General features: G+C 54.0%; 6 protein-coding genes and 2 long non-coding RNA genes across 35 annotated transcripts in view; 5 read left to right on the plus strand and 3 right to left on the minus strand.

Annotated features, from left to right (window-relative positions):
- Positions 1-68868: 68868 nt before the first annotated feature.
- Adgrb1 (adhesion G protein-coupled receptor B1) lies at positions 68869-141696 on the plus strand. Of its 8 annotated transcripts, none has more exons than XM_076556077.1 (31): positions 68869-69050; positions 81155-82172; positions 91108-91269; positions 92067-92177; positions 92563-92727; positions 92836-93000; positions 93270-93434; positions 94061-94225; positions 94331-94432; positions 95878-95984; positions 96142-96336; positions 97050-97118; positions 97744-97852; positions 100704-100847; positions 101375-101450; positions 101609-101711; positions 103070-103113; positions 115852-115993; positions 121696-121799; positions 123437-123539; positions 124194-124344; positions 124980-125049; positions 126363-126429; positions 128178-128263; positions 133189-133360; positions 134917-135012; positions 136396-136435; positions 138772-139475; positions 140221-140256; positions 140431-140541; positions 140907-141696. In XM_076556077.1, the coding sequence occupies exons 2-31, from the start codon at positions 81389-81391 to the stop codon at positions 141102-141104; spliced, it is 4746 nt and encodes a 1581-aa protein (XP_076412192.1). In that variant the 5' UTR covers positions 68869-69050; positions 81155-81388; the 3' UTR covers positions 141105-141696. The 8 variants fall into 8 exon arrangements, with proteins under 8 accessions (XP_076412192.1, XP_076412193.1, XP_076412188.1 ...); XM_076556078.1 differs by lacking the exon at positions 68869-69050 and adding an exon at positions 129819-129917 and having other exon boundaries at positions 81205-82172; positions 92836-92999; positions 93260-93434; positions 136396-136450; XM_076556073.1 differs by lacking the exon at positions 68869-69050 and adding an exon at positions 129819-129917 and having other exon boundaries at positions 81270-82172; positions 136396-136450.
- An 18015-nt stretch (positions 141697-159711) lies between these two features.
- Positions 159712-190581, minus strand: LOC102920454 (maestro heat-like repeat family member 5). 18 transcript variants are annotated; one of them, XR_013046443.1, is made up of 30 exons: positions 190403-190527; positions 189714-189804; positions 188823-189100; positions 186907-187017; positions 185669-185809; positions 183482-183630; positions 182258-182350; positions 181952-182068; positions 181610-181729; positions 180860-181009; positions 180266-180388; positions 180099-180175; positions 179425-179560; positions 176012-176107; positions 175079-175183; positions 170676-170811; positions 170460-170551; positions 169241-169390; positions 168652-168806; positions 167556-167700; positions 166149-166333; positions 165804-165941; positions 165535-165646; positions 165209-165352; positions 164510-164686; positions 163008-163163; positions 161902-162024; positions 160344-160442; positions 160068-160142; positions 159712-159877 (listed from the first exon to the last, which is right to left on the minus strand). XR_013046443.1 is itself a non-coding variant. In XM_042264825.2 (30 exons), the coding sequence occupies exons 5-30, from the start codon at positions 185769-185771 to the stop codon at positions 159777-159779; spliced, it is 3261 nt and encodes a 1086-aa protein (XP_042120759.1). In that variant the 5' UTR covers positions 185772-185809; positions 186907-187017; positions 188823-189100; positions 189714-189804; positions 190403-190527; the 3' UTR covers positions 159712-159776. The 18 variants fall into 18 exon arrangements, 14 of the variants coding, with proteins under 14 accessions (XP_042120759.1, XP_015863230.1, XP_076412197.1 ...); XM_042264825.2 differs by having other exon boundaries at positions 160344-160446; XR_006066123.2 differs by lacking the exon at positions 186907-187017 and having other exon boundaries at positions 190403-190566.
- Positions 190582-220640: 30059 nt separating this feature from the next.
- Positions 220641-227041, plus strand: LOC121824479 (uncharacterized). Its single transcript, XR_006066377.2, has 2 exons — positions 220641-221206; positions 221632-227041. It is a non-coding gene; the product is annotated as an uncharacterized LOC121824479 (long non-coding RNA).
- Positions 227042-230729: 3688 nt separating this feature from the next.
- Arc (activity regulated cytoskeleton associated protein) lies at positions 230730-234326 on the minus strand. Of its 2 annotated transcripts, none has more exons than XM_006989263.4 (3): positions 232209-234326; positions 231816-231955; positions 230730-231628 (listed from the first exon to the last, which is right to left on the minus strand). In XM_006989263.4, exon 1 carries the CDS (start codon positions 233990-233992, stop codon positions 232802-232804), a length of 1191 nt encoding a protein of 396 aa, XP_006989325.1. In that variant the 5' UTR covers positions 233993-234326; the 3' UTR covers positions 230730-231628; positions 231816-231955; positions 232209-232801. The 2 variants fall into 2 exon arrangements, with proteins under 2 accessions (XP_006989325.1, XP_015863239.1); XM_016007753.3 differs by having other exon boundaries at positions 231816-231952; positions 232209-234239.
- A 225-nt stretch (positions 234327-234551) lies between these two features.
- Positions 234552-236639, plus strand: LOC121824287 (uncharacterized). The gene is made up of 3 exons (XR_006066110.2): positions 234552-234663; positions 234952-235115; positions 236511-236639. It is a non-coding gene; the product is annotated as an uncharacterized LOC121824287 (long non-coding RNA).
- Positions 236640-257327: 20688 nt separating this feature from the next.
- Positions 257328-264686, minus strand: Jrk (Jrk helix-turn-helix protein). Its single transcript, XM_006989264.4, has 2 exons — positions 264549-264686; positions 257328-263141 (listed from the first exon to the last, which is right to left on the minus strand). Exon 2 carries the CDS (start codon positions 262721-262723, stop codon positions 261047-261049), a length of 1677 nt encoding a protein of 558 aa, XP_006989326.1. The 5' UTR covers positions 262724-263141; positions 264549-264686; the 3' UTR covers positions 257328-261046.
- A 5894-nt stretch (positions 264687-270580) lies between these two features.
- Psca (prostate stem cell antigen) lies at positions 270581-272685 on the plus strand. Its single transcript, XM_006989376.4, has 3 exons — positions 270581-270786; positions 271826-271933; positions 272286-272685. Exons 1-3 carry the CDS (start codon positions 270735-270737, stop codon positions 272495-272497), a joined length of 372 nt encoding a protein of 123 aa, XP_006989438.1. The 5' UTR covers positions 270581-270734; the 3' UTR covers positions 272498-272685.
- A 4663-nt stretch (positions 272686-277348) lies between these two features.
- The window catches only part of Them6 (thioesterase superfamily member 6), a 3305-nt gene continuing 140 nt past the window's right edge, over positions 277349-280513 (plus strand). The window contains exons 1-3 of one of the 3 annotated variants that reach the window (XR_013046446.1): positions 277349-278070; positions 278386-278540; positions 279755-280513. The exon at positions 279755-280513 is cut by the window's right edge and continues 140 nt beyond it. Coding sequence is in view for 2 of the 3 variants with exons in the window: in XM_006989265.4 (XP_006989327.1) it covers positions 277558-278070; positions 279755-279868 (627 nt within the window). In the remaining variant the exon portion in view is untranslated. The remainder of the gene's footprint in view (positions 278071-278385; positions 278541-279754) is intronic. The other 2 variants (XM_042264928.2, XM_006989265.4) reach the window with 2 other exon arrangements.

The following is a 280513-nucleotide window of genomic DNA, read 5'->3' on the forward strand; positions in this document are numbered from 1 at the left end:
GAAGCTGCTGGAGAGACACTGAGAGGATGAAAGACGAGTGGACCCTTGAGTGGCAGGAACATAAGACACGGAGGGACTCTGGGTGAGTGCCCAAGAAGAACAGAAAACCTACACACACACACACACACACACACACACACACACACACACACACACACACGCGCGCGCACACACACGCACACGCACGCACACACATGCAGAGGCCATTACAAACGCTGGGGGAGACCAGGAGTGAGGCGGGAGATGCAGAATGACAGACTTGCGTGCCTCTGCATGCTGTGTGTTATGTACGCCTTGGCTGCGTGTGAACATGCTCGTGAATGAGGGGGTGTGGGGGGAAGAGCGCATGCCTGTGAGAGGCATAAAGATGGGAGTTTTCATCTTGCAAGTCAATAAATAATGTCTAAATGATTTTTTAAAAAAATCAAGTAGCAATACCGCACATCATTTGGAGAAAAGATAAATATCAAAGGAATCCAGTGAAAGGAGCTTCTCTGGGGAGGCAGTAGAGAGGCACTGGGGGTTATGCTGTTCTTAATTAATCTTGTAGAGCTCGTTTCCTCCCTAAACCCTCTGCATGTATAACTTTAAAGTATTAAGCTGCGCGGGTATGATTCCAACAAAACAAATCAGTCAGACAAATGTGTCTGGAAACAGTGGAGGCTGCAAAGACATAGGCAGACAGGAGCCAGGTGGGGAGCCAGGTGGGAAACCAGGGTCCCTAGTCCTTAAATGTAGTCTGTTCTGCGTGGCTGTGTGGACCCATCCCACAGACTGGTCCAGCACATCCACTGTGCACAGGAACCATGTTAATAATGTCCCCTGGCCTCAGAGAGAGCTGGGTTGAGGGTTGGAAGAGCAGAGAGAGGGAACCCAGGGAACGGGCTGTCAGCCTGTCAGTGGAAGAGTAGAGGACCGACCAGTCACAGACTTCCACAGGCAGACGGTGCTGTGACCTCCTCACATCAGAAAGAGCCGTGCACACAGGGAGGACAGGCTGGCTGCGCACAGAGTGGGGACAGTCAGAGAAGCTGTAGCTTCCACCTAAGGGAGAAGCTACAGAAGAGAGTAATGAGCCAACCCAGGTCCAAACGGGAAAGCCAGGAGCAGCAGGAATGGTCGCCATGTAAGACTGCAGAGTGCAGAGCAGCCTGACAGGTTCCTGGGGAGGTACAGCAAGCTGACAAAGGTCTGCGAGCAGCGGACGACCCTTTATAGGAAGACGAGAAGGTATTTAACCTCAGATGGAATCTCTATGCCAAAGCTAGGGCCCCTGTGGCCTGAATATAAGTGGGATGGCTGGGAAAGGACTTGGGGACTAGCCCCAGGACCTAGGAGAAGCAAGAGCTGTCCAGGTGGGTGCAAGCTAAGACATATGCATGAGCTGTGGCAGAAAGAGGCAAGATCTCCAGCTCAGACTTGCAATTTCATTTTGCTGCATGATGAACTTATTTGCTCAGAGGCTGAGAGGAAGGCAGACGGTTGATAGAAGCACAGAGAGTTGAGGAGCTACCAAAAAAAAAAAAGCTGGTCTAAGAACCAGAAATACCAGTGTGTGTCCTCTACCTCCTAGCCAGCCATTCTGGGCTTCCTTCAGGTGGATACTAGGATCCAGCAGATGCATTCCAGTCTTAGCTAGGGTTCTATTGCTGTGACAAAACACCATGACCAAAAAACAAGTTGGGGAGGAAAGGGTTCATTTGACTTACACTTCCACATTGCCGTTCATCACTGAAGGAAGTCAGGACAGGAACTCAAGCAGGGCAGGATCCTGAAGGCAGGAGCTGCTGCAGAGGCCTTGGAGGGGTGCTACTTACTGACTTGCTTCCCCTGGCTTGTTCATCCTGATTTCTTATAGAACCCAGGACCAGCAGTCCAGGAATGATACTGCCCACCATGGGCTGGGCCATCCACCATTGATCACTAATTGAGAAAATGCCTTACAGCTGGATCTCATGGAGGCATTTCCTCAGCTGAGGCTCCTTCCTCTCTGATGACTCTAGCTTGTGTCAAATTGACACACAAAACCAGCCAGTGCAATGCTCATCTCTGGGAGACAGCAAGATGCCAGAGCATTCTGCTGTACCAAGCAGAATGGCAGGCATGTTATAGCCTCAGTACAAAACTTAAGCCCTCTACCCTCCCAAAGTCAGCCAACGGGGTACAGGCCTACAATTCTGACTGGCCCAGCCTCTCACGGATGGTCTGCAGGCACCAGTGCCCTCACTGGCCTCTGGACACAGGGCCACTGCAGCCCCAGTGCTTCCTGTACCCTAGCCTGCTTCCTGGGATCCCACTCATCGGCACCAAGGCTGTCTTCCACCCCAGTGCCTTTGCCCACACTGTGCCCTCAGCTTCCTCCCTGTCTCTGATCATCACCCTGCAACCAGCTCCTACCCCACCTTAGTGCAGCCTGTCTGCATTCCTGCCATGCCTCACCTCAGAATCCCATGGGGACCCTCATCGACCGGGCATCTCTGTGTTCTAAAATCTGAGTCCGGCTGGTAAGCAGAACACTACCCTCCTTGGGCAAACTGGGCGCCATCTGGAGTCCCCCTTTCCCAGAGCCCAGCCCCATTCCAGTGCCTCAGTCAACCACCCCATGTGTCCACCGAACCTGTTCCAGTAGGCCTCAACTGAGGACCACTTCCACCACAGTTCAAGGGCGCTCCAATGCTTGTCCATCCCAGAGACATCCCTGATCCTTTACTTAAGTGAGTAGGGGTATGGGAACAAGGTGAAATCGGGGGCTGGATACACCACATTTCACAGGGTACCCTCAAACTCTACAAGGCCAGTGCTCACATGAGGAACTAGGGAAGCCAAGAGGCAGATAAGACACACCTAGATCCAGGCCTCAGGAGAGGGGGCTGGAGGCCAAACCCATGGGCCTCACCTGCTCCTGCTCTAGTGAATCCCCTCACCCATATCAGTGATCTTAAATCGCACAGCGCCCTTGCAGGACACACGGGCTCTACTTAAAGAAAGGGAAGCTAAGGCCCAACTTCTCCAAGGTCAGCTGGCCAGTCAGCATAGAGCTTAGAACAGGGCAGAAAGTCGCCAGCCTCGCTGTGGAATGCAGCCTTTGTTCAAGCAAGCACACTTCCCATCACAGACAACGTGGCCACCAGCAGGGCGAGTCTGCACCTCCTGGCTCTTGCAAGGTCCAGCAGGACTTGAGACATAAGAGCCTCCCAAAGCCAAGCCAAGGGAAGCACTGTGGCGTAAGCACCAGAAGGCAGAGGGCCACGGGAGGGATCCAGGCAAGGCTTAAGGGCTGAGTGCTAAGGGTCCAGGACCTTGTCCAGAGGGTGGGCGGGCCAGAACTGGTGACTACATCCAGGCAAGAAATTTAGCAGGAGCCAAGAGTGGAGGACAAAGGGGCTGAGTACCCAGAGGATGGGGCAGGAGGGGATGGGCCAGGCATGTGGGCACCCAGGAGCCCTGGGGGGAGTGGTAAGGTCAGAGTGGGCAATGATGAGCTGGAAGAAAAGCTCAACAGAGACTGCAGAGCCGTTCACAGCCCAGGCAGGCGGAAGCTGGCAGCAGGGCCTGGCCAGAGGGATGGGCGGAAGTGGCTAGGTGGTTGTGCCCAAGAATGGCCCGTGCTCTGAGGCTGCTCCAGGGAGGCTGAAGAGAAACCACGGAGACAATGTGTTCCCTTGCTCCCAGGGAGGTCTCCTACCATGCGGTTTTTGTGACTGCCGCCAAGGCCAGCCACCAGCCCCTCCGGCCTTGGTTCTCCAGGCTGGCGCCACCTCTTCCCAGGGACCCCAAACCCCTGCCAGCCTAAAGGGAGCCATCTGTCCTTGCACTGCCCAGATCCTGTTTACAGGGTGCCAGAGGAAGTGGGGGTGCCAGGGAACGCCTACCTCAGGCCTGCTGCTGCCCTAGTAGCTCAGCCCTAATCCAAGACAAAGCACCCAGGCCCAAGGACAGTGAGACCTCAGCCAACAGACTGCCACCTGCCTGCAGTCCTATCCATAGTACCAGGCTAGGGTCCCAGGGTCCGGACCCTAGGCCAGGCTCTCACTTCAGTTTCCATGCCCTGGCTTCCAACCCTTCCAGAACCCATTCCTATGGAGAACCCTGCCCCCCAAACTGGGACTACCCTTCTCAGTAGCTGACAAGGAATCATAATCCCCTATGATGGGGCTCCCCAGAATGGACCCTACCTCTTCACTGAGCTGGGAGGCCCCCCAGTATGTGGGGCTTGCCACATCCCCAGAGGGGATGTCATATCTCCAATCCTGGGTTTTGTCATTTGTCAGTGACAAATGGCCTCTCTCCTAGGACTGGAGGAGGAAGTCATCCACATAGGGGGAGGGCAGGTTTTGCAGCAGAAAAGGACAATCTGGTTTGCCTTCCCTTGGGGGTCCTCATATTCAGGGACAGAGAGTGGCACTACAGTCGTCACACAGATGGGGAAAATGGGTTGCTGCTGACTAAAAACGTCACGTAGGGAAGGCCCAGCTGAGGACAGATATTCTTGAGAGCTTAAGCCTTAGCTCATTAGGTGATCCCTGGAGGACGCCCTCTGCACATATAACTTCTGACTTTCCAAAGGGTCTATGTATGGGCCTGCCATGGGTCCTGTCCTTCAACATTATGTCCCTGGCACTGGCCAGGCAGGCCAGCTCACATCTGTGGTCTTCATGGTACCTGTCCTCCCCTCATGCTTAAGGCCCAAATGGAATTCAGTCTCCTAGAAGCTCAGCTTGGAGAGCCTGCAGGCACATACCTCTCCCTTCACATTCATCTCAACTGCCTCACGAGGAGGAGTTCCAAAGACATCGCCAAGACAAAGGGAGGAAGTGCAAGGAATGGGACCAGGGTGAGCATCAAGGCCAGAATCAGCAGCTGGGTCAATGCCACCATCACTGCAGATGGCCTGCACCCCTGGGCCCTGCTGTACACACAGGGGAGACACGTACTGCTTCCAAGCCCCGGAAAGCCTTTCTCCCAAAGCTTATACGGGCAGAGAAAATTACTTTCTAGACAAAATGAAACTGAAAAGTTAAAGAAGAAGAACTTAATGAGGTTTGTCAGAGCTCCAGCATCTGTAGCTCAAAGGCCAGCTGTGCAGGGCACCTCTCTGGCACAGCTCTCCACTTGCTACCACAGACCACCCCACGCCCTACACTTGGCCCTGAAGTTTACCACAGGAGGGAGTGGACTGCCACACGGTGGGGAACCTCACCAGCCCCTCAGGCAAAACCTGCTGTTCCCTGACTTTCCTGGGGCCTCCATGGAGCCTGCTAATAGCACCTGCATCCTGCACTGCCCAGGATGCTTCCGGCCTCTCTGGACTTCTCTGCACGGTGCCTTCCTTGGGCTCAGCTTAAGGCGGAGGAAACCGTTCTATCCTAGGAGTAGAAATCTGGGTCAGGTTCCCACTTGGACAATGTCTCAGTCGATCCTACAGCCCCGGAATGTTTCCCTTTTGCAAACTGGTAGTCAGGGGGGCTATCAAGGGGAGACATGCATACCAACAAGATAAAGTATGAGACGCAGTCTGTCCCCAGACACGAGCTCCAGGCACTGACCTCCCCCAACTTCATGTTCCAGCCCTTCTCCAGCTCTGATCCTTAGCAAGGGTTCCTGGTTCCAAGCAGCTCACAATCCAGGCTAACAGAGCAATCTCCCAGCTGCCACCTTGTAACAGTGTTGTAGCCTCCCCTGGGTCAGCTAGAGATGGAGATATGGTTTGAGCGGGCTCTCCTGCACTCTGTTCCACCCTGGCATGGTATGGTGCAGACAGGGAAGCATGAGACCCCAGGCTGCAAGGCTTCCCCAGTGAAAGCAGTGTTGGGAGGCCTGGATGCCTGGCTCCTCCTAGGATGGTCCGGGTGGGTGATGAACTCCCTAGCTGTCTCCCAAGCCAGGCAGATGTCATGACTCAGCCCATGCCAGAGCCTCCAAGCTGTGACTAATGCCATCTGGACCCCTCACCTCCTTCCACTGGCCAATGCCTCCTCAACTATGAACGCATTTTGGGGGACATGAAGCCACACAAAGAGAGCTTATAAAAAAGACCACAAACCTCACACAAGACTAGGTGACCTGCCATGGTAAGCCCCAACTCAACCGCAGGCTATAACTTGAATCTGCTCATGCTTACTCCTGAGACTGCATTGTAATATGGGGAAATGTCTACTCTAGAGTCAAAGGAGTCTCAGGTGACAGCAGATGTTCCACATGGGCCAAGTTCAGGAGCAGAGTTACCCAGACTAGAGTTCTCCAACGAAATTCAAGGCCCAGCGTCTCAGGTAAGGAAAGCGGATCTAGGGAAGAAATGTACAGTGTCACAGAGATGGAAGGGACCTGGAACAAGGTCCCAGTACACTACATAGTGACACAGGCCACAGTGTCCCCTCCGCTCCCTGTGGCCCACATCAGTGTTCTCTATGCCAGACTTGAAGGTCTGCAGTGTGCCACATAGTGGCCTCCCATCTGGCCCAGAAGCTACAGGGAAAGAGGACAGCATCCTCTCCCTCGCCACTTCACTCTGGCCAAGCCCTTGCTCATTTCCAAGTGAGGAACTCAGCATCTAGAGGGACTGGCATGAATTCACCATTTCTAATAAGCACAGAGAAACACAGGCATCGGCTGTGGGAGTTACCTGCGCCCTGCCCCCCCCCCGTGCCCCCCCCCGCCCCCCGCGCCCCCCCCCCCCGCCCCACGTGTCTGCACTCTCACTGATAAAGCTGTGCCAACACACAGCCACTTCCAAGGCTTTAACCAGCACATCCATCCAACCTCCTATTTATTCTTATTTATTCTTCAATAAGAGAATAAGAGGAATCGAGAATCCTGAGAGAAGTAGCTGATTCCAGGGCTGCAGCGGAAAAGGAAAAGAAGTCCTGGTCTTCCCTCACAGGAGCTTGAGGAAGAGGCTAAGACAAGGGCAGGGCATGAGGACATCAGGAGGACATGAGGACTCCATCGGCTAAGACAGGTGGTGTGAAGATAGCCAATGGCGAAGTACTGGCTTTCCACGACCGTGACAAAATGCCCGAGAGAAACAAACCAAAGGAAGGACGCAGGATTTCTCTTCGCTCATGGTTTCAGAGGTGTCAGCACACGGTCACATGGTGCCGTTATTTCTAGGGAAGAGAGTGTGTAGGAACAAATATGCTCAACTCACGGTGGAAGTAGAGAGAAGACTGGGAACGAAGTTGGTGATGTAACGTACACTTCCGGCGCACCCAGTAACCCTTCCCCCACCTCCTAATCATGCCATCCAAGGTGAATCCATCTACAAAGTCTTCTACTGGTATGGTGAAAGATCTCAGGGGCCCAGCTGCTTCCCCAGAGACTCCCCTCTGAGGGCTGCTGCACTAGGGACCAGGCCTTCAACACATGAACACATAGGGAAAACATTAGTTCACTGTAGGCAGCAAGAATTCTGTCTTGTGAGGTGGGCAGAGGCAGGGGGAAAAAGAAGTCTAACACACTGACCAAGACTCACAAGGATGACCTCCCCTAAGTGGAGGATCAGCTAACGACTGTGGAGGAAGGCAGAGCTATGGTGGTCATGAAGGGACCTGACTTGGTAAGAATGCCCCTTGAGCTCTAAAGCCAATGAGAGAAAAGCTAAAAAACAGGAGAACTTACAAGGTTCCAAAGTGCCTTCACCAAGTTATCCTTCCTTTAAAATGTTAGGGAAGCACCCAGACATGGGCATGCATTAGAGAGGCTGAGACAGGAAGATTGCTAGGCCTGGCCTCCATGGCAAGGCTCCATCCCAGTCAGGTGGGGGCTTCAAAGATCCCGCCTACCTTAGAAACAGGATCAAAACTAAACACTGGCCCTGGCAGCTTGAGTGTACACTCCGGTATTTACTAAACCAAGAAGCCCTTTCTATATAAAAAAATCATCGACTATACCACACTTGGGAAAAAATAAAAACCGTAAACAGGGGGAAGAGAGGTGATCCCTCCCCATAAGACACCAAGGTCAAGCAGGTGGTCTGAGGGCAACCGCTGACCCAGGGCCTGGAACATGGAGGGTACTCACCGGTGTTAGGGAAGAGCAGAGAAGGACCCTTGAGCCCCTAGAAGGGGTCAGGAAGTCTTCGTGGGAGGAGGGGCAGGAGATACCACTCCACAGAGCAGAAAGGAAGGAACTGCTAAAAATAATGACAATGAAAATCCTACATTTAGAAATCAGTAAGACAGATTTGAAGAAGGAATCAGAGGAAATGGCTAACGCTAAACAACATTTTATGAAAAAGTGAGAACAGATGAACTAATTTTTAGCTCAAAAGGTTAGAAAAAGAACAACAAAATAATTCAAAAATAGCCACAAGGAAAGAAATAATGCAAATAAAAGCAAAAACCAATGAGGCAGAAAATAGAAAACATGAGACCTAATTAATAAATCAAAATGTTTTCTAAAAAAAAAAAAAAGAACATATAGACAGCTAACAAGTAACTTAATGAAGAAAACTAGGTGAGGGCTAGGATGTGGCTCAGTTGGTAGCACACTTGCTTAGCATCACAAGGCCCAGGATCTGACCCCCAGAGCTGTGTTCGATGACCCACACCTACAGTCCCAGCACTCAGGGGATGAAGGCAGAGGAATCAGGAGTTCCAGATCACTCTTAGCTAGGCAGCAAGTTCAAGGCCAGCCTGGGCTACATGAGACCCTGTCTCAAAACGAAAAGAAAACTGAGAGAACTATAAGCATGTCATTGTAGCAGCTGAAAGAGAACACAACACAGAACATGGAGTGGGGAGCCCTCCCACTCCTGAACTTGAACAAGTGAGTCGCAAGGTCCAGAAGAAATGGGAGTCCAGCAGGCAAGGGATGCTCACCCTGGGACCCACTGGAGAACAAAGCTTTTGCCAGGGAAAGGATGGGAAAATGATCAAAACTTGCCCGGAGAAGGGGCTCTGGGACAATGCTCCTGGGACACAGACAGCTTCCTACCACTCATGGCGTCTCATGGCTCCAGACCACTAGAAACAAAAAGTTCTGATGACGTGGGATTTTGTTAACTATTTTTTTTTAATTCTTCATTTCTTTTGTGTGTTTGGGATGGGGGAAGATGACATACATGCAACAGTGCACAGAAGACAACTTGCAAGAGTCAGTTCTGTCCCAGGGATCGAACTCAGGTCAGCGGGGTTGGCAGCAAGTACCTTTACCCACTGAACCATCTCACTGGCCCTGGTTCTATTTGTTTTATGACACACATGTAATAAACACGTGATGAACAGTCCAAAATCAAAAGAAAAACCCAAATCAGCATAAATATCAACTGGAAAAGAGTAAGTTAAACACTAAGAAACAAGATTCAAAGTCTTGTTGATTGGAATTTTTTCTAGGAATGCACAGCTGGTTCAGCACTCGGAAATCCATTTAGGTAACATCTCTTATTAATGGACCTGCCAGAGAGTGTTCACAGGGTTCTCCACGAATACTACAAATACACACACAAAACTCAACACTCATTCCTAGTAAATGGGTCAAGAAGCCAGCTTAAGTGATAATACTTGTCCCCCTTTTAACAAGCACCTCATTTAACAAGGAGGTACCAGGCGCAGCTCCCAAAGCTTGGGAAGACATATGGATTGCCTCTGTAAGGTCCAACATCCTCTGGGTGGACCAGTCAGAGCCACAGAGATGAGGAAGAAAGAGTCACACAGCCAAAATGAAACTGTTTTCTGCAAGTTGCAGCACAGTTTGGGTGAAACCCTAGAGACACCAAGTTAAAATCCAAACACCAATGTGTAACATTAATACGCTGAGCCGGGCAGGGGTGGCGCACACCTTTAATCCCAGCACTCGGGAGGCAGAGCCAGGCGGATCTCAGTGAGTTTGAGGCCAGCCTGGTCTACAGAGTGAGATCCAGGACAGGCACCAAAACTACACAGAGAAACCCTGTCTTGAAAAAACCAATAATAATAATAATAATAATAATAATAATAATAATAATAATAATAATAAACAAACAGCCAGGATTGGAGACATAATTCAGTGCTTAAGAATATTTAACTGGAGTTCAGTTCGCAAGCCCCACACAGCACATCTCACAACCACCTGTAAATCCAGCTCCATGGAATCAAAAACCCTCTTCTGGCCGCCATCAGCACCTGTCTGTACTCACGCAGATACACAGGCATGCACATGAGTAAAAATACAATAAATCCTAAAGAAAAAGAAACGAGGGAATGGAGAAATCCCAACTCCAGCAGCAACAGAGCAGTGGACCTGAGAGGAAGTGTAGCACAAGACTGGAAAAGGGCCTAAGAGGAAGTCCCAAACATAGCTCCACAGAGACACACTCTAGTCTTTGGCCGCAACAGCTCTGTTTCTCAAAGACACTCCTTCTCCCACCACACGGAGGGAGTGCGCCAACAGCATCTTTATGGAGCTAGACAAATTGACAGGGAAGTTCATGTGGGAAAACAAATGCATGAGAACATACAGGAAGACACCAAACAAACAGAAAGGCCTAGAACTGGCAGACTTGAGGAGATCCTAGAGCGGAGTCCTGGCACATGCCTCAGCGTGGGTGGATCCTGAACGCATTCCACAGTCAGGCACCAGCAGCTTCATGCTGTACAATTCCGCCTGCATGAAATGTCCACAGCATGCACACCCAAGACACAGAAAGGAGCTGGAGGAGGCCATGGGGAGGCTGCTAAGCAGGACGGAGAATGTTCTAGATTTCGGTAGTAGTCATGGGTGCACCAGTCTACGAACAGGCCAAACCCTCTGAATTGTACATTTGAAAGGGGTGAGCGTTAGGTGTGTGGATGGCATGACAATGGTGCTGTTATTAAAAAATGCTAGAAAGCCCCTATAATTAAAATGCTGTGCATGAAAACACTAACAGACCAGGGAGGAGGGAGGGTCTAAAAATAGGTCCCTGCAACTGTGGAAATGCAGTGGTGAGATAAACGAAGCACCCAGGATCAAAGACGAGCTTTCCCTAAGTGGTTCTGGGACATCTGGCCAGCCATGTGGAAAAATAAAAATCGATTCGCGCCTCACATAATAAAAAGGAGTATCTTCCAAATGGATCATGGTTGTCACCGTGAAAAAGCAAAACAACGAATGTGCAAGTGCAAAAAAGAAAGTATTCCTGTGGGAAAGGGGAAGCTTCTCGGGGACGAGGCCACAAGAGGAGAGACACGGGGGACGAGTCACAGCTTAAGGAGCAAGCAGAGTCCAGACACGGTGAGCAGCGCTCTGGGCAGAAGCTATGAGCTATGTGAGCCACAGACCAAGGGCAGTCACATATGTGAGCCACAGACCAAGGGCAATCACATATGTGAGCCACAGACCAAGGGCAATGACTGTAAGCCACATGAAAGGGCAGTAACAGATGTGAGCCACAGACCAAGGGCAATCACATATGTGAGCCACATGAAAGGGTAATCACATATGTGAGCCACAGACCAAGGGCAATCACATATGTGAGCCACAGACCAAGGGCAATCACATATGTGAGCCACATGAAAGGGTAATCACATATGTGAGCCACAGACCAAGGGCAATCACATATGTGAGCCACAGACCAAGGGCAATCACATATGTGAGCCACAGACCAAGGGAAATCACATATGTGAGCCACAGACCAAGGGCAATCACACATGTGAGCCACAGACCAAGAGCAATCACACATGTGAGCCACAGACCAAGGGCAATAACCGCCCCAACATGAGAGCTCACAGACCCTGGGCAAACAGAAGAAAAGGTCATTGGTTTTTCAAAGCATGTTCACAGGTGTTACACAAAACTGAGGCTTAAAGACATGACTCAAAGTCCACATCACTGTGAACTGGGGATGTGCTGTTCAGAGTTACGGAGGGCTCCACCCTTGCGGGCCACACAGGAAGCTCAAGCGTCGTCCTAACCCAACAAGATGAAAAGCTCCAAAGCTGCACTGCCGCCATTTTCTACATCGTCGGAACCTGTTCTCACTGGAGCAGCCTGGGTACCGCAGCCACTCCGCCCTCCTTTCCATGAGCAGATGGGGCAGAACCGCTGGGGTGCAGGGACAAGGACTGTGGTAGCCCTGTCACCGTGGGGTTCCCTCTCCCCTACAACACCACGGCCAAGCTAGTGGTCTGAAGGCATCAGCTGCTGATCCCTGGGCGAGGAGGACACCCACAGACACCAGGCGAGAAGAGCGGGGAATGTCCCCTCTGCCCTGGAAAGAAGGTAGGGGGACCTCCTGGGGGGTGGGGAAAGACTGCCCCACAACACCAGCGAGAGCCATAGCACAAATGGACAGCCACAGGGGGACGGGTTCCCCAAAAGCACACTGCCAGACCAGGCCTGCCATCACCGAAGTTGCAATGGGACCCCAGGATCATGAGCACAGAGAGCCAGGCAAAGCAGAAAGGAGAAAGATGGGGTGGAAAGAGACCACCCACCTCAGGCTGAGGTCACCAGAAAGGCTAGCACCAGCATGCCCACCCCAAGCACAAGGTGACATCAGAAGAATATGAATCTGGGGGAGGCTGAAGATAGCCACCTCAGCAACAAGGCAAACCCCCCCGCCCAGCAGGACTCAACCCCACACAACAGGCCAAGCAAACAGGATGTGCCCACCTCTGAGCATGAATCCTGTGACCTCTGACACCCAGGACACAGTCAAAGGTGAACCGGCGCAATCCAACACCATGAGATATTTGAGAGCATGAGGCCAACCAGACCGCGATCTCAGACTAGGACTCTAAAACGACTGTGACCATCACAAGCTCTAAGGGAGCAGACTGCATGCTGGAACCCTGGGAAACTTCACGGAGAAGTGAGAACTCTGAGAATCATCAACACCGGGAAGTAATAAACACCAGCAGCAGAAATGAAGGGCGCCCGTGAGGAGCTGGTGGGCAGGTCGACAAAGCCAGGAGACAAGGTGCTAGATCCCCCACGGAGAAGTGTGTAGACAGAGAGAAGGTGACCAGGCAGACAGAGGGCCGTTAGAGCCCTCAGACAACAGGGGCCCCAATAATACTTACATGGGTAACAGAAGTGAGGAAAGAGAGAACCAAGTAAGGAATAATAATTAGACAGGTAAATAAATATTTTTACAAATTCAAAAATTATAAAGGCCCAGAAGTTGACAAGAAGAGGTCTTCGTGACTCTGTCAACCAGAAACACAAGTGGAAGTAAGAGCAGGCTGCCCTCAGGAACTCTGCAGCCAGTGGAGGGGCCTCTCCGAGGTCGTGAGACAAGGACACCAAGCCAGAACCCTGTTCCATTCGCTGACCACACTCCAAAGAAGCCACGGGGAACAGAAGTGTTGGCTAAGCACTACCGGAAACGCGTTCTCACCGCACAAGTGTCGGGCACAAGATGGGGCCACCGTGGAGTGCCGCCCCTAGCGAGCATACAGGAACATCACTGCCAGAACCGAAGGATGATGTGACAATGTCACCTAGCAATCACAGGCACTGTGAGTCTACCAACTTAAAGTCAACAAATCCCCCTCCCACCCCCCGCCCACAAGACAAGCTCACCCAAGAACAAGAGGGCCGACTGTCCCGTCCTGCCAGACGGTGCATCCACCACAGTTGCCGGACACTTAGAAGAGGCATTTTGCTATGTCTGCTTCATGTCAACAACCTCGTCTGTGATGGCACATGGGTGCTGCGGTCTCCTCACGGACAGTGCCACCATCAAGATGACAGGAGTGGGCTGGGGCTATAGCTCACTGGTGGAGTGCTGGCCCAGTATAAGGTGCTGGGTTCAGTCACAGTGCTGAAGGGGGCGGTGGGGCCATGGGGGGCAGGGGGGTGCAAAGGCTGTGGGAAGAGGACAGTTTCAGGACTGGGCAGCTGTGAGCGCTGGGAAACCACCCCAGTGGAAATGCTGGAGCCCAGGGACAGATCCACAATGATGACACTCGGGAGGATGGATGCCAGCAGGGCCTCTAGAGCACAGAGGCTGGGCGGGCAGGGCAGCAGGCAGCCAGGGAGGAGGCTCAGCTGTGGCTCACTGCAGCCTCAGCCGCCAGCATGGAGCACCTGCCACCGGAGCTGGGGGCCCCTCTGCAACTGTCTGCTAAGTGGACAAGAAAAACAATGGTGAGCAAGTGTCGGGAGAGAGAAGAGGGAAGCTGGGACACCCTCCAACTGGCAGGTGAGCGGGCCACTTGTTCCCACGCACTCCCCTGGGCTCCACTCTGGTCCTGTCTGTGTCCTGCTTTCCCTCTGGATCCTCCCCCTAACTCTCACCCCCCACCCCATCAGGCTGCCTCTGCCCCCAGGGTCTCTCTGAGACTCGGGAAGACAGAGGAGTGGGACCGCTCCCAGGGCTGGCCGATGAGCACGTGACCCTAGCCCGGTGCTGAGCCCAAATCCCTTGGGAAGCAAACCCGCTGGTCTTTGAAGACATCAGAGGGCACAGACCTGGCCTGAGGCCATGGGAGCTGGCTCAGGCCTGACCACTTTCAAAGGACTGCTGGGATGGTCTTAGAGGCTCGTGAGCCCCTAACCGAGCCCAGCTGGGCCTCATCCACTAGGGCAGAAGTAGTGGGACAGACTTCCCATCGACTTCCACCTGGCTCAGGAAACCAGGACCCAGGCTCTCAATGAAGCTCTCAACCCGGGGGTCACGACCCTTCGAGGGGGTCACATATCAGATAGTTACATTACAATTCATAAAAGTAGCAAAATTATAGTTATGCAGTAGCAATGGAAATAATTTTATGGCTGGAGGTCACCACAACATGAGGAACCGTATTAAAGGGTTACAGCGTTAGGAAGGTTGAGAACCACTGCTCTAAAACCACTGGGCAGAACACTGGGAGGGGCTAGCTGCTCTCTTCCAGGGACTCCTGCCTGCTAATCACCACAGCCCTCCCTGGTCTCCTGACTGAAGCCCCCAGGCACAGCATGAGCATGGTCTGGACTGGTGGGCACCTTGAGAGCCCTCCTGACAGTGGCCTGGCATGTGGGGTCGAGACTACCACACACTGTCCCAACAGCAAAGAAACACTAGCTCTGTTCTCTGAAGTGACCATACCACCAGACCCCCACCACAGCACCAGCTGGATGTAGGCTGGGCAGGAGGAGGCAGTAGTCAGCCCAAGAAGGGACTTGGCAGCAAAATCTAGCCCAGAATCACCCAGGCACCTGTGGATGCAGGAGCTGGAAGATTAAAAACCTGGACCAAGGTAGGAGCTGACCACATGGTATCTGGGCAGAGACAGGCCTTGCCTCTAGGGTCCAAAATAAGAGCTGGGCCCCTCCAAAGTCAGCTAGGAAAGGATAAAGGGGAGTGGGTACACCCACAAGATCAAAACAGAGACAAGGCACCTGGTCTGCAGTCAGTGTGCAGAGTCAGGGAGGCTGGTCTCCAGCAGCTGCTGCTTTCCCTCAGAGGGAGCCCAGGACCTGAGAGCAACTCCACAGCTCAAAGACTGTCCCCAGAGTCACATGCTGAAACTCTTGCTAAAAGTCAGGGGTGAAACCGAAAGACTAAAGACTCACAGAGGGCTTGACTTACAAGCAAACTGCTTTAGAAGTGGGAAATCCATGAATCAGATGACTGAAGAGTTCTCTTACATGTGAACAGTTTGTGATGAGAACAGAGAGACTTAAGAAGCCAGGAACTGAAGGCAGCAGGGCCAGGGTAGAAGGAATCTCTGGGCAGTAAGGCCTCGGGAAGTACCTAGAGGTCTCTGTATTTCAACACACACACACACACACACACACACACACACACACACACACACGCACGCACGCACGCACGCACGCACGCACGCACGCACACGCATACACACATACACACATACACGCACACATGCACCAATGTTACTGCTGGGCTAATCTACATTTGGCAAAATCCAGTGGACCTCAGGCAAGGTTCTTGAACACCAATAGTCCCTGTATTTTTACCTTTGATGGGTGGTAAGAGGAAGCCCAAATTTAGAAGTGCCACACTTCCCAGTTACAGCAGAGAAGTTGGTCTCTCCCACCAAAGGTAGCTTGTGGACAACATGTGAACATTCATGTCCTTGCAGATGAGGGCAGGAGAATACCTAAGAGCAGAGGAGCAAAAAAGGACACCATGGTACCCTGTGGATGACAGAAAGGGGCATGACCCTAAGCTTACACAGGCATAAGCGACAGATCCAGGACCCACAGGGTCCAGCCTACTGAGCAGTCTTCAGGGCACTGCCTCGTTAAGTCACCGTGTGCATGGACCGGTCTCTCAAGGCCTAACTAGCAAACTGTGTCACTCAACAGAGACATAGAACTTGTGACTCCACCAGTACCCACCTACCTGTCAGCCTCACCATACAGGGACACCCAGGCAAAGCAGCCAGGGTCCCACAAAAGCCTGCTTCCTGCCCATGCCACTGGTTCCTCATCCAGTCCAAGCAAGCATCCCAGAGCAGGCTGCAATACTGAATGAAGATCTGTGGAGGCAGAAGAGGCATCAGGGAAGAGAAAGTGGATGGAGCTTGTATCTCACCTGCAGGTACATGATGGGGTCACCATGCCACAGAATCATCTGGCAGCCTCTAACAAAGACCACCTGCCCTACCAGGCACACTGGCACTTACCAGGAGAGTTGGAAACATGCTTCCCATGTTCAGAGCAGCCTTGACATGGCCATCCATCCCAAACATCCACAGGGGAAGAGAAAAGCCACAGAGGGAGTACACTGGCCTCACAGCCATACCCAGGTCTCATGAGCATGCCAAAGCACCAGAGGAGAGCAAAGGATGCCTGCCATACTGGACATATACAGAAACCGATGGGTTCTGTGATGTGAACTGTGGCAAAAAGCCAGGTCAGGTCAACTCTACATGGGGAAAGGCTGGCAGAGGCACAGAGACACTCTAGCAATCAGCTCATGTTTACAGGCTCACGAAGGCCATACAGTTGCCACAACTCGGCATGCTAAACACCACAGAGCAGAGCGTCTTCTCGCTGTACTGGCATCGTCAAAAACTGCACTGTCTGAGACAACCAGAAGGAAATGCGTTCCAGTGCCAACACGGAGCTGACAGACATCGTAATGGAGCAAGCCTTACATGGAGAGCAGGGTACAGAGCCAGGCCCAAAGGATGCTGGGAGGTTGGGTTCCATTTATAGATGTTCAGAATGAGTCCACAGAGCTAACCACAGCTGCCAGGCTGGTCGGAAGTATGATTAGAGTATATGCTTGTGGACAAAGGATTTCACTCTGGGATGATGGGACTGCTTTGGAGTTAGAAGGTAGTGATGGCCACCCATCTTAGAGTACTAAAGACAAGGAGGCAGATGTTCCAAGAGGGATCTGATTAGATCGCAGAGCTCTGACACACCACCTAGAGTGGCTATGGTGTAGGACAGGCAAGGGAAAGACACAAGCTTCAGGAGGATGCTTCATTGGAACACTGCCCCTCATTCAGGACCCTGACCCCAAGAGGCACCCAGATGTTGCTCCTTAGATGCTCCATGCCTGCCAGCTGCAGGTATCACTGTCTACAATCAGGAATGGAGTGAGGCAAACTCAAACACAGGCTAGGCTGTTACTGTGTGCCCGGGGCCTGCAACAGCAACACACAGCGTTTGGCAGTGCACATTTACTGGTAGATGATCCCAAGTCATCCTGACCCTGCAAACAGGCTACTAGGTCCCCAAATCTGGGGTGGCAACTACCAAGGACAGCCGTTTCTGCAGAACAAATGGATACAGCAACAAATATGCGTGTGTGTGTGCGCACACACACATAAACACACACACACACACACACACACACACACACACACACACACACACACACACGCACGCACACTTTTCCTATCCTCTTCCTCCATCCTTGCCTCAGCAGATACACTCAGAGCTCACCAGTTTACTTCCAAATTACTCTGTTCATTTCTACCGGCCACAGCATGGGCGAGCAGGGGCCACACATGCTGCAGAGGCTTCACCTGAAGGAAAGTGTCCGTCTACCCCAGGCAGTTGGTAAAGCCCTGGAGTCCCAGGCCCCTGATCGAGTCACAAGTGAGCCAGTCAGGAGGCAGCCTGAGACCTGGAAAGTCCTGACTCCTTGACTCCTAGACTCTAAGGCCCTTGACCTTGCCTCCCCCCTCAACCTCCCTGCATCCATATCAAGGAAAGAGTATAGTCTCTGATCCCAGAGTGGCTGTGGAACCTGTGAGCAATGCCTTCAGCTGGTACTGTCTCCTCAGGTCCATCCCACGGCAGTGTCCAAGCCTGAGCTGTTCACAGCCCAAGGTGCTCGCAGCCTCTACATCAATACCTAGCCTGGTCCACCGTGGTGTTATCCCTGAGCTGCCAGCAAAGTGCCAACCTCCGCTTTGCAGGGTTCTCGGCAGCTTTGCAGTTGCAGGGGTGGAGCCTCAGAGAGGAGCAATGTCCTCCTGCCCCAGCATGTGGCCTTGGACATGGACAGGGACAGGACTTCATCCCAAGAGCTTCCTCTCATCTGTGCAATGGACATACGCACATAGCAAGCTCAAGCTAGCACCGTGCCAGAGAGTGAGTGTCCCTTGCCAGAGAGTGAGTGTCCCTTGCTGCTGTCTACAACCCCTCCTCCCAGCCTTGAAGGTCTCACCCTGCTCTTCACAGCCAGGAACAGCATCCCACACATCCAGAAGCGACACGTTCACGCTTGGAGCCACTGAGCAGGGAGACAGGTGTCAAGGGGAGCACGTGGGTCAGGAAGACAAGCAAAGGACACATGGCTCATTGCTCCTAAATGAATGGATAACTCCCTCCAGGATCCCCAAGGCAGGGAGGCCCACTCAGACTCGCACTCTGGGCCCAGTATGAGTCAGGTACCCCCAAACCCTTGGAAGCCCCTTTCTCTTGCAGGGAGACATGCCAGCAGCTATCCCTGGTAGAGGCTGGAAGCAGGTCTCCGGTGCCACAGTCCCCATGGACCACATTCAGCTACCCTTTTCTCCATGCTAGGATGGCCCCAGGTGCAAGTTAATGGCTGCAGTCAGCCTCTGAAGATACCCACTTTGACCCAACAAGATCTACTGAATAAAGAACCTCTGCAGGTGCATGAGCCCCAGGCAGACCCCTGTGGTTCCCTGGGGGAGGATGGGCTGCCCACTCCTGCCCTATCAGGTTTCAGCAACCCCATGTGCCACTGCCTAGCAGGGAGGAAACTCAGTGTTCCGTGCACCTACTCCTGCCCACTCTACACTGGAAGTTGATAGATCACAGGGGCAATGATGAACACGCTGGAGATAACAAAAGAGGAGACTCCACTTTCCAGCCTTGGTGGCACACTTACCTGATGCAAAGTGTTCTTCCTAGTACTCAGAAGCACAAACACACTTTCACACACTAACATACTCCCACAGCTCTACAGATGAGAAAAGGAGACACACTAACACACTTCCACGGAGCTATAGAAAACGAGGCACAGAGATGAAACAATAGGCCCAAGGCCCCAGGATATCAGCAGCGTGGTCCAGCCTGGCTCTTAAGCAGACCAACCAGAAAGGGGAAACCACAGCCACAGATGTCATACAAGGGGATGTGAGGGGAGAGGTGGACCTCTGGAGGATGCTCGTGGGTCTGGGCTTTGACGAATCACAGAGACTCGTGCTGCCAGGAAATGTTCCGGAAGCTGTTTAGAAGACGACTCTCGGCCATGTGCTCCCTCCCAGACATCAATACAAACACAAGTCCAGACCCTGCCCTCCAGGACTATAGCCTACGCCCTTCCAGCTCCCCCAACCCAGGCTAGCCCCACTTCAGAAGGCAGCCATTTCACAGGCTCTCACCAGGTGACTCCCTGCTCAGCGCCATCCCTGCAAGCCACTCACATATTCCTCTGTCTGTCTTGCAGAGAAATAGCACTGTAGCAACAAGCTGTGTGACAGACACTCACAAGAAGAGAGGGAAAAAAGAAAGACTGGGAAGAAGGTTCTAGAAGAGAGTATGAGTGATTGCCACCAGGAGATGAGGGTATACTTCCTTCCTTCACTTATAAACGTTCTATAAGGAAGAAGTTCTACTTTGGAGGAATTGAAATGAAGTCCTCCCTTTGTAGTGTGTGTGTGTGTGTGTGTGTGTGTGTGTGTGTGTGTGTGTGTGTACACAAATGCATGTGGGCACAATCTGTATATGGATGAACATGCATGCATGTGTGCATGCACTTAAGAGTCCAGAGGACAACCTGGAATGTTGTTCCTCAGAATTCATCTGTCTTGTTTTGCTGTTGTTTCGAGACAGGGTCTCTGTGGCCCAGGGCTCATCGGGAAGGCTCCAATGGCAAAGCAGCAAGCCCCAAGGTTCCTCCCATCTCTACTCAGATTACAGCACTCGGATTAGAGAAGCCCACTGCCACCCCCAGTTTGTTCTACATGGGTTCTGGGGATCCAACCCGGGTCCTCGTGTGTGCATAGTAAGCACTTTACCAATTCAGCTCTCTTCCCAGCCCCTCTTCTTAAAATAAAGGATAAAAATGTGTCAAAACTCTCCAAGGTGCTTCCTTCCCACTCTCCCACACCAGCCCAGCCAGCGCCTGGGACCTGGCTCTGCCTCACATCCGAGCACTGCAGTCCTGAAAGGCCTAACGAAACCAGGGCTGTTCGGGCCCAGCCTGAGATCTGCCATCACCCTGGTGCCTGATGCTCATGCTGCACATAGGAGACACTGAGTCAGAGCACAGCTCACACCAGCACCATATCTTGGACGTGGCGTCCTCCAGTTGGGGAGCAGATGACTTTCCACTCCTCTGATACCTGATACCCCTCAAACAAAGGCCACGTGCTCTGAGGCACGGCGCCATGGTAGAATGGGAGGCACACCCACACCCAGCCCCTGGCCCTCTCCAGCCTCCTGTTCATGTGCATGTACAAGCAATGTGTGCCTGTATGTGCAACCGAGAGCCAGACAAGGGCCCTGATGGGGGAGCCACAATTACATGAATCAGTGTTGTTATAGCAACTTCGACTCTGCGTCAAACAGAATGCAGCCAGGCAACCCCAGGCACCTTGCAAACTGACGCCTAGAATCAGCAGCAGAGAAGCCGGATCACCACCACTGTGAAAGGGCGGTCAAAATGCCAGCAGTGTACACCCCTCGCCCTCCACCTCCACCTGCCAAGGCTGTTGTCATCACAGCCTCCCTCCCTCCCACCCTTAGGAGTCCCACGAGAGGCCGGGCATCTGTTCCAGCTCTGCCCACAGCCCAGCTGCCTGTCACAGCTACCAGTCCCTTTTCCCTAGGATGGCAGCTGTGGAGAAGTAAGTGTCTACATCACGAAGGCACAGGTAGAAAAGCCCCACTAGCACAGATGGCAAGCAAGAGGATTGGGCTAGGGGCAAAAGGACTATAGGGGAAGAGGGAGGTGTGGCCCTCATTCCCTTGGGCGCATCCCACTCATGGGAAAAACCTACTCCTTCAACCAGGCGGCCCAGCCTACAAGGAGAGAACTCAGCCAGTGGACTATAAGCCTATAGCCACTATGCAAACCTCAGGCCTAAGCAGATGGAGAATCTATGTCACCATATCCCAGCCTACAAGCTGAGCCTCATAGAGGTCCAAGCCTGACCTGGGCCATCTAGCTGGTGAGAGGCCAGGGCAGATTCCAGATCCAGGTCCCTCTCCCGCCAAGCTGCACTGGCACTGTACAGGCTTTGGCTAAGTCTGGGAGCAGCCACAGCCATGGAGCTTGAAGCCTGAAAGGCTAGAACAAGTGCCTGAGTGTGCCAGCTCCAGATCCCCATGAGGTCAGCAAAGCTGGGCACGGGTTCAACTTGGTAAGATATGGCCTGATGGGAAGGCTGCTGTGCCATGCCCAAAGCCACTCTCAAAGTCTGGAGTGGGACTCCTGAGAGAGGCAGTGTGCCATCTGCATGAGGCTCAGAGGACATTCCAACCAGGTGCCAGGCTGAGCAGCCAGGCTGGAAAGAGATGGGCCAACCCTGACCATGGATGGCTACTGCCCGCAGCGACGTAGGCCCGAAGCCAGAACCTTCTCCGCAGACTCAGCCAGCTCCTGAAGCCGCACAGGGGAAATGCTAGGACAGGGAGACCCTGGGATAGGAGGCCAGCCTGGCAGTCTAGGGGAGGCTCATAACAAAGCCAACCCACTGGAGGCAGGAAGGAAAAACCCTGGCCAGCACCAGAGCCCTGGTGCCACACTCCACCAGGAGCTCAGGGAAACCCAGGCAAAAGATGTGAAACTCAGGACGGGTTGGAGAACTTCAGAGGCTCTCAACTTGGGGAAACACTGGTGTCCCCAGCTTGAAGGACACACGACGAGGGCGACAGGACAGCTCATGCATGCACTGGGCAAACATTTGGACAAAGGTAGTGCTAAGGGCAGGCTCAGCACCAACAAGACGCCGCAGAAGCACATGCACCAGCAGCATATCAAGACATGCGCCTTCTACCCGAGAGAACTGCTCCCCTAACTTCCCAGAGCCTGTGTCCCCTTCCACAAAAGGCTAACAGCAGGACTCTTCTGATATCTCCAGATGAGGCAACAGTCCTGGAGGGTCCGCTACATTATCACCATCATCCATATGCTGGCCGCTCTTCACACGGCCCCGGCTCTCACCTCCCTCTTCCTTCTCTCCTCTCCCATCTCCTGCAAACCATCGACAGCTCCTGAGACTTTCCCAGTCCCGAAGGCAAGCCCCAACCAGCAGACACCAAGCGGTGGGCCAGGACAGGGGAAGAGACATCAGGGCAGCTCTGTCCCTCCGTCATTCACCCGGTGGCCTTCAGGAAGGAGGCGGCGTCAGGTAGTTAAGACCAGTGGCAGCCAGCTGCAGGCACCACCCTTTAAGTCACCTCGCCAGCTGCTATCCAAGGTTCTGAAAGCACAGGTCTTGAGCAACATGCTGGCCTGACCCACAGTGGCCTCTTCGATCTTGCAGCCTGACTGGTGCCACCTCTACCTCGGGCTCAAGCTCAGCTTCTCCCCTGCCCACAACCATCACACACGGGGACAAGGGCGTAGGTGAGTCTTTGCTAAGCATGTCCTGTGAACAGCCCCCAGGACAGGCACGTGAATTCTAAAAGTCACTAATCCAGGTCGTTAAAGAGACTCTGAGGACAAGTATAAACCCCTCTATACATCAGCATGTCTTTCCCCATTCCCCTCCAGAGTCCAGGCTAAAACAACCAGGGGAAAGCCCCTGAACGAACCGGGAAAAGGTTTACAAATCCAAACTTCATATTTATAGAAAACAGGAAACAAAACCTGCAGGTCAGATGAGAACTCCTACCAGAGTGGGGAGGGAGCAAAGTCCTACTGTGTGCTGTGGAGAGGAGCATGCCTGTGGGGAAAGGTCAAGGCCTCTGGGGTGGAGTCTGGGGTTGGCAGGGAGGCAGCAGGACCACAGAGGCATGGAGATGCTGCAAGACCTCCTCAGGGGTGAGACAAGGGCAGAGGAACATGGCAGGGCCACAGAGACACAATGGGAAGTTATGGGGCTGGAGGAGGGGCATCAGGATTGTAGGGGCAACCCCATTAGGAGGACAGCTTGACCCTCCACCACCTCACTCTGCAGCCCCCCACCACCTCTAAAACACCAGCCTAATGGGAGCTGGGTAGATAAGTAGCAGCAACGCCTCCTAAGAAGCCACTGGGCGTGAGCAGCACCCAGAAAGGGCCTTGGCAGAGCTGCCAGCCATGCCCCCACTGCTCTGGAAGGAGACGTACAAAGAAATGACCCGGAACAAAAACAAGTCATTCCAAAAATAAATGGTAAGTCCGAGTGACTAACAAGACTTTGGACTTCCAGATTTTAAAGCTTTCCCAAAGCTCTGGTCATCAAAACAGTGTGGCAGTGACCTAAAGACAGACACACAGACCAGGAGACTAAAACAGAGCCCAAGAGTAAACTCCCACGTGGATGGCCGTGTGATCATCAACAGGGGTGTCAAAGCCACCCCCACAGGAAGGGACAGACGGTGTTGGAAAAGCACACGTCCACATGCAGAACGCCACTGGGTTCTTACCTTGAACCACTGCACAAATTAGCACAAAATGTGTCCTGGAACTAAGTGTACATGCTAAAATTATAAGACAGCACTGGGGGGGGGACTTCATGACATTGGATTTGGCAATGATTTCTTCACTATGACACCCAAAGCACAGAAAACAAAAGGAAAAAAATAGACAGATGGAACTCTATCAAAACTAAGAATGTGTGTGCATCAAAGCACATTACCAACAGGGAAGAGGCAACTCCCCACGCAGGAGGAAACGTCTGCAAAGCTGTACCCTGGAGGGCTGACTTCACAGAATATGCTGTTTTAAACTCAACCAAAAAAAAAATAAGCCCTATTTTTAAAAGTATTACAAATATAATGACTAGAAAAGTGAAGAAAATGAGGTGAAAAAGCAAGAAATTAAACCACTTACGCGGGGAAGAGAATGAGGCAGGTTTCTCAGACATCTCCAGAGTAACCTCTAAAATCAGACGCAAGTGACGCCTCCGTGACAGGCAGCAGCTGGGGACTCCAAGCCGGCCACACTGTCCCTCTTGCTGCCATCGGAACTTGCAGCACTGAGGGACCCCAGTTCCCACGAGCCTTCTTAAGAAATGTTCTAAATGAGCTGTCCTCATTGCTTATCTGTCAAGCGGTGGCATGGGTGAGGAAGAGATCTCCCCCTCCCGCCTCAGGTGGGAGAGCTGGCCCTGAGGTCACAGGAAGAGGAGAGCTGTCCCTGCCCCCCATCAGCTCCAGCTGAGGTGGAGAGTGGCCCCCACACCTGGACTGAGCAGAGCTGGCCCTGCTCATTGCTACACGGTGTGAACTAGCCAGGGCAATGTTGGAGAGCTCACCCTGGGGCGAAGACAGGAGAGAGCTGGCGGGCTGACCAACCCTGCAACCCCCCCACCCAGGCCCAGAACCAGTATTAAGTGTTAGCTCACCCCAACATCTACCCCATCTGTAATCTGCTGGAGCACAGGTTTTCGGGAAGAGCGGTCCTGTGGACCCAGGGCTACAGGATCTCCATGACACAGGGCAGCTATGGGATGTCTGGGAAGAGTCCCAGTGAGGGCCCAGTGTCAATGGTGTAGCAGAGACCAGGGCCCTCGAACCAAACCACTGATTCTGTGCGATGAACGCCTGCATGTAAAGATGTATGGATAAAGGGGTTTACTGAGTGGCTCACTCTCACACTGCAGCTTCCATGATGGTATTTCCTCTTCTTCCCTTTTCTTTTCCTTTTTTACCTTAATTTTTATTTTGTTTTATTTTAAGGGAGAGGTTGCAGGGGCAGAGAGCAGATGCAAGGGCACGGGAGATGGGTGGGATTGGGATGCATGGTATGAAAGACACAAAGTAAATAAAAAAGAAAGTTAAAAACAATGCTCTACAGGGATAGTCACCTGGAGTCGTAAGGTAAGGTTACAATGATAGAGTAGGACACAGATAAGGCAGCGCCCTGCTAAGGAGTAGCAACTAATAAAAACCAAGAGGACATGAGCAAAGAAGAGGGGAAGAGCCATTAGCTCACTGGCTCATCAAGGACTGGAGTCAAAGGATGTATTTAAAGCTGACAGTTCACTAGCAGAGATACAAGGCGATTTAGCAGTACAAAGGCAGACAGACAAAATACTACTGTTGACTAGCACCGAGCGGCAGTGCTGGGAGGAAAAAGAGAAAGCAAGCTAATGTGATAATCACCCACAGAAGGTGTGCTGGCTCCCCGCTGCTACCACACCACAATTACCACAAACTCAGGCTGCTGAAACACCAAATCAGCTGGGTCACTGGGCTCCACTCCTCCTGGAAGATCTGGGAAAGGAGCCAGAGCTTCTCCAGCCCTGCGACTGGGGGATGGCTGGCAGGGGCCAGTCTGAGTGTTCCTACCACACCTCACCCAGGGAATGACAGTCGTGGCCTCTCAGCCAGACAAAAGACAGATGGAGGGCGTTGTGAGGGTCCGCGGAGGCCTTAAACAGCTGTTTCCAGTTAACACTACAGGGCCTCTCTCTCAGAGACCAGAAAGCAAGTCAGATAATGCAGAGAGACGACCCCTCTTCTTCAGGAACAGAGGCAGAAGGGCACACACAGCTTACAGTGGAGGGAAGGAACTTGAGTGGCTGTGCACATCCAGCCTCTGCGAGCCAGAATCTAGCTAGCATCACCTTCCTTTCAAGTCCTGGCAGGACCTCAAGGAAACAGACACCACAATGGGCCACAAGGGAACCTCCTGAGAACCAAACGTGCGGCGAGAATAACCAACAGGCTCAGCTGTAGGCTATTAAATCCAGAACAATGGCACAGGCTGGAAACCAAGCCCTGTACTCAGAAAGCTCCACCGCCCATGGACCCAAAGGGCAAAGACTCAGACCGCAGAGTGCTAGGGGGCTGTTCAGAGAAACCATGCCTAGGGGAATTCCTTGAAACAAGAAACCAGACTAAATACAGAAGGCTTTCAAACACTGAGAAAAGGGGATGATGGTAAGCTGGGCACCGCGCTGTGGAAGTGAAATGTCCCCATGTCCCCCATTGTTTAGAACGCTTGGTCTCCAGCTGGTGGCACAGTGGGGAGGCTGTGGACCCTTTAGGAGGTGTATGTAGCCTTGTAGGGTGGAGGCAGGACTTCATGATCATCCTCGTTTACATAGTAAGTTCGACACTAGGCTAGGCTGCGTGAGACCCTGACCGGGGGGGGGGGGGGGGGGGGGGGGTAGCAAAAAGGTGAAGATTCTTGACTTTTTCTTTAAAAAAAGAAACACACATAAAGCAAAAATTATGGACTCTACCTTAATATACCTACCTCAACTCAAAGCCACATTTTTACTTAGTAGGGTAATGGCAATGCCATCAACTAAGGATACCAACAGTGTTGAAGGTCCCTGCTGAAGGTCTCTGTCCATAAGAACTACAGTTGGAAAGGAATTTAACCACCACTCTCTACCACTGATAGGACTCCATGCCCAGGAAACCCAAGATAAACAGCCAAGAGACAAAACTAGTATCTAGAAACCAAACATAATCGCACTAATAAATACACAAGAAAATATAACAAAAAAAAAATCCTCCTAACAAAGTAAAATAACAAAACCTGAGACTAAAGAAAATGGGATTAAAAGCCAGAGAAACTACTGTATCCAAAACTCTCCAGTGCCTGCAGAAAAAATACACAGACCAAGAAGAGAATACAGGCTGGGCGGTCATGGTGCACGCCTTTAATCCCAGCACTCGGGAGGCAGAGGCAGGCGGATCTCTGTGAGTTCGAGGCCAGCCTGGACTACCAAGTGAGTCCCAGGAAAGGCGCAAAGCTACATATTGAAACCCTGTCTCAAAAAAACAAAAAAAAAAAAAAAAAAAAAAGAGAGAGAGAGAGAGAGAGAGAGAATACAGCCCAGAACTAAACCATGTGTTTCCAGTCACATGACTTCAGACAGACTGCCACGATCCCCCTGATGCATAGAGACAGTCTCTCCAAAAGCACTGCTGGGGATACTGTACACTCAAAAGAGACGGAGCCCTGATCTCAGGCCACATGCAAAATCAACTCAATGCAGTGAAGACTGAAAGAGCGGGTATAGAACTCTAAAAAATACTGGAAAAAAACACAGAGGAAGAACACAGAAAAAAGGTCATATCCAACTAAAATGACCTGCACAGTGAAGGAAACAATGAACAGAACAGAGCAAGGAAAACAGGAAAAAACCCTATATAAATACACAAGAAAATATAACAAAGCAAAACACAGAAGTTAAACAAAGCAAAACACATCTATAGGAAACTGAACCACTCAGTAGCAAAACCATTACTGTAACATGAGCAAAGGACTCAGACATTTCCCAGACCAAATGCTGACAGCCAACACATGAACATGCCCAGCATCGCTGTCACCAGGAAAATACAAATGCAAGTCACAATGAGCTAACCCCCCACACACACCAGGATTGCTAGATCAGCTACTACCAAGATGATGAGAGAGAACCAGGGTGGGCAAGGGTATAAACAAAAAGGAATTTTTGTACAAATGAGGACATGGTGTGGGATATTTGTACACTCTGTGAAGATATATTGCTGTGACTGGTGTAATAAAAAGCTGATCATCCAATAGCTAGAAGAAGGTATAGGCGGGACTTCCAGGCAGAGGGGAAGTAGGAGATGAATCTAGGTATGCGAGAAATAACAGGAGACACAGAAGAAGCAGGATGAGCGATATGTGGCAGAACGTAGATTAGTAGAAATGAGTTCATTTAAATTATAAGAGCTAGCTAAAAAAAAAAAAAAAAAAAAAAAAGCCTAAGCTAAGGACAAGCTCTTATAATAAATAATAAGTCTCCATGTCATTATTTGGGAATTGGCTGGCAGGACAAAGAAATACTCATTACAAGGACATGGCAATCTGGTGTAGCCATTTTTGGAAAATGGTATAATGATCACCCCACAATTAAAACACAGGATTACCATCACTATAAGATCAGCAATCCCCAGTGCTGAGCATACAGCCAAGGAAAGAGGCATCGATGCCCCGTGTTCAGAGCCGCCCTGATCCCAGCATCCAAGAAAAAGAACCAAGCTGTGTCCATCAAGAGTTTAAACAAAGAAAGAAAAGGTGGCATGGAAACACTCCTCAGATTTCAAAAGTGAAGGACTCTCATCATGCGTGACAACATGGGTGACCCCAGAAGGCGCTGCATTAAGTGCAATGAGCCAGGCACACAAAGAAAGGCAAACGTGGCATGACCTCGCCTATATGGAATTCAAAGTCACAGCAGCAAAGTAGAACTACAGAATGGTGAGCTGGGAGTCAAGGGCAAATGCCAGTCCTGAGAGACACAGAGGATGTAAGGGGCTCAAGACATGTGTGTGACTGCAGCTCATGTGGAATCAGTAAGAGACAGGCCATGTTCTCTCCATAAAAATACGTCAGCCTATAAGGTACTCCCCCTGGTTAGCCCTTTCCAGCCAGCCCCCAACACACAATGCACGCCATCAGGGTCCACAACTTGTCGGTTAAGACAGAGTTAAGGAAACGAGGCACAGATCAGTGATGGAGCGTTTGCCTTGCATGGGCAAGGTCCTAGTACCCAGCACCTGAAAAAGGGAAAATGTAAACTTGGCATGGTGGCATCCCAGCATTCAAAGAGCAGGAGGATGGGAAGTTCAAAAGCCACTCCACACTGTGAGTTTTAAAAAATTAGTACTCTTCTTTAAAAGTTACAAATACTGGATGAGATTCAACAACCAGAAGGATATGCCATGTTCTGAAAATGGAAGATTCCGTATCATAAGGGTGTTGCTTCCTAACAAACCTCACAAACCAATTACAAGGGCTGGTAAGACGATCAACTGTCCACCGCAGCTTCTTCACACATTGCTGTTGGACTGTATGAACAATGCAAATACTAAAATAAGATGACCTCAGGATAATTCTGCTGCGAACCGCCCATAGTGTGAAACAGGACTCAACAGTCATGGCAGCTCCTGGAACTCTCCAGGGAACTACTTGGAAGCAGAAAAGCCATTCCCCAGAGGCCACAGACTACATGATGCCGGGCCATAGCACCCTTAAGATGACATCATAGGCACAGGGAGCTGACTGTGGCTCTGGACACTCAGGAAGAGAATGGCAGAAGCAAAGAGGGGGGGGGTGTTGCTAAAGAACCCCCTCTCCGTGATAGAGCACCCAGAGTCCTGGCTACACCAGCTGCTCTCCTGACTACACTCCTGGTTCTGCAAGAAACTATTCCTGGGAACAGGTACCCAGGTTCTCTCTCTTACTTCTCATAACTGGACATGATTTCACAACCAGCCTGTAATAAAAAGTTGAAATTTTTTTTTAGTGACATTAAATGTCAAACTCCCTGCCAAGGCTCCACGTTGACAAAGAGCGGAGCCATCCTCAGTCCTAAAGATCGAGACCAGAATGCAGGTGAGCTACCACGGGGTACAGCCTATCCTTGTGCAGACAGGGTCCCCAAGGGGAGACCATCCAGGAGGAAGGAGCCTGTCTGAAACGCAACACTGCTTTCACGGCTGGCTGGCACGGGTATAACTCACACACTTTACCCAAGACCCTCAGCTCTCCCCCCTCTGGGGAAGTGTGGCTCAGTGCTCTCTACCCTGTCCTCTGAAGGGTAGAGACATGTGGTTATTTCTAACTGCTGGTCACCAATGCAGACTTTGCTTTCAGGCTGTGGAAACTCAGGGACCGCCCGCTATGAATATTGCCCACCTTTAACAGGCTGAAGCTCCACCCATCAGCCATAGCTTGACACCCCCCCCCCCTGGCTCCTGACTTCACTCCCTGCTGACAGAGCCCCACTGGCTTCTGTGGGCTCATCACTGACACACCTATCCTGCACTCGCCTCCACTCCCTCTTGCACAGGTAGTATGCAGACAGTATGAGCAAGGAGCAGAGACACAGAAATCCTGTCGGACCCAAGAAGGCAGAGCTGGTCTGCAAGCCATAACGGCAGGACCACTGGAATAGACAGCTGTAGCCTGATATCCTATCGGAAAGATGGGGTACGGTTAGTTACAGACATATTCTCAGCCCCACAATTGCTCACCCTAAATGATGAACAGATCGATCGGGGCTTTCTCGGTATTAGAAGGGGTCAGTGCTGACAGCATGAGTGCTTGAAGCCTGATAGCTCTGGGGAACAACTCACACCCACTCTCTACCTAAAAGCAACTTCTAATCGAGAGCGCCAACTCCGGAGAGACAGAGTGGAAAAGCAAACAGTGGACATGATAGTTGGACCCCAGTGGATCCTACTCCCAGCTCTGTTCTTCGCCTGTTCTGAGGTCTTAGAAGAACACGTCACCTCAGAGGTCAGAAAGAAAATGATCCCCATTGCCATGCTCTCCTCTGGCACCTTCTTCCGCTGTGGCATGCGCCTCCCGGTTGCCACATCACTGCCCACACCCCACCTACCAATTATGGCCTGTCTGCATCCCCCGCCTGGTGCTCATGGCATCCAGGCTGTGTTCACATCCTGGCAAAGCTGAGGGTCACAAAGAGCATCAGAGGCCTGAAAATGAGCCTCCTCGCTCAAATAGAATGGTAGGTCACTGCCCTCAGCAAGTCACAGCCTCCCTTCTGCAAGGTATGGATGAGGGATGGCTTTGGACTGCCTTGTTCAGTTCCTGTTTTGGGAACATCTGCTGTCAGTGTCCACCCACTACCTCCTGCCATGAGGGGTGGGTGTCCTGGGGGCATCAGAAGCCGGATTGCAAAGATGCATGTTCCTACCAATGGTCAGGTCACGCCAAAAAACAAGTGCCGCTACGGTGCCTAACTGCGTTTTATTACGCCGAGACCATGGCGACAGGCAGAACCCTGCAAAGTCCTAGAGGAGGGCAACACAGAACAACATGAAAACAAAGAGCAGAAGCCAACGAGGAAACAACTAAACTGATGTCTTACTGGCACTTTGGTGCTATCTATCTGTATCTCTACCCGCAACACACACTCAGAGTCCAGCGGCAGAAGCATACTGAGGGATTTGCTCACAGTGGCGCTGTGCCATGCTTAGGAAGGCAGGGTTGGGTCTCCAGATGGGGACACAGGAAATAAAGGAGTATCCTGAGAAAAGACAACTGAGAACAGGTCAGGACAGCCATCAAAAGTGGGCCCAGGGTCTCCAAGGCTGGAAGGACATAAAAAAAAAAAAATCTGCAATGCCAAGTGAAACCCAGTCTTTCTGTGGCAAAGATGAGGTACCTACAGTGACTGCTCGTTACAACCAACAGGCCAGAGCCACACTGTGGCCAGATGAGCCAGCACCGGTAAAGCCAGGCTGGAGGCCACCGACCAGCTAGAAGGGGCTCACGGCTGGCACCAGTCTAGACCCCAGGCCAGGAAAAACAGAATCGCCATCCTCTGCAGGCACCACCCCGCCTCAGTCCCAGACTCTATCTCATTAGCACCCTGGCTGTGTGGGAGGCGGCCCAGGGAAGGAGGCCAGACTCAGAAATGAACCCAACTCCTCATTAGTTGGTGCCTCTAAAAGTCCGAGCCGAAAGGATGGCCAAGCCAGGAAGGGGCTGCTGGGCTGTGTGTTTATTAATGTCAGGAGACCAATTCCGGACTTCCGACTTAAAAAAAAACGTGTCCTTTTCCAAAGAATTGGCTAGAATAGACGAAGTCGATGAGTGCCGTCAAAGCGGGCTGGGGCAGCCGAGGCACTGCACCCCTTCTCCGGCTCACCAGTGTTTTCCAGCACAGATCCCCTGTGAGTCCTTGATGCCAGTGAGTCCCGAAGCACATCCCTGAAGCCCCCAGCTCTCCCAGAATACCTTCACACTATACCCCATCAGCGCCCCACATTCCACTGATACAGACTCACCTGCACCCTTCGCACTGTACCCAGGATCTTGCACAGGTACAGGACAGACACACAGGCACACACAGACAGACCATATGCCCTAAACATGGCACCTGCCCCACAACCTCTGGTGATGCATGACCCTGAAATGATACCTTCCCCAGCACCAGCCACCTCGCCAGTAAACTCATTCACGGAAACAAGAATCCTGAGTTGTGCCCGAGCCTCCCCTCTCCATCAGAAATACAGCACACGTACCTCCTTATGGCCCCCAAACTTTTATCACATTCACCCTGAGGATGTCCTCCTCACAGGGCAGAAGGCCAGCACCAAGCCACTATATAACCACTGCTATTATCATCGCTAGTTCACGGGCCTCTTCCAGCCTTCCAGGATGCCGTTTCTTCCTATCTGGATTTCCCAAAAAGCAGAGGAGGGTACTAGGGTCCATGCAGAGGGGCAGAGCAATTAGCAGGCTTGTCTCCAGAGTCAGAATGCTGGGGTTCAGGAAGGGCCAATCGTTACAGCCCTCTGAGAGTGTGATAACTTACTCAAACACAGGAAGTGTGCAGACCTCCAGTGTCTAAGGAAGCTAGCAGACCCTGGCAGATTCCCAGTGGTCAACAGACAGGAGACAACAGACTATGAAGCGACAAAATATGACGACCACTTAATGACCACAGGGATGATGTAATCCACTTAAACGCAGGCCATGCCCCCTAGCCAGCCGGACAGAAGACAGCATGTTGTCTGGAGTGGGAACTGGAAAGTGGGGCAACTCAAAAGATGGCTTGGAAGAGGGTCGCCCCTCTGCCTAAGGACTTTATTCCCCTGCCGCCACGAACCCCTTTCACCCTTCAGAGCTCCCCTCTGACCCCCAAGCGTTGTCTCAAAAAGCTGGAGGTTCTGCATCTCTTGGATGGGCATGATGAACCCCTGTAAGCTGCGATCATGTCAACAGGATGAGAGGGGAGGGCTTGGGCGCTCTGGAAAGTGGTACGGCTAACCTCTCATGGCTAAGGAGTTGCAATGTTGGGCTCACACCAGAACGTGGAATAAGTCAAGCCTGGGATCCATCCTCGTCTCGGGGGAAATCAGAGGCAGAAAACAAGACAATCTTCCATCGATCCAGTGGAGGAAAATCATAAAGGTTTATTGGGCCAGAGCACTTGGCCAGGGTCTCTCAGGGCCAGCGTGACTGCTGGGTCCTGCTTGCTCATTTCCAGTCAGGAAGGGCCACTGTTTCCAGGAGCCAGAACACTGACCAGGGCTGCCAGGATAATGAGCAGCCCCTGCCACGAGGCCAGGAAGGACCCAGCTGCCCTAGATCCGCTAAAGGATACACAGAGCCACCGCACAGCATGGAGCCCTGGAGCAGACCAACCTGGACCATTCAGCTCCAGCCACGAGACCCTGTGTCCAGTCCCCTCCAGCAAATCTCAGCAAGCTTCAACAGGCCTTTCTTGAAAAGCACCAACAGCTAGTGCCAAGTCCAGGCCTCCCTTCCTGCCCAAGCTTCCCGGGTCACTCCCCATGTCCTCTGTGAGGAACACAGCCTGTAGGCAGCCCCTTTCTGTTGAATACCATGTCTGGAACCTCCTGCAAAGGCCTGACCACTGCATAGCCCCACGGAACACTGTTCTTCTGTGACAAGGCCCCTCACTAGAGAGTCCATAGTCAAGGCCTTGTTGGACCCCTGTCCAGGTGGGTAGTCCCCGCCAGTAAACCACCTACCTGCCTGCCGGCAGCAGCCACCAACTTGACTAACAGGACTAACTTGTCCTGACGGGTTCCACCCATGCCCCTGAGTATGTTCTGGGTATGAAACCAAGCAAAGTATATCTCCACCCACCCTGAACTCAGAAAGCCTTGGGGCTGGTGGGAAAATCCAATAGCTGGGCAAAGTAGGGCATCCTGGCGTGATGGGCACCAGAGGGCAGCCCTAGATATCTGACAGGGCACCTTGAATGATGGCCTCAACTACCCAGATGAGGTACTCTAGATGTGAAAATCTTGGGAAAATTCTTCAAGACACCTGTTTTGTTGGCGGGTACCACCTGCTGTGCCAGAGGACCTGGCCAAGACAATTCTGCAGAAAGGAGTTCAGGGCAACACTAACAGAAAGTAAGCATGGAGACGTAAGAAGAGTTCAAGTCCATGGTCAGCTCTGTGGCAACCTCCAGTTCAGCAAACATTGGCCAGGAACCCATAGAGTCCCTGCCCCAAGGCCACAGCTGGCTGTGAGTGGGGCGGCAGGCAGGGAGGGAGGCAGAGAAATGACTACAGTTGGTGCCGGCAACTTGAGTCAGGATGCATGTTTTTCTCTCCTAAGACCGTAAACTGTATCTCCTCCCTGCCTGCCTTGGCACACTGGAGGAGGCAGGACCAGAATATTCCATGTACAGAGTGCAAAGTCAAAGAGAGTAAACAGTGAGCAAGTGAAGGCGGCGTGTCCTGGAGAAGACAGCAGTGGCCACGCCTCCTCCCCTTCTGTTCTCCGGTCTTTCTGCCACCCAGTCCCCCATTCACAGATCCAGCGACCGCTCGGGAGCCAAGCCGTGCTGAGCATATCCACACACAGATGAATCCGATGTCTACCTTCAGACTAAGGAGCTCACTGTTACTGATGAGCACAGTCAGAACTGGAGGGACATAATGAACTACAGCCGGACTGAGCCCCAGGCGAAATTCCACCCACAAGATCAAAATAGATTCCCTAGCCCCAAGCCCACCCACCGCATGTGCCCTGGAAAGAGAAGCAAGCAGCAGAAGCCTACGCCTTACACAGCAACACACTCTTCCCCAACACTGCAGAATGACAAACTCCTCCAACAACCTCAGGACTGTGTGTGTCTGAGGTCCAATGGAAGGCAACTCAGAACTCCACAATGGGAGACTAACCCAGTTCCTCTTCCTGGGCCCCAGGCTCCTCTTCACCTTTGGGATGAAATCACAACAGACCTTCTCCTTGGGGTACCCCCAGAGTACCTACTGGGTGGCTGTGACTGGTATAACTAGTGTTACTCCTACAGAATGCTCTCCAACAACTAGACTGTGCCCTATGACCTGACCCAATCCAAATCCCACACCATGAGAAGATCCCTCTTCAGGGCTCCCATGGCATTATCTGTGACTGGCTGGCTACACCTGAGGTCGTAGGTCAGTCCTCAACCCACCACTTGGAGCTTCCCAAACTGTGTACACTTCAACATCTATACTTCTCCTCCATGCCTTCTCCTCCTACAGCCTGCTCCTTTATCCAAACTTGCCCTTTGCCCACTCTGCTTTAGATGCTGTGCTGGGTGCCGAAGGACAAGCAAGGCAAAGGCGCCTACCCCACGGACTCACAAGAGCCTGAGGGAGTGAAGGGCATTGCAAACAACAGGCTTGGAATGTACATACAGGTGAGCAAAAGAAAAACTACACAGGGTATGCAGAAAACAAGGACCTGTGCACAGGAAACAGAGCCCTAGATTCGAGTCAGATGCAGAGAGAGCGTCAACCTACAAACAGGGAACTATGGAAGAAATATAATGACGTCTGCCTATCTGTGAGCCCCCAGACACAGACAAGGCCAGAGATAGGGCCCAGACTGTTGTCCCAGCATCTGCGTATGGCCATACAAGGAAACACCCAAGGAAACTCGACTAGGCAAAGTCAAAGGAGCCACGGGCTGTTAGATGTGAATGCCAGCTAACGTTAGTCAGGGACACAAGCGACCCAGCTAAAACTCAACCTCCTGCAAGTATCCTCCCAGCCTTTAATGGGCCTCCCCCAGCCATCTGGAGTCACAATTTGCTTCTGACCTCCCAGATACTGGGTCCCAGTACGTGGTGCATGATATTCCAACCACAAGCTTATGGTGGACGAAGCTGTATGACTGGAAAGTACAATGGTACCCCTGGACCTTTACCACTCACAGATTTTGACCTGCACCTCTAGCCTATGAGTACAGCCACAGTGCAGGTCCAGGCCACGCAGCAATCCCAATCCCGGCCTCACAGGCACAAAAGGGAACCCAGAGAGCAAGCAATGGCAGTGTGCAAATACCAGGTGCCGGGAAGAAAAAGAGGAGCCAGGAAACACCCAGAGAGGTCAGGAAGTGACTGTGAGACAGACAGCCTGCACCAGGCCAGGGCCTAAGAGAAAGGCAGGCAGGCACACAGGGGTAGATGGAAGGGGTGCCAGGGTGTGCGTGGCTGGATGATGGATAGCGGAGCTGCACCGGGGTCCAGGGAACTTCCTGGGAAGACTGCAAATGCCCTCCTACCTGTGCTGCCCAACCTGCATGTGTGGCTCCGAGGCTAATTTAGTTACAAGTGACTAGAGACTGCCACCCTGGACATCTGAGACAAAGGTTCCCGGTGAAGAGAAAGGTGGGGCAGGAGTCCACAAACAACAGGTGTCCCCGGATGGGGGGATCCCGCAGGGATACTGCAGATCCAGACCACCCGGAAGCCCCAAAGGGATCCCGCTGAGGCACTGTGTGCAATTTGAGAAACGGAATATGGAGAGGCACACAAGATCGTGATCTCCAGCAAAGGCTCAAGAGCTGATCCTCCCTCGGAGCCTCAGGGGACACCCCTGGTAGAGCTACCAAGTGAGTTCGCGGGCGCTCCAGGTAGGTGCAGCGCAGTCCTCAAGAGTGGGTAGCGAGGACACCAGCCAGACTTGGAGAGACTCTGCCCGCCAAGACCGCCCTTGCCCACGCGGTGCCCAAGCCAGGCACCCTAGCCCAGCATCCCGGATACGTGTCCCTCATCTCGTGCCCTGAACCAGGCTTGCAAGCCCCGCACTCTGGTCTTGCGCCCGGCCCCGCCCACTCAGGCACTCCAGGCTCCGCCCCGCCCGCTCCCAAGGCCGCCCCCTCACCTGCCTCACCTGCCTCACCTCTGGGGCGCGCTCCAACATTCGCAGAGGGAGGGAGGCGAGCCCGGCTGGCACCCAAATATCACGTGACGAGGAAACCAGCCAATGGCGCGCGGCCCTCTGCACGCCGGCCGGCGGACTGCGAGTCCCAGTGTGCCCCGCGAGCTAGGTGGGTGGGGGTGGAAGAGTCCGTGGGGGGGGGGGGGGGGAGCGCGACGGCGGCTGACCTGGCCAAAAGACGCCGCCGGGGGTTTACTCTTTTTCAGGTCCAAAAAGACGGAGGGTGAAGCAAGAAGATGAAGCTGGACCCGGATGGACTCAGGTGCCTGGGCATGAACTTGCCTCGGGGGCACAGACCGGGAATTTGAGGATGAGTGCAGTTAAAGGACCATGCATGGGAGCTACGTATTGACTCGGGGTGGCCCTTTGGGGACCCTACCTGGATATTCAATCTCGGCCTGGCACTGGGCTTCCTGGAGGTTCCCCTCCATTCTCCAGTGGATACACGGGCGGAAGGGCCAGACCTGGGAGGAGCGTGGGCCAGGATGTGTCACCGGCGGATCCTGAGCCCCACAGATGAGCCCAGATCCTGCAGGGGCAACAGAAGAACATGACTTGCCCTGGCCCTTGCTGATCACGTGGTCCTACCTAGTGGCTCCTTTGAAGCCATTCTCCAGCAAGGTCAAACACCTGCTGGCACTTCCTGCACAGGCTGCTGAGCTCCCCCACACTGAGCTTGCCCCTGCAACTTGTGCGGGGTGGGGGTGGGGGGGTGGAGGGGAGCGGAATCCCCGGACAAGTAGAATCGGGAATACGACCACACACCAAAACTTCCTGTGAAGGGTCTGTGTGCCACTGGGCACCAGTCTGTAGATCTCAGTGTCGGCTGAGATTTCTAGAGCAACTTCTGGGTCCTGTGTGGACAGGGGTTTAAGCACGTGAACACTGTGTGCATGTGAGTGCCGGGTGGCTTGTGAACCCAGCTGTGTGCCTGTGAGGTGTGTGAGCAAGTGCTTCGTGTAGGAACCCAAATACCAGCATGTATTCCGGACATTGAGGCACGAGTGTGTATGCATGCCATGAACGGCTATGTGAGCAGAGAGTGTGAAAATATGAGGGAGCATGAACCCACACACCAGGGATGGGTGTTCCTGCCTGAACTGGAGGTGAACATGGATTCTAGCTCACACTGGCATAAGTTTGTGTCCAGGCACATGCATGGGAACAGTTGTTCATGGTACCGTCATGCGTGAGGAGGGCAGAGGGGGCTGGGTGGGCCAGGTTGTGCACATGCCCAGCTCTGCCTGTGCTGGGCTAGACTCAGGCACTTAGGAGGAAGGGTCACCAAGGGTCAAGGCCTGTGTGAGGGCTGGGTGGCCACTCTGGCCCTGCCTCTCTTATCTCTTCCAGGATGGGGAAGAGGGAGGGGAAGGCTGGGTGTGTGGTCCAGTCCTGGGTTCCATCCCCAATAGCACAGAAAAAGAGGAAAATGAAGTGTGCTTTCCACAGGGTGACCCCTCCAGGATGGCTTCCTCCCTTACACCATGGGCCACGTGGTTTTTGGGGAAGTGTCCACTTTGGGCAGAAGCTACCAGAAGAAGGGCCCGATGCTTCCTCTCAAGTCTGGGGTAAGGCCACCTTGCCTCCTACAGGGAGACAGGGTGCTCACTCCTACAGACTGAGGATAGTGGAGAAGGGAACAGGAGGACGGGAGGCAGCCAGCCCAAGGCCTGGGGAGGAGGCCCGGGATCAGAGCTCATTTGGGCAGAGTTGACACATGGTCTCCAGCAGGTCTGGATTTCATTCCCCCAGATCATAGACACCACAGAGTGAGTGTCTGAGACGGGCCTCTTCAGGGTGGACTCTGCTACTTAAGGGTCAGGGTTAGCTTCTGACAGCCTGGATTTGGGACAACCGGTGGAGATAGTTCCAAAATCCTTGGAAGGACCCTGGGCTCAACAACTTCAGCTGCCTGAGAGGCTCATGAAGAGCCCACCAGACCCCTAGAAGCCACATGGCTGGCCCTGGCCTAAACTGCACCTGCAAACCCAGCAGAAATGACTGCTCAGTAAGGGTCTCATCTCCTAATGTCCCTTCCAATGTGCAGCAGCACAAGATGTCTGTGCCCTCCCACTCTGTCCCCTCAACAGCCTTCATCCTCTCATTAAATCATTTCAGGCCCCCTTAGCCTCTTACCAATAGAAGCCCAATTTTTCTCAGTACGGACAGGTGCCCAGCTCAGCTGGCCATGTGCCTCAGTCATGGCTAGGAGTGACAGCAGGGTAAATAGTCTCCAAGCCCTTCAGAAGGCCAGAGGTAGCTGGATAGCCCCCCTCACTGCCTCTTCCTCTCCTCCAGCCCAAAATGTAGGCACCGCAGTTTCAGGTTAGGGCCATGGAATAAGGCCATCACCTTGTCAGACTCAGCCAAACACCTTTGTCCCATCTCCCAGCCTGAACCTCCTGCCTGGAAGTGCCTCCCACCCAGGGCTCTGTCTCCACACCCACGCAAGCACCAGCCCAGGCAGCCTTCGGTGTGCCTACCCTCCTCTAGCATAGAACTGACCCTATGGCCTCCCTACCCCAAAGGGAAGGTCCTGTGTGGTGGCTCCTGGTATGTGAGTATTTTTCATAGTATGTTTGCCAAATGAATATATAATAGATCAAAGTGACTGAGCAAGAAGGTTGGAGATCATGTAGAATATCCTAGAGAAAACAGATCAGAAGCAGGGAAAGGGTTCCAGGGCCACAGAACTCCACCCCACCCCCACCTCCAGTAGAAGCAAGAGTCCCCAAGGACTGAATGCCTCCTGGGTGGGCAGCCTCTTCCCTGTCCCAGGGTCCTTCAGCTCTCGGCAGCTACACTGTCTGAACAAGATCCCAGCTACTCTTCTCTGTCCTGACATTTGCTTCTGAATGAAGAACAGACAGGCAAGGGCAGAGAGCACCAGGGGAATGGCCCTGGGGCCCCACCCCCCTCATCCTACCAGTTCCATGAGGCCTGTGGGGAGACCAGGATGTGTACAAAAACAGAATCAGCAGGTATCTTGGACTCCTCAGGTGTCGTAGGAAGAAGGTAACCCAGGCTAGACCTCAACTGGCTGTGTCCCTGTACCCTTTATAGGGAGCTCCCAGGACCCCAAAGCCCATAACAGCAGGTACACTAGGAGAGGCTGTCTTGGTATTGGTGACGCCACCAACCATGGGACTCTACTCTCTGTTCACCAAGAAAACACAGGAATTACACAGGAAAGAAAGCCACAGGTTAGCAGAGGGTGGGGACCCAGGACAGATAGGGCAGTGATGGGCAGCTAGAGCCTGGGCTGGGACTCACGGCTACTCTGGCTATTCCGTTCCCTACTCGAGACAAGTCAGGCCCTCCTGATGTTTGGTGACAAGTCAGAAGGTGGGGAGCTTAGCCTGGAGCACCAAGCAGCTCTGGGTCCTTGACAAGGGCACTCCTCACATCCCTATCCCTCAAAAGAGAGAACTTGGGTCTTTATTCTGCTCCTCAGTGGGAAGGGCAGAGGAGGCTATCCTGGCTGGGCCCTGGTTCCCTTGCTGAGTTTCCCACATAGCCTTGAGAAGAAGAGCCATTGCTTCTCCCCACAGGACCAACTCCAGGTTCCCAAGGGCAAGACCATACACTGTATTTCTGGGGCCTGGTGGCTTTTTGCCATCGGTGATCCTGTCCCCGTGAAGGCAGAAGGTTCCTGAGTAGGCCCACACTCATAATACCTGTGCTGTGGGCAGGAAGGGGCAGAATCTTCAGGCAAAAGGCCATGAGAGAGGGTAGTAGTGTCAAGGAGCACCCAGCACCAGCCTGGCTGTAGGGATTCTCAGCCTATCTCTGTTCAGGGAGCCCATGGAGGAGGACCAAGCTTTCTCTTCCCCCAGACCACATTGCTGGACCCAGCCTTGACATCTCCACCTCACTCTCAGCTTCCTCTCCTTGAGCCAGAGCATCTCTTCAGTGCCTGCAAAAATCTAATGTGCCATAAAACCTTGCTGGGGTTCCCTGACCAATACTCCCATATATGCATGGCCACCTCAGGATCACACATTTACAGAGGAGAGGGAAGTTACTTGCATCCTCCTTCATTGGAATCAAGGAAGAACCTGCTGCTGCTGGCTTTATCCTGGAGGCCAGAGCTCAGACCTCAGGCATGCAGCAGAGTAGCGACCCGGCTAGAGCTGCAGGGGACTGGTAGCCTTCTGGATAAACCCATCCCTTTGGCATTGAAATCCTCCAATTGGAGCCCTGTATCCCCAAGTCCCCACCCAACAGTGTGAAGAGAGCTTGGGGTGGCAGGAAGGAGGCTAAGAGGCCTCATGGACAGAGGCTTGAAGTGGACTCCAGCCACAGCATTGTCATGACGACAGATAAGTGGCCTATTAAGTCTCAGCTCTGATGTGACCAGTTGGTCCCACTGCCCAGCCCAGCCTGGCCTGAGGAGAGCAGTGGCCGCTCTTGTTTTGTCTTGCTGGGCAGCTATGGGCAGTTGCTCCTCTCACTGGGCCTCAGCGCCATGCAGGAGAAGCACATACTTGAGGACAGCATAGGGAGATGCTTCCAAGGAGCCTGGGGCGGTGGTAAGTGCCACACAGGGTTGGTTGTTAGCTTTCATGATCCCCCATCTCATCCCACACCCCCACAGGAGGGACCGTTGCCTGAGGGACCATTTTCCATCCATGCCATGATGGCAATGTGGGGCCTTTCCATCTACAAGGTGGGCTGGGGCCCTCTGTATCTCATCCTGGATGGCAGAGAGCAGATAGTCTCCAGGTAGCCTGATGGTGTCACCGCCACATTCCTTTGCATTTTGACTTGTGGCACCAGGCTCCAGTCTAGCTGTCCATTCACTTACTTGGCAGGTGTCTGCAAGCTACAAGCCACCGTCAAAGCCCTAACCTGTCCTCAAGAAGACACTGCAACGAGGGCTGTGTTGCATACACCCAGACATGCACCCTCTGTGTCTCAGGCAAAAGAATCAGGACCCTGAATCTCCAGCACAGAAAAACAGCCTGCTTTGTTTGGCTCCTTAATAAATGGCAAAGAGCAGGTGTAGACTGCCCGCCAGGGAAAGCACAAGGATCAGAACTGAGTACCTAACACCCCCGTGATGTCTGCTTCAGGTCTGCTCAGCAGCCTCCCCCCCACACACACACCACCCCCACAACAGTGGGCCAGCACCAGGGCGGGAGGCGTTGGGAGTATTGACGGTATTGGGCGATCGTCGCTGTATTTATAGGGTTTGGAGGAGATAAAAATAAAGTGAGGAGGAGCCCGCTGAGTCACAGCAGCGTTCGCAGTGTGGTCTCTGCTTCTCGCCTGATGCTGAGCCTCGGCCAAGATGAGCGAGAGCACAGGAAAGGGCGACCTTCTGGTGGGTGCATCTACGCAGTGACGTGTTCCTTGGGCGCCTGTAGCAAGCATCCCACCAAGCCCAGAGCCGGATCTCCACAGCCACACCTTCTGCTTTTTTAGATTCAAGGCCTGTGTCGGTGGGAAGCCCCACGAGGTAGTGTTTAGTAAGCGAGCAGGGTCGGCGCTCAGTGTGACCAGGGTTAGGGCTCAGTGTACAACTAGGATTAGGATTCAACGAGTGGCCAAGGATATGGCTTGACTTGATCCCTGAGGAGGAGACACTGCTACGGCACTGAACCCCCTGTGGGATCGCGCCTCAGGTTCTGCTCTTGGAGCCTGCCTAGCCTTGAAGTATCCCCTCCACACACCCCCACGGTGCACATAGGCTTTCATGTCACCAGGTTGTTCGGAGGACTTGGTGCGCTGCCAGGGAGCTGTGCCATCATGTGATGCGTCTTAACCTGCCAGGCCTTCCTTGCCGTGTCCCCCCAGGGAGCCTTGCTCTCTTCCTGTGCCTGGAACTCTGCTACCCAGTGGAACCAGCTATCAGGTGAGCAGAGCCTCTCTACTGAAGCTGCCTCGTGGGAGGGAGTGCCCAGAAGCCCCTGCTTCTGGTTCCAATCCTGCCCCCTCCTTGGCCTCGGAATTTAAGGTGTCTTCATAGGGATGACTGATCCCCATCAGGCTGAGGCACCTGTTCCCAAAATGCAGGTGTTCCCAGCTCTCAGCCGCAGCGGGTCCTTCGATGGACATGATCTGTGATGAATCTTTTTGCTATCCACAGGGCAGCGCCACCCCAGGACTGTTAGTGTCCTAAGCTTGCTGCCCCAAGGGACCCCAGACAACAGGGCTGTCCCAGGTTCCCAGCATCTTCTCGGATTGGGAGGGACCTCAGGACCCCAGCACTAGCCTTTCAGTGTCTCCCTCTGCCTTTTCAGCATTCCCAATAAGCCACCGGTAAACAGCGCCCTCAGCACTTGCTTTTATACACTTGCCTCCGGATAGGAGCCCCTCTTCTGTGCTGACCCCTTTGGCAGGCTCTTCCTGCTGTTCCCTAACCTATTCAGGCTGCCAAGAGACCTCACTGCTGGGGCAGGCAAGATGACAGACACCAAGGTAAAGATGCCTGCTGCTCAGCAAGCTGAGTTTAGTCCTTGGGAGCCATGTAAAGATGGACAGAGAGAACTGACTTCATAAAGTTGTCCTTTGACCTCCACACATGCACCTGGTAGACATGCTCCCCGCATAGGTGAGAGAGAGAGAGAGAGAGAGAGAGAGAGAGAGAGAGAGAGAGAGAGAGAGAGAGAGAGAGACTGGTTTTCCAACTTTCTGTAAGACAATCATCACTCTGAAATAGGAAGAAAGGAAGGCAAAAATCATAGACAGATGCTTCACCAAAGGGGATATTGGTGAGATATCCAGCACCATCAGTCATTGAGAGCTGTAGATTCCAGTCACAATCAGAAGCCATCTCACACATTTAGAAAGGCTGATAGGAAAACAACTGAGCTGTCAGCACCCACACTTACCATGGGAGAGAGCAAACTGGCCCAGTCATTCTGGATGGCTTGGTGGTTTCTCATTGCAGTGCCCGGGAATCCTATTGGAGGCACTTCCCTGCGTGAAATGACATCTGTGTTCGCAGAAACTCACACAGGGACCTTCACAGGGCCTTCATCTGCAAAAGCTTGAGCCTAGGACTGCCAGCAACTCTACCCAGGTGGGTAGCTGAGCAGAGGGCAGCACATCTGTGCAAGGCACTAGTGTAGAAGGGCACCAGAGAAGCTGACCTCCATGTGTGAACATGTTGGCTTTCAATGGACTAGGAAGCCATCTCAGAAGGCGGCCCTCTGCACCATTTTGGCTGACAGTCTCAGAGAGACAAACCTAGCCCAGGAGAACAAAGTAGTAGCTGCCAGGCAGGGCTGGGAGAGTGGGTGGCAGGGAGGGCTGGGGGTGACAGAAGTCTTCACTGTCCCGGACTGTGTTCACCATTATATGGGAAAGGACCAGAAAAGGCACAGAACCCCATGTTAGGGTTTGAATACAAGGTGTCCTTCAGAAAGCCTCATGGGGGCAAGGTTTGGTCCCCAGTTGGTGATGCTGCTGAGGGCTGGCTGGATCAAAAGGTTGCTAACCTAGCAATGGCTTAACCCATACAGAACTTGTTATCCAACTTGGGGATGGGTCAACCACGTGTGTCCCAAGTCAGGTCCAGCCACCTGCCCTCAGGAGCAAATTAAAAGAGCCAAACTCAAAGTGGAAGTCAGGAAAGGGGAGATGTATTGATTGTGGCCACATCAGGAAGAGGGACAAAGAGGTCCAGTGAATAGCCCAAGTCTATCTTCTGGGTCCTGAAGTGAGATCAAAGTTTAAACAGAGAGCTAAGGATGTGCACATCTAAGCAGTCCTGGTCAAGGTGTGGTCCCGCCCACCTCCGACCCATCCTCTCCTGGGCTTCAGTGTCACCCTGTCAGGTGATCTGAGAAGCTTTCAGAACTGTTAGATCTTTCCCCAGGAAACAGGTTCCCATCCAGCTGGCACTCTTCCCTTCTCAGCAGAGAATCCTGGGGAAATTCCCACTTCTTTGGGGGGATCCTTCTTTCAACAGCCCGATAGTCGGATTGAGAGACACTAGCATCTCTTTCGAACATCTTCATTTCTAACAAACTGGGCCTAGTGGCACACACTAATCCCAGCTCTTGGAAAGGCAGAGACAGAGGCAGGAGGATCTCCATGAGTTCCAGGCCAGCCATGACTATATAGAGAGATCTCATCTCAAAACAATCAAAACCAGAATATCTTCATTTCTGCTGTGCCAGCTACAAACCCAGGAGGGAGTAGACCATTAGGAGGACCATCAGGAGGACCATCAGGAGGACCATTAGGAGGACCATTAGGAGGCTATGCCTTTGAGGGGCATATTTTGTCCCTGGATCCTTCCTGTGTATCTCTGTCTGTCTGCCTCGACTGCCCCAGCCACCACCACCAACAACAACAACATATACCACCACCATAACCATCACCACCATAACCATCACCACCATAACCACCACCACCATAACCACCACCACCCCCCACCACCACCACCATGATGCTCTGCCATGGAAACAGCACATACTGAAGCCTCTGTAATCCTTCTTCCCTTAAGTTGTTTTCTAAGGCATTTGGTTACAGCCATAAAAAACCTGTAACAAGGCCCACAGGGAAATCAAATTGTTTCAACTGCCAGAGTTGATAGCCTCCGATGAGGGAAGTCCCTGGAGACTCTGAAGCATCTCTGGGGTGCTGGGGGAGTCCTGGGATCTAATTGTTACAGCACCATGGATGCCAATACCACTTGTTGCCTACAATGTTGCTCTCAGCCTCCACCTCTGCACCCTCCCCGGGTCACCCTGGCTCCTCTATGGTCATGAGGCTGGATCACTTCCCAAGAATGCTGACTCCTTGAGGTGAATGTTACCAGGCCTCATGGATGAACCTGGGGGCCAGGCAGAGGGTGGGGTTGTAGGGCAGCACCTGACTGTCATCTGTCATGATATGTCTCTCCTCTCCTAGGCTAGTCCTCCACCCACCCACCATCGACGCTGACCACATCGGGGAACTGTGGATGCTTGGGGTCACTGAGGAAGCATGGAGTCACTGAGGATGCTTCGGGTTGCTGTAGACACTTGAATTTGGGGTAACTAGGAGGCCACAGAGGGCTGGGGAAGGAAGGGCCAGGCTAGAAGCCAAGGCAGGAGTCCCTCAGTCATAGGTCACTGGGGGTGGCTTTTTGTTCACGTTATAGGCTCCTGTCTGCCAGGGGCCATGTGTAGAAGGCTAACTAGGTTGTGCTAAAATCCCCCAGGTGCTACAGTTGGAGACTTGCTAATTAGTTAAATGACACTTTAGCGCCACCATTTGTGGCCAGTGAGTGTGAATGGTCCTGCTACTTCTAGGGATCTGGGGCAGCACCCAGGGATCTAGGGCAAGACAGAGGGCAGGAGCTGGCGGTGTGGGTGACCACAGGCTGGGGACAGAGGGCAGGAGCTGGCAGTGTGGGTGGCCATAGGCTGGGGACAGAGGGCAGGAGCTGGCAGTGTGGGTGACCACAGGCTGGGGGGTGGGAGGAACTGTCCCTGTCCCTTCCTGTCAGTTCCATGATCACTTGGCAGGCAGCTGGGCCATCCTGCATGCTTTGTGCACCCTGCCGGCTGTAAGCCACTGTCCCCTCCTCTGAACAATCTGCCTTACACCACAATTGAAGGGCAGCCACTGACAGACCTGCTCGGCACAGCCTGGGCCAAATGCGGATTTTTCCCATCCTGGTGCTCCCCATCTGGTGCTCCCTACCTGGTGCTTCCTGCCTGATGCTCCTGTGCAGAGCAGCTGCCCTGACCGTGGATGTCTACAACAGCCCCGAGAGTCCCCAGTGGCCCTGAGTTTTTGCAGTGACCCTGACCTGAAGTGACCTCAACCCTCAGCCTCCTCATTGACTCTGAGCATCTACAGTGACACTGACCTCCTACAGTGACCTCAACCTCAAGTGTCTGCAGTGACCCCCAATCTGAGCACTGACCTCCTACAATGACCTCAACCTCAAGTGTCTTCAGTGACCCCCCCCCAAGCATCCTCGGTAAGTCTATAGCAACCCAAACATCATAGAGTGATCTTGAGCTTCTTCAGTGCTCCCGAGTGTCCATCTTCAGTGACCCCAAGCATCCATAGTGACTCTTAGCATCCTCAGCATTAATCCCACATCCTCATGTCCCTGAGCCCCTCACTGCCCTCTGCCCTGGATCCAATCTTATTTTTACCTCAACAGATTGGGTTGACAGAGATGGAAGATGTTTGGGTCACCCCAGACTCTGCCACTCTGAGCAGATACTAGAAGGGGATGCTGAGACCAAGTGCAAACCGAAGCCCTTCACAAAGGCCCCCCCATCTGCAGCAAGAACTGTTCTAACTCACTGCCTGAAGGCCCTCCTTGTCAGGGGTAGAACTTGGATAAGAAACTTCTAGAACGAACACATTGCCTCCCAGCCTGCCATGTGGCTGACCAGTGAAAATGGGAAGTAAACTTCAAAAGCGGCATAAGCTTTTTCCAGTCCCTGCTGCTTCCTGGTGGCCAGAGGAGACACGGGACAGCTGGAGCTCTAAAAGTCTCGTTGAACCACAAGGCACACGACACAGGATGAGCAAAGGCCATGGGGTGCTGGGGAAGCCAAGGTCCCTGGAGTCATTGTGCTCCGGGAAGAGCGCCATCATGAACACAAGTCAAAACAGAAGATGATGCAGAGCCAGGAGAGCCCGCAAGCGACAGTCGGAGATCCAGCACTCATCACCTGAGGTCTAGAGCAGCCTGGTCATACTGTCTTCAATGCCAGGCTGCTCCCTTGCTGGTAAGCCCCCTTGAGCTGGGTTTCTGTCAGAGGCCAAAGACACATGTTCTGTGAGGTAATGCCTTGCTCAGTGGTCCTGTTGTCATGTGAGGGAACCTGAGGAGGGAAAGGAGCCTTGACACACAGGGATGACTTTCCACAGAGGAGAAACGCCAGGTGGATGACAGCGGGGACCTCCACGCAGTGGGGCAAGGCTTGGCCAGACAGGTCCTGGGCATGTCCCCCATCTCAGTGGGGTCTAGTGTGATTGTACAGTCTGGGACAGGACTGAGCACCTGGCAGCCCCAGGGTCCCAAGCCTGGGGCACCTTACTCATCCCATTTGGCCCAAATGAATACTCTCAGGTAGCAGCTTGCCTTGGAGCTGTGAGTGATACAGTGTGGCCCTTATATCTCTTTCAACTGCTCATTAGGCCTCCAGCCTCTCTGGATAGACAAATGCTAAGCTCACACATAAAGAGTACACAGACCCATGGCACATAATGCATGTAGATGTGTATGACCCATGTGTACATTATATGCATGCCATGCGTTTTTACATGTGTGGTGTGCACATCCACACAGATTGAGGCGCACTTGTACAGTAAAGTGCATGTACATTCATGAGTAGCACTTCACGGGTTTGAACATAGTTGTGGATGTGCACGCATGAGCCCACATTTACATGTGGTACACATACACAGGGTGCATATGAAGCCACGTGGCCGCACACCCTTCTTCTTCGCTCCAAATTCATCAGGGACTGAAGCCCTGGGGCTGGCCATAAGATGAATGAGAACCAAGGTAGTTGGAGAGAGACTCACTTCAGTGGAAGCTAAGGTCAGCAGCAAAGGCCTGGGGTCCTGCCTTGAGCTTCAGCCACCACACCTTCTCAGCTTTTCTCTTGCCTCCTTTTCAGGCTCTAGGAAGACCAGAGGTCAGTTGGGGTGGGTAAAGATAAGTGAGGGGTGTTCTCAGTTCACCGCGCCGCCCACCCACTTCTGAGGAGTTGCCCTACTCCTGCGTTTAATTCTGACCTAAGACATCCAGACGGCCATGAGTTGAAGTGTCAAGTGTGAGCTGGACCACAGGCATTTCTGGTACCTTGCAATAGCCTAACTCTCTTGTCAAAGTCCTGGAGACTCTGTGGTGAGGTGGCCTGCTCAGATCTTGAATATTTCTACCTGGCTCTCAAAGAGATCAGATGGGTCCTTCCAGAGCCCAAGGGGACCTCAGGCCCAGTGTGGGTCTCTGTGAGAAGACCTCTCCAACAAAACCCAGACCCATCTTGGTCAGGTCATTTCCCAGCAACCCCACTAATCAGGTCACCTGACACTTGAGGGGCATCAGTGCTGGGTTAGGGATGAGGGGTAGCATCTCAGGTAGCAGCTTGCTTGCTCCTGCCCTGGAACTGTGGCACAGTGTGGCCCTTATAACACTTAAGACTGCTCATTAGGCCTCCAGCCTCTCTGGATAGGCACATGCTAAGTTCGCACATAAGGAGTACACACAAACCAAGCAGCCTCAGTTCAGCCTGAGAGAACAGAATGCTTGGGTTCCCATGGCTGCCCTTCCTCCAGGACCAAGAACAGGGGATGGGGATGGGTGGATTCAGCCTCATGTCCTGTTCTTTTCTTTGGGGACAGTGGCCTTCCCCACCTTCTAAGGGCTGGAGAGCTGCTGTTCTTCACGCCATCTAAATCTGGGACCCACAGGTCTCCACCACCACAGGCACTAAAGAGGTCAGCCCAGGGGGGCCGAGTTACACAAGCTGAGCCCCAGTTCCTGACCCACATCTCCTGCCTGTCCCCTCTGGCTTCTGCGGGGAATGCACACAGGGTGTGATGCTGGGCTGCAGGGCATGTGTGGGCGTGTGAGACGGTGCCTTTGTACACAGGGGCACTCATGCCCTGGCCTGCTGTCCTTACAGACTTTACCCATCATACCAGGCTCTTGGTGCTCTGGGCACAGCACAGTTGTGTTCTCCCCCAACATCCTCCTTTGCTTACCACCCCCCACAAACTCCTATACCGCTCCCCATCCCAGCTCCCAACTGAGTCAGCCTGCCACATCCCCACCACCCACAGATCCTTGGATTCATCCCTAAGCGGGACTGACTGCGAGTGAGACCTTGAGGGAAGAGACGCTCAGAGAATTGTGGGGATCAGCCTGGCCTCTGACCTTGAAAGGTTACAACGGGGAACTGGCCAGACAGCATGGTGTAGCAGCCCTTCCCACGTCTGCATGCCTTGGATGCATGGCTGTGCCTGTCACTGTAGATTTCTCACTATGGCTGGTCACGTCACAACAGCCCAGGCACCTTCACTTTCCTAATTGGCCAGCTCCAGTTCCAGCTGGGATCAGGGAAACACCAGCCTGGGAGTCTTTGTTTCTATTATCATCAAACACCAGAATCAGACCACTGCCCTCTGCCACTGTCTCCTCTCTTCCATGTCTCCCTCAGGGCCCCCACAAGCATCCTCAGCCACCATAGTCATCCTCGGCCTTGTCCCTGCTTGGGCTTGAACTAACCTGCCTGCAGCTGGCCTCGACGCTCTTGGGGCCTGTGATGGCCCTGTCTAGGTGGGGCTTGGCCTCCCAGCTCCAGGGCTGCATGGGGGGCCATGTGGTCCCCACCGCAGGCTGCACAGGTTGGCTCAGCAGCAGCTAGCTCCCTCTTGCTAATTCTCTAGATAAAATGTAATGGGAGCTGCTGAGGCTGGCTGGGTTGGGCTTTTGTGGGCTGTTTATTTATTTATTTATTTATTTGCTCTTTGCTTTGAATTTCTTTTTTTTTTTTTCTCCTCTAAATTGGTGTGGTGTGGGGAATTCATAATTCACCCTCCTCGCTCCCATTTCGGCTCTCTTCCACTGCTTAATTATCTAATTTGTAATATTCCATCTCCCCTCCCTTTCATCTCCCTCCAAACATCCCGACCTGTTCAAATAAATATGTATTTTTAATTTCAAGGCGCCTAATTCAATCTGGCAGACAGCGGTCCCCACTCTCCAATGGGCCTCTCTAGGTGTAAGTCGCAGCCCCCGAATCCAGGCCCACTCTCCTTCTGCTGTTCTGCCGGTGGACACAGGCAGAGAGAAGTCTGAGACTGTGGGCCTGAGGCAGATGGTTTCTGGCCTGAGCCCTGAGCCCCAGCTGGTCTGTTCTTTCTCTCCTTCCTGTATCCAGGTCCTTGTCTGGGGAGGCAAGAAGCACCTCCCGTGAATGTACCAAAGCTCGGTAATAGAGTAGACCAGACTCAGACTATTCAAGTAATAGAATGTCCTCCTAACCCCTCCCCCTAGATTCCTCAACAGGGTGGACCCAGGGAACTGTTCCTCATACTGTCCCTCAGCTCACTACTGACAGCCACATCCTCCCTGGAGACCATGTCCTTCCTGCCACAGACAGACAGACATGCATGCACATACACACATACACGCACACACACACATACACACACACACACACACACACACACACACACACACACACACAGAAAGAGAGACAGACAGAAATACAGAGAGAGACAGACGGAAAGAGGGAGACAGAAAGACAGAAACAGAGACAGAGAGACCACACCATCCTTGGACATGACATGAGCTCCAATACACAGGCTGGAGAACTGAAGTTCCGGGGCTACCACCCAGCCTACTTAGGGACAAGGGTACCTGTAGGGACAGCGAAGCTGAGGCTCCCATCCTGGCCACTTGATCAAGCTTGGCTCTGATAACCTGAGAGCTCTTCTCTAGGGGAGAAACTCAGACTCCATCTGCCACACACCTGAGGTCACCTACCTAATGGATAACTCGAACCCGCAACTAGGCGAGGGCTCACCTTGAAGTGAAGTCTCGGATGACTGGCCTTTGCACTCTGATGCTCTTCATTTGGCCAGTTCCCTTACTTCCTCTGGGTGTGTCCGGCCAAGTGAGAGCTACCCTGGGAGTTCAGAAATGAGGCATGGGGGGTGGCAGTCATCCAGTAATCTCCAAGTCCCAAGGGCTTGGGCTAGGGAGCATGAAGCATCCTTCTCTGAATGAACAGGGCTGCTGTCTCAGCTCATGCACAGTCAGTATATCTTACATCAGGTTACACCTATGCCAGGCCCTGACTTCCACTATGTGTCTCATTCCTTCACAACATGGACATTAGGGTCTGCTTACCTGTCCCTGCTTCCTGTCCCTCTCAGCTTCTGAGACCCCTAGGAATATCAAATGGACATAAACAGGTGAAAAGGGCAGCAAGATGCATGTCCACACCCTCTGGCAGGATTGTCTAAAATAGGATACAGCAATTGCCAGATACGGAGTGATACTCACGTGCCCTCCTGGAGTGTCGGCGATCTCTCCTAATTCAAGGTGCACAAACCCTTACACCCAGCACTTTTGCATGCCAGAGAATCCCCCCCGTGTGGATGAGGGGTGGATGAGGATGTGGTACTGTGAGCTCTGGGGAGAGAAGCAGATGTGGAACTTGGCTACACAGATTCATTCATCCTCAGTGTACCACATATGATAATCCACCGTGTTTATGGGGCAACTGGCGAGGTTGAACGTGCAGAAATAGCATTCAGGGACTGAGCTGGGTGAACGAACTGGCATGCATTCTCACAGTGGAGTACTATTCAGCCGCAAGAATGAATACGCATGGAGCCACGACTTCGCTGGGAATATATCTTCCTACAAAGCTGATACTACAAAAGGGCCATGTGGAAAGAGCGAGATCTGGATGCCTGTGACAGTGATTCCTAGGAGCTTGGGGACTCCTCCTTGTGCTAGACAGACTGAGATGCCACTTAAGGAAGCTGCAGAGGAGACAAGGAATGTTCAAGGCAGCAGGAAGAGAGACATGAACCCCGTAAACCCTGAGGCTGGAATGGAAAGTGGGAGGTGGACTGTGCAACTCACTTGCTTTCCAGTCGAGTTGAGATACTATATGAACTTCAAAAGAAAATCTGTACTCCGTGATCCAGAATGGTAAGAATTTCTCCCCGGGGAGACAAAAAAATGTCTACTCTTTCCTAAGATTCTAACAACAAATCGAAGTATAATCCCATCCAAATTTACCCTTGAGTTTGTTGGGCTTACTTGCAGAGTGTAGGTGAGAGGATACTTGCAGATGCATGGGTGATACGAAAGCAGCCATACTGTGAAGTCTTCACCCAGCATAGATGATGGCTTCCCCATAGCCACATAGATGGAACCCCTTCTCGATTACCCTCCCCTGGCCTATGTGCTCTAAAATCTCTGCAGATTCAGGCCGCCTGCAGTTAGGGAAGAATTGCATACAGTTAGCTCAGAAGAAAACTGGAATTTGAGGGAAGGGTCCAATGACCCTGCCTTCTTCTATGAGGGAATGTCAACAGTCAATACGCCTGATGGGACTAGACCCTTGGCAAGCAGGCACATCTTCACAATCTAGTGAAGACGGGCTGTTTCGACTAAAGGACTGCATTCTGCAACACCCAGCACACTCCTGAGCCCTGGCAGGTGGGTATATGCAGGTTGGCCTGAAGAGGAAGAAGTTCCTGGGATCCTAAGCTGTCTTACCACCTAGTAGTGGGAAGTCTGGAAGGAGATCTTCCTGGGGTTGATGTGAATGACTCGGGCAGGTGGTACCCAGAGATGTTCCCTCTCTCCATCACAGCCGCTTGAAAGGACAACAGCTTTGTCTCCCTCCATATGCCGCTGGGCCTCTGCCTGCTCACAGAAGAACTTGGGTACCTCAGTCTCAACAAAACCCTGCTGCAACCAGGGCTCTCTCTCTCTCTCTCTCTCTCTCTCTCTCTCTCTCTCTCTCTCTCTCTCTCTCTCTCTCTCTCTCTCTCGGAGTCATAGGCTAAGACAGCATCCATCTGGGCCCTTCAGAGATGCAAAGCATTAAAGTCACGTGAGATACAGTGGGTGAGCATGACCCTGAAGGGTAGGGATTCAGGAGACTTGTATAATCTAGACCATCTTCTCACCTGCATGCCCACTTATGTGCATATATGAATGTATATGTGAGCTGTTGTGCGCACCTTTGTATGATTGTACACATGAGCACCCCTCACTTGAGGCTGTGGGAGTTTCAGCTCAGAGTGAGCCAAGTACAGGCAGACATCCAGAGGCTCTGAGGAACTGTGGAACCCATCTCAGCTGCTTGGGCTCAGTTTTAGTTGAGGATGGAGGGAAGGAAGGCCCCGACTTCTGGCTCATAGATGTAGAAAAGGTAGGAGATGGCTGCAGAGCAATGAGGGATCCTGAGGGTTTGGGGTCGGGTGACTAGCCCCTGCCTGCTTATGTCTGTTCTCATCCATGTGCCAACTGCTCTGCAGTTGTTAAGTCAGGTGACCTTGGACCCAGATCTGTGCCAAGGGCTCTGGTAAATGCAGAAGTAAGGGTGTTCCAGCTAGGGGTCTGCCAAGAGGCATGTGGGATTAGCACTGAACAGAGGCCATCAGAGTGGGAAGAATATGCTGAGATGGCCACAAGTGCAATGACAAAGACATTAGGAACGTATCTCTGTAGGCATACAGGAGAGCATCAGACTCCTGTTTGAGGTCCCTGCATCATTCAAACCAGAAAGGGCCATTTTTTTTTTAACACTTTCAAAGCCAATGTCACCATCCCCACTAGTATCACCAGCACCACTATTACCACGACTATCACTACTGTTCCTCACCACCATCACAGACAAAACTACCATCACCACCATCACCACTACCATCATAATCACATTATCACCATAATCACCATACTGTCACCATGACCACCACTGTTATCACTACCACCATCATCACAACCACCATCATTACCATCACTAACATCATCACCATGTTCCCCAGAAAACCATGAGCAGAGAACCATACAGACCTTTTGGGGGTCTGTATGGCCTACTTGGCAGCTTGGTCTAGAAGGACGTGAGAGGGTTGCCAGGCTAGTTGATTCTCCCGTGACCTTGTGCACTGATGTGCTACTTCTGGACCTCAATTTTCCCACTTTTAACAGGAAACTCTGCTTCCTGACCTCTCTACTCCCGGTGTTGTTCTGAGACTGGATAACTAGAACTGTCGGATGTGTTCTGTGGGCTCTAAAGTGGCATGCAGATGCTCTGGATTTTACTGCTCCCAGGGAGGACCTTCCCCGGCCACACCCTTCCTCAGCCCCTTCTAGCAACCACTCACTTGTGGGTCTTAGGAGACTGTGGTTCCAGGAATGAAACTCAGAAGCTGGAAGATTGATTCTGCCTTTGACTGGCAGGCAAACAGTAGGCAAACGAACACGCCGAGTCTCTGTAGCCCTCTGGGGGATCAGCATGGTCTTCTGGAATTGGCTGCGCTGCCTCTGGTGGAGTGTGTGTGAGGAACTGGGTTGGAGACGTTGTAGGAGGAAGTAAAGGGCTCTGAAACCTTGATGCTCGGCTCATCAGCTGTCTCCACAGATGTCCAAGCTGCTCTTCATTGTCTCTAGTGTGCCCTCCTCCTCCTTTTCTCTCTTCCCATCTCTCTCCTCACCCGCCCCTGCCCATTCTCTCTCCGCTCCCATTTCCCTCCCTTGCCAGTGTCCTGAAAGTTTGGTGTTATCTATGCCATTGGAAGCTCTGACTTGGGGGAAACTGAGGTGATGCCACCCCAGTATCCTACTCAGTCCCATCCCACAGCCCCACCTCCAACTTTAAAGTCGTTCAGAGATATAGAGGCCTAGACCACGTTCCTCACAGGGAAAAGGAGCCTTCCTCCCAAGGGTGACTTGCCCTGGAGGAACACGTATCCCTGGGAAGATACTTTAGTTGGGCCAGGCCTGGTGCCTGGTGCCTCTCTGGAGGCTGCACTTCCTCACAGCACGCAGAGCTCAGGACAGGATACCTTTCAGATTTATTTTTTCCTTTTTCTTCTTTTTAAAGACAGGATCTCTGTGTGGCCAGGACTTGATCTTGTGATCCTCCTGCCTCAGTCTCCCAAGTACTGGGTTTGCAGGTCTGTGCCAGTACACCTGGATCCTGTATGTATGTATGTATGTATGTATGTATATGTGTGTATGTATGTATGTATGTATGTATGTATATGTGTATGTATGTATGTATGCATGCAAATACGTATTTAGTGTATGTGTGTGTATGTGTGTGTGTGTGTGTGTGCGCGCGCGCGCGCTCACGTGCGTGCAAGCACATGTGCCATGTGTGTGCAGAACCTGTGAAGGCCGGAAGAGAGCACTGAAGTACTGGAACTGGAATTGCAAGCAGTTGTGAGCTTCTTGACATAGACTCTCTGCAAAAGCAAAAAGAACTCTTAACTGCTGAGCTATTTCCCCAGATCCTTGTGTTTTGTTTTGTTTTTAATGGATCTTTCTATAGAGTAATTTTAACTTCCAGAAATTTTGATCTGGCAGGACAGGGTCCCACCTGCTTCCTTTCTTCTTTGTCCTCCACTCCCCCTATTTCTTTAAATTATGCTTTTTCATTTTTAAAGATTTATTATTTAATTCTATGTGTATGTGTGTGTACACAAGTACACTATATGTGCACTACGTATGTGCAGTACCCACAGAGACCAGAAGGGGGCATAGGATTTCCCTGGAACTGGAGTTCAAAGTGGTTGTAAGCTGCTATGTGGGTGCTGGGAATTGAACCTGGGTTCTCTGTAATAGCCGTAAGTGCTCTTAGCTGTTGAGCCATCTCTCCAGCCCCAACTTCGCCTATTATTTACATCTTGCATTTGGGCAATTCATCCGCTAGGTGGATCAGCCGAGGATACACAGATCAGGGCTCACAGCGGGCCTCCTAGGTCTGGACACATAGTCAAGGACTTCTGTATACCATTATAATGTCGCATGGAACAACCTGTTGTGATCCCCTAGTCATCCCTTGCTGCCCCAGCCCCTGGCAGCCACTGATCTTTGTACCCTCTCCATAACACTCTTAGCACTCTTTCCGTTTTCCATAATGTGGAAGGGTTAAGGCGGCACAGTCTGCAGCCTTTCACTAGCTTTCTTCACTTATCAGTGTGTGTGGAAGGTTCCTCCAGGTCTTCTCATGGCTTCACAGGTCCTTCTTCTCCGTGATGAATACTACTGTGCCATTATCTGCCCACAGCAGCAGCACCTGTTCCCTTGCCTACTGCGGGACATGTTGGTAGCTTCCAAGTTTGAGTCATTGTAGTTAAAGCTGTTATAAACATCCGTGTCCAGGTCTGGGAGAATGTAAGTTTCCATGTCCTGTGGGTATACACCAAGGAGCACGGTTGCTGGGTAGTGAGAAGGCTGAGTTCTATAACAAACTGTCTGCTCTTTGTAGTCGTTTTTCACTTCTGCATCGTCACCATTCACAGCTGAGGTTCTCGGTGCCCCACATCCTGGACAACACTTGACAGCGGTGTTCTCAAAGGTGGGCCTTCTCACAGGTTCCTGGTCTTTCCTTCCCTGCCTCAGTTTACATTTCCCAAGGACATTGACTTGACACCGACATCCCCCACCCTTTTTAAGACCAGGTCTCCTAAGTATCTTCCACTGATTTGCATTTTACTGTGCTCTTAGAACTCATGGTGATCCTTCTGTCCCTACCTTCCTAGTGTTGGGCTGCATTATGTCCAGTTAACATCTGCTTCTGTTGCTCTCGTTATTTTGGTGGGTTTTATTTTTATTTATTTATTTATTTTGTTGGTGGTGGTGGTTTTCGTATGTGTGTTGCTGTTTTGATTTTTTTTTCTTATTTTCCGGCTGTATGCCTTTTTCACCTCCGAGTTCTTGCTCATTTTTAAATTACTTTCTCATACTTGAGTTTAAGAGCCGGCTATGGCGTCCTTATGTTCCCAGCAGATCTTATTGAAGATGTCTTTTCCCCCCGAGTCTGTGACTTCCTTCATTCTCTCGTAACCCTGTGCCTTTTGCAAAACAGTTTTAATTTTTAAAGATTTATTTTATTTGATTATTCTGGGTTACATAAGACCATTTTCATGCAACCATATAATGAACTCTGAGCTTATTCCTCCGGTAGCCTGGTACCCTCCCCTGCGTACACCTCCTCCTTCCCTTCAGGACTCTTTGTTCCCAAGACGGTTTGGTTTCTACTTTCCTGCCATCGACACATACATGACTTTTTTTTTTTTTAATTTATAAAGTCTATGACCCACAAACAAGAGAAAACACAGTTGTCTGAGAGGACTTGATTCAATTGCTATTGCTGTCTCCAGTTGCATCTGGTTTCCTACCAACAGCATGACTTCCTTCTTCTCTGGGGCTGAAACAAAGTGCCTCCTGTGTGTGGATCACATTCTGAGTCCAGCCCTCTGCTGACAGACAGCAAGGCCGGTTCCGTAATGCGGCTGTTATGGCTATTGCTGCAATCAGCACTGACATGCAAGTGTCTCTGTGACATGCTGCCTTGGAGCCCTTTGGGCAGATGCCCAGGAGTGGTGTTCCTGAGTCACACAGGAGATCTACTTTTAGTTCTTTTGGGAACCTCCAAGCTGATCTCCGGATTGGCTAGACTATTTATCCTTCCCATCAGCCGTATATAAGGTTCCTGGTTGTTCAGATCTGTGCCAGCATTGATTGTGATTTGTTTTCTTGATGCCTGCCATGCTGACTGGGGTGAGATTGACTCTCAATGTAGTTTTTTGTTTGTTTTATTGTTTTTGTTTGTTGTTTGTTTGTTTTCAACACAGGGTTTCTCTGTGTAGCCCTGGCTGTCCTGGAACTCACTCTGTAGACCAGGCTGGCCTCAGACTCACAGAGATCCACCTGCCTCTGCCTCCCACGTGCTGGGATTAAAGGTGTGCACCACCACCACCTGGCCTCTCAATGTAGTTTCAATCTGCATTTTTCTGATGGCTGTATAGGCCAAACATCTTTTCATATGCTTATTGGCTGTTTGTATTTCATCTTTTGAGAACCATCTCATCTTATTAGAATGTCTGTTGTTTGGATTTTTTGGTGTTTAGGTTTTTTAGTTCTTTGTATATTCCGGATACTAATCCTCAGGCAGATGCATGACCAGCAAAGGTTTTTCTCTCACTCTGTAGGCTGTTGCCTTAACTAATTTCTTTTGCTGTGCAGCACTTTTTTAACATCATGAGGTCCCATTTGTCAGCTGTTGGCACTGCCTGGCTGGCTAGACTCCTGTTCAGAAAGTGCTGTTTACAATATGGGTGCTCACATTTTCACCTGGCTGTTCCCGGGGCTCTGTTTAACTTTGCTTGTTTTTTTTTTTCGTTTGTTTGTTTGTTTGTTTGTTTGTTTCATTTTGTTTTTAAGACAGGTTTTCTCTTTACATTTCCATTCTTACAGAATGGAAACTCATTCTGTAGACCAGGTTGGTCTCAAACTCACAGTGGTCCATCTACCTCTGCCTTCTGAGGACTAGGATTAAAGGTGTGCACCACCATGCCTGCTGCATGCTAGGGGCTCTGAAAGTGAGTGGTCCAGTGCCTGGAGGGAACTACAGTGCCCAGGCCATTACTACAGTTTGGCTCTAAAGTGCCCCCCCCATAGGCGTATGTGCTGAAGGCCGTGTTCAGAGGTGGGGCTTCAGAGAAGTGAGTGGATAGTGAAGATTCCGACCTCATCAGTGGGTTCATCACTGATGGTACCTGAGATGTTTTGTCACTGTGGCAAAATACTTGACATGACTTAAGAGAGAAGCAGATTTATTCAGGCTCGCGGCTCCTACCATCGTGGTGGGGAGGGCATGGAGGAGCTGAGCAGCCTACGTCATGGTGGCCAGGAAGCATCAACTGAGTACCACCGATGTCTTGGGTGCACTCAACTGAATCTCCTAGGAACCGTTCATTCCAGTCAAGCTGAAGGTTGGGGTTCACCATCACAGCTTGGTTGGCAATGGGATGGGCTCCTGGGAAGTGGTAGAAGCTGCAGGAGGTGGGTACAATCATGCCCCTGGATTAAACACGTGTGTCCTTGGCATGATGCTCTTGGGTTTTCTTTGTTTTCCTTTGTCGCCAGGGCATCAGCTTCCCTACAGTGCCTGATGCTCTGCCTCATCTTGCATCAAAGCTCTGAAGCTGGCCAGCTCCAGAGGATGGGAATCTCTGAAATCATAAGCTAAACAAATCTCTCTTGCTTCCAGCTGGGTTCTCTCGGGCACTCTGACATGGAAACACAAAGTTGTCCAACACTAGTTGTGTAGGCCACCTCTACCTGTGGGAGAAGTGTCGGCAACATTTTTGAAGACTCAACCTTCTAAATTTCCAGATACCCAAACTTCTGGCAGCTCAGCCCTATTGTCAAGAACCTTCTTGTCCTAGAGTGGGGAGGCATTTCTGGACCATCTGGCCTTCTGGAAGGAGGGGTACCTCATACTTGGTTGACTTCTCCACCAGAATGCTCACCTAGGGAGGAATCATGCTTGGCCCAGCCAAAGGAGATGGGCCACCTGTGGTCATTCGTCCACTTACAACCAATCAGATTGTTAGGTAGAAGCCCCGTGTCAATCACCAGGGTAACAGACTCACGCTGTGGGGGGGGGGGGGGACTCAAACCACAGACCCTCACAGCCTCACAGTTCTGGAGGTTGGGAGTCCAGAGTCAGGGCACCAATATGGCTGGTGGACTTCAGGGAAGAGTCTGGTTCCTACACTTCTCCATCCTGCTGATCTTTGGTGGGTCTCAGCTGGCAGGCACCCCAGTTCAGTGTCTGTTCCGTCTGCTCACAGCCCTCCCAGAGCCTGCCCCGTTTCCTTGCTTCCGTACAAGCTCATCTCACCACCCCGTTTTGAAATAAGGTCATGTCCTTGGGGGCCTTAGCATGTGAAGTTCAGCTCATCACCTCTCCACACCTGCCTGCTGCAGGCCCGCCCTTCCAGGCTCTGCTCTCCTCTGGCTCTGTCTCGCTCTCCATCTCCATTTCTCTGCCACAGAGGTGGTGGTGTGGAGGTGAGATACTACCCCCACTATACAACTACCCAGAGGAAAGTGTAACACTGTGGAAGAGAAGAGGTCCGGGGTAGAGAGATCCCACAGGGAAGCACTGGGGTCCCTAGTTCTTTGTGCTTCACTTAGGAAGGGCAGTTCTTGGAGTCTTAGCCCCACCCCCTACATCTAGTAAACAGAAGAGGACAGAGGGTTGCCAGCAAGAGAAAGGATGTAAGTCTAAGGACTGGGCTCTGGTCCTCATAGGGGACCTCACCCAAGCTGTGCCTTTGCAGGGAGGTGTCCCAGTTGTACCAGACCACTAATGCATGTCTCTGCACATATGTTCACACATACTACTTTAAGTCTAGTTTGAGGAAAGGCCTTTCTGGTAAATGTGAGGAGGAGAGGGAGGGATGTGGAGGGGAGGCAGAGGTTCAAGATTCAACCCAGCACTTAAAGCTATTCCCCCAGCCTACCTTCAATTTCCTGATGACAACCTACTCTTAATTTTTCTATCTCTAACAGAGACAACTGAGACCCTGTGTTGGTGCTATCTATATATGGTAGGGTGGTCCAGTGTCAGGACCATTAGTACATGGAGGGCCCTGATGAGGACCCAGGCTGCCTCAACCCAGGCCAGCTGGGGGAAGGTAGATAGGAACAGATAACCACAGGTCCACTGAGGGAAAGAACTTCTTGCAAGTGCTGAGGTCAAGGGGCACTTATCTGACCCAGGCACTGCCCTACACCCACCCTCTAGCAGATGGCTCTGGGGCTCCACCCTCACCATGTCACATCCTCAAGCCTTATGTCTGAGAAATCTCTTTGAAAAAACCCTGGGGTAGGGGTCATGCCCACCTCTGTCTGTCTGTTTACATGCCACCCAGGCTGTGTTAGGATCCGGGATGCACAATCCAGTTCCCATCGAGGACAGCTGAAGACAGCATCTCCGCTTGGTGTGAACCGTAGGGCTAGGACTTAGCCTAGGGTATGGGAAACAATGTGGCTGCCCCAGTAGTATTGATGGGCTTCTGATGACAACCCAGGACAGGGGTAGGTGGGGATGACACAGCTGTGCCGATGGGGAACGAAAAAGGCAGCAGAGGCGAAGAAGGCTTGTGACCAAGGGAGGCTGACTGACAGTCCACACATCAGGAACCCATGCAAGGCCAAGACCGAGCAGGTGAGCACACAGAATCAGTCGGGCCCACCTCCAGCCTGCTCCTGTTGGCTCCCGGATCTCACTTCCTGCTTGTATTGATTTTTTCATTGTGCTGTTTATTAAATGCCTAAACTCCCTCCAACAAGAGCTGGCTTGGCATTCTGTATTCCTGGGGGCTCACTAAACCTGATGTGGGGGGCCTGAAGGGGCAGCGGGGGCAACTGTTTCTAGAGGCCTTGAAGCCCATAGTCTCGGCTTTAGGAACCAGGGTGGAAGGTTGTCTAGTGTGGGCAAGACGCCAGGCCCAAAAGAGGGGCTTGGTGAACTGTATGACTGTAGTTGGTGCCCATCTTCAGGCTGTGACACCGGATGACAAGGACAAGGGACCAGTCTGAGATTATGGGTCCTGAGCCAATGGATAACCTAGATTCAGGGCTCAATTAATGATTCTAAATATGTGCCCAGATTTAGAATTCAGTCAGAAATCAAGGGTGAGTATATAACCAGTGATCTGGGATCTGTATATACTCTGAGCCATCTTAATCGGTAATGAGAACTTAGGGATTAGCATAAGAGTGTGGATCAGCATGCACTCAGAGTCAAGGCTCAGTTAATGAACACAAATTAGAGTTTAGTCTGTGGACAGGGATCAGTAAATAACCAGGGATAAGTGCCAAGACTCAGATAGTAACAAGGTCGGAGTTCTCTCTAGGGATCTGAAGATGTGGCTCAGTGGTAGCGCACCTGTCCAGCATGCATGAAGCCCTGAGCACCACACACACATAAAGCTCTCTTTCTAGGAAGAGGGTCAGCGCTCTGGCTGCTGCATGGACTGGGAACAGCTCTCTGAAGAGCCTCATGCTTTCCCTGGAACATTTCTCCTCCTTCGCTTTCTGCCCTGCCGGTGTTGAAGACCTCCTTCAAAAGGACAAATACATGACTCAGTGTGCAGGTTCTGGAGTCTATCCTGGACCCTGGCTGTGTGACCTTGGGCACTCACCATCCCCTCCCTAGCTGCAGTTCTACCCGCTTTGGAAGGGGGCCCTTCTCTGCCACCTCTCCTAACTCTGTGAGGAGAGAGGGAGGTAGAGAACAAGCCAGACAGGTCGGGAAAGCTGCTGAGGAACCTTCCAGAACATATGTCTAGGCCTCACCATTTGCAGGGGCCTTTATGGCCCCAGGGGACCCCCTGCTCCAGAAGGCCTAGGTGTTTGCCACCCCCCACGGACTGGCTGGTGCCACCTTGCCTCTTTCTGACCTGCATTCAATGTGCCTGAGCCCTGAGGGGTGTTGGGAAAACCCGCTGCTCACACCTGGTTTGCACTCCCAGAGCTGTGACAAGGAGTGGTTGGAAATAGCTTGAGCTCCTCGGGGAAGGTGGAGCAGGTCCTGAGGCATGGACGGGGGCCACTAGGGTGATATGCATTCTGAGCCCTTCCAGGGAGGGCACTTCTGTACCTAGTATCCCTTGGAGAGGGTCCATGCCCTGGGGACCCCTGGTCTGAGCAGGGCATGATGAAAAGACAGCCTCGAAGACCTTGCCAGTGGCCAAGGGAGAAACGACTCAAAGCACTGCCCACCCACCCACCCCTGCCCCATCCCTCCAACAAGTGTCCATGCGATTTCTCTTCCCTTGTCTTCCTCCCTGACAGCCTGCCAGAATCCTGGCCAATAGGAACCCTTTGTGGGTCCCAGGCCAGCACCTTCCCCTCCCTGAGTTTTTCCCAAGGTACAAGACAATGTCACCTGCCTCAGCTTGACAAGGGCAGCTGGCCAGCGAACAGATGTGCTCTGGATGGAGTCCTGGCCTGGTCAGGACTAGCCATGCTCCCTATAAGCCCAAACACAACCTTCTGGGCACTCCTTCCAGAAAATCAGTGGCTGAGGGCCCCAGCCAAGGCACCCTTGGAAGCACATAACCTACCTGAATCTTTCCAGGCCTGGTACTCTGTAGGAGCTCTGAATCCTCCATCCATAAGGTGAGGCAGTTGCCCCAGGACTTGGGGGCTTCTCTTGAGTCTTACGCAGAGGAGGCAAGAGTCATGAGGGTGTTATCTATGCAAGGCTGCATGCAGTTGGTTACTTGGGCCATGCAGGGTCAGGCGCTGAGGGCCAGGGCTACAAAACGTTGGAGCCCAGGGGAGTCCCTTGCTCACTTTCTTTTTTAGGGATGCTCAGACAGCTGGCCCAGTCTACCAAGGGGGTAGTCTATGGGGCTGGGCATTGACTAGGAGAGTAATCATAGTCCCAAGGTCCTGGAGGTGAGCAGAGACAGGGAGTCTGGGTTGGGCTGGAGGAGCTAGCGGACTATACCATTTGCTATAGTGCTCAGCGGTCCACGCTGAAAGGGTCCAGCTCTGCAGACTGCGCTCAGTGGGCAGACGGGAGAGCTTTATGTACTGGTAAGAGACCTACAGTTATCTGGAGCAGTCCCTCTCCTGCATACACATAGTTGGGCCAGAGAACCTCTGTGCTCACTTGGTCCTGTCAAAAATCACACAGGAAGGCAGCACTACCGTTCTTGTTTGCAGATGAGGCAGATAAAGCTCAGAGAAGGTGAGAAACCTGCCTGAAAAGAGAGGAGCCAGGACACAGCCCAGCCGGCTTGGCTGTGGGACTCACTAAGATGTCATACCCTTACCTGGTGGTCCTGATGAGAGAGGGAAAAGAGCTGAGGGAGGCTCCTGCTCAGCCACTTGAAGCCATAGGACTCTAGTTGATAGAAATAGGATAAATGTCAGGTCCTCTGCCCTGCAGCCCTGTGAGAAGGTGGCCTGGTAGGGCCGCCCTCAGCCGACACTGGCTGTGTAACACATGCGGCTGTTTAAATTTAAATGAACTGAAAGTCAGGAAAATGAATTTCCATCCTCAGGCCACAAGCGACATTTCCAGTTTGTAGCCACTGTGCCATGTGGGGCATGCCAGGCCGAGTGGACACCAGGCTCTGCCACCATCACCGCGGGACCATGACCGTCTAGAGGCAGATGCTTCCCTTGATGCTGGGACCCAAAGGCCAGGCATCTCTGCCCTTTGTCACCCTGGGATCTAAGGTGGGGAACTTGGGAGGGAGGCAGGGGAGCTGGGAGGGTGGGGCCACAAAGGCCAGACTCCTGCCTCCCCACTTCTTGCCCAGAAGTCTGGGATGGTGGTTGTGAGGTGACCACCCCCTGGGAACTACTCTTTCTTGTACTGACCCTGAGGAGGGATGGCCCCAGAAAGCCCCCCTTAGGCCTCAGTCTGTCCCTGGCCTCGGCTGGTGATCCTGGAGATGATGGAAGAATTCTGAGGGGCATCACAGAATCAGAGAAGTTGGACAGTTGCTCCTGGAGGCCCTTGGGGTGTCTTGGCTGCCATTAACCCTGGCTGGCCTAACCATGCAGAGCCTTTTCTGGAGGGTCTGTCGTCGTCTTTCTTTGGGCCCAGGCAGGAACAGAGGCCCTTGGGCAGGGGGACCAAGAAGGTCACAGACTCTGAGTTGGCTGGTGAGTGGGCAGAGACAGAGGTGCTTGTGAAATGCCGGGGGCACACAAGGAGACCAGTGAGGTTTCCTGGAAGGAGAGTCTCAGAGTTCAGAACCTTGTCAATGAGGGAGCTAGGAAAACCCAGCTCTTAGCATCGATTCCTCTGACATCGCCTCTTGGTATTTTCACATTATGGAGGTTTTAAGGCTGAGCTCAGTCTCGGTTAGGTTATGGGGGTTGGGGGCGGGACAGAGCTGGCAGAGGGCAGGGCTTGTACCTGAGTTATAGATTGGCAGCCCTTTGTGACCTGACTGGAAAGCTTACACAAGGCATTATCGTTGTTAGGTGCATAATGGGATCAACACTCAGTATGTCGTGGGATCATGGCTCAGGGTCAGAGTTCAGCTTCGGAACAGGATAAGGACTCCATGCAGCCAGCATCAGGACTCAAGTCTGTGACCAAGGGCAAGGGCTCAGGGTGTGACCAGGATCAGAGTTCAGGTTGTGAGTAGAGTTTCTGGTCAGTGAATTGAATATCATGGTTGAGTCTAACTATGGTTTAGCGTCTGTTTTCAGCCAGGGATGTTGCTTAGAGGGTTACCAAGAGTCTCCTTCTCCCTGGCTATATGAGGAGACTCCTGGCTGGGATCCAGTTATATGAAGCTTGCTTGGTAGGAGACCATCAATTCTAAGCATTCTCAGCAAGGCCCACACCCTTGGAAGAAAATGGATTTGGATACAGAATAGTGCTTAGTGGGTCCAGGCTAGTGTAGGCATTGGGGGAAGAGCTACTGCTTGCAAACTGGTGCCAGATCTCCTGGTCTACAGTCGTAGGACCCTGAAGCAATTTGGCTGGAGGAGTTAATTAAGGTCACTTGTGCCCAGGGGGAAGGGGTTGACAGGGGGATGGATGATGACTGAGGCTGCAGTTGGGTTGGTTCGCAGATGCTTCGGGGAGGCATCCCCTGCCTCTGACATTCCTCTTATCTGCAGAGGAATAGGGGTGCCCAGCTGAGGTCTTACCTTGCACCACCTGGACTCTGGCTTGGAGGCTTGGGTTTTGAGGAATTGCTAAAGGCAGCAGGTCAATGGGGCAAGAATGAGTTCCCACTCAGGGAGAGGAAGGTTAGACCCTTTAGCCCCGCACCCCCCCCCCAGAAGCCCCAGTTTGGGAGGGAAGATCACTTTGCCCTGATGGCACAGTTCAAGAGGGTCTCAGCCTTGCCTGAAGAGTCTCCAGGGCAGATCCCAAATCCCTGCCAGGGAGCTCTGCTGCCCTCCCCCATCAACAAGAAACAAGTGTGGAAAGCGCTTAGATCCTGACTCACAGCCTCACTGCTGCTTAGCAGCCTCTTGGCCTGATGTCAGAGGCCCCCTGGTGACCACAGGCTGCTACTGCAGCGAGAAGACCAAAGCAGGACTAACCTCCAGAGACTGGAAAGTTAAGAGGCCCAGCAAGAATAGACGATGGTCATCTGAGGCCTCCAGGGATAGCACCTCCTTTTTGTGATTTCAGACACCTTAGGAAGAAGGCCCTTTCTCAAGAAGGCTAGGTGGATATGGTACTGATGAATAGGATGAACTGGGAAGGACCTTGTGAGACTTTGGTGTGACCCTGCTATCAGTCCCCCGGGACACCCTACACATCGAGGCCTTGCAGGAGTAACTGGTGTGTATAGAATGACATGTGTAGTGTGCTTGGGAGCCTAATTGGCTTGAGGTGCCCAACACATGTTCACACACACACACACACACACACACACACACACACACACACACACACAGTGGGGTAGGAAGAGTGATGACTCTGACATTGATGGAGGACACTGACCATAAGTTTTGGTGGGGGCTATGGAACAGCGGTGTGAGGGTGTGAGTGCCAACTCCCAGGGGGAGAATGTCGACAGTGAGTTTGTGTTGTGGTCAGTGGCCCTGAGGGAGAGATGCAAACAGCTGGACCAGACTGTGTTCTTGGGTAGCAATGGTATCAGTGGTCTGCTCAGATGGAGAGTGTGGAAAGGTAGTGGATCCTGCACATGACGTCTTGAATTCAGGATGGACCACAAGTTGTGAAACAGGAGCAAGGGGCTGGATGCAGGAGCATCTTGGTGGAGAGGGACACAAGGCAACTTCCCTGACATCAGGGCTCTGGGACTCTTGCTGTCAGTCGAGACTCAGGGGTGTCCAACCTTTCGACTGGAATGTGACGCTGTGGTCTACAAACATGTTGGGTCACATTCATCGCTATCCTGGGATGCATGGAGCTGGTGGGCTGCAGGTTGAACATGTCTGCTAGAGGGACCCCTTGAGGCACCTAATAGAGGAGGAACCAGGGATCTTAGGATGGAAGACAAAACAGCTGAAGAGGCCCATCTCCACCCATTGGATGGAAACTGGCATGCAGGGTCACTTTAAAACCTGCCTCCTTTAGGTTCTATCCCTGGCTGGATCCCCTCCCCTCAGCATCACAGGACAGGAGGTCCTCCCCTAGGTACATCTAGACCCACCAGACCCAAAAGAAGCAGTTCAGCGCCGCACCCCTGTTCTTCTTGGAAGGGCCCCAGTCCCTGCCTCTGACTCCATCTCTTTGCCCATCACTCATCCAACCCACCCACCCACTCATCCACCTATGCATGCATCATCCTTCCATCTGCATGGCCCACCCATCTATGTAGCCCTCCCCCTAGTGCCACCAACCAAATCCACTTTCCCCCCGAGTCCTGCTCACCCTCACCCACCTTCACAATTCCACCGATCCTGACCCTGAAGGTTACCTGTCCATCCACCCTCCCGCCAGCCTGTACCTACATTCACCTGCCTCTTCCACCCACCCGCCTATAGGTCTGTGCACAGCCCCTAACTCTTCTTCCCCATCCATCCGTTTGTTGGTTCATCACCTGTCACCCAGATGCAGCCACTCCCCTGCTCTTGGAAGAGAGCACAGTCCCAACTCTTGGCTTTCCTGCTGCGTGGGGCAGGAGCCGGCTGTCCTAGGTGCGGGCGCCTGTGCGTCGCACCCCTTCTCCGTGATCCCGCTCCCCTCCCCCAACCCGCCCCCCGCTCGCGCTCCCCCTCTAATGTGTGATCTGGAAGCTCTATAAAGCCTGATGTAATCCGTAATGCAGTCTCTGGCTCCCGATTCGGGATCCAGTTTCAGAGAGCGAGAGATTGGGGAGCGCCGGCAGCCGGGCGGGGGAGCAGCTTGCCTCTCTCCTCCTCCTTCCCCGCGTCCTCGGCCTCCTCCTCCTTCTGCCCGCGCCGCCCCGCCCCCGGCTCCGCTCCGCTCCCCCCCCCCCCTCCTCAGGAAGGGGAAAAAAGGCGAGAAGAGCCGGGCAGGCGAGAGGACCGGAGCGGCGGCGCGGCCGGAGAGGGAGCGGCGGGCGCAGGCGGCGGCGGCGGCGGCAGGCGCGGCGTTGGCGGCGGCTCCGACAGAGGGAGCGGAGCGGGCGAGCCAGAGGCACAGGCGTCCGCGCCGCGTCCTAGCCCGGCTCCGGGCCCGCGTGCCCCGCATAGCCTGCAGCCCGGGCATCTAGACCCTCCCGGCGCCCGGGGGGCTCCGCCAGGCAGGGGGTGGGGAGGAGCCTGCGAGCGCCCGCGGGTGCGCTCTTGGGAACGTCTCGGCGGGGCCCGGAGCCGGTCGGGGGCGGCAGCGACAGTAGCCTTGGGTCGGGCGCGCTGCTCGGCCGCTGGCGAGACGGTGCGCTCCGGAGGCTTTGCAAGTCGCTGGATCAAGTCCTCGCCCGCGGGGCCTCTACTGCTGGGGAAGGTAAGAAAGGCTTCAGCGGGGGAGGGGGGACGAGAGGGGGCGTCTCGCGCTCGGAGGGGGTCGGGAGAAGGGTGGCCTCCCGGACTTCCCAACTTCGCTGTTTGGGGCTTCGCAGCACCCAGGTTTGGGCTCAGAGCTCGGGAGTTTGAACAATCCCCCCCCTCCCAGCCCCCTTCCTCCTCCAGCGGCGGCAACGGAATCTGGCAGGTCCCTGCGCGCCCGCATTGGGCGGGCTGAGGAGGGGGCGCCCTGGACGTGGGAGAGGCTTCTTGGTGCTCCTCACCTCCCCCTCATCCTCACCAGGCGGAGCCGGCCCAATCTGGCAGGCTGGGCCGGGAGAGGACCCCCTGCTCTATCACCCCGCACAGACCCGGGGCGCGCTGGGGGAAGGCGTTCCCGTGGCACACCAACACATAGATGCTGACAGGGGTCTAAGGGAGCCCCGCCTGGCTCCCTATGCCGGCCCAAGGAGGCTCGCGAGAGAAAACCCGATGTGTCCCCCATTCCCTGATCTTCCCCAGAGCCGTTACATTATTATAGGGCCCGGTTGCATCTTCCCCCCACGCACAGAGCTGGAGGCGGGCAGAGAAGCCCTCAGACTCCCCCTTACAGCTCTCACCCACAGCCCCGACAATGGCAGAGAGGAGACCCCCCTGAGGCCTATCTCCAAATTCGGGAAAAGGGCTGTCCTCGTGCCCCCACCATCACAACTGACACGCGCAAACGCCCCAGCTCGTTCCCTCCCGGTGTTCTTTTCTGTTTGGTTGGACCGGCGGAGCAGATAGGCTGCCCTGAACTTTAGGTCGGCCCGCTGCCCTCTCCGACTGAAGCAGCAGCGGGGCCGGGCTCCTAGCACTGCCGGTTGCGTTTTTCCAGTGGGCAGAGGCCACCAGCCTCCGCGGCCGCTGCGCTCTTTCCGAGCTGCGTGCCGCTGCCTCGAGGAATGAGCACGGCCCCCGCCCCCTCCTGAGAGGCCGAGGGCTCGGGATCCAGCCGGGAGCCCTTTCCCCTGGTCCTCTGCACAGCCTAAGCAGGGCAGAAAGCATCCCCGACATCCATCGGGAGAGGGGCGGCGTAGCGGATAATCGCCACCAAGCGAGGTGGCTCGAGGGCTGCTCCGAGGCTGCGGCTCTGCTCGGGTCCCTCCGCCTGGCCGCGGTGGCTCCTGCTTGGTCACTCCCAGGCAACCCAGAGAGCTGCACCAGCCTGGCACCCTCTCGGGCCTGTTGGGCACCGTTACCCTTTCCACTTTTATTTTGGGTTTCCAAGTTTCTCGGAGCGCGCGGACCCGGCTAGGGCTAGACTAGCCTTAATCCACTCCTTCAGTGCCCCCTTCCCTCCCCGAAGTCACCATCACGTTCCTCTCCCCTGGGTCTGGGGCGCAGATTCCTTAGCGGCAACTCCGAGGGAGTTGAAAGGCATGAAGGCGCGTGGGTGGGCACGGGGCGCGCACTCCCGCCCCAGAGGAGCCACTTGGCATACGTGTTGGGGAGGGGGTTGGGAGGTCTGCGCGTCTCCTCCACCCTAGGGACCCAAGGAGACCCTCTGTGCCCTGCTCTGTAGCCACAAACACACGCCCCTCGTGAGAGCTACTGCAGGGGCATAAACAGCAGGCGGAGGCGTGGGGAGAAAGGTTGGGGTCTTTTTCATTATCTGAGAGGCGGTATCCCGTCTTTGGGATCCGAGAAAGCAAATGTAACATCTCCCGGAACCTTCAAGCCTTCCATTTCTCTGAGACCCTTCCGGCAGCGGCAGCAACAAGGGAGGTCGAGGAGGTAGCTGCTCCCTTCCGGACCGCGGGTGGCCTCAAAACTCTGCGCTCGGATGCCGCCCGGGTGCCGTAGGGTCTGGCTTTGAGTACCCAAGCAAGGTCAAGCAAGCGAAGGAGGGGGGCAGAGGCTCCTGGGCGCGTCCCCGCGCGCTCAGATTTGGGGCCTTGGAAGGGGGTGTGGGTAGCCGCCGAGTCAGTCCCTCGGGCCCGCCGCCGGCTCCCGGTCCCGAGAGGTGGACATGGCGCGAGTTCGGGGATCCCGGAGCGCCTCGCACCCTGCGCGGGGCCCTGCACCCTCCCTCTCCCCTTGCTCGCAGCTGTTCGGCACTGTCTTCAGACTTGTTGCGCCTCCATCTGGGGACTGGAGACCGGCGGGGTAGCTCCGGAGCCCGGGAGGCCGGGGCAGAGCCCCAAGGCCATGGGATGCGCCGGGGAGACGCGCGGACGCGCGATGCGCCGGGAGCGCTAGCAGGGAGTTTGCTGCCTCGGATCCGAGAGAAGGACGCTTGTCCCCGCCTCGATTCCCGCGCGGGGGCGGAGAGGAGGCGATTTCGTCGCCTTCGGCTTCATACCGCACTCCTATGGACCTTGAGCCGCGGAGGGGCCGCCGCCAAGTTACAGAGCCCTCCCAGACCCTTCCTTTGCTCAGAGGCTCTTGGGCCTCGGTAGCTGAGACCGCGAAATGGGAACGCGCATTATGTTCTTGGAACGCCTGCAGCCCCGACCCCTCGCGCCCATCCAGAGATCCGACGTTCCGGGTCCGCAGTGTGCTGGTTCTGCAGCGTCCAGGCCGGCCGGGTTCCGAGGCGGCTCTGCGCCTGCGGACACAGCGGTTAGGCCAGGGAGCAGCGGGCCCCAAGCAGGGCCCGGCGAGCAGCAGGGGCCTGGGCAGCTTCCTACGGAGTCCTGGTCTCCTGGCTGCCCGCCTGGCCCAGTTCTACCTCCCAGAGCGGGTCTGGGGACGCGGAGTGAGTCCCCGGGGATGCCGCGGGCTCCAGGCCCAGGCGACCGGCGCCGGGCTGCGGTGGTGGAGGGCGGGAGGGCCCGGCGCGCTATCGCGGACGACCAAGAGAGGGCGCCCGCGCTGCGCTGCGCCGCGCCGCGCCGCGCCGGCCCTGCCCGCCCCTTCCGTCTCCTCTGCCGCGGACCCGCGCTCCAGGCCCCATCTTGGGCAACCCCCCGCCGCCCTCTCTTGTCCCTTGGCTCCTGCAGCCAGAGCCAATGACGCATCTGGTGTTTCAGACTGAGCCTGCATCACCCTCTCCCAAACTCACCTGGCCTGTGTGTGCAATGCACAAGCATGACTGTATTTGTGGGCACGTGTACATATGTGCCAGCGGATGCACGTGTGTGGGGGACAATCTACAGGCTGCATGCATATGTGTGCATGCATGCAGCTTTCCACATGTGTGCATGTACTCCCTCTACATGGAAGGGGCTCTAGCACCCTCCCTCCCCAAGCAAGTCTGTACCTGAAGGGTTCTGTGAACCCCACCATGCCTGGAAGTCCACCCTTAACGGCCCTTGTGCCGCCTGGGGTACAGCTGCACCAAGGCATAGAGCTGTGAATTCTGGGTAAACACTGGGCCTGTGCGACCCTGTGCACAGCCCACAGACACACAGAGGAAGTGCTGCACACCAAACACCAGGGTGCCCATTGTACAATCGTGCTGGAAGTATAGGGGTGGGCAAAACCAGCCCCCCACCACCACCACCACCACAAGTGCTTGTGCTAGTGGAAATACAGGACAGGGACCTGGGGGTCCTAGGAGCTGAGGTAGCCCAGAGGTGTAGCTCCTCTGGGAGAGTCCCAGGAGTGTCAGAACTTAAGAGAAAGGAGAAAGAGAGTGATGAGATCAGAAAGATGTGAGAGAATAGCTGTACGAAGGCCTGAGGGTATGAGTGCGGGTATGAGGACTGGACAGAAACCGGGAAGGAAGGTGAGAGAGAGAGAGACAGAACCCAAGAGCGCTATGGGCATTGGCCTGTTCTCTGGAAGGCTAGGAGGCATCTGAGGGCCATAGACAGGATTGATCACCAGGGTTGATAGACATGCCGAAGAGATGGTGGGAAGGCCTTTGCACAGTGGGTCTCAGGGACACCAATCAGGAGACAGAATGCACGCTCTGTTGTTGTATGGGGCTGCCACACCCCTGGCTGCCATGGCACGGGAGTTATAGATAAGCTTGTCACACAGGAGAGTACGTAGGCTGATGTGATCCCAGGTAGCCCACATGCCAGTGTGCAACAGACATACAAATATCCCCCAGAGACACACGGGGTCGGGTGGGGGTTACAAACCCTGTGCCCACTGTGGGCACACTGGGACTCATGTTGGCATGAGTAACATAGTAAGTGGACCGTATTTCACCTGTGCCCGTGTGTGTTGGGGAATGTGCTACGGGGTTCCAGGGACATACTGATGGTTGGAAAGGTCCATGTTCCTTGCTCCCAGAATGCCCAGGCTAGGGAAGAGCATGCCTCTGGCTTCCTGCACCCTCCCTGTCACACAGGCTGTGGCTGTTTGCATTCCACAATCCATACACGCACTCACCCCTGGTGCCCTTCCCTCCCTCCTCACCTTCTGTTCAGCATCAGATGGCATCACATTGGTGCCTGGGTTCTTCATCCCACCCTACCCATCACCCCTACCATCTCATGCCCATGCACAAGTGCCCACCATTGTCCCATGTCACCCCTCAACCCCTTCCCTCAGAATTGTTTGAGGTTCCCAACTTGCCTACCACCTAACTTCTCACCCCCAGGAGGTCTGTGGGTCCATGTTAGGTCAAGAGTGCTGAGGGCCCCCTCAGTCTTGCTACTCAGGGCCGGCAGCTGCAGTCACTGTCTTGAACAAGAACCTACATACAGCTGCTGATCCTCTGAGCCCACTGGTCCTTCCCAGGGACATGTGACATTCTGACTGAGCCAGGTGGATTCTAGGGAACTTAGAGGCAGGGTTGGGCCATAAGAAAAGCCCAAGCAGAGGATGCCAAAGCCATCATGCATATCTTACTCAGCTGCCCATCACTTTGGGGCGGGGGGATTGGCTTTCAGCTGGGACATTGGATTGAAGGGCATGTGGCATGACAGAGTTAGAGGACGGGCCCTTGGGATTCCCCAGGCCATTGTGAGGGCAGCCTGGACTCTCATGGCTGACCTTGACAAGCTTGAATGTGAGGATACTGAGGGAAGAGCACAAACTCCCAGGCCTCCCCACTGGCATCCATGCTCTGACTTTTCCATGCCCCCGTCCCCATAGTAGGCCAGAGGTCACAGAATGGAACCCTCACCATGCTTGTTGGCACTGTGACTTTAGACCAGCGACTGTCCTGTCGTGGTACGTTGATGAGGCGTTGGTGAAGGTGAGATTGGCAGATCACGGGCTTGCAGGGTTCCTAAAGTGGAGGTGGAAGACAAGGCTTGGTGGCATGGGCCTCTGGGAACTCATGAAAGTGTTTCAGAATCGGAGTGGAAAAGAATATGGCTTCAGTGCTGGGGAGGTGGCCCCCTGCGTCTGTGCCCTCACCGTCTTCCACGTGCTCCTGCTGCCTAGCCTGACACCCCCCCCCCAGCCCCCACGCAACCCAGGTCACCATGCTGGTGGCTCTGGCAGCGTCCTCCTGTGGCCATAGCCACACTGACCCCCATGGTCGCAGTCTTACTCCTACATGCCACAGACATGTGCACACCTGTGTTCCTTGCCCCCACACACTAGCCATTCATATGTACTGTTGGGCGTACTGTGTTTGCCCACCTGGACTTCCAACGCCATGTGCCTACCACACTGCACACTCACAATGCCACATACTCACTGCACACTCACAATACTCTCATATGAGCAGGCTCACACACTTGCAACTCAGGGAGCAAGTCCTCACCATCCGTGCACACATACAGACACACATCCTCGTATATGTAGGTGCACCCAAACACTGTGTGACTCACTCGCTACCTGCACACACAGACTATTGTACGCATGTCAGGCACACACTTCCTGGATCCTCGGTGCCTCGCTGCCCATCTGCAGAACATCTCCTCTCTTCCTCCCCCTTGCCCTCCCAAGCAAGCTGCTCCTGGTTGCCCTTGGAGGCGGCTGGGGTGGGGCCTGCTCTCCAGGCCATGACCTCCCTCTATATCCCCCTCCGAGCATTGGCTTAAGAAGCTGACTCCTGTTACAGCTGGAGAGGCGTGGCCACTTAGGAAACTGGCCAAAGGCCCTGGCTCAGGACCATCCTCCCCTCTTTACCTAGCACCTGAACTCTGCCAGCAGGAGCCTTGCTTGTCTGCCATGGCCTCAGACCTGCCCTGGATTTCTTGGGCCTGAGCAGCAGGAAAGAGGCATGGTACGGGCACAGGCCAAGGGAGTTGGGCATTTGGAGCGTCTTCAGTGCCGGGTGGGTTGGGGTGATGGGTACTGGACAGGAAGGGGTGCAGTAAGGCAGGGGTCAAGGTGCAATGGACAGTGGGTAGAGTGGGGGTAAGGGATGACAGTCTCTTTCTTCCCCAGGGACCTGGGGCTATTGCTCATCTTCCCTGTGCTGGGGGTGACTGTTGTACTGCCCTGTCTGGGTGGTCTAAGCCAAAGTGGATTATGCACTGGCCTGCCGAGGGGCTGGGCCCTAGGCACTCCAGACACTGCCAGAGTGGTCTCATGTCTGATCTTTTCTCCTGGCAACTCAGCCTGGGTTCCAGCCCTGTCCCCTGAATGGCTCCTGTGTCGTGGAGAGCAGTGGCTTGCCGGGGCTGATGAATTGGGTGACTCCTGCTTCTGCTTCGGGGTCTTCTGTCCCATGTCCCTTGTGGGACTGATGCATGGGCCACCCCACATCTCTGCTATGGGTGGAGCCTCAAGAGGCCTTGCTGGCTCAGGCTGCCCCAGGCAAATGGGCCTGAGGCCATGGCTGGGGAGCAAGCCATGCAGATACCCCTCTTTGTCTCTGTACCTCCGGGGACGGGGAGGCCTCTCACAGATGCTTGGCCCTCTCTGGCCCCGAGTCCTGAGGGCTTCACACAGGTTGTCTTGGGCCCACATCAGAGGCCCCGATAGGGCCCACGGGCAGGTGCCAGGGCCACCTCTTCAGCTGGTGACTAAGGTCTGAGAGGCCCGTGGGAGCAGGGATAGGGGGAGCACCATGAGCAAGGAGGACACCCCCCCACACCACGTCTCCTGGGCAGTCCTCAGTGCCCAGGGCGCCTGCCCCTCCCCCATTGCATCCTCGTCTAGCACACAGGAGGGCACTGTTCAGAGGCCGCAGGACTACAGAGTGGCTTTTGTGGCTGGTGTCTAGGATGCCATTGGCAGCCTGGGGTGGGGAGGGGACCCAAGGCCCAGGCCCCTGGTTGATCTGTTGATATGGGGCTAGGGCAGGGCCTTGAGAAAAGATGGACACACTGAGGCTGGAGAAAGGCCTCTGACAGCATCCTGGATACCCCTGGAACACAATGTGGAGACCAAGTTACTGGACCTGGTTTCTCTCTCTCTCTCTCTCTCTCTCTCTCTCTCTCTCTCTCTCTCTCTCTCTCTCGTGTGTGTGTGTGTGTGTGTGTGTGTGTGTGTGTGTGTGTGTGTGTGTGTGTGTGTGTTGTCATTTGAGTTTACACTGGAGTGGTTTCTTCCTAGGCTGGACTGGATCTAGGTGGGAATCTCTGGTCTTTGGGTATTCCCGCCCCCAGTGCTCCAAAGACTAAAATCTGGGGTCATAAGGGGCTATGCTTATTCTTGCCTGCAGGTGGCGCTCAGGGAGCCAAGTCATCCGTTCCCTTTTCTCCTCTCCTGATTCCTGCTCTTCCCCTCACCTGCTAAGGCGTCTATGAATTCCATCAGTGGGACCTCGCCACTGACATCCTACTACCACTTCCTCCCCTCTGAGGCTTCTCTGGGGTCTCTAGAAGATGCTGGGTCCAGCAGAGGTGGGCCAGCCTTCTCTGCAGAACAATAGTGGCTAGACACTAGGAAGAACTTCCTGAAGTAAAACAATTGGGCCTTGGGGAAGGTATTGGGAGAAGGGGCCCTGTGGAGGATTTGATGCAAACTGGACAGTGTCTCTAGGAACCAGAGAGGGTAGAAGGGTATATATACTTCCCAGTGTTACTCAGACCTGGAGATAGGGACTCTACCAGAGAAGTGGACTACGGTTTCGGGGGGAAGGGGCACAAGACAGTCACCCATTTTTCTGGAGAGAGGGCCAGAGACAGCCTTATATTAAGTAAGAAACATTTAACCTGAGGATCCCTCAACACTTGGGATGGGAAGCATGAACCATTTGCTAGCCTGTCTTGAAGCTTGTAGGCTCTAAAATTCTGTGGGCTGCCCACGACAGGCCAGGTTGCCTTCCCAGGTCCTGATGGATGCTTGGACCATCTCTGGGGGATGAGGCTGGCAGGTAGCTGCAAGGGATGCCAGGCATTCACTAGGGAAGTACAGAGCATGGCCTTGGGAGGTGTGGGACTCAGGGAGCCTGGTCCAGCCCCGGGGAACCCAGGCACCTCTCAAGGAGCAGTCTACGGACTAACTTGACAGAAGGGAGGGACACAGGCTAGGTAGAGCAGAGCATCTCTGTGCATGGTACAGTGGCTGCAAGGCCGCTTCCTGTGGGAGAGCATATGACTCAGCTGTCCTCTTCCCCCAGCTCCTGGCCACCAAGGTTTTCTGAAACTTGCTGCCTAGGTGAGCCCTCCTTTCCCAGCCTGACTGGCTCAGCTCCCTCTGGACAGCTGAGTGGGTGTACCTAGGCTGGGCTGTCCAGCACATTATATAAACACACCTTGCCCGCGCTCATATAAATGCACACACATGTGTGTAGACTTGGATTACACAGAATGAATGCAGTCACACAAAGGGGCACATGCCTGCTCCACCTCCTCATCTCAGAGACGGCCACCAGGTGCCCTCATTTGCCCACCAGTCATTGCCTGTGGCCTTCTGTCCCTGCTGATTAAGGGTCTCCTCCTTCTCTCCTTGCCATTGTGTCCCCCTGAAATCACAGATGCCTCTAATCAGGACGAGATGAGGCCTGAACCACAACTCTCAGCAATTCACTTGGGCTCTGTCTTCCAAGATGCCAGCCTTTGGTGCCTGAGCTTAACCTAGCCCATGCCAGCAGGGAACCAGACCTTGTAGTGTCCTTCTCGGAGTCCTCTACTAGAGGGCTTGTTTGGGCTGAGAAGAATGAGAGGAGACTTGTGTGAGGACCCAGGCAGGTGGCTGCAGGCCTCTGCCGAAGGGCCACTGGGGACAGGCTGGCATGGAGGCAGGGGCCCAGTGTGTTGACACCCCGATTTCTTCCTAGACCTTCCTTCCGACAGAGGACAGCCAGACCCTGCTACGGCTCTCCCTTGTGTTGGTTGTGATGCCTCTGGGCCAGCGGTGCCTTTTCCAAAGCTAGGGGTGGGGCAAGCTCAAGTCTAAGGAGCTTTAGAGCAGTGGTTCTCAACCTGTGGGTCAAGACCCCCACGGGGGGGCGTGTCCTGCATATCAGATATTCACATTACGACTCAAAACACCAGCAAAATTATACTTAGGAAGTAGTCACGGAATAATTTTATGGTTGGAGTCGCCACAACATGGGGAACTGTATTAAAGGGTTGCAGCATTAGGAAGGTGGAGAACCACTGCTCTAGAGACTACTAGGCCACCTGGAAGAGGCCCAAGCCTTACCACCTCTCCAGGCATTTTAGGGACCTGTTTGAGGAGTCCGCAAATGGTGTTTGTTGATGGCCTTGGGGATGGTTGCCTGACAAGACGTTGGACAATGCCCTCACTTGCCCCTTTTCCTGTGTCTCACTGGGACCTCCTACATTCTTAATAACCAGTCCAGAAATGTTCCCGCTTGGTCCCCTACCTTAGTTAACTCTGGTTCTCGGCCCTTTTTCCTGCCTCCTCCTTGGCCTCTTTTGGCCCCCAGCCTGCAAGTGAGCCCCTGGCTATCTGGTGGCTCATTTAAGGGACAGCTCTGTGGCAACACTGCCACTGGCCCCCATGGCTACCTTCTGCCCCTGGAGTAGACATTGGGAGCCTATGTCCCTGTCCAGGACTCAAGGAGTAGTTGGCCATGCTACAGGAGTTGACCAGGGACAAGAGTCAGCCGGTGCCCTGGGTTCCTGGGATGGTGGTGAGTGAGGACAAGGCAGGGATCCTCTGTGGACCTTACTGGCCATCTGTGAAGTGGATCCAGAGCAAGAGCCCCGGCTCTCTGCTGCAGTGACAGACTGCAGGGCCAGGGCAGTGTGCGCCGTGTCTTGTCCTTCCAAGAACCGAGATGAGCTTGTTTCTCACCAAGCTGACCCTTGGAGGCCAATGCCACAGTCCGCATGGCCCTAGGGACACCACCGATACCCCCACGCTCCCTGGCTAAGCTGCCCATTTTCCAGAAGGGATGCCAGGGGCCTGAGGGTGCTTTTATTTGACCTCAGATCTGGAGGTGGGTCTCCAGAGGCAATGCTCTCCTCTGAGGAGGGAGCCCAGGAGTCAGTGGTCCTTCTAAGCTATGTAGGCCCCTTGGTAAAAGGCAGCGGATTTGGGGGTGATCACAGCCATGAGTTGTGGCTCCCAAGATGGCCTGGGCTTCCCAGGTGCTTGGGCTGAGCAGAATGAGGGTGGCTGGCCTGGGGTTGGGTAGCGACACCATGGGAGGCTGTGCCAGGCTTGGCTGAGTGCTTCCTCTAGACCTTACCAACATTGACCTCTGCTTTTCAGGGGCGGGGGAGAGTATGTTCCTGGGGTGGGGCTCTGCTGAGGGACGGGCATCAGGAACAACAGAGTGAGGGGCGGACTGTGAGACCCTGGCCAGAGCTTCTCTGGTTCTATAATGGGGAGGATGGTCAAGGAGGCAGTGTGAGGCCGCATCAAAGGTCACCCCTAAGGGTGTTTACCTCGGAGCTGGCAGAGGTAGGGGTAGGAGACATGGGGAGTACTTTTCAGGGTGCCTGGGGGTACCAGGGTTGAAAGTTAGCAGTGCAGGTTTGGACGTTTTCAAGACCACAATCAGGCTGGAGTGTGCGTCTGTGCTTTGCCCCTCCTTCTGGGAACAGTTGGGGTCCTGCCCATTCTGTAGATCCACAAACAGAGGCTCCTCTATGAGGACTGTCCAGCTTCAGGCATCCTGACTTCCAGCAGCTCAGAACCTCCACCCAGGCTGGGCCTGGGCCTGGAGGCTGCTGCCTGCCCAGGAGGCAGTCCAGGAAGGATGCCAGGATGAGACGCAGGGCTCTGACTGACCTTGAATCGCTGGTCAGTTTGGGCCCAGGCTGCAAGGAGAGTCCCTGGGGTGGGGACAGGCTGCTACACATGCAGGGTCAGCAGAGTCAATGTGTCTGCAGCCAGAGGCTGAGAGGGCAAGGAAGGAGGGCCTTGGCTATGACCTCCCTTCTTCCCCTACTGGCTCAGCTGTGGAGGGACAGTGGGGAGGGACACTGAGATCTTCAAGGAGGCAGGTCTGGGCTGGGTGGCACACAGCAAGCCTGCTGATCCCAAACTAGCTTTCGAGTCCTTGCCCTCAGGAGTGCACAGGGAATCACCCAGTGGTGCCACTCCTGAAGATGGAGGTATTCCCCAGAGGCACCCTTCATGGTCAATCCAGGGGTTGGGTTGTAGTCTATTACCCACTCCCTGTGACCTTGAGGAAGCCACCCACATATTCTCTTTGCCTCAGCTTCCCCATCATGAAATACGGGGCACCTGCGTGGCCACTCAGAACTGGAGGTGAGGTGAGGACCCAAGAGGCAGGTAGTAGAGTGAGGAAAGGAATCCCCAGCTGAAGTGGCTGGTACAGGGACCGCCATGGATGGGAAGCAGGCCGCGGGTGCTGAAGCCCTTCATCTCCAGGGCTGCATCTCACCTCCTCTCATGACAGTCCATACCCGTTCCAAGTCTATGGAAAGGTATGGGGGTCTGTTGGGAGCCCTGGAGATGCCGTGGTGAACCCCGCCCCCTTCCCTGTCGGTCTGATTGGCAGATTCTCGGGAAGGAGGGAGGCCACTGAGAAGGACGTGAAGGTCAAGAGAGGGTCGGAGGGAGCCAGGCCTCTACTCCTGGGGGCCCCAGAGGGTGTGAGCAGATCCAGGGCCCATGATTAACCAGGCGTGGCCAGGAGAGGCCTGAAGAACACAGCTTGTCCTCGCTCAGGAAGGGAGAGGCGGTACAGTGTCCCCTGGGTTGGACCACTGGGGGAGACAGATGAGCAGGTGGACAGAGCAAGTGCCCGGGAGGACACCAGGGCCATATACTGCTCAAAGCCTCATGCCTCACTAGACTTACTGAATTCCTGCCTCTATTAAGTCCTGAGCCCATGCCCGCAGAGACTTACGCTATCCCTTCTGCTTTTTCTTCTAGCTGCCATTGGAGGCCACAGGCAAACATCAGGAGCCTGGACGTTAGGAGGAGTCATCGCTGCAATCACTGTATCCTGAAGCCCTGCCCTGTGCCCGCCCACCTTGGCTTCACCCAGACCCTGCCTCTTGCCCACTGCCCTGGACGGCCCTGCCTGCTGCCGGACCCTGGCATGTCAAGGCCTGGCCTGCACTTGCCTGCCCAGCCCGCGGAACCCCAGCGGCCCCGCGAGCTAGGATGAGGGGCCAGGCTGCCGCCCCGGGCCCCATCTGGATCCTTGCTCCACTCCTGCTGTTACTCTTGTTACTGGGGCGCCGGGCACGTGCTGCCTCCGGGGCAGACATAGGGCCTGGGGCGGAGCAGTGCACCACGTTGGTGCAGGGCAAGTTCTTCGGCTACTTCTCGGCGGCTGCTGTGTTCCCAGCTAACGCTTCACGCTGCTCCTGGACCCTCCGCAACCCGGACCCTCGTCGCTACACGCTCTACATGAAGGTGGCCAAGGCACCCGCACCCTGCAGTGGCCCCGGCCGCGTCCGTACCTACCAGTTCGATTCCTTCTTGGAGTCCACCCGCACCTACCTGGGTGTGGAGAGCTTTGACGAAGTCCTGCGGCTCTGCGATCCCTCCGCCCCCCTCGCCTTCCTGCAGGCCAGCAAGCAGTTTCTACAGATGCAGCGCCAACAGCCACCCCAAGATGGGGACCTTGGCCCCCGGGGCGGGTTCCCGAACTCTGGTGACGACTTCTCTGTGGAGTACCTGGTCGTGGGCAATCGCAACCCTAGCCACGCTGCTTGCCAGATGCTGTGCCGCTGGCTGGATGCCTGTCTCGCGGGCAGCCGCAGCTCGCACCCCTGTGGCATCATGCAGACTCCCTGTGCCTGCCTGGGTGGAGATGCTGGAGACCCTGCTTCCAGCCCCTTGGTCCCCCGTGGGGATGTCTGCTTGAGGGACGGCGTAGCCGGTGGCCCTGAGAACTGCCTCACCAGCCTGACCCAGGACCGGGGTGGGCACGGCTCAGCAGGTGAGTGGTGGGAAGAGGCCCCTGCACGGTGCTGCAGCGGTGGGAGTAATGGCATGAGGGAATGTGCAACCCCCACCCCCACCCCCCAAGGCCAGAGTCCGTCCAGCGCCACCTTTGTCGTCTGGGTTGAGAGACCATGGGTGGAGTTCAAGTTCACTGATGACTCTCTGTGCCCAGGGTAGGGAGCTAGCTAGCCCACACAGGGTGCCATGTGAATGAAGGAAGGAAGGAAGAAATGATCCATAGCCAGTCTCCTCAGGCCACTTCCTCAGTTTAAATCCCCCACTGTGGGAAGACACTACGTAGCCTCAATGACCTCTCCAACCATCCCAAGGCTGTGATAGCTGGTGTCTAGGGACTGAAGTGGAGGTCATTGCTGCCCCAGGGTGGAGCATGGGAACATGTATAGACAGAGTATTCATAGGGCCGTTGCCAGGAGGTAAGGTTTGGGGGTTCAGTGTAGCATGCCTACAGCGGCTGCCACTGAAGTGTAGCAATGAGAGCAGGGACAAAATGCCATCCTGGTCTGGTGGCCACAGGAAGGAGGATGATACACCACCCAACAATACACAACCATCTCAGGCAGAACCAGGGTGTCAAGGACACTTAGAAATCCAGTGCTGAAGGGGCCACTGTCTTAATTCAAGGCTAGAGAGGTCCCATGGGCTGGAGACCTGAGGACAGTGGCCCTTGGGAAAGGATGGCAGGGCCCAGGCTTGATGGGGATAGGTAGGGTTGACAACTAGTCATATCTTTGTGAGTGTCCTGCCTATTACTGGGGGCGGGTTGGGCCCTGCCTGCTGCAACCTGGAAGAAAGAGGGGTAGGGGCATCCAAGATTCGAGCTGGAGACCTGAGCTGAGTCAACATCAAAGGGACACTGGGGTATGAGAAGTCGAGACTGTTCTCCACCCGGTGTGCAGGGCCAAGGCAAGGCTTAGCTGAGGACTTAAGGCCAGGAGAGCCAGAGTGGGATGGTGATGCCCTTAGAGCATCCAGTAGCCTTAGTATTTCTGAGACCGTGAGGTCATGCAGGGCTGCAAAAGGAATTTTCCAACCCCGAGCACATTCTGGTCAAGGCCCCGTGGCAGGTCTCAGGTCAGGACCTCTGTGAAGCTGAGGTTGGGCTGACCTCTCCAGGGTCCTCAGGGGAAATTCTGCACACATCATTGTGGTGGGAAGGAGGGTGGAGGACCGGCCTGCCTTCCTGCTGGGTAAGCTGGAGGTCATTGTGACCTTGACAAGGGCAGGTTTCATTGTGCGGCTGGAATGGGAGTGGGCTCAAGGGGAAGCCTGGAAGAATGGGGTACTCACTGGAGGACTAGAGAAATTGGACGGGAGGACAGGGCCAGCTGTCACAAGCGGATCTGGCCATGCGCCCTCCTCTGCCACTCCCCATCCTTTAAACTGCCCTGAGCCTTGGTTCCTTCATCTACAAAACGCTTCTCAGGGTTGCAACATCGCCTTGGTTTTATCTGTCTCTGACTGGGGCCACAATCATACCACTTGGGCAGGAGCCTGTCCTCTGTGGCATCCTGGGGCAGCTGCTGTGCCAGGGAGCATCTGAATGCTGCTCCAAGCACCTTGGCACAGGTGCCAGCAGCCAAGACCTCTGAGGCTGGTGTGATTACTGCTGGGATCACCAACTGGAGGGTCTTGTGTGCTATGAGGCTGGAGGAAGTATTGAGCTGCAATTATTTCCTGAGGACCTACTATGTGAGGGCCTTGCTGCAGAAGCTGTGAAATGGCCAGGCCCCCTCTGTCAAGTGTTTATATGACCTTGAGAGCAAAAGGACTTTGGGAGGGCTCAGTGCAAAGGAATGGTGTACCTGGGCTCCTCACAGGAGCCAGGGTAGGGAGGCGGCTGGCCTTGGCCTGGTCAGGGTGCCATGAGAAGGGGGAGGGACTGTGGATGAAAGAGTGTGGGTGTGGAGGCAGGAAGAGCAAGCCTGGCCTCCAGGATCCTGTCAGGAACAAGGACATCCATGTGGGGCAGAGGAAGCAGGATTGTGAGATGCAGCTTGAGGGCGATTCTGATGTCAGAGTAGGACTTGAGATGTTTGTGACGCAGGTCATGGGTTATGTGAGCACAGCTCTGGCACCGGGTGAAAGGGAACAGGCCCAGACTAGAGCAACGGCCTTGGAACCCTACTTTGGAGCCTTGGGTCTGACCCTGGCCCACATGCGTTCCTAGGCCAGCCCCTCAGTTCTCATCCCTGGAGGCCTGAGAATGCCTCCTTCTGTCTCCGTGAGGATAAGAAGTGGAACGAAGCAGCCAATGATGAAGAATCAGTGTCCTTGTTTATTGCTAGGCAAACTCCTGGGGCCTGGGAGCAGAGGCTGCCAGAGGCAGGGATGTATGCAAGTTGAGCTTAGGCAGTTTGGGGTATGTGTATGGATTCCAACCATGTTGGCAAGTGGTACTCAGAGGCCAGCAAGAGGTATATGTGCATGAGTGTATATGCATGTATTACACGTGTGTGTGTACAAGTACAGTGCACTGTTTATGTACACACATTCACATTTATGCATATGTGTTTGGTGGCTACACCCACGTATGTAGACATATACATAAGTAGAGTGTGTTGTGTGCCTATGTGTTCATGAACTCACACGCAGACATGTATAACGCATGGAAACCTAATGGGTATACTGATTATTATGTTTGCAATTTTTGCATATGTGTGTGCACTATCATGTATGTATGTGTCAGCACTCTGTGAATCCACATATGTCCTTGTTTATTGCTAGACAGACTCCTGTATATGAATGGGTACATGTACACATGTAGCACATTGTGTTCATGCTTGAACACGTGCAAAAAACGTGTACATGTATGAATACATGGGTGTTCATGCAGCACATTGTGACTGTGTTTGTGTCTGTGGGTGTATATGTGTGTACATGGTATATATGTACCACGCACTGAGCATGTATGTTCACATGTGTATGGTGAGTGTGTGCATGTGTATCCAGGGTAGCCTCCATCTGTTTGACTTGCATAGGTTGCTGATCTTTTGGAAGATGGTTTGGAGAACACAAAGACCAGGCCCCAGTGTATGGGGCAGGGAGCGTTCCTGTGGGTAGGGTAGACCGTGGCCATCCAGATCAGATCAGGTGCCTGTGTCCTGTGTGCCCTGTGTCCAGAAGACTCTGCCACTTCCTGCCTGTGGGAGGGGAAGGAGCCCACTGGTGACATCAGTGGCTGGTCACTGAGTGCTGACTGTTCCGCAAGTGTCACATATGGATGAGTTCTCCCTTCACATGGCCATGAGTCAGGCCCCAGCAGAGGCTGTATCTGCCTTGCTCACACCTTCATAGGGCCTGTGCCTCCCCAGGACGCCCTCCCTAGGCCGTCCTAAACAAGGCTCTTCCCTGGAGCCCTGCTTCTGTGTGTCCTGCCCAGTGAGGCAATTTATCCCTTTCTGCCTTCCCTGGCAAGTATATAATTTTGGTGCCTGTCCTGAACCTCACTCTCTAGCCCAGGCTGGCCTCGAACTCACAGAGATCCGCCTGGCTCTGCCAGATTAAAGGTGCGCATCACCGCCGCCTGGCGGCAGGTATCACTTTCAAACATGCCATAGAACTCCCCCAGTGGGCCTCTTGCTCACTGTCTGTCTGTGTTAATATGTGAGCACAACAGATGATGGACCTTTGCCCCATTCACTGATGCTTCCCGAGTGTGGAGGACAGAACCAGGCCCAAAGCAGGTACTCGGCACATGCTTGTGAAACCAGGCCCAGCGATATCAAGGTAGGTCGGGTCACATAGCTTGTAACAGCAGACTAGTGGGTGGCATCGTGTACCCTGAGCTCTACTTCGGGCGGTGGCATTGGCTAAGGACTCAAGTTGGACAACCCTTCAGCAGAGAGGAATCTGTGCCAGGGATGTGTAGCGGGTGCCTCGTACCTGCCTCTGGGCACAGGGCCTTTGCCCTCACTGTCTTTTGGGAGCAGGCAAGCCCGTCCCCTCCTAAGGCAGGCGATGTGTCGCCGAAATGGGCCCACTGAGTGTGTGGCCCACTTTCGGCCCTGCCCCCCCGCCAGGCCTGTCCAAACGCCACATGGCGGTGTCACGCGTTGGATGCCATGAGCACTCCTCGGGCTAGGGCAACTGTTCCTGCTGCCCTAGCCTCTCTCAGGCTGCCAGGCCCTGGCACCCACCCTCATCTTGCACAATCTCCAGCTCCCTGTCTCCCTCTGTTTCCTCCTCCATCCCTCTCCCATCTCTGCCTCTGGTAAGATGGACCATTTCTCTCAAGGGTTGCTTTAAATATTCATGTTTTAATTAAAGAATATTATTACAGAAGTGACATGTGAGATAATGAAAAAAGCAGCATTCTGGGCGTGGGGGCCTGTGAGTTCCTGTGAGTGTGTGTACCTGTGAGTGTGTCTCTGTGTGTCACTGTGTGTGGTCCCCGTATCCTGTGAGCCCCTGTGTGTGTGGCTCTGGAACCACACTGGGAGTGTGTCCTGTGTGTGAGTCTCTGTGAGTGTGCTCTTCTGTTAACATGAGTCCCTGTGAGTGTGCCCTCTGAGCCCTTGCAAGGGTGTCCCTATGAGTGTGTCCCTGTGAGAGTGAGTCCCTGTGAGTGTGTCCTGTGAGTGTGAGCCCCTGTGAGTGTGAGTCCCTGTGAGTATGTCTCAGTGTACCCCTGTGAGTGTGTGTCCATGTGAGCTTCTGTGAGGGTGTTCTCATGAGTCCCTGTGAGTGTGTCCTGTGAGTGTTTCCTGTAAGTGTGCCCCTGTGTGTCTTCATGAGTCTATATGTCCCTGTGCGTGTGTCCCCATGTGTGCCCACGTGTTTCCATGAGCGTGTCCCTGTGTTTCCCTGTGCGTATCCTTGAGTGTGTGTGTCTCTATGAGTGTGTTACTGTGAGTGTATCTCTGCGTCCCTGTGTGCGTTGCTGTGTGTATTCTAGCATACATATGCGTCCCTGTGTAAATGTAGTGTTAAATGTGTCTGTGTGCACATGCCCGAGGTAGAAGGCTGGGTTGAATCTGCATGTCAAGTGTGTACACATGCTACACTTGCCTGGGGGTCCTGCAGGGCTCATGACCTGCCCACAGACTAGAGCTGGTTCTCTCACGGTGTGTGCAGCCCTGGTCCCACTTGGCCAGTGATCCTCCAATCTTTGTGAAGCTCAGTCCCCCAGGACACCCCAGAGAAGGGAGGCAGCATGCAGAAGTCGAGGCTAGGCTTGGGGAGAGCCCCTAGTTGCGGTTTGGGCTGCAGTGGAGTTGTGGGGGTTATAGAGAGGCACCGGGGTACACCGGGGTATACCATGGAGATTCTGGCAGTGTGAGTGTCTCTCTCTCTCTTTCTTTCTCTCTCTCTCTCTCTCTCTCTCTCTCTCTCTCTCTCTCTCTCTCTCTCTCTCTGTGTGTGTGTTTATGTGTACGTTTTAGAATAATCTAGAAATCTGGCTTCAGTGCACATCACAGACAATACTTCTACAAGTAAAGAACAAGGCAAGGCCCTGCGGAAATGCTGGGTGTGGGCACCATCCTCCACAGGGAAATTCCCATGAGCCTTAGCTCTTACTGTGTCACCTGCCTCAGCTCAGGGCCAGAACTGCAAGAAGTCCTTGCGGCCCGAACTTGAGTCATGCTGTCCATGATGATGGGGGGGGGGGGGCTGCGGCCTCCGTGACACACTCTGATAACTGAGGACAGAGGTCACTTGTCTAAGGTCTCCAGCATGCACTAAACATTTGGGGCCTTGATTTAAGATACCTTCTCAGGACGGGGGACACCCAGCAGCAAGAATTTCCTACAGATGTGGCTTGCTTGATCTTCAAGTGCCTCGGTTCCCCCCACCCCACCCCCGGAGAACTGGGGTTGGGATGGTACTCATTTGTAGCATCTGCCTGAGGCCTAGGGGGCTGTGCAGCTGTAGGATCAGGTTCAGGGAGGCCAGTGCTCCACAGCAGAGAGTGAACTTGGCCACTCAGTCTGTCCTGGGATCCGATTGCCCTTCTGTGGCCCTGACAGTTGCTGGCAGCCTGCAGATGGTGTCTGAGTCAGGAGCTGCCGGGCGAAGGGCTGTGGAGGATCTGTGTGGACAGGTTCCTCCTCAGGATCCAGGAGTTCTAGACCCGGCTGTTGGTACCAGTGCCTAAGTACTTTATGGTAGTCTTGCTCCAGCTGGGTCCCTGGAGAGGCAGGGGTCTTGCTAAAGCCACCTGGGCAGGGACTGTCCCTGGACCTGCCATAAGAATCTGGAGAGCTGAGTGGCAATGTATGTGACCCAATCTGCTGCTCAACCTGCTGGAGTAGGGATCCCTCTGCTGGGAGAAGGTGGAAGTGCATGGTTTCCTTCCTCCAAAGGGGATCCCGGGAACTCCGGAGAGACCGGCTGGGGGGAGGGGGATCTCCTTCCTTCCCCCCATTTCAGCCCACTTGGGGTGAAGGATCAGGGGAACCCACCACCCTCAAACCAGGGCATTAGGGTGGGAAGGGTACCAGAGCCCCCTCACTGCACACACACACACACACACACACACACACACACACACACACACACACCCTTCCTCCTGGGTGGCCGGCCTGCCTTGGCCAATAATTGGCTCTATTCATGCCTGTAATGAGATGGAAATGAGGCCGCCAGACAGAGGGAGCATTGAGCAGGAAAGAATGACAGCTTCTTTCCGGGCCTGGAGGGGCAGCCCACCCCTGAGCCCTGCCTGCTCCTCCGCTGCCCCCTTGTGCCCACAGCCCTGATGCACCTCTGTGTCCCCCGGTGCCCTTCGCTTCGGCCCCAGGACTTCTGCCTCCATAATGCTCCCTCTGGCATGGATGCTTTCAATCTGGGCAAACATTTATCATGTCAGCTGTGTGTGAGGACACACATTAAAAATGAAAATGATAATAAAAACAGCAGTTACCATTTTCTGAACATTCATTAGTGGAAGGAGTGGGGCCAGCACTGGGGAATCAGTCTGTGGCTGAGAGCAGGGCCCAGTTTGTGGTGGAGGATCAGGGATCCTGTGCCTAAGATCCTAGGTCTAGGATAAGAATCAGGGCTAAGAGTTACCAAGGCCAGGTGTTGGTCTGTGAGCAAGGCGAGAAACCAGTATATGTCTAGGATCAGGGATTAGTATACAACCAGAGTCAGGACTCAATGTAGGAATAGGGTTAGGAGTCCACATGTGGCCTGGATCAGGGTTCAGTGGGACCAGAGTCAGGGCTGGGCCAGAGGAGGGCATACATCCTCTCCCCCAGCTTCTGATAGGCCCCACCTCTCTCCTCCCCTCCCCCTCCCACATCTTCACCACCTGGGTCACCAAGGTAACCAGCCCCGAAATAGTGGGTGTTTTGGCAGCTGAGGCCTAACCTGGGTCTATCCTGAAAGGCTGTGCGCTGCAGCAGTTGCCATGGGAACTGAGTGGCATCCTCCGATTAGCCCAGCTTGGACACCCTCTCTCCCACCCACTGCCGGTTTTCACATCACTCAGGCTTCCTTGTGGGGGCTGGGCTGGGGCAGTGAGGGGGGCACAGGAAGGGTACAGAACCCTGACCCCACCCTGGGCCTGCCTCAAAGACTCCTGGCTCCTTTGTCTGGCATCATGAGACCTAGCGGTGACAGGTGAGACTCCCGAGGCCAGAGAGCTGGACCGTGCTTGGCCCCGGCAGGTGGCCTTCCTGGGGCTGGTGGGTAGGGCAGAGATTGAGAATCAGATTTGGTTCAAGACCTGGAGTCTGACCTGGTTGAGAGCTGCTCCTGCTTGTCCTGAGTTAAAAGCATGTGACCGGCAGCCTCCGAGCGGCCGGCCACCTGGGCCCGTTCTGTGGACAGCTGCTGTCCTCTCCTACCTAGTCCTCACGTGAGGCTGCGCAGGAGACTCTCTGCCCTCTGCTCTCAACTGTGTCTTGGTGGGGGTGTCACGCTTACCTCTTCCTGTACCCTTGCTGTGCCCTTGCCCCCACCCTCGGGGCTCTCCCGGTGAAAGGGAAGATAGTATTGCTGCAGAATCCTCTGTGCTTATAACTATCACTCAAACCCTGACTCCCTAGCTCGACGCCTCGGGAGAGGCGGGGTTTTAGGGCCTCTGCCACAGGCATGGGGTCATGGAAGATGGCCCTTCCCGTCCTACCCATCTCAGAAGGGTGAGCGCTCACTAGGGGGCCACTCGCTCCCTGGAAATCCAGCGCCCCCTGCTGGTCCAGCCAAGCACAGGCAAGGGGAGATGGGCAGGCTCTGGCTGTGGTCCTTACCTATACCCTGGGAGTTGGCTGTCCTTGAGATGATAAGGCCAAGGAGATGGTTCGTGGGGCCATCGGGTGGGATGTCTCACACTCTGGAACCTACCATCTCCGAGTTCTCACCTCAGGAGATGGGGCCTATTCCCTCAGCACTCAGGCCAAGGGGTAGCCCTGAGTGTCCTGGACTTACTTTTCCTGGCCTTGCTTAGTAGGTAGGCAGATGTGTAGTCTAAGGAAGGTTTCTGGGCTACTGGTTATGGGAGTGGCTACTCCCTATGCCAGGCTCTGAAGCAGACATGTGGAGGCCTTGGCAGTGACCTCACATGGACAGGAATGTGAGGAAATAGTCTCAGGGCTTGAGGACCACGGGGAGGCTGGATCTATGTATTTCTGAATGGTGGCCCACGCTGGTCACCAGGCCTCACACTATGAGGCAGCGTGGGGTGAGCAGGAGCTGATTGTTTACTCCGAAAGGCAGCCTGGGACAGCAGTGGGTACTTATTCCAGACCTACCTAGTAACTCCTGGCTCAGGGCTGACACAGGCTGTCTAAAAGGATCCTGGACCTAGGGGCAAAAAAGTTCCCCATGGCCTTGTCCTGCCTTGCTGTCTTCCCTGGCCAGACCTGGCCTCTGCTTACTCTTTCAAAGCCCACCGCTACCCCTTCTGGCCTCTACTGGACCCCAAAGATGGCAGGACCCTGAGCCTCTCTCTCTCTCTCTTGTTCCCCCAGGTGGCTGGAAACTGTGGTCCTTGTGGGGTGAATGTACTCGGGACTGCGGGGGAGGTCTGCAAACTCGAACCCGCACCTGCTTGCCCACCCCTGGCGTGGAGGGCGGAGGCTGTGAGGGCGTTTTGGAAGAAGGACGCCTGTGCAACCGCAAGGCCTGTGGCCGTGAGTGGGCAGGGCTAGGGTGGTGCTGAAGTGGTGGCTAGGTCCAATCAGGGAAGGAGTCAGGGCCGGGCTGCATGGGGCAGAGTAGGGATGCTGCCAGGGCTTCAATGGGAAGAGGGTAGGCGGGGCTGGCAGGGCTTTGAAGAGGTGATCGTGGTTGGAGACAGGGGTGCTTAGAGGTGGAGACTTGAAAGCCCAGTCTGGTCCAGACCCAGGAGGAAGCCGGGTACCTGGAACTGGGTGGGACTATCAGATGTGGGCTAGGATTCTTGATGCTGCCCCACAAGCTAGCTGCAGCCAAGCTAGTCCGCTCCAGCAGGATAAGCCTCCGGGATGTATTTCTCTAATAAGGCTTTCTAATGACCTCATGCATTTTTTAGCTGCTACCATAAAGTTAAATCAAGTTCTAATGAGACTGCCATTCTTCAGGTTTGCTTTGGTTTTGTTTTGGATGCACTTTCCTGAGGAGACAGCTCTTCTCAGGAGCCTGGGGAGGCCCCTGTGTATCTCACAGGGAGGAAGGGATGGGATGTTGGGTAGGAGGCAGCAGACACTCTAAGGAGTTGTTCTGCAGGTCACTACCTGCCTGCAGTCCCGGAGGCTGAGAGGGAGGAGAGGCGGGGTCCTCACAGAGGGGCCCATAGTGACCAGAAGAGAGTTGGTGCCATGGGAAGTGCTCTGGGTGGGGTCTCCCTCTTGTCCCTCGGGGATAGACTGCTCTGGTGACAGTAGGTAGCCAGCTGTGGCCAAGGACAGAGGGAATCCCACAGGGTTGCTGACCTGAGCCCATCCCGCAGCCACGGGACGCACCAGCTCCCGGAGCCAGTCCCTGCGGTCCACGGATGCGCGGCGGCGCGAGGAGTTCGGAGATGAGCTGCAGCAGTTTGGGTTCCCATCGCCCCAGACTGGTGAGCTGGCAAGATGGGTAGGGCTGGCCTCCACACAGCCCTCGGCAGGGAGGGGAGAGGGCTGGCGTCTGGGACCAGGCTAGTCACGGCTACTAGTCGCCAGTAATAATTCTAATAACTAACTGCTCATCTCATCTGGTCGGTGCCAGACTCCTGCTCCAGGCAGACTGGCTTAGGGGAGCTGATACGGAGAATAGAAGCCGGTCCCAGCCAGACCCAGATCCTGGGGCTTTCAGCCTTTGGGCTAGTAGGCTATCCCAGAGCCCCAGCCCGTGGCCTGTTGCCCCACAGCAAGGTCCTGCCTCCCCAGTGGGCCTCCAAATCTGGCACCGCCCTATGGGAAGGGGCATGGCAGGCCCATGATGCTGCAGGGCTGGACCCACAGGTGACCCAGCAGCCGAGGAATGGTCCCCGTGGAGCGTGTGCTCCAGCACCTGCGGCGAGGGCTGGCAGACCCGCACCCGCTTCTGCGTGTCGTCCTCCTACAGCACTCAGTGCAGTGGGCCTCTGAGGGAGCAGCGGCTCTGCAACAACTCCGCTGTGTGTCCAGGTGGGCGGAGCAGAGCACAGGGCGGGGCTTTGGGGGATGGGGCGGAGCTTTGGTGGTGGGGCGGGGCCTCTGGGCTAGGGACAGCTAAGGCTTCCTGTCTCTCCACAGTGCACGGGGCCTGGGATGAGTGGTCACCTTGGAGCCTCTGCTCCAGCACCTGTGGCCGTGGCTTCCGTGACCGCACACGCACCTGCAGGCCCCCACAATTTGGAGGCAACCCCTGTGAGGGTCCCGAGAAGCAAACGAAGTTCTGCAACATTGCCTTGTGCCCTGGTAGGTGAGAGGGAGTGCGTGGCTGGGGGTGGGGGGTGGGGGTGGGCCCAGCAGGTCACTGGCCGGTCCAGGGACCCAGCTTGACCCACCGCGGGTTCATCTCAGGGTGCTCAGTGGTTAAAACCTCAGACCGAGCTAGGTTGAGGCGTGACCTTGTGGTATTCCTTTCCCAATCCCAAGGGGGCTGTGGCATGGGTGCCCCTGGGGTGTTCTTGCGTGCTGGATATTCACACCAGTTTCCTGTTCCCTTCTTCCCCCGGGCCGGGCAGTGGATGGAAACTGGAATGAATGGTCCAGCTGGAGCACCTGCTCTGCCAGTTGCTCCCAAGGCCGCCAGCAGCGGACTCGAGAGTGCAATGGTCCTTCCTATGGAGGCGCCGAGTGCCAGGGCCACTGGGTGGAGACTCGAGACTGCTTCCTGCAGCAGTGCCCAGGTCAGGATGCCCTCTCAGGGCTCAGGGGAAAGGGTGGGGCCCCCTGGGGAGGTATGGCTGTGGGGGGTGTGGGGGGTGGTATAGGGTGGAAGTGGCGGCGTTAGAATGTAGGTCAGGTCAGGGTATTAGGATGAAAGGACAGGGTGGTGGAGGTGGGATTGGGGTACAGGGTGGTGTGGCAGGGTCAGGGTGCTGGTTAGGGTGTCGGAGACGAAGTACAGGATGGAAATGGTAGGATCAAGTGCAGTTTAGAGTGGTGGGGTTGGCTGGAGGGTTCACCAGGTTCAGGATGGAGTAGTGGAGTCCAGGTCAGGTGGCAGACTTCAGCTGCACAAGACATCCGGTTTCTTTTTTGAGTCAAGCTGATTTTAGACCTCTTCTCCACTGATCTCAATTTTCTGTCTCCTTACGGCCCTGCCCCAACACTCCTGGCCTTTTGTCTTTGTCTCATCGGAATACTGGTTTTTTTGTTTTTGTTTTTGTTTTTGTTTTTGTTTTTGTTTTTGTTTTGTTTTGTTTTGTTTTTATCTGCCTGGTCCCTGGCCCCTGGCCCCACTTCCCTACTGATCCTGGGTCCTGCCTCCGCTTCCTGTCATCTGTGCCCTGTGATTGGCCACCCGTTGCAGTGGATGGCAAGTGGCAGGCCTGGGCATCATGGGGCAGCTGCAGCGTCACATGTGGGGGTGGCAGCCAGCGACGGGAGCGCGTCTGCTCTGGGCCTTTCTTCGGGGGAGCCGCCTGCCAGGGCCCCCAGGATGAGTACCGACAGTGTGGTGCCCAACGATGTCCTGGTGAGACCCTTCCCACTGCATACTAGCTCGGAGGGACCGGGAAGAACTGAGTGTCACAGCCCCTCATCCCAAACCCTGTCCACCTCACTGTCTGGCCCCTCACAGAGCCCCATGAAATTTGTGACGAGGACAACTTTGGGGCCGTGGTCTGGAAGGAGACCCCAGCTGGAGAGGTGGCCGCAGTCCGGTGTCCCCGCAATGCCACAGGTAAAAAGTGGTCGTCTGAGAGGCCCTGCTCTGTCTTTATACAGCTCTCTTCACAGGCCTTGTCTGAGACTGAAAGCTCATGCAGCTCTTGTGTGTTCGTGCCAAATGGCACCAGATGGGGCACCATGGCAGCCGTTGTGTCCTGAGTTCACAAGGGTCAGGGCGCACCCATGCCCTCTGCCTGAGAGGTCCCTTTGAGCATAGATAGTTCTGTGAACCTGATGCCATTGCCCCTGTACAGGTGAGAAGCAGGCATAGGACAATCAACATACCTACTACTCTGGGCTTGCACTCTACAGGAGAGAAGTTGCCTTTGAACACCAGTAGTTATAATCAATCCCATGTCATCCCTGGGGACTGATGGGGTGCTTTCAGAGGGTATGAAAAGCAGGGTGGACTCCATGGGGAAGGGGCCTGCCCGCACACAGGCACTGGTCTTCTTCACTTTGTTTGAAAGAGCGTGAGTAGTGTCCATACCTGGGAGGCTGCAGGGAGGGAGGTTGGGAACCCAGTTCAAACCCCGACTCTGCCCTTGTTTGCCGTATTGCTTTTGGGAAGTGACTTAGTTTCTCTGAGCTTCAGTTTTCTCTTCTATAAAAGAACTTCAGGTGATCCTTTGCATTGGGCTGCTGTGAGCAGTGGGTGAAGTGGCCCACAGGGGCAGGGGTGGTGGCAGTGGGTGCTGAATATTGCAAGCCATGCTTGCTGCCCTTGTCCTTAGTGACACGTTCTTGCAGACATACTGCAAACCCAGAGAAACAGAATAAAGACAACGCCCATCCCTCACGGTATCTTTCCCTGGCCCTTTTCTACCTTCATAGTCACACTGTGTTTCCTTCATTTTTTCCTCCCATCTAAGTTCATAGCCCAGGCTTCTGCATCAGGCCACCCTGTGGGTCCTGTCTGGTGACAGGGCTGGAACCATTCTATGTGGCTGTCACCCTGAACTTACTTACTCTGCTGCCCCTGCTCAGAAATCTTTCTGGGGGGCGGGTGTCCTTCTATCTGAGAGTGAGCTTGTGTTTCAGGCTATTGATACCAAGTGGCCCCAGGAGGCTGCACCAGTGTTTGGGGTGGGCAGCAAGTCCCATGAAGTCCTGTGAATGTGCCAGGGCAGGGCAAGAGGCTATGGGACAGCTGTCCCTAAGTCTCTAGATTTCAAGGAACTCCAAGAGAGGCTGTGGCTGTACCCAGAAGCCCCTGCTTAGCTGAGGACCCCACCTCCACACAGCCAAGTTCCTGAAGGTCTGATGCCTATTGGTCCCCAGGTCCTCAGGTCCCCAGGACCTAGAGTAGGGCTGAAGTATGTACACATAGGAACAAAGAGAGCATGGCTTGATTCGAGGTCCCTAGGGTCCTAAACAGAGCACTCCTGCCCAAGAATTGTGGGTGGGACCCCAGAGCTCCTTGGTGAGCAGTCACGTGAGGAATGGAGTTTTCTCCAGGCCTCATCCTGCGCCGCTGTGAGCTGGACGAGGAAGGCATCGCCTACTGGGAGCCCCCCACCTACATCCGCTGTGTCTCCATTGATTATCGGAACATCCAAATGATGGTGAGGCTGGTCCTGGGGGGCGCTCAGGAAACTTCCCCACTCTTTGAACGTGAGGTTGGGGCTGTAGGGGACCTCCAGGCATCGGAGGTCCCTGGCCCTCCACCTGGATGTATCCTGCAGCAGCAGTGACGGCATCCCGCCCTCTCCATCTCCCCAGACTAGAGAGCACCTGGCCAAGGCCCAACGTGGGCTGCCAGGGGAGGGGGTCTCGGAGGTCATCCAGACACTGCTGGAGATCTCACAGGATGGCACCAGCTACAGCGGCGACCTGCTCTCCACCATCGACGTCCTGAGGAACATGACAGAGATCTTCCGCAGGGCCTACTACAGCCCTACACCGGGGGATGTGCAGGTGGCTCCCAGGGGAAGCCTGGGGGAGGACACTTGGGGAAATATCAGAGGAACCAACCCAGAGCCCAGTCAGAGACTAAGTCCCAGTGTTGAGTGTGGGCGGGGCTGTGATCCCACTGTAATCGTGAGCTTTAAACGTGGTTACATGCCGAATCCTGGCCTGGTCATGGGATGATCCCTGCTCCAGGTCATATAGTGAGTCCCGATCCAAGTTATATCCTGAGTCCTGATCCTGGTCACAATGACCTCTGACCCCGATGGTAGACTGAACCTTATCCTTGGTTAAAGACCGAGCCTTGACCCAGATCATATTAGTCATCATCCTGGATCCTGCTTATACACTGAGCCCTGTCCCTGCTCACACATTGAACCATGCCTTGGTCACACACTGAGCCGTGCCTTGGTCACACACTGAGCCCTGGCCTTGATCACACACTGAGCCCTGGCCTTGATCACACACTGAGACCTGGCCTTGGTCACATATAAGCCCTAACTTTGATCACACACTGAGCCTTGGTCTGATTCTGGCTACACTCTGCGCTCCAATCCTGATCCCACCCAGCCTGGATCCTGGCCACTGACTGTGTCCTGCTCTTGGTCATCCACTGAGCCCTGGTCCTAGTCTAAACTGAGCCCTTATCCTAGTCATAGGTCGAGCTTTTCCCTTCCTCACACACTGATGCCTTGCTCCCTTTCACTGGCCCTCATTTCCAGAACTTTGTCCAGATCATCAGCAACCTGCTGGCCGAGGAGAATCGGGACAAGTGGGAGGAGGCACAGCTGGTACGTGTGGAGGTCTGGAGCCCCCCTGGCGTTAGCCACAGGATCAGGATAAGAGCAGGCAGCTCTAGGCCTCCTACACTCCAGGCCAGCCATGGTGGGGCCTTGCCGAGTCTTCTGTATGAGTCTCAACACTGCTTCCTGTCGATTACAAGACCTTGAAAAAGCCACTAAACCCCATAGGCCTTGTTTCCCCACCCATGAAAGCACAGTGGCTTTTCCCTGGGCCTGAATGAGGAGAGCAGGAAACTATGTTAAGATCACTGGGTATGTCCAGAGGAGGGGGTGTGGTGAGTCTTCTCCAATCTTCTCTCTTCCTTCCAGCAGACCTCAAACCTGCTGCCACCCTAACCCCAGGGCGTAACCCTCACGGTGAATATTTGGAACACTTTCCCTTCCTACAGCTTAGGGACCCCCGTGGTGCCCGCAGCAGCTTCTCTGGGCCTCTGACCTTATCCGTAAAATGCAAATGGACCCTCAGAGGTCAGCTGCCTGCTGCCCTGCTTTGCAAAGGAATGACCCATTGGGCCTAGAAAAGGAGATAGCAGAGGAGGGGAGGGGCCAGGAGGAGAAGGGAGGGCGCAGGTACCTCCTCCAGCTCGAGTTCCTCCACCTTTCCCTACCCCAGATGGGCCCCAATGCCAAGGAGCTCTTTCGGCTGGTGGAGGACTTCGTGGATGTCATCGGCTTCCGCATGAAGGATTTGAGGGATGCCTACCAGGTGACCGACAATCTGGGTAAGCAACCTCCATGGCCTGGTCCTGTGCCTTTGGGCCCGGTCCCTGCCTTATTTTTCCCATCTGTAAGGAACAGATGACCCCACCCTTCTGCAGCCACTGGCTGCCATTACCTATTAGCCTGGGGCTTAGGTCAAGTCCAGGGGGTTGATATCCAGAGCCCTTTGGGACCTGAGATCCAGGCAGAGACGTGGAGATCTCATGCCAGGGACACATGCGGGAGCCCAGCCACCTCTGGGGCTGAGGCCCCCTTTGTCCTGTCACCCCAGAGCCACCTCTGCAGCTGCTGTTTCTCTGCCCTCCAGTTCTACAAAGCCTAGGAGCAGTGGGGCAGGCATCTGCCTGGTTGCAGTCTCATCCTTCCTGTATTTTAAGAGTGGAGCTGTAGACTGGTCAGTGGACCTGAGGGTGACTGGTAGCTGTCCTCACAAATAGACACCAGTGCTTGAGATGACCCGCTATCTAGGCTCCAGCTCTGCATCCCCTGAGGATGCGACTCTAGCCTCCCACTCTAAATCTTTTCCCAGCACCTGGCTTTACTCCCTCACCAGCTCTGTCCCCAGCTCATTCACCAGTGACCACTCTTCTAGCATGAAGCCACTGTGTTCTTGCCTTGGAGTCCCCACTGCACCCTAGACTGATACCTGTCTCTGCTCTAATTCCCTGCCCTACCTCCACCAGGTCACACTTCAGACTAACTTGGCCCTTCTTCCTCACTGGGTCTCTTGCCTACCTACCTGACCCTCCAGCCTGGCCCCAGGCTCCATCAACCTTTAGCACCAAGCCTTTCCCCAAGCTCCATGCCTGTGGCTTCATCTTTTCAAAGCTAGTTGAGTCAAAAGCGCCCAGTGTCCATCTGAGCCTGCCATGTCTTTATTAGCCTAGCCTGGGGCCCTGATTTAGCTTCCCCTCACAGGACCTAAGAGTCACATGCTTCTGCCTCTGTACCTCCCTGCCTTCCACCCACAGGACCATCTTTTGGAAGGTGGCTGCCACATTCAGACCTCACCCCTTGCTCTCTGCCACTTCTAGGCTCTTTGCTTCCTTCCCTCTCCTCTCCCTGGGCGATGTCCCTCTTTTTCCTGTCCTCTGCAGTGGCTTCCTGGCTACCCTGTGTGGGAACATCACCCCCCTTGGTTGCCACTACCGACAGGCCATGTCCCCATTCCACGTGCACACGCAGAGGGTTCTGCTGCCCACTTATCTTTCTCAGCATGTAATGGCCGTGAGCATGCAGTTGGGGCTCAGAAACATGTGCCAAGTGAGGTGGTATGTTCATTCCCTGGGAAGCCTCAGCAGCACCAAGGGCCAGCTGGGTGCTGGCATTCAGAGGGAGGCCTGTCTCTGTCCCCATGGCCTCTGGTAAGGCAGATACTTATGGAACACTATGGGAGGACCCTCATGTTCCCAAGGCCTCATGGTCCGAAGGAGGACAGGACCAGGTAGGTGGGGAGGCTGCTGAGCCTGGCCAGGCAGAGTAGGCGAGACAGATCAAAGGCAGAAGGCACAGGGACCATGCCTGGGGTGCATGGCTGCATGTCAGCAGCTCCCTCTCTCCCACAGCTTTACAAGTAACCCCAGGCTGTGGTACTGGTTGAAGGGTAGGATGTGTGCCTAAGGTGGGTTATAGAGCCTGGATGGAACTGGAAAGGCGACCTCACTTAGTAGGGACCTCCCTTTGCCTCTCAGCCCTGTCCTCCCGGCCTTGGATCGCTGGGCCAGTGTGCATGTGGTGGAGGAAGATGGGGTAGCAGGCAGGGAAGTCCTCTAGGATATCTCCTAAAGTAGAGAAGGGACCATCCTGCTGAGGTTGGTGCTAGACTGGATTGGTCTGCCTCTGGTAGAGGCTTGCCAGGCCAGAATACAGGAGAATAGCATCCGACCTGACTATACTACCCAGGATTCTCCCTCCACACCTGCTGCCCCTCCCTCATAGAGACCTCCCACCCAAGTAGAGAGACCTTATGCCTGAAGCTCAGCCACTCCCCTCTCTATATAGAGGGAGAAGAAGGTGGAGAGTGGGTCTCAGAACGGATCCATGACCACAGTGAGGTAGGGGAATGAATACTGGGACCGCGATGGGTGCCTAGCTCCTGTAAATCCTTCTGTGCCCGCAGGATCCGCCTTTGACTTTTTCCTGACCACAGTGGCTAAGTCTGAGCCTCGATGCTAACTAGGCTGGACAGGGCCTGGTCAGGTTTGAATCACTAAGAATAAGACTTCCAGCCGGGCGGTGGTGGCGCACGCCTTTAATCCCAGCACTTGGGAGGCAGAGCCAGGCGGATCTCTGTGAGTTCGAGGCCAGCCTGGGCTACCAAGTGAGCTCCAGGAAAGGCGCAAAGCTACGCAGAGAAACCCTGTCTCGAAAAACCAAAAAAAAAAAAAAAAAAAAAAAAAAAAACGACTGAAGACTTCCTGCTGGGCGGCGGTGGCGCACACCATTAATCCCAGCACTGGGGAGGAAGAGCCAGGCGGATCTCTGTGAGTTCGAGGCCAGCCTGGTCTACAGAGTGAGATCCAGGACAGGCACCAAAACTACACAGAGAAACCCTGTCTTGAAAAACAAAAACAAAACAAAGAATAAGACTTTCTATAGTTATTCTGGCCTGCTGTCCCATACAGTCCTGGGCTCTGGGGTTTTTTGATCATTTGGGAATGAGGGCCTGTGGAGGAACTAGTGAGTGTGGGAGTCAGGGTCTACAGGCTTGGCGCTCATGCCTGACTGCAGCCTGGCCACGGGGACTAGCCTCAGGAAACTGTGTCATCGTCTTGCACCAGGGCCTGCCGCCTGGGTCCCAGCTGACATTCCAGGTGGGTGATGCTCCGTTATCTTGTCCCTTCCCTGCCTTAGTGCTCAGCATCCACAAGCTTCCAGCCAGCGGGGCCACCGACATCAGCTTCCCCATGAAGGGCTGGCGTGCCACAGGAGACTGGGCCAAGGTGCCAGAGGACAGGGTCACTGTGTCCAAGAGTGTGTTTTCCACAGGCTTGGCAGGTGAGGCTTGGGAATGGGGTGGGCCTGCTAAGAACCAGGGTCCCAGAGTCTGAGGATTGTCATCCTGGGGTATTTCTTGTAGGGTTTTGTGCATGGTCTCCAGTTTTAGGGAACATCCCTGGTACACCTTGTTATTCCTGAGACCGTCTCCTTGCAGGAGTCTCTTCCTTTCCTCCATGGGAGTGTGCCTGGGGACTACCCTAAGCCAGAAGTATAGGCAGAGTGGGAGGGGCCGGGTGGATCACACAGCGACAAGGACATGGGTTCCCAGGGAGAGAAATGTGTCTTGCTTCCCCCTATCTCTTGTGGGGTCACTTGAGGAAATAAACTAGTCCTCTCTCCCCATGTTGACCCAGAGTGGTGCCCCAGATCCCAGCTGCACCTCAGCATCTGTGGGGGGTGAAGCACAGGCCTTTTCTTGTCAGGACCTTGGATGGGACCCAATAGATGGGACAGTGGAGGTCCCTGGGGTGAGGTCCAGGCTAGTGGGCAGTAGCCGGGCTGGGGTAACCGATGCTTCCTTCCAGAGGCTGATGACTCGTCCGTGTTCGTGGTTGGTACTGTGCTCTACCGAAACTTGGGCAGCTTCCTGGCCCTGCAGAGGTGAGTGTCACGGAAAGGGGATAGCCTGGGCTCCTGTGGGAGGTCAGGAAGATGCTGGTGGCCTGGGCGTGGTGGGGCTGGGGTTGGGGCTGGTCTACCAGGCTGGCTCGGCGCCGTTCCACACCTCTGACAGCCTTTGATGCTTTGGATACCCTCAGGAACACAACGGTCCTCAACTCCAAGGTCATCTCCGTGACGGTGAAGCCCCCGCCTCGGTCCCTGCTCACACCCTTGGAGATTGAGTTTGCCCACATGTACAATGTGAGTGCTGCCCATGTGCGTGGGTGCAGGGGCACACTTTCGCCAGCTCTGGGTGCTCCCCTGCGCGTTCCTCTCGGGCACTACTCTTGAGGGCCACAACTGGAATGGCTCTCATCTAAATTCCAAGCGAGGAAACTGAGTTTTAGAGCTAGGGACTCACCCAGGGCCACACAGTGGATTGATTCATGCGGATACTGAAATTCAGCCCATTTCCAACCTGCCCCCTGACTCAATCCCTAGCTTCTCTCCCTCCACTCCAGATCCTGATCCCTGGAGGGGATCCGCTTGCTGCCCCTGTGCCCATGGCCCAGCATTCTAGGGAGCTGTGTGACAGGCCATCTACCCCAAAGCAGGTCTCCAAAACTCCCTCCCCAGGCCACATTGCTGGGAACATGTGAGAGCTACCTTCTGCCAGAGTCAGGGCTGACTCTACCAGGCCAAGTCATGCAGGACCTCTGGGAAGACAGTGCCAAGAGCATCCTCCCAAAACTCCCTAGGACTCCAGGCCACAACTGCTGTGTGACCATGCCAGGTCCCCAGTTCCAAAAATGCTTGGATACCTTGATTGGCATGAGGAAGCTGGGCAGGGGGACGGGGGTTGTCTGTCCTCTCATAGGACTTTTCAGAGACTAGAGCTGAGGCCCCTACAGCTTGCTGTCTCTGCTTCTGAGTAGATTGAGTAAGAACCCCAAGGGGGCAAGACAGCTGCATCACTCGGCCAGGACATGGCAGTGCCACACCCCAGTCCCCAGGCCAGGGGTATAGGAAACCTTAGGAAGAACCCAAACCTGTCCTTTTCTCCTGTGTGGCCTTGGGGGAGTTGCTTACCTTCTCTATGCCTTGGCTCCCTTCCCTTATCAAACAAGAACAAGTAATGCTCATGAATGCCCAGGGCATGTAGCTATTGTGAGCATAGACAAACCCACGGCGGCTGCTCCCACCTTCCCAGTGCTGATCCCCGCCAGTAGCCGTCTCAGGGATGGCGCCCTGCAATGTTCTCAAGGTCCTGCTTTCAGGACCACGGACAGCAACGGAGCAGCTTTTCCCCCTAGGAGCATCTAACTCCCCCCCCCTTCAGACATGGCTTTGTCCTTTAGCCCAGCCCCGTCATGGGGGCTGGACCAGAGAAGGGACAGGAACTGTCTAAAGTCATGTGTTGGGCATTGGTGGGCGGAGGGAGGGGGTCAAGCCAGGCCTAACTAACCTGGAACTGCTCTGAACGTCAGTTTTTACCTCACACAATGCAGACTCTTGAGGGAAGGCATCAGCGGCATATATAGTGTCCCCATGAGTGGATTTAGTGTGACCCAGGCTGTGACTAGAGGTGGCAATGGCCCTGACTCCTCCTTCTTTCTTAGGGCACCACCAACCAGACTTGTATCCTGTGGGATGAGACAGATGGGTAAGTTCTTTTGGGCTTGGTAGCCCCAGGGCCGTGGGGTGGTGGGGGAAGCTTGAAGTGTGGTCGGGTAGTGGAGGGCTGGTTTTAGGTAGTGGATCTTCCGCTCCCTGGTTCCCGGTCCACTGGTGCCCCTGCACAGCCCTCCCCTTCTTCCTGCCCAGGTCTGGCTTCAGAGTCATTGGCCTGCCCTCCTTATTCTTCTAGGGAAGTCCATGGCGCAGGGAAGGAGGGCCAGAGAGGTGTGTCCTCGCTAGATGCTGAAGTGGGGAATTCAAGCCATCCTGTCCCAATGTTGGGTTTGGGGCAGGTAACAAGCACTGAGAATTGGGAATGTGGCTTTGTGGACTTAGACAGCTGCGGGGTGGAGGACCCTGAGACCCCAAATAATCAACTGGGGCAAGGGCCCCAGGTGTCTCTAGCAGCATCATATGACCCTGGACCCTGAATTCAGACTTTTTTTTTTTCAAGCACATGGTGGGCACCAGCCTGCTCCAGGGCACTCTGACACAGAGTGGAGCCTCCTGGTTGGAATAAGGTCCTAGGTGAAATGATGGGGAAATGAGGAGGGGCCTCCTGAGGGACACGGAAGTGTGTGGCAGGCTGGAATAGTGTTCGTGGAAGCCAGGAAGGCCATTATGCTTGGGGTGAGGCCTTACAAACTGGAGGCCTGGTGGTGGGCTGTGTATAGGATGGTCTGGTTGGAAGTTAAGTACAGAGACTTTGTTCCCTTCCCCTGGCCAGGTGGCTTGGGAACTCAGGTGGTCCCAGACACTGACGGTATGTGTAGCAAGCTCTGATGATGTGGGCCGGGTAGCGATGCGCATGTCCTAGGCAGCAGGGAAGGTCTCCCGAGTGACTGGTCTGGGAGAGGAAGAAGGTTCCAAGAGAGGTGCAGTCAAGGCACCAGCAGGAAGGCTTGGAGGGCTCAGGGAGGCTCGGGAAGCATGGTCCGGAGACATCATGAAGGGGTGCAAAGAGTGAGCTGTTCTGTGGGGTTATCTACCATCCATCTTCTGGTGACTGTGACCACTGATGACTGGCCTATGAGGTTCCAACCCTCATTTCCTCCATCCCAGGGAAGAGGGACAGTGCGTTGTCAAAGCATTAGTCTAAAACAAAGTCAGGTCCTGTCCTACACCAACAAGGCTTCAGAAGGCTTTGCAGTAGGTTGTGTGGTACTCTTCTGAGCAGGGGCAGAGTGGTCTGTGTGTGTGTGTGTGTGTGTGTGTGTGTGTGTGTGTGTGTGTGTGTGTGTGTGTGTGCTGTGTGTGTGTGTGGGGGGGCTGATTTCTGCACAGAGTTCCTGAAGACTCTTGTGGGGTGGGTGTCTGAGGACCAGTATTTCAGCAGAAGGAACAGCCATTGCTAAGGCAAAGTAATGTTGAGTGCAGAGCCAGGCCGTCCTGCCTCACCTGCAGGACACGGGCCTGCGTGCTGCGGGTCCGACACCAGGCTGAGATGCTTGCAGCCCGGAAGGCCAGCCTTCGGGTGTGTTGCTGTCTATGGATCTCTTCAGGCGTTGTGAGGGCCATGTGCTCTTTGCATAGGAGATCAGAAGAGGGTGTAAAAGGAAAAGGGAGAACAGTTCTGAGTTCACGGTTCACAGCTCCCCTCCCCCCGTCCCCCACCCTGCCCCAGGACTGCCATGGGCATGCTAGGACTTTGCGCTTAGGCGATGGAAGTGACTTCCCTTGGAGGGCTCAATGGTGGCAGCTTGTGGAGGGGTGGCCAACCTCTTTATCCTCTTAGTTCACACTGGCACCCTGCAGAGCCCTCCCTCTTCCTAGTAAAGACCAGCCTCCTGGTGGGGGCAGCCCCATCCATGTTCCCGACTTCCCAGCTCAGTCAAGGACACTGTCCCCTGCCAGGCCACAGCCCATCAGACATCCCTTAAGTTGAGACTCCTAACCTTGGAGCCGGCAGCTGCCTGACCCTGGGTGGGATCTGGGCTGCTAAGGTACCATGGTGAGCCCTCGGGTGTTGCAAGTTAGTGTGGCCTCCACCTGCCCTGCTCTCACAGCTGTGGGCGGTGACCTTGACCTCAGTCACCTTAGGCACGCTCTACGCCAGCCCTTGAGAACTGGACTGTGGAAGGTCAGGCCCCAGGACAGCAGAATGATACCTATTCAGCTGAGTGGCCTGTGCCTAAGTGGAGGTACAAGTCTATCCTGGGATCACACACTGCCCACCCCCCAACTGACTGGTTACCAGGCCTCCAGAGGCTATAGCTAGCCAAACCCAGTGGTGGTTGAGGACACTGCTCAGAACAAGTAGCTAGAACCCTTAAACGGAGGCTGGAGGGTGACTGGATGGTAGACAGGCTGGTTTTTGTCACTTGCCCATGCCCTGGTCACTCCTCTGCTCTCCATTCAGTGGCTCTTCATGCCACAACTGGTGGCCATGGCTTTTGCTGTGACTTGCGAATGTGAGTGCTTTCCCATTGGCCTAAAGCATGAAGGGTGGCAGAGCAAAGGCCCACCTCCACCACTGCCTAACCACCGGTGTCCCTGACCTGCCTGGTGTGGCCCATGTTTGCTTGTGCTTGGCTGAGAACAGGCCTAAGGGACCAAGGAATGGCCTGGCCACTAGGGGGAGAGGAGAGCCTTCTGTGACTGTCACCCGATAAAGGGTAACCTTTTTTGTACTTTCATTGTGACCCATAACCAAACCATCGTAATCTAGGGTAGAGCCCAGATCCCTAACCAGAAGTGGGCTGAGACCAGACACTGGCCGTACCTGGAGTCCTGACTCTAAACTGGGACGTTGAGTCCTAATTCTGATCAAATGCTCCTCATGGTCACAGGTTAAGCTTGCTCCGACCCTGGTCACACACTGAACCCCGATTCTGCTCTGTCACTAAATGTTGACTCTCATTGCAAATGGAGCCCTGGCCCTGGTCACACGTTCAGCCCTAATTCTGCACATAAACTGAGCCTTGATCCTGGTCATACATTGATCATTTATCTGGCTCTCACAGTGAATACTGACCTTCATCATACACTAAATCCTGATCTTGACCTCGCCCTGGGTACACTCTGAGCCCTGATCCTTATCATACACTGAGCTCTGGCCGTAGTCACAACCTGGATGCTGACCCTCCTCACACACTGAACCCTGATCTTGGTCCTAGGCTGAGCCCTGCTCCCTGTCTCTGTTGGACCACTGAGTTGGCTCACACTCATTCCATGTAGGCCACGTGCTCAGAGGATCACCCTCTCTTCCAGTCATGTGGGACAGTTGATAGCGTGACGCATTCACTTAGAGAACAAGCCAGAGGCTTCCTTCTACAGTGTAGCCTCTCTTCCTGCCTTTCCTCCAGGAACCCCACAGACCTGCACAGACTCTGGCGGTGTCCACATTGGAGATGTCTGTCTGGGCTCCTTAAACATTTGTTCAGAGCCTCTGATGTGACCCTAGTCCTTCAATGCAATGTCTGTCACCCATGTCCCTGGATCTGGGTCTTGAACTCTAAGTTGGCAACAGGATTCAAGAGCTCAGTCTCTTTACGCCCCTATAGAAGCGTAGCCAATGGTTGTGAGAGCCTAGGGTAGGAAGTGGGGAGGAAGGGAGCAGCCCTTGCTACAATAGACTGCCCATGCTGCATCCCCACAGAGCCCTAGTTTTGTGTGTCTCCCCTGAGGAGGACAGTGACAGTCATATGTGTATTCCCGGAGTCTTCTGCCACCTGTTAGGATGAGGAATTATTTGTGAGTGGGAACAGGCAGCGGGAGGCGGGACTAGATGGTTGAGTAAGTAGGTCATGATCGGCAGTGCTGGGCAGAAGTGAGGAAGGTAAGCAGTTCAGAAGTAGGATGGAGTGGGGTATGGACTGCAGGGTACAGCGTGAATGACTGAATGGAGAATGAGATCCAGAGGACAAACAGGTGCCTGAGGAAGGGGCCAATGTCATAGGAAGTGGGTAAAGAGAGCACAAGGGCCCGCTTCATCTGGCTACTCTAGCAAGTGGGCAGGTCGCCACGATGATGGGAGGGTCGTAAGCAACTGAGCTCTGTCTCCCCCAGGGCAGGACGGCCAGAGCTCTGACCTCAGGCATTGTTAGGGCTATCCCTCTCCACAAGCGTTCCTTCCCAACTAGATCCTTTCCTGGGTGGACGGCCAAGCCCCACTAGGTCCACTCATGTCCCTCAAAGAGCTTCCTGCTGCACTGTCCTTTGTGAGCCAGGTTCACAGCCAAAGAGCCTAACCCAAGGCTCGAAGGTTCCTAATGAACCCAGGACTAACTTCAGGAACCAAAAGCATATCTTTTCAAGAGTCTGACCCCTCTTTTTGCTTGTTTGGTTGCTTTTTTGAGACAGGGTTTCTCTGTGTAGCCCCGGCTCGCCTACAGTTGCTTCCCTTATAACATGGCTAAGCAGGGGCTTCCGAGTGGGTGGAGGGTTTGAGTTGGAGCAGAACATAGGGGTTTTGCCACCCCCCTTTGCCACTCCAGGGAGCCATTTACTCTGCAGGTCCCCACCTTGCCCAGGATTCTGGGCTCTTGTTTGCAGCGTCCCCCATCCACTCCCCAGGCTGAACCAGTGGGGCATGTGGGCCCGTAAGTGACACTACAAGTGACCCCTGGCCTGTACCCATACAGAGGTCTTTGTCTGACCCCCTGGTTACATGGGCAAGCTTCCATCATGTTGAGCCTTGGTTTCTACCTCTGTGAAATGGGCTGTGGTCGTGGTTGACAATGTGCTGAATGTCAGGATGTCATCCCAGAGGAAAACAGTAAGCCATGTAGATGCATGCCACCTCATAGCACTCCATGAGGACTGTAGCGCACCTCGGCAGGAGGGTGTGGGAACCCAAGGCCACAGCACAGGGTGTGCAGAGACCCAGCAGAGTGCAACTGGAGTTGCAGTGAATGGTCCAAGGAGAGGGAGCTAGGGAGCAGGACAGAAAACATACTTGGCAGGGGAAGTGGCTGCCCAGGCCTGGGGGTTCCCTTTCTGTAGCCCCCATACCTCTTTTTAGATGTGGAGACTAGGCTCTCTGGCCTCAGAAATGACCTAGCAGAGGTAGAATTGGTGTGGGTCCTGTTCTCAGATTGCAGGGCATGTGGAAAGGCAGACACAGGGGAAGGACTTTCCCGTTAGCTGGAAGGCTCTAGTGATGTGGGAACCTGCTCCTGGCCCTTGCCTGGAGGTGGTGGGATGATGGCGTGACCAGGTCTGCTGGATCAGGTGAGCAGTGAGGCGCAGGAAGGAAGGTCGTAGGGGGGAAGACAAAAGGGCAGGTTCGCTGGCTGTCTGCTCTTACCTGACAGGCCAGGGAGCACATTGAGGCTCCCGAGAGAGGGTCCACCAGTGTGACAAGCTGAAGAAGACAGCTGAATTCTGGGGACAGTGTCCATCCTGGAGACAGGCCAGATGTTACTGGCAGGACAATAGCATGCCCATGGCAAGCAGGTGGTCACTAGTCCCTATGAAGGAAGACACATTGGGCAAGGTGGTGCTGCCCTGCTCTGGAGCTTTGGCTGGTGCCGACGGTCTTAGCATCAGTGATACACACGGCTGACTGCATTAGTAGACATGGTGATGATGTCAGTGCTGGTGTAGCTGATGCTGGCACCGGCCTGGGGATGCGGTGGTGAGGGAGGAGGATTGTGTAATGTCTATGGTGATGAGGACTGAAGAGCGTTGCCGGAGTCATTGCACTGAGCGGGAACGGTGGAGAATGGGGTGGGTGGTGAGAGAGGAGCTGATGACAGGGTGATGATGGTGGTGGCGGCTCTGTGGTCTGTGATGCTGCCGCTGGTGAAACTGAGGCTGCTGGTGGTGCTGAGTGTTGCACCACCATTCACGATAGTGTTGCTGTGGGTGGGAGTGATGGTGGCATGGGGTGTGTGTGTTGCCAACATAATGAGAGGTCATGGTGCTTCTGTTGGTGATGGTGGGGTGATGATGATGTGAGTTGAGGGCGATGATGGCCGTGGTGATGGTATTGCCAATGTCAGAGACATGGTGGTAGGTCGTAGAAGTGGTTTCAGCAATGTGGGGCTGCCCAGGGAGGTGACGGTTGCTACATGATGGTGGCCTCGGAGGGGGCGTCAGCAGCGTGGTGGTGGCCATGGAAGTAGTATTATTATTGGTGATGCAGGAGTGGCTGTGGCTGTGGTGTCATGATGTGACCGTGGTTATGAAGGTGCGGTGGTGGTGGTGGTGGTGGTGGTGGTGATGAGGTGGTGGGTATGGAGGTGGTATCAGAGACATGGTGACCATGGAGCGGATGTCAGTGGTGCAGTGGTGGTTGTGGTGGCCATGATGATGATGTTGATGATGATGATGTTGATGATGATGATGTTAATGATGATGATGTTGATGATGATATGGCACCTATGGAGGTAGCAGGGATGGTGGCAGTGGCCATGGAAGTGGTAGTGGTGACATGGCAGTGGTAATATTATGGTAGCTGTGAAGATGATTTTGGTAATGTGTAAGTGGTGGTAGAGGTAGTAGAAGTATGCCGGGGTAGGGATGGTGGCTAGTGGTACTTACTGACTGCAGGTGCTATTGGCCTTGGCTTGTTGTCTTGGTGCTGGTTCTGAGGGTGAAGGTTGTGGGCATAGGTCTTATGAGAGAAGGCTGGCTCTGGAAAGATTTACAGACTCCCTGTGGGTATCATCTCCCTCCCCCTATGGACAGGTCATGAGTCAGGCCACAGTAACCATATGACAGGTATGATAGGGCAGGTAGGAGAGGAAGGCTTAGCATGGAAGTCTGGGAAGATGTCTTGGAGATGAGGCTAGGCTGGCTAGGGTGGACATGAGGTATACCTCATCTTGAGCTAGGGGGAATACCAGGAGTACCCAGTGCTCAGCAAGGGTCTAGCTCAGCAGGCATCGGATGCTAGAGCATGAGTGCTGTGGAGTCTTGGCAGTGGCCTGTTGACTGGTTGTTGTTGGTGGTGGTGGGGTGACAGGCCAGATGGATGTGTCTGGAGGAGCCTATTAGGCAGGAGCCTAGGAGATGGGCAGGGGTTTAGGGCAGGTATCAAACACCTTCCTGAGCCAGGCATAGTCAGCTGGACCCTGTTCCCCAAGCCAGGTCATTTTTGCCAGGCCAAGGAGCCAGCATCCACTGTCCTCATGTTCCCCACTCTGTCCCACAAACAACCATGACCTATGTGCCCTGCCTGGGTAACCCGAGAGGAGCCCCAAGGCACAGAGGGGGACAGTCTGAGACCAGAAGCCCCAGTACAGAGTGTCTGGCGCCAGATGGGAGAGAAGAGGAGATCGGTGTCTGGGAGGTGGGAACAGGAGACGGCTCAAAGGCCCCGCAAGACCTGGGGTGCAAAGAGGGGCTCAGGTGGCGCCAGCTTCATAGTTCGGGGCGCCAGACCACAGGTGTTTGGATCTCAGAAACCTAGAGTCTCAGAAATAAGCCAGGAGGGGTGCCAGCCTAGCAGGGTGGAGTGGCCCAGAGGTCTGGACACAGTGGTCTGGCCCTCACAGGGAGAGCAGGCTGAGAGCTTGGGCATTCGAGGCGGCAGCAACATCCATCTCAATGTGGAGAGAGAAGTCAGTGCGGGGGGTGGGGGGTAGGGGGAGGACAGGGAACTGGGCATAAAAGTGTGAATAAACAGGAGAGACCTAGGGTGGAGATGGATCAGGGAGTTGATTTCTGGGGTGCAGGTCGAGGCTGGCTCAGGAAGGACCTCCAAGGCACAGTTGAGAACCCCTCAAATGCAGAGGCTTCAAGTCCCACCCCTGCCCAGAACCGAAGATCCCCCACTGGGGTGCGCTGTGCCCACTCCTGGCTGTTTTATACCGCGTGGGTGGATACCCTATGAGTCATCCATACTGGGGTGTGAATTAGCCCATCAGATCCAAGGGGACCCCGACAGGCACAGTCCTATAATAGCACCTGCTCGTGGGCTGGCGGGAGGCATCACGATGCAGTGAGGGCCCCTGCTTGGTGGGTGGGAGGTGGGCTCCATGCACTCTCTGCATACTGTCCCCTCATGTTCCTCGAACACACAGGCCCCGCAGGCTCTATCATTCTCTGAACAAGCACAGGGGACCGCATACCCACTGCCTAGCTGGCAGCAGAGCTCTGAGTAGGGTGGGGTCAGGATTCTCCGTTCACTTCTCCCTCCTGGGGCTGGGCTGGGCTGGCAGGTACTGGAACAGAACCAGAAGCTGAGTGTGTGGTCAGCAGCAGGCCTATCCCCTTGGGGTCTTCCAAACTTCTTTTGGGCACTACTGAAGGTGCCTATAGAAGGTTGCTGGTCAGTTGCTAGTCAGTGCCTTTCTTGGACCACCGTCCCTGAGACCTGGGGATAGGGTTGTGACCCTACTCTTGGAGCTGCATGGAGGTGCTGGGACAGGGGGACACACTGTCTTGGAAGCACATTAGAAGTTGTGGCTGCTCCCAGGTTTAGGGAGAGCTACATGGAGCTAAGGTTCTTGGCCAAAGTGTGGTTGTGATCTAGGAGATTGGGGCCAGTCCCCAGTGGTCCTGTAGGACTGTGAGGAGCAGTATGGCCTTGGATTTGAGTGAGGAGGGGCCTGGAAAGGTCTTTGGATGAATGGTGTGGGGTAGCAGGTGGAGAGCAAGAGCTGAGGCTGAGCTGGGATGCAGGAGCCAGGTGGATCCCAGCAGGTTCCCATGGGGGGCCAGGCCAACAGGAGGCAACCACCTTGACAGAGGCTGCTGGGGCAGGTGAACTACAAAGAGTGTAGGCAGGGATAGGGGAGTGGACGCATTTCCCATGGATGGAATACGTGAGTGGTATCCTCAGAGCTTTTATCCTTCCTGCCTTACTTGCCTAAGGTCGGTACTGGGTACCCTACCTTACACATATGTCTGCAAGGCGGGGGAATGACTGTGACCTGTCAGGACCTGTGTTTGGGGTAGAGGAAGTTGAATCAGGCCAGGGGATCATCAGAAGTGAAGTGATGGGACAGAGAATTGTCTCCACATGTGTGCTGACATGTATATCACTGGGCATCTGGGCAGACGCTAAATATAATTTCCATGATAGAGAAAGGTCATTAGTGGCAGGTAGAGAGGTGGACAGTGTCCCGATCCATCCTGGGCCCCTGGGAGTAGAGGCCCTTCCCTGGGTCCTGTCCGAGAGTTGCAGGCCTCCACTCACTCAGGAAAAGGGTTCCTTGTTATGACCCCAGACCCTTGCTACTCAGTGTTGAGGAAGGTGCCATTGACCTAGCTCCTTCTCTAGTCCTGGACCTGTTGCCAGGACATGGGGGCAGGTATGACTAACCCAGATTCCTAAGTTCTGGTCCAGGGTAGGGACCTGGCTGGCTGGCCCAGATCACGTTTCTGAGGCTCGGAGGAGAGGTGGCAATAGCCACTGTGAGAGCAGCAAGCGAGCAAGCAAGCAAGGGATGCCTGTGTGTGCTGCAGTTGAGAACAAACAGCCCTGCAGAAGGATGGTTTTCAGTCAGGCTTGGGGAAGAGTTTCCAGATGTTAGGAATCAGGACCTGAGTATAAGACGATTGCTAAAATACTCTGGAAGGGAGGCTGAGAGCTTTTCCCCCACCTTCAACAGGTGGGGTGTCAAAGGTACACGTTAGTGTCCACCCGCGAGGGCGACCTCCACACTTGTGCTGACATGCTGAGGTCCAGGGCTTCGAGGACAGCTCCATGGCTTCTCGAACTGAGCTCTCCTCCTGGCTTAGGGCCAGTCAGGATTCTAGGTTGCTGAAAGGGCTGGATCGGATCTGCATTCGGCTAGGGTTCAGACGGGGACGGCTGGGGGGCAGCAGTAGAGACGAGCTGGAATCTAGGCCCCGCTGCCATCTTGCTGTGTGGTCAGCTGTACCCTCACAGCTTCTTTTTAGTGTCTACAAAGCTGACCTGAGGCTGTGGCAGAGAATGGGAGATGAAACACACAGGCGCCTCAGAGCAGAGCGGAAGCTGGGGAGGGAGGTGAGGAGAGGACCTGTCCCTGGGCTGCACGTGGGGTGCCCACGATACTCCTAACACACGTGGCACTTGACTGGAGGGGTGGGCAGGCAGAGGCGGGCCCGTATGGCAGTCTGGGCAGCTTACAGAGGCTAGCTCTGCCCTGGCTGCTGGCTGGCTGGCTGGCTGGCTGGCTGGCTGGCTGGCTGGTTGGTTCTCTGGGCCCACACAGGTGCCCTCTCTGCTCTCCACAGCCTGGGACTGGAGAGTCTGGCCCTGGTGACCCTCAGCTGGGTAAGGTGGCAGCCGCTCCTCCTCTGCCCCTGGGAGGCTACGCTAATTGATGCCACAGCAGAGGTCCTGGGCAACACTGGCTCTCAGGCTGGCGGTCTCCCAGGTGGTGACCAGCCGCTGTCAGCCTGGCGCCCTGTGGACCCGACTTGGGCTTCTGGGAAACTGCCAGGCTGCCAGCCCAGCTCCCTTTACCCTGCCTCAGGGTACTGTCCCCTGAAGCCTTCCCAGCAACCATCAGGCAGGTAGGATAGTTGAGAGCTCTGTGTCCTGTTCTAGATAGCAGCCACATGGCCCACATGGACAGGCCAGTGGTGGCATGCAGACCCAGCACACAGGGTTTTCTTGGAATGTGTGCATGCTGATGGCATTTGTTAGTCTGTGTCTAATCTGTTGTTTGTGGCATGAGACTGTCGCTCTTCCACCTCTATCCTCGAGGGAGGGTACAGTCAGCCAGGACTCCATGGCTCCTGACCTGGGGTGGGCATGGAGGGAGATAGCCAGAGGCATGTCTGGCACACAAGTGTGGTTTTAGAAACCTCTGTAGATAGGGGTACTGTTCAGAGCAGGGGTCTTTCTGGGGGAATCCACATTCCCTTCCCTGTCCCCTTTGTATCTTAGCTCCTTCCCTGTAGTCTTCTTTAGTGGGGGGACAATGTGGTTTTGCCCTGGGCTATTTATAATCAGGGGTGGGTAATGCTAGGTATGTGGGGTGGCAGGCTCGGGGAAAGGCTACCTGGATAGTAGTCTTGGTTCTTGGAGTTGGTACTGTGGCTGCCCTTTGGGGACCTGCAAAGTTCTGTCGGGACAGGGTCTCAGGGCTCAAAGGCTTTCTTGAGAACAAAGGTCCTGCAAGAGAAGGACCTTCCTTTGGCCCATTTCTGCTTTGTGATCTTTCTGTCTCCGTGGGAAGAGAGCCCTTGAATAGAGCCTGGGCCTCAAAGGCTGGCATCCATCGGCCAGGGACCCCAGGAGCTTAACTTTGCACTGCACCTCAGAGTGAGCTAACAAGCATTAGGGGATGGAGAGAGGTCCCCACAGCTCCAAGCAACACTGACGCTCCTGGGATAGCCCCCGACCTAAGTCAGGCTTCTCTGGAGTAATTCTTTCGGAGGGACTGAGGGACACCAAGGAGGGAGATGCAGATGCTAAGGGTCCTGTCTCCCTGGACCCGACTCACAAGAAGGGAAAGGAAGTAATGAGTCACCTGGAATTCAAGGAGGGCTCAGCTTCCGGAGACCTGGAGCTGCCGTGCCTGTCTCCATGCATTTCAGCCAGGCATTGAGTTGTGCAGCCCCATGCCGGGTTGGGGGGTCCTTTCCCTCTTTAGAGACAAAGAAACTGAGACCAGGGGATGAAAGTTACTGTGCTCCTGCAATTAGGAAGCAGCTGGCTGGAACCCAGGCTTTCGGTTCTTAGCATGAATGTGCATGGGTCAGGGCTATGTGTTGTTGGTCAGGGCTGTGCACAGGGCGGTTCTCCAATCCATCAGGAAAGAAGCCAGACAGAGAAGGAAAACCCACCTACAGTGTAGACAGGCCGGCCCATTCTTGTCTGCGGACTTTACAGTCTCCACTGGCAATGTGGATGTGGCCTGGAAGAGACCTCAGGCCATCATCCAAGCTGGGAATGGAAGCTACAGCCTGAAAGCTTCCTGGGTGCAGAGAGGACCTCTGGCTGGCCTCCCAAAGCCTTGGACTGGGAAGGGATGAATCCTTTCAAGCCCTTCAGAGTGGTTCAAAAGACCACTCCCACCTGGAACTCTTGTAAGCTCGAATCCTGAGGTGCTTCTGGGACAGGAGCAGAACTGGGTCCCAGAAAGGTGCCTCCTGGCACTTCCTGCAGGGCAAGCTCAGCCCCAGGGCCAGGGGGTGAAGGAAGGAAGCTAGCAACTTTCTGGTCAGAGTTTCTGGCTAGCAGGCCCCCGGGGATGGAGCTCAGTGGCGGCAGAAAGGGGAGGAGTGGGTATTTGCCGGAACCCTTCAGATCCTGACGCGCCCAGAACAGAGCTAGCACTTTGCTTTACTGAAATGGGGCCAGTGGAGGCCTGGAGGCAGCAGGAGGGGCCAGGGTCAGCGCGCAGAGGGAAGTTTCCAGCGGCGGGCCGGCTCCCTGCAGGGAGAGCTGCGCTAGTCCGGGATTGGAGCGGCAGACACCCTGGCGGCCTGGCCTGGAGGAGGCTGCCGCGCGGGATGGAGCCGTCCCAAGGTCACCAGCTCCGAAGAGCCCTGGGCTGTGGGGCTGGGGTGCTCCGGGGCGGCCCCTCGCGCGCCCCCGCGCCAGGGCCTCGGGCTCGCGCGGTCTCGCAGCCGGGCAGGCTGGCGGGCGGGGCGGCCGGGCCCCGGGCCAGCTCCCGCCTCCCTCCCGCCGCTCCCGCGGGCCGCGCTCCCGCGGGCCGCGCTCCGCGTCTCCAGCGCGCGGCAGGCGGTGCAGAGCGCGGCCATGGGCGCCGGGGCGGCGGGTCCCGGTGGCGGGGCGGGCGCGCGGCGGGCGCAGGTGCGGGCCGGGCCGGGCCGGGAGGGCGCGGGGCCCGCGCGCCGCCGCTGACGCTGTCTCCCGTCCCGCCGCCCGCAGACCCTCCTCCTCCGCCCCCCCGCAGCTCGGGCCCTGGTCTTGGCGCGGCTGCCGCACGGTGCCCCTCGACGCCCTCCGGACGCGCTGCCTGTGTGACCGGCTCTCCACCTTCGCCATCTTAGCCCAGCTCAGCGCCGACGCGGTGAGACCCGGGCGGCGGGGGGCAAGGGGCGCGGGCGGGGATGTGCGTGCGTGCGGGGCGGGCGGGCGGGCGGGCGGAAGGCGCAGGGCCCGGCCCCCCCCCAGGGGTCCCAGCGCCAGGCAGCCACGGTGGCCCGTTGAAGTCTTGGAGAGGGTGAGTGGGAGCCTGGTGGGCGGCAGTGTGGAGTTAGAGACCCCCAGGAAGTGACTGCCAAGTGGGTCCTGTCTCCACTCTCCTTGGAGGCCTGGGGCCTTGGAGACCTCCGAACTGGGGCTGGGAGGCGGGCCTGTGGACCCCTTCGCTTGGCTTGCCAGAGAACAAGGGGAAGAGGCGCTCCTTCTCACACAGCGCTTCTGCCTGCCCCCGCCCCAGTGGAGCCAGGGCTGCGGAGGTGGCTGTGTCCCCAGGCAGGGTTCTGGGGGTGGCTGAGGCTGCTGGGCCTGGCCCAAGTCCCTAGACAGGCCCCATGGTCTCAGGGGCCTCCTTTTTTGTTCCTGTGATTCTTGTGGGGGCTGCTGGTTTCTATGGTGACAAGCATCTCAGGCCAGCTTGCTGCCTCGGGCCCTGGGTGCTGGCCGAGGAGCCCTCTAGACTGGTGGGCTTTCCTGTCCTCCAGCCCCGAGAAGGCTAGGAGAATGGGGGTAAGGGCTGGAGCTGCACCGTCCCTGGGCCAGGCTGGCTCAGGAAGAGAAAGAGCCAGGGTCTGAGCTCTGGCCCCCGGCCCAGCCCTCTTGTGGAAGGGGCCTCTGGGCTGGAATGGAGGACTCTGGAGAGAGGACTTGGCTCTCTCCTGGATGTGGGCAGACCGATCTTGGCCCTCTCAGAGTCCAAACTCCGTGTAGACGAAGCTCAGGACCTCAAAATTCTTGCCCCCTTCCACCCCTCATCATTCTCTGGAAAGTAAGGAAGGCACAGTGTTACAGCTGGGGTCTCGGTGGGAGGGGGGATCAGAGCCAGAGGGACCTCATTCGTTGCTACCAAACTCCTTTACGGCAGTCATGGAATCTGAGGCCAAGAAGGGCCAGCTCCAGGTCCTAGGGTAGGGTCTGGGCTCTTGGTACTGGCCCCGTGTGCCCCCCAACTGGTCAGTTCCTTCAGTGGGACTGCCTGTGTTGGCAGGTCTGTGGGCAAGGCCAGGGCAGTGGCTGGCGCCACTCTGGGAACTCCCTGCGAGAGGTGGCTTCTATGTAGATGGCCATTCTAGGGTTCCTGGAGGTTGGCCTGGGCAACCTCGGTCCAGCCCAGTCTCCTGTGCTGCTGTGCCTTGGGACATGGAATCAGAACCAGGACAGGGAGAATGACAAAGGACATGTCCCCACTTCCTTTCTCCTAGCCCAGGGTCGGGCTGTGGGAGGTCGGAGTTGTAGACTGGAGAAATGTGCTTGCTCCTTACGCACAACATGATCCTGGGCCGGCCTTCTGCCTGTTAAGAGTCTCTCGGTCTGAAAGGGAGGGGGCCATTTGCCCTTAGGGAAGAGCACCGTTGTTGTGAGCTGGACCCTCTGGAGCAGCCATCATAGCTGGTGTGGTGCTCCTGATGCTGGGAGCGAGCCGAATGTTTGGATGTGGGGGCCCCCTCGTGCAGGTATAGCTGGCCATGACATGTGCCTGGGGTAGGGAGAATGAGGCCACCCCGAGGGGGAGGGGCAGATGGACTGCCCCAGCTCTGCTTTGTGTCGCAGGCATCCATGGCATCCCTGGGTGGGGGGCTTCTAGTATCAGGTTAGTGGTCACAAAGCAGTGTCTCTGCAGGGTGTCGTTTCAGAGCTCTGTCTCTGTAGTCCAGATAAGGCAGTAGAAGCTGAGTTCAGAGCCAGGTGGTACCTCCTGGGGCCTTGTCCCTCACTCGGGTGATGGGATAGGATCGGACCTGCCTGACTGCCCGACTCCACCAGAGGCAGCTTGCATTGGTTCAGTGTGGGGTTGGAGGAGGGGACCGGACGTGGGGGTGGGGGAAAGCACTGTGGGTGTGGCTTCTGCTTACCTCCTCCTAGAACCCCTCTTGGTCTGTTTTTCCTTCCCACCTGACCCATGCTGGCTGCCCTAGGGTTGAGACCCCACTTAAGATGCCAAGTGAAGAGGAGCCAGAATTTCAGAGAACCTGTCAAGGTTCTCCTGCTCTCTAGCTGGCTTGCTTGGCCCCTCCTGACATTTGGAGTGCCCAGGGCTGGGGGCTTAGGCAGCCCCTGCTGGTGCCCTCCAGGGCTGGGGCATGGGTTCCTATGGCAAAGTAACCACTCAGGAGGCGAGGAGGCTGGGGGAAGCAGGCAGGAGCCTCCTTCCCTGAAGGCAGCATGTAAAGAGGAGGTTTGGAGTGAGGTCCTGAGGGGGTACACAGGAGTTCACTAGCCTAGCTTGGGGTAGGAGGTGACAGCCGTCCCATTAGGTGAGAAAGGCATAGAGATGCCAGGGATATGGGGGATAAGAGAGAGGCACGGGACCAGGACTGGAGAGACAGGGTGAGAGGGAGGACTCAGCTTCATGCCGATGGAAGGAAAGACAGGGAGGACAGGGCAGAGACCAGCAGTGGAGACATGGGACCCTGGTAGGAACAAGCAAAGGACAGCCTAGCCAGATACAGAGAGGTGGCCAGGGCTGAGTTAGGTAGCTGCAGAGAGAGAGAGTCAGGTGGTCCTCTCCCTGGCCGCCCGGGCTGGACCAGAGAGTTGGAAGCATCGACAGAGACAATGAACCTGAGACACAGTCGAGCAGGGGACTCTTGTCTAAAGGGCCTGAGGTGGAGGTAGAGTGTGTGGCACCCAAAGCTGGGGTCGCAAACTGGTCAAGGCATGCTATGAGGGAGACGGACCTGGGAGCTGGGAGCTGGCCCTGAGCCAGGGTGTGGGCGCAGATGCTGCTGGGATGCGGCTGCGGGAGGTGAGTAACCGCTCTGAGTCACACCTGTGAGTGGGATGCACCACCTGCCTGAGCTCTGTGGATGGACCAGGCGGTGTGTTTATGGTGCCCCACACAGCCCGGCCATAGTAAACAGAATGCGAGGCCAGCCGTTGATGTCGTTGCTTCTGGGACATGCCTCGGGCTCAGGGGACCAGGCCATAGTCCTGTGTGTAAGTAACCAGGATTGGTATCAGCGTGTGACCTAGCTCAGAGCTCAGTATGTCACCAGGATCAGGGCTCAGCCTGTGAGCACAATGAGGGCACGTGTGTGATGTAGGGTCAGGGCCCAGGTGCAGTGGGGTCAGGTATGAGGGTGTAACCAGGATTATACTCAGAGTATGAGTAGGGACGGGGTTCAGAGCATGACCAGGATCAGGGCTCAGTAAATGAGTAGGGTTCAAAGTGTAGCCAGGATCAGGGATTTGTGTGTGGCTGGGATTGTGGCTCAGCCTGTGACCAGAATCAGGGCTTAGTGTGTGTGTCCATGGTCAGAGCTCAACTTGTTACCAGGGTCAGGACTCAATATGTGACCGTGGCCCAAGCTCAGCCTATGACAAGGATCAAGGCTCAGTGTTTAGCTGGTGTCAGTACTCAGAATGTGCCCCAGGTCAAGAAGCAGAGTGGACATATGACTGGGATCAAGACTTAGTATGTGTTAGTGGTGAGGTGTAATGGGAGAAGGTGCGACAGAGTTCGGATCTTAGCGTCTGAGGCGGGGTTAGTTTGGGGCTACAGATAACAGTGGAACAGAGCAGAAGGAAGCCAGCATTGCAGGATAGAAGCCACTCTTTGGGAGATGCCTATACCACCTGGAGACTTGGAGTAGGGGATTTATGGGGTGCAAATTGGCAGCAACTGTGGAAAGTGCAATGCAAGCAGGTCATTGGTGAGGTGGGCAACCCTTATCCAGAGTGCTCAAGGAAAAGTCATAGGCAGAGAACCAGAGGCTGGTTCAGATGGAATGTTCTGAGAGTTTCTAGACGGTGACTTCTTAGCTCAGAGAAGAGCCAGTCATGTGAAGGTTAGAGGGACAGTGATGGGTGATGGGAACAGCCTGTGCAAAGGCCCTGGGGCAGGCTGAGCTTGGCTCTGGAGCTGATCTCCTGCAGTGAGTCGGCTTGGTCTTGTCTCCTCTCTAGGATTTGGGGCCTGTTTCTTGTCCTTGGGGTCTCCAGTCTGACCCTCCTAATAAGACCTGGCATGTCTCTTGACAGACAAATCTCTGCTTCAGAGGTTGCTGCAGCCCCCCACCCCCACCCCCGTAACGTGCAGAGCCGAGTCTGTCATGAATGACCCTGAGCCAATTGGGAGGAGCAGACGGGCTAGGGGTGTCTGGCAGCTGCCAGACCTAATGAGGGCAGACAAGGCAGATGGCCATAGAGGTCGAAAAGTGGAGTCAGTCATGGCATGGGTGTGAGCCACTTGCTCAGTTGGCTGTGACCTCCCCAGAGCTCTGGAATACTTGCTGGCCACTTCCCCCACCTGTCCCTGTCACCTGGCCTCCTCTCAGTTTGGACCCAGGTTCTCCACTGGTTAAAGCCAAGTGTGAAGGACTGTGATCCTAGAGGGCTCACGCCCGGGAGGATGATGCCCAGCCGTTCACTGTCCACACTTGCCCTTCCCAGTTATGGCTAGAGACTTTTGAGGTCGCAGAGTCACACAGCTGGTCACCCAGGTCTCCTGTGAGCAGGCTTGGTGTGAGGGCCAGGGCAAATCAGGGTTGGCAGCACAAGTCCGCCTGCTTGTGCCAAGGGGTATGTGTGTCTGTATAGATATCGGGTAGGTGGGTGTCTGTGGGTGTGCCAAGCGTGTGGCCCGTGTCACCCTGTGGGTAGAGCCCAGTTAAGCCACCTCAGGCCTCCTTTCATTCTGGAAGAGGGAAAGGAAGGTGGCAGGAAGCACTGGGGGGTGGGTAGAGGTCCCGCTAGTGCCCCATGACCCGTGGCCTGGGGCACTGCGTGGCTTATGGTGTGAACCATGAGCTAGCTGTATCATCATTTGCAGTGAGCATTGCCCTGTGTGAGCAGGGCCAGCCTGCTGTCTCTGGGTTGTGCCGGGCGTATGGTAGAGCATGGTGGTGTCTGTGGGCCCTGCCCCTGCACAGGGATGAGCAAGATCAGGATGGCCAAGGCCCCCAGTCTTATGTTGGTGGGAAGTGAGTTTGGAAAGAGGGAATCCCAGGTGCAAAGACTCTCAGGTAGAAACAAGGCATCCCGTTGAGTGGCCTTTGCAGCCGACTGGGGGTACCGAGGCCAGCAGGGAGGGGGCATCCAAGATACGGAGGTGAATCAAGGTACTTGCGAGAGCAAGGGGAAGAAAGAAAGAGGCGCTTTGGCAGCGCGGTGAGAGATGGAGTTGTGGGAAGAATGTTGGGGTGGGTGGCCATGGAGTTGGGGGTGTTGGCTGGCTGCCCAGTTAGATATAGTGGGAACCGGGGGTGGACACCATCCTGGGGCCCTGGCAGTGTAGAGAGCCCCAGCCTGAGAGTTAATTGTGGGGGCAGGGCCGAGTCTGTGCCTCCCTCGCCCCTACCTGTGATGTGGTGGGAACTGAGGGATTGGAATTTGAAGGGCTGTGACATGAAGGAGGTGAGGGCTATTGTCAGGCGTGGCCTGTGACTGTCATTACCATGGGGAGGGTTTGTCCTCAGCAAGGGACAAGAACTGCTCTTAGGGACAGCCCAGCAGAGGAAGAAGAACAGGGGTGGGAGGGCACAAGACCCTGGGGCTACATGGGGCCTTGGCCAGACCTCTGTTCTCCAGCCGTGGGTCCTGTCTTCACCCCTTGTCTCCCCTGCTCCCCAGAACATGGATAAGGCGACCGTGCCATCCGTGACGCTCATCGTGGGCTGTGGCGTGTCCTCCCTCACCCTGCTCATGCTGGTCATCATCTACGTGTCTGTATGGAGGTGGGTGCCTGCTCCAGAGCCCGGAGATCCAGCCCTCCCTTTCCCCCTCGCACCATCTACTCTGGACCATGCTGCCCGCTCCGTCCGATGCGGCCTGCGTTGCCGTTCCAGGTTTCCGATTGCTGTGTCACTCGGGTCACAGAGGAAGGATGGGGGTGAGGGGCATGTTGAACACACAGGTCCTCATCCCTGCTGTCACCTGACTACACTTCTCGACAGACACCAGTTCTGAGCTTAGGCTCCAGCTGGACACCTAGAGCGGTCATCCTTTGGTTACTTGGAGTCCTGTGGCTACTCACTATCCCTGGGCACCCTCATACAAAGGACCTACAAACTCCTTGGGGTCAGAAATAACTTCCTGCACTGGGCTCCCAAGGCTACAAGGATCATCAAGGACCCCCAGGTCCACCTTAGGCCCTATCTGCCCGTGTGTAGGCTATGGGGGTTGCATAGTGTGAATTCTCTTAATGGCTGAGCCTACTCAGGTCACAGATGTGTCTGGGCAGTGCCCCCACCAGTAGGTATATGTAACCATGGGCATGTGCCAGTGGGGTGGCCTTCTCCCTGCTCACCAGCATCTAACCCCACCTGGTAGTCTGCAGTGAGGTACATTCAAGGTCACTGTCCACAGAGCTGTCCTAGGGCTCCCCATGTGACGGCTGGCCCCTGTGACCGGCTGTTCCAATTCTCTACCCCGTGTGTGATGGTAGCCGATAATCGAAACTGATGTGCCCGTCCCTGCCTGCAGTCAGGCAGCAGGAGATCGATGTGGCTAGTGGGAGAGGGGCAGCCTGTGCAGCCTCTAGCGTCGGCTGCCCTTTGTTCTTCCCGAAGACGGAGCATCCGGAATGCTTCTCGCAGGACTCCCTCTTAGCAGCCCTTCAGAATCTCACACCATCCTCGAGCTTGGAGCTCAGAGGCTGGGCTCAACTCTGACCCGGAGAGGAGGTTTACTTGGTGTTCAAAGCACCTTCCTTAGTGAGCACTGATGGCATCGCTGTGCCCTGTGAGCTGCTGCAGACAGGGACTGTTCTGATGGCCCGTTAGGGAGTGGCAGGGGGAGGGGGGGGTAGCGGGGGGAGGGGGGGCAGATGCAATAAGGGCTCTGCCTACATCAAGCATGTCAAGCCCCAAAGGCTAGCTGAAGACCCTTTCTCTCTGATCTCTACCTGGGTGGGTCTCTCTCCTTCCCCAATGGCTGGTGGTGGTTCATAGTCTTGATGATTGATGCTGATGGATGGCAGTGATGGTAGCCCTGGTTGTGGGTTGTGATTGGCCACAGTGATGGTGTTGTTGTTGATGACAGTGGTGGGGATGGTAACAATGGTGATCGTGGTGGTGATGATGATAGTGATGGTGATGAAGGTTATGTTGGTGGTGGATGATGGTTGTGGTAGTGGTGGTACTGGTGGTAGGTAGTACTGGTGGTAATGATTGGGGTAGTCTTGGTGGTAGTGGTGGTGGTGATGGTGGTGGTAGTGATGGGGGATAGTGATGATGGTGATGGTGGCGATGGTGATGATGGTAATGATAGAGGCGGTAATTTCAGGGAGGAAGTGGAACACTGTTTCTTGGACAGGCCACATGACCTTGATTCCCTGTTAGGTGCTGACCTCAGGCCCTGACTCCTCTCACAGGTACATTCGCTCAGAGCGGTCTGTCATCCTCATCAACTTCTGCCTGTCCATCATCTCTTCTAATGCTCTCATCCTCATCGGGCAGACCCAGACCCGCAACAAGGTAGGCGGCCTCTTGTCCTGCCCTGCGTAGCCTTGTGTTTTCAGGTGTGGTGAAGATGCCCCACCCCCCACCCCGACCCTGGCCAGCTGTGAACTGGGCAGCTCAGTGTGGGAAGCCACCCTCTGTTTGCCTTTCCTAGGACCCCTTCCTCACTCCCACCCTGTGATCTCCACACCCTGTCCTGCCACATGTGACCCAGAGGCTAGGCTTTGGGAGGGGTCTTCATGGGCCACCCTAATATGTTGGAGACGGAAAGAAGGCCCAGCCCCAGAGACTGCTGTGTGCTGTGGCAGAAACCCAGTCACAGTGGGCTCGCCTGTGATTTGATGTGGGTCTGAGAGTGTGACTCCTCCTGACCCTCGGCCTCAATTTCATCCCTGCTGAGGGAAGGGCCGGACAGGAGCTCCTCAGTGGGCTTCTGTGCCCAGTTTACTGGCAGCTAGAGGAGGAGGATGAACATCTACCCCAGGCCTTAGGGCTTCAGTGGTCTCTCTCCGGGAGGGGTGGGGGGACCAGGTTGCTTCCTGCCTAGGAACTTGGCTGGTCTCAAAGTCATTGGATGCTGGGTTTCTCCCAGCCGTTGCCACATGCACACGGGGGATGGGTGAGAACCAGTGAGCACCTGCCCAGTCCCCTTGGCCCCTGCCTGCCCAGGTTGTGTGCACGCTGGTGGCTGCCTTCCTGCACTTCTTCTTCCTGTCCTCCTTCTGCTGGGTGCTCACCGAGGCCTGGCAGTCCTACATGGCCGTGACTGGCCGCCTACGGAGCCGGCTCGTCCGCAAGCGCTTTCTCTGCCTGGGCTGGGGTGAGCAGGGCAGCTGGGGTGGGGAAGGGAGGGTGGACTGTGGCTAGGGCTTGCTGGGGGATAGATCAGCAGCTGGGAGCGAGGGCGGGCAGTGGGCTGGGGTTAGTGGCCAGGAGTGAGGGCGGGCAGCTGGGCAGAGGGCGGGCAGCGGGCTGGGGTAAGTAAAGCCTCAGGGCATGGGCAGCCTGAGTAGGATGATAGGCTGTCTCCGTTCCTGGCATTCTTGTCTTAGCTCTCTGCTTGTTCCTGCCGCTCCCAGAGTCTCCATTTGCCACCCTGGCTTCTCCCTTGGGGCCTCCAATTCTTTATAAGATTGCCAGAAAGTGCAGCCCAGCCAGGCCCCTGCGCATTCAGATGACACGTAACACTATACTGTGTCTTTCACAGTACTTGGGGCACATGCTCTAAAAAAACGATACCCTCTTTCTATGAGATTGAGTGGTAACGGGCCACGGCTCACCCTCTGATCTGCAGTCCTGTAGCATTCTCCCAGCTCTCATCATCCTACCCGTGCCCTGTCCACCCCTTCCCTGTAGTGGTGCCCTCATTTGGGACTTTCCTCATGCAGTTTGTCCCTTGGCCCATGTGGGCAGGGGATGGCAGGACTGACCCCCTTTCTTCTGGTCCTCTTCTAGGGCTCCCTGCACTGGTGGTGGCCATTTCCGTGGGATTCACCAAGGCCAAGGGGTACAGCACCATGAACTAGTGAGTTGGGCAGGCGGGCATGGAATAGCCTTCTGCAGACCCGGGGGGATGCCCCGCCTTGCTGGCATTGTGTCAGCCAGGCTTAGGAGGGGGGGGGGCCTTAGGCAGTCAGGTCCTGTGGGCAGGGAGATGAGAAGAATGCCTGGGGCCTCCTGCTCCCTTCCTCATTGTCTGATCTTGATGGCCATGAGCCTCTAGAGTCCTCATCCCCATGTGTAGAAGTGTTGAGGAGACACCCCCCCCCCAGGGGATAGATGCAGGTACACCCTTCCTGTGGGCATTATAGGGGTGTGAGTCAATTTCACAGATGAAGCCCTGGGGCCCCACAGCTGACCTAAAGCAGTGTAGGCTCCATGGGCAGAGACAGCCCCCTCCCCCAACCCAGGCTCAGGAAAAGAGGGAAAAAAGACCCGAGGGGTTGTCTGGCTCACACTAGTCAGGATCCGGGTAGGGATGGTGGCTAAAACCATCAGAGTGTGGTGGGGGTCAGAGCAAACCTAAATTACTCTGGAGCCCCAGGAAGGTAGGTGCTAGGGCTCTGGAGTCCCTCGATCTGAGCCATGTTGGAGACACAGACTGGAGATGCTGAAGAATGAAAAGGAATGTATTGAGTGAGCATCCTTGGCTAGAACGCCCAGGCCAGAGGTGGGGACAAGCCCGGGGGGAGGCATGCCAAGGAGCCTCTGTGGCAGTGGTTCTCAACCTGTGGGTCATGACCCCCACACGTGGTTGCATATCAGAAACTTACATTTTGGTTCATAACAGTACAGTAGCAGAATCACAGTTACAAAGTAGTAATGAAAATAATTCTATGGTTGGGGTCACCACAGCATAAGGAGCTCTACTAAAGGGCTGTAGCATTAGGAAGGTTGAGAACCACTGACTTACTGGTTTGATCTCCTAGGGGTACCATGGATGGTTCCTAGGGGCTGATGGGTAGTATGGGCTGTGGAGAGCTAGGCAAATGAGCATAGGACTATTGACCTAGGCCAGGAACCTCATGTCAAGGAGGGTCTGCTAGAGACTCCGAGAAAGAGCCAGAAAGCGCCCCACCCACAGAGGGCAGAGGGGAGCCCCAGGGCTTCTGAGAAGGCGTGCCCTATTCCCTGGACTGGGCCATGCCTCCATTTGTAAGTGGAGGTAACAGTGGCTGCATGGGGACTCCTGGGGATCCAAACAAACCAAAAGAACTGTGTGCAGGTTTCCCCGTTTCTTTCACGGCCACCCAGTTAGTTCATGTACTTCTTCCGGACACATTGGTTGCCAAGTGGGCATGGGGCTGACTGAGTACTGACAGCTTGTCTCTTCCCCAGCTGCTGGCTCTCCCTGGAGGGGGGACTTCTGTACGCCTTCGTGGGACCAGCTGCTACAGTTGTGCTGGTACTGACCCAGCCCCTCCCCTCCCCTCCCCTCCCCTGTCTCCCAGGCTGGACCCCTGGGTCTTTATGTGGCCCCTTGGCTGGCCTGTGGGGGTCTGGTCACCAGCTCCATTCACCACCACCCCCACTGCAGTCGCTCAGTGTGGTACACTGTCGTCCTCTTACCTCCCTGACCATGGCTTGCCTGGGTATCGGGCATTGATTATGTATCTGCCAGGAGGCCCTTGCAGGTTTTGGTGAGTAACAGGGAGGTGGGGACAGATGGACAGATGGACAGCCGCAGCTGCAAGGGTTGAGCAGACGTGGCCCGGGTCGTGCATGTCCACAGCTGTCGGCACCCAGAGTGCCAAGAGCGAGGGCCGCTTGTTTCCTGGTGTCAGAGAGACCCCGCTTTTTCCTGGCCCTTCGGTTGACATGCCCATTTGGAGGAGAGTCCAAAAAAAAAAACTACAGCTGGGGACTGGCCCAGGGCCAGGAATGGCTTGGCTCAGCATGGGAGTAGATGCTCGCTCGCGCTCTCTCTCTCTCTCTCTCTAGTCCTTGTCTCCCGGTCTCACCCTCTGTCAAGGAGGGATGGTTAGGGAGCTTGGCTCGAGTCAGTCTAGCAGACAGGTGGCCCAGGAGTAACTGACCCTGCCGAGTGTGAGCAGCGGGTCTGGGGAGAGTGTGTAGCAGGATAGAGACCGTTGGGTGGTTACCAGAACCCTGCTCCTTATTCCTCAGAGGCACCCAAACGGAAGGCCAGGTGGGCATCCCTGGCAGTGCCTCGGAGGGTAGCTGCCGACCAGCTAGACCAGGTGTCATTTAAAGAACAGGCTCCAGGGCCTGCGTGAGGGCTGCTGAGAAAGAAGCTCCTACCCCGACTTATCCACATGAATCACAGGATCCTGTGCCCTGGCCACTCTTCCTGTGACAGCCAAGCGGAGCCTCTTGCAGAAGGGTAGCCTGGCCTAGGAGGACACCTGCAGTCCGGCTCTTGTGTGGTCAGCAAGCTCGGAAGCAGGGCTACACCAGGAGATAGCGGCCCTGTGTTTGGAATCCTGACTGTGCAGAGCCGTGGAAGCTGTCAGCCCCTGGGCCTCTGGGCATGATCCCTGGCACAGGAGTCCAGAGTGTCTCTCCACCTTGACCTTTGCCCCTTAGGGCCAAGCCAAAGCCTTTAGGTCCTGGCAGCCTTTCTACAAAAAAAAAAAAAAAAGGAATTACCTAGGGACCCTCAGGGATTCTCTTGAAGTGGGGATAAGAAGTGAGATTTGAGCAAGGCCTTGTCCCTTATCCCACATCCTGGCAGAGACAGCCAAAGAGAAGCAAGGTGCCAGGGTCCCCAGGGCATGGAGCCTCTGACAGTGGACTTAGGAAGGATTCTTACCTTGTGTAGTAGTTTGGTTAGCAGCTTAGAGATGCGCCGGAGGCCCTAAGAAGCCCTCAGGATGCACCCAGGGGAAATTGTTAGTGGGGCTGAGGGTCAGTGGTCTTGGAGATCAGGAACAAGGGGTGCCCAAGATCAGCCGGGGAAGCCATCCTTGGCCCTGGGCTAGGAGCTCACCATCATCAGGGGCCAGGGGAGGGGTGTTGGTGGTGTGGGGTACATTGAGGACAGGGCTCTTGGATGGACCCACCTGGCCAGCACTGGGGCCTGAATTGTGGGGGCACATGAGTAGCCCTTGGAGGCCTGTGGACGTTCTGGGCCTGGCCATTGCTGATCTGGGCACCTATGGGCTCTGGCCCACTCCTGCCTCTGCCCGGCAGGTGAACATGGTGATCGGGATCCTGGTGTTCAACAAGCTCGTGTCCAAGGACGGCATCACGGACAAGAAGCTGAAGGAGCGGGCAGGGTAGGCCCTGTGGCCCTGGCACCTTGCCCTTCTTGGCTGGAAAGACCCAGAGCCCACCCACCATTAAGTCCCAAATCCAGCCTGACAAATTCGGGTGTCAGAGAGCAGGTCGGGAAACTGGGGCACAGAATACAAAGGCCTTTTCTAGCCAGTCAGTCTTGGTCTTGTTCTGTGCCTCAGTTTCCTCATCTGACCTGTAACAAGGTGGGACCCTGTAGCGTCTCCAGAAACATCTCCAAGCTCATTTCTCAAAGAGAGCCCCCTTGCTGGGCTCAGGCTAGTGGGAGGGCACCCCAGGCCCGAGGCTGGGAGTGTTCTCCCTGTGCCCTGGACCCCATAAGAGGCCTTGCCTGCCTGGTGCCTTCATCACTGGAGGACAGCTAGGGACAGGTGGACAGTGCTCCTCCCACACTGTTCAGGCACCTGCTCTGTGAGTCGTCCTGGGAGTGAGGGACGACATGGGGGTCACTGCTGCCTCAGCTTAGGGACATACAGGGTCACAGGAGATTGGGGTGGTAGCCTTGCCCTGCCCAGAGTTCTCCTCCCTGCCCCGCCTTCTACATCCCGCAGCTGGTGTACTGGTGTCTTTGTGGGGGTCCTACCCCTGCCCTTCCCCTCTGTGCCTGTCTTGCTCGGTGTCTTTCTCTGTCTCACTGTCTCTCTTTTTCTGGTTCCTCCTTCTCTGCCCAGTGACTTCTCTGGGTGTCTGGTGGGCTCTGGCCCTGGTTAGAGCCCTTGAATGGGCTAAGAGAGTTCTGTCCCTGTGCTGGGTGCTCTGTGGCGGAGAGCTTGGGCCTGAGCTTCTAGCCTCAGCCTTGCTGTCTACCCCAGTACAGTGGGCCCACGTCAGAGTCCGAGCCCCACGCACGTGCGTGGGTTGAGCTGTGGCTGGGGTTGTAGGTGTGGAGGTCTCCTTGCATGCTCCAGCACGGGTCTGCTTGATTTGCTCTTAGAATAGCCACAGGGAAGCTGCCAAGTCTATATGCCCTCGTATCCAAGTAGACAGAGGTTTAGGGAATGGGGAAAGCTGGGGGAGCTGGAATCAGACCCCAGTTGCGGGTGTCCTGGGCCAATGCTTAGATGGGAAGGTACCCACCTGCTGCGTGTGCATGCACACATGTTACACGCACACACACACACACACACACACACACACCTACCTGCTGCGTGTGCATGCACACACCTCCCTCACACTCATGCACTCGCACACATGGACAGGGTTACCATACAGCTCAGCCTATTTCTGCTTTCCTTGTGAGGCCTGCAGGTGGACCCTTCTCCCATGACCCAGCCCATGAGCTAACCTCTGGCGTGCCTGTGTGGGAAGAGGAAGGATATCAGGCCTCCTTCAGATCTTGCTCCTCTCGACACTTAGAGACAGAGGCATGCTGCCAGTCAGCAGATGCTGGCAGCCTGGGTCCTGCCCATCTCACTCCCTGCCCTAGGCTTGGGTCCCTTAGATGGCTGAGAGCCTCAGGCTACCGTCTCTGCTCCTCGCCTCACGGTTTCGAGGGAACCTGTTTGCTTTTGTTTCAGCCTTTGATTTCACTTGCAGTCAGCTGCCCGCGCCCCGCCTCGGGCGTACCCTCCCGTGTGCCGAGTGCGGAGTCCTCTCTGCTGCCGAAGCCACCTCCGATGCCACCAGTAACGCCATGTTAGTGCCTTGCTGCCACCTTGGAGCAGCCCTGTATGGGCTCCGCTCTCTCCTGAGTCACTTTTGTTCGTTTTTATGTTTTTCTTTCATTTCTTTCATTTCTGCCGTCGTCCCCTCTGGATTTCCAAGGCAGCCCTGCCCTCTGCCTGCAAGCTCGTCTCTCCCGACTCAAGGCCGGCTTGCTATCTATGCAGCATATAAGACACTTGGGAGGCAAGGAGTGGGTCAGCTGAGGTAGTAATGGGACTGACTCCAAGGACGGTTGGAGTGGGGCCTGCACTGCTTCCTGCTGCTCCCCGAGGCCCCCCAACAATGCTGGCCCAGAGCCTGGCCTCAGCCCCACCTCCACAAGACAAGTGGATAGGTGATGGAGTCATGTGAGTGTGTGTATATGAGTGTTTGGGGGGGCCCCTGGGGGGGGGCAGGTAATGAACCTGTGAGTGTACATGTCGTGTTGCTCATGTATATAAGAATATGTATACAGTATATATGTGCTGGTGTGCATAGGAGCGGTGCCTATGTGTGGGAGTGGGTGTGCTTCCAGTGTGCAGGTGTGCATAGAGGGGTTCCCATATGTGAGAGTAGCTGGGTGTGTGGACAGTGTGCTGCTGTGCTTGGGAGTGAGTGCCCGTGTGTAAGAGTGACTGGTATGCGGGCAGACATGGGGGAGAAAAGTGTGCAGGTGTGAACTCGCAAGCAAGTAAATGGTGAGTAGGTGTGAGTGTGTGTGTGTGTGTGTGTGTGTGTTGTACCTGTAAGTGTATAACTGTAAGAATATAACTGGGCATGGACAAAGGTGTTTAGGTGCATGTATCACTGAGATGTGTTATGCCCTGTGGGTATATGTGTTGTGTGTCTGTGTGGGTGCACAGGAAGATACAACCATGGGGACAAGATACAAAGAACAAGACATGCTGATCCACTGACTTGGCTGTGACAACATAGCTGGATTGGGTGGGTGGAGCTCAGCATAGAAGGTCATCTTGTCCAGGCCCCTGCCTCCTTCAGGTCATAGCAATAGCAGAGACCCCAAACACTTCTCAGGTCCTCGTGCTCACTCTCGGAGCAGGCACTGGAGCCCAGGACTCTTGGTGCCTTAGGCAGATGTGAGGGCCAGATTAGGCTGGATGGGTAAGAGGACGTGCATGGTATAGAAACCAACCAAGCAGAGTAGCCTGTCCCCACGATGGGCCCACACTGCTGTGAGCCCCAGTGGCCACCTTTTGGACCAGCAGTCTTTCTGGATGGAGTGCAGAAGAACTCAGGTCCAGCCTGAGCTAAGCAGCTGAGTCCTTGGATCTCGAGGGTCAGGCACCAGCTAGAGGTGGTGACACCCAGGCCTCACAGGAGGTCTTCTGGTGCTCGGAGGTATCTGAGTCCCTAGGGAGCCTGTGGCTCCTCTTCCTCTGGGCCCTGGGGAAGTGATTTGGAAACTGGTGGCCTGGAGGAGATAGAGAAATGACAGGACTGACCTTATGGGAAGCCAGGGGGGACTCTGTTCCTGTACCAGACAATGGCGACATCTGGTGTCAGAGGTCCTGGCTCAAAGAATGTCTGCTTTGAAGGGGAGGGAAGGTGTCACTGGGCTCAGTGCTGTGGTGGAAACAAGTCTGGAGCTGAGAATGACCCTGCCCAAGACAGGAAGTCATGTACTAGAGGGCCAGCCTGCCTTTGTTCTGCTCTACCTTCAGAGATGGGGATGGGACTGGGTTGAAGGGGGGGTGAGCCCACAGTGGGGGTGGGATGGGGGATGCCTCTGGCTCCTGCAGCCATGGGGGAGGGGAGTGCAGTAGCTGGCACTGTGTGGGGAGGCCTCACACCATCCTCAGCTCCAGCAAAAGGTATGGGTGGGGTCAGCAGGGACCCAGGAGTTGGAGCTTTGTGCCTCGCATGGGGTTCCCTCTAAGAAGGGGATGATAGATCATATAGTTGACTGGAAATGGAGGCTGTATGAGGTACAGTTTAGGAGCCCACACTTCAGGGCATTGAGGGAAGGGTGGGTCATCAGGATGATTGCCAGTTTGGGCCTGAGCTGGGCACAAGGTGAGCTGACAGAGATCTGGGAGAGCCAGTCCTGAGTGTGTGCCTGGCTATGGGTGGCCTCTATGTCCCCCAAGTGATGATAACTATGGCTGGGGGCAGGAAACTCCCTGGGGTCAGAATAGCATGGTTTCGTAAAGGCACGAAAGTAGAGGCCATGGTAAAGGGCTGCTGTAGTCAGCTATGTGGCCTCAGAGGCCAGAGACGTGAGGATGGCTGTGTCCTTGCAAGGCCAGACCCCACATAGGACCCCTGTCAGGGCTGTACTCTTTGGTTTGGTGGGAGTTTGGGGGATCCTCTGCCCAACTGGGCCCTCAGATCCTCTAGCCTCTCCCTTAAGCCCTGATGCCCTAGATCCTACTCTGTGTTCACTTCCCTTCTCCCATCTGCTCCTTTGGGGGGACAGTATGACCCCCAATAGGGCAAGAATAAGTGATCCCGATGTCCACCTGACTCCTAGAAATGGCAGAGGCTACAGACAGGCCACAGTGGCTCCTGGGAACCACAGCGGTGCTGAGGTTGGGGACAAGGCACAGTTCTCAAGCACTGACGTGTCCCACGGCTTCAAGGCAGCACATGTCCCTACCTGAGCATGGGGGGGGGGGGGATGCTCGGTGGTTGACGTGCAGGCCGGGTACTGGTGGAGGGCGTGGAAGGCTCAGGCTGCTAGGCTCCCCGTGCCAGCCAGGTGCTCCGAGAAGAGACTGAGTACTGAAGGCAGGGCTGGCTCAGGTTGGGGCCACAGGAGGGCACTGAGACTCAGGAGGGTAGCTGCAGCTCCGGAAGAGGAAGAACACCCTTCGTGTCTGTTCTGTCTGTCTTGGTCTCTTCTCTGACCCTCTGGCCTTGTCCAACTGTCCACTGTCTGTCCTGTCTCTCCCTCACAGTTTTTTTTCTCTCTCTCTCCTTCTCTCAGTACCTCCCAAGACTCCCGTCCCCTCCAGCCACCTTGTATTGCAGTTGGGGCCCTGGGGCTCTGGGTCCAGGGCTCAGGGCCCGGAAGATGGAATCAGGGGCTGGCTACCTTGCTCTGTGCATCTCTCCCATCTCTGTACCCTTCCTGTGTGTCTCCCTTCTGTCACCTCCTGGACAGGGTCCCAGTTCTCTCCCAAAGAGCTCCTCTCCTTTGCCGGGTCCCTTGCAAGCCCTCAGGCCTGGGGATGGGGGAAAGGGGTGTCCTCAGGAGAGGTGGCGCGCCCACGGGGGCCGCCCTGACGCCCTCCATCCCCAGGGCCTCCCTGTGGAGCTCCTGCGTGGTGCTGCCGCTGCTGGCGCTGACCTGGATGTCTGCCGTGCTCGCCGTCACCGACCGCCGCTCCGCCCTCTTCCAGATCCTCTTTGCGGTCTTCGACTCACTGGAGGGCTTCGTCATCGTCATGGTCCACTGCATTCTGCGCAGAGAGGTGGGCGCCCTGGGCCCCTCGAGGTGGACCTGTACCCAGCATGGAGCCAGGGTTGCTGGGAATGGCCCCCCCTTTGGGGGGACAGCTCATTTTCAAGGATACCTCATCAGCTATGGGAGGTCTGTGGCTGACAGGGCAGAGTAGGAGAGCCAGCACTAACTAGATGCTTGGAGTGTTTTCTGAACCTTTCAGAAGGTGAGAACATGAGGTTCATATCCAACTATGTCCTGATGGCCACCACCAGGAGGCAGTAAGGAGACTGAATGGCTGTCCTGACCTCAGAGAGGCTGCATGTGGACAGAAGTACATCTTACCTCAACAGACCCGCTTCTGCTCCAGATAGAGCAGGGACCTGGCTGGGACCTAGAAAGAGCCTTTTGCCTCCATTCTCCTCTTAACCTCCTAGACTGATGCTAAGAGGTTTGAACTGCAGCAGGTGTAAGAGGGCAAAGAATCGACCGTAGCTGCAAGAACCAGGGACCTCAGTTGACGGAAGAGACTGGGCTGGCAGGGCAGCGAAGAGGTCAGATGCCACTGCTCCTCTAGAGAGGCTCTGGAGGAGCACCCTGGGAGAGAGGGATGCCTGAAGTTGCAAAGGCATTCCCACAAGGCCTGTGCCCTCCTTCCCCCTCCCGGTGCCAGTCCTGTGTCACTCAGCTGTGACCGTGGAGACTCACAGGCCAAGAGCGACCTCTGAGCCCCCTTGTCCTGGCTACCTGAGCCCTGCATCCACAGTTCTTGGTAGCTCCCTGGCCCCGCACCGGGTGCCCTGACTTGTAGCCCACAGGCAGGTGAGAGTCTAGCCTCCTATTGTAAGGCCACTGATCTGCTCTGAAATCACACTCTTGCCCTCTGCTCCTCCCTCAGTGTTCTGGCTTCTACAGGGCCAGCCGACTGAAAGTGGAAGTAGGCACTCCAGGAAGGTAACAGGACAGATGTCAACAGAGTAGCGGAGCATCCCACTAAGATCTGTCCCTAGGAGTGGCGTCTGCAGAAAAGCCTTGTGGTCAGGAAGTTGACATGTGACCAAGAGCCAAAGGGCTCACCACTCCACGGTTGGGTAGGGTGAGCATGTGGAGCTGCCAGCTCCAGCCCTTGGGTATGGTCCTGATGCAGGTCTCAGCATCTCACTGCTCTCTCTTGGGTTTCAGGATGATGTTTGATCCTGTGTCCTTCCTCATGCTGGACACCATCCTGGGTGGTTAGCCAGTTCCTTTAGTGGCTCTTCCTGCCAAGATCTAGGCTGACCTTGTGGCTGGCCTCAGCCTTGTCCATACAGCCTGCCATGAGGAACAGGCTCCTTGCCTGCAGTCGGGATGGGTTTTGGGGGTGCTGACTGGCCCTGAAGCCAGGTACCTGCTTTAGGCTAATGTTCTTACAGTGGCTTCCCGCCAGTGGAGTGTGCAGCACCTTCCCAGCATCGGGAAACTCCAGATGTCTTCATCTTACATCCTTTCTCCTCCTAGCACAAGGGGCATTGCTGAGCTGCAAGGCGGCTTCTTGCAGCGGGTGCCGCATGGGCCCGTGTCTCTTCTGACATGCTTTCCCTCCTCCAGGTCCAGGACGCTGTGAAGTGCCGCGTGGTAGACCGCCAAGAGGAAGGCAACGGGGACTCAGGGGGCTCCTTCCAGAATGGCCATGCCCAGCTCATGGTAGGACTGATTGCCTGGGGCTGCCAGCTGTCCTACCGGGACCTCTAGGTCCTCCCTGTGCCCAGAGTTGTTGCTGGGCCCTGGTAGCCCTAGTAGATGAACTCTGAGCCCAGTTCGTAATTGGGGAAACTGAGGCCAAGTGGAAATCCTCGATCCGCTTTTTTGAGCTGGGAAAGGCTGTTGGTGAGTTGGGTGGGGGCTGGTGTGCATCTCTGCCTTCTTCAAAGCCGGCCCATCCAGAACTGTGCACAAGTCAACTGTGAGTTTACCCATTCAGACTGCTTCAACTATGGGATCTAGGCACAGTAGCCTCTGAGCAGAGCCCTGGGCTCTGCTGGCCAGCTTCCTGCCCCTCTGGCATCACCCGTATGTTGTCCCAGATGTCTTGCACCCCAGGGGTGAGTGAGGCACTGGGGAGCATCTCCAAGTGGTGTCTACACAGGGCCAACCCTCTGGGCCTCAGTGCCACCATCTAGAGGGAACAAGTGTCAGCTGGACAGGTACTTTGTCATTTGGGGACACAGCTTTCCCTCCTCTTGATGTTTCTCTTGGCCTGACCTCTGACCTCAGGGGATGACTGCCACCTTCCCAGCATCCTGGCTCCTGCATTTCAGGGAAAGACCTCCAGTTTGAGATTAAAGGCCAGACTGACCCCCCTGGAGCCCTGTGGCCTCTGGATGGGTCTTCTAGACCCAAGCGCCTAAGGTGGTCCTGGGTCACCACTATGGCCTCCCCAGCTGCTGTCCTCAGAGATGCAGCGGGGACCATGTCTCTGCTCTAGGGGAGGCTGGTGCTGGCCCAGGTCTGTGTCTGTCCCTGCTGTCTGTCTTGGATGGAATGGCAGAGGCTTTGGAAGCCCTGGTGGCTGCATGGCTTTTGGGGGAGCATGGCCAGAGGGGCAGAGGCCGGCTGCTCCGTGATGCCTTGGAGGGAGAGCACGCATGGTTGAACACACGCACGCAAGCTTGCACACACAGGCAGTCACAAACAGATGCATGGAGAAACATGCATATGCTCCTTCACAAAAATGCACAGAAGTGTGAGTCATATACACAAAACTCTCAACATACGTGTTCATGCTCACACAGTACAGTCCTCTGCCCTCACCGAGGCACACGTGCCACGAACACACAGCTCACACATGCATGTGAATGCTGACAGACACACCCATGCTTGCATAGACAAACATAACAGATGCATGGCCACACGATGTGGCCCGTGGACTAATAATGTGGGCTGGGGCTCTTGGTGACAGTATCAGCCTATTTGTGACCTCTGAGGTGTGGGTGTGGCTCTGGTGGCCCCCTTCCTACCACGCTGAAGGTTGCAGCCCGACTTGCCACCAGCCCTGGCCTCATCTTGCCCTCGGTCTCTGTCTTGCAGACTGACTTTGAGAAGGATGTGGATCTGGCCTGTAGATCAGGTGAGCGCCTGACAGGTGAGAGCCACGGTGGCCAGTCGGCCCATCTGCTTCTTTCTTTACTCCCAGCATCCATGCGCCCTACCTGTCCCCATCCCACACCCGCTCTCACGTGGCCCAGCCTGGGCTCCCTCCTCCCCGAGGCTTCAGGAGTCCTGTGGGTGTGAGCCCCAGAAAGCTGTCATGGAGCCCATGCTGGGCTGGGACCATCTTTGGTAACCCCTTCACATGTCTGTCTCTCCCTTGTCCTCCTCATAGGGCAGAGCAGATATGGTTCTGCTTCTGCCTGTACACTCCGTTGTCACCTGCCCCCCTGCTGCCCTCCCTCAAGCACCCATGTTCTGTGTTGTCTTCATTTCTTCATTGTTAACCCGGGGTGGGAGAGGGGAGGTTGCCCTGTGCGAGTGGAAGACCTCAGTAGCGGGAGGAAAGCAAGGGGAAGGACCTGCTGCTGGGGCACTTGGCTAGCACTGAGCTTCCAAAGTCAAGAAGGGGCTCAGTGCCTCCCCCATGCTCCCAGTGTCAAGTCATAGCTTCTGAGAACCAGAGGCCAGGACAATAGTAGACAATCTCTGGCTGTGGAGGGGCCCTCTGGCTTTACTCCATCTGGTCCCCAAGTGGGGGAATGTTAGCTGCTGCCTGGATGGGATTCTTGGAGGAGGTAACCTTGGGATGGGGCAGAAAAACCTTTCCTTGGCCTTCAGTGATCCAGCTCCACAGCCTAACCGAGAGGTGACCCCCGGCACTGGGAGTTGGGTGCTGGCCTTGTCAAGCACAAGATGCTGTGGGTTGAATGTAGCTGATGGGCTCATGATAGGTGTCCGTGGATAGGTGTCCATAATGAGGCAGAGTCCCTGCTGGAAGAGGCTGAGATGAGCTGTGTGCAGGCCAAGAAGGTCCTTGAGATGCTGTTGATCCTTGGAGATAGGCATACAGATTGAGAGGAAAGATGGCTAGTCCATTGCTGGGGTATTGGGGAAGGACTGAAGGAGGACAGTTCTGGGCGTCTTAATCCCTGTTCGATTGCTATGAAGGGACCCCATGGCCAAGGCAGCTCTTATGAAAGAAAGCTAGCTGAGGGCTGGCTTAACCGTTTCAGAGTTTTAGTCCATTATCGTCATGATGGGGAGCCTGGTGACATGCAAGCAGGCACTGGAGCAGTAGCTGAGAGCTACATCATGATAGGCAGAGAGACTCCGGGCATGGGATGGGCTTTTGAAACCTCAAAGCCTACCCCCAGTGACACAGTGACACACTTCCTCCAACAAGGCCACGCCTCCTCATCCTTTTAAAATAGTACCACTCCCTGAAGACGAAGCATTTAAATATGAGCCTATGGGGCTCATTCTTTATTCAAGTTTATCGTCATTCTTGCTCAGACTGCCGCCGTGGGGGATAGTCTGGAAGAGCCAAAGGTTGTCATTGGAGGGAGCTTGGGGGTGAGGGAGCTTTGGCCTGGGAAACTAGGATGTTGCGGATGACCATAGTGGATGAAATGGTAAGAGCTGTGGGTGGGCCCCAAGGCTGGGCTAGGTGTGACCAGAACAGGCAGTGTGCAGACCTGGGCCAGGCTTCTTAAGAAGGGGGTGTGACCTTGCTCCGGAGAGCACGTCCAGGAGGATGGCTGCCTTGACTCAGAGCTAGTCTGATACTCTACTGGCCAGTGGGGCTAAGCTGATGGACAAGTGACAGATGGGATATATGGTGAGCTGGAGCCCAGGCCAAATGTTGAACAGCTTGGGATAGCTAACCAAGAGAGGTGGATGGATGGGAACTTCAGGAAGAAGGACTTTATCAAGGCACAGGAGCAACCAAGGGAGGAGAGACCTTCAGAGGGGTTGAGCTCATGTGCCAGGTCTCGTGGTTCTTGGGGCTGATGTACCTATGCCAAGCACTACCTCCCTTCAAGGACTTGTGTCCGGCGGGAGTACTGGAGGGGAGCCTGGGCTCCCTGGAAGAAGCTGTTCTGCCCGCCTGGAAGTACCTAGTTCCTGTGCTTTCCAGCAGAGGGCACCCTCGCTCGCTTTTCAGAATTGCCATGATGGGCTATGTATGAGTGACAATCTGGTTACCTTGGGAGGCAGGCAGATGACCCGTGTGGGCCATCCTCATTGGAAAAGGCAAAGGAACTTTGTCCAAGTGCCAGCATGGAATGAATGGGCCTGGAGTGGGTGTCAGGGCTGGTGTGGGTCGAGACCAGGGTGGCAGCAGTGGCTGGCCAGGCTGAGCCCCTGCTGCTGCTGCTGCTGCAGCTGCTGCTGCTGCTGCTGCTGCTGACCCTCCTCACCACTCTGACCCCCCTCTTCCTCTCTGCTGCCTTTTCCAATGCTCCCCACTAGTGCTGAACAAAGACATCGCAGCCTGCCGCACGGCCACCATCACAGGCACCTTCAAGCGACCGTCACTGCCCGAAGAGGAGAAGCTCAAGCTGGCCAAGGGCCCGCCCCCCACCTTCAACAGCCTCCCAGCTAATGTGTCCAAGCTGCACCTGCACAGCTCACCCCGCTACCCCGGTGGGCCACTGCCCGACTTCCCCAACCACTCCCTCACCCTCAAGAAGGACAAGGCCCCCAAGTCCTCCTTTATCGGAGATGGAGACATCTTCAAGAAACTGGACTCAGAGCTGAGCCGGGCCCAGGAGAAGGCTCTGGACACGAGCTACGTGATCCTGCCCACGGCCACGGCCACACTCCGGCCCAAACCCAAGGAGGAGCCCAAGTACAGCATCAACATTGACCAGATGCCCCAAACCCGCCTCATCCACCTCAGCATGGCGCCCGACGCCAGCTTCCCCACCCGGAGCCCACCTACCCGTGAGCCCCCAGGTGGCGCGCCCCCTGAGGTGCCCCCTGCCCAGCCCCCACCACCTCCACCTCCACCACCACCCCCTCCACCCCAGCAGCCCATACCCCCACCACCCACCCTGGAGCCTGCACCCCCCAGCCTGGGGGACACAGGGGAGCCTGCGGCCCACCCAGGACCCAGTTCAGGTGCCGGGACCAAGAATGAGAACGTGGCCACCTTGTCAGTGAGCTCCCTGGAGGTGAGGGTGGTTCGGGGTCTGCAGAGCAGAGATGGGTGGACACCCCCGCCCCCCAGGCAAGGGCTGGTGCTTTCCAGGCTGTGTAGGTTTAGGGCATGTCAGAAGTGGGTCCGGCTGGCCCAGGGACAGAATCCTTATGCACTCACGCCCATTCCACATAGCAACAGTCTCTGTGGTCAGCCTAGTGCTTTGTACTGCCCCTGCGCCTTGATCAGCCCGTAGGACATGGGTCTGAGGTCAGGATGGGACCCTCGGGGAAGTTCCTGCCCCACCCTAGGATGTACCACCATCTGTCCTTCAACCTCTTCAGTGCAGCTAGCACCCTGAGTTCACTGTTAGGGGTCCAGCTGTGTGGCCCCAAGATCAGGTCTCCTTGACCGGTGTATAGCCTGGTTGAGCTGGACACTTCAGAGGGAGGGCAGGGACGAATAGGCCTGGAGTGGGGGGGGGGGGAGGCCCCACTGCACCCAGAGAACTTGGGGTAGCCTTGGCGTAAGGGCTCTGAGACCCCATCCCCATGTCATCATTGTCCGGGGGTTTTCCTTTGGTCTCAGCACACCCTCCGGACCCAGAGCTGGGCCTCTGTCCCTAGGGAACAGGCAGCCTGGGTACTTGATACACCCTCAGCATGTCCCCTGAAGGCAGGTTGGTGTCTCCCCAACTGTCAGGCAGGGGGGCCTGGATGTGTGGTCCAGGCAGTTTTAGGGAACACGTTGCCCATGCACACAACCCCTTTCTCCTGCAGCGGCGGAAATCACGGTATGCAGAACTGGACTTTGAGGTAAGTGCGGGTGTCTCTCTCTCTGGACAGACAAGCCGGGTATGCCAGGGCCTTTTCAGCACGTGGGAGTTGGGGAAGGGCCCGAGGTCAGAGCCCGGGGGCCAGCAGCAGGTGGGACAAAGGGGTGGCTGTGGATGCCCATCCTGGCTCAGGACTCGTGGCCCCAACCCACAGAAGATCATGCACACACGGAAGCGGCACCAGGACATGTTCCAGGACCTGAACCGGAAGCTGCAGCACGCGGCTGAGAAGGAGAAGGAAGTGCCAGGCGCAGACAGCAGCAAGGTCAGGAGGGTGGGTGGGCTCTGCGCCAGCCGCCACCAGCTTCTTCTGCCCACTTCCTTCCCACCCTCACTCACTAGATTCCTGGTTGGTCTTCCCCTGCGCTGGCTGTCCCCTCCGATGTACAAAGGGCAGGGCAGGAGGAGCCTGAGCCCGGCTCTGTCTGGCGGGTCCATTCCCACAGTACTGACCCTGGCCCCATCACGGGAGCTTCGAAGCTACCGCCAAGACTGGGGCTGCTGGGATACGGGGGTTGCTGCTCTCTCTGGGAATCCCTCCCTAAGAGACTTCCTCTCTCTCCTCCCTTCCCTCCCACGGACTCACACCCATTCGCCCCTGCCCTGCCTACGTCGCTGGGCACCGAGTAGCCAGAGAAACAGCAGACTCCCAACAAGAGGGCCTGGGAGAGCCTCCGCAAGCCCCACGGGACGCCCGCCTGGGTGAAGAAGGAGCTGGAGCCACTGCCCCCTTCTCCGCTGGAGCTGCGGAGTGTGGAGTGGGAGAAGGCGGGTGCCACCATCCCACTGGTTGGCCAGGACATCATTGACCTCCAGACCGAGGTCTGAGCGGGCGGGCGGTGGCCCCGCACCGGGCCAGGAGGTGGGATGCTGCTCTGCCCGCTCCACCATAGGACGGGCACAGATGCGCTCGCGGTGGCGGGCCGGGTCCAGCCCCGGCCTCAGGGCGCTCAGAGGCGGCCAGGCAGAGGGCCCGCGGTGCTGGGACCAGAGCCAGACACAGGACAGGAGGTGGCATGGCCCGCGGGCACAGGGCTCCAGAGGCCAGACGGTGCCTCAGACTTTGCCCTCCTTGGGCAAGCCCGAGCGGGCAGGCGGGCGGGTGGACGGCTGTGGACACGGACAGGCCTGGTGTGGCCAGCGTCCCCAGGATGCCCCCACCTCAGCCACCACTGCAGAGGACTGCCTGTGGCCCGCCAGCCTGGCTCCGTTTTTTAGACACCCCTATCCCTTGGGAAGCAGCCAGACCCCCCCCCCCACTCCCTTCCAGGACCCTGGGCCCCTCCCAGACCCAGGCAGAGAGCATGGTCCTGACCCAGAGACCCAGGGGCTGGACTGAGACCACTCTGGAAAGAGGCGGGGTGGGGAATCTATTTTTTCTCTCCTTTTCTTTTCTTCAATAAAAAGAATTAAAAACCCAGTGCTTTATAGTCTGTTCGTTCTCTGTAGCAGCCTGGCCCCACTCAGTGGCAGCTCCTGCCCTGTGTGCTTGCCCTGCCCTGGGGGTCTGCCCTCCCCTTACATGGTCCTCTGAGGCTGGATGTACCTCAGTTCTCCACCTCAGGAGCATTGGACTCCCGGGCCCCTGAGTCACCTGGAAAGGACGGAGCTAACAGGTAACAATAAAAAAATTTAAAATAAAATAAAAGCCGGGCGGTGGTGGCGCACGCCTTTAATCCCAGCACTCGGGAGGCAGAGGCAGGCAGATCTCTGTGAGTTCGAGGCCAGCCTGGGCTACCAAGTGAGTTCCAGGAAAGGCGCAAAGCTGCACAGAGAAACCCTGTCTCGAAAAACCAAATAAATTAAATAAATAAATAAATAAATAAATAAATAAATAAATAAATAAATAAATAAATAAATAAATAAATAAACTTGGAATGGTGAGAGGAAATAAAGTGTGTGTAGCTGGAGTCTAGGGTTCTGCCTGCAGCCTTCCAGAGCCCACCTTGGAGAGGCCTGCCCCACTGTTATGCACAGCCAAGTACTGACTCCCGTTGTCCATCACTAAGTACTTCCTGTTCCCAGGCCATGGCAACCCTGCCCATCCATGGGGTGCATGTGGGAGGGAAAGGTGAGCATGGTCAGATCACCAGAGGCTTTAGAACCACCAGAGCCGCCTTCCCGATGCCATCCCAGCTTCAGCATTGCATTTCTCAGAGCTTCCAGCAGGGGGCAGCCGAAGCCACTCAAGGAGTCTGGCTGGGAAGCCCAGAGGCCCCTCCTTTCCCCAACTCTGGGACTGCGCAAACCTGAACTTCTGCAGACAGAACCCTTCCGGCCTCTCCTTCAGACCACAACTTGAGCTGGAATGCAGATACAGACCACTGGCCCTGAGGGGTATATGGAGCCCCTGGCACCCTAAAATATCAAGAGCTGGAAAAGGAGGACAGCCCGGTATGGGTTGTTTTCATACCCTCATCTGAATCTTCATTCCTATGAATCTCACTGTGGGCATGTCCTTGACACCACACACACACACACACACACACACACACACACACACACACACACACACACACACACAAGCATCCTTTTTTGCAGGCAGAGGCAGGATTAGCACTGTCGGCACAGTGACTGCAGTGAGCTCAGGTAATTGTGATGACCACGCACACCTCTGGGTGCACAAACATGGGTGGGTGGATGGCAAGTGAGAAGTTGGCATGTCCAGAGATGCCCAGAGAAGGGCATGCAGAGGCCAGCACAAACCCTAGCTACAGACCACAAGCAACAACAAAGCAAAACACAAACAAACCGACACACCACCTACCATGCTTTGGTGAGATTTGGCAACAAAACATAATCCAGCCTTGACCATGCCACGGCTAATGTGACCTGTGTGCACCTGTGCACATGTCTGCCCTGGAAGGCTTCTGAGCCTCATCACAGCGCCTCCTGCAGGTTATATGGAATGTCACTATCACACTACACTGCACAGTCTGCACAGAGACCCTGCCTTCCAGACCTGGAGGGCTTCCTGTGAGTTGAGGGACCGTGGTCTCCTCCCCACCCCTGGCTATTAAACATTAAAAGAAGCTTGGAGGGCCTATGGGCGCAAATGGAGAAGGCCCTGAGGTTCCAGCACCCTGCCTATGCAGGCAGCCTGTACATGTGGGCCAGGTCTGGGTCCGGAGGGCTGAGCTCTGCTCAGACTTTACCACTGTCCTCACGGAGTGACCAAGCATCCTTAGCCAGCTCCCTGACGTCCCTGACCCTGCCCACTCAGCACCACCAGCAACAGAACACAAAGCAACAAGGAGTACCCCAGCCCCTCACGCCCTCTGCATGAAGGGAGAGACTCAGAACAGTGGAGTTGAGCCTCTGTCAAGATGCAGTGTGTGTCCAGAGGCAGCGCCCTCCTCCTCTGCAGGCCCTCCAGCTCCGGAGGACTATTTGTGCTAAGAGATGCCCAGGACTCATGGCTGCCCAGGATTCTCCCGCCTCCTCCTGGAGTGACTCACCACAGAAATTGCTGTCTACTTCCGGCCTTGGCAGAGGAAGCTGGCCAGTGAAGGCTCTGCTCCATCAGCACCCTGGGCCTTGCTCCAGCGGGGCCCACTCCAGCAGGCTCCATGTGCATTCCAAGGGGAGTCCTGTCCTGAGTGTTGCCTTGGCCCAGAACTCTTGTGGGGACAGGGACCTTTCCATGGACCTCTTTCAGGCCCCTTTGCTCTCTGGAGTGCTATGCTCCTGACACCTGGCAAGCAGGGGCAAATCTTTTTTTGGGGGGCGGGGGGATGTGGTGGTATTGTGTTCCCCAAAATATTGTGTACCTTAATAAACTTATCTGGGGTCAGAGAACAGAAAAGCCACTAGTTAGGCAGTGATAGCACATGCCTTTAATCCTAGCATTCCAGAGGCAGAAGTCCATCTGGGATCTCTGTGAGTTCAAGGCCACATTGGAAACAGCCAGGCATGGTGACTCATGCCTTTAATCCCAGAAAGTGAGCCTTTAATCCTAGGGAGTGATGGTAGAAAGCAGAAAGGTACATAAGGCGTGAGGACCAGAAACTAGAAGCATTTGGCTGGTTAAGCATGTGGCTGGTTAAGCTTTCAGGCTTTGAAGCAGCACAGTTCAGCTGGGATTCATTCTGGATGAGGACTCAGAGGCTTCCAACCTGAGGAAACAGGACCAGCTGAGGAACTGGCAAGGTGAGATAGCTGTGGCTTGTTCTGTCTCTCTGATCTTCCAGTGTTCACCCCAATACCTGGCTCAGGTTTGATTTTATTAGTAAGAACCTTTAAGATTCATGCTACGGGGGAGGGGGGGGGTTGAGACAGGGTTTCTCTGTGTAGCTTTGCGCCTTTCCTGGATCTCGCTCTGTAGACCAGGCTGGCCTTGAACTCACAAAGATCCGCCTGACTCTACCTCCCGAGTGCTGGGATTAAAGGTGTGCGCCACCACCGCCTGGCACGGGGGCAGATCTTATCTACAGTGAGGAACAAGACTCCGGGTGATTAGAGGATGCTGCTGGCATCCTAATGGTCAGGAGGGGCTGTGCCTGGAACTTGACTCTCCTGACAACATTGACTGGCCCTGATGGCTGTCTTTCCCAAGGGCACTGACACCATCCTCAGTTGCTGCTACCACCACAAGGCACCCCTTTCCTGTGGAGCCCCAAGCTGGCTGGGCCTCTAGAGAGATCTATCCGGGTTCTTCTTGCATGACTTGGCTGATCTAGCCTCTCAGTACCTCTGCCACCCATTTTAGCAACCTGTTACAAGAGACACGACACTGGGAGTGACCGTTACTGGGCTCTCTGGGTGACCCATAAGCTGCCTGGTAACCTTGTGGACATTCAGGAAGCCAGGAGGAGCTGGCTCTGTCATCTCCCCACCTGCCATCATTAGTACTCGCTTGCCTTAGGGGAACCTGTGGGACTTGGGATGATGGTGGTCACCATGATGGCTGGAACACTATAGGGGCAAAGGTAACGGTGAAAGTGTGATTTATAAGGCATAAAACTGGAGATTTTACTAGTGATGAGGGTGGTGGTGGTGATAATAATGGTGAGGTTGGGGGTGATGGTGACGGAGATGATGAGTGTGATAGTGTGATGATGATGGTGATGGAAAGGGTAACGACAATGGTAATGGGGATGCTGATGTCATGATGGTAGTGGCAATGATGTTGGTGAGGTGAGAGTTGTAGTAATGGTGAGGATGGGGATGGCATTGATGAGGATAGTGAGAGAAATGAGGACGGTGAGGCTGGTGATGATGGCGACGCTGCTGGTGGTGGTGATGCAAATGATGGGGATGGAACGATGGTGGTGATGGTGATTATGATCCTGGAGTTGATAGTAACGATGGTGATGAAGATGATGATGGTGGTGGCAGGGTTGATAACACCAACAGATAGTCATGATGGTAGCGGTGATGGTGCTGGAGATGTAAGGGTGGCGGTGATGCTGGTGGTGGTCGTGGTGATGGTCATGGCTGAGGCTGTGACATTCCTCCCAGTGGTGCTGAAGACAGTAGCTACTGTGGTCTCTGGGGCTGATCCTTGTGCTGGTGAGATTAGGACCCGGGTTCTCGCAGTTCATTGTTCCTGGCTCCTACAGACTGGAGGATGTGAAGGAGGTGTGTGTGTGAGAGGAAGGGACACATGAGGACAGGAAGGCTTTGCGTCAACTGGGGGTGCAGCCAGTAGGAGCAGCTGCCAGCAGGTACTGAGTTCTTATCAACACCCACACCCCTCCAATCCGGAGGATGCCCCTCCTTACCTGGTTCCGTCTGTTCATCCCCCTGTGACTAATGTGAACACTTCTGAAAGGGGGCTGTGAGTTGCTCTAGCCCCTTTCCATAATGCCTCGCCCCTACAGTGACCTCTCTTCCACTTCCTGGGCCCAATTTGGCAAAGAGACTTCGCATCTAACCTACTTGCCTTGTGCTCCATTGTGTGAGTCTTCCTGCTGTCCTGGAAAACTCTATCCTTCAATGTCATCGCGCGCCCACCCCACCCCATTCTCCTCCCCAGGTCCTGCTTCCCAAGGGCTGTCCCCAGATGGGAGCAAATGTACAAGATGATCCTGGATCTAGGACTTGTTCCAGAATCTTCTGCTAGATAGACTTTCCCTTTTTTTTAACTCTACTCTGTTATGGCCTTGGGAAGTGAGTGGGGGGCGGGGGCTGTGCTGGAGGATGAGGGCTGAAGAGGTGCCAGCTCCTTGTGGCTTCCTGAATGCCCATGAGGTTATGTGGCAGCTGATGGATCACCCAGAGAGCCCAGTAACTGTCACCCCCACCCAGGCTCAACCACCTCTTGGCTTTCTTCGTGGTCAGAGGTGGCCAAACAGTACTCTTAGATAGACGTAAAGTTCTGTGGTCTTGGTTTGCTCTGCGCTCAGATTCTTGCTGAACCAACCCTGAGGAGGACTCTAGGACCCTGGAGGCATCTCAGACCTGGCCTCCGAGTACCTGCCCATTAAGGGTCCAAGCACTAAGGGTGGCCTCTACTGCCTCACTGGCTACCAAGGGATGATCAGGGAAAGGGGGTCAAGTCTGCTTTTCACCATGCCAAACATGCCCCCCCTGGGTCTAAGATTCCCTACTGGGATCCTTAGTCCTCAGGGACTCCCAGGGCTTCAGATTTTTAACGCAAAGCTTCTTGAGTAGTCGAGAAGCTTCGGGCTCCCCTTTGTCAGGCCCTAAAAATAACCAGGCAGGAGAAACTCTGAGCAGCTAGCAAATGTGCCAGCCAGCACCCCACGCAGCGGAAGCACCTCCAAATAAGGCCTAGGCAATGAGGAAGACAGCACCCAAGCTCATCACCACTGACGTGGATTCTAGAATCTTCCCTCCCTGCACCTCAGAGTCTCTCCTCCCCACAGAGCCTGTGTGACTCAGGGGCCTGGGAGCCTGGCTTGTTCAGGGCGCCCAGAGCGTACTAGACAATTCATTACCACAGTTTGATCTTGGGTTCCTGGAAGTTCTGTGGTCAACTTGGGGACCTTAGAAGCTGCTAGCTGGGGTTGTAAACTTAGAGGTATGGAGTCTTAGGACAATCAGTCACCCCTTCCCAATCTCAGTGGACATTGTGTGGTCTCACTCAAGTACCATGGGGACCCAGGGCCTTCCCCTCCCCACTCCCTTGGCCACACTGGGAAATGGGACCAGATGGATATAAGGAGGCCGGCATGGATGGGACATTGACACACAGCTGTCCTCAAGCAGAGGAGGTGTTGCTGGGCTCCTTATGGCTTCCTGGGAACACCATATGGACCTCACTCAAGGATGGGGGAAGCTAGAGGCAGCACCCCCATTAACATCTTCCTATCCTCTCTCTTGGGGTTCCTGGCAGGAGTGTGGAGCTACAAGCCAGGACTTCCGCGTTCTAAATGGCCTCCGTGGCCGAGCCTCACTGAGCTCACGGTGAACATGGGCCTGGGGCCACTCCTCACTGGCTAGCACTGGCATGTACCCCCACCTGTCTTCTGTGTCTGTTGGTGCAACCCAGGCCCTGCTGAGGTTCAGCGTTCTCTCAGAGGCTCCTCCGCTTGTCCCTCCATAGGACAAACTCAACCCCTACTGGACAAAAGCCAGAATGGGAGAAAGAGGGGGATGGACATGGCCTGGGGTGAGTAAGAGTGAGTGAATCAACCTTCCTTCGTATACCAGGCTTTTCTCAGTCTCCCTGCATCTGCAACAAGCACCCTGCCTCCAGACGTTGCTAAGACCTCCCTCTGGATAGCTTGGCATGGCCTGGCTGTTATTTATTAAGTGGCGCTGTTTATCCTACGAGAGAAGCCACGAGGCACAACAAACCCTGCTCTAAGAGTTTATTAAGGGAAGGGAATAAAAAAGGTGTGCATAGGTCTATGGAATGACTGTGCAGGAAGAGAGGGAAGGAATAGGTGGAACCTGCTTTTATAGCCCCCCCCCCCGCACATGCGCATATGGCTCACATAGCTATGCCACACATGTGTGCAGATTACGTGATCACGCAGCACATGGATTACATGGGATGTAATCCTAAGCGTCTTGCCTGGCTACTGGAAAAAGCATGTGCGGTCATGTAGCTGGGGGAGTGGTTAGGAATTCTAGCATTAGCCCCACCCCTGATTCACCCCTGGTGTCTCCAAACTCATCACGTGCCTTCTTATGTACGGCTGGTTCTGCTCAGGACATGGACCTTGAAGCATGCACACATGAAGATGTGCTCAGAGGAGGCCCTCGGCAGCGTAGTGGCTGAGAGGGACCCTGGAGCACAGGACACACAGGTATGTCCTAGTAGGGGTTCCCATGGAGACTCCCAAGAAGGAGTCAATGAGGACTGAGTCTTCCCACGTTTGTCCCCTTGTGCTGGACCAAATGGAGGGGTGGTGAGGGCAGATCACTGTGACAGCTTCCAGCATCCTGAGGGGCAGGACCTGGACCACTACCATTGTTCCACTTTGTAGAAGTGGGCTGCTCCTCTTCCTGCCCCAGAGCAGGTCTCCTGTGCATAGGCCATGAAGCTGAGACAGCTCATAATTTCCATTTCCAGACTGACACCAAAGCAAGAGCTAAGACCGAGTGCTGTCTGGTGCTGATCTGGGCCTGGGCTCTCCACGGACCGGCAAATATGAAGTGTGTCTGTCAAGGCGGCTCAACACAGGGTCAGGGTAGGAGAACTTCGTCTCCCTCTCAAAGCCACACACATCCCAGCATCCCAGCTACCACACTTCCCCACCACCCAGCCTAGAGTCCCCACTGGGCCCTTCACCCAAGGCTGTCCCCACCCCACACTTGCCCATGCCCCCCTTAACGAAATCCTTCTCAGCAATTAATCAGGCTTTTTTTTTTTTTAAGTCACTTTTAATTCATTTGATGTCTTTGGGAATCTACTTCCGACACATTGCCTTACAGTGCTCACAATAGCCTCTCGTTACTCTCTGACTGACATGTCGGGTCCCCCCCCCCCCCCGTGTCATCCCCAACATGGGAACTGTGTTTTCTCTCAGTCACCTTGCTCAGGAAGCCACTGCATGCCCCTGGGGGCCCCTTTGCTAATTCCAGCTTCTGCTCGTCACTTTCTTCTTTGCCTGAGTGCATCAGTGAATACCAACCACCAGCTCAAGCTTGATTCCTCCCACGTTAATTGTTAGCCTTTCTTAGCGTCTAATATAAGCATTTTTAGGCCATCAGCTTCTCTCAACATGTCACTCGAGTTCCATCCTACAGGTTCCCATACGCATTATTTTTACCATTCGGTTGTAATTATTTTTCTAATTTTATCAGGAACCCTTCCTTGGGAAGACAAGTTAGTTTATACATGTTTTAAGAGTTCTAAACTGTAGGATTTTGAAAAACAAATCTAGCAATTTATGATTTTTTTTTTCTGACGGGGTCTTTCTTCTTAGGTAGTTCAGAATAAGTCTGGAATTCTCGATCGCCCCGTCTCCCCTTCTCAAGTGCTAGGATCAGAGGCGTACACCCCTACTTGTGATTCCTAATTTAACTAGCATGCTGGTAAAATGTAGCCTGTGTGACAAATGCTCTGTTGCATAAGATGTGAGCCTCCTCATAAATATTCCAAACACATTTTCTCAACCCAGAGTAGAGCATTTTCATTAAGTCAAGATGGTCAGTTTATGGCTCAAATCTATACTTCTGTGATCTTATAAAATACGCTTCCTGTCTTTGCTTTTTCACACACACACACACACACACACACACACACACACACACACACGCACGCACGCACGCATGCACACACGCACATGGCTCGTGGTACTTTTTCAGGGGTGATGAGTGTCTTTGGTAAGCTAAAGAGATGGCTGCTAGCTGGGAACCCCTGCATAGCCTGAGGAAGGGGCTGGTCACAGAAAAACCCAAGGCAAGACTAGGGAATGGAGACTGCCAGTCTCCTGAAATGTCCAGGACAGGAAAAAGGACTCAAGGCAAAGGTTAAATTGGTCCCTAGTGGCCAACCAATTATTTGAGATGGGTGTATGCTCAGAGTTCTGCAGGCTGCAGTCCAAGATCAAGGTGTGGGCAGGGCTGGTTTCTCCTGAGGCCTCCCTCCTTGGCTTATGGATGGCTCTTCTTCCTGTGTCCTGGTGATCTTCCCTCTGCCTCAGTCAGTGATTTATTAACCATGCCCACATAATGACACCTCCATGAAACTCCCAAAGGACAGGGATCAGGAAGCTTCCAAGAGGCCAATCATGGAGTCCCCTAAGTGCTGCACCTAAGGGTCTGGGAGCGTGAGATGGGGCATGGGAGCCGAGTGCTCAGAAATCCAAGCAGACTTTCCACAGCCGGGCATCTTAGGGGACAGAGCTCTCAGCCTGGCGGGGTGGGGGTGGGGGTCTGACACTCCAGGTCCAAGGTGTGGGATGGAGCTGAAGGGCACCCAGCTACTAAGGACACAGCCTCTGCTCTTCTGGTGGCGGAAGTGACTAGTCAGCCAGGAGACTCTTTCCTGCTGTTTTTCTCATAACCTTTTGGTATTTTGTATCTGCTCAACCATTCAGTAACTGCAAAAGACATATGGAAAATTTCCACTGTCATAGTGGAAAATTCCCTGCAGTCCTGTCAAATGCTGCTTTGTGTGTTTTGAAGAATGCAAGATGAGGACAACTGTGTCTTCCTGGGGTGCAGAGGTTTGGGGTCGTTCTGAAGCAGCCATCTCTCGGGCAAGGTTGTTGCTTTTGACTTCAAGCCCACCCTGCCTGAGACTAACATGAAGCCCCTCTGTCTTTTGTTGTTATTTCCAGGGTATTTTCCAGGGGACAGCACACCGCTGCGCTTAGAATTCAGTCGCACCGGCTTTGATAATCGTCTGCATTTGTTGAACTCACATCTTTTGGTTGTCTCCTCCACCCTAGCTCCCTAGGTCTTTCCACCTTCTATGGTAGCTTTGAGAAGTCCCTCTTCTGGATTGTCTGCAATAATTGTATCCTGTACGCACTTATTTCGGATGCACTCTCATCTTGTACTGGCGTGGAGAACACACAGGCTCCTTCCGTTCCCTCTTGGCTGTTCTGCATCCTATTGGCCAGAGGAGCTAAGATGTGTCCAGGAGGTACCGGCACCACACCCGATAGCACAAGGACCTCAGAACGTCGCTCTGGTCCCCGGCCTCATCCAGGGGCTCTAACTGATGTTTCAGTCCTGTATTTGATAACTCTGCAAGTGGGACGTTATTGTCTTGATTCTGTAGGAGGGTAAGGTGCCACCTATGTGTGGACTTCATCTAGGTGCACTGGCTGAGGTCCCAGGCTGATTCTCTCTCTCTCTCTCTCTCTCTCTCTCTCTCTCTCTCTCTCTCTCTCTCTCTCTCTCTCTCTCTCTCTCTCTCTCTCTCTCTCCTTCCCTCTCTTCTTGAGTCAGTCTCCCTTGTTGTTAATGATCGAGTTAACTACATCTACCCAATGGCACCTTCTGCCACCGGCCTTTGAGAAGCCTCCGGTTTTCCTTGTGTCCCCATAACTCTGCTCCCTCCTGTAAAGAATTGCTATAATTTAGTTGATGTGTGGCTCCTGTTCAAAGGCTTCTTTGAAATTCCTGTGACCATTCCAGGCATAGAAAAAGATGCCAAGAGAGTGTGGGGAGTGTGGTGGCCCATGCCCAAGCTTCCCTCCCACTGGTAGCTTGCATAACTGGGGCCCAGTGATCGAAGCACAGCTCATTTCAATATTGCTCTATATCTTAATCCATATCTTAAAATTTTCCACTAAGCACATTTTAAAAGCCACCCATCTGGTTGTTACGTGTGCATCCGATCTGTTACTTTTTCCTCTTTTCCTTTCTCCTCATGGGTTATTTTAATTAAAAAAAATATATAGCTGAGCCCATAGCTCAAATTACACAAAACTATACTCAACAGCTTTCTCGTCACATGGCAATGAACGTGGCCATAGGTTCTTGGATTTCACCATTTCATTCAAGTTTAGCAAAGGCGCCATTTACATATGCACAGGGAAGTGCGCATTTGAAGTCTTCAATGAGCTTTGTCAAGTGTGTACTCATCTGCTCCACACTCTGTGAGTTGGGCTTGGGTAACTATAGCAGTGAGCAGGACGCAGCACAGTGCCCCACACCGCCTATCCTGCTTCCTGTCAAGCTCTCTCCCGACAGCCGGGCCTGGCTTTTTCTTAATTCTTCAACACTGTAGTTGAAACCAGGGTGTCACACACTGTAGGTGAACACCCTACCACTGAGCTATACCCCGCTTGCCCTTTCAGCCTTGAGTCAGGGTCTCAGAAAGCTGCCCAGGCTGGCCTGGAGCAAATGGTCCCCTGGCCTCAGCCTTCTAGTCTCTGGACTTGTGCAGTTGGCAGACTTTTCAGACAGGTGTATGTGGTGTATGTGCACACGTGCATGTGGGTGCACATACCCCTGTATGTGCGTGTGAAAGCCAGAGGAGGACACTGAGCATCTCCCTCTACTGTTCTCCACATTATTATTATTATTATCATTATTATTTTATTATTATTTTTGCTATTAGGGTGCTGGATTTAAAGTCATCTCCCCCTTGCTCTTACCCACTGCACCATCTCCCCGGCTCTAGGCTGGCGTTTTTTTCATCTAGGAATCTGCGTGTGAAGTTCCTACCATGACTTAGCTTGTTGAATGTTTTAGCAAACAAGGGCCCATTGTTTGAACACATCAAAGTTAATCCACTCTTCTACTGAGAGATATCTCGGTTGCTTTTAGGTTGGGGAAGTTATGAATGAAGCCCTTGTAAGTTTCCAACTCCTTCCAGTAAAAGCCGTGGACTGCAATGTCTGGACGAGAAGGTCAAGGCTGTATCTTGTTTGTCTTCCTCTGTGGCCATTTCACCTGCCTTTTCCTGATCAGCGTTTGCTGGTGTCGTGCTCTGCCTTGTGTTTTAGTGGTTCTCGGCCATCTTACCACACACATGGTGCCCATTGCTGGTTAACTTACTGTTCCTCCACTGTTTCCCAGCCCGGGCCCAACCTCTTCATTCTAAAAGTAATATCTTTTGTAGAGCAAAATGCTCTGTGAAGAGCTTTAACTTTTCCCCCCTTGGCCTGGATGTGCTTGTGTGTATGTGTGTGTGTGTGTGTGTGTGTGTGTGTGTGTGTGTGTGTGTGTGTGTGTGTGTATTGACCTAAGAACTTACTGCTCAATTCAAGGTCATTCTGGTTTTTTCCTACCATATTTTAGGAGTTTTTAGTTTTGCACACTCTAATGTCCATTCCGATGGTTTGGGTTTTGAAACAGCATCTAATTCTTTAGTCCAGGCTGACCCAGGAACAGAACATGTAGCCCAGGCTGACCTCCCGCTCATGGCACTCCTCCTGGCTCAGTTGCCCTAATGCTAGAATTACAGGTGCTAGCCACGCCCCCTATACAGCCAATCTGATAACTTCATTTTTAAATTTTTAAACAATTAACCTTTTCTTTTAGTTTATGCGTTGGGTGTTTTGTTTGCGCGTATGTCTGTGTAGCAAGTGTGTGTAGGGCTTGCAAAGTTCAGAAGAGGGTGTTGGATCCCCTAGAACTAAAGTTACAGGTGACTGTGAGCATGTGGGTGTTCGATGATTTTTGTGTGGGAGGGAAGATGAGAGCATCCGAGCTGTGCTCTGCTGCCTTGGCCCCTTCGTCCGAGCTCAGGTGGCTGCAGGAGGCTCCTTCTGGGCTCCGGGTGGCTCTGCCCACGGGTTTGTCTCCGATCAACTCTGCTGCCTTGGGCTTTGATTGTTTCTGTCCCGTGTCTTTCTTTGATGCTTCTGTTTCCTCTTGCCTTGTCTTTCTCCTTGATTCTTTTCTCTGTCCTGATTTTTTTCTCTCTTCTCTGTCTTCTCTGCTTGGTTCTTGTTTTTTTGTCTTGTTTTTCTTGATTCTTCTGTCCCTCTGCTGCCCGATTCTTCTGTCTTCTACTCTTCTGTTGTGAAGTCTCCACTTCCTATTCACTGCATTGCTTCTCAGAGCATGGTAACCATGGTTGCTTATGCACGGTCTTTGAAAATTCACCCTCGGGACCCTGGCTTGCCTGATGTTCTTTCCCCTGCAGCTGTTGGGGGTTTTCCGATTCTTTACAGATCATGTAATTTTGGGTTGCAAAACTGGCTTTCCAGATGGGGGCCTAAGGTTCTTGGCTCTATGAGGCATCTGTGCAACTGGCCATCTCCAAGGTATCAGGCACCTGGGGAACAAAGAGAAAACAGAAAAACAGGGGCACCCCCTGCCCCCCCCCCCCGCCGAGTCCCCGCTCCTGCCTCTTTGGACTGTGTCTTCGGTGTTGGTACAGCTCACTTTAAGATTTCCCAAGACTGGAGCATCAGACGGATGCACATAGAAGGCAGAGGGGCTTTCCCTCCCTATAGGAGCCATCTCTATCTCCTGGACCACAAGCAGGTGGTTGCTCTTGAAGCTCTGTCTGTGCCTGATGGCGATGTCTAGGCTTTAGCTTGCCTGTGAGTACTGGCCCGGAAATGCCACAGAAAACTGAGACCTGGGACCAGCCCAGAGCCCTCTGCAGCTGTGCAGTGTACCAGCTGCCCTGCCTCCTCAGGTCCCCAGGATGTCCGTGTGAAATTCAACTGCATCTGGCAGGAGAGATGCTTTGCTCTCAGACCCAGTCCCCTTCGCCGCCCCGTGGTCCTTTGTGCGTGCATTCCCCACGCTTTCTCTAGTTATGGCAGACACACGCTCGCCAGTGTTCCTGTTGGACACACCCTCACACAGGCCCGCTGTGGCCTGGCGTAAGAACTCACTGGTCAGCGGTGCTATGTGGGTTTCATCAGGTCACGTGGCGTCAGGCTGTACTCCAGTTGTCCCCTGAGGTGCACTGCCACCCTGCCCACACCAGGCATCAGCTGACTAGTCTGACTTGCCAAAGAAGCGTGGAAGGATTGGGGGGACCTTGTTCCTGCCATCTCTCCCCTCGTTATTCCCAAACTTCTTCTCTCCCTGTGGTCATGGGCCCCGAGTCTCCCATGCCCACTGTGCTCTTGACCCATGTCTCTGCTGGAGGTACTGCTTGTCTTGGCTTGTCTGTTCTGTAACCCACCTGTATTGGTTACTTCTCTCCTTGCTGTGATTGGACACATGACAGAACCAGCTTTAAGGAAGGAAGGGATTAGTATGTCTCACAGTCCAAGGGATACAGTTTGCTGAGGCAGGAAAGGCGGGGTGGCGGGAGTGTGGTGCAGCTAGCCAGTCACATTGTACCCACAGCCAGGAAGCAGGGTGATGAGTCCTGGTGCTCCGCGTGCTGTCTCCTTTTTACTCAGTCTGGAACCCCAGGCCACAGGATAGTGTGTGCGACCCCTATTCAGGGTGGGGCATCCCTCCTCTATTAAACTTTTCTGTATTCATCCTCATAGACACACTCAGATGTGTGTTTCCATGGTGATTCCAAGTTGAGTTGCCCATGAAGAACCATCACAGCATCATAGCTAATGCTGATGTCTTTGGATCTGTCAGTACACACATGCCCAGCTGTGGTGATGCTTCCCAGGGCACTGGGTTGCTGTGAGCCACCTTCTTTTTGTTTGGTTTGCCATAGCTTTTAATTTTAATGAAGTCGTGTAACTCAGGCTGCCTGAAACTTGTCATCCTCCTGCCTCAGCCTTCTGAGTGCTAGAATATTTTGTGCTTTTGGAGTTTGCCCCATACATTCTTTTTTACCCACAGGGGACAACAATCATCTCTATCTAGCAAATCCTGCTACCTTGGAAGCTGTTCTTCATGCAGCCCATTTTATCCTGGTGCTGGCTTCACTGTAGCATTCCTGGAGACGAGGCCAGTTAGGTTTTCTGCATGTGGAGAGCCGGCGGCTCCCTTTCTAAAGGGACACTGAAGTACTTCTCCCTGCATCGATTACTTTTGCCTTTCTGCTCAGAAGTTAGTTTGGGTTTATACTCCTGGGCAGCAGTTAGGAAATGTCACTGTACTCTCAGTGACATCATCCAAAGCTGTCCGTTATTCCTGAGGGTGGGAATAGCCATTTTCAAGACTTTGACTTCTTTACATGATTTTCTGTTACTTGGTGTATATTGCTCTCCTTTAAATTATGGATTCGTGTGTTTCTTCTGTTTTGGAGAACGTCTCAGAATTTCATCTCGTTCTCTTTAGCCCTTCCTGGTGTGCTGATTCTTGTCCTAGTGTTTTGTGCATGGGTGTTCTGGCTGCTGTACTGTTCGTTGTGGGATCTGAAGTTCCTGGGAGCTGAAATTTGCTGAGACCTCTCTCTCAGCTCCCTAGGCGAGGCCTCTGACCCCTTGTCTCTAATTGTCTGTCATGGGTCCATTTGTGATTTAACCCGACCATCTATATGAAGAGGGCATATGGTGGGAGTACCTCTCTGCAGGGCAGCTCTGCCCCTGCCTCTTGGAATGGGTGGGTGCTACTGTCCTGAGGACCCTTTGGAGTCCTGACCTAGTGTAGCCTGGGTTCAGCTCCCTTCCCTGTGGGAGCCAGGGCCTGTCTTCTAACCCCAGCCCCACGTTCTCTTTAGTACCAGTGACCCTGGATTTCTCAGTGCCTTCCCTCACCATTCTTTTATCAGCTCACTGTTTGGGGGTCTTAACTTTCTCTAAGACTTTAGAATTTTCTAGCAATACATAAAAATACAGTTATTGTAATTGTGCCCAAGATGAAGGTATATTGTTGTCTTTGAGTGGGAGCATCTATCACACATGCTGTGAAAGTTGCCCACAAACTCATGTCCCTAGTACTCTGGAGGGACATGTCCTTCCCCTTCCTCAGCCCAGCCTCTCGTGGGCATCCCAGACCATGAACTGCCTTTCTTTTGCTGACTCTGCTCTCAGCTCTGTAGTGGGTACCTGTTCCACCCACCTATGACCTTGAGGTACCAGCCCCTAGGGCGTGGCCTTGGGGGCTAGTGTATGACCTGAGGGGCATGTACATCTCGCTCTCTTCTCTCCCTCATGGGCTTGGATGGTGTAGACTGACTGGGGCGACAGAAGCAGCCATCAGCAGATGATGAGTCTGTGATGAATTTTCCTTATCCTGTTTAGTGAGTTGTTCTCAATTTATAGCCTAACAAATTCCCTAACACTTCTTAAGCAGACTGCCATGGATATATCACAGTATCTGGCGCCCCAATGTGTGGGTGGGCTCTCACTACGGTCCTAGTGGCCCTTTAAGAGCCCACCTGTCCGTGCGGGCCAGCTTAATAACCCGGCCTGCTAGCAGCAGCTCAGATCCCACCCTCGGAGGAGGGCAGAAATTACTGCTCCACCCGACACCTCTCTCCCGTGACCTCTCTCACCCTGTGCCTGTGTTCCATGGCTGGAGCTGCGTACCCCTGCCCACCCCCGCTGCCCTCCAGCTTCTCTTTCTTGTTCTGGCTGCTTAGTCTGAATGTTGTCTGTGGGGCCATTCTGCTCCAGCCACACCGAGATTTGTAATTCCAGTGTCCACTGTAGTGGACAGAGCTGTAGCCCTGGGTTCTACCTGCTATCAAGGGTCAGGAGCTGGATGGGGTTTCTCTGAATTTAGAACTGACTCGGAAGTTCTGGTCCTAGGGGCTATCCAGGGCCTCTTCATCTCTTTCCTGCTTCTGATCACTTCTCAATCCTGCTGCCTCCCCTTTGGGGACGTGACTGACAGGTGTTGAGTGTCTAGTGATTTTTGGACATCTGATATGACCCAGCACCTCCACCTTGAACAGTCACAGTAGTCTGAACATCTCTTAGGAGGCTATGTGCCCCTGAAGAGCCACATCCAAGGCACTGGCTATATCTAAACTCAATTTCCCATCACTGGTGGCCATGATCCAAGAATATCCAGAGTCTACCCTGGTAGCCTCCATGGTATCCTAATGCCACTGTGGTAGGCAAGGGCACTGGGCATGGCTGGAGGACCTGAATGGGCTTGAGGAAGGTGACTTTGCTAGAGAGAGTGGGTATCCATGGGAGAAGCACACACCAGTAGAGAAGCGGCCAAGCTGAGAGTGGGAAGGCCGTCCCCAGAAAGCGGCAAGTCCCACCACGTCCTGGGAGTTAGCTAAGCAAAGGTGCTGGGCAAGTGTGAGAGGTTCAGTGGCCACAAGAGCGAGGTAGTTGATTAAGCAGGTTCATGGAAGACCTATCTGAGGGCAGGATGGATGTGGACAGGCAGATGATGTGGGTAGGCTTGTGGGACAGCCTGGGCCTGGCTGAGGGAAAACAAGGGTTGGAGAAGGGGCTGCCGAGGGTGGCTCCTAGGGGCTATGGTGCTGTAAGCCCCAAGAAAACTGTAGTGGAATTCAGCTGCCATCACAAAAGCTACTACTTGGAAAAGCCAAGGACTTCTCCAAAGGTCAAGCCATGGCTTAAGAAGTCTTGTGATATTTTAGCATATATATATATATATATATATATATATATATATATATATATATATATATATTTAGCATATATATATATATTTAGCATATATATATATATATATATATATATATATATATATATATATATATATATATATATTAGCTGGCTCCTAAGATGATTTTCTTGTGTGCTTCCAAGAACTCCTAACAGTGTATTTATCTAAAATGCCTATCAAGCATCCAAGGCCAAACGAAACAATACCTGTCTCCTAGGTCAGGCTGATAGCTTTATTTCTTGTGCAATTTAGGGTGAGACCCTCCTTTCTTATACAACCTTACTAATAGACCCCGAACTTTTTACCTACATTCTTAGGAATGTAGATGGAGCACATAGATCCCCTTTTGATAGACTAACCGGTCATTAGCACTCAGTTGACCTCCTTTTACCACTCCCATTTTGGATTGTAAAAGAAAGCCTGGTGGTCACTGCCTGAGGAAAATTCTTACCTTTCTTTATGACCCGTAAGAATTCAAGCCTGGTGACCTTGCTCAACCAGAGGATCACTATTGCTTGGGCTTATGATTTCTGGGAGACTTGGGGAGAATGTAGAGAACTTAAGGACGGAAAACTGAGAGGGATAAGGAGGATTTTGACCAGAGAGAACTTGTGGACGAGATGGAAGATGAGGAAGAGCCAGATGGAGAAGTACTAGCTGGTTAAGAACAAGATGAGAAGGACCTAGATGAGGCAGAATTAAGATGAGAGAATTAAGATAGAACTTAGAGGGAACAGTAGATAAAGGTAGAGAGAAATCAGGCAAGAAACGAGCTAGGCACAAGAACAGAAGTGAAGCTGTGTAGATTGGATTTTATCTCAGAGGAAAATTAAAGCAAATGGACTAAGAGCTCGGTGTGCTGAGATTCTATTTCCCGAAAATAGTCCTCGATGTTTGTAGTTCTCTCTCCTGAGCCCCTGGGATGTATAATATTAAGGCTGGTCCCTCTAATATTATACAAGACGTAGGCTCTTGTTTGGGTGTGGCAACACCTATTCTGAAGTCTCCAGCTCTTGCTGCCTAGTGGAACACTCTGGTAACTTCTGGTATTCTGAGTCAGGCACCCTTCCCGCTCCACAGCCTGTGGAGCTGAGATTAAGGGGAGAGCCGGCTTGGCCTGTTGCACACATGTCTGGGGAGAGGCCAGTGATACTCTGTGGCATTTAATAAAGATAGGACTCAACAAAGACAAAAATAAGGACAAGAGCAGACTCAGCTCATCACGTAGTGGGACAGCTCCACAACATCATCCCAATGGTTGAGGTAGAACCTTCGGGTCCTGGAGTCTGGGTCATGGCTGAGGGCCTCCAAATCTGCAGGAGAGACCACGGGTCCCACCAGGAGCTTGCTGTGAAGCTGATGGGCCCAGGGAACCCACAGTCTAGAGGGGAAGGTGATCCCCCACCCCCACCCGAGAAAAGCGTCTCCCACCAGGAAGCTCCCTCAGGTGCCGGGAAAGGCAGGCCTCAGCCACCCGAGGGTCCAAAGGCTCCACCCACTCACAGTTCTTAAGGATGATCACGTCGTCCTTTGTCAAGTAGAAGCAGAGGTCAGAGAAGTAGTCCTGAAGCAACGCCCCTGGGACAGCCAAGGAGGAGGTTGGCAATAGCAACCCTTGCCCTGCGAGAGCACTGGCCAGCAGGGGCAGCCCACCCCCTCACTGACATGGAGCTACGGACCCTGCAGTAGACCCAGGACACGTGACCCTGACCGTCCACTGTGGCAGCCCGGGAAATGGGACATGGGGTAGGGGTTTGAAGCAGCCGAGTCGGTACCTACCGATGAATCTCATGGCTGCCCCCTTCAGGGCCTTGTGGGGGCTGTCCAGATACATCAAGGCCTGGCTGAGAAACTGCTGGTAGTTGCCAAAGTTGCTTTCTATCTGAGAAGAGAAGACAGGGACTGCGGCCATATTGAGGGTCTGTGAGACACCTCACTTCAGGGACATGGCTTTCCTGAGGCACCCCCAGACACTGAACTCCACCTTCCAGTGCCTAGGGCCTGGAAGAGAGGTGGGCAGGCACCACAGTCCCACAGGGGATGTGGAGAGGTCATGGGTGGTGACGGTCCAGGTCCTTCATTTAGTCCAATAAGGGGAGCCCATGACAAGGATCTGGAAACACCCATATTTGTGGCCCTTGCCAACATCCCTCTGGACACCATCCAGCATGCCTCTGTCCATCCCTGCCTGGTTGTTATCTCACCACAAACCAAAAGCAGATGTCCCACAGCCCCAAGCCACCAGGGTCCCCTGCAAGGCCCATGTCATGAAGAGGGAGAGGCAGGCTCAGCACTGGCAACTTCTGCACCCCTGCTGCTTCTCTGTTGTTGAGGAAGTAAAATTACCTTCGGGTGTGTGTGTGTGTGTGTGTGTGTGTGTGTGTGTGTGTGTGTGTGTGTGTGTGTGTGTGTTTGGGGGGGGGGCACTTCCCTTGGGGCGCGGCTATCCTGCACTGCAGACCAGACACAAACACCCGCATCGTGTACAGGATCTGCTGCTGTGTGACCTTCAGTGGCCTCTCCACTTCTAAGCGCCCGGTTCCCTGTCCTCCCTGCTGGGCTTTAAACTTTGGGTCCTGGTGGCGCCTGACACTTAAAGTCAGGACCGTGGTGAAACAGCTGGAGGCTGCAGTCCTGGGTGTCGCCAAGGCCATGCTTCTATTGTTACTGCCATCAAGATGCACGTGGTGCCACTTGCAGGGGATGGGTAAGCAGGCCTGGAGCTCAGTGCCCCCACGCTGCCCAAAGGCCACCTTGAGATCTCTGCAGCCACAGTTCTAGGCCTGTCCCGAGTGGCCTGGCCGAACCGGGATCCAGTGAGGCCTGGAGACTGAAGACAGGCCTGACCTGCCTTGCCCGAGTGACTTTGAACCTGTCCAAGAGGCTGGGATTGTGGCCCTGACAGCCTAGACCCAGTAAGGCAGAAGAGCCTGGGGCCAGAGATTAAAGTGGCTGCTAGGTGGCAAGGGGTGGCATTTGCTACTGGTCTCCCCACACCCGGGCCCTGCCATGTCTGGACTCAGAGACACAGCTGTGTCTGCCTTAAAGCTGCACTGGAACATGAGGAGGCACTCCCTCCTCAGAGGCCCCATTAAGGTGGCCTTGGGCACAGTCTAGGCACATGGTGGAGACTCCGCCAGCCTTCCTGGACAGCCCACTTCAGAGAACCCGAGCTCCATTATGAAGGGAAAATGCTCCGCCCAGAGCCTCAATACTTAAACACCCTCAGGGCTGCCTCTCTCAACCCACATCCCACCCTCAGAACAGTCTGGGGTGACTGAACAGCCACCACCTCTCTGGCCCTAAGCCCTCCCCCAGAAAGGGGCCCACACCTTACCATGTAGACAAAAATGTCATTCGCAGCGCCCAGCCCTTGGCCCCACGCCAGCTTGCCGAACAGCTCCTTCCGGAACTCCCATTTTAACAGGATGGCACAGCGCAGGAAGGTGAACTTGGCCTTCTGAAAGTGGAGAAATAGACTGCCTCTGCTTCCACCCATCACCACCCCCGTCATCCCAGAGAGACCCCGAGGAGAGGTTTCTGTAGCAGTACCATCTGTGGACTCCTAGGGTCCTGGGCCATGCAGTCGGCGGGAGCACTAGAAGGGAATGCATCACCACGGGGTGGGGTGACCCACTCCCTAAGCCCAGGGTGCTCTGCTCCGATTCACACAGAGCTTCCAGAAAGGCTGCCCAGGCCTCCTTCTGAGGAACCAGCTTGGAGTACCAGCCTCAGAGGGGTGGAGACTTATTCTAAGTTTGGGAAGAGACCTGACTTCCCACAGTGCATATGGGCCTGGGCCAGGTCTGTTAAACATGAGGCCTTACTCTCAAAAGCCTGGGACTGCTTGTCCCCAAGGGCCAGCAGAAGCCAAGCTTGGTCTGTGAGTAGTGGATGGAGGCTAGCTCCATGGAGAAGCAACGGTAGAGGATGGCCTACAAAACCCAAGGCCTTTTCATGATATAGCTAAGTGTTTCAGGGTCACCCCAGGGGTAGTTGCACAAGGTCCCTCTGGGGGGGGGGGGTCACGGCACTAGGCAGGCAGGGAACAAGTAAGTTGTTCCGGTATAGCACACGGTCACACCACTGCCTGGGGAGGGGGAGGTAGAGGGAGAAAGAGCCTGAATGGCAGATTCCTGCAGCTTATTTTAGATGGCAGAGTGGAGGTCTTCAGCCAGAAGAGGCTATACAAGAGCCTGGAGTGATGGGTGGATGGGAGTGAGGAATCTGAAGCGGGTGGCTGAGGAAATACCAGGATGGAGCCCACTCCTTTTCTCCAGCTGCTGGGTTGGCCTACAAACCCAAACCAAGCCACCTCTGTTGCCCAGGTGGGCTCTCCAGCGCTAGCTTCACTCAGAGGTCTGAGGCCTCCGCGTCCACCGCCTGGGCCTTCCTTTGGCCCCCGCTCTCCCAGCTGTCCCAGATGAGCTGCAGCACACTCACCATGGCCACTTCTGGGCAGGGGTCAGCCATATGGAAGAGCAGGGGCACTGTAGCCTGGAAAGCCAGTATCTTGAGGCTCTGATGAAACTTCTTGCCACCATAGTGGATGACATCCCCAAACAGGAAGATGGCGCATTCCCGCACCTTTGCTCTTTCCTGGGGGAGATGGAATTCTCAGGCACGCGACAGGCCAGCCTTCTCCCATGACTTCTGGGTGCCTCGCTTTGGCCCTGCTCAAGGACAGCCTATATTGTCCCTAACCTCATAGGCCAGTGTCCACTCAGCCCCTGACTCCCGTTGACTTCTTTTGTCCCATGGCGTGGTGGTTTGAAAGAAAATGGCCTCCAAAGGGAGTGGCACTATTAGGAGGTGTGGCCTTATTGGAGGAAGTGTGTCACTGTGGAGGCAGGCTTTGAGGTCTCTTTTGTTCAGGCTTCCGTCAGTGTGACAGTCAGTCAGCTTCCTATTGCCTGCAAGATGTAGGACTCTCAGCTAATCCTCCAACACCACATCTCCCTGCGTGCTACCATGCTTCCCGCCATGATGGTAATGGACTGAACCACTGACACTGTGAGTTAGCCCCACAATTAAAATGTTTTCCTTATAAGAGTTGCTGTGGTTATGGTGTCTCTTTATAGCAACAAAAAACCCTAACTAAGACACGTGGCCTTCTCATTTACTCCATTTCCTCGACTCCACTCATGATCCCCTTCAAACTTCGGCAACCTTCCCTAGATACATTCATTCTTCCTGGTTTCTCACTTCTGGGTTTCTCTGCATGTCCCTGGGCTGACAACAACCATGCCTCTCCTCCTAGGCAGACCTGACTATTGAATCTGTGACATTCTAGTTTCATGACCCTGGGTGAGGTTCCTTCCTTATACCTTTTCAGCTTTTGTAAACAGTGACTAACTGCAGTGCCTTTGTCCTTGGGTTGAGGTGCATGCAGAACCCAGCACCTAAGGGACCTGCCTGATAATGCCAGCATTGCTCCTTCTACTAACCCCATTATGATTCAGCCTCCTGTCCACGAAAGGCAGAGTCATCTTCTGCCCCAAACTGCCTCCACTGCTTCCTCCTCGATTCCAGATGTACAGCGGCCATTGGCTGCCTACCTACCCCAACTGGGGCTTATCCTACCTCTCATCTCCCTGTTTATAATCCCTCTCAGGGGCGTATTATGGTGGTCTTCCTGGGACTGTCAATGCCAAGTTCAAGCCTTCCTCATTCTCAACCTCAACCCTCTGAAGTCACTTGGCCCTGTTCTACAGTATGAGGAGCTCATGTTGCTTTCAAATGAAATCATTGGTTCTGGTAGCCTGAGAACAAAACTCAGTGCCATTACAAACTTAAACTATGCCAGTCTACAGAATCTGTATTCTCAGGTGCCTTCTGGGGATGGTGCAGGTAGCAGATGCTGAGTGGTACTGGTTCTGATTGCTATCTGCAGCCCTGCCCTGCCCTGTTCTGCTGCCCCATCCCCAACCCCCTGCCCAGCTCACATCTGTGAACAGGCTGAGAAGGTGCTGAGCAATCTTGAAGCTGAGCGTCCCGATGCCCTGGACACCCAGACAGTGTAGGAGGTGGCCCATGATCTCCATCAGGCCCACAGGGTCCTTGAACTCAGGCTGTAGGAAGTTGTCCAACAGCTCCATCAACTTACTTCTCAGCAGAGTTACCTGCAGCGAGACCACCACCCTCCAGTGGGACCTTTGACCAGTTTCTGCCAGCTGCCCCAGTGAGGCAGGTACTGGGGGCTCCTGGCCTTCTCACAAGGTTAGGTATCGGCCCATCTCTGAGTCAGTGCAGAGGAGGAGGAGGTCTGAGTGCTGAAGCTGACGTTCCCAGATCCACCCCCTACCTCCCCTACAGGTTGGACAGTAAAACAGAGAAAACCACAAGATGTATCTAGCATAGGTCCCAGCCCTGTCATGAGGGCTATGTCAGAGCAGCCCTGCTCTGGGAGGGTCAAAAGGGTAGGATGATGGGTACTTGACAGGAGGTTATCATATGAGGGACTCTTACCTAGGAGGAGACAAAGGGTCCAGTTCAGAGCCCCGTCTAAAGCAATTTAGCAGGGCCAACCAGGCCTGATTGGCTCTATCTACCAGCCCTTGCAAGGACACTTCCTTTGTGCCTAGTCTTCCCTGTGCCCCTTCTGGGATGGCAGAGGACCCCCTCTCAAGCTCCTGCCCCCTCACCTTATTAGGGTGCATCAGAGTGCTGCCCAGCCCCTGCAGGCTCATAGCTCGCACTGTTCGGTTGCGGCTGGAAAGGCCCATGCTCAGGGAGTTGTCTATGACCTTCCGAGACACGTACTGGAAGACATCTGGGCTGTTGAGAAACTGGGCAGGGGTGGGCACCATCAGCCCACCTGGAAACCACATCTGCCAAGGAATCCATCTACCCCGCACCATGATCGTGAGTTAGACATAAAGAAGCACTTCCAACAGCAAGGGCACCTGACAAATGAGTCAGAGACCTGGAAGGGAAGGAAGGTCACCAGGGTGGCTGGGGAAAGGCTGACCTCGGTGATGATGCAGATCCCCACGATGTTGTCTCTCTCTTCGGTGCTCTTCAGGGAGATGAGAGCCTGCCCCAAGACGGCCTTGACCTCGCAGTTATAGTGAGCCATGGCCCTATCACACGCAAGAGGCACACACAAGGTCCCAGAGGGCTTCATCACTGGCCAGACGGCTGAGTCTTGAGTGCAGCGTCCAGAGCAGGGAGGGTGGGCTGGGCTGCCAACCATTCTAGACTCCCCCCAGGCAGAGGGTGCCCAGGCTGAGGGCTCACCTGGCCAAAAGGGTCACTCCCCTGGTGAAAGTTTCCATCTTCCCAAAGAGCTCCCAGGCCTGGGTCAGCTTGAGGTCGGCAAACACTTCCCAGTACTGATTGGTCCAAAAGAGGCCCTTGAGTGCTTCCAGGCAGGTTCTGGGCAGGGAGGAACAAGGCAGGTGCCTGAAACCTGTGAGCTGCCACCCGCTAGGCTCCCCTTGCTCAGGAGTCTCCCTGTTGACCAGGTTGGGTACTCTGTCCCATCTCTACCCCGCTCCACCCAAAACCGTTTTCTTCTTGGGTCCCCCAGAATCAGCATGGCTCAGTGGGCACAAGGAGGGGCTGGCAGCCACCGTGGCTCACCTGCAGGGCCCAAGGGGCTTAGAGGCTATGTTGTCTTCCTGGTAGTCAAAGATACCCTGCACCAGGCCCATCTCCAGCAGGTAGTAGAGCTCTGTGAGGAGTCCCAGAAGGATCCCCGCGAAAGCCCAGCGGACTGTGTTCCTGTACTCCGGGGTGTAGAGGAGCTCATAAATGGTGCCCAGTGCCTGCAGTGGGGGACAGCAAAGCCCGGAGAGGGACCCCTGAGCAGAAGAGTGGGGACAGCAGCTACAAAGCCACTCTAGTCCAGGCCTCACTGTCCTCCTCTGTCCCCCTGTGGCTCACCATGCAGACCTCTTGGATAAATCCCTGAAGAGCCTTGTGAGAGCCCTGAGGCTGAACCAGGAACCCTTGCAGTCTCTGGGGCTGGGCCCTGACCTCCTTGGCTTTGCTCAGGCCCCAAGAATGCTTGGCTTCCACACCACTGATGGTGCTTTTCTTGGCTTGGCTCCACCTTCTCATGAGCCAGATCACTCCAAGTGCCCATCCTGCGGGGAGGTCCTTCTCAGACCCTCCTTGATGAGGGCCTCTCCTGGTCCCATTGGGTTTTTTTGTTTTTGTTGTTTTTGTTTTTGGTTTTTTTGTTTTGTTTTGTTTGTCCCTGGCCCCGAGTTTCTGGTGGCTGGCCCCATCCAGCCCTATTTCTTTGGGGTTGGGCTGTGTTTGGCCATAGAGTCCCCTGGCTCTCTCCCTAAACTATCTCCTAGTCAGTCCTATTCCACTGCCTCGCTTGGTCCTCCCTGAACCAAAAGGTCTCTTTTCAGCGGGGGACAGAGATGAGTGGGTCACTGCTAAGTCGGGCCCTTCCAAAGCTTGGGGGAAGTCCAGGTGCTGGCCTTGGCTCCCAGTCAGTGCTGGCAACCCTCACCTCCCACCTCTGCCCTGTTTTCTGCCCGGGGATCCCTCTGCCTCCCCTAGATCCTTCTAGGGGCCTCTCATCACGCCTCCATCTCTCTTCATTATTCTTGTTCCCACAGCCAACCATGGCCCAGTGTGTGGTCATTCTGTCTCTGAGTCTTCCTGGGGCAGCCAAGACTTTCTCCTACTTTCCATTGGGTCTAGGAACCACTTGCTGAGAGCTCACAGGATTTTTGGTTCTGTTATGGTCTCTGCCCATGGAGAAACAAGTGCTGTTAACAGCAGGGGTCTGCATACAGGTGGCCGGTCCGTCAGACACCTAGTAGGGCCATGCACGCAGGGTGGGAGAACCATCATGAGCAGGTGAAATGCATCGCCCACCTTCACAAATGACCACAAACCATGACGAAGACCTGAGGGCGGGGCCCTTGGAGGCAGCACAGTGTCCTCGTGGGGTCCCACTGAGGCCCTGGGTACTGCTACTGTCACTGAGGGGACCACGCTGGGGGCAAAGCAAAGGGTGCCGCTCACCATCAGGGAGACCAGATGGGCCTGATACTTGGACTGGAGGAGCTTCCTGGGTGGCCGCAGTTTCAACTTTATGTAGAGCAGGGTTATAACATCACGGGACAAATGGTAGTTGGTAGCCAGAGCCTTCCACAGCAGTAGGATCCACCTGATGAGACAGGGTCTAGGCCACCACTGGGAACACCACCGCGGAGAGGCCTCCCACCAATGCTGGCCACGAGCGGGGATGTAAGAAAGTGAGCCCCTAGGGAGCAGCAGGCGAGGGGGCCCTGAGGTTCGTGTTCTGTGATGCTTTGTTAGACATCTGCACAAGCCTCAGCCTTGCAGCCCCTTTCTCTAGGACCCCAGGCAAATGGCTACCCTCCAGCCTGCCTTTTTCTCTTGGGAAGCAGGGCAAGCCCCTCAAATGGTCTGAAGAGGAGAGGGGAGCCAGCAGGGCCAGGAACCACACCAGGCAGCGCTCATGAGTTCCCAGTTGGACTCGGATCCCTGTCAAAGGCTGTGTGCTCTGTGGTCCCTGCCGCCTCGCACACTGCCAGCTGTGTGCACATATTCATGAGGTGCTCAGAGTGTGGCTGGCCACCTAAAGACTGGCAAGCTTAGGAGTTCCTGATAGGCTTGCGGCTATGCTGCTGTTGCCCGTCCACAGCCACGTTCTGAATTAGTCAGGCTTCATTGCCAACAGACTGCCGCTTGGAAGACCCAGTGATACCTAGTGAGGCAGCTAGAATCAAGACACACTGGGGCTCGGGGGTCATCGGGAGCCTGTGGATGAGTGGAGGGGTGTTACTGCGCATTTTCACAGCCTCTGACCGGTCTGTGGCTCTGCTTACAGACTGGGCTCTGGTGACTGGGAATCTGAGATGGTTTCTATGCTGATGACCCTCCTCCTGGGACTGCTGGAGCCCTGTTTGATCCCCAAAACACCTTCAGAGCCCCTCTGGCCACAGTCCAGAGTCAGGAAAAAGACAGAACCCTTGAGTGCCTCTTCCTGCCTGGTGTGTTCAATAAATAACTAAGGACTGGGCTGGAGGGCCACCGCATGCCTGGATGATGTCCAGGCACCACCTTGGGGTGCCTGGGCCAAAGGAAGACCTACCTCTCTGAGGGATGACATAGAGACAAGACCACCTCTACCACCTCCTGAGTATGCTGGATCCCCAGAGCCATGGTGGCCTTACTTATGGTCTGCTGGATACTCCTGGAGTGGATGTTTGGCAGTTCCTGGAACAGGCCTTGCAAGAGCTCAGCCACCTGCAAGGAGGAATGCAGCTTCAGACAGGGCAAGGCCTTCTGAGTTCCTGGTAGGACTTAGCTTTATGGCTCAGCTCCCAGGCTCCATCTCTGTCTTAAGGCAGGTGGGGCGAATAAGCCAAGAGGAGTGCTGTGGTTAACCTGTAAGGGCACGCAAGCAGACGGGGCCTGAATCTTCAATTTAGTTGGCCAAGCTGAACTGGAGGGCAGTTAGATCTGCCCTCTCCCGCAAGCTGCATATGAGGCAGCAGAAGGCGGGCCAGGGATCTGCTGGACAAAGGCAGCTGGCCCGGAATACATCGGGATCCCGCTCACAGGCTACTGGGCTGATCGCTCATTGTCTCTTGTGATTGCATGTGAATGCATGTATATGGTACATGCTCACATGGGCAGGTACACATAGTCTGAAGGGAGCCACACCCACCCAGCCTCACCTGTTCCTTTCTGAAGCCAGGCTCCTCACACATCATCAGTAGAAGCTGGGCAGCAAGGTCACCTCGGAGGTAATTACCACTGCCTAGGTTGTGCACCAGGGTGAGGATCAGTTGTGTGTGCTGCGCCACAGTCAAGTCCTTCTTGAAGGCCTGGGCAGAGCCAAAGGTCAGGGGGTGGGGGTGGGGTGGGGTGGGGGGACCTCTGGCCAGCAGTGGCTCAGGCCAGGCTGTGATCTAGGCTCTTACCAGAGAGGGAATGAAGGCTGTGTGCACAGTCATGTAAGTGCCATGAACACGGGCTTGCAGGGTCCCAAAGGGCCCATCCTGCCCCTGTCCCAGGCTGCCATGGTAGTTCCCCCACCTTAGGGCCGTTGCTGGGTGGCTGCAAGTGTGGCTGCCATAAGCCCCCCAGATGCCTCTTCTCCAAGACTTTCCCTAAGACAATGGTAGCGAACAGTCTTGCAAAGAGTCTCAGCCCCCAGTCCCTGCTGGGTCAGGACGATGACTAACTCCTGCCCGGCCCTAACCCCTGCCTCACTTCCCTCTCCCACTGCCCCTGAAAGGTGGGACCTGAACTACCATCCACTGTTTCTTAGGAGGGGCCACTGGGACAGTAGGACTCAGCCAAATCCGTGGCCCAGGAGACACGAGATGCTGGAAGGTGCCACTGCTTCTGACCCAGTCTGTCTCAGAAGCTGGACCCTCACGTGGAAGGTAGAAAAACTGAGGCTCGGGAAGATGGGATGACCGACCCAGGGCCAAGTAACCAGTCATGGGGCTTGAACACAAACCCTGTCCCTTTCTTCTCCATCCGATGTAATAGGCAGGCCAAGCCTGAGAAGACTATAGGAAGGATGTGTCATGGAAGGTCAGAAGGAAGGGCTGTCCCTCAAGCTTACCTAGGATGAAGGGGTAGTGCTAAGAACAGTGTCCCCAGAAGAGCAAGACAGGCTGGCTGCCCTTGTTCCCAGAGGGATACACAAGTGAGAACCTCTGGCCCGTGGTTCAGAGGCCCTATCCAAGCTGAGGCTGGGAGGGAGGAGGTACAGAGACAGACAATTTTCCCCTCCCATCTCGGTTCTGCCCAACCTGCTTGCCTGCTCGGGTCCCTGGATGCCTTTGGCCCCATCTGTCCGGGGCTGGGGGTGGAGAGGACGACCCGCATAACCACTGTGCTCTGGGGCCATTGGAGGCCCAGGCCCAGCCTGAGCAACCTCACCTTCACCATGTGGTAGAGTTTTTCCTCCCACTCTCTAGACTTGATCTCAAAGTGCGTCATCTTGCTCCATTGCGAGGTCTCCTCCAGCTTCCCTGTGTACGGTGGTGTTCAGACGGGCTGCTGGGCCCGGAGGTGGCCCCCCTCCCCCAATGCTCTTGTCCCAGCTCACGGGGAGGCCACCCTGAGCCTCCCCTTCCCCAACCCTGCTCCACTCACCTTTCTGCTGGAACACGAGCTGCATGAGGAGGAAGACGCAGTGGTGGGAATGTTGTTGTGTGGACTCATCTTTATCCCGCCACAGCAGAGTCAGGAGGCCTATCTGGTGGCCCAGGATGGATGGCACGGCCTCTTCCTGGGGAGAGGTGGGGGGGGCAGTGAGCAAAGCCAAGGCTAGCTTTCTTGTGCCACTTCTTGCTTCCATTCCTGTTCCGGCATCTTGTGGGCGATGCGCTGGCTGGGGTGTGAGGGAGACTCCTGTCCCACCCAAGAGAACACTTCACCTCTCTGACCTGTCTTCTCATTGGGAAAAGGCATTTCTGTTTTTAACAACAAGAGACTGGGTATGTCTATCACTTCATTCGGGCATGTGTGTGCAGGTGTGTCTGTCGATATGTATATGTGTGTGTGTGTGTGTGTGTGTGTGTGTGTGTGTGTGTGTGTGTGTGTGTGACAGAGCAGGAGTGACGAAGGCCTCCTGCAATCCTCATGGAGATGATAGAGAGGGCATTCACATCCTCCGAATGTCGGGCCTCTGAGATCTGGAGGGTCACACGGTCAGAGCTTGAATTTGGTGAGTCTCCTGTGCTCAAGTAGGTTGGTTCCAAACAAAAGTCACCCCAGGCTGAGCCGTTCTGCACTGGCAGTGAGTCTGTGGGGTTGGAAAGTTGCCTGGTGAGGAGTGTGAGGATGAGGGACAGGGGCTTGGGGTGGAGACAGCCTGATCTGCAGAGCTTCCTTCTTCCTGTGTGGGCCATACTCCTGTCCTCTCCAAGTGAGGCTTCTGCTCCAGGCTTGGAGGAGGACAGCCCAGAACACCCTGTGCACTCACTGCCAGCTTAGGGCTTTTTGCATCATCCATGAATCCACTGCTCTGTGAAGCCCATGTTGGATGCTTTTTCTGAGTCTCCAGGATGAGCCTCTCAGCTCCCTGCCAGATCCCAACACCCGACCGGCATGGTGACCTGAGTGTGCAGCAGCCACCACACACCTGGCCAGCCCAGCCCACCTGGAAGCACACATCCCAGTGCGGACTCAGCAGGCACTTCAGCTGGTGACAGGTTGTCACCTCTCTGCCTCTGCCAGGCCCAGCCTGGATTCCCAAAGCCAACTCTGCAAGGCCACACTCACATAGCTTCCAGTGATGCCCTCACCCACCTCAAACCTTGGTCAGCTCTAACTGCTCTGTGAGGACCTTCATGGCCATTTTAATTTCAGTGTTGTAGCTTTAATTTTGATTTCACTTCAAACATATGGAAGAAGAGTTGAGAATTTCTGTGTCCTCCAGTCACTGTTTTCCATTAGTTACACTCTGCTCTGTTTGGTTCCCTCTGATCTCCCTTTTTCTGACTGGAGACAATGGGAATTTGACCTCAGACAATCCATTGTCTATTTCATAAGAATGAGGGCATTTATTGACAGACGCACAGTGCAACAGCCACAGTCACAGACATCTAATTCAACATCAGTATCATCTAATCCACAGTCCATATCCAAACTTCATCAGTTGTCCCAATACAGTCATACTTCATACACAGCACTCCTCACTCACACAGCCCTCCTCAGTCACACACACAACACTCCTCACTCACACACACAACACTCCTCACATATCCAACACTCTGTACACAGAACATTCTTCACACACACAACACTCCTCCCAGATATCTAACACTCCTAACACACACACACACACACACACACACACACACACACACACACACACACACACAGAGCCCTCCTAACACACACAACACTAAACACACACAGACACACATATACACACAGACACACACACAGAGCACTCCTCACACACACACAACACTGAACACACACATACACACACAGAGCACTCATCACTCATACAACACTCCTCACACAGAACATTCTTCACACACACATTTTCACATATATAACAACACTCACATCACCTTTACAACATACCTCATTGTGCATACCTCACATGCATACACCCCTGATACACATACCTTACACACACACCACACAGAGTTTAGTGAATGCTGAAGTAGGCACATATCTACATCCATGAGTATTAAGAGTTCAACAGCTCCAACTCCAGTACAGAGGCACATTCTGTTACCCTCTGATGGAGGTCCTGGTCCATTCCCAGGAGACCCCCTGCTTCCAGACCCTCCATGCCTTCTGTCATTTGTAGTCTCTGAAATTGTTTCAGAATATTTAGAATACTGCATAGAGTAAACTTTCAAACCAAAATGACTGCAAAAACCAAACTACAGAATTGTTATTGGTTTAATGGTAATTTTATTTAAGATTACAGTCACAGGGAGGTTACAAATCTTAAGTGCAAAACTCAATAGTTTTGGAAATTGCAATAGATTCTTGTCTGCATCCTCCTTCTGCTGCTGTGCCTGAGGCTGGGTGATGGATAAAGAAGCTCATTTAGCTCACAGTGCTGGATGCTAGGAAGTCTAGCTTCAGGCAGTGGCTTCTGGACAGGGCCTCTAACTGCATGGCTGTGTGCTGGGTGACACCCAGCAGGAGTGCATGTCAGGACAGTGTGTGGATGACAAAGGAGACAGCCAATCTCTCAAGTTCTAACCCATTCCCGAGAGAGTCCAGTTTCAAGATAAAAACATAATTCTCTCTGGCAGGCCTCGCCTCCCAACATCTCTATTAATTTCCACACTCCAACACACCACCAACACGCCCTCCCCATTCCGGGTGTGCCTGTGAGAACACTCCCATCATGTTTCCTGGACCGCCTCACAGCAGGTCCTGCCTGCCAAGGCAATCCCTCTTCCCATGGGTCTGTTCCTCTGCTGTGTCCTTGCGGTCCACCCTTGTGTTGCTGTGTGAATGGCTGGCTGGATGTCGCCGCACGTTGCTTGCCTGTTCTTATTGCTGGACATCTGCAGGGCTCCCAGCTTGGCTCCAGTATGAACAAAACCATATAGATATTCTTGCATAAATCTTTTTTTATATATGTAAATGCTCACTCCTCTTGGGTAAATATCTAGGATCAGACCTGTGTGGTTAGGGCAAAAGTACGTGTTTAACTTTCAAAAAAAACCGCCGGAAGTTCTGCCAGACAGTTTTAACATCCTGCCTTCCCACCGGCTATGTGAGACATTTCCGGGACTCCGTATCTTGGCCGAAACTTGCTGTTCCCAGCCTTTAATTTTACTTTTCCAGTGGGTGTGTGGCGGTACCTCATCGTGGTTTTATTTGCATTTCCTTTATGACCAGTTATGTGGGGGTACATTCATTTTCCTGGCCTCTGCAATGTCTCTTTTCGTCCGTTGCCCATTTTAAGGGCTGGTTAGCTTTTCACCAAGTTATAGCTGATCGCATTTTCTGGACCCAAGTCCTCTGTGAGATACGCACATTGCACACATTTCTTGCCCGTCACGAAAGTTCCTCATTTTGATGAGGTCCACTCTATCAATTTTGTTTTTTAGATGGGGTCTCGCATAGCTCAGGCTAGCTGCAAACTCAATGTGTACCCAAGGATGACCTTGAACCTCTGATCTTCCTGCCTCCACCGCCCGAGTTCTGGGATTGCAGCATGTACCATCACACAGCCTTTTCATGTGGTGGGGATCCAACCTAGGATTGGTGTTAGGCAAGTGCTGTACGTACAGCTGCACCCCACTGTATCCATGTTTTATTTGTAGCTACTGCCTTCAGAATGCTGTCCGGGCAATCTGCCTGCCCTTCCTTTATGAGGAGGGTCTGTCTTCTTCTAGAGACCAGGAAGTTCTCATCTTCCATCTTGTCATCCTTACCGTTTTTTTCCCTCCTCCTCCCTTTTTCTTCTCCTGGCTCCTTCCTGACAGGGTTTCACTACACAGCTCATGCTGGCCTCATGCAATCCCCCCCGACCCCCCACCCCCCGCCGACACCTCTTTGCTGAGTGCTAAGGCAACCACACCTGGCCAGTGTGAAGCCTGCTACAGTTTTCTGGAGGTGTGGGGTGGTGGCTGAGACCCACTGTTCTAAGGAACTTGGCCTTGTCTCAGTCCTTCCCATCCAAGGCTGATGCCTCCGTGTGAAGCAGCTGGACCGTGAGAGCCCAGGAGTGGGGTGACGCTCTTCCTCTCAGCTGCTCCATTCCCAGCTCTCAGATTAGCTGTTTCCACATTTGTTTGAGGCATGGGTTCTCCACACAGCAGCTCCCTTATCCAGACCCAGGCTATTCCCTCAGGGACCCTTCCCTCTCCCCATTCCTTCGGTCTCCGCCCTCTGTTGCTTGTGGTCTTGGCGTGGGGATTTCCTCAGGCCATCCTGCTAAATTGTAGCCACAGTCCCCAGCCTGAGGTCTCAGAGAGTACCTATGGCAAGACTCCCCCACACTCCTGGATGTTAACCTCCATCCCCCCTCATCAGGTGCTCCCCGAGGCTTTGGGGTGTAGGGAACTCACAGCAAGCTTCAAAGAGTCCACCACATACTGTAGAAGCAGGAAGATGGATTGCACAGCCCGACAGCGCTCATGGCTCTTGTCAGAGTTCAGCCAGTGCTCTGTGTGCTGGGACGAGTTGAGCAGAGCATGAGAATCTGTGCCCACAGACCCCGTCACACCCAGCTCCAGATCACCTGCCGAGAAAGGTGACAGCCACCCAGCCAGACCATTGGCCTCCTTGCCTGTCCATCAATCTACTCCTTCCGCTCTGGGGTACCTTACAGGTTTGGGCCATCTGACGGACAGGGAAGACGCAAGCAACTTTCCTATTCTGACACAGCCAGCACAAGTCCTTCTGACACCAGCCAAACAATCCTACAGTAGACCCCAGCGGGGCATCCTTCAACTCAGCTAAACTCCAATACTGTCTACCTGGGAGTCATGTCAGATGCCAAGAGTTTCCTGATTCTGGAGCCAGTCATCAGCCCCAACTGTGGCTCATGTTTCAGTCCACCCACTATAAATCACGTTAGTCCACCTTTCCTTACTACAATAAAGTGCCCAAAACAGACTACTTTACAAGGAGTTTATGGCAGTGCATGGCTCTGGAGGTCTTAGCATGATGATGGCCTTCTTGGTGACAGTCCTAGGGTCTTAAGGGGCACCGCATCATAGAGACAGGAAACACGTATCTGCCCATTTCTTCCAGTCTCCCTCCACTTCTAATAAAGCCTGTCACAGGTATGGCTCAGTGTTAGAGCACGTACCTAGAATGTTGAAGGTCTGTGTATAAGGGCCTGGGTTCAGTCCTTACCTAGTATCGTGTATGTGCGTGTACACACACACACACATACACACACACACTCACTCACTCACCCTCACCATCTCTCTAGTAGTGCGGGCTGGGGCTGGGGCTGGGGCTGGGGCTGGAATCTCCTGGTTCACAGGCCTCACCTGCAGGAGGAAGCAGACCTCATCCATGCTCGGGTTCTCAGCGATGAAGTTCTGGAGGAGCAGGTCCAAGGCACGTATTGTCTTCTTGTACAGCACCTGGCAAGCAACAGGGCCGGCTGGCGTCACATGGCAGGTAACCTCACAGTCTCCCCAGCTCCTCTATGAGGGCTGAAAGGTATCTGCTTGCTTGGGCCCAACACTGGCAGATGAGGCTGACCGTGCCATTTGGTGGCATCTGGAATAGTGAGACCAGCCTCCAGACTTTGCATGGAGGAGCTGTGCTGTGAGCATACAGATCACTTTAGCTGCTCAGGCACGTCCCCTCCAGCTCTGCTCGCCCCTCTCCTGCAGCCACTGATGATGCCTGCTGCTCTGCTCTCTTTCCTGTTGACCTGCTGTTTTTCTAAGAAGGACCTTTGGCTAATGCCTCAGCCATTGAAAACTTAGCAGATACAAATGAAACACTTGTTTGGTTTGATTGTTTCGCTGGTTTTTTTTTTTTTTTGGCACAGAATTTCTCTGTGTATCCCTGGCTGTCCTGGAACTTGTAGACCAAGCTGGCTTCGAACTCAGAGATCTGCCTGCCTCTGCCTCCTGAGTGCTGGGATTAAAGGTGTGTGCCATCACTACCTGGTTTTTTCCCCCATATTTTTGATAAAGGTTAAAAGACAAGGAAATGATTCTGGATGAAAAGAATCTTTAGATGATAATCTTGTCTCAAAGGGAAGAATGGTTCCAAAATGGAAATAAAACCAGAAAATATCAACACAAACACATCTGGAAGGCCCAAGCATGCCACTGAAAGGAGTCAAGAATTCCTCACAGCTAACACTGCCCACCGTGAAAGCTTCTGACATGGAGGCAATACTCTTATGTGGAGCTATTTCAAATGAGAATGTTAAAATAGCAATGAACACACTTAAGGCTGAGCAGATCTAAGGATGGCCTTACTCCTTTCCCAAATGTAAACTTTTCTAGAAATCTCAGAAGCACGATAGGAGACTCCATTTCCAATAAAAAATATAGCTTGGCCCCCTTGTGTAACCCTAGAAACCCATGATCTCACCCTATCAGACTGCAGCCCTACCCACTTCCGGAAGCACCTTAGAATCTCATTTCCCAAAAAGAAGACATGGAGGAAGGGTTCTTCGTAACCCTTGGAGATGGAGCTTGAAAGCCACTAATGTCATTTGTGTGCCCATAGCTAAGATAGTTGAGCCTGACTTCTTCACACTTGGGTGTGTCTTATCCTTTCCGTGGGTGCCTCTGTTTCTCTCAACCCCATGCTAAGTGTATGTTAAACTCTCTTCCTAGTAAAATCCAACTCTGCTTCAAACTGTACCGTCCTAAAATCATTTTCTGTACAAAGTCATGAAGGTTGGCGTTCCTCAGGTCTCTGAAGGCAGCAGCATAGAACGCTGTCTCTCCAAGGCCCCACTTCCACTGATGAGCAACGGCATCGTTTACTTAGTTGTGGTACCCAAATAGCCAACATAAGCAACTTCAAGATTTGTTCTGGCCCAGAGCTCAGCCCATACAGTGCATCACAGTGTCAAGGCATCGTGGGAAGACATGGCGACTCTAGCTGCTTGGGCTGTGGTGGCAGGAGCTTTGAGCGCACCTTCTCACGTGACTTAAGCAAAGAGAACCCTCAGGCTGGAAGCAAGGCCAGACTCACCCCACTGACCCATTTTCTCCATCTAGGCCCAGACTCCAAAGCAATACCACCAGCTGGAGACTTAAGTATTCAGACACATGGGCTCGCGGGGGATGTCTGACATTCAAACCTTGGGCTTGAAGCCTCCAGAGCTGTGGGTAGCAGTGTTCTGTTCTTTACAGCTATGGTACTTCCTTTCGGCTGCCCCCACAAAACACAAAACTGAACCCTCAAAAATACAAAACTTCCAGCAGAAAACCAGGCGATTTTTGTGGCCCTAGGTCAAACTTCCTAGACATCACGTCCACAGCACAGGCCATAAAAGAAAAAAAAATGTAGGATTATTCTAACCAGTAGCAACTGTCTTCAGAAGTCACAACCCAGAGAAAAGATTTTCAAGTACAGACTAGAGGCTCACATCCAAAGTGTAAGAGGAGCTTTAAAACTGGATAGTTGGGCCAGCAGGATGGCTCAGGGGCACAAAGGCCCTTGTTGTCAAACCTGGAGGCTTGAGGTAGATCCCTAATGACAGAAGGAGAGAAACAATTTCCACAAGTTCTCTTCTGATCTCCACATGTGTGCCATAGCGCGTGCGCACACACACACAGACACATAGACACACATATGTAGACAAACACACACATAGGCTCACAGACACAGACAGATACACACACACATACACAAATACAAAGTAGTTTTTAAAAACCTACATGGTAGTCCATTTCTAAGTTAGTTGTGAGAGCTGAAGAAACATTTCACTGAACTTGAGCACATGACAAAGAACTCATCCCAATGGCCAGCATGAAGGTGATGATGAATCAAAGCTACAGCCAGCTGCCAGAAATCCGTTGGTGCCATGGCAGATGGTCCCAGCTGAACTCCATAGGAATGGCTACTGCCTCCCTTGTGACCTCATGGGGGTAAGCTTCCCTTGGGACTCATCATCTTCCTCCATTCCCTGGGCTCTCCTAGCATGGCTCTAGAACCATCCACAAGGCAATGCCTCATGTGTGCTCTGGGAGCCTAGTGCAAGACCACAGTTCAGCTCCCCGTGTCCACCTGGCCTCTCCGGCTAACCCGACTCAGGGCCAGGAAACAAAACTTGGGAGGCTTTGTTTCTTGCCTTGCTCTTTCTGCTGAGCAGAACTTAGGCACCCTCAGAGCCATGCTAGTCAGGGGGCTTCTTTCCAGAGCAGGCTCCCTCCCAGCAACACCGTATCCTCTCTTAACTTCCTGTGGACAGAGCTGGCCTGGCCTGCTTTGAATATGGCCTTGGTACATACTTGGGTCCTGGAATGGAACATGGCCTAGCTGTGTGCTGAGTGCCAGCCAGAGTGATTGATCAGAGGCATGTGAGTGACAGCCAGCCTTGGCCCTGCTTCAACTCCCCTGGAGACTGGGTCTGGGGCAAGATAGCCTGAGACAGCAGGGTAGGCCTGCACAGCCAAGGACCAGGATGCATCCCAGCACTTGGAGGGTATTGGTCAGCTCACTAGAAGTCAATGAGTATAAGGTACAGGAAGGCTCACTTCAGAGAATTCTGCCAGAGCAGCACTGAGACCAGGGTCTCATTTGAGCAGAAAAACCCAAAGGTCCTGAGCTTTCTAAGGTTGAAGTGAGCCTGTGCTCCAGACAAGGTGGATCTAAATCCAGTCAGAGCTCCTCTTTCTGCCAATTACCAAACAAGGCTAACCCTTAGCCCAGCACCGGGAACCCACACCCCTGGGAGGGAGCCATGCCAAGCCTAGGGCATCACCATGATATCTGGGGCTCGCTCCAATGAAGGGGAGCCACTCTTTAAGGCCTCGGTAGAGGGAAGCTTGTACACGCTGTGCAGGCAAGTCTTCAGAACCTGGGACTTGAGCAGGGGCGTGAGTCTGGGTCGCAGGTTACTGCAAAAGGACAAAGTGATGGGCTGGGGTACAAGCCCAGCCCAAGGGACTCCCAGCAAGGACAAGACCAGCACAATTAGGATATGAAAGCAGACATTGTCTTGGCTCAGTGGAACGAGAAGGGCCCGCACATTAGGGGCTGTGGTGAGCTGTCCTAAATCATTGGCACTTGCTTGGCGGAAACCTAGACACTTTTCAGGGTCAGAATCAAAGCTATGAATAGGTCAAGTCAGAACATAGAGTTACATCAGGATCCAAGGGTGAAAAGCTAGGCTTCATGTATGACTCGGGTTAGGGCCCAGTCTACGCTCAGGACTGTGGTTCAGTGTGTGACTATGGGCAGGGCTTAGTTTTTGCCAGTACTAACAATCTATCTTGGCTATGAAAGAAAGCAAACTTAAGCTCTTAGGCAGAACATGCAGGGCCTCAGCACATCCAGTATTCCGGTGTCCCCTTGGGCCCCAGCCCTTCACACACTGACTGCCACCATAAACTCGGGACTCTGCCTGTCTTCCTTCCCGTGCCCTAGGAGAGTTACCTCAGGCCCACGATGACCAGTATGACCTTCTGCCGGGAGAAGGTGGTCAGGAAGTTGGGCTCCTTCTGGAGGATGCCCTGGAGGGTAGAGGGGCAACTGTGGCGGCAGCCTCTGGCTGGCCACCCGGGTCCTTGGGAGCACCCACCGTGGACCCCGGTGTCACTTACCAGGAGGCACTGGACAAGCTCTGGTATCTGGGTGAACTTGTACCTCTGGGCACCATGCTCGTCCCGGAGCGATCTGGTGAGCAGGATGGCCGCAGATAGGAAGCTTGACTTCAGGATCTCATCCTGTCCCCCATAGATGGGCCAAAGGTGAAGTCAGGGGACACTTCCCTAAAATCCTGTCATATAACCCAAGCAGCCACCTTGATCAGGGGATCAGCATAGTGCCTTCCTCACATACACAACACATACAGACACCCCCACCCACCCACCCACACAACATACACAACACACCTCATACACACAGGACACAACAACCTTACTCACATATACACACACAATTTCTCTGACCATAGAGGAAGCTGAGTACCGGGTTCCCTTCTCCCTAGGCCAGCCTTACTACCTTGGGCTGACACAGCCTTATCTCAGCTACCTGTAGCCAGAGCACTGGACCCAGGAGCGCAAAAAGCAGACCCCGAGTGAGCTCTGTTCCCAAGACCCGAGGCTGTCCGATGGGTACTCCTTCAGTGACTGGCAAGGTAACCCAGGTGGCTCTGTCCACCCTGCCCTTCTATGGAGAGGTGGGGAGGGCCTCACACAGGGGCCACAGGAGTAGTAGTACACCATCCTTGAGGCGATGTTGTCCACCCAGGGCAGGATGTCCTTCTTGATGTGTTTGGCTATCTGCCCATAGCACAGCAGGGAAGTGCTGCTGACCCATTTCCATCGAAGGTGGTTGTCTGATGGCTGTGGGCGGGTGAGAGCCAGGCTGAAGAGCCCCAGGCTTCCAGCCCTCCCGGCCCACACTTCCCTCCTGCCAACAAGAAAGTTAACAGCCTCTGTACTGACTGAGGGTAGAGGCCAGCAGTATCCCTCCTTCACAGGGCCGGGCCAAGGGCTGCCGCCAGCCCCCCTATCTAGGAAGCCCCTCTAAGCTGGTTTCCTAGGCAAGCCTTCTCCGTTGAGATTCTCTTGTAGATTCTCTCCAGCGTAGCTACTAGGGTTAGAACTGGGTTGGAAAATGGAGCTGCTTGGTGTATCTACTGGGCTCAGGGTGGGCCAGCGAGAACTTGAGGCCCAAGCCTGGCACAGCCCTCAAAGTCCTGGGGGGTTCTTGGCCCAAAATCCTTAGCTCCATTGTCTCCACTCCTGAGGTCCTTGGGGGGAGGACTCCTATGAAGCATGGGCATAGAGTAGGTACTTCATCTATTCTGTTCCCAACACCAGCCCCTAAGGGAAACGCGCCAGGAAGGAGCCCTGGTATCACCAATGGGCATACGGAGGCTGGCACCCTCTCTGTCCAGTGCTGCCCTACTCCGCATGCTCCAATACTCAGGACCTCCCTACCTGGCTGTCTGGGGACACGGCGGCTGAACGCAGGAACTTGGTGCGGCCCAGGTGCTCCAGCAGGGCCCATACCTCCTGCAAGTGCTTGGTGGAGGCCAGGCCCACAGCCAGCGCAATGCCCTGTGTACCAGAGGGCCCTGTGAGGCAGCCCACAAGTGACAGGGCGGCTCTCTGGGGGCTGTCCTTCCGCCAGGGTTACCTCCCAGGTACTGGGCTGGTGGGAAGCTGGCAATGTGTCCCATGCAGTGAGAGCCACACAAGACCACAGTGATGCTGAATGGGGCGTGGGGGCTGGGAACCAGTAAGGAGGCACAAGGCAATAGCCTGGGGGCGCTGACCCACCTCCCGCTGGCTGGAGTGCTGGTGGGACAGCTCCAGGAGGCTGGCCAAGTGGCACTGAACCTGCTCCTCGCTGGTGCACTCGCGCAGGATCAGCCCGTAGAGGTGGAAGAGGATGGCCTGGGGCAGGGCAGGGTAATACTGCTCAGAACTTGACCCATCTGAGCACAGCAGGGCTGTGTGCTCAGACCTACTCCTTCCCCAAGAGGGAGCCCTTTCTCCTCCCGCTGTGGGGGACAAAGCAAGGGAGGTCCCTGTCATCCTGTAGGGCTAAAGCAGCTGCATGCAGGCCGCCCGTGGGGCACTGACCTTATCAGCAGCTTCCTTGGGGTCCAGGCTGAGGAACTCTAGGAGCTTCTTCACAGAGGCATCCCTGTGGGACTCCTTCTGCTTTTCCCAGAGCTGTGGGCAGATGTCACTCAGGCCCTGCCTATCCCTACCCAACAGTCAGGGCAAGACAGATTCTAGAGCCAATGGGGACAGTTGGAACCCTCCCAGGACCCTGAGTGGGTAGAGGGCAGCCTGCTCTCAGATTGGTGAGGAAAAGGGAAAGGGTAAGTCCCTCCAGGAACCAGAGACTCAATCCTAAGTAAGTCTGGCCATGCCCACCTCTTCCGTAGTGCCCCCAAGACCCTTAGGACAGAGGCTGGCGTTCCTAGCAGACACAGTCCTGTGGGCATCTGGGCATGCTCCCTGCTTTTTGTGCTTCTATGTTGACCCCCTGGGCCTTTGCCCATCCTGTTCTGACCAGATGGTTTCTATCCCCACCTGAGCTCAGGTTCCCAGTCCCCACACCCAGCTGTGAGGGCTTGGGTAGCCTCCCTCCATAAGCACACAGGCAGCTGCAACCCTCAAAGAACGTGTCACTTTGATTGGCCCAGGAGAGTGGACAGCAGCTGTGGAAGGTTGGTCCTAAAGATTAAAGTACATTTCTTTTTCTTTTTTGTTTTTTTCGAGACAGGGTTTCTCCGTGTAGCCCTGGCTCTCCTGGAACTTGCTCTGTAGACCAGACTGGCCTCGAACTCAGAGATCTGCCTGCCTCTGCCCCCTGAGTGCTGGGATTAAAGACATGTGCCACCACCACCCGGCTAAAGTACAATTGTATTGTCAGGAACCAGGAAGGAATAGCCCCACATATCCCAAGATCTCATCCACTCCTGGTGTTATCTCTGGCCTTGAAGCTGGCATTAGAGGATAGGGGACTTCCAGGTCAGTCCTGCAGCACCCTGCCATGAAGTCATGAGCAGTCATGGGCCTGGGAATGCATTGGCCATCCCTGGTAGGAGGAGACCCTGGGTGGACTCTGTGCCTTCCCACCAGTAGGTGGGAACTAAGACAGCCATGCCAACTCCCTGAAATCCTCCAGCACCTTCCAATAGAGGGTTAGGAGCTTCATGGGTAGCCAAGACTTGTGGGAGTCTAGGGTAGTGGATGAGTTCAATGTGATGGCTTGGGATAGGTCCTGGAGGGTGCCTTGACTTCCTCCCAAGCCCCACGAATCTCTAACCCAGTGAGGAGTCTCTCTGATCCTACCTGGTTGTGCTCCTCTAGGAAATGGCAGATGGTGTCCAGAGCCAGGCTCTGCTCCGTGATCATCATGTTCTTGATCTTACTGACCACCATGTCCTCCCAGGATGGGAGGACATTCAAGCACTCTCCCAAGAGCCCTGAATCCAAGTTATCTATGGAGATCCCAGAAGCAAAGAGGCAGCACGGGTCCCCAAGACTTAAGGACCAATAACCTTCCTGGGCTGGTAAGAAGGACTCTGCTAGAGACCCCAGGCCCACCCAGCACCTGCCCTGCCAGCTCCCTGCTTGGCACACTGAAAGGACACACTATGGAGGCAGACTTGCCTCCACCAACACAGACACATCAAGGAGGTGGCCAGCTCAGAGTAGAGACAATGTTCAGCCAGTTGGTTTGGGAACAGAGACCACACTGAGGCCAGGACTATGACCACAACATGCTGCCATGGCTCCTGCCTCGTTCCGGTAGCAAAACAGCTGGCACTTCCCTTGTCTAAATCCCAAAGCTGTAAGTAAACATCCATAGACCATCATGGGGTTTGTCATCAGCCTAAGCAGGACTCCCGAGAGCAGACACCTTCCACAAGTGAGCAGGCACAGACTTCCTGGGACCTAGCCATCCACCACACCGAGAAGAGCTGGAAAGGAGTTGGCTGCATCGGTGGCAGGAACCATGTGGGCACAAGGAAGCTTCTCCATAGCCAGCCAGTCAGGGCTCTCAATGCCACAAACACATCCAAAAGAACCGAACTCATTATCAGTGGAGTGGAAAGGCGGCCCCATGAGCTGTAATTTGCCATCTACTCATGAGACAAAGACAAGAACATGTGAAGGAAGACAGCATGTCCTACAGACATGTAGCTGGGGAGTCTCCCTCTGAAAAAACACCTCAGTAGCAATTTCCCAGAGAAAACAGGAAGGTGTGGCTCTAGCCACATTATGGTTTCCATGTGTCCCCCCCACCAAAGGCTCATGGGCCAAAGTCTTGGTCCACACAGATAACAAGGTCTGAAAGCTCTGGCCCACTCAATGGCCTCATTTACCACTGATGGGGTCATAAGTTGATGGTGTTATTGGGAGGTAAGGCCTGGATAGAGCAAGTAGGTCTTTGGGGTGCCCCTGGAGGGTGTCTTCTTGACCCCTTCCTGTTGCCCTGCTTCCTGGTCACCATCTGGTGAAAAGCTTTGCCTGTCCAGCCCTTCTACCATGCTTTTAGGCTCATGGCCACAGAAGCAGCCCACTGTCCACCAAGTGAGCCAAAAAGCATCTTTGCTTATGCTAGGTATTTTGGCATCACCATGGAAACTAGCATATACATGTGTAAAGGGTCCCTTCCTTGCCATCAGGGAAACCCCAGAGGTTTTATGATGGCTGTATGTAACATCTACATTGTCCAGTGATTTTACAACCATGATTACAGACAAAGTTCTAAATGGCTGCAAAGCCAGATAAAGTCCAGCTGAGTCACACACAAGGGCTGCCTTATCATAGGGTTCTTGTCACTCAATCTTTCCAAACAGTGCCCTACAGGATCTGGTACCAGAAGCGCTATCCAGGGTCCTCACATGAGCCTCAGCCTTGGTCCAGTACAGTTCTGGCAGAAAGGAGCCTGCTGTTGGTATCTGAAGGCATCACTCACCCAATCTTGAGCTGGTAGTCAAGACAACTGCACCATCCACTGAAAGTCATTCATTCATTCATTCATTCATTCATTCATTCATTCATTCATTCATTCTTCCATGCTTGCACACATTTGATCATGCAGTGAAAACTTTTGCCTATCTACCTGCCAGGCACTGACCCCTAGTAAGCACAGATGTTTCTTAACAGTCTTTGGATAATTCAGGCCACCCTTCATGTCCCCAGAGCCCCAAGGATGACACAGGGAGCTTTGGGGGTCCCTGCTCAGCTGGGTGGCAATGGTACTTAGTCTGCCTCACCTGACTTTGGGGATATACTGAGGATGGTACCGTTTCAGCTGTCCTTGGAGACGGCGACATGGAGATGAGTGAGCTCTGCCCAAGGTCCTGTCTGCCCAGTGCCCTACTTCAGGAAGTCTGAGTGAACCCCAACCCATACACTGTATGCATGCGAGCACCTAGTCTCGGTCCCCCTGCTCCTCCTAGGGGGCCTTGGCATCCCTCAGCAGCGTGCCCACCCTCTAAGCCCTACCTGCTCTGCACCCCCACTTACTAAGCTCCAGCTCTTGCTCCTGCCTGGGCAATGAGCGTTTAGTCTTCCCGTAGACTGAGGGGGCGGGTCTTTGCGGGGACTGACCAGAGCCATCGTCCAGCATAGCCAAAATAGGTTCAGTGATTCTTTGGAGGACAGCACCTGGCAAGGACAAGATATCCGTGTGTCTTACCTACCTGGAGACAGAGCAAGGCCACAGGGACTCTCAGCCACCCCAAGCCTTCTCATCCCCTCCCTTAGTCACCTCAAGTCTCTCATGGGTCCCCCTTATTCACTCCAGAGACACCACAGTTAGTCCTGTAGGCAGTGTGACATCCAGAAGGCCTGGGCCCAGCCTTTCCTGCTCAGCTACTGTGGCGGTTTGAACAAGAATGGCCCCCATAGGTTCATAAATCTGAGTGCTTAGTAATTAGGGAGGGGCCCTGTTTGAGAAGGATTAACAGGAGTGGCCTTACTGGAGGACCTGTGTCACTGGGGGGGGGGGTGTGCTTTAAGTTTTCAAACGCTCACACCAGGCCCAGTGTCTCCCTCTCTTTCTCTCTGTCTGTCTACAGATCAGGATGAAGCTCTCACGCACCGCTCCGGCGCCTGCCTGGTGGCGCCATGCCTCCTGCTCTGAAGATTCCGAAACTGTAAGCTAGCCCTCAATCAAATGCTTTCTTATAAGAATTGTCTTGGTCGTGGTGTCTCCTCACACCAATAGAACAGTGACTGAGACAGCTACTTAACACAGGCTGGGGTGCCTCCGGGGCTACTCTACCACCTCACCCTGATATTCCTTTCTTCTGGCATCTCCTGAACCTGACTCCAGCCCCTACTTCTCCATGGATGAGCCATCCTACCCACACCTAGGCTTCAGAGGTTCTCCTCAGACCTGCTAAAAATGGTGCAGGGATCTGGGGACCCTTTGTATCACCAAGGCCACCTGGAGGCCCAGAGTTCAGAGCCCCTGGTCTCAGGTGTTGGCTACCGATTCACTCCATTCTTGGGGTGTCTCCTCAGAACCCTGAGCAAATGTCCCATCTGCCCACCCTTGCCAAGTTGGGGTGTACACCAGACCCCAAGGTAGCAGGCTAACCAGTTTCCCCAATTAGCTCACCTCACTGCTGATGGGACCCTCACAAGTGTCCTGAGATCCGCTCTCCACTACTTCCCCTGTCTTTCAACTCTAACGGGAAACCTTCATGTCATGCCCCTTACCCTGCCTTCAGTGTCAACTTAGATGGATTTAGAAGTACCTAGGAGATCAGCCAAGCACACCTCTGGGAATGGCTGTGAGGGTGCTTCCAGAAAGGGCTAGTTGAGAGGAGAAGACCTGGCCCAAATGTTGGATGGCACCATTCCACAGGCTGGGGTCCCAGATGGAATAGGAGGAGGAACAGAGAGTGTGAGCAGAGTGCCAGCATTCTCCAGTGCCCTGGCCTGCTGGGATCTGTGCTGTTCCTCTCTGCCATGCCTTTCTCTCCATGGTAGATGGAGACCTCCAAAGCTGTGAGTCAAAATTAACTTTCCTCCTTTTAAGTATTCGTCATCACGCAATTAATACACAGCCTACCCCCTCACACCCGAGGCTCCTTGTTCTGGACACTCTGCTGCTCGCCCTATCCACCTAGCTGCAGCCCTTTGCAAACCCTGCTGGCTCAGGCCTGCCTGAGGCTTCTTTATCCCCTCTGTCCCAAGCCTCCACATGGCCTCTCTCACTAACTCTGTGGCACTGGGGACCTCTGATCACCTGCCTCTCCTGAAAAGAAAGCTCTGTTTGCCTTCAGACCTAGGCTCAACAGGCCCGGCACTGTGGGTGGTGCTCACTGTCCCAGGAAGGAACAGATACTGTGGGATGAGCAATGTGTGATTATGAGTGCCTGGTCAAGCATGGCCATGAGTGGGAAAGAACATGAGGGCCCCACCTTTATGGGCCTAGCTGAGGGGAGCACCTCTAACGAGGCTCTGGCCCATTTGCCATTTTTGTGCCTCATCCTGCCCAGTGCCGGGGATTGAGTCAGCTATAGGCAGTGTTGGTGGCCTTAGCACTGCACCGTTTTGAAAAGCCTGTTGTCCACCTGGGTCCTCAAGGTCCTCTCTGGTAACCCAGTGCTCAGCCCTCCACGACCCTGGCTAGGGCCCCTCCCATCTGCATTTAGCTATTGCCCACCCCAGCTAGAGCTGGCTCTGGGTTTTCAAGCCATAGTGGTCATGCCACTGCCTGGAGATCACAGCTGGCCTTAGTTCCTTCAGGCTGTCCTTTCGTGAATTCTTCCCACCACCCAGTGCTCTTGGTAGCCCTGCTCACCAAGCTAAGGGTGAGGTCTCCATGGGCCTCAAAGGGGCCTCAGAAAAGTTGAACCTCTCCTTTGTAAATTGCCCCCCCCCTTACAATCTTTTCATGGAAGTAGCAAAAGTCATTCTCAAGTGACTGTCCCCAAGCCTGGGGTAGAAGTGAAGGGAAACTGAGTCTAGAAGTCTGCATGGAGGTTAGACCAGACAAGGAAACCAAAGGAAGGCTCGGACAGCAACCTAAGGTGGGGGTCACTGAGTCCAAAGCGGGTTGGTCAGTGTGGCTACAGATGGCAGATAAGGTCGGTACAAGAGAATTGCAGGGACTAGAGGAGATATCACTGTTCTACCCACCCTTCCCCTCCTGTCCCTTGCTTGCTGGCCTCTCTCGTGCAAACTATCCTTCCTCTTCGACCTAATCCAGCCAGCTTGCACCCAGCTGGGCTACCCAAGGCACCTGGGCATCAGCTTTTCAGATCCTCCTCCAGTGTTCTCGCTCCCTCGTTCTCTCAGTCCCCGCCCAAGTCCCCGGCCCCACAGGCCCTGAAGCATCTGCTCAGTTCCTGCAGCCTGCTTCTCTCAGCCACGGTTCCTGGACAACTGTCTTGTGGTCAGCCACAGCCCTGACTCCATGAAGCCACAGTCCTCTTTCGTTCTTTGAAGGGAGGCACAAGGGACCCATCACCAGCTTCGTAGACCCTGTCTTTTTTTTTTTTTTCCCGAGACAGGGTTTCTCTGTGTAGCTTTGCGCCTTTCCTGGAACTCACTCAGTAGTCCAGGCTGGCCTCAAACTCACAATGATCCACCTGACTCTGCCTCCCGAGTGCTGGGATTAAAGGCATGCACCACCACCGCCCGGCCGTAGACCCTGTCTTATTACCTGGACTGTTCTGTTCTTGACTGCCTCCTCGCTTCTCACGCCTTCATTTTGTCACCTGTCCATCCCTCTGCTGTGGCCTCTCCCACCTGAGCTATCCCGCTGTGTCCTTCTACTCTGGTTGGTGTTGTTGGGCTCCTAGAGGCAGTGAACTTCTGAGGGTCACCAGGAGGTCATCGGTCAGCCTGTGCACGCTGCGGCGGCCTCAGTGAGCGCTGACGTCGATAGATGAAGAACGACCCTTCCACGTGCTGAAAGGCAGCTCAGAGATGATCTCCAGGCTGATGAAACACACGGAAAAGACCCTGTTACCCACATGTGCACATGGCTTGGACGATCCCACAGAGATCAGTCAGCACCAAGAGCCGCTGAGAACTCTAGTAGTCACCTGCACCTACACCTACCTAGCTGTTCAGGTCCTTTGCTGTCTAAGACTCCCTTATCCAAGGGTGCGGCTTGCTTTTCCCTGAGTCCCACTTACAGGAATTTAATCTATGGAGGGGGGGATGAGAAGTGTGTGGAAATTCACTATTTAAGGATTCTTCCCAAATCTTAAACAGACACAGGGTGGGCATCTCTGGAAACCTGCTCCCGATGCTGACTGACCAGTGGATATTGTCTGGCTTAGGGGCGAAGTCCCAGAATTCTAATTTAAGATCCACTTTTTCCAAGACATTGTGATTCCAGGTTTTCTTTTCTGAATCCTCTTTTCAAATTCCCAGGGCAGGGTTTTGCAAAGTAGCATACTTCATTATTATCAGGAAAACAAAAACAAAAACAAAAACAAAAACAAAAAACTTGAAAAAGCTATGTTTTTGTTGTTTGTTTGTTTGGGGGCCTTTTTTTTTGTTTCTGTTTTTAAAGGCAAACAGAAGACATTCGGTAAAACCATACCTCTGGCTTTGGGAATGGAAACTGTGAGGCAGGGGCTGGTCCGGGGCTCTGCTAGCTCCTGAAAGTCCTGAGCCTGGTGACCTTGGGCAGCCTGAGGAGAAGAAGAAGGGACGCTGTGCGACTCGGGGACTGCTTGCTTGCACCTAGCCATGAGGAAACTCGCTGAAGACTCTGGGCTCTGCCTGTGCCAAGGGTCAGGAAAGTGAACTGGGGCTAAACTTAGCCGAGAGCAGAGGAGCTGTCTTGGGACTCCCCGCAGCTTCCTGAAGGAAGGGAGGCCATTGCAGGCGACAGTGACCAGCTCCCACCAGCTCTACCACCCCCACCACCCCATTCCTGAGAAGAAGTTTATTGAGATTCTCTGATGCCACCTGGCTATCCAGAGGGGATCCCGGGCTGGGGAGAGTCAGGAGGAGAATGTAAGATGGGGAAAGTGTGCAGAACTTGATCATAACAGGGAGGGGCAAGGATGAAGAGGGAGAGGGTCTTTCTCATAGTTCAGGTTGTGGGAGTGTGCGCCCAGGAGTCCATCCACCATCTCCCACTGAAGCTTCTAAAGGAAGTCCCAAGCCCCCACTGTGGACAGGGGACAGACTTCAAAGGTACTCTAAGATGACCAAACTGGACTAGTCTCCACTTGGGTCAACTGTGGGGCTTAATTAAGGGGGAATGCCTCCCTAAAGACAGACCTGTCTTTGGGTTACTATCCCCCAAGGCTCAGTAGGGATTGTGTTCTGAGAAATCCAACCAGAAGCCCCGGGGCGGCAGGGTGGGGGTCGGGGGTGGGACTTGTGACAAGTTCCCAACAGCCACTGCCTGGAGGTCAGGAGGGAACCTCACCCCTGAGGATTCCATCCTAACTGACACTGGAGGCAGTTGAGGGGCAGTGGCGACCAGAACCATCACGTCCAGAGACAGAGGCATTAGCCAAGCCAGGGGCAGTCAGGCTCTGCGCCATTTGAAAAGTCAGAAGGGCTGCTGGAAATAGCCCCACCAGGGCTCTAAGGAGTATAAAGCTTTTGCCCATCTGATGGTCCCAGGAAGAGACTCTGCCCCGCCAGGAGGCTTGAACACCATGTGCAGATGCTTGGCAGAGTCTGCTTCGTGGTCTGGATGGCTGGGCCAACTGGGGGGGATCCTCCCTCGAGCCCCTGTGAGGTCCACAGCTCTGCTTCTAGCCTGTGATGCCCCCCAACTAAGCTCCCAGGCTGACTGGTGACCTGAGGGCCAAAGAATGAGCATTGTCTGGATGTTCTCGGGACCTAGTCAGTTCTGTGGACTCACCTGGGCTGTCCCCCGGGGCATGCGGACTATTTTTTTTTTTTTTACTCTTAGATTTGCAATGCCCCTCAGAATGGCAGTTGGAGGGGGTGTGGCTAAGCCAACTGCCACCCACAGATCTGAAAGATCACCAGTGACGCCTATCCCAGGGTAACAGACAAGGCAATGGCTGTGCAGGCTAAAGGTGGAAAGGTTACCTAGAGAAACACGTGGCCCCATGATTTCCCCGGCACTGCCCCCACTGGGCCTCGGGAACGACCCTTGGTCTGGAATTCAGCTAACTTCAGCACAGGGCTCATACCCAAAATTAAGCAGGTGTGGTAACCCATCAGTAACAAGCTTTTATATTACTCATTTTCAGTTTCTTTTCCTCAGCTAGGGATACCTAGTCCCTGACGTGGCTTCCAGAAGTCGGGGCCTGTTCACCTCTAGGCTCTGGGGACTTCTGAGGGAATTCTAATGAACCGTGTGACTCTCTATGAGTTGAGGCAGAGAAAGGCCAGCAGACGGAAGCTTTGTGGCCAGAAAGGGTCTCCCTGATGCAAAGCTACTCCTAGGAGGACAAAAGCCAGGCCCTGCTCAGCGAAGGTGGGTCAGGCTGGCACACAGAGGAGGCTGCGAGAACAGCTGCCCCCATGAATGGCCAAGGGACATCCATATTTTGTCAAGAGAGAGGGTCCCACAGAGAAGAACTGGGGTCTCGGCCTTAGGGCCAGTCTCAAGTTCCCCCCCCCCAAATTCCTGAATGAGAAACCCCAGGGCAGCTGCTGTGTCTGCCTCAGGCCCTCTTGAGAGGCCTCCTTCCTCTCCAGAAAATGCCCTGAAGTTCTTACTGCACCCTGCTCACTGCCCCCTCCCTGAGACATTTTGGCCTCTCATTCCTGAGGAACTTTGGGATGGAGACCTCCCTTCGGAGCCCACTTCCTGTGGATAAAGGGAGCTGCTCAAGGGCCACTATTAAACATGTTAAGCAGTTAGCTTGAGATAAGTTTGGGGATCTTTAGGGGACACGTCAGTCTGTCTGTACCCTGAGAAATGATCATTGGGGGCTTTATGGTTTCTCATCTACAATTAACAAAAGGCATTAGGCAGTCCAGAATGCAAGGTCTGTAGCAGAGGTATTATGGTGGTTACTAGAGGCTACGTGGCCCTGGTTGGAACCAGGTTGAATTTGGGAGAGACTCTTTTTTTAACTGTCCCAAACGTGTGTGAGAGAGAGTGGGGTCTTCTATCTCATAGATCCAAGTTGCCGCCTATAACATTTTCACGGTGCAAGTCTGTATTCTACCTGACACGCCAGCATTAAAAAAAAAAAATGCCACCATGTATTTTCTGGCACACCACCCTTTCCCTCCTCTGCAAAAGATGATCGGGGCAAGCCAGAAACTCTGATCATGGCTGAGGAGGACCCGGGATTAGGGGACTGGTTTGAAATAGAATCTCATTTTATCTGTGAGGCAGTGTCAATGGCTGCAACCTTTTGGGCAGTGGTTGCATCTAGAATATTCCTCTTGTTAGGACAAGCAAAGGTCCCTCTAGGCCATTAGTCACTGACACACTGGGTCAGCCACCCTCCCTTTGAAAACTTAGAGCCACGGTAGCACTGAGCATACATGTGGCTTGGGGATCTGGATTGAGTCCTCCCACACACCCACAGCCCACAGATTCCCTTGGGCTTAAAACCTTAGCTGTTTACCACAGAGGGTCCCCCACACTGTTCTTAAGAGTTCCTTAAGAACATGGAGACTCACCTAGGCTCAGGCCTGAGGAGGTTGTGTTGGAGGTCAAGGCCCCTGGGCATCCATTGTTTTAATTTTAATTTTTTTGAGCAACCAGGGATAGCTACATGCTGTGTATATTTACTAAGAAGGACTCTCCCTTAACCCCTCCTGCCTCAGCCTTTTATTTCTTTTTGTGCCTTCTCAAATGGGTCCATGTCTAACCTCTGACAGAATGTAATGACAACCTGGAGCATCCGTGATTCTACACAAGACTCTTGAGGCCACTAATACTTCCAGTACCGACCCCTGAGCCCACAGGACTGCTATGGAGATAGGAGGCATCCGTTTCCCCCGAGGCCAGGAGCCAACAAAGCCACCTCAGCCAAACTTCCTAGTTGGATCTTTGGCCAGGGGGTTTGGGTTTACCATACTCTGTGCATAGGCCCCAAGGTTGTGCAGGAGCAAATGCCATGGTTAATGTAGCAAAGCAGACAAAACCAAGGGGACCTTTTGATGATTTTTTAACCTCCAGGCCCCAAGACTGTGACTTCTTATTCCTGAAACATGTCTTTTTTTTCCCCCTTTCAAAACTGAAGTAAAAGATAGTAGATATCTTTGAATCTGACCTATCAGATGCTCCCATAGATCATACAGGGAAAGGAAGTAGACTTGTGAGCTGGGAGAGCAAGGCTTCCAGGTAATAGATCCAGGATGCCTCAAGGTCAGGCACCCCCAACAGACAGAGAGATATATTTGAACCAGACCAGCTCCTAGATGCAGATGTGCTTGCTGACCAGGTTCCAGCCCCGTTCCTTTGGCCAAACCGGGAATCAATGTCAGGCTTCTGCACCAGAGTGCTGTAACCTCCCCTGCGCTGTGCCCCGGTAGCACCAGACTCTGTGAGACAAGTAGAACCCGTCCCCAAACTCTATATCAAGGACACGGCACCACTTTTTGCCTCACAGGAATCCCTGAGCAAAAGCTGAATCTGGCCTCTGTGCTTCTCTGACAGGACCAGCAGTGGGCAGGTATCCCCAACAGCTCCCAGACAGGGAAAGACCTATGGGCTCGGACAGAAGGCTCCATCCGGGCCGCTGGTGATTTGTAATAGGGATTCACTGAGACTGTTTCTTGATGGGGAGTAAGAACGGGACCATAAGAACAGAGCAGATATGATAGAGATTATTGACAGAAAATGAGAACTCGAAACTCGGCTCCAAAATCGGGGTGAGCTGCAGAGGGAAACTGGATGCTCAGGAAGGGAGAGGTGACAGCGTCTGTAGAGGCGGTCCGATCTTCACAGGTGCTGTCTCTGTCTCACCACTTGGTCCTCCATACTCACCATGTTACAGAAGGGAGGGCCCAGCCCCTCCCCTGGCTGGAAATTTCAGCGTTAGCGTGAAGTTCGCTCTTCAGTGGCGGGAGTGTGCTCCTTGTGGGGTGCCTCACGGACCATCACTGCTGACAGTTCCAAGGAAATGTGTTAGAAACACGAGCAGCCTGGATTTCACACTAGATAGCACATAGTCCGCACCGCGCTTTCTCAGACCGCCCCTCTGCTAAGAGGCCAGGGTGGGGGCTCCTCAAAACGTCTCGCGCAGGCCGCTGTGTCCTTCTTTGACACCCCTTGGGGTGGAGTCCTGAGAACCTCTTGTCTTGGAGAGAAGGACCCTGGCGTAGTGTGGGAGATGTTCCGTCACTGTGACGAATACTTGACCAGACGAGGGAGGAAGGATTATTTTGGCTCGTAGTTTCAATTGTTTTATCCTATGTGGGGGCTGAATCCATTGCTTAGCATGTGAGACAGAGTTAACTACTTACTCCTTAATGGCCAGGACGCATGACAACAGACAAAGTCCTTCAGCAATATTCTCCCAATGAACCACTTTGAGCAAGACCCCACCACTTCCTAAATGCCACCAAATTGTGGCTCCAGCAACGGATTAATCTGCTGGGGAGGTGACAGTGCCGTCACCTCTCAATGACTGGATCCACCAGTTGGGCACGAAGACTTTAACTCTTCATCTTTAGGGAATAATTCGCAGCCAAATCACATGGGGTCACCCTCACCCTAACAGGGACCTGAAGAAAAAGAACCCTGTCCCAAGGCCTGGACTGTATATTCCTCGGGGCACTTCAGACTGCTTCCTTCCTTTAAGGGCACAGAATCCCGGGGTGGGGGTTCGCCTTGCCAGGGGCTTTAGATTGTACTATGTTTTGTTGACTTGCGTTTGTCTCCATTACCTATGGAGGTGTGAGGGGGGAGAAGAAACTGGGGCACTAGGGCGCAGAGGTATGGGGTAGTGTGGGCCAGTGCTGGCAGGAGGCTCCCATGTTTGCAGAGAGAGATGCAGAGGTATGGGGGGGGGGGGGTTCTTCTTGGCTTCCCAGTCCACGGTGGCCATGGCTACCCACCAGGCTACCTCTACAGCTCCTTTCATTATTCTGCATAGAATAATTGAGCACCCAGGATATCCTGTCCCCTGTCACATTGGAAAGAGAGGAGGCAAAGCCCAAAAAGCCCGCCAGGAAGACAGACTTTTGACAGCACAGTCACGAAAGAGGCCAAGCAAGCCAGCCGAGGAGGGGGTATTTCTGCTTGGAGAATGGGTACAGGCCTCACTGAGGAAGCAGGGATGGGAGCTAGGGCTTGAAACACATATAGACATTTGCTGGGTGGTTGGCGGGGGAGGGGGGGGACCTGGCCTCGCAAAAGTAGGACGTGAGCAAGAGGGATGTGGCCGGCTGGAGGCCGAGGATACTAGACGGGGCTTTGTCCTCACGATAGCCAGCCTGGCCCAGGTAGCAGAAGGAGGACGTGGGCTGGTACCCATTGCAAAGCCATTTTAATGTGCAAGGTGTCTTATGAGATTTGAAGGGTGCGAAGTGGAGGCGGGCGACAACTTTGGGCCCTTTCGAGAGGAAAGGTCCATTGAGGAGGAGGCAAAGGAGGTAGCCACCCTACCTCCTTCCACCCAACTGAGCGGTCACTCAGCAGGGACCCGCCAATGTCAAGTGGCCCAGAATGGGAAGCCAGGTCACCCAATCACAGGAAGACAGTCTGGCTTGTCAGGACTTTTCTTCCATCTCTGGGCTAGAGCAGAGAGAGTCCCATGGTTGCCTCCTCAGTTGTCCCAAAAGAGTGTCCCTCACCTTTGAATCTGAGTCCCAGATGGGAACTGGAGTTCAGGGAGGAATCCTGGGATCGGAAGTCCTCAGGGTGGTCTGAGGGGGAGGTGAGAATTCAGAAGTTACCCTGATCAGACTCTCCTGGATACAACACAGCCTTCACACCACCAGGGGTAGCCTCTCTCCCGCCCCCTAATCCCATAGGGCCAGGCCAGAGGTAGGTGCCCACTCTGTGCTCCCGTGGAAGCCCCACACCTCCACTAGTGCTGTGTGGTCTTGTTACCAAACCTGCAGGGTCCTCTTTCTCCTTAGTACCCACTGACAGAGACTCCAGCAGTCTTGAGACCCTGCAGGACATTGCATCAGTGGCCAGTGAATGAAAGGGAGGGGTCACCTTTAGAAGCAGCTTCTCTGGCAGGCCTGAAGCCTAAGGTTTTTTCCTAGGAGAGAATTGTGAGGGTATGGTATGCACAGTGTCTGTTATTGTCAGAGCGTTCCTCAGAAAGGAGGGGAGCCTTCAGGGACCAGGCACTATTTCCTTCCTACCCTAATTTGGTTGGATCTGTTATGGAGATGGTGGGTGTCTTTTACAATGAGATGATAACGAGCCCCAGGTAGTCTGGAGTGTTAGTGGCAGTGTCTGGGGGAATAACTAGGTGGTCGGGTAGTGTGTGGTCATCGACCCGGCTGTTACTCAAGCAAGAGAGCCGTACCCGGGAGAGAACGCCAGGTCCTGGGATTTGAGGGTCAGCTATGGAAAGATCTCTGAGCTGCTTTGCCTGTGTAGGGCCTACTGCATGAGGCTGTGATGAAGGCTGATCAAGTGCTGTTGGCCTTGGGCAGAGCCAGTCCCCCAAACAGTGCACCGGAGGTGCTATGTTGTTGGGAAAACATCGCACAGTGTGGGTTGGATTGCGACTGGGTAGGTGGGGCTGTGAGGGTGGTGGGCACATCCCTCAGGCCGGGAGACTGGGGGAGCAGGAGTGGCATTGAGAATGGGGCAGAGGCCTGGGGGCATAGCATCTGTGTCCAAGGAGGAGCCAGGAGTGCTGGGGGGGGGTAGGGATGGGGGGGACGGGGACGGAGGAACACACTGATCCAAGGCCACTCTGCAGATGGTTTCTACCCCTCACTTCTGCCTTCTGTCCCTCTGACACAGGGCCTAGGTCCAGGCTGCAGGTTGGACACTGGGTTGGAAGAGTACAGTGGATGACAGGGCAAGCGAAGCACAGTTCTTTCCCTACTAAGCCTCAGGGGACACAGAGGTGGTTAAGAGAAAGGCCCTGTCACTCACAGTGGGTGTTTGGTGGGCTCACAGCTCACCCTGGGCAGGACTGCAGCCTGGAGGGGCTAAGGAGGAAGCCTGACCCCTTAAGACTTCTTTCAGCATAGGATGTTTTTTTGTTTTTGTTTTTTCCCCCCCGTACCCTAGGAGGAGTCCTGACATGCTGAGACTCCACTCGTCCCCAGAAATCTGTCCTTACTTTAGACACCATCCTCCAAGGGTCAAGTTGGACACTAAGAAGAATGGAATACGAAGCGGGTCCGACTCACTGTCACATCCACACACCCAAGCTCTGCCTTCTCAGAGGCCCTCCATACCCACACTGATGTTGGGATTTTATCGACTGTAATTGAGGTGAGCTCTGGGTCCCACAGGCCCTCAGCTCATGTCTGTTGAAGGATTAATGTCGTGTACAAAAAGTACCTGTGAAACCTGGTCACCACGTAAGGTTTCTAGAAGAGAAGAACAAAGGAAAGGTAGACGATCTGACCCCCTTTCCTTGACACCTCTTGCGGAAGCGCAGGAAATGAGGAATGCTCGGCTTCCTTCCGCCCAGGAGCTGCAGGCCCTTGCCGGCACCAGCCTGTTGCCCAAGAAGTCTTAGACCCCTGAGACAGAATGATCTTGCCTAACTCCTCTGGGCACTGATGCTCTATGCTGAGTGTGTGAGCGAGCGAAGGGAGCTGGTATGGACAGATGAGGCACAGGGCCCATTGGGGCCGATGACGTACCAGCTGAGGCTAGACATCCCTCGGAGGCTTCAGCGGCAGCGTGTTTGGCTGGGGGCAGACAGGTGGAGAAGGGAGCCTTCCCCAGACATTCCCCAAGAGGAGAGGGTAGGCACTGGCAGCCTCACGAGTCTCAGGGAAGAAGGGGTCTGAGTGTGCAGAGGAGACTGAGATGGCCCGTATTGTTCAGGCTCGCCCATAGAGGTGGAGCGGACCACAGCAAGGGATAAGGTCCACAGCTTCAACACCCCCTCACCGTTCAGGGGCCCTCGCGAATGGGCTGCCTGCCCTCGCCATCCTCCAGGGCATCCAGCCAGGGCCCTTGGGGCTGGAGCAGAGTCCCGGGGCTCCCAGCACAGAACTCACCCAGCGGTTGTCTTTCACTAAACTGGCAGAACTGGGCGTGAATTTCTGTGTTTTCTGTTTCATTCTCTGTGTGCCTCTGTGCCCTGCATCAAGCCAACCAACCTCTGTCGCTGCCGCTGTTCAGTAGGCCCTGAACATGGGTAGTCAAGTTCCTTCCCAGGCAAGTTTTAGGGTGACCTTGTCTTTCACGCTGTCTCTGGTTCGAGTGTTAGGGTAAGCATTTAGCAAAAGAAGTGACACATCATCTCTTCTCCTGCTTCTGGAGCAGACTACAGAGCTGGTGCAGTCCTCTAGACATGGGAGGGGGAGGTATCTAGCAAAGAGGATTCTTTCCTGGGATGGGGAGTCCCTAATTGAGAGCCAGGTCCTATCTCATTGGCTCCCTCATTCATACATGTTTATGTGATCTTTGAATGGATCGATTCTAAATTTTGAAACCTCTTTTCTTCAAATATCTCTTCTTCAGCCAGTGAGGCCAGGGATGAATGATTCTGGTCTGAATGATTAGAAAGACTCTAGGGGGGTAGAGATGGCGGGCCGCGGTGCTGAGGCCGGAGCGTAGGCAAGAGGCTACTACTCTGGGGCTGGGCTAGATGCCGCCCCTTGCCAGGCCAGGGCGGCGTCTCAGCTGTGACCCGCGGCTTCATCTGCTATCTCCTGTACCCAGTACACACCTTCCGCAGGTGCAAATCCACTCCTCCTCCCAGCTGCAAAAGCCACAGGGTATCCTGAGTGGCAGGAGTGCCGAGGGTCATCACAGATTATTTCCAAACACGCAAAGCAGAGAGTCTAGGAGAGTGGGTTAGTGTGTCCAGGTGAGGGGAAGGTAGGGTGAGATCTTATTTCCCCTTTCCCCTCCAGGGTCTTAGGAGCCCAAGTACAGGGCCCTGTGGGCCTGGGATCTACCTTCTGGAAAGTTCTCCCTAATGCCTCCCTAAGGCCTGTCTGATGCGAGCTAGGCTGAGGGACAGAAGCCTGGGCCCTCTTCCCCTGCTAACCTCAGTGTGTCCCTCCCTGGCCTGGAAACTGTGAAGCTAATCTGGAATAGTGACTACTTATGCCCCTTAGGGAGGAAGGTCTAAGATATTGCTGAACCTCTGGGACCGATAGGCCATCAAGCCATCTGTTTCCCTCATCACTTTCCCGGCAGGTCCCCAAAGAGAGCAGAGAACTAAAAGGCTCTGGCCTTGTACTACCCTAGGGTCCTGGCATGGGCTTTTCTTTCCAGAGCAGCCACTGTTCTGTAGGGCCCAGAGACCCCTGGGATTTGGGGTTTGGCTTGGTGGGCTTTGGCTACATATCATCGCTACCTCTATCCTTAGCATCTTGTCTAGGCCTTGGCTACTAGGCCAGGGAGGGGTAATGCTCTCCTGAGATATCTTTCCAGCAGAGGGAAGACTACATTTGTCCATGTGTAAAAGTGGACTCAGGGAGCTGAGGGTAAGCAGTAGGAAGCAGGAAGTACCATGCTCTTCTAGAATGGAGCCACTAGCTCAGACCACAGCTGCTCAGAATTGTGGTGCTAACCGCAATAGCATCTCCTCTGCCATCTTGGCCATCCCAGGTCTCAGGTTGTGTCCTGCCCTAAGTTGCTTCATATTGTGTGAACAGTGGCTTTCGGGCAGAGCCTTGCCCTGGGTGACTCCAATTTACAAGAAGCACTTGGATCCCTTTTCAGTGCTCATGCAGCTCAGAATGACTCTGCAGCTCATTGTACACACAGGCACCTGTCCAGCACCTCCCACGTGATACAGACTGATACATAACTTCCTTCTAAAGTAAAAAGTTACAAGACACAGACACACCAAAGAAGATGGGAACATGGGTATAGTACAAGGACATATTGAAAACTGGAACAGAAAAATAGGACCTGAGACTACCTTGTTATGGGGGTCTGGGGTGAGGGGTGGTTTTCAGAGGGCACTACCAAGTTTATTCTGTGGGATAGACAGAGCTGTACATTCTGGAAAAAAAGACCCGCGTAGTGAGTGTGGGAGTTGGCTGTGTTCGCTCTAGCCAGAGGTCTCCCCTCTGTCATGATTTCCAGTCAGTCATAATGACCTTGGGTGGAGGTCTTCAAATCCTGGGAGTTGAGGGGTTGTCTTTAAATCCTGGGCAAGACCCTACAACTGTTCCAGGGACCTGGGTGCAAGATGGCCATGTAAGGGTACCTCCAAGTTCATTCTATAGGATGAACAAAGAACGTCCTACCCTGGGAAGAAGGCCAATGTAGAGACAGAAAAAGTGACAGCCTCAATGGATGTAACAGTTGAAGGGGGAGCGACCACAGGAGCAAGAACAAGATTGCTCTTAAAGGGGCCCATCTCTGCCTCCATGTTCAGGCTAAGTTGCCCTGACCTTACTTCATTCTTCTCTCTTGGAAACTGGCACCGACTGCCATTGGAAGTGGGGACAATGATTGTCCTAACTGGTTCCTGCTGAGAGAGGTGATGCTGACCAGAAAAAGGGGTCACTCAGCGGATGGGTCTCCAGGGCTGATCCAGGAATGTTTCAACAGAACTAGTCAGCCATAGAGATTCAGAGTGAAGGACAGCTAACTGATGATAGTGTCTGTCCATACACTGTGCAAGTGAGGCGACATCTTTTATATAGAAGGTAAAACTGTTTAATAATAACTGTAACCACTATTGAAAATGTGGTTAAAAACAGTTGGATCGGCTTTGCCCTTTTTAGGGGTGGAGAACAGGCAAGAAACCATCCCCAAAGCCCTACTACAAGCTTTGCCATGAGCATCAATGAGACTGATGGTTTCCTTGACGCCTTAGTCCATTGGGAGGTGTGCACGGAGGAGGAGGCCACTGGCTTGACTTGAGCTCAAGCAGCTACCTCAAATTCAGAGGTCATCCATAGCGTGTCTCCTGTCACCATCTCATGAGGAGCACTGGGAGAGAAGGCTAATAAAGAGGACTCTCCAATGTCATTGTTAATATGTCATGTTTAATGAGATGAACCACAACCATGCAACGGGCTGAACCACCCACCAGAGCCCTGAAGACAGAGAAGGTCAGAGAAACGGTCCTCTAGTTTTGACAGATCTAAGTACGGCTGTGCAGTTGGCTTGTACATCAGACTCCTGCACAGTGGAGTGAATTCCTGCAAAGTTGAAAATGTAGTCAGTTACAGTAACTGTCTCATCGGCAGTGCCCACCCCCCAGTACCTGCTACCCTGGTCCACATTCCAAATGTAATACCTGGTGAGGGTTGATGCCATGGGCCAAACGTGGATGACATCTGGATTCTAGTCTTGCTGAAAGCACTACCAGACATCTAATTAATAATCTAAGAGAGAAATATCCCACTGGATTTTGTAAGACTGCCTTGTGCTGCCCCATGGGCACCATCCTGGTATCCTGAACAGTTTGCCCCACATCTGTGAGGCTGTCAGCAGGCTATCTGACAGTCGCCTTTAATCAGGGAACATGGGTGCTTAGGGCACAGGAGGACGAGTTACAGCTGGGAGAGTCAGTCTCCCAGAAAGCGTCTCCTATAGTTGGTGGATATATTCCTAAAGTTAGCCTCAGCGCTTGAGAAGACGGCCATGGGTCTGTTTTTCCTCAGCTTCAGGCAGACCCCACAGGATTGCATTGAGCCAAAATAATGGGATCCCACATTTGGGCAGCATTTTCCTTATCAAGAAGAAAACCATTAGTGTGAAATCATTATCTAAATACCATTTCATATGCTTACTGTCCAGGGGCTTTAACAGTCCCTTGCATTGTTTAAAAAAAAAAAAAAAAGACATACCACTAATTTGGTTATACTTGAACAACATGTGGGTTGGCAGAGCTGGCTTCTTGGTTCTTCCTTTTACCACTTTTTCCATCTACGTGAGAATAAGTCAAAAGCCTTGCTCGACCATGGCTTTGCTTGAACATATGGAGGGAATTTTCCAACTGTGTTGACCCTCCTCTTTGTAGATGGGGCACTGGTTAGTGGTCCCCCACCCAAGTGGAGTCTCTGTGTGCTCCCTGAACAAGAGAGCAGATGTCTCCCCACACTTACAGAACATTTTGAGAGATGTTCCATGGTCCCCTTGGACCTAGTTGATCTTGGAGGGCAGAGGACAAATACTGTCCATTTAATCCTTCTGCCCACATTAGTGTAGCTTCCAAATATGGTTATTGAGCACCCAGAAGGCCAGCTGCACCAGTCTGGAACTTTTTGACTACCTTGTTGTATTTGGATAAAGGTTATTTTGTTTTTAAATAAGCAAACAAACATTTAAACTTCCACCAAATGTACTTTATTAACCCAATCCCTGCAATGGTTAAATGGGGCAGACCAATAACTCCATTGACATAAGCAGAAGTTTTCCATCACCATATGGAACTTTGAACTTTAAATTTTAAGAGCCGGGGAGTTTGTTCCACAATTAAGAACAATAATCTGATGCCCAGCAACCACATGGTAGCAGTCTGTAACTAGTTCCAGGTGATCTGATGCCCCCTTCTGGCCTCTGTGGGTACTGCATGCACATGGTACACAGACATACAGGCAGGCAAAACACATATATGTAAAACAAAATTAAAATTTAAGGAAATTTTATTATTTTAAATATATAACTTATTTTATGTTCATTGGCATTTTACCAATGGTATGTCTGTGTGAAGGTGTCAGAAGCTCTGGAACTGGAATTCTAGACAACTGTGAGCTGCCATGTGGGTGCTGGGAAGAGCAGCCAGTGCACTTAACTGCTGAGCCACCTCTCCAGCCCCGTGGAACTTAATACCATGTGCATAAGTCATCTCCAAGGCTCATCCTTTACCTACCTTAAGCCACTTACTCAGACCTTCAAAAGCTGCATAAATTTTGTGGTCCTCCTTCCCATCCTGGAAACATCGTCATCCTAACTCCTAACCCTTTCCCCATCATTTCCTACCCAGACCCTTTTATCTGTAGTCTTCAATAGCTTTCCCTCCCTACACTACTTTCTTTGCCTTCATTTTTTACTTTTACTCCTTCTGTGTTCTTCATTCTGGTCTGCCTTTAGCCCTCTTCTCTACTTTCTCTACCTCAACTCTCTTTGTTTTCTCTTAACTAGCAGAATAGAGTTTCCCCTCCCAGCTGGGGCTGCATCAACCCTATCCTCAGGCCTCCTCCAGCTCAGAAGAAGTACATCTTCTTAGACTGTCTGATAGGTGTCCCCCAAATTGTCAATGATCATCTCTCTCCTTCCAGTTACATAAAGGGGACATCGAGATGACGTAGGTAGTCCCAAAGTAGGGGGCCAAGTAAGTTTCCCTTTGACTTGCTGGAAAGAACAATGGTCCTCAGGCTCCCATACCATAGGGTCTGGGGATATTTCTGTGTCTCCATAAATAGTTGACTGAGGAGCCTGGCCAGCAAATGCAGGAACCCAGTTCCTACAGAAGCCTGTTACCCTGAGGAAAGTCCTCTTAACAGTCTGTATAGATTAGGATAGGCTGAACTTATGCGAGCCTCAGGTTACATATTCCCCTCTAATATCATTCCCAAGTAGGTAACTCAAGACTGGCATAGTTGAGTGTTTCCTGAAAAATTCTATGTCCCTTGGGAAATGTTGTCTTCAGATGTCCTACAATGTAGCAAATATTCTACACAGTGAAATAAGTTTATATGGGGACGTAACCAGTCCCTGAGATCTGGGCTAAGGCCAATCCAAATAAGTGGTGACTGTCTCTGAATTCCTGGGATAGGAACATTCAAGTGACTTGTCTTGCCTTATGATTCAGATAGTTGAAGGCAAATAAGAGCTGACTGTCAGGATACAGGGAATACAAAAGAAGGTGTCCTTCAAATTAAAGACAGAACAGCACATTGTCCAAGGCAGGATCTGAGTCAGGAGGGTACAGGGCTTGGGGACCACAGGTCAAGAGAGACCACAGCCTCATTGATTAGCTAGAGGTCTTGCCCTAATCTCCATTTTATTCAAACCTGTCTTAATTATTTTTTCTTTTTTTCTTTTATTCTCTCTCTCTCTCTCTCTCTCTCTCTCTCTCTCTCTCTCTCTTTCTTTTTTGAGACAGAGTTTCTCTGTGTATTCCTGGCTGTCCAGAACTCATTATGTAGACCAGGCTGGTCTCAAACTCAGAGGACCACTTGCCTCTGCCTCCTAAGTGCTGGGATTAAAGGTGTGTGACACCGGGGACTGGACCTGCCTGGACTGAATCTACCAGGCTGAGCTGAATTCCCAGAGGAGTCCTTGCCCTGGAGGAGATGGGAATGGGGGGTGAATTGGGGGAAGGGTGGGGGTAGGTGGGAGGAGGGAGGACAGGGGAATCCAGGACTGATATGTAAAATTAAATTTTAAAAAAAATCAAATACATAAATAAATAAAAAGGTGTGTGGCACCAACTTTCTTAGTTACTTTTTAATTGCTATAACAAAGCACGATGAAGGCAACTTAAGAAAGTGTTTGATTTGGGTCCCGTGGTTCCAGAGCATGAACATCATGGCAGGGAGCATAGTGGCAGGCAGGCAGGCAGGCACTGCACTGGGGTGTTAGTTGAGAGTTCACATCTTAATCCACAAGCATGAGTCAGAGAGAGCTAACTGGGAATGACGAGGGCTTTTGAAACCTCAAAGCCCATCCTCAGTGACACACCTCTTCCAACAAGGCCACACCTCCTAATCCTCCTCAAACAGTTCCACTAACTGTATTCAAAAGCACCAAGTATTCAAAAGCCTATGGGTGTTCTACTCAATCTACCACATTCCACTCCCTGGCTCCCATAGACTTATAGTCATAATGCAAAATGCATTTAGTACAACTTCAAAAGTCCCCCATAGTCATTTATAGTTGTTCAAAAATGAAGGGAAAGAAGGATAGTGAGGAAATACTGAACCAAGCAAGACCAAAACCCAGCAAGGCAAATTCCAAATCCTGTTGCTGAATGTCTGATGTCAAAGGGCTTCGATGGCTCTCCCCATCCATCTTTGCTGACTGCAGCATACTTCTCTTGGGCTGGTGATACTCCCTGTCTGCAGCTCTCCTTGGCAGACATTTCACGGCTCTGGCATCTCCACCATCTTGAGGTCTCTAAAGCAATTCATGTTCATTTTCACTCTCCAGGCCTCCAGGTGGGGTCTCCCCTGCCACATGCTCTGCCTCAGTGGCTTTTTTAGCCACACAGGAAGATTTCACTAAAGGCAGAACCACTTGGCCAAGGTTCCATGTTGGCTGCCTGATTGGGATGGAATATGGTCTTCTCTGTCATGGAATATTATTTTAAGATGTGTTACATTCGTTTATGCTGTGAAACATTTGCTTAATGATGCAAAGATGTGTTGCATTCTTTTATGTTGCATTTGTTTAACTCTGTGAAACTGTGTTACTTTGCCTGTCTAAAACACATTGGTCTAATAAAGAGATGAACAGCCAATATCAAGGCAGGAAAAAGGATAGGCAAGACTGGCAGGCAGAGAGAAGAAACAGAAGGAGAAAAAAGGGGATAGAGAAGCAAGAGAGGATCAAGGAGTGAGAAAAGAAGAGGTCAGCCACCCAGCCAGACACAGAATAAGAAGGAAAGAAAAGGTACACAGAAATAGAGAAAGGTTTGAAAGCCCAGAGGCAAAAGATAGAGGGAATATAATAAAAGCTGGCAAGAAACAAGCCAAGCTAAGGCCAGGCATTTATAAATAAGAATTAAGTCTCCGTGTGTGATTAGCTGGGTGGTGGCTCCCCCAAAGAGCCATAAGAGTAAAAGAGTAAGATAAAATAAAATAAAAATAAAAAACAACACTCCTCCTTGAATTAAATTTGCATACACTAAAATAAACTAAAAAAACAGCACTTTGATCTGTTGTTGCTTTTTAGGAACAGAAAATTCCTTAGGCCTATTCCTTTCACAAATTGCAGAGTTAGCTGGATGGGATCTTGCCTTGAGGGTACCCTTCCCTTATTCCATTTCTCATCAGGCCTCCCCTTATCTCTTTCAGTCCAAGCCTTGGCTCCAATACTACATTTCCTGGTGCTCTTTTTCTCCTCAAACTGTACATTTTAAATTTCTTTTTGCCCTGCTTTCTCTTTTTCTTTGCAGATCTGCTTAAGAGTGACTGTTAGTGACCATGCAACAAGTCAATACTAGGCTATCTTAAAATCTCCTCTGCCAACAAAATTATCCCAAAACTTTTCAATTCAGCCTCAGGCAGATTCTTAGGACAAGGGTCAAGGGCAGCCACATTCTTTGTCAAAATATCACAAGATGCTGGGTGGTGGTAGTGCATGCCTTTAATCCCAGCCCTTGGGAGGCAGAGGCAGGCAGATCTCTGAGTTCGAGGCCAGCCTGGTCTACATAGTGAGTTCCAGGACAGCTAGGGCCATTACACAGAGAAACCCTGTCTCAAAAAACCAAATAAATAAATAAATAAATAAATAAAATCAGAAGATAACTGGGTTAGGTTAATATTATCCCCCTCTAAAACCCCCTTGAGCTGGGCCTCCATAGTCTTGTTGCTCTCAGCACTATTATCTCCCATGTGCCTACTAGGATGACCCATTAAGATCCACTTAGAGCATTCAACTACTTTCCACATCCAAAGTTCCAAAGTCATCTATATTCCTTCAAAAAACAGCATATGGTCATGTCTGTCACAGTGATGGCCCACTTCTTGGTACCAATTTCTGTCTTAGTTACTATTTTAGTTAGGGTTTCTGTTGCTGTGAAGAGACACCATGACCACAGTAACTCTTATAAAGGAAAACATTTAATTGGGGCTGGCTTACAGTTCAGAGGTTTAGTCCATTATTGTCATGGAAGGAAGCATGGTGGCATGCAGGCAGACAAGGTGCTGGAGAAGGAGCTGAGAGTTCTACATCTGGATCCACAGGCAGCAGGAAGTGACAGTGACACGCTGGCCAGGCTTGAGATTCTGAAACCTTCAAGTCTACTCCATAATGATGTACTTCCTCCAACAAAGCCACACCTACTCCAACAAAACCATACTTCCTGATAGTGCCTCTCCCTGTGAGCCTATGGAGGCCACTTTTATTCATACCACTACAGTTACTTTTCATGCTGTAACAAAACAACATGATGGACAATTTAGGGAAAAAAAAAAACATTTAATTTGAGTTCCAGAAGGTTCGAGTCCATGACCACCATGGCAGAGAGCCTGGCATCAGGCAAGCAGGCCATGGTGCTGGAGCAATAGCTGAGAACTTATATTTGATTCACAAGCATAAAGGAGAGAGAGCTAACTGGGAATGGCAAGGGCTTTTGAACCTCAAAGTGTGCCTGCCACCAATGGCACCTCTCCTCTAACAAGGCCATACCTTCTAATCCTTCATCAATTGATGAAATAGTTCATCAATTGAGGGCAAAGTATCCAAATACATGTCTGTAGGGGCCATTCTCATTCAAGCCACCCCAGATCCCTTCTGAAGTCCCCAAATACGGGAGTTTTAGGGGCTGGGATATTCTCTCAAGAATCTCTGCCTTTTAAGGACTAGGGTAAAATGGGCTTCAGTCCCCTTGTCTCTGTTTTGAGTGGGTACTGTTTTGACTGGGAAAATACATGATCCTGAAAATGCATCAGTACTGGTGAAGCAGTTATAGCCCAGATTACAGTTTCCCAATCCATCCATTTTTATTCTGTATCAGAAGTAAACATGAGTTTAGCCTTTATGGGAAGAACTAACTATACCTGGCAATGGGAGAAGACATGTATGCCCAGTAGAGAGAGCAGTCTCAGGTATTATGAGGAAAGAGTATTGGAAAAGGAGGCCCCATCCTCATTTTCAAACAAGAGATTATGTAAAATAGCATTTTTGGAATTGGCAAGATATTTCCCAAAAGCTTGGGATGAGGCTAGACCTTGAGACAGGAGAGAAAGATAATATGGAGAATCAGGCTCCCATATCTACAGATATCTACATATCTACAAAGAAGTTGACCATATACTGTCCTGCTTGTAGGGTCTCATGGTGTCCACAAGTTAGTCTGATATGATGGGAGCCTAGAGAGGGTACCTTGGTACCTGCCAATGTTCAAAAGAGGGACGTGGTCTTGGGCTTTGGGGGCTCTTGGGACATCTGGCTTCCCAGTGATTGCCTCTACAATTAAAACAAGGTGTGGGCAAGGATCAAGAACATTTCCTTTATGGCCCTCCAGTTTTTGGGGCATCCCTTCTGGAAGTACCCCAGCTATCTACAGAGAAAGTGTCTCCTGGAAGAGCCTTTTGCAGTGGCCCTTCCCTGGGGGACTCACTAGGTCTGCCTTCCCTTCGCTTTGTTTCCAGGCCTGTTTGAAATGATGTGGCACTGTGGATCACTTGGTTCAAGTTGGTGCCTGATTCAGCCGCCAGTCTTTTCAGTTTTCTGCAGCTATCTGGGGCAGCTTGGGTCAGGAATTTGTCTCTCAGGAGAACCCCCTCCTTGAAAGGCCCTGGGGACCATACTAGTGTGTTTCCTGGTTGTCTCCTTACAACCCTGGAAAAAGGTAATAGGAAGTTCTCCTGTTTGTCTCCCTTTGCAGACCATAGCCAGCCGGGAGTAGCCGAAGGACTTGGTGCCTTCTTCATCCCAGCATGTGCATGTGCAACCGATAATTTCTTCCTAAGCCAGGCGTTCATATGACCTGAAGAATTCTAAGAGCACTACTTGTGCACTAGCAAGGCTGTCACCATGGGACACGTGGAAGTCATTGTCCATGTCAGTTACCTTCTCTTTTACCCTGTGTGTCTCCACAGAGGTTAGGCTCTGGTCTGGAATCAGCATAACATCCCTCCAAGTCAAGTCATAGAGGGTGTTAGCTGCTGGAAGGCCTGTAAATACTGGTCAGGATATCCAACTAGGCACCTGGTTTCTTTTTACAGTCTTATTTCTGAAAGACTAAGACAAAGTTGGGACCTTCCACTCCTCTGTTTTAACTCCCTATAAAGGAAGTATCCTTGCTACCTCAAGATGGGGTCTAGAAGGCTCTTGGATAAGCCCCTGAGGGCCCCTGAGATGTGAGGGACAGTTCTTTGAAGGAGGTGAAGTGGGATATGGGGATTCAGGAGCATTTAGAAGAAGAATAGGAGATGGAAGCAGGAACCAGGGGAGATATAGGGAAGGTTCCTTGACTTTTAAATAAGAAAGACTCATCCCATGGACAACACCAGCATAACATGTCTGGTTGGAATTTCCCAGCAATTCAGGGTGCTTTGAGGTCAAAGGTCAATGGCACATAAAATACCACTTTCTTTCCCATTTGTACTTAGAGGTGGTACTATAATTAGGGTTCTCCTGGAGTGGTCTGCTGGCTAGTTTTTTTTTGTCAATTTGGCACCATCTGGAGTCATTTGGGAAGAGGGACCCTCACCTGAGAGTTCTTCCACCAGACTGGCCTGAAGACAATTTTATGGTGCATTTTTTTTATTTCTTTATGATTGACATGGGAGGACCTTGTTCACTGTATGCAGGGTCACCCCTAGGCTGCTGGTCATGGGTACTATAAGAAGGCAGTCTAAACAAGCCAAGAGGAGCAAGCTAATAAGCAGCACTCCTCTATGGCCTCTGCATCAGCTTCTGCTTCTAAGTTTCTCTCCTGGCTTCCCTCAACAATGGACTGTAACCTGGAAGTTGTAAGCTGAAATAAATCTTTTCCTCCCCAAGTTGTTTATGGTCGTGATGTTTTATCATGGCAATAAAAATCTTAATAAAACAGATGGCTATTTCTCATTATCCCTCAGGGAGTCTTGAAACTAGGCTCCTTGGGGGGAAAAAAAAAGACTCCTCTACTTGAAGTTTGGAGGATGCTGCTCAGGGTTTGAGAAGGCATCTGAGTGGAAATTTGGAAGGAATCTTGGGATTAGTTTGTGCCGTGTGCAGTGACGAGGAGGAAAGACAGAGCAGTCCTGGGTAGAAGCTGCCCTTTCCCCACCCACATTCCCTTACCTATCTGGAGGGGCAGCTCCAGCCTACAGCAGGGAACAGCCAGTGCAGTCCAGTCTGTTCCAGAAGAGGGCCAAGCCAAGCAGTAGAGCTGCCACAGCTGTCCACAGCTCTGCTCCCATCATCCGACTGGTTCCTTTTTCTTCCCATGAGTCTCCTGCCTGCAGGGCTCTGGTCCCTGGTCTCCCATAGTTCCTCAAATGTCTCTAATAGTACCATTCCTCCAAACAAAAGATGTGCGGTCTGATACCTGCTATCTGATTGGAGGGAGGGCTCTGAGAGGCAGCAGAAGCTGATTACCCTAAGTTTGCAAGAGTTTGACTGGAAAAAAAAAAAAAGTGTTGGTTTGGGAAAAGAAAGGCTGTGTTGGTGGGTATCTTTCACTTGTCAGTCTAGAGTCATCTGGGAAGAGGAAGCCTGAATTGAGAAAATGCCTCCTTTGTATTGGCCTATAGGCAAATCTGTGGGGTATGACTGATGTCTGATATGGAGGACCCAGCCTACCGGGGGCAGTGCCATCTCTGGGCAGGCAGTCCTGGGTTGTATAAAAAATGAACTGAGCAAGCCAGTAAGCAGCACTCCTCCATGGCCTCTGTGTTCCTGCCTCGGGTTCCAGCCTTGACTTTCCTCGGTGAGGAACTGTTAAAGTGTAAAGATGAAATAACCCCTTTCCTGCTAAGCTGTTTTTGGTCACGGTGTTTGTCATAGCAACAGAGAGCAAGCTAGACTGGGTGTGGTGGCACACACCTTAAAACCCAGCACTTGAGGCACAGGCAGGAGGATCTCCGAGTTCAAGGCCAGCCTGAACTACATAGTGAGTTCTAGGACAGCCAAGGCTATACAGAGGGGGAAAAAAGGAGGAGGAAGGGGGAGAGGAAAGAGAAAAGAAGAAAGAAGAAGAAGAAAAAAGAAGAAAGCAAACTAGACAAAAGCCCTTGTTTCTAGGGACTATCAGACATAATGGATCCCTGGCGAATCTGGTGAATATTGCCCTTGTTCTAGGGACCATCAGACATAATGGATCCCTGGCGAATCTGGTGAATATTGCCCTTGTTTCTAGGGACCATCAGACATAATTGATCCCTGGCAAATAGGGTGACAATGACAACATCCTCCTCGAGCCTTAACTCCTTTCGTCATACTGAAAAGTAGTGAGGTTGATAAAGCAGGTGACGGCCACGTGAATACACTATGAGAAAGGAGACAGCAGAATGGGGTGGTCAGGTGGGTCTGGACAGGGCACTAGAAGATGTTCAACTAAGGGGTATGCATCTCTCATGGAGCTTGCCCAGGTTTCCATAAACAAGTCACGCAAATGCTACAGAGACAGTTCACCTGGACAGGTTAGGGTTAGGATAAAAGATCTCCTTGGAGCGGGAGGGGTGTTTCCTTAAGGATGCTAAGCAATGACTCTTAGCTTAGGAGTGGTGGTATGACCCCACCCCTGGTTGAAATCTCTGTTTAGTTGTATGGGGTCAGAACCTTTATTCTCTAAAGATCAGTCTCTTACTCTCCCTAGTCCCCCCCCCCAAAAAAAAATAAAGGGGGCAGAAAGGGAAGTCAGCTGTACTGACTGTGGCCAGAGAGTCCTGTCACTTTGTGAGGTTGCTGGGGCACCAGATGATCATGGTCATCCCTGAACCCTGTTGTAATTTTCAATCAGGTATACCAACCTTGAGGTCTTCAAATTCCAGTGAGGGCGATCTTTGAGTCCTAGACAAGTCCCCACAACTATTGCAGGGGGCCTGGGGTAAGGGGTGGTCTTCTAGGGGTTCTTTTGGGTTTGTTCTGTGAGGTAAAGAGTTAGCAAAAGCCACAGACCAGAATCTGATAGTGGAGCCAGGCGGTGGTGGCACATGCCTTTAATCCCAGCACTCGAAAGGTAGAGGCAGGTGGATCTCTGTGAGTTGGAGACCAGCCTGGGCTACAGAGTGAGTTCGAGGAAAGGTGCAAAGCTACACAGAGAAACCCTGTCTCGAAAAACAAAAAACAAAACACAAACAAACAAAAAGCAAAAAAAACCAGAACCTAATAGTGGACACCACTTGGTGCAAGAGGAACTTAGCAGTTGGAAGCCAAGGAATACCAAGCAAAACCTAACACAAGAGATTTGTCGGGGCGAAACAGATTGGTGGCTGTCCCTGAGCAGGAACAGAGATAGCAGTGGGATGGCGGGGGTGGAGAGGGGGCTTTACGGGGAGTTTGGAGCATGCACAGTGAGCTAGTGGAAAGGGACAGGCAGGGGCAGGATGATTTTCCACTGGCCTCTTACCCTAAACTGGAGAAGGGGGAAGTGACACCAGGAGAGACCAGCTGGGCTGCAGATAAGGAGCATATGAAAGCTGCAGGCATGGAGAAAGGAGAAGCCCCAGAGCTGGGAGTCCATCATGAATCTGTGGAATGCCAAGTCCCCCTCCCTTTCCTGACTCCCTCCCCTTTCATTGGTCTTTCCCAGGCCAAGGGGCTTTTTCTTCCAGATGGCAAAGTACTTGAGGGGAAATAAGAACCCTTGGAGCAAGAAACAGTCTTTCTTGGAAGGGACTGAGTCCCTGCTTTCCAGATTGGTCTAAGTTCCTCTGATTCACCTTTAACCTGACAGGTCAGACTGATGGAGGGTGCAGCAGCCTCACCTGGACTCCAGAAGGAGGTAACACCTAACACTGTGATGCAATGGCCTCCACACAACTGTCATCTCATCCAGTGTGTGCCTCGAGAGACCAAAGGCAGAGAACTCTGGACTGTCCCCAGGACTTTAAGCTCAACTTGCTGTCTACCCATCCAGGCATGGTTCTATGGCTCTGAACCTCTGTAGCTCTGCCTGCTCCTGCCCCTTAGTTCTGAGTTCGCAGTAGCTCTCCTGCAGGGTTCCTAACATCTTTCCTCACCCACGGGACAGACTATGAAGAACCAGCCTGCCTCCATCTTAGGCTTAAAAGTCATCTTATAGTAAAGACAAACTAGACTCATTCCTGTAACCTCAACTACAAATGGTTCTGTACTGCCTGTGGAAAGGAAACCATGTCTTTGTTTCAAAAAGTTACTGCCATCTTGTGGGAGCCTACAGAGGTTATCTAGTGAGAACTTGCTCAGAGAATTTGGGCTTGCTTTACGAAGCAGGGCTGCATAAGGAGCTGATTTGGTCATGGGCATGTTTACCAGGTGTTTGGAAGGATCTACACTTGGCTGTATGATCTACTTTGATCTTGCAAGGGGTAGGTCTCTTGCCTCTCCCTTTGTCATATTATAAAAAGACCTTTTCAATAAAGGACAAAGCTGTTGGATATTGATCCAGGCCCTCCTGAAGCTATCCTATATTTATCTTTCTTCTTGTCGGCTACATCTTTCTTTCTACCTATCATTTCTTTTTGTTTGTTTGTTTGTTTGTTTGTTTGTTTGTTTGTTTGTTAGTTTTTGAGACAGGGTTTCTCTGTGTAGCTTTGCGCCTTTTCCTGGAACTCACTTGGTAGCCCAGGCTGGCCTCAAACTCACAGAGATCCGCCTGGCTCTGCCTCCCAAGTGCTGAGATTAAAGGTGTGTGCCACCACCACCCGGCTTATCTATCATTTCTTAATTTCTCTCTCTTCCACCTAAGAACCCTTCAAAAGGTGGGAGCTGGATTCCCACAAATGGTGCCAGAACATGGAACTTAGGAATGGAGGATAAAGAGGAGGAACACTGCAGAGCAAGGGGCATACCCAGTAATTAAAGGAGGCGGTGATATTCTAATCTTTGGAAGTAAGTTGTAAATATAAAGCAAAGTAAAGTTAGGCTGCAGCAAGTATCTCTCTCTCTCTCTCTCTCTCTCTCTCTCTCTCTCTCTCTCTCTCTCTAAGTTAGGTTTAAAGTGGTTAAAAAAAGTTTTGGTGAAGGTTAAGAAATATAGGCTTTAAGGATACAGTAAAGATTTAATAAAAAAGTTACTTAGGGTAAGAGCAGGTTTTCCCAAGTGGGACCTGGAACACACAAAGCAGCATCCAGGACTGAGCAGCCACTTCGGACTTGGCAGTCAGACAAAAGAAGCCTCTTCAGAGGCTGCCAGCCTCAGAAAGCATCAGTGCAAGTTTTCTGCCATGGTGGAGAATGTGGTCAGCCAGCTAGAGAGCCGTGGCTTGAGGTGACACGAAACCTTGACAAGCTGAGATGCCACACCATAAGAGAGGCAAATGTCAGGCAGTGTTGGAGGCTTGGAATGCAGCAGAGACTTTGGACCCCAGTGGCCAGAACAGGTCTGTCAGTGGGCAGCTGGAGGGAGGGAGTGGGTGCCTTGGCCTCTGCGTGAGAGACAAAGCCTCCAGAGAAAGATGCCCACAGAGCACACACCAGGAGGGCCAGGGAGCAGGCACCTCTGAGTTTGAGTGCATTCCAGGGACACTGGGGTCCCTGTGGAGGCCAGGAAGCATCCCCAAGGGTGGAATCATAGCAGAGGCGGTGCAGGACCCGAGAGAAGCTAATGGCTGATAGGACTCCTGGGGCTGGATGAGCCCTGGCATGGTATTGAAATCCTCCCTGCAATGAAATGAACAGGGTCTGAGTCCCTAGCAGCAGCATGCAGCAGCAGTGCTCCAGGCTGAATGGCTGAGACATGCTGAAACTCAGGCCAGCCTGAGCTCCCAGCAGCAGAGTAAGGTGGAGCTGCCTTGAGGGTATCAGTTGGTTCTGCAAGCAGGGCAGCCCACAGAGGCTTTGGACTCTCAGTGCTGCATGCAAGGCCACAGCAAAGCAGGTAATGAGACCCGAGGAAGCCACAGCTCATAGTGGCTGGGTTTCCTCCTGGACCTGAGGTGTTGATTTGAGAGCTGTAGCTCATAGCAGCAGGGTGGCACATTGAGCATTTGTGACATGAGGCTATTGAGAGCCTCGGGACACCAGGGTTCCTGGGCAGACAGGCCAGTGATGGGAGGTGCATATGGACCAGGACTGTAAACAGGTGAAAGAAGCCAGCATCAAAGGTGCAGTTTCTGTCTGCTGGCTATGCAGAGGGCTTCTTCGAAGAGCTCTGTGCAGTTCAGTTACTATGACAGCCATCTTCTCTCTGGGACAAAGTTCCTGGGGGAAGACTGTCATAAAATACTGCTGCAACTGAGGGTGAAGTCTCAGCCACTCTTGTTTGAACTGAATTGTTGCCTTCAGTGGAACTGTAAGACTGGTATCAGAAAGCTTTCAGTGGAATGTTAAGACTTGTATCAGAACTGTCTTTTTGAACTTTTCAGAGTTAAGAAATGGATGGACAGGAGTGATTCAATTGCAATGGGACAATTTTGATTTCACCTATATACTCTTATCAATTGAGTGACTTGAGAACTGTTTTGTGTATGCATATATGTTTTATTAACTGTGGTGACTCATGAATTGTTTTGTGTAAAAGATGGAACTGTCTGTTTCCTGTAAAAATGGAGAAATTTGTTTTTCTACCCAAGCTCAAGATGCAGTTTAAAAAAATTATAAAGAAAAGGAGTTGTTATATTCCTCAGTTTCTTTAATTAAAAAAATTTTTCTTGGGTTCTCCCACTGCCCCCGCGGCCTAGGTGGTGTAGTTCCGTGACGGGTTCGGCCTCGCACGCACCTCCCACCCAGCGTCGCCATGATGCCTAAGAGGAAGGTTAGCGGCGAAGGTGGAGCCCAAGCCTGGCCCTGCCAAGGTGGACGTGAAGCTGAAGAAGGCCGCGGGAAAGGATAACCCATCAGACAAAAAAGTGCAAACAAAGGGGAAGAGGGGAGCAAAGGGCAAACAGGCTGAGGTGGCTGACCAGCAAACCACAGATGTGCCTGCAGAAAATGGAGAGGCTGAGAACCAGAGTCCAGCCTCTGAAGTTGAAGAGAAAGAAGCCAAGTCCGACTAACCATGGATCATGTCTGTCAGTGTCCCTGCCTCCCTTCTTGTACAATCCAGAGGAATATTTTTATCAACTATTTTGTAAATTCGAGTTTTTTAGTAGCTCTAGAAACATTTTTAAAAGGTGGGAGGAAGCCCCGCCTCATCCCATTTTTTAAGTGTAAATGTTTTTTTAAGAGATTAAATCACTTGCTGGTTGTTGTTGTTGTTGTTGTTGTTTTGGTACAACCAGAAAATAGCAGGATACTGAATCAGGAGAGGCTGTGACTGTCTCGGGGGTCACCATAACATTCCGTAGAGGGGGCTAGTTTTATATCCTACAACACAAAGCATACTTGGAGTCTTGGTCATGCATTTGTGTCTGGAATATTTTCAGTTATTTCTAGTCTTATGTTTCTAGTAGAACTGTATCCTAAAAAAAACCACTCCTCGGTCCTTGCCCTGTCAGAACTGTCTCTGGTCATGGCAGTCCATTTTCCTAACAATTGTGATAATGTGCTATGAAAGATTGAAATTTTGAATATGTACTGTATGTGGCATAAAATTGTGAGTCAGTGGAATTAAGGGTTGTGAGCATTTGATTGTTATGTGAGGTCTTAGGGAAAACTTGCCAAGTTTAGGATGGAACATCACTGGAATAAGTTCAAAGAGAAACAATACATGGCTCTTTTGGGTACGTGAACACAATGTATGACTCTTAGAGTTTGGGTCCATGTTTTAAGAATTGAAATGTCTGTGTACTCAACCAATAAAGTCTCAGTTGTGAAAGAGTAAAAAAAAAATTTCTTGACCCTCGAGTGGATTGATGTTGACCTGTGTTAATTGTTCCCTATGTTTTATATAGTTCTATTAAGAAATTGCTTTTGGAAAGTATTTTCAACAAATGGTGCTGGCATAACTGGATGTCAATATGTAAAAGATTACAAATAGATTCATATTTGTCACCATGCACAAAACTCAAGTCCAAGTGGATCAAAGACCTCAACATAAATCCAGTTACACTGAACTTGATAGAAGAGAAAGTAGGAAGTACTCTTGAATGCATTGGCACAGGAGATCACTTCCTAAATATAACACCAGCAGCACAGACACTCAGAACAACAATTAATAAATGGGACCTCTTGAAACTGAGAAGCTTTTGTAGGGCAAAAGACATGGCCAATAAGACAAAAAGACAGCCTACAGAATGGGAAAAGACCTTCACCAACCCCACATCTGGCAGAGGACTGATCTCCAAAGTATATAAAGAACTCAAGAAACTAGACATCAAAATACTGAACAATCCAATTTAAAAATGGGCTAAAGAATGAAACAGAGAAGTCTCAAAAGAAGAATCTCAAATGGCTGAAAGACATTTAAAGAAATGCTCAACATCCTTAGTCATCAGAGAAATGCAAATCAAAACAACTCTGAGATACCACCTTACACCTGTCAGAATGGCTATGATCAAAAACACTAATGACAGTCTATTGGTAAAATTATTAATGCTACTCCATGTAGTTAAAAGGGAGGTTTATTAGTGGTGTAACTTACAAATGAAGGAATAGGTAGGTCGCAGGGTCTGGGAAAGGTGTGTCTCAGTCTGGAGAACTCTGCTCGGTCAACCTCCACCATCCAGGGTCCAGGGACAGAGAAAGCATAGCGCATCTGGATCCCGGGTCTTCAGGGCCCTCTCTTGGCCCCATCTTGTAGGTGTGACAGTTACTGAAGCCTCAATGGGGATTGGAACTTCCAGATCAACGCTGGAATGGCTACCCACTACAACAGTCAATGTTGGAGAGTATGCGGAGCAAGAGAACACTCCTCCACTGTTGGTGGGAGTGCAAATTGTACAACCACTGTGGAAATCAGTATGGCAGTTTCTCGGAAAATTGGGAATTGATCTACCTCAAGACCCAGCCATACCACTCTTAGGCATCTACCCAAGGAATGCTCAATCATACCACAAAGATAATGCTCAACTATGTTCATAGCATCATATTCATAATAACCAGAACCTGGAAACAACCTAGATACCTGTCAACTGAAGAATGGATTAAGAAAATGTGGCACATATACACAATGGAGTACTACTCAGCAGAGAAAAACAATGACAGCATGAAATTTGCAGGCAAATGGATGGAACTAGAAAATATCATCCTGAGTGAGGTAACCCAAACCCAGAAGGACAAACATGGTATGTACTCACTCATAAGTGGATTCTAGATATAAAGCAAAGAACAATCAGTCTGCAACCCACAGAACCAGGGAGGCTACATGGGGGGGGGTGGGAACCCTAGGATGACTGTGGCTTATAATAAGTTTTGGTTTTACTCAATCACTGGGCAAGCCTCAGTGAAACATTTCACTATTAGGATAAGAATTTGTACTGTATCAAGCTGATAATAGAAAAAAATAAAACTAAAAAAATTTGCTTTTGAATGTTTGCTAAAGTCTATGAAATGCAAATTGAAAGTTTGCTTTTGGATGTAAGTTTGTGAGAATTGTAATTATGTATAGTAATATTCATGCTAGAATTATGGTGTTAACCTGTTAATAGTGATAATAAAAAGTCTTTAGGTTTGAAGCAGTTGCATCAGGAATTTACTGATTTATTTGATGCAGTTGCATCAAGAGTTCATTGATTTAAAAAAGGGCTTAGTGCAGCTAAGACTGCTATAGTCATCTTAGACCCATTCAAAAAGGCCATTCTATCTTTATCATCCTATACTCCTTCACTAGGAGGCATACTAGCCATAAGGAGCAGGAGTATTGCTGTAATTATTCTATCTATTTGCAAGCTCTCAGTGGAAAAGGAGCTTCAGAGCTTCATAGAGTTAAGCTCTGCATCCTCCCTTGCCAGAGGCTGGTAGTCAGAGATGGGTAAGTCCTTCTTGCTAGCTGTCAACCTAAGACAGAATACACTTGGCAGAAAGTGTATCTTGATGACAGGTAAGGCTGTCTAGTGACAAAGGTGACCTAAGACAGTCACAGTTCATCTTAGGGGTCTGAGGGGCCCTTTATATTATTAATAAGGGGGACCTGTGGGAATCCACAGAGGCTATCTAGTGAGAACCTACTCAGGGTTAGAGAATCTGGGCTTGCTTTACACAACAGGGCTGCATAAAGAGATGATTTGGTCACGGGTATATTTACCAGGTGTTTGGAAGGATCTGCACTTGGCTGTACAGTGTGCTTTGATCTTGCAAGGGGTAGGTCTTTTGCCTCTCCCCTTGACATGTTATAAAAATCCCTTTTCAATAAAGGATGAGGTTGTTGGATATTAATTCAGGCCCTCCCAAAGCTATCCTGTGTTTCTGTCTTTCTCCTCATTGGATAGGTCTATCATTTCTTAATTCCTCTCTCCTCCACCTAAGAACCCTTCAAAAGGTGGGAGTTGGACTCCCACACTATCTGGTAACCCTAGCTTTGTTTCAAAAGGGTTGTTACGGCTACCTTGTTATGACTACCTGTTGTTACGACCACCTTGCAATCATGTCTTTGTTTCAGGAGGTTTGTGATGACTAAACTGTTCTTATGTTCTGCTCTTGCAATCCCATCTCTTTTGTCCACCAAATCTCCCATTTGGAAACTCCCTATTCTTGAACTATAAAAATCTTGTCTTCAACATGCAAGGCTACCTCTTGAATCAGCCCTCTTAGGGTGAGACAGCCCCTGTACATGAATAAAAAAAAAAGATTGCTTTCATTAATTGCTTGCTTTAACTAATTTGGCCATGATAATTTGGGTTGTTCATCTTTCTCCTCCCATCTTTGGGACTTACAACTGCACCTCCATCAGCTGTCTTCCTCTGCCTCCAGTGAGGCCTCTCTAAACTCCTTAAACCTTGCTGCAGACTTTTAGAAACTTTGTTGTCGTTCTATAACAAGTGTGTGTGTGTGTGTGTGTGTGTGTGTGTGTGTGTGTGTGTGTGTGTGTTTCACTGTGTGATGTGTCACCTGAGGGTTAATATTAATAATAGATGGGAATAAAAGAACCTGTTTGCCTCCACCAGCCATCAAAGGATATCAAGACTACTTGACAAACTGCAGCCAGCAAAACAAACAGAGCCTGCAAAGTTAGTATTATTCAATAAATTCAACTTTGTTGACGGATATAAATGTGTCCATCTATGTTTCTGGCAGAATGGGTTCACGACAGAGCCTGAGGAGCACTCATTCTGTCTGGAGCCGCTTGGTACACCAGACCCCCAGGAAGTCTGGGAGAGCAGCCTGGGCTCCATCCCCTGAGGTTCATCTATGTTAGTCCCAACCCTTGCATTGGGCAGGAAAGCCAGTTTTCATGGCGCTCTGCCCCCTGTTCCTGGTGGCTTCCTGGATGAGGCTCTGGGCACTGCCCTGGTCAGCACCGTGGACAGAGCTGCACAGTGAGTCACCACCATGACTTAGCATTTTCTGTTAGCCATGGGGGAAAATGAGAGCAGGGAATTGATTTTTCTTGTATATTTTATCCTATCTAGTAAGTCCAAAATATCTTACCACATATGAAGCATTTGAGAGACTGACCAGATGAGTCAGTCCTGTGGCCAGTGAGAGCTGAAAAGAGAGTCTGTCTTGGTCCTCTTGGCTTACCTGCCCTAGGGCTCTATCTGAGGTGGGGTGGGGGTGGGGTGGGGGTGGGGTGGGGCGGGGTGGGCTTGGTCCTGGGAACTTGGTCTGGTGAGGCTCAAGACCTCAAGTAGAAGGCACCTTCCTCCACCCTGTGGCTCCTAGAGCCTTTCACTGGCTAAGCCGGGGGGAGGCAGAGGAAGGAAGATTGCAGTCTGAAAGCCCAGCCCCGAGGCTCTCTGCCTGCCTACACAGCTCTTTGGGACTCCAGGCACGGAGCTCCCCAGATCCCCGTGGGCGGAAGCAGTGACAGGCGTAGGCTGCTGTTAGCACGGAGAACCGCTCCAGGCTATACACAGAGCCACACCACCGCCACCTACACAGCTGGTGCTGGCTGCCCAGGACCCCTGCACTCACCTGTCGGTGGCCACAGAGTATAGAGGGAGAGAGAGGATGGGGGGCAAGAGCAGACACTGTGAAATGGGGGACACAGGTCAGGAGGAAGGGACCCCATTTTGAGGATTCACAGGAGCCACCCGCATGTCCCCGAGTGAGGTCATAGGCATCGTCCGCAGTTCTGCTGGTCCATTGCTGAGGAAGCCAAGGAAGGCAGAGTGAGGAGGGAGGGCATCAGGACAAGTTCAAGGACAGTCTAAAGCAGACAGTGTGGAGGAAGCTGAGGTCTCTGTGACCGGGATCCATGATGGTGAGAAGGAGTGACTGAAAAGGTGAGGCGTTGTATCCTGGTTGGGGGCATGCATTGCATGTATGGCAAGAAGATAATTTTTAACACACACACACACACACACACACACACACACACACACACACACACACACACACAATTCTAATCACAGATCTCCCAGGCACCTTTCTTCAACCCACAGGCCCCAGTCTATCTGTAAATGCCCACACAGGCATTCACTTGCTGGGTCTGAGACCTATCCATCAGGGATGCTGCGGTTACCCCAGTTTGGTTCCCATAGCAATGCCTGGAGGGTGGGGGAGGGGCAGAGGTGGCAACACAGGGAAGGTAAATAAAGAGCAACAGCTTTGAAACTGAGCAGCTGGGAGCAGCCCAGAGATCAGCTCCCCTCACTAAGGCTGCAGTCCAATGAGCAGCTCCGTCCTCACTGTTTTCATCCTATCACAGGCTCACATGCTGCTCTTGCGGACCCGGGCTCAGGTCCAGGGCAGGCAACCAGTCCGACATCCCAGCTGTGCCCTGGGGCTCGCTCTAAACGTTGATGGCCTTGCCATTCAGTGTGTGAGGGGCAGCCACAGCCAACCCTTGCTAACACCTCCTCCGTGGCAGTCCACAGAGCGCCATCCACATGCACGGCGCCTCCACTGACCTGTATGTCAGCCCAGCAGCAGCCACAGGAGCTGACACCATCATGGTCGTATTGACAGGTAAGGGGACACAGAGGGACATTGTGGCCACAGTGAGGAGGAGGAAGGGCCTGCTGTCCTAAGGCTGAGGCAGAAACAATGCTGGTCTCACAGTTCTATGGGCCATAGCTCACCCACAGGGTGTCACAGCTGTCCTTTAGAATGTGCCATGGAGAGCCTCAGGCAGGCTCTGGGGCTACATCTCAGGGCTCTTGACATATCCCTGGTCTTTGAAGCCAGCCACAGCAGTGAGTCCTTGCTGGAATCGTGCGGACATTGCTCTGGCACCCTCACAGTTCTCCCTCTGGCTTTCTCTGGCGCTCTCTGACACCTTGTGGTGACACTAACCCCACCTTCATCTCAAGATCAAGAGCAAGGCTGCTGTCTCCTGGTCCATGCTGAGTAATCTAACATGAAGGGTCCAGTCTGCCCACCATAAGGGTGATTGGCGGACCAGGGGGCCCCGCCAAGTGGAGGAAGTGTGTGTAGGTCACAGTGGTAAGGTCATTTACAGTAGGTAACCACAGGTTTGGTTGGTTGAGCTGGCCCTCGATGGGGAGATAAGCTGAGGTCAGAGCCCCGCTGCCTCATGGCTGTGACCCTGAGAGCTTCCCTGGGCCTGCTGAAGGAAGGGGCCACGCTGGGATGCCTGCAGAGAACAGAGGACTAGGCAGCGGACTGGGGAGAGGTTGGTAAAGCAAGGCATTAGTGAGAAAAGCTTCTGGGGTCCCAACCCAAGACCTCAGGTACCAGAGGAAGAACCATTGGAGCTGCCTGCCTCCCAGAAGGGAGCACTCAGCAACAGGTTCTAGAGCAGGGAGTCTGTGGCCCAACCACCTCACAAGACAGACATGAGGGGTGGTCTTGTGGCCCAGGACAGGAACTGGAGCCACAAGTGGGACCTGGGCTTAGGGGGAATCACTTCCCTTCTCTGGCTGAGACACTTGCTTCATCCCAGCTCCTCTTCCCGCACGTGCCTACTGGTAGCCCAAGGGAGACACACTTCCCAGCCCACACCCCATCTGCTCTTATCGGGAAGCCCTGTGCAGCAAGGGGGCCACCTGGGGGGGTCTGGAGAGAGTCAATCCCAATGAGGCTGCCTCCCAGGTTCTGGGTGCCGTGGGGGCCACAGGCCTCCTTACCATGGTGGGGGGGGGGACCCCAAGACATGCAAAGGTCTGGATGAACCACCAGCCTCATCAGTGTTTGCCTCCCAGAGGCCAAGTCTATTTCCAGGGCTCTGGAGAGAAAAGGGGACCACCTTCCAAAGCCTCCAACCTCCCTTGCCAGGAAGTGCCAGGGCCTCTTGCGAGGCTCTGCTGGCCTATGTCAAGTGCGGCCAATGTGGAGTGGACAGAACAGAGCCTCTGGGAGGAGGGAGAAGATAAAAATGGAAGAGGCTCTTGACCACGGTCACTGTCCCTGACTCTGGCTCACAAGGGCACCATCCCCTCGTCCCCAGTCGCCCTGAGCATTAAGAGACAAGTGGCATTTTCCAGAGGGAATGGACCAGGTGCCAGGGCCAAGCAGACAAGATAATTACGGGGGCTAACGGAGACTAAAAATAGCCTCCTTCACAGCCGTGCTCCTGGCAGGGAAGACGCCAGACTGCCAGCAGCCTGAGCCTAGGCTCTTCTGGAGGAAGGGTCACCTGTGTACAGGGCCCAGTCCACTTCTGGGGGCTATCTTGGGACTGATGCACAGGAGGTCTGTCCTCATGGGACAATAGACAAGTACCAAGACAGAAGGGATGCCCACAGCCCAGCCCAGAGACCTTATGGGGTAGCAGATGCCCATGGAGGGTGTAAGGGCAGGGCTCCAGAAGGTGTGCAGCAGTCTACATACAGAGATCTCACAGGATCCCTGCCTGGCCCTACCTCCATGCTGAAGGAGTCGCTGAGTCATCCTAGCAGGGACACACAGAGTTGGGGAAGGGAGGGTCACGTCTTCCTCAGGTGGCTGCGATCCTTGGGCGATGGTTGCCAGGCAAGACTTTGCCTCCCTTGGTACCCTCTCAGCCCACTAGTGTCCTACCACATTTTGCACAGGACTAGGACCCAGCATGAGCTTGGAAAAGGATACAGAACCAGCTTCTGGGTAGATACATTCACCGGCCATCTGCTCCCAGGGCTGTGCCTCTGGAAAGAGAACAGGTCAAGGAAAAGGCACACTGTTGTTGGTGAGAACACTGGGCGGACCAGCATAAAGCAGCTGGTGAGAGCCAGGCAGGATCCGGAGTGGGATGGCCCCCTTGTGGAATGAGGGTTGAAGGGACTCCAGCCAGCCCAAGCCTGGCAAACACAGTTCTGGCAGGCCTTGCCCTTCTCCCCATTCCCTCTGCCTTGCTAAAAACTGTTAGATTGTGTTCCTAAACCTGGCCCCCAGGGTCTAGTCCCTTATTTGGCCACTTCCTCCTCCTGAGGCTGACTACTGAGATCCAGCAATCAAAAGCCCCCTTTGGCTCACCTAATTAAAGTGCCCAATTAAAATTAAGCACCTCATCCCAACACAAGGTTTTCCCTTTTACCTTTATAAACCATCATTGGCCTATTTGCCACGTCTGTCTCCTCTCTATCCAGAGACTGTCCTTTGTCACCCTACCTCACTCCCAGGAGAAATATCCCTTCCCCTTCTCCCTCATCCTCTGTCTCCTGTCTTTGTCTCTTATTCCCTGCCTTTTGTCTCTCTGGAGCAAGCACATCTCCCTTGTGCTGGGAACTTGGTCTTGGGGGTCCTGAGCCAATACTGTCCTTTCAGGTGTGACATTTACTCAACCTATGTGAGAGCAGAGGACCTGGGAGGATGGGGAGGGGTTAGGGAGAGAAGCTGGGGAGGTGGAGAGAAATGGGGAGCGACAGAGTCAGAGAGAGAAACACAGAGAGAAGGAGAAAGGCGGGATGAGAGGCAGAGACAGAGACACAGAAACTCGAGAGACACAGTGAGATAAGGAGAGACAGAGGGAGACAAAGACAGAAATAGGAGGCAGACAAGGAATCAGAAATGGAGGCTGATGCAGGCAGAGATGGGAGGTAAGAGATGGAGATACACAGAGAGACAAAGGAGACAGGGGAGGATCAGAGGGGACACCGGGGATCTGTGATGGCGGAAACCAGACTGGCCCCCAGTCCTCTATCCAGGTCTCTCTGCTGGCTGGACCCTGGAGTAGGGGGAACCATCTAGAGGCATGGTGGACAGGATGAGGAAAGACAGACATGAGGAGGCTGTGTGGTTCACCTGATGACTCCTTGTCTCTCTTGGGCCTCAGAGGCTGATTAACCGACATTCATGTTGAAAGGGTTTTTTTTATGCCTAGAGGACAGTGTTATGTCTGAGTGTCCTGTAGAGCTCCGCATGGGGGAGCCCAGAAAGAGACTCCTGAAAAGTGCCTCCTCATGAGAGGTCAGGGTGGCTTCATAGCCCAAGGTGAGGGAGTTTCATCTCCTCTGGTTGCTGAGCTCATGCATTGTGTTTCAGATAAGATCCCGTACGTACCACCTGCACAGGTGCGATTCTTTGGGGGCATAAACAGGCAATTAGTTTGTGTTTCCTAACATGCTAGCAGATGGAGGCCGTTTACTGTGTCAGCAAGATGTGGCACCAACCCTTAAAAGGGAGGAACTCAAGTCTAAGCCTTTTTTTCATGAACAGAGACTATCCTGAGCAAGGCACCGTCTGAAGCCACTGCTCCTACCTGAAAGAGTTACCCAAGCAGGTGGCAGACACAAGTACTCAGGGCATCTGTGGCAATGGATCATCAGGCAGAGTGGGAGGCATAGGGAACCCACTGTGGAGCTCCCAAGAGCTGGCATTTGGTGAAAGCAAGCCTCACTGTGTAGACTGGGTGTCCATGATAGTGTGGTCCAGCCAGCTTCTAGGACGGCCATGGCACCTCTGCCAATACTCAGGCCAGGCTCTCCTATTAAGGTCTTGGGGGGGGGGGTTGGGTGAGCACTGGGGTTTCCCGTGTTGGTCTAGGCAGGGGTCATTCTGGAGTAGGCCCAGAAGGGCTGCTGGCTTGGACTCTATGGGACAGGAAGGACAAGAGCTTTGAGGAAGGACCTGAGAAAGGACAGACAGGAGGATGCCCTGTTGACTCCTTACCTCTCTTTGGCCTCAGTTTCCCTACCCATTTAAGGAGTGGACATTTCAGCTCTAGGGGTCACTCCAGACAGAAGTGGGGGCCTGTGGACAGAGGATCCTGTCCTATGCCTGCTTTCCAAATACCCTATACCCCCATACCCAAGCGGGTGCCTGGCTTCCTTCCCAGAGGAAACAGGCTAATGTATGCCACCCCGTGCCTTCGAAACTAGGGCACAAGCTGGGAGCTCTAGCAGGCGTGGGAGAGCCCCTCTGGGGGAGATAGAGACAAACCGGAAGAGAGGAGGCACCTAAAAGTCCTCATGTCCCCCCGTGGGAATGAGAGGTCAGAGAGTTACCTGTCAGAGGTAGAAGGCAGCTGGCTGGAAGGGGGAGTCGCGAGTGGCCTGTGGATGGCTGGAGTCAAGGGTCAGTGAGAACAGGAAGTGAGTTATCCCGGGTAGAGCCCCGTCTTTGGTCCGTCTGAACAGCTCCCTGACCCTCAGCAGAACCACTGCAAACTCAGCCAGCCCCTGACCCTTGCTCTGCCCCACACAGCATGAAAGTCAAGTTTACAAGGACGCCGCAACCCAGGAAAGATGTTGAGCTTGGCAGGTGGGGCCAGACAATGGGGGTTCAGTAGCAGGGACCCAGCCAGCTTGTCGTTCTGGATGTGTCTTAGACCAGACATCAGAAGCAGCGGGACTGCCCTGGCTACAATGTGAGCAAGACCTGTCCCACCCCACCCCACCCCACCCCCACCCCCGCCTCATGTGGACACGTGGGAGGAGCCCCTGGTGGAGTGAACGGGCAGCAGCTCACACTCATGTCCCCGCCAAAGGGACAAGCGAGTGCCACATCACCATGTGGGCAGTGGCAAGAAGTGCCTTGCCCTTAAGAAAGGTATGTCTCGCCGGGCGGTGGTGGCGCACGCCTTTAATCCCAGCACTCGGGAGGCAGAGCCAGGCAGATCTCTGTGAGTTCGAGGCCAGCCTGGGCTACCAAGTGAGCTCCAGGAAAGGCGCAAAGCTACACAGAGAAACCCTGTCTCGAAAAACCAAAAAAAAAAAAAAAAAAGAAAGAAAGAAAGAAAGGTATGTCTCCAGGGTGGAAAGGACACGAGGTATTCTGTGTGGGAAGATGATTCTGGAAGAGGGATGGTACCAGTCCAGGTCCGCTGCTTCCTGCCTCGGGCTCTCAGAGTTTTAGGGAAGCAGAACTCAGGACAGGGTTACCACAGTAGATAGCTCGTTGAGCCAGAGGTCCCAGGCCTCTGAGAGGGGAGAAGCAATGTAGAAAGAAGGCAAGGCCTTGGTCCCTCTGGGGCAGGCTCCTCGCACAGAGGGCACCTTGGAATTGACCCCTTGAGGCAAGAGGAAAGCTTTGGCTGCTGGCTGTGACACCTCTCAAGACACCAAGTGTCTGCCACACCCCTAATGGTGGCAGGCAGAAGCAATTGATTTTTAACAGGTCCTTCCACCCAGACAGGCCCTGAAAGCCTGGGGCCTGTAGTCCTGCTGTGAGTCCCAGTCACAGGCCAGGGCAGGGACATAGGACAACAGGCAGGTATCCCCTCCTCTCCTCGGCTCGGCCGTTCTCATCCTGTGCAGCGAATCCAGCTTTAGTCTCCCAGGGAAGCGGGAAGGAGGAAAGACATGTGGACAGACAAGCCCAGGTTTCTCAGCAAATCTTTTCCATTCACCTTCCAGGCCCCACCCAGGAAAGGAGTATGGCTGTCAAGACTCAGAGGAAGAAATATGTGTTACTGTGTGTGTGTGTGTGTGTGTGTGTGTGTGTGTGTGTGTGTGTGTGTTGGGGTGACATAGGAACCTACCGTCTGTTGACTATGGAAACAAATGTGGGGTCCCCCTGGGTGCCCAGGTGGCTGGTGATGGAGCCTCTTCCTCCATGGTGAATAGTGGGTGTCTTGAAGCCTGTGGGGTGCTGGTCATAGTAGCACAGCTGCTAATCCTCCTGCACCGGTTGGTGGCAGTCCATCATGACCAGCCCCAGGGGTGCTCTCCCAGTATCCCCTGGCTCTGCTTGAAGGCCACATAGTCTTTGTAGCCTCTGCTCCCTGTCACTGTCCCTGCCCTCCAGTCGCCTTCAGTGGCCTGGGTTTCCAGAGAGCCTTGCTGAATGAAGCACACTAACTGCTCCTTCCCATTGGCCCCTCACTGCGTTTCCCCCGCGCCCTGGGGAAAGGAACACACGCTGTGCCCTGGCAGGGTAAGCTGAGAGGCTCCAGCAGAGAACGGACCAGAGACCCAAGGAAAGCAGGCCTGCCATTGGCCCCAGACAAATCCCTCAGCCCCTCCCCACTTCTCCTTCTCCCTCTCCCATTCTCAGGCTCTTGGCCCTCCTTCTTTCCTACCCTCCCACCTCAATCCCCAGGGTACCCACTCACACACCTACAGCCACCCATCTTGTGCTAATCCCCCACACCCACTGAGAGAGAGGCACCCCAAGACTCAGTGTGCCCTTGAAAGAAGGGTGGGGATTGGGTCAAGCCCCTGGAACTGATCCACAAATGCAGTCTGTACCTCAAGGACAGGGTGTAGGTCGTCTGGACTCCAGGCTCCTTGCTTCATGGAAGGGAACAGCAGGGCAGGGAGCCGAGACTAGGTTGGAAGGGGTCTGATGTGTCTTGCCCCTCTTGGAATGGCCTTCTGACTCCTCCCTACCTAGGACTCAGCTGAGTCCAGGGAGTCTGGACTCATTCTCTCCATGGCCAGAGCAGATCTCCTTTACCTTCCTTGTCCATTTGAAAAGGTGTCCTTCATCTCTCCCACAGTCCTCAACATCTACGGAAGGCAGCGGCCCCATACCTGCACCTCTGCTCTGCTGTGAGTTCTGCCTGCCACAGCCCTGCCTGACTCACTAAAGCCACCTTGTCCCCGCACAGGGTGAGGCAGACTTGACATCAGAGAAAGACCACGACCTTGGGATGCGACTAGAGTCTGGCCGAACTGGATGTACAGGATGGGCCCAAGGGGCATCCTGGAGCCCCTGTGATGGGCCCAGCTCAGTACCAAATCCGAGGCAAGATCAGCTCTCTCTGCCTCAGTTTTCCTGCCCTACTGTGAGAAGACTGAGCAATCCATGATCCCCAATGGGTAGGTATAGCCAGGGCTGGTGAAGCATACAGGGAGAACAGGAAAGGAGGATGGGCCGGGGCGCTCTATCCCACGCCCCATGTGGGGTCTTTTGCCTGTTTCCCTGGGTACAGAAACACAGAACCATGCCCCAGATTGCTTGTGTTTGGAAAGCCTGTCAATCACAGCGGCAACTTATTAAAAGGAAAACCACGTCTGGTCCCAGGTTCTCGAGAGCAATAATAGTGTGGGAGCAAGAGAAAGCGGCCTTTCTCTGTGGTGGCACCCGCCTCCGCCTCCGCCACTTTCCTCCCTCTTATCAGCACTTTCAGTGTTTAAAAGAAACCGAGGGGAGAAAGGGCAGAGGCGGCTTTTCATCTTCCCTGGCATTTGTGGCTCCTGCTGGCCCTGCAGAGGGTGACGACACTTCCTGGCAGCAGGTGCCTTCCTCCTTCCCATCTGTAACCTGCCTCCCAGGCCTCTGCTCTGAGTCTGGCAGGCTCCATCCTCCCCTGGGCAGGTGCCGTGCTTCTTCCAGGCACCAGCGGGGGCAGCTCTTCCCAGGCTGGGCTGGGCTCATGCCATTCCTGGCTAGCCCCGTTGTCCTGCCTGGGACTCTAGGAAGCAGAACCCAGGCAGAGGGGACAGTGGGCATCTGGAGATGACCATGACAGTTGTGACAATCTATTGCACCCCTGGATTATTCAAACACACACCTTAATTCTGCGGTGCTCCAAAGGTGTCTCAGAGGTATAGTGGAAGTTCACAATTGGGCTCAAGGTGTTCATGTGTGTGTGTGTGTGTGTGTGTGTGTGTGTGTGTGTGTGTGTGTGTGTGAGAGAGAGAGAGAGAGAGAGAGAGAGAGAGAGAGAGAGAGAGAGAGATCATCAAAAGCCAATGGGCAAAGCTAAGTCCTCCAGGCTAGTGAGTGTTCTTCCATGGACACTAGCTTGAGTTACACCTGCCCATGGACTTAATTAGGCTAGGGTGATATAGCCTAGCAATCAGACAGTTCCTCGCCACCATTCTCTCCCTGTCTCCTGCTGGCTCTACTCCCTGAGGCCTGGCTGGCATGGGGTTTGAGCCCCTTACAGTCCACCTCCTCTCTCTCCCAGTAACCTGGCAGCAGGTGCTTTCCTCCTTTCCATCTGTAACCTGCCTCCCAGGCCTCTGCTCTGAGTTTGGCAGGCTCAGCTGAAGCTTCACAGAGGTGAAGCCATCTCGGACCTTGAACAGATTATTCCCAGGCCTTGAGCCCCAGCCCGGACAGAGTTAAAGATGGTTTCCCATTTTGCAGATAAGAAAACTAAAGGCTAGAGAGATGGCACTTGCCATTCTGTAGACAGGTCACTGACCCTGTCCCTAGATTCCAGGCTGAGCCAGAGTGAGCTCAACTCCGCGGAAAAGATGCCTTGCAATACATTTTGCTACCCCAGCAGGGATTAACAAACCCTACTGGTCAGGGTCCAGGAATGAACCAGGCCTAGAGGCCATGGGGTTGGCCTCTGGGGGCCCTGAGGGCCTTCCAGGCCAGGGACTCCAGAAGTTTCCCTGGGGTCCCTAAGCATTGTTCCTGGCCCCTGTGCCCCTCCTTAGACCTCTTTAAGCAGTCACCTCCAGGAGAGCAGCCTCCTCTGAGGTCCTGCTTTAGCCCGGCCCACATCCCGGAACAAAACAGCACAGAATCCAGGAAATTTCATGGTTTTATTAAGAAAATCTTATATGTGTGCATATATATCTCTATATCTATATAAAAGTCTGTCTTCGAGGTAAGATGGTATGGACAGATGGCCTGGCTGGATTTTCAAGGCTTGGCGGAAATAGGGGATAGCCACACTCTCTTGAGATCTCCGGGGTCTCCCCAGTCCCCAGGGCCTCCCTCCTGTGTAAGCCAAATGAATATGGGTCGTGGCTTATGTGAAAAAAAATAAATAAATAAAGCTGTGGGGCCCGGCACACACTTCAGTGGAACTGACTGGTCCCAGGACACCAGTGGACCAGGCGGATGGAGGAACCTCGACAAGACCCGCTCGGACTGCAGACACAAGCAGCTGCCAGCACGAGGCAGTGGAGCTGGGGCATGGATGGGGCTCAGCTGGGCAGTAGCAGGGCAGGGCAGTGCCTGCAACATCCCAGGATCCAAGGCCTGGGGGGCTGCTGAGACTGGGCTTGGACTAGCAGGGCAGGGCACAGCAGGAAAGGATGGGCTGGGCTGGGGCCCAAGCCTTAAGGCTCCTGCAAGGTTCTGGCGAGGGCCAACGGCCACTCAGCGAGCTGGGTTCTGTGCTAACAGACCCTGCTCAAGCTGCAGTGGCTCTTGGCGGGCAGCGGGTGGCCAGCGGGGTGGGGCAGCGCGGCAGCCCCTGACTTCACGCTGGCCCGTCTTCACCTCCAGCACGCAGGCTGAGTTGGAGTGCTGCCCTCTGCCAGGCACCTCCTCTCTGTAATCATGTTTTCTCTGCCCTGAAAGTATCTTGGAACTTCTGTGCAGACAGCTCCGAGAGAGAGAGAGGAGGAGACGGTGCCCGGGCTGTGGTGGTGCCCGTTCCAGGCATGGCAAGGAAGACTTCTCAGCAGCCTTGAGACCTGAAGGAGACAGGAAGCAGCAAGGTGGTTAGAGAACTGCTCATCCTGGCATCTGCGGGGGGCAGTAGTAGGTCACCCTGTCCCCAGCAGGTGCCCCTTGTGCCCGTCAGGACTTCTCAGAAAACCCAGAGATCCAGAGTGGCTGGGATCTGGGGCCTGGTCAGGGCAGGAGGCAAGAGTCCCTTACCTGATATCATTCTCCTGGCTCTGAAGGTGCCAGCTGCTGCCTCAGCTGGGTGTGAGGACTCAGCCCCTCTGGGACCCTCCGCCTGCCACGGCTGAGTCATGGAGCTGAGCGCTGCTTTTCTTCGCTGGTATGAATCACTGCTGGGGTGAGAAAGCATAGGGTCCCTGTGAGCTGGCTCAGCAAACTCCCCCAGTACCGCCCCCTCCTCAGCGCCCTCCTCTCTCCCTGCAGTACCAGTGTCCACTACGATGGCACCCACCCTGAGGGCCACTCCATCCCATCCCTGCAGCTACTTTGCTAGAGAAGCCCCGAGGGCTTCCTGGAAAATGGACTTAGCTCTGCGCCCCGCCCCCCCCCCCAACTCCAACTCTAGATACATGGGGCAGGGCTCACCTGGGGGCCAGGAGGTGCCATGATGTCAGGTCTGCTGCTTCAGCTGCATTTGTGGGTTTAGCTCACCCCTGGGAGGGGAGCTATGCTGCCCAAGGTTGCCCAGCTGCCCTGGGAGGCAGCGAGGGTACGAGCTGGATCTGCGGTGTCTGCAGGAGCGGGCTGCATTCCCTGAAGTCGAGGTTCTCTTGGCAATGGTTCTGCTTTTAGCTTCTGCCCTGGGATGCCCCTGGGGTGTGGTGCCTGCTGCTCTTTGCCTTCCAGACACTTGTTTCCCGATTACCCAGAGGACTGGGGCACTGGAGCAGAACGAGTGATGGTCTGAGAGTGTAGAGGGTAAGGCCAGGGGGACTGGGGCCAGGGCAAACAGGTGAGGGGTGGGTGGCAGGTGGGAGCCCTGCGGGAGAGGGGCTTCTTGATGTCATCCGTGTAGCATGGTTGTGTGGCAGTTGTCTGTGAGTCAGGCCAGGGGGTGAGTAGATGTCTGGCTGGACAGGGCACCCCTTTGGGAGTCAGCCCCAGCTCAAGTCCTAGTTGGCAAAGGCCACAGGCTGGGTGTGGCAGGCAGGCTGGGGACCCTGGGCTGGCCCCTCCCTCTATTCGGGCTGGGTCCTGTCGCTGGCTACTGACTCGCTGGTAAGGGCAGGTGTGAGGGCCTCGGTCTCATCTTCTGTGGGCAGTGGGGTGCCAGTAGGCTCAGCCGCCTGCTCCAGGCCGTCCTGCACTTCCATGCCCCTCTGGATGAGCTGCTCCAGAGTCTTGGGCAGTGGGTGGCGTAGAAAGCGCTTGAGCTTGGGCTGCAGGGTGCCCACCACATACTGGATGATCTCCTCCTCTTCAGCGTCCACGTACAGCGTCTGGTACAGGTCCCGCTTGCGCCAGAGGAACTGGTCCAGCGGCTCCCCCTGCTTCTGCGGCAGGTCCAGCTCCCGCTGGATGGCTTCCCGGGAGAGCGTGCCCTCGCTGTACTGCAGAAACTCCTTCTTGAACTCCACCCAGTTCTTCACGGAGCCCTGCTTGAACTCCCACCACTTCTTGGCCGGCCCGTTCATGTGGTTCTGGATCTGGGACAGCCAATACTCTTCGGAGCCACCCACCTGCCGCAGGTACTCTTCCAGGTGGCTCAGGAACTCCCGTGGGTCCTCGAAGATCTGCGTATCCACACCAGGGCTTGGTTGCCCATCCTCACCGGACCCCCAAGACTGGTATTGCTGGGCCTCCACTGACTCCTGATCAGGCAGCTCTCCGGCAGCAGGTGGTGGGGTGATGGCATAGGGGCTGACGGTGTAGTCATAGCCATCAGCTTCCTGGCAGTAGGGCTCTGGACCCCCTACACCTACAGAGACCGTGTGGCGAGCCGGCTCGTTGCCCACCGGGTACTTGCCGCCCATGGACTCCAGGCGGTCGGCCCACCTCTCCAGGCGGTAGAAGACCTCCCTCCACACGTGCATCTCACGCTTGACCCAGCGCTCCAGGTTGGCGATGGTCTCCTGGCAGCGGCACAGACAGGCCTTGATGGACTTCTTCCAGCGCTGTGAGTCACTGGTGGGCACATAGCCGTCCAAGTTGTTCTCCAGCTTGCCCACCGACCTGTGCAACCCTTTCAGCTCTCGCTCCACCTGCTTGGACACTTCGGTCAGCAGGTGCCGGTGGGTCCTCCGCACATGCTCCAGCATCTCGGCTCGGCACTTACCGATCTGCAGGATCACATTGGGCTTGGCTGCCGGCCCGCCCCGCTGGGCAGGGTAGGCGTGGAGGCCACCGGTCGTCATATGGTCCAGCTCCATCTGCTCGCAGGTGCTGAGGCTCCGGACAGGCTGTGAACTCCTCTGGGGCAGAAGCGGGAAGGCAGCAGAGCCGGCGGCGTCGGTGGGCGCGGAGCGGCACTGGCAGGTGCGCGGTGATGCGCGGAACTCAGCGAGAGCGGCAGGCGCGCCGGTGCTGAAGCTGGTGAGGCCCAGAGACTGCAGTTGCTGGAGGACGAGTCGCCCGAGCACTGCACCGGAGCCGCCGCCGGCGGCTCTTTATGCTGCGCGGGGCCCGTGGGCGGCAGCTCTCCGAGCCCCGGCTCCCATTGGCGGTGGCCAGGCTGCGCGCCAGCGCCCGCCCGCGCCCTCTCCTGCCGCAGGCCCCGCCTTCCCCGCGCCTACTCGCTCCTCTCCCGCGGGTGCCAGCAAGGACCCGCCCCTTCACAGCCGGCTCGCCTGGAGTGACTAATCTGCTCTGCTGCGCGCCTCCCACAGGGAGCTCTGGGACAGGAGGGTCCATGGAAGGCCAGAGACACACTCCTGGGCAGCAAGCATGGGGGTGAGGCAAGTTATTATCTGCTGTTTGCCTTCAGGGTCTCATGATCTCTTTTCTTAGGGGTCAGCTGCACACCAGCCCTCTGGATCATTGATGTCCCTATCCTGACCCTTGCCCAACCTGAGCACATAGTATGCAACCTCAGAAGAGCCTGGTAGGACCCCCCTCACTCCAGACCCATCCATCCTCGGCTGCCTGTGGTTAATGGCGCGCGCGACAGAGAGAGAGAGAGAGAGAGAGAGAGAGAGAGAGAGAGAGAGAGAGAGAGAGAGAGAGAGAGAGAGAGAGAGAGAGAGAGAGAGCCTGTCCAACCAACCACATCCCAAGGGTCATAAGTCCTAGCCTGGTCCAACTCTGTGAGGGACTCCTCGCAGGCAAGTCTCTTTCTGGGCCCCTGCATTGGTGTTTTGTGGTGACTGAGTGACTCCTGTCTGTATGTCAGTGGCTAAACAGGACTGCAGTGCCCTGAAGCTGATACATCACTTGAACCTGCACAGACACTGGACTAAGGTATAGGGAGAGTGGGAGGCGCAGGCAACATCGCTGAGCCCGGAAGCCCCCAGGACACAGCCAGAGCTGGACCAGAAGCTTCAAGACTTCTAAGAGGTTAGACTGGAGGAAGGAGGGAGGGAGGAGGAAGGGGAGAGGAGAAGGAGCTGGCAGAGGAAAGCGAGATACCATATAAGGAATGGGGCTCCGGAAGCTGAGATTCCCTCTAGAGGGAGGCCCCTTCCGATTCCCTGGCAACAGCGCTGTGGTGCAGTGGGGGAGGGCATCCTTCTCGGCTTATTCCAAGCTAGATACATGGGTCTGGGTCTCCCATCCCCTGGTGTTACTTGGGGACATATCACTGCCCACAACAGAAGCCTGAAGGGGCCCACAGACACATGGTGCCTGCGAGAACATCTTCCCCCCTCTGCCAGCTCCCCCTCTCTCTCACTCATACATACACACCGAACACTCATAGCCCCCGACACTTAGCCTACTCACAGCTTTCCACACACACTCATGCCCCCCACTCACAGCTCTCCGTGAACACTAGTCCCCCCACTCACACGCCTTCACCAAGACTCATGACCCCTACTCACAGCCGTCCACACTACTGCCCCCCACTCACAGCCTTCCATACACACTAATGCCCCCCACTCCACAGCCTTCTACACACACTAATGCCCCCCACTCACAGCCTTCCATGCACACGAATGGCCCCCACTTGCAATCCACACGTACTCATACCTCAGCCTCCCCTATCCCACTCTTGTTCACACACCTACAGAAATCCCCTCACCTTGTACCCCCCAGAGCCCCTCCCCTGCTCTCTGAATGTCTTGAGGAGCCCTGTCTCACTCAGAGCCAACCTGTCTCCTCCTTCCCCCCACGGGGCTTCCATCCCTAAGTGGAATGTCTTTTGTGGGGGGACCTCCCCCAAAATGGCTCTCCTGGCATTTCTAATTAGAGGTGAGTGGGCGGACACAGAAGGCAGGCGGAGGGGCACCACCACACGGAGGAGAACCAGGCAGAGAAATTACTAGAATAGGAACCAGCTAGATCCTTCCTGGAAGCTGGAGGCTGCAGGTCTGAGTGTGGAGCTGAAGGTTGACCAAGGTCCTACGCCATGGGTTCAGGCTGATGAACCAGCTGGACTCTGTTCAGTCTGTAGCAGCAGCAGCCCTTCAGTGGCCAGAGTCAGCCCCTGTGTGCCCACAGCAGAAGCCAGTGGACAGCCCCCCGGAGTGGGGAAGCTGGGGAGGAGCAGGGAGGAGCAAGCAATCCGGAGGTGACCACATGAGGCACTGTGCCTAGGGGACAGTATCCTCCACACCCCATTTGTAGGGGAATTGTGCCCAGATGGTGAAGGTCCCAGTGCTGAGGCGCTATGACCCTCTGGCCACCTCATCTATCCCCATAGAGAACAGTCCATTCAGGCCACTGTTCCTGAGACACTCTGTTCTGAGCCCCACGGGGGTGACTGGTCACATGGAACTCTGCTTCCTCCTTCAGGGTCTTCAGAAGCCGTGAACACAGGAGCCCAGTGACAGGTGACAGGCGCAGGCAACAGCCACTGCTGCTGTGGGAACACTTAATCGCTGCCCAATTATCGCCCCAGAAGTCCTCAGCAAACCCCCGCACTGCAGCCTGGGGCTACATTCTGCCACTGGAAAAGAGGCCAGGCTGGTTCCCTGCCTCCAGGGAGGGGGACTTCTAACCCACACTCCTCCAGTACCCCCCCACACACACACACGCACACCAATCCTGCCCCATGAGAGAGGTAATAGTGCCACTCTCCTCAGCCCCCTTGAAGGTTGGGGGAGAATCTAGGGGTGTTGGGGGCTGGGCCTATGCAGGGAAGGAACGGGGGGGGGGGAGGGGGGGAGGAATCAAAACCAGCCTACCCCAGAGATTCTAGATGTCTGGCCCAATGAAAAACAGGAGTCCTCGGGGATGGGGCAGGCCTGAGTGACCTCCGTGAGTCCTTAGAGTGCTAAGCTCATCCAGGTGACCAGGTAGCCCTGTCGGTCCTGCCCTTTGCTCCCCATGACTCCAAACACCCTGGGCTCTGACCTCACAGCCTTTGCTTTGGGATGCTGTGATGCTGAGCTGCCTTTTTCCAGGTGGGCCCCCTCCCAATATGTCAGGCAGAGAGCTCTGTGGCCAGGGAGTGTCCCTCAGCCTCCTGTCCTGCCCCTGTCCCTGGAACCTCTAGCTCTGCTCTCCTGCTTCTCTCCCCCGCCCCAAGATCTTCTGTAAGTACAAGCTTCCTGGCAGGAATCACATGTGTCCGGGTCCCCACCACCTAGGCTCCCAGAGGCATGTGGGCTTTAGGGCCCCTTAAGTTGCCTCTCTGTTCCTATAGGATAGCTTCAAAGTTCCTTCATGGCCACGGTGGGACACAGCTGTCCCGGCCTGGCTAGAGGGTCTTCCCAGCAGATGTTTTTTTTCCAAAGCTGGACAGTTAACACCCAGTAGTAACGAGGGTAAGAGGACAGCTCCTTCAAGGACAGATCTCATGGCCATCCCTCTACCTGCATACTAAGGTATACCGTGAACACACAAGTGTGTGCCTGTACCCATGAACAAGCACACACACACACACACACACACACACACACACACACACACACACACACACACACCTTGATCATCCCTCTACACACACCCCCACATGATATGGGCTGTGGGACTCCATTCCTCATGGAGCCAGAAACCAGGGCAGCAGAGGTGGGCATGGCAGGGATCTTGTGGGCTTCCTGCTCTCAGCTGCCCACAGTTCTGCCATCTGTGTGGGCACAGGAGAAGGGGTATATAGGCTAAGCTTCAGGACTTCCTGCCCAGCTCATGGCCCAGTTGTCTTTATCAAATCTCTAGACAGCCTCCTGCCACCAACCACTTTGCACAGATGTCCTTTGCTGTCTGGACAGCCACAGCTCCTGGTCCTACTTCTCAGCTCCAGGGATGATGATGCCCGGTTACCCTGGCCGACTCCAGGTCTGTACTCTGAGTTGAAACCGGGGGCCCAGAGCAGTCATTTGGCATAGATCTGAAGAGAAAGGGGTGAGCCCCTCCACAGCCCCTTCTAATCACCTGGCCTCACTTTTCCCTCTGTGGCAGTGGGGGGGGGGGCAAAGCCGGAGTCCTTCCTGGGTGTCAGTATGGGGCAGGAGAAGGGAGGAGACCCCACCTCCAGTCCGCAGGACTAGGCTCTGTGGGCTTCATAAGCCCCTGTATACTGACTCTGAAGGCCTCCCAAGCTCAGGCTGAGCCGACATGTGAATGAGCCACCGGCAGGAGGGAGGCCACCTGGCCCTCCCACCAGCCTTCTGCTGGCTGAATGACTTCCAGTCACCCCCACTGCCAGTCTCTGGACCCAGTAGGGCTGGGCGATGATGGTCTCAGGAGCTGAGGGTTGAGGGTTCTAATCTCCCCCAGGGCACATGAATACACAGCAGTTTGGAGGCTGAGACCGAAGGAGAACATCAAGGTCGGGGAAAGACTGAGGGAGATGACAGGGAAGCAGAAAAAGATGGAGAATCCAAGACAGGGCTGCTGTTCAATTTCTCACAGGGGAGTTCTCACTTGGTTTCCATAGGGGCCCTGTGAGGTGGGAGATCTGCCTCAGACCACTGAGCTAGCCACCAACAGAGGCAGGCTAGGGTACAGAGGCGGAGGAGCAGGACTGGAGCCCTGAGAGTCTGAGGTGCTCTCCCCCCAGGGCTCAGAGTCCTCCTCCCCTCCCTTCCCAGCAGCCTTCCTTCCTGAGCCACGGGAACATGTTCTCTCTGCACCCACCCCTCCCCTTCCTTCCTTCCTTCCTCTTCCGTCTGGCAAGCCTTGTGCTACATCCTTGTCCCTGGAACAGGCAAGGCAGCCTGTTCGTTCAGGGCCCCCACACACCAGACCCTCCTCCCTCCTGTCTCCTCCCTCCTCCTGCCTGCCTCCTGCCTCAACACCTCCAGTCCAGCCTCTAAGGAAGCCTGGTATTTTTCCATGGATCCTATACAGCCTCCATGCTCCATGAGCCCCAGGCATTTCCCACTGCCCACCTGGCAGTGGACAAGGACACAGGTTTGTGGGAGTCTGTCCTCAAGAGACCTACGTTCCTCACTGAACCCAGTCATTATTCATAAGGAAGACTGAGGTCCAGAGAGAGCCAGACACCTACGCAAGCCACACAACAATGGAGGTTGCCAGAAGAAGGGTAGGAATTGGGTTGGCGGTCTGAGGGAGACCTCTAGTTTCCTAGAGTCATTATGTAGGACACTTCCTTGTGCTATGTGATCATGGGTAAGTCTCCCTGAGTCCCTACCCCTTCCCTTGCCTCAGTTTCCCCACTGGTGGTCCTCTTCTAGATTGGCCACTGCCCTCTGCAACTTGTCAGCAAGGTGGCCTTGCTCAGAGCCTCGGAACTTGGCAAAGAGTGCCCAGTACTCCCTTCCTGGGGGTTCTTAGTGCAGGGAGCAGGTCGGCCCCTCTAATGGTCATCGCTCAAGCTAGGACAGTCTAGAACAAGGTAGGAGAGGCCACATGGGCATTGTGGGTACAGATCTTGGGACTCACATGCTAGGAGGCAAGTTTAAGGGTAGAAACAAGGGACGGAGCATAGACCTGGGGAAGCCCTTTGGGTTCTTTGTTGGGCAGCCCGCCTGAGCCTGGCCTGAGAGCCGTGGACAGGAACTCTCCTCTTGCGACTTCCTGAGGCCATGTGTGACCTCATGCCGCTCATTCAGGCCCTCAGTCTCAACCATATAACAGGCAGACTGCACTAAGTGGCCACTAGGGTTCCTCTTCGAGGCCAAGAGAGAGAGCTGAGTGGCCCTGTGGCTATGAGGCTCCTGTGTCCACCCAACTGCCCGCTCCCTTGCTCAGTTGACAAATGCCAAGCCCAGTGTTAAAACGAGAAAGACGTGACTCCCTGTGCCTCTAGGAAAGGGTCCCCAGGCCCAGGAAATGCCGAGTCTGGTGACTTGGCCTGTCCTGTGTGCATCCCCACAGAGCCCCTAAGCATGAGTGGCCAATCTTGGTGTTCATGCAGGTCCGGCAGTGTGTTTTGCTCGAAACCAAATGTGTCCCAGTCACAGCACCCTTTTGGTTTTCCTGGCATACCTGCATGCATGCCAGAACTGGGTGACTCTGGGTTCTGCCTGGGCAATGGTGCTCAGGGGCCCCCAAGTAGGCAGGGGCTAACAGCCAGAAATAAAGAGGGACTGCCAGGTGAATGGGGCAGCACCCTGGGCCAAGGGCAGCAACGTAGCCCAGTGGGTTCTGTCCACAGGAGGCCGAATGTGAAGGGTAGCCAAGACCAGGTATCAGGGCGAGTCAGGTCTCCCTCATGCTGGCGAAGATATCAACCTTGGGCCAAGGGTTAATGTGGCCGGGACCTCTTCAACCTAGGGAGGACAAGAGGGTAGAGGATGGAAAGAGGCCAGATGTGGGGAAATGACTTGGGGTTGATGTCCCCGTTGTGTGAGCTGTCCCTGCTGTGGAGAGAAGGTCCAGGAACTACGGCTACCCCGAGAGAGGCAGGAATAAAGACTACCAAGGTTCCCTTATATCCAGGTAGCCAGGACCGAGCTGGGGAGCAGGGGCAGAGTTACGGCCCAGGAATCAGCCGGAGGCATGGGAGGCTGGGCTGAGGTGGGAGTTTGGCAGCCACCCTCAATCTCTGCTCCACTGGGGCCCTAGCCAGGCTGAGTGCCCACCCACTGCCTCCTTGTGTGCCCACTGGGCTGGATCATGAAGGAGCAGCAGCTCTCCATCAGGTTGGGGGGGGGGTGCTGCCAGCTGGCCCATGCAGACACCCCCCAGAGCTGGGAGTTCAGATGCCCATGCCAGTTAGAGGGTGGCGTCCAAGGCTGCCACCCCCACCCTGGCGGCTCTGTTTTCCTGCTGTTCTCTGCAATTTCATTTAAATACCTCCCCAGAGCCAGCCCAGCAGCATCCGCTTGCTTCTCTTCCGGCACCATAAAAGGAGAGCGGCTGAGAATAGCTGAGCCATGACGCAGCAGCAGCGAGGAGCTTCCCCACGCAGGAAGGCTCTGCGCATTGAGGCTGCTGCCACCCAGGGCCCGCCCTGCCCTGCGCCTGCTCTGCTCCTGCCCTGAGGGAGAGGCGGGGACCAGAGTCCCGGGCAGAGAGCTGGGGACTGGTCGCACTGCCCCTGCCACTGGTGGCTTGGTGACTCTAACAAACCTAGACCTGCACAACTTAGACTCCGTATCAGATATCTGTTTGCCTGTGCCCTAGAGTTCTGGGCCCCAGGCAAAGCAGGTGGCCCTGGCCCTGGGCGGTAGCTCCCCAGCCCTGTAAATACTTAGGGGCTGTGTACAGGTTGAAGGGTCCAAGGTCTGGGTTGAGCATGGCATAGTGCCAAGATGAGGACATCTAAGGATGCCTGCAGTACGTATGGCACCTCACTCTGCCACACAGGGGAGAGAGGTACCAACGGGGACAGAGCACAGTGCTCTGGAAGAGTCCAAATCAATACAGAGAATTTCAAGAACCAGAAAGGCTTCCTGGAGGAGGAGTTTGGGGGTGGCCTGAAGAAAAGGGCACAGGGAGGGCAGGGGAAGCCAGTGCTGCGTCCCCTCCTGGCTCCCTCATGGCCTTGGATCGTGGTTACCCTCTACTGGCTGGTGACCCCTCCATTTTCCTTCTCTGGAATGCTGGACCTGGACCCGTCTCCTCAGCTGCCTCCTCCTACTGGAGACAGCTCATCTGCTGCCACAGGCCAGCTGGGCTGAGTTCTTAAGCCTCTGTCCTGGGCTTTGAAACTGGTGGACCACAGCCAGCCAGCTCCCAGTGTAGCTGCAGACACCTGGATGCCCAGGCTTTCCACTTCCTGTAGTTTCCTAGCTAGGCAAGCAAGTCTCTACCATTAGTGGGTCTCAAGGGCACCAGGCATAATCCTTGATCCCTGGACCCACTGGAAAAGTGGGTTCAGGGTCTGCCCCAAACTGCCCAGTTGAGCAGCAGCCCACCCTGCTTAGCCCACATTGGGCGCCAGATATTGGAGAAATTATTGGCCACTCCACGTAGTTAAAAGGATATTTATTTAGTGGCATAACTCACAAATTAAGTAATAGATAGGTCGCGGGGTCTGGGGAAGGTGTATCGCAGTCCAGCGGTGTTCTCTGGAGCTCTGCTCAGTCAGCCTCCACCGTTCAGCGTCCCAGGACAGAGAGCCGACTATTGTACGGACTTTCTAGAAGGTGACCCCTGACACTGCAGCGGTCAGCTGACCATCACAGCTGTGACCTTCACTGACAGTGTGACCACCACAATTGCCACCACATCCCAGTCGCCTCCTCACCATCATTGTCCCCACCAGTACCACATCTCCAAGCATTACCCCCATCAGCCCGTGACCACCAGCAGGACTCCACTTTACCTGCCCCTGTGACCCCCACACTGGCACCCCCACCCTGACCTCCATACTGTCAACCCTAACAACACCATCCCTGTCACCTACCATTGCTCCCACAGTCAACATCTGCATTGCCGTGGCCACCTGCCACCACCCTTACACTCATGACCCTTAGTTCCAGGAGGCTTCCCACTGCCAGCATTTCAGAGTCAAGGAGTGAAGGCTTTGAGAGAGCTGGTCCCATGTGTGTTCTCGCTTGTGTCCTTGGGGAGATTTTATTCCAACTCCCTGGCTGGTGAGAAAGACGGAATCCCAATCCAGACCGTTGGTTCCTGGGACAGGACTCCTTTGAAAGTAAGGCAGGTTGGGTTGTCTGTCCAGAAGGGCCCATCGCCTCCCTCCAGACAGAGGGAGGGCATCCGTGGAGTGCAAGATCTCAGATGATCTTGGCTAGCCCAGTAGTCAGAAGGGAACCCTGTCCCTGTCTCTGGAGGACCTCATTTGGCATCAAGTTAGATAAAGCCCTGGTCCATCCCCAGAGCTGGGCAGACAACAGCTAGTAGTTCTGAAAGGCTTGCAAGCTTGCCCTTAAAGGAGCATGACTATTGGTGTGTTTTTGTCGATGACCTGGGGAGGCGCCTCCACCACTAAAGAAGACACGCCCTTGCTAAGAGCACCTGAGCTTGGGGCCCTGATGCATTTTAAGGCTTTTGTTCAAGTACCATGCTGTGTTCTTCTGTCCAGCTTCCATCCTCACCTGGGAAGTATCACAGTGGCAGATGAAAGCCTGCAGCCCTGTGGTGATTGGCTACACCAATGGGCAGCAGTGGGCAGAGGGCAGGGAGAGTGGACACATGAAGCGCCCTCCTCCACATATCGCCTCAGCTGTTACGGAACTTAGGATCTCAGGCAGCTTTGTGCTGGCCCAGGTTTGACTTCTGTTGAGAAAGTTCCAGGCCACCAAGTCTCCCCAGCCCCAGGCAGGCACGTAGCACTGGCAAGCTAATGGGAAGATGAGGTGGTTTTGGAAGTCTGTGGACCATGCTCCTTCGTGGGGTCCCTTCATCATTTCCCATATTCGGGACCCCTGGTTCTCCACTCTGGTCTCTGACTAATGCTGGTATCTCCCAGATAATTATCATGCCATGAGGTCCTTGTCTCTCCTGCCTGTGTGACTAGTGCCAGGGACATGGTGAGCAAGTGTGGTGGGTAGCCCCATGGCCTCTTCCAGAGGTGGACGTGGGTGTCATCGTAGCTGCCTGCACCTCTCGGGGACTGTAGCAGCAGTAACCTCTGTAGCCAACAAGGAGTGCAAGGCCACCTGACCTGACCTGGTGTTGCCCTAGCTCCTGAGCTGGACCCAAGCTCCAGGATGGTGAGGGAGCAGGGATGCAAGGACAGTGGGTGGGCACAGCAGCTCAGCCTTATGAAACCCATGTTGTCAAGCTGCCAAGGACGAAGCCTTTTTGTCTTCTTGTTTCTAATTAAAAAGAATTAGTCAGCGGAGTGACACGTTTACGAGGAGAGCCAAGTGACACTGCCACCCCGCTTTATTAATAAAACCAGAGGGGGAGCAGATTCCCACGCTGCTGCCGGAGCCCGGCGCGGAGTCCCAGTCTCACAGCACAACAGCTTGGAAGCCCAAAGCTGCTTCCCAAGTTAACCAATCCCTTCCTTGGCTTTTCTCCTCCCTCCTCCTCTTTCTCCTTCCTTCCCAGCCCCCTTGTCTACCTTTCATGGACCAGGAGAAAAAAAAAGAAATGTGTGGGGGCTCCCCACAGGGCCCTCCACATCTCTGCCATGCCTGGGAGGCTGAGGGGAAGAGGACCACAGGGGGTGGGGAGTGTGGCCAGAACTGGATCCGGGCCCCAGGAATTGACACTCAGCCAGGGGGTGTCCATCACACAGGAGGGCTTAGCACCATCCCTAGATAGGGACTCAGCTTTGGGCTTGGCCTGGTCACATGCCCTCTTCTGGTCTCAAGTTTCCTCACTGGCAGTGGGGGTGCTAAGCCACTGTGCCTTGGTCACTCATCATCATCTGCCCAGGTGAAGTCCCAGGACACTTGGGACAGAGATCCTGAGGATCTCTGAGTCTGACAATCTCCATCACCCTCACCGGCAATACATGTTATTATCGAAACAAAATGTCACCATCACCAATCTGACATTGATGCTAACCCCACCCCATCAGTATCACCCCAAAACCATCACCTGGGACTTTTCCATGCTACTGCTGTCAATACCCTCATCACCATCACCAGCACCACTGTCATGACCACTGTCAGTACCATCACCACTACAACCTCCGCCATCATCCTCATCCTCATCACCGGTACCCTGATTACCACCATGACCATTACCATCATCGTCACCATCGCTGATTATGACATCTGCCATCACCCCATCAACACTGTCATCATCACCACCATTATCGTCAGCGTCGCCGCCATCACCATCCTCGACACCTCCATGCCCACTGTCCTCGCTGTCACCACCCTGACCCTAACAGCCACCATCATCACTGCCGCCATCTCCATCAACGTTGCCGTCACTGCTGTCACTATCACTAACGGAACTGTCACCCTCAACTCCCTCAACAGTACCATCATAATGGTCACCATTACCACCATTGTCCCCTCCCCTTTCATTACTCTGTTGCTGTCATTACCACCAACGGTGCCTTTACAATGTCGTATTTGTCTAGATCTTCCTCACCATCACAGTCACCTTACATAGATCACCCTCTGCCGTATCTTCCTCACCATCACAGTCACCTTACATAGATCACCCTCTGCTGTCTTCATCAATGCCAGCCTGTTGCCATCACGGATGTTTTTATTATCATGGCTACACAGTTACTCTCACTACCTCATCCGTCTAGTGTCAACCCTACCTTCAAGACAGCCATTCCTCATCCACCCCTCTCCTCTAACCCTGATCTTCTACTCTTCAGTCAGCCAGCCCCCACACAGTCTCTGCCCCTCACCCACCCCGCAGTGAACCCCAGGATGGTTAGGGCAACACTCAGACCCCACTAGGGTAGAAAGTGCAGATCTCGAGTCCAGCTCCGCAGTGGCTCCCAGGGTATGCCCTGAACTTAGCCCATAAGGTGGGGCTATACGCTCTTTGGGACTGGGCCTGTACAGCTCATGAGACTGGACAAGCAGCGAGTATCACCAAATGAGGACACCCATATGATCCCGGGCAACCTGACCATGACACTCCCCCTGAGTAGGTGGGGAGGCCAGAAAAGACACAGCCCTGGGAGCAAGATGGGGGACTTCAGAGGCCACATGCTCCACCCAGGCCACACTCCAGCTGTACCGTTGACTTGTCCTCCCTCTGAGTTACAGTTTTTATCCAGCTGATGTTTATCAATGGCTTCCCTCTGTGACAGTCTACTGGGGAAGCCCAGAAGTGACTCATCACATCTTTGTCCACAGGTGAATCTTCCCCTAGTCAGGAAGTGCTGAGAACTTCCTAGGGGATGGGAGTGGCGGGTGCCCTGAGATGGGCCGGAGAAAGCTAGCTGCCAGGAACCAGCTGAAGACATCAGGGGGAGGAAGTTAGAGGCTGAGTAGGCACCCTGAGGGTGCAGTGGGTCCCACAGACTGGGCCTCCTGCCTAGCCAGAGCTGCCTCACTGCTTCCCTCTTACCCACTGGCACCCAGAACCACAGGGCGCTCAGGCTGAACCACTACATGGACTCACTATGCCCTTGTTCCTGCTGCAATCCAGATAGGGGGTCATACCCCTCTCCCCAGCCCCCTGAACCGCTCTCAGAGCCCCTCCTGGGTGAGGCTCACATTTAGGCCCAGTTGAAAGAGCTAGTAGGTTGAGGTCCTGGATTATGTTAGCCAAGTGCTCGGAGCTGGCTGGGGCCTCAGTCTGTGCTGTTTGTTGGCTAGGCTGCTCTGCTCTCGTGATGGGGGAAGGGGGTAAGGAAGAAGGAGAGAGATGGAGTCAGAGGGTGAATAAGAATTGCAGTGCCTTTAAGGATTTGTCCCCAAAGGACACTTTCCATCAGTCTATTCATTAGCCAGGCTGTGCTCATGCAGCAGGTGGGGGGATGGGCTTCTTCTCTCCAGGGGGAGAATGTCTAAGAATCCGGATGCTCTGAGATCAGCACAAGCAGCGTCTATGGAAGGTGTGAAGAGTGTCCTGCCCCCAATCTCTTCTCAGCAGGGTGTGTGTGTGTGTGTGTGTGTGTGTGTGTGTGTGTGTGTGTGTGAACTGGGGAATCAAACCGAGTTTCCTAAATGTGGGGCAAATGCTGTCCCACTGACCCACACTCCATTCTTCACAGGGAAAAGGAAAGGAAGAACTGGGCACTGTCATGGCTGTGGATCTGGCTGCTGCTGGCCTGAGCGCTGCTAGTGGTGCTACTGTGGTAACAGCAGCGTGGTGGCAGGGCACTGTCCCCTCCTGCACGCGCCCGGTCACAAGCGAAAGGACTCCTGCAAATTGGGATACACCCTGGGGGCAAAATAAATCCTTGAGGCTAAGGGGAGAGGAGCCGAGGGAGGAGGCAGATTGCCCTGTGCAGCCACTTTGAAAGGCATAGGCTAGCACATTGCCACCAAGCTGCAGCCAGAGAGACAGCCAGAGAGAAGTCAGGAAGCCATGGAACCTGCTGTTCCTGTGTGGGGTGGGTGTTCAAGCCACAGGGTCTTCTATGTGCTGGTTCCAGCAGGTCCCATGAAATCAGCCTTTAAATCCTCCACCCCAACACACACACACACACACACACACACACACACACACACACACACACACACACACACACACACTGCACCCCTACTCTCCCAGCTGGGACAGGACAGGCTGGGCTGACACCAGACTGTCACCCTTCCTACTGTCCCAGGTCAGCTGAGGGCACATGGTCAGGCTCAGCAAGGTGTATGGGGAAGACTCCAGAGTGAAGTCTCTGGAGGGAGGGGTGGACAGTGCCTGTCTGTAGCTCACAGAGCCAGGAAAGGACGGCACAGCAGGCAGGGAGGACTTGGTTTTGCCTCTGCCGCATATATATGCGTGTGCTCTAGTGCAGCAGGCAGTTGTGTGTGCTCACATGTCACAAGAAACATCAGCCGCACAGCTGGATGTAGACACCCCCTCAGCTCCACCCCCCACCAGTAAACACACACACTCCTTACCTGTGGGCCTGACACCTGGCAAAACTCAACCAAGAGCCAGGGCCCCTTCTTCAGCACCTTGGACAGAGCAGCGGCGGCTCTGGGCATCCTAGGAGGAACTAGGCTCTGTCTGCCTCTCACTGTATTCTGTATCGGGAGAAGTCGGGATACTGGCTGCTTTCTGATCAGTGAACAAGGACCAGGTGGCAAAAACCATGGCATCGGTCATTTCTGGGCTGTCTGAAGACAAGTCCTCTCTCTCCTGGGGGCCCTAGAGACAATGCCTCCCAGAAGCCTGAATAAATGGGGAGGCAAGAACAGCCACCTCAATCCGGAACAGGCTCTGGAAGACCCAGGGTCACCTCCACTCCCTGCTACCATGGAGCTCTCATCTGAAAGCATGGAAGACAGTGGAACCCTTGGGAGCTTGCTAGGCATTCCGTGGGTGGATCTGACAGAGTAGCCTTCCTCCCGCAACTGTGGCCCCACTGCCCGGTTCCACTCTGCATAGCCCAGGGCCCATTTCTTCTCAGTGTGAGGAGACCCCATCACACTGTCTGGGGACAATGGAAGTATGAGAAGGCTGGAGCTCACTGGCCAGAACAGCAATAGTGCTGGGTAAATGTGGGGTCTTCCTCCTCGTCTGCCCTGTCTCCAGAAATCACCTGGGATCAAGACTGCTGAGTACCAATTCTACAAGTCCGGCCATGCAGAGAAGGCCTCAGAGGTCCCCAGCTCTCTTGGATTTTGTCTCTGTCTCGTCTGATCATGGCTCTACCCCTTTCAGAAAGCTTGCCCTTTGTCTCCAAGGTCTCCTGCCCTTTTCTCCCTGCCAGCTCCCACGGCCCCCTCTGAAGGTCCCCACCTTGCCTCTGTAGCCTACCTCTCAGCTTCAGGGCTCAGGTGGGTAGCGACTGTGTCCAGTGAGCACAGAGCCCGTGAAGGGTCACCTCTAGCAAGGCTCTCTGAAGTTAACTCCCAGTACCACCATGAGTCCTGTCCCTCTTCACCATGCCTCGGGACTACCCCCGGATCCCTGTGAAGCAGGTCACTTCCTCGTGGTTGCTGACAATCGAGCCCAGAGTGGAGAAAACCTTGGCTCAGGTCTCTGGATGCCCTGTGGACTCAGAGGAAGGCTGGAGCCCAAGGTCTGAGTGTGGGGGAGCCCCGTTATGGCATTCAAACTCTCCACCTCAGCAGTGAATCAGCCACACAGTCACCGACCACCCCCAGGACACTGTCACCAGGAGGACCTGGCATCTTAGTGTGAAGTTGTGGTGGGTGGGAGCAGAGGAGTGTGGCCAAGGACAGGAGTGAGTCACCTGTGGGGGAGAGGCACAGGAACAGCTTCGGACTTCTCTAGGGGGCTCCCAGATCCCTGGTCTCATGTCTTGTATGATTTGCAGAAGATAAGGATCCAAGTTCAGCATATACCAAACCAGCGCATGGCCGTAGACCAGGATGAGGCCCTAATATGTGAGCAAAATGAGGCTTCCGCCTATGACCAGGGCCAGGGCTCAGTGTGTGACCAGTACAAGGGCTCAGTGTGTATCTTAGTTTCTTCTCCTGGTGCTGTGATAAAATTCCCTGGGCAAGGGATTGTTTTTTGCTCACAGTTTAAGGCACACAGTCCATCATGGTAGGGAAGTCAAGTGGTCAGGAGTGTGAAGCAGCTGGTGACGTTATGTCCACAGTCAGAAGAGTACACCCTGCTACTCAGCTCCCTGCCTCCACTTACAGTCTGAGATCCCTGCCATGGAGTGCTGACACTCACTGTGAGTGGGTCTTCTCCCCTCACTGGTGATAACGAAGACAACTCCCCACAGGCCCATGTCCCTGGTGGTTGTAGATTCTGTGGCCAGAATCAGGGTTCATTCTGTGACTGAAATCAGGGCTCAGTGCTCCTAAAGTTGGAGTGCTGTCTGTGGCCAGTCTTGTTCTGACCCTTCATTATCGGGTTGCCTCACTAAGTCCTGTCTCTCACCCCGCTTTTATTAGCATCAGGACCTCAGGGCAGAGGGCACTGTGCAAGATCCATCCAGGCCAGCAAAGTGCTCTCGTCTGTGAGGAGTGAGGGTGTCGAGGCCCTCCCAGCATCTATACATTGTGTTGGCTCCCAGGCTGGGGGACTGGCCCAGGGTGCTGCTGAAGGAGTGATAACCTCTGGCCTCTCCCTGGGTGCAGCCAATTAATCCAGACTCTAAGATCCCTGCCCCCCATAGTGACTCTCCCTGGTCCACTGTGCACCAGGGCTGGCCTACATGCACCCTACTCCACCCAGTACCACCAATAACACACTGCATGGCAGTGTGGATGCATCTTAGCAATCTGGGGCCCGGCGGGAGGCCCTGGAGCCCTGGCTCTGCTGCTGAGTGGGGTGAGAGATTAAAGCTGAAGCAAGTCTCAAGGGGAGACAGACCAGGCTTCAAAAGAATAGGCCAGGGAGGGGATGTGAGAATGAATGAGTGGAGGACGGCTCTAATCTCATCTCTCTTTTCTTGTTCACTCTCTCTTCATTCCTCCCTCCTTCTCCCCTCTCTTCCTTTCCTCTCATCCCTTTATACTCTAAAGTCCTCCATCTCCTCTCCATCCTCCTCTCTCTCTCCTCGAATCCCTTCATATCTCTTATCTAGCCCCATCTTTCTCTTCTCCATCCTTATCTCTCTCTTCTTTATCCTTCCATCTCTCTCCTCTCCATCTCACATCTCTCCCCTCTCCATCCCACATCTCTCTCCTCTCCATCCCACATCTCTCCCCTCTCCATCCCACATCTCTCTCCTCTCCATCCCTCCATCTGTCCTCTCAATCCCTCCATCTCTCCCCCTCCATCTCACATCACCTCTCTCCTCTCCATCCCACATCATCTCTCTCCTCTCCATCCCACATCATCTCTCTCCTCTCCATCCCACATCTCTCCCCTCTCCATCCCTCCGTCTCTCCTCTCCATCCCTCCATCTCTCCCCTTCCATCTCACATCTCTCCCCTCTCCATCCCGCATCATCTCTCCCCTCTCCATCCCACATCATCTCTCTCCTCTCCATCCCACATCTCTCTCCTCTCCATCCCACATCTCTCTCCTCTCCATCCCTCCATCTCCCTATTTCTTCCCTGCCACCCTTCCTGCTCTGGTTCCTCTCTCAGGTACACTGGCTGGTGCTGTACTGTACTATGCTGTGCTGTGGTGGTGCTGACGCAGGCACTTATTCAGCATCACTGGGTGACTCACCTCTCAGGTACCCAGGCATCCTCTGCAGCAGAAAGAGGCCTTTGTGTCTAGAACCTTGGCGTCACAGAGCACAGAGATCCAGAGAGTGTGCAGCACTGGGATAGAGCTGGGACAAATTGTCCACAGCTTTGTTCATTCATCAGAGCTTTATGGGACCCCTGAGCTTCTTGGGGTCTCTCAGCAAGAGCAGCCCCTTCCCCAGAGCCTTTGGGGAAAATGTTCACTACCGTGACCTTGGTCCACCCCAGAATACAGCAGGAACGAGGCTCTCAGCTATCAACACTCCCAGCACGCTTTCTGCCACACTCCCCACTTCCTCTGGAACATTCACAGGAAATCCATCCACAACATCACTTGGGAACATTTGCCGTCTCCTGTGGAACAAAGGTTTCTGGAGAAACCTGAAGGGACTCTGGCCAGCCCCAGCATGGCTTGGCAGGCCTTGCCCTTCTCTCTATATTCCCTCTGCCTTGCTAAAAACCATTTCATTCCATTCCTAAAGCTAGCCACCAAGGTCTAGTCCCTTATTTGGCCACTTCCTCCTCCTCCTGAAGCTGACTACCGAGGTCCAATTATCAAAGTATTGAAGTTCAGCAATCAGAAGCCCCCTTTTGGCTCACCTAATTAACATGCCCAATTAAAAATCAAACATCTCATCCTAACATGGGGTTTTCCCTTGTACCTTTGTAAACCTCCATTTTACTATGGGTCATGTCCGTCTCCTCTCTATCCAGAGGCAGTCCTTTTCCATCCCCTCCCCCCAGGACAAATACTTCTTCCTCTTGTTCCCTTCCCCTTCTCCCTCATCCTCTACCTCTGGTCTTTGTCTCTTATTCCCTGCTCTCTGTCTCTCTGGGGGCAAAAAACCTCCTTTGTGCTGAGAAGATGGTCTTGGGATCCTGAGCTGATACTTTTCCTTTCAAAACCCACCAAGGACCACTTTTCCAGTAAGTCTAGTCCCAAGTCTCCAGCAGGATCTATGGTTAACTTATTCTTTGATATCTTATTCTTGTTCCTCACTGCCATGTGAGGGCTCCTGTCCATCCCCCTGGTCCCTGTCTCATCCAGAGACTGCTGGGTTTTTCTTATGGGCACAGCTGTGGCTACTCTCTGGGGATATGGCTGAATCTGTGCAATCACCAGCAGGTCCTCAAAGCAGGGTTAATAAGCAGCCAACCTGGTCAGAATGTCAACAGCTGGGTCCCACTGCAGGGAGATTTTTCTTTCTTTCTTCTTTCTTTTTTTTTTTTTTTTTGGTTTTGGTTTTGGTTTTGGTTTTGGTTTTTTGAGATAGGGTTTCTCCGTGTAGGTTTTTGGTGCCTGTCCTGGATCTCGCTCTGTAGACCAGGCTGGCCTTGAACTCACAGAGATCCGCCTGGCTCTGTCTCCCAAGTACCAGGATTAAAGGTGAGCACCACCACTGACGGGCTGCAGGGGGATGTTTGAGAAAACCTCTCAGGAGGACCCTGGCTGAGCCCGAGGGGGTAAGAGTGGACTATCTAAAGGTTTCTCTACACTGAGCAAAAGCTACGCAGAAGTTCAAACTCTCTAAGGCAGGAGTGAGTGGACTGGGCTGCAGAATCACAAGCTGGACCTTTGGGGGACAGACAAGACGGGCCACCTCTCATCTGTGGGCTGGAGGGACCATGGCCAGGCTAAAGGGGTCCTGCTGAGCCAGCACTTCGGACAGCAGATGGACACATGAAGACAAGGCAAGGAGCGCCTCTGAGGCTGGCCCCTGTCTACCCAGACTCCCGCTGCTCCCTAGGAGGAGTAGGGGAGCCAAGGTCCTCAGGAGAGGGAAACTGGGTCTCTCTCACCCACCCACTCATGTTTCCCATGAGCCCCTACATTTAGGTGACACTCTAGGACTGGATTGCAATCTCCACAATAGGCCAGTGGCCCAGGACAAGAAAGAGGAGGCTGGCTGAAGTCCGGGAACTGCTTCCTCCAGGGTAGCAGGTGAGTGGCTGGAGGCGAGGGTGCAGAAAGCTGACGGACAGTGGGTGGTACAGCCAGAAGTAACTGCATCTCCTCTGCCTATGACCCATAGAGTACCGGGAGCTGTTTCAAACCCTGAAGGAAAGCAGTAAAAACCAAAATGCTTCTTCTGTGAGCTTTCTGCTCAGTGTGTTCCCATCCCTTGGGCTTGTTCTTCTGGGGACATTCAGCAAGTCCCTTCCTTTGGGACAAATCCTCTCCACCCCTAAATGATCCTTTCTTCTCCCTGTGTGGGCCCAGGGGAGAACAGAGCAAGAGCACCGTGTGAAAGCCATGCTGGTCTGCACCCCTGGGGCTTGGAGCTCCTGCTTTCCACTGGCCTGGTCTCTCGTCTCTCCAAAGTGGGAGAAACTCTTTGACCTGCACTTCAAGTAAAGCCAAGAGGACTGTGATTGGTGGCCTGTGGTCCAGTACCCACTGTGGCATGACTGGCAGAGCTGGCCCCATCCTAGGCACATCTAGCCTCTAGGTGGCTGACAGGCCTGCCCCCAGGCAAAGGGTGGAAGGAGACAGACAGTCTGAGCCAAGCTGGCTACTGGTCCTAGTTCATGGGTAATGACAGAGGTCCCTGGAAGCTTAGACCTCCCTACTCTATCATCTACTCAGAGAGAAACATCCTCACCTTGCCCAAACTTAGTGGGATACAGAGCCAGGATGGAGACCTCGACCTTGAAGTCACTAGGGCAAAGACCTCATTACCATCAGTCCCTAAGACAACGGCTGGCCTGGGACCCACAGTTCTCACATCACAGGACCTTTGAGGGACTCCAGTACCCATGCTGGGACCTAACACACAGAAAGTGCTCAATAAATACTGAGGAAGAAAATGGAGAATCACCAAGTCTCTAAGAGAGGCTGCAGCCCTGCCTTGTGCTCAGCAGACAGGTGATGGGAGAACCAGACCAGGGAGGTAGAGATCCATGGTGACTCCTCCACCATGTGGTGACTCTGGAGTGGTTGAATGGCAGGAACCTCCTCAGAGGAGCCACTAATGCCTGCCCTGGGCAACACCTCTGTGTGTGTGTGTGGGGGGGGGGGAATGCCAGGACAGAGTCAATTCTGAAAGTTTCTGAAATGTAGTCCAGGGAGATGAGCTGCTTGACATCAACCCCAGATGTGTAAGCCTAGTCTTGTCCTCACTAAAAGGCCCTAGACCCATCCTGAGGCCCACTGCCTATCTCCATCCCTCAGACGGGGTATGACTCTATCACTGGTCTGGTGACTGTCAAGGGGCAATGAGCAGACTACAAAATGATTTAGGAGGCTTAGAGGCTGCCTGTCTCCACAGTGGGAGCCTATGTAAAATGACATGGGGGACCCCGCTCCTCCAGGCTTCAGACTTTCCGTCTGCAAAGTGAGTAAGGAAACTCTTGTTTGTAGTATGCAGTAAGTCTATCACAGCCTATGCCTAGGAACAGGAATAGTCAAGATCAAGAAAGAAGGAAGAAGAAGAAGAAGAAGAAGAAGAAGAAGAAGAAGAAGAAGAAGAAGAAGAAGAAGAAGAGGAAGAGGAAGAGGAAGAGGAAGAGGAAGAGGAAGAGGAAGAGGAAGAGCAAGAGCAAGAGGAGGAGGGGGAGGAGGAAGAAGAGGAAGAGGAGGAAGAACAAGGAGGAGGAGGAGGAGGAGGCGGCAAATACAATACAACAGCTCAGCTCAGCTGGTCTCAACTGGTCACTCAAGGCTGCAGGCTCCATCTCTGGCCTCTGTTCACCATCCATAAGGTAGGAAGGCCTGGCAGATTATGGACCCAGGGAGCAAACTGGCAAGGACACACCATGGACTCTGCTTCTAAGTATAGATAGGCATGTTGGCCTCAGATGTTCACAGGAGGAAGGATTTCTAATCTAGTAAGCCCTGGAAGGAGTGTGGCAAGTATAGACCAATGATACCAAGGTGTTCCATGAGGGCGACAGTGTCAGATGCACAGATTGATAGGTAGTGAATGGGTGGAAGGTGAACTGAGTAGCTGAGTTGACAGATGGGCAAGTAGGTAGAAGTAGTGTAGACAGTTGGGTAGATGGAGAGATGGTGGATGAGCAGACAGGTGGATGGGTGGGTAGATGGCTGGATGATACATGGATATTAGGTGGGTGATGGATGAATGAACTGATGGTGAATAAGCACACATGGGTAAATGGATGGATAGATACTGAGGATGGTTGAGGAATAGGTAAGTAGATGGATAGATGGATGGATGATGGATGGATGGATGATGGATGGATGGATGGATGGATGGATGGATGGATGGATGGATGGATGGATGATGGATGTGCAGACGAATGAATGGATAGACAGATGATGGAAGATGTTTGGATGATACATGGATGGATAGATATAAATGATGGATGGATGATAGATAATAAATGGGAGGGTAATGGATGGATGATGCTTGGATGATGAAAGATAAGCAAGCAGACAGATGAATGGATGAGTGTGTTATGTAGTTGGATGGATGGACAGAACTGTAGCTACATAGAAGAGCATGTATTAGGTTGGGTGGATGTATAGGTGATGAGTGAATCAGTGAACAGATGGATGGGCAGACGATTAGGCTAGTGGAGGCCTGACACTCTGTGAACTTCTGGTTCTTATTTGCAACTGATGCCTGCCTTTCCCTGAACCCATGGCAAATCCTCAAGGGGTTAAGGCCTCTCTCGAGTTGCCTTCAGACTTGGTAACCAGGACATTGTGGATGTTCTTATGTACACAATATCTCCAGGGCTTTAGCCTTAGTAGGTACTCCACAAATTCAAGGGAAGAGACAAAGCCAGCCACCTCTGATGGTGTAGCCATTGGCACCCACACATGTGACCAACCTTTGCTCATGGTGTGACTTTTGTTCAGTGTTCCCTCCCCTTGGCTCTTCATGTTCCCTTCCAACCTTCTTTGATGGCTTCTCACAAGCCTTGCCAAGGAGCACAGCTATAGGGAGACAGGAAGTGAGGAACAGAAGCACAGGCGGGCATTTCTTCCCTCTCTGCCTTGTGTGATTTCTCAGGCAGTGGTTCCAACTCCCATGAGTGACTGTCTCCTTTCACCCCTGCATTCTTCCTGATATCGTAGGACTCCTGGTGGCCCCAGGTGTGCCCTGAAGTTTTCTGTGCCCATCCCAGACTCCAGGGTGAACACTTCCTCTTTCGATCTGGCTGGTTAAGTCACACATACCATGAGACACCATTTCAGCCATCACCATTTCCAAAACAGAACTTCTAGCCTCATTAAATACCAGCTTCCCAGCTGCCAGGCCCCATCAGCCTCCCCTTTCTGCCCTGGGGATCATAGACAGGGACCCCACACAATTTCCTGGATTTTTTTCACCAAGCAGACCCTTCATGGACTCAGTATGCAAATGACCCACAGCCTTACTGCAGCAACATCAGCACCAACCCTTTCCAGGATTGTAGGGGATGGAGCAAGAAAGCCTCAGAAGACGTCTGGTAGATGTGGATGCTCTCAGGTCACTGAGAGAGGAGGTCAGAGAAGACACACTGGAGGCTTGCAGAGGTTGGTACAGGGTTAGATACTGGGCATGGTGACAGGCATAGCTATCCTTTATAAAGCTTTTAAAGGACTCACAATGACATTCTGATCCCATTTATCAAGTAAGGAGCTAGGCCTGTCAGCCCACATGCCACTTAATGTCAGCAAATAAAATCCAATTAGTAGGAAAAGCTCAGAAGCCCTTGACCAGAACAGCAGCTGAGGGCCTGGCTTCCCCACCAGGAGAGAAGCTGCTTAACAGTATGACCTTGTGGCTGGGTGGCATAGTGGCCAAGCTACAGTGTGGAGCCTGACACAGAGCTGACGGAGTATACAGGGACCAGGCAGCCATAGTAGAGCCTGCAGGAAACAGACACCGCAGACCCCTTCAGTTAGGAGTGTTTTCTAAATGCTCACCAGGACAGGAGTTCCCAGGAAGGGGGACAGGTAGGTGGCTGGCTGCAGAATGCCCAAACCAAGGCTTCAGGGAGTCTCTTGCATGCTCAGGTTTGCTTGGATAATTACTACTAAAATGAAGAGCTGGAAGCTTTGGGAGTCTGCGCAGTCTTCAGCAAGCATAAATCTGCCTAGCCTTGCAGGACTGTGGGACGTTGTGGAGTGTTCCTGTTGGAAGAATGAGCCAGGGGCTGGTTACCAATGGGTCCATCCTAATAGTCTCTTAGCACAGCTGTATACATGGTCTTGTGGATGGAATGTTACAGAAGTGAGCAAAAGTCTCTATCTTCCCCCCAGAGGGCACAAACTTTCTGTGCAGAGATGGTGGCGTGTAGGGAGAGGGCCCCCTAGCGTCTGTCCTTCCACTCCACACTTCTCTGACCATTTTGGGTACCTATGGGAGCTGGTCTGTTTCTTCAGCCTTCCCATGGATTCCCAGGAATCCTTCTGCAGGAGGCCACAGCCCAGAAGCCCCAAACTTCACTGTGGCCTTCTTCCTTAGGAAGCCCAGACTACAGGGCACATGCCTGTCCCCAGCGAAAGGACAGAGAACCAATTCAGCACTCTGGGCAGCTGCCTGCCCCGACTCAGAGATCACAAGGGACACAGGCATGAAGGGCTGCAAGGGCCGAGGACACAGTGAATTTACTACCATAGGGGTGGCAGGTGGGGACACGATTTTATTGGGTGGTGCTTCTGCTGCGTTCCACAGAAGGCCTTTTATTGATGTGTCTAGCCACAGAATGCAACCTTTGTCTTTTCTACCTCCTGTCCTTTGTGAGCTTCGGAACGCTCTCCCATCTCTCAGGGGCAGGTCCTCCACAGGCTGGTGCTGGGCTAGGGGAGCAGAGGCAGGATGGTGCTGAAGGTTGGGGCTGTGATCTCAGGGATGCAAGGCCATGAGGTAGCCAGGGTTCTGGGCACTTAGTGGGAAAATAACCCTGGCCTAGGAGTCCTACAGAGGGAGCTAAATCAACCCCACCCAGAGGGCTAAGCATCCAGAAGAGGCCTTAGGACCCTGGCATACCCTCCCCGCATCACACAAATGCTCCCATGTTTTCCCAGCCTTAGGATGCTCCCCTTATGGGGCACTACACCCTGGCTTACCTCCCCTCCCTGGAGCTCAAGCCGCTCTGCTATTAAACACACGACAGGGGGTAAGAGCTGGGGGTTACATCCTTGGAACCACAAACAAAACAATCTCAAGGTAGATTCAGCCAGGCTGCAGCTGGATTCCCTACTTAAAAACCTACCGTCCCATGATCAAGGACGGCATGACACTCATTGGGGATGCAAGGAGTGCTCTGGTGGTGGGGCTGAAGGCAGGCAGGAACAAGCTGGCAAAAGGCCACCATGTAAATGAGCTGGAGCCAGGACTAAGGGCAGTTCACTCCACGGCCACAGCCTCACTATCTCCCCGACACAACCCCGCTAAGTTCAGGGTATCCTCTTGCTGAGGGCCAGGCTCACAAGAGGATGATCCCAGCTTCAAATTCCAGATTTGGACCCTCCCACAGGGTCCTTTTCTAGCTAACCTCAGACTCAATCTTAACAAAGGAGGTGACAGCAGCCATCACAGCCCCATCCAGGATCCTCTCCCAGTTTCTCTTTCTGAGATCACATGGTACTGAGGTTCAGTGCGGCTGGTCATGAAGTTGCTTCCCAATAGACTCTAGCTTCCACCTAGGTAACTGGGCAAGGCAGCAGCCTCTTCTAGCCACTCATCCAGTTAACCCACCAACTTGCCCACCCATTGCTCACCATCCTCCACCCACAGGACAAAGGCTTCTTGTCTTGTTGTGGATGCACTTTTGTAGAGACAGCACACAGGGCTGTATCAGGGTGCTTCTGCTCTTCCACCAAGCAGCAAGTACTGGTAAGGGGGTACAGTCTTACCCAGGCCCTCATAAACAGGGACAATATTCTCCAACCAAATGCTAACAGAATGATCTTCCCCAGATATCTGCAAAGGGCCAGGTAGGGCTCATGGTACCCATGCCCTTGAAGAGGAAACTGCACACCCTGGAAATGGTATCTATCTCTTGCTGGACACGGAACGACTGTGGGCATCAGCTCCTTGTGCCTATCTAGAGGAAGGAGCAGTCCTACTCTGGCCCTGTTGAGAACACAAGGGTTGCCAACATCCCAGGCTCCTGGAAGCATGGTGCTAGAGTTGACAAACTAACCTCTGAGAGGTGATGTGGAGGGTCTCTGACTAACACACAGAGAGAAAAGGCTTTGCTGGTGGAAGGGAGCAGCCGGGCAACTGACTACAGTGCCCAAGGTCTGTCAATGGAACAACAGCCTGGTTCCTGGTAGGAAGCCGGAAGGCGCCGAGCACAGCAGTGCACGTCCATGATACTAGCACACAGGAGGCTGAAGCAGCGCTGCAGTTCTAAGCCAGCCTGGGCTACACAGGTATCTGAGAGGCAAAGGAGGAAGCAGACAGTATATAGAGGGACCAGAGCACATTCTGCCCTGGAGAACGCAGGGCTTTCTGAGGGCCTCAGTGACCACTGGGCAGAGGGAAAGGGAATGAGGTCCTGCCAGGTCTGTCTCTACATCTGCCACACTGGGTCTACCATCTCAGAGTGCTTGGGGAAAAGGTTCTGAGGCTAAAACACTAGACTGCTCGGGCTTCTAAGAGGCTGGTCCTAAGGGGGAGTACCTTGGGCATGCTCAGAGCATACATGAGAGGCAGTAGAGAAATGCATGCTCTCAGGGAACTGACACCCCTTCCCCAAGTCTGTACCTAGACACCGCTAGCACAAGCCTCAAGGAAGCTAGCTGCTAATGGCTGGAGAATGGGAAGGCAGAACATTTGGTCCTCTGAAGACAAAGGGGGCCTGCCCACCTCGGTTGTTCTGGAAGGTGCCCTGGGAAGAGACATCACAAATCTAGTAAGTGGCAACACCAAGAGCAAGTTCTCAAGGTGAGCCAGCACTGGTCCTGGAGTGTGGTCTCATGGGCACACACCTTACGGACCCAGGAGCTCCCCCAGCCCTGCCCCATCCTCCCAGGGTGGGACTTTCCCTCCACATGTCCATCATCTGATGCTGCAGGCATCGTGACTTCCAACCTCTGACCTGCAGCTGCTCAAGTAGCCACAACGGTAACACAACAGTCCCCATAGCAGCCAGAAACCACACAGCACACGAGCATACAAATGTCACTTGGACACACAGAACAAGCGGTGTGACAGAACAATGACTCCTGTCAACAGGGACCGAAGAATCACAACAAAGACTTCTAAAAACAACCCGGTTATAATGTTCACACATGCAGGTAAAGCAAAACATCCAGCCACAACTAGAGTGGTCTGCAGCATCCTTCCTCGGTGTTTGGACAGACATAGAAACACAAACCAACATTCCTGAAGCCCCCCTCCCTGGCTCTCAGAGGTTCCCCAGGCAAAGGTCTCCTGGTGAAGCAGCTGTCGAACACTGGAATGAAAACTGTGGCAATTCAGCTACATGAATCCCAAAGGCAGCAGGGGTCAAGGACAAAGCCATGGTGAAAGAACAGAGAGCTAACCGCTGCAGACAAAGGGCACCGGGAGTCACAGACACAGTAGCCACGGTGCTGCTCATCAGCTCCAAGGTCAGGAAAAGTCATGTTCTCTGACAGCTGGCTTCCACAGAACCAACTAGTGCAGAGACACCTTCCATAGGATTACTGCTAACCTGCCTATCCTGTTGAGCTCCAGGTCAACTGTTACTTCGAGGTTCTGGGGAGCACGGACTTCTGGACACATGTCGGCCTCTGAGCAATGCTAAGACTAGCATGCAGCGTCTCCATGGAACCTGACCCCTAGAGGTAGGGCCTGCTGCTGACAGGGACACTAGAGTCTCACCACTGAGTTTATCTGTCCATGGCTGAGGTGGGCTCAGACCAGGAGGACGGATGGCATGGTGCCTAGTGGGGGATGTGAGCACTGAGGTCAGGAGCTGAAGCCAGTACCCTCGGGACTGGGCTTGGGGGTTCACCAGTTGGGGAGAAAGAGAGCCTCCTGAGGGCTGGAGGTACACCCCTCAAGGCACTTCAACCTGCTAACGTGGCTCAGTCTTCCAACACCAGAGGCAGAGCTGGCCCACTGGACCCGGCTGCAGCGAGGAGAGCTCCAGAGCGCTGAGGGCGGGCACAGGTCTCCTGCCATTCAAATGATACCCACCCGTGTTAGGAGACACAGTCAAACCACTAGCCAGAACACGGGGAGCCCTCTGTGTGAACCAGGAGCCACCCTGACAGGAGCCACACTCCTGGGGCTCCAGTCCTGCTTGCTCTCATCCGAGCATGCGCTCCTGCCTAGCCGCAGTCTGAGCCCCACGGCTGCACACACTACAGAGCCGAGCTGCAGGGGTCAGCAGATACCGACATCTTCAGTTACCACCTGCTGCGGAGGAGCAGGGCAAGGTGGAGGGGGTTGTGGCCCGACACACACCGGGGTGCTCCTGAAGGGTCTCGAGTTTGATCACAGCCCTGAGAGCCACGCGGGGCTGCCTCAACTGCTGCTGTCTCCTGAACACCGTGTGCAATGCCTGCAGCTGCCCCACCTCCTGCATGGTAAAACATGGCTGCCGCTCTGCAAAGTGCATAAGTGCCTGGAAGGAGGTGGCTGCCTGCTCCCAGGCTGCCTCCTCATCCTCACCAGCATCTTTCTCTGCCTTTTCTGCGAGCCCAGTGGCCTGGGACGGTGTCCCAACGGCAGGGGCCTCCTCTATGTCCCTCCCCGCCACAGCCTGCTCTTCAGCCCTGCTGTTCTGAAGCCTGCTGCCAGCACAGGAGGGCCCTTCTTTCACGAGCTCAAGGATGTGTGCAAAAGTCTTATTGTGAGGCTTCATGCTGCAGCACTCTGCTTCCTCCTCAGAGGAGGAAGCTTCGGGGAATGTGACAGTGGGCCACAGCTTCCTCCAGGCCCGCCTGAAGACCTGGCTCGGCAGAGCATTCCAGGCACAGGCCACATTGACTATGGCATCGTTCATGCTGTGCCGGGTGGGGAAGCCCTGTAAGGCCACAGGAGGGTTAATAAAGAGCCTCATGAAGGCTCTGCGAATGCCTTGCTCTGTGGGCTGCAATAAGGAGGTCACACTGGCAGGCAGGAAGATAGTGAAGACATTCTCAGACACCAGCTCGGACTCCTGGGGATGCGCTCGGGAATGGTCCAACAAGAGAATTGCCTTGCTGTCCTCAGGCAAGCCTATGGTTCTGAAATGCTCTCGCACGGAGGGGACAAAAATATGATGGAACCAGTCTGAGAAAATCTCCTTGTCTACCCAGGCATTACCCTGGGCCTTGTAAGCAATAGGCAGGTGCTGGATGCCTCTAAAGGCTTTGGGGCCACCACCCTTCCCAATGGCCAAGGGCTTGATTCTGTGGGAGCCAGTGGCATTGGCACACATTAAAACAGTCAGTCTGTCCTTGCTCTGTTTGAAGCGGGGCACAGGCCCATCATCCGGGGTGGAATTTGGCAGGCACCGCCAGACCAGACCCGTCTCATCGGCGCTGTACACCTGCTCGGGAGACAGCCCATGTTCAGCCGCGAGGCTCCTGAAAAAGCCACAGAACTGCTCCGCAGCCTGGTGGTCAGCCACCTGCTTCTCGCTCGAGGCGTCTAACTTTTTAATGCCATGCCTGGCCTTGAAGCGCCAAAGCCACCCTCCAGAGAACACACAGGGCTCTGTCAGCCGCATCTGCTTGTAGAAGTCCTTGGCCTTCTCGATGAGCATGGGGCCCGACACAGGGATGCCCTCGGCACGCTTTACCAGGAACCACTCATACAGCACTCGGTCCAGGTGCTCCAGCTTGGGCGTGTGCAAGGTTCGCCGCTGCTCCAGCGCCTGGTGAGAGTCTGAGCTGGCAAAGAACCTGAGCAGCTGGGCCTTGTGGGCTTTAATGTCGTACAGAGTGGACATGCCCACGTTATACTCCTGCATCAGGGCCTTCCTGCTCTCACCACGCTCGAGCCGAGTGCAGATGTCGATCTTCTCCTTCAGGGTCAGCACCACTCGCTTCCGCTTCCCCCCCTTGCCCTTGGCTGCAGCTTGCTTGGAGGCCATGAGGAGGGGGTCCAGGCTGGGGCTCTGCCTGTCCTTCCCTGACTATGTTTTTCTCTGGCTCCCTGGGCCAGTCTCTCCCTTTCTTGTCTGCCTGCCCACAGGACTGAGCCTAGGCTCAAGCCAGGTTCATTCTTGGCTCTGTTCTCTGCCTACAGCAGTATCTTGCCTCAGTTTCCCTTCAGTATTGGGGCTCCAGCCCACTTGGGCCTCAGATCCTAGTAGTGTAGTCAACTGCTGTTCTCTTCAGGGGAGGTGACAGGGTTGAGTTACCCTGGACTGCTGGGTGTAGCTGGAGCCTCGGGCCTTCACACAGATGACAAAAGGTGGCAGCTTTCCCCATCAACAGTGTCCAGGTTTCTGAGCTGGGAATACTTCTCACCAGGATTCACAACGTTGTCTTACCCATACACTCCAGGAACTGGAAAGCAGAGAAGGAAGAAAGAAATGTTACTAAGAACAATCAAGATGGGCTTAGAGTCACTGGAAAGCGCCACCTCAAACATCGGTGCCACTGGGCCTGGGGTTTGCTATCCAGTCTGTTAACTAGTCCATCCTTGCAGACCACAGAGCAAGCAGCACCAGCAACTTTCAAAACTGTCCGGAAAAGGTAAGAGTCACAATACATTCCTAATGGCCTCGACCTTCTCCTTCCCCCGTCCAAACCTTAGCTGGGCAGATCCTTCCAAGCATGCATTTGATGAGCCAGAAGGCTACAGGGTTACTTCCCTGAGCAGCACAAAAGTGTACCTGAGACCACAATGTAAGAGACACATTTATGCAAATGTGCCAGAGTTCCAAAGATACACAGGGAATGAATGCCAGCTTGTCACCAGCCAGCTGTGTAACCCCGTTTCCTCCCTCAAGTCAGCCTCCTGGTCTGCAGAACTTGGCGCTGGTCCCCAAGGGTCTCCCATTCTAGTCAGTGAGGGTGGTGTGCATACCACCTGCACGTACAGCATTTGCTGTGTGCGCCTCGCTGTGGGACAGAAGGAATTCAAGGCCACAGTCTGCTCTCAAGGGGGTAACATTTAATAACAAACCCAAGGAGCTGAGGAATTCTGCAGCAACTTGAGGGAGGGACAAGCTTCCGGAAGGAGGCCCAGCTCATGATGGCTCTTTCCTGGAGCCTGCCCTGCACCTGGGTAGAGAGTGGTTAAGTGGCTGAACACACACTTCAGAAATGAAATTTTGCCAAGCTGACTGTGGTGGCTGAAACCTGCCATCTTAGCACTTGGGAGACAGAGGCAGAACTGCTTTGAGTACAGGGCCAGCCTGGGCTAGCCAGTAAGTTCTAGGAAGGGCAAAGAGGAAGAGAGGGAAAATTTGAATCTTGTACTACTTAGAACCTCCTAAACGTGGCTGCAGAAATCCGGGAGGCTTCTAACCTTGGAACTTCAAAGGAAGCACTAACCACCCAGGGCCACTTGAACGGGGACTTCATGGACTACTTTTCTGGGGGCGGGAATGTAAGCTCCTAAGGGAAGAGGCAAATTTCTTCGAGTCGGACCTGAGGCATCTGGAGGACGGGTCTAAGAAACAACCTGCCATTGGGCTGCAGCCCGGCCGACGCACTGAGAGAAAACTCAAAACACCGGCAAGAGACGATGGATGAAGGGTCCTACGAGGGGAGGAACAACCGAGCTTGCCCGGTCTGCGTGCTGGTGGAGCGCCTGGGAGCCGTGGGGACCCGATCCCGGGACTCCTGAGAAGGGATCCGCTAGTCCCCAGGCGCTCCGGGCGGGGAAACGACAACGCGCGTCCAGCTCCGTGGGCCCGGCCTCCAGCACAGTTCGCGGCGGCCCCGGCCCGGCCCGACCCCACTCACCTGAGGACCCCGAGCCGCCACTACTGGCCGGAAATGCCGGCCACGCAGCTCTCCACCGGTCCGCTCCTCGAGGCCTTCCCCGAGCCACTTCCGGGGACGCTCTAGACCACCGGGAGGCTTCTATTCTCAGTGGTGCCTAGCTCGCTACACCGCGGCTGAACAACGGAGCAGCCCTGGCCCGGCAGCTCCACCGCCCGTAGAACGACGAAGGCCCGAGGGAGCCGCGCGTTCATGAGGAGCGGAAGCCCGAGCTGAGCGTCCGGTCCTGGGAACCATGGCCGGGCGAGCACGGACGGGAGGCTAAGTCCAGCGCCACCTTGTGGTGGGAGGTTCCCAAGGCTCTCCAGTTTCCAGGACCCAATTCCCATCCCTATGGACCCTTGCTTTAGAGTTCAAAATGTGCCCAATTTAGAGGATTTTGATGACGAGATTTGAAACGTAGTGCAGCGTGGAGGCTTTGGGAGACCTTGAGATGAGATGAACCTTTTTGCATGTGAACCATACCTGAATCTAAAGAATATAAAGAAGACACCGCAATGGAGACAGTGAAGGGACAACAGAGGCTGGGCCCTAGGTTTTGAAGATGGAGAAAGGCTATACCAACAAGAAGTGCAACAGGAAGGCTTACAGGAGCTCCAAAAGGCCAGGAAACGTCCTCTTTTGGAATACAGCCCTGGTGGCGTCCCGATCTCAGTACCCTAGCCTGCAGAAGCGTGAGAAAACGGAATTGTGTTGTTTCAGGCCTCCACACTGGGGCAGTTTGTCACGGTGCCATAGAAACGCAGGTTATGGAAACTTGCTCCTCCTTAATTCACACCCTTGCCTGAGCACCCAGGACTCTCTGCCCGCTCTTCCCCACCCTCTCTTGTCGGATCCTTTGCTCCCTCCATTGATACCCCCTAGGGATCTCCAGTCCTGGGGTTTGGGTGGCTCCCAAATCCATGTCTCCTTCCAGACTCTACCCCCACCCCTGATGTCCAAACGTCTGTCTTTTGCCAAGCACCTGGACATAGCTGTTCACATGCACCTTGAACACAATGTTTCTGAAATGGAGATCAGGAGCCTCCTGACCAGCCTGGCAATCCCCCCACACACCCACCTCCCCTTACCTCCCCCACCCCACCCCCACCCCCCGGTGCACATAGTGCTTCCTGGCAGTTCCACCTTCCCATTCACTAAGGGTCACTCTGAACGCTCCCTCACATCCAGTGAAGCGGTTCTGGTTAGCCCTGCCCCCAGAATCCGTCCTTTGGATTTCCCCTCCCGCTCCATCTGCCTGACCTCTGGTCCATGCCCCAGTGGTCTGTTGCCTCCTCCTCGGTCCTGTTCTTTCCTTCCCTCATTGTCAACCGTTGCTGCTGCACTGTGAGCTGTCCTGTCCTGAAACAGTGGCGTGGAACAGCCATTGTCTTGCAGCAGGTGGTTCTGGGTCATGAACTGCATGATAAAGTTAAATGCGTGAGGAATGCAGGAGGAAACTGAGTCACAGAGGATACCAGGCATGTGGTGTGACTGGAACCCAGAACCCTCAGTATTTCTGACAGTTTTCTGGACTCCCCTGGGATGGCTGGTACTGCTCCTGCGTGTGGCTCTCTGCTGCCATCTTGTGAACCTGGGACCACACACTTCCCTAGTGGTAGGGCTCGGCATGGAAGTGGAGCCTGGCGCATGACTCCAGAGCCCTTGTTGTCATCTAAAGGACTGAGTTCACTCTAGCCATGGGGAAGGGTTCGGGAAGAGAGGAAGACTGGTGTCCTCTTGGACCTGGCACCAAGAGGTCCCCTCTGCTCCCTCCCAGTAATCCATAGTTAAGCCCTTGAGGTGACTCTTGTACCATTGCAGCCTCCTCAGCAGCCAGACTTGTCCTCCTGGCATATCTAAAGTGGCCTTGGAAAGGGTCGGTCTTGGCAGATCACTTATCATGGTCTAGCTTACCTCGGCCATCTTCCAAGTCCCCGGATCATCCCTGCAAGACTGTCCCTCTACCTGCAAGCCTTTGCCTGAAAAAGGCATGGACAGCAGGGGGGGCCATTACTCAGGTGGAGAAATCACCAACCTCCCATTCTGCCTTCCAAGGTTGCTCAGGCCTCTCTCTCTCTCACTGACTTGTCTCTAAGGAGGAGTGGGCATGTGAAGACAAACAGGGACATTTCTCAGAGATTTAAAGCAAAGGCTAGCTGATGACAGTTGGGAGCCTGGGGGAAGGGGGTGTTGCAGACAGAGCCATGAATAATGCTGAGGGGAAAAAAAAATCACCTCTGAGTAAGCAGAGGCCATGGAGATTAAAACTAGGACATGTCCCAGGATGCAACAGGGCCTGTGGAGTTTCAGACCTCCAGCCCACTGTCCAGGGGGTACTCCAGGACAGTACCCCCAATACTCATATTTGTACATGTGCTCACTCTCACAAGACACACACACTGTACATTTGACCAATACCCACACTCTTTCACGTGGCAAGGTTTCCATACCACTTCATCAGCATATCACACACAGAGCTTGCAAGGAGTGGCTTTGACTTCCAGGACCCAACGTAGGGACCTTAGTGGGATAGGCTTCCTGGAGGCCTGGTTGCACCTGTCATACCTCTGACCTCAGAGACCATGTTTCCTAAGGCCTGCAGTGACATAAACAGAGGTCAGTTGTGGGTTTTTGCATTCCACACGGTGACTTTGCTTTTAAAAACTATCTATGTGCAAAATTACAATTCCACCCAACTATGATTTGTGTCCAAGCAGGGGACCCTGTGATGGCTCCCTAAGAAGAGGTAGAGATCTGATGGAAAGGCATAGTTTTGCGAATACACACCCAAAGAACAGTGGCTTCTTTGCTATGTGAACGGGCAGGCTCTCCAGGGAACATGGTGGGCTGTGGTGGGAAGTGGAGGAAAAGAGAGAACAAGAAAAACTAGAGACTCAGGCAGTGGAGCCAGGCTAAGGGTGAGTCACGTCAAGGTCACACCCAGACCACATTCACTGTAGCACGAATAATAAAAACAAACCTGGAGCCAGGTATTGGGATGAATGCTGGAAGATCAGAGAAGCAGAACAAGCCACAGCTTCCTCACCTCGCCAGTTCCTCAGCTGATCCTGTTTCCTCAGACTGGAAGCTTCTGTGTCCTCATCCAAATGGATCTCAGCTGAACTGCTGCTCAAAAGCTTAAAAGTTTAACCAGCTCTAAGTCCTGGTCCCTCATGCCTTATATACCTTTCTGCTTTCTGCCATCACTTCCTGGGATTAAAGGCGTGTGTCACCATGCCTGGCTGTTTCCAGTGTGGCTTTAAACTCACAGAGATCCAGATGGATCTCTGCCTCTGGAATGCTAGGACTAAAGGCGTGTGTGCCACCATTTTCTGGCCTCTATATCCAGTGGCTGTTCTGTTTTCTGACCCCAGATAAGTTTACTAGGGTGCACAATATTTTGGGGGATACAATATCACCACAGTTGGAGAGCCTTGAAGGGAGTATGCACTTTGTGACAGGCCTTCTCAGGAAGTGTGCCACCAGAGGATTCATGCTCAGTTCAGGCCACAAGTTTGCATTCAGTGCATGCCCTAAGTGTGACTGGCAAGGGCCAGGGGTTAGCCAGCAGCTAAGTTCAGAGCTACGTGTGTAACCAAGATCAAGCCTCATACCGTAACCATAATCAGGCTCAGTGTGTGAGCAGAATCAGGGCTCACTGTGTGAGTAGAGTCCACTGCTCAATATGTGGTTAGAGAAATGGCACACGGTATGACCAGGATCAAGACTCAGTGTGTGGGTAGGGTCAAGGAGCAGCTTGCAACCAGAGTCAGGATCACTGTGTGAGCAGAAGCAGAGCTCACTGTGTGTCCAGGATTAGGAAGAGTGACCAGGATCAGGGCTCAGTGTGTATCAAGGATCAAGACTCAGAGTGTGACCAGGGTCAGGTTCAACATGTGGTCATGATCAGGCTCATGTATGGGCATAGCCAGGACTCAGGGTGTGGCCATGATATTGCCCTATTTGGGGACTAGAGTCACCAGAATGAGGGTTCAGAGTTGGGCTGAGGTCAGAGTTAAGCCTGTGGTGAGAGGTGGGGCTGTAGGGAAATCATAGTCACAGTCTTCAATATTTGAGATGAGGTAAGGTTACTAGGCTACCCTTTGACCAGAGTTCCCCCTCTGGACATCACTGGTGTTTGGGGCCCAGAGGTTCTGCAAGGTTCTGGTACTGTGGGTGTTGAGCAGATCTTGGCCTGTGCCCACTATATCCATCCAGTGCCCCCGGGCTGAGCCAACCAGAACTGCCTCTAGGCATTGATCCTGGGGGAGGAGGCGTGTTCCATTCAAGAACCACTGCCTTTAGAATATTCACTTCATATCAAGCACGATCGACAAACATTTACACACCTGTAAATATTTGGGGAATGACTGTTCCAGCTGGTGCTGGGTGCCGGTGCCTCCAGTGCCAAGACAGATAAGCAAGGTCTCTCCAGGGGCAGCCGTCATGGTGGGTGGGAGCAGGCAGACAGCCATCCATGGACACAGCCAAGCTGTGGGCGCTTACAACACTCCCTTGGACTGGCAGGCTTGTGGCAGGAGGGGATGTTCCAAGAGGAAATTCTAGGTGGGCAGAGAACAGGAAAGCATCCGGGGAGGGTACCCTCACTCTGTGTGACCTTGAGCAGGATCTTGCCTCTCTCTCTCTCTCTCTCTCTCTCTCTCTCTCTCTCTCTCTCTCTCTCTCTCTCTCTTTCTCTCTCTCTCTCTCTCTCTCTCTTTCTCTCTCTCTCTCTCTCTCTCTCAGCCACAGATTCTTTACTGCCAAAAGAGAGAATTTCCAGGGAAAAGAGGCCAGCCCCGGAGTGCTAGAGAGTTGGGCAGGGGAGATTACATATTACTGCAAGTAGAGTCCATGGGCCAATCTGTGGTTGTTGCACGGTCTGGGCATGGCTGGGACGTGGCATGTTTCCTTGAGGCTAGAGGGGAATACTTAACACTCTCACATGCCTTAAAGGCCAGGCTGTTCTCGGGGTACTTTTAGGGTGGAGGGGTAGTCAGGGATCTATCAGCAGGGGCAAGAGAACACCAGAGACCACTGTCCCTGGTTGTGGGCAAGTGGATGGCGGCCATGGCCAGCATTTCTACCCACTGGCATCTGGCCAGAACAACAGTGTGCCCAGCAAGGTTACCAAGAGAGCCTGGCTGAAGGATGAAGGGTGTAGGTGAGCCTCAGGTTGAGACAAACAACAAAGACTATGAATCACCCCAAAGCCAACAGCTGTAGGAAGCACCGAACCCCTGGATCTAAAGGCAACTGTGGTCAGAGCTGGCTGGGGAAGACTGACCCACGAGATCTGTGGCCTCTGCTAAAGAGAGACAGCCACTACCACTACAACCCAGCAGGGAGGCTGCCCGGGGAGAGACGGCCTGATCTCCATCCCTCCCTGCTTTGTAGGCTGGGTGCCCCCCAGACCGCAGAGCAGTGTGCGAGGTGGGTCTGGGGACAGCAGCACATCTCAAGTGGTGGCCTGGAAGCTGTGTTTCCCGACTCTTGTAGCTAAAGTTCCAAGTTGGGGGATAAACAAGGTCCTGAGGCTAGATCCCTTAGTCCAGGGCCTGGCACACTCCAACGCTCTAGGACACGCTCTTATGGCTGTCCAAACTCCTCAGCGGTTCCTGGGTCCCTATTCAAGGAAGGCTACCCCAGAAGAGCCCCTATTCAGGGACACCTTCTAGCAGCCAGTCATTGTGGCCTTCAATCCAGGCCTGTTTTCTCAGGGAGCATGGGTCCCCGGGAAGGCAACACAGCCTTGGTGCCGAGCACTGGGGTCCCACAGATGCACCTTTGTCTTGGCCAAAATGACTTGGGGAGTAGAGAACCTCAAGAAAGTGATGTTTCAGAACTGGCCTCACTCCCCTGAGAAGGGCAGGCACAGTGTGGGTGTCTTAGGATTTCCAGCCCTTGTTTTGTGGGTGGCTGAGAAAGGGCTTCTAGCAGAGGCCGTGGCCACACCCTGGAAAGGCTGTGCCCTCCAGCACCACAAAGAAGGACACAGGCAGTGGGAGGTGTGTGAGATCAGATTGGAATGGGCCGGTCCCTGGGCTTTCACTGGCTCCAGGGAACCTGTCACTGTTGACTGTGGGTAACAGACCCTCCTCCACCAGCTGAAGCCATATAAAAAAACAGCCTTTGGAGGCACACTCCCAGCTGCCCATTGCGACCATGAAGGCAATCCTCTTCGTCCTGTTGGCCACCTGCTTGGCCCTGCAGCCAGGTAAGCTTCAGACGGCCATGGGGCAGGGCTAGGGAAGAGTGAAGCGGAAATGTTAAAGGGGCTGATGGACTAAGAGGAGGGAATAGGAGAGAGAAGAGCAAGGAGCCTGGGCAGCTTTGCAGGGAGGGCTCTCACTATCGTCCCGTGAGAGGCAGGCTGGGAGGAACGGAGCAGGAAAGGGTACTCAGGATGTCTTGAGAGGGGGGGACTCAAGGGGCTACCCCCGGCTCCTTTTTCCTCCAGTGTGAGAGTCCACTGGGTGGTCAGTCTGGGATGATCTAGTGTGCTGGGCCCTCCCGTCAAGTGACTCCCAAAAGGTCACTATACTTTCAAAGCCTCAGCTTCCTCATTTACACAGGGGTGGGGAGGGGGGGGGGACTGCCTGTAAGGCACCGGAGACCTACACAGCACGAAGGTTGTAGCCACTGAAGTTGGGGGTTCAGCATCTGTTCCGACAGGTGTGACTTGAACCCCAGCTTTATCATTTTTTTTTTTTGAAGAGAGAAGACAACCAACACATCCTGGCATCTGGGGCCACTTGCCCCAGACACAGAGCAGGATGGGCCCAGGGGCCCTACCATTGCCACACAGCATCGTGGGGGTCTAGGAGGGGCTGAGAGCAAGCTGGGTTTAGGGGACAAAGACAGACGACCTCAGTGCCCAGCAAGCAGCACGCACAAGTTAAGGAAGTGTCTCTCTGCACCTCCCTCCAGCCTAGTGCCCAGCGGGGCTTTTTCCAGGCGTGACCTGTCCCTGGGGCCTCTTACCCCTCTCTCAGGGATCACAGGCGTTTAATAAAAGCTTTAAATTCCTGACATAGTAACAGCACAGGCTGTGGGCTTTGGGTGACCACGGTGAGGTAGGCTGGCGCAGAGCCCTCCCAGAAGGGTGTCAGAGGCTTTTGGACTTCCGCTTCAGCAGCCTGGAGGGGACCGAGATGGGTCTCTCCACTCTGTGTGGGGATGAGAGTGTCTGGGAAGGCTCTCTTGGAGTGCAGCTGGCCAGCCTCCGAGCCTCAAGCCTCCGGCTTCATCCACAGGTGCCGGCCTGCAGTGCTATTCATGCACAGCGCAAGTGAGCAACAGAGACTGCCTGAACGTGCAGAACTGCAGCCAGGGCCAGAACAGTTGTTGGACATCACGCGTCCGTGAGTCCGTCCGTCCCCCCCCCCCCCCCCCGACTGCCCCACACAGCTCTCGCCACCTGTTGCTCTGCTGCCCAGCCACTCTGCTATCCTGCCTTTTCAGCATCCCTCCCTTCTCGAGCTAAGCAGCAAAGAATCTCGACTTTGGGCTTTGCCACAGTTCTCCCTCTGTCCATCTGCCCACCTATCCATATATCTGCACATTCCTGCGCGGCCATCCCAACCCTCAACTCCACCTTCCTACCCTCCTCCTCCTCCAGAGCGTTAGCATGCTCAGGAAGGGGCCCCGAGGCAGGGGCAGGGGAGGGGAATAGCAAGACCTGGCTTCTACCCAAGTGTCACCCTGTCTTCCCAGGGGCCATTGGACTCGTGACAGTTATCAGTAAGGGCTGCAGCTCAAACTGTGAGGACGACTCGGAGAACTACTACGTGGGCAAGAAGAACGTCACGTGCTGCTCCACCGACCTGTGCAACGTCAGTGGGGCCCACACCCTGAAGCCAGCCAGCACCCTGGGGCTGCTCACTGTGCTCTGCAGCCTGTTGCTGTGGGGTTCCAGCCATCTATAGGCTCTAGGAGAGTCCTGCTACAGCCTCTACTGTGCAGGGATGCCTCCCCCTAACACCCCCACTCCTAGCATCCACACAAGGGCCGGCCTTCATCCTGCCTCTCCTGGTGCGCCCTCCTTCTCTCTGCTGCTTCAATTTCTACAGCTGGCACTTTGCCCCTCCCCCTCCCCTCCCCCATCAGCACTCTGCCCCCCCCCCCCCCCCCCCCCCCGCCCCAGTTCTGCTCTGGCGCTTCTGCTGCAGGACTCCCTCCCCACCCTGCCCTCCAGGAGCTGAGCTCGTCTGCACAGCCGCAGTTGGGAAGGGTCTGGTGAAGGCTGAGATGAGATGGACTGGGCAGAAATGAAGCTGGGAGGTGGGTGTGAGGTACTGGGAGTCCTAGGAGATGAGACCCGATGTCGCTGTGGGGGTGGTGGTGGTGGACCTGCCTCATGTTTGTAGAGCCCCGGAACACAGTAGGCCTGTAATAAATACCTGTTGGGTAAGTTGGAGAGAGCGTCTGTCCTTAAGCAGCCCGTCATGAGCCCGGCCTCCACCTGGGCAATGCCTATCAAGGGTCGTGGACATGCCATTGACTTTAGGGGTTAGAGGCCTGGTCTTGGTAGGACGCCTATGTGGCACCTGGCAGGAGGTAGGACTGCGTATCTCAGGACACCCAGCCCTTGCTGTACAGACTCGGGCACACTGCCAAGCTTCTCAGAGCCCTGTGTGCTACTGTGTGCTCCTCTACGACCTTCCCAGTGCAGGAAGCCCTGAGTTTCCATGGATAAGAGGAGCCCCTGGGAAGGAGAGCATTCTGCAGCTTCCTCTACCCCCAGGGAATCGACTACACAAAACTTTATGCTAGCTGGGCGTGGTGGCACTCACCTTTAATCCCAGAGCTTGAGGCTCAGAGGGAGGCAACTCTCTGCCGCCTCTGAGGCCAGCTTGGTCTATATAGCAGTTCCGGGCCAGCCAGAGCTACATAGCAAGACCCTGTCTCAAAACAAACAAACAACCAACTTTGTTGCATACTGCAGGCACACAGGAAATACAAACACAAACGTCTCAGAGAAGGCAGCCAGCTGCCCCCACCCCACCCCACGCAGGAGTGTGTCCAGCCCACACTCCCGAGTTCCTTCTGCTGAGTCTGCATCCACGCCATTAGAAGTTTTTGGGAGAGGCCGTCTACAGGAGGACATGCCCACCCTTCCCATTCCCGGGGGAAAGCTTTTGAAGGAAGCCCTTCTTACACCTGGGAATAACCTGGATCCTGGGGGGTGGGGATCTGCATGGGGACCCCATTTCTACAGCTGATGTCCCCCCCCATGTCGATATCGAGATAGCATGTCGTGGGTATTCGTTCCACCTATGACTTTGGGGTACCAGCTCCTAGGGCGTGGCCTTTTGACTAGCTTAAGACCCTGAGGAGCATGCCGCCTGGCCCTATCTTACCATCCAAGAGTGAGAGAGAGTGACAGATACTCACTACAGTAGCATGAGGAAGTTAAAGAAGTGTCTCTCTGCACCTCCCTCGAGCCTATGCCCTGCAGGGCTTTTTCCAGGTGTGACCTGTCCATGGGGCCTCTTACCCCTCTCTCAGGGATCACAGGCATTTACTAAAGCTTTAAATTCCTGAATAGTGAGTAACAGTACAGGCTGTGGGCTTTGGGTGCCCATCCAGGGGACACAGAGGATCGTAAATTCCTGAATAGTGAGTAACAGCACAGGCTGTGGGCTCTGGGTGCCCACACAGGGGACACAGAGGATCGGCGAAGCGCCCAGTTGTGTACTGAGCCGGGCGTCAGAACCTGAGCCCCAGAGTTCAGTGGTGGTAGCGGGAGCTCAGGGGCCAGTGGAACTGGGGTCGTGCTGAGGGTGAGCCTGGCCAGAGGCTGCAGGGCTCTCTTCAAAGCTGATGCCCGCAGCCTTTGTGTATGACCTCAAGTAGGAGGCATCCCTCTCAAGCCTAGGAGATGAGCACCCAAGGTTGAGTCCAGGCTCTAGGAGGCCCTGCGTGTTCAGGAGGACACTGAAGATCTAGAAGGACCTCACATCTACTACGGACATGGTGCAGGACCTGGGGCCAACAGCAGTCACGGGTGGAGGTGGTGGTGGTGGTGGTGGTGGTAACAGCAGCCACAGGGGTGGGGGGTGGGGGTGGTGCTCAGGGTGGTACTACTGGCAGCACTGTCTCGGGAACCTTCTGGTTGAGGCTTGCTGTCTTCCCTGGAGATAGCAGAAGACAAGGCACAGTTTGCAGGACCCTGCCCGGCTTCATCTGCTCAGCAGTTACGGGGCATCTGCTTGGTCCTGAGGGCTGTTCATGGCACACCACATCCAGCAGTTACCTAGGCTTGGCTGGGTTCTCCTTGGCACTCCTGGACACCCCAAAACCACCCCACAGCATGGAGCCTGCAGGTCCCGAAGACTCAGATAAATAAGAGAAATGGGAAAGTATTTGTGCTCTTAACACAGAGCTGGGAGAACACAGGGAAGAGGATGTCAGAGCTGGCTTGTGCAGAATAGCCCACCAGGGACCACACTTCAGCTGCCCCTTAGCTGAGTCTCTCTCTCTCCCTGTGGTTGTTGCCTGCAGGTCAAAGGTGCCCAGGGGCAGAGGGACAATAGGGCCTTCGCACCCTACCCTGGAGACTTCTTTGCAAAGAATTATTAGAGCTAGGGTGAGGGAAGAAGGCAGAAGGTGCCCCGAGGAGGGCCCCTGGGTGCCAAGACCAAACCTATGACTTGGCATGGGCCTCTAACCCCCTCATAGCTGCCACCAGCGTGGCCTCGCTCACCTAGCAGGGCGGAGCCAGGGGAGGAAGGGGAGGGACCAGAGTTGGGCGGGGCAAGGTCTGGGCAAGTCATCCTGCTGGGGCCTGCCCTGCCGCCCCAAGCCTTGTGTTGCCCCCTGGTGGCCAAAAGGGATTGCCAACCTGCCTCTGGAGGTGACGCCGGGCTCTAGGGCAGACACAGGAGCCCTGGAAGAGCCCAAAGTCCCTGAGCGAAGCTTCTGTACCCAGGACTCTTATTCGCTAGTGCTGGCAGAGAGAGGTGTATTGAGCAACCCTGTAGACACCAAGGTCTGTTAGGGCGACCAGGCCATCCTCCAGTCAGAGTTCTGTGAGACAGACATGCATGACTTAGACGTGAAACTACAGCGAGGTGTGCTCAGATCCCTTTGAGAGGACCCTGGCAATGTGGTCTAGGCTAGGGGAGGAGAGAGGAAAATGGAAGCAGAGTGAACAGCGTGTGGCGAACAGCCAGCAGAGAGGCTCAAAACGAAGCAAGGTGACAGGAGCAGAGGAGGCCCGGGAGATGGGTGCTCATCCACGTCTTTCCCTGTCTCAAAGGCCTGGCTACCTGTGGCGGGTCTCTTTCCTGGAGGCACGAGACGGGGTGGACAGAGCAATTAGCCGAGGGCCCATTCTCTGAGCAATGGACTCAGGGAGCACTCCTTAGCCTCTTCCTCCTCAGAGGCTGCCCCTCCCCCAGCCAGAGCACACGGTAGGCGTTTCAGGTGGAAGCAATGTGTGGGAAAGGTTCTTCTTCCGGTAGTTTGGAGCCACCCTGATTGGCAGTGAGTTCCTTGCCTCTTGGAGTAGCCAAGAAGACCTCAGGCACCCACTGTGCCATAGCTCCTGGCCTCGGAAGCAAAACCGAAAAAGAAAAGAACTCTGCTCTGGACAGACCACAGCAGACCCACCCAGCCCAGGATGGGACGGTTGGAGTAATGGTGCCCAGGGGATCTGGAGCGCCATCAGTCCACCCAACCATGGGCTCCCTGTAGTCATTTGCACACAGGATTATCAAAGTCCTGGAGGCTATCCAGGAGAGCCAACCTGACCGCAAAACCTTCCTCTACTGTGAAGGAAAGGGACTGACATTCCACAAACCATGGCCAGCACCTTTAGCCTAGTTGATAAATTATTTACGTTCATCGCACTCCTCTCCACGCCCCACTTTTTCTCCTCCACCTCGGAAGTTGTTTGCCTTAAAATTGGTAAAGGGTGGGGGTTATTGGGGCGCATTTAGGGTGATCAGGATTTTTTTTTCATTTTTCTTTATTAAGAACTTTTCTAGCCGGGCGTTGGTGGCGCACGCCTTTAATCCCAGCACTCGGGAGGCAGAGCCAGGCGGATCTCTGTGAGTTCGAGGCCAGCCTGGGCTACCAAGTGAGTGAGCTCCAGGAAAGGCGCAAAGCTACACAGAGAAACCCTGTCTTGAAAAACAAAACAAAACAAAACAAAACAAAACAAAGAACTTTTCTACTCACTTCACATACCACTCACAGATTCCGCCCTCCTCCCACCCCCAGCCCTCTCTCCCAAGTCACCCCGCATCCCCAAAATCAAGGTCTCCCACGGGGAGCCAGCCGAGCCCAGCACACTGAGCCTAGGCAGGTCCAAGCCCCTTCCCACTGCACCAAGGCTGTGCAAGGCGGGTGATCAAGATTTTTGGCGGACAGGGGGTGAGTACTGGGGGACAAGTGTCTGCAGACTGGGACTGAAATGCACCCGGAAGACGGGATCTAATTCTCTCTAACCCACAGCGAACGCCCCAGGGGCCTTGCGAAAGCAAGATGCCTGGACAGGATTGTAGGTCACGGGCAGCCTCGCAGAAGCAGCACCTTTAGCGATGCATTGTCCGTTTTCCTTGCAAAGTTCCTCAGCTGCTCCGGGGAAGTTCTGGAAATCTTGGGCTATGCTCATCTGAGTGACTGGATCGCGGAAGGGAGCAGGCTTCGCTGTCGCTCCTGCACCTGCAGCGCCGAGCGCAGCGGCCAGGTGGCGCTGTACTGCTCCGCGCGTCCCGCCGCGCCCCGCCCCGGGAAAAGCGAAAGCGGCCCTGGCGGAGGACGTGGGACACACCACCAAGGGCGCGCGCGGGGGGGGTATGACCGGGAGCCGTGCGCGCGACTCCAATCGGCGGCGCTGCTGCCTCCGGCGCGCCTCCCCCTTGGACTGCTGGAAGAGGTGGTGCGCTCCGAGCGGTTCCCGGAGTTCCCAGGCTCCCGGGCAGGCCGGCGGCAGGCACCTGAGCACCGGGTTCCTGGGCACCCGGCGCCCGCTGCCAAGATGCTGGGGCTACTGGTAGCGTCCTTAGCCCTGGCGCTCGCCTTCTTTGCGCTGCTGGACGGCTGGTACCTGGTGCGCGTGCCGTGTGCTGTTCTGCGCGCACGCCTGCTGCAGCCGCGCGTCCGCGACTTGCTGGCCGAGCAGCGGTACGCGGGCCGGGTGCTGCCGTCGGATCTGGACCTGCTGCTGCACATGAACAACGCGCGCTACCTGCGCGAGGCCGATGTGGCTCGCGCCGCGCACCTGACCCGTTGCGGTGTGCTGGGGGCGCTGCGCGACCTGGGCGCGCACACGGTGCTGGCCGCCTCGTGCGCGCGCTATCGCCGCTCGCTGCGCCTGTTTGAGCCGTTCGAGGTGCGCACCCGCTTGCTAGGCTGGGATGACCGCGCCTTCTACCTGGAGGCGCGCTTTGTCAGCCTTCGCGACGGCTTCTTGTGCACCTTACTGCGCTCCCGGCAGCACGTGCTGGGCACCTCGCCGGATCGCGTAGTGCAGCACTTGTGCAAGCGCAGGGTGAGCAGCCCCACCCCGATGCCCCTGCCCTGTGCAACACCCAGCCCCCTCCCGCGAGGAAAACCTCTTTTAAGTCCTGGGACTGGTCTTGCATCGGAGGAACATTTTGCCACTTTTCCTCTGTGTCCCCACTATCTATGAATTGAGACTTTACAGTTAGGCTTAGCCATTTTTGAACCTGCCCCTCACCCCAGGGTTTCTGTTCCCTCCCTCTCTTCTAGAACTGAGATGCTCAGAGCACAGCTCTCTCCTAGGAGTTGAGTCTTAGTTCTGTGTGGTCTAGAGTGCTGAGTCACCCTCTCTGGTCTTCGACAGGTGCCTCTTTTTGAGCATGAGCTAAAAAGTATGGTCAGTTAGAAGCAGTTGCTGGGAATTCCAGGGGGCCTGAAATCCTCCTTTGCACAACTTGCCGCTGAGAAGCCTGAGGTTGGATTGACCCCAGGAGACCACAAGCCTCGTGTCTTTCCAAGGTTAGAGAGAGGAGAGCCCTATACCTGCTGGGACCCAAGGCCCTTCCCCAGGGCCCACTCCTCCAAGCGTGGTGGCAGAGCCAGCTCCTTTCGTGTGGCAACGGTGACCCTGGAGACAGCCAGGGTAGTGATGGTTGCCAGGGCAGGCTCCTGAAAGGTGCCAGGGCATGCCCCACCCTATTGTGCCCTCTCTGGCCTTAGTTAGACAGATGCCTCCTCTGGAGCCTAGGAATGACCTCACATCCCTGCTTAGGAGCTATATCTGTAGGGAAACAGACTCAGAGAGATGGTGGCCAATTCGCACAGTCTTCACAGTGATTGGTGGTAGGCATGGCTCCCTGGCTTTTTGCCTTTGTTGAGTCATGAACTCCTAGGGGCTGTTGGTACAGTGCATGTGAGGGGACCGGAGGTACAGTCACAGAAAGCAATGACAGTGTGGAGGAGGTGGAACCCATGCACCCCGGCAACCGAGTTCAGCTGGAGGCCTGGGGTTGGCTGGGACTTTCCCTGGTTACCGGAACTATGTCTTGAGTTGAATTGGGTCCCAGGGAGAGGCAGATATGGTTCAAGACAGGCTGAGTCTGGGCTTGGGTCCTGTGATCTGAGGGGCTAGCCTGGGGCCATGTGCTAGGAAGGAATAACCCCGACTATAGATTGGTAGCAGGTATCCAGAAAGGACCCAGGCTGTGGGCCAGCACTTCCCACCTGCTGTGTGGTACCCATCATAAGAGGTGACAGCCTCTGCTCAGCCTCTACCCTCACCCCTCAGTCCTCAGAACCCATCTGCAAGGCCTCACAGGAAGCAGCCTTGTCTGGCACTCCTGGAGGAGCGCCTTCCCATTCATTCCCTGCCCCTCATCCTGATTTCCCCCAGGCAGCTGGCAGCTTGTCAGGCAGCCAGCCTCACAGGCTTTTGCCCGGTACTGGAGACAGGCCTCAAGCATGCCTCTGCTGATGAGGCCTAGCTGGTATAAATGGGATGGAAAGAGCTAGGAAGGAGAAAATAGGTTAAGAGGGAATTGGGGAGGTACTGGGCAGGTGTCGTAATGGGGCATGGTGCCCACAAGGTCACAGGCTGGAGCATGATATCAGCAGAGGTCCAGAGGCAGGAGGGCAGCCAGCAGCCTGGCTGGTTGTCCCTCCGTATTGCCTCTCCCTCACCACGCACGACAGAGGGTGGCTCTCCCGAGCCTTAGCTTCCTGTCCCCCTGCAGGTGGAGCCCCCCGAGCTGCCGGAAGACTTGAAGCACTGGATCGCCTACAACGAGACCAGCAGCCAGCTGCTCCGCGCGGAGAGTGGGCTCAGTGACCCCCGGAAGGACCAGTGACTGCCACGTCTGCGCCCTCCCTACCCTGCCTGTCAGCCGGTCCATTCCACAGAATGGGCCACCTGGGCCGCACTCCTAGCCGGAGTGGCCCTCGGACAAGCCTGGCTCCTCTTACCCGCTTGACACTCCTCTGTGCTTACCTCATCTTGGGCAGCTGTTGGGGTGCACGTTGTCCTGGCCCAGCTCTGCCTCCTGGGTCCCTATAGCATGACTGTTCGTGTGCCCAGATGAGCAGGATCCTGCAGCAGCGGAAGGGCCAGCACAGAGCCCAAAGTCAGGGCTACTTGTGGCCAGGCAGGCCAGTCTTGGGTGTGGCTGGGGCCTGCAGCTTACTCAGGGACAGCGGGCCCTCCGGAGGGTCACCTTATCGCAGGGAAGATCGGGCCAGGACCAGCCCAAGGACCCCTCGGAACACGGAAGGGCGAATGGAAGTTGGTCCCTGGCTAAGATTCTGGTGATGCCCACCACTGAGAGGATGCACCCTGTCTAGCCAGGTCACCAAGGCCAGGAGCCCTGGTGTAGGGGGTCCCATGACCATGCTGAACACCTGCCCTGTCAGCTCAGGGAGCGGGGGACAGCTGCTTGAAACTGGGCACTGCCTCCTTGCTACCTCTCTGGGAACCATACCTGGAGCCAGAGCCAAGA

Source organism: Peromyscus maniculatus, chromosome 20, assembly GCF_049852395.1.
Source record: "Peromyscus maniculatus bairdii isolate BWxNUB_F1_BW_parent chromosome 20, HU_Pman_BW_mat_3.1, whole genome shotgun sequence".
In the NCBI taxonomy this organism is placed as follows: Eukaryota; Metazoa; Chordata; class Mammalia; order Rodentia; family Cricetidae; genus Peromyscus; species Peromyscus maniculatus.

Excerpts from the sequence above, each read along its gene's own strand:
- Jrk (XM_006989264.4), bottom strand. The coding sequence starts at position 262,723 with ATGGCCTCCAAGCAAGCTGCAGCCAAGGGCAAGGGGGGGAAGCGGAAG.
- Psca (XM_006989376.4), top strand. The coding sequence starts at position 270,735 with ATGAAGGCAATCCTCTTCGTCCTGTTGGCCACCTGCTTGGCCCTGCAG. Across the intron at positions 270,787-271,825 it reads CTGCTTGGCCCTGCAGCCAG|GTGCCGGCCTGCAGTGCTAT; the intron begins GTAAGCTTCAGA and ends CTTCATCCACAG. Across the intron at positions 271,934-272,285 it reads TTGTTGGACATCACGCGTCC|GGGCCATTGGACTCGTGACA; the intron begins GTGAGTCCGTCC and ends CTGTCTTCCCAG.
- LOC102920454 (XM_016007744.3), bottom strand. The coding sequence starts at position 185,771 with ATGCTGGACGATGGCTCTGGTCAGTCCCCGCAAAGACCCGCCCCCTCA. Across the intron at positions 175,184-176,011 it reads AGGTCTGCTTCCTCCTGCAG|CACACAGAGCACTGGCTGAA; the intron begins GTGAGGCCTGTG and ends AACTCGTCCCAG. Across the intron at positions 165,942-166,148 it reads AAGCCCCTTGGGCCCTGCAG|AACCTGCCTGGAAGCACTCA; the intron begins GTGAGCCACGGT and ends CTCCCTGCCCAG.
- Arc (XM_006989263.4), bottom strand. The coding sequence starts at position 233,992 with ATGGAGCTGGACCATATGACGACCGGTGGCCTCCACGCCTACCCTGCC.
- Adgrb1 (XM_076556078.1), top strand. The coding sequence starts at position 81,389 with ATGAGGGGCCAGGCTGCCGCCCCGGGCCCCATCTGGATCCTTGCTCCA. Across the intron at positions 101,712-103,069 it reads AGTTTGCCCACATGTACAAT|GGCACCACCAACCAGACTTG; the intron begins GTGAGTGCTGCC and ends CTTCTTTCTTAG. Across the intron at positions 140,257-140,430 it reads ATGCAGAACTGGACTTTGAG|AAGATCATGCACACACGGAA; the intron begins GTAAGTGCGGGT and ends CCCAACCCACAG.